General features: G+C 43.5%; 2 long non-coding RNA genes across 4 annotated transcripts; one reads left to right on the forward strand and one right to left on the reverse strand.

Annotated features, from left to right (window-relative positions):
* Positions 1-72,300: 72,300 nt before the first annotated feature.
* Positions 72,301-197,738, reverse strand: LOC120371426. Of its 3 annotated transcripts, XR_005584341.1 has the most exons (7): positions 197,544-197,738; positions 197,320-197,413; positions 164,595-164,721; positions 120,931-121,026; positions 76,442-76,478; positions 75,684-75,858; positions 72,301-72,555 (listed from the first exon to the last, which is right to left on the reverse strand). It is a non-coding gene; the product is annotated as an uncharacterized LOC120371426 (long non-coding RNA). The 3 variants fall into 3 exon arrangements; XR_005584342.1 differs by lacking the exon at positions 197,320-197,413 and having other exon boundaries at positions 197,544-197,732; XR_005584340.1 differs by lacking the exons at positions 164,595-164,721; positions 197,320-197,413 and having other exon boundaries at positions 197,544-197,732.
* Positions 106,885-113,243, forward strand: LOC120371427. The gene is made up of 3 exons (XR_005584343.1): positions 106,885-107,249; positions 107,473-107,630; positions 113,147-113,243. It is a non-coding gene; the product is annotated as an uncharacterized LOC120371427 (long non-coding RNA).
* Positions 197,739-246,134: the final 48,396 nt, after the last annotated feature.

The following is a 246,134-nucleotide window of genomic DNA, read 5'->3' on the forward strand; positions in this document are numbered from 1 at the left end:
TGTGTATTAAACGGTAGCTCTATGCGATCCTTGTATTATCCACAACTGGGTGCTGGAATAACTTTGCAATTATTTCATTTTATAATTTATGGTGCATCAGTTAATGGGCCAAATTATTATTTTTAGATTTTATTAATAATTAAATGTACATTTATTATTTGTTTATTAATATGGCCCTATCCTGCCTTCAGTTTTTATGGAGAACACATCAGTTCAAAATGGGGAATTTTGTGCCTGTATCAATGACACCATATGGCTCATACCACTTTGGGTTGAGTTGGCCTTAGTCCTTGTTACTGAAAAATTTACCAGAAATGGCTAAGCACTTAGACTCTGCTACTGACACCGCTGGGTTCTCCAAAGATATATATTAATACTGAGCAACGGTTCTCAAACTACTGGACACTCCACCCTGTCTTTTGGCCTGGGGTATAGTGCTGCTGCTGCAGACCAGAGGCCAGCCGAGCCCCTCTGCCCTCACATTGTGGGAGCACCACCTCACCCCAGAATAGTCTGTCACCAGGCAACAATAGCCCACAACATAGCTTCCTCCCTTGAAAAACCTTCCCCAATCCTGTGGGCTCCATTCAGAGTTCAGATTATTGTGGCTGGGGCCATCCAGGCCATGTGGTGCCGCTGCCGTCAGGGAAGCCCCACTCGCTGGCCGGCCATGGTGTGCGCAGGCAGCATGGCCGTGTGAGCAGCACCATGGAGGCCTCAGCATTAGTACAGCCTGTGGCTCCTCACCACTAAGTTCACGTCACTGCTGCAGGAGGCCAAGGATGACGTGCTGGACCTGATAGAGTGTGTATGCAGGAGTCAGACCGGAATCTGCCAAGAGTGGGTGGGGGTCAGATCTGCAGGAGATAATAAGGGATTCCAACTATTCTCATATTGACTGGGTACCTGTCACCTCAGGACAGGATGCAGAAATAAAGTTTCTTGACACCTTAAATGACTGCTTCTTGGAGCAGCTAGTCCTGGAACTCACAAGGGAAGAGGCAATTCTTGATTTAGTCCTAAGTGCATCACAGGATCTGATCCAAGAGATGAATATCGCTGGACCCCTTGGTAATAGTGACTATAATATAATTAAATTTAACATCCCTGTGGCAGGGAAAACATCACAGTGGCCCAACACTGTAACATTTAATTTCAGAAAAGGGGGACTACACAAAAATGAGGAAGTTAGTTAAATAGAAATTAAAAGGTACCGTGCCAAAAGTGAAATCCCTGCAAGCTGCATGGAAACTTCTTAAAGACACCATAATAGAGACTCAACTTAAACGTATCCCCCAAATTAAAAAACACAGTAACAGAACCAAGTAAAAGCAACAGTGAGAGGCAAGAAGGCATCTTTTAAAAAGTGGAAGTTAAATCCTAGTGAGGAAAACAGAAAGGAGCATAAACTCTGGCAAATGCAGTGTAAAAATATAATTAGGAAGGCCAAAAAAGAATTTGGAGAACAGTTAGCCAAAGACTCAAAAATTAATTGCAAAAAAATGTTTAAGTACAAAAGAAGCAGGATAGCTGCTAAACAGCAGGGGCGGCTCTAGGCATTTTGCTGCCCCAAGCACGGCGGCTTGCCTGAGGAGGGTCCGCTGGTCCCGCGGCTTTGGCGGACCTCCCACAAGCACCACCGAAGCCGTGGGACTTGCGGACCCTCTGCAGGGAGGCCTGCGGGAGGTCCGCCGAAACCGCGGAAGCAGCAGACCCTCCGCAGGCAAGCCGCTGAAGGCAGCCTGCCTGCCGCCCTCGCGGCGACCGGCAGAGCGCCCCCCATGCCTTGCTGCCCCAAGCACGCACTTGGCATGCTGGGACCTGGAGCTGCCCCTGCTAAACAGCCACTGGATGATCGAAATGCTAAAAGAGCACTCAAGGCCATTGCGGAGAAACTATTCAACATATTCATAAATTATCTGGAAAAGGGGATAAACAGTGAGGTGGCAAAATTTGCAAATGATACAAAACTACTCAGGATAGTTAAGTCCCAAGCAGACTGCAAAGAGCTACAAAAGGATCTCACAGAACTGGGTGACTGGGCAACAAAATGGCAGCTGAAATTAAATGTTGATAAATGCAAAATAATTCACATTGGAAAACATAATCCCAACTATATATATATAAAATGATGGGGTCTAATTTAGCTGTTATCACTCGAGAATGAGAGCTTGGAGTCATTGTGGATGGTTCTCTGAAAACATCCACTCAATGTGCAGCGGCAGTCAAAAAAGCGAACAGAATTTTGGGAATCATTAAGAAAGGGATAGATAATAAAACAGAAAGTATCATATTGCCTCTATATAAATCCATGATACGCCCACATCTTGAATACTGCATACAGATGTGGTCATCCCATCTCAAAAAAAGATATACTGGAATTGGAAAAGGTTCAGAAAAGGACAACAAAAATGATTAGGGGAGGAGAGATTAATAAGACTCTGGGCCACCCGGGGGGGGCAAGTGGGGCAATTTGCCCCAGTCCCCAGGCCCCGCAGGGGGCTCGCGAGTCCTGGCCCAGCGGTGGTCCGGGTCTTCAGCAGCATTTTGGTGGCGGGGGGCCCTTCAGTGCTGCTGAAGACACGGAGCGACTGAAGGGCCCCCCGCCACCGAAATGTTGCCGAAGACCCAGACCGCTGCTGGGTGAGTACAAGCGCTGCAGTTCCCCCGCTTTGCCCCAGGCCCCCTGAATCCTCTGGGCAGCCCTGATAAGACTGGGACTTTTCAGCTTGGAAAAGAGACGACTAAGGGGGGATATGATAGAGGCCTATGAAATCATGAGTGGTGTGGAGAAGGTAAATAAGGAAGTGTTATTTACTCCTTCTCATAACACAAGAACTAGGGGTCACCAAATGAAATGAATAGGCAGCAGGTTTAAAACAAACAAAAGGAAGTTCTTCCCACAACACACAGTCCACCTGTGGAACTCCTTGCCAGAGGATGTTGTGAAGCCCAGGACTATAACAGGGTTCAAGAAAGAGATAGATACGTTCATGGAGAATAGGTGCATCAATGGCTATTAGCCAGGATGGGCAGGGATGGTGTCCCTAGCCTCTGTTTGCCAGAAGCTGGGAATGAGTGGCAGGGCATGGATCACTTGATGATCACTTGGTGATTACCTGTTCTCTTCATTCTCTCTGTGACCTGCATTGTGCAGGAGGTCAGACTAGATGATCATGATGGTCCCTTCTGGCCTTAACCTCTATGAGACAGATTGCTGAGTGAGGGATAGCTAGGAAACATGTTCCCTCCTCCCATTGATAAGGGCTGGTGAATCCTGACACAAATTGTCATTGTTTGATGTTATGATTTCCTAAAATGCTTGTGCAGTTTTAACTCAGCTGCTGCGACTTGTACTCGTTTGGAACAGAACTGTGAGATAGCAAAGTATAGGGTTTCCAGTTCTCTGTGTTGTCTTAGTAAACTATGGGGAGGCACAGTTGGTTTTGTTTTTTCATTAGCTTGGGGAGGGTCACTGTGTCAAAGTTTGAGAACTCCTGAAATAAAATGATGCTGTGTCATCATATACTGCAAATACTGAATCAATAAAAGGTAAAGTGTTCTTCACAGAAGTAGACTATTCCTTAATTATCCATTACAAGGACTCCTGCATCTTCCTCTGAACCCTCTGGTACTAGCCAATGCCTAAGGCAAGATACTGCACAAGGGGGTGACTGGTTTGATCCCGGGTGACACTTCTTATGTTTGCATGATGATAAATACAATTTCTATAAACAGCACTTGACTTTCAATGGGGCATAGGCTCCTAAGTGCCTAAGTCACTTTTGAAAACAGGACTTAACACTTAGGGACTATTGAAAATCAGACCTATTGTCCTTAACCCCAGGAAAACATGGGCCCACGCAGCCACAGAAAAAACAAGCGTGCCTGGAAAAGCAGGGTAGACAACGTCAATATTCTGCCACATTCAAATTAGGCTTCAGCCCGGTAAAGCACCTTAAAGCCTTGGGCCCTTCCAGCTTTTACCTTAACAAGATGATTCCTATTCCCATGGCTCGTGGAGAAGGAATCCCATTTCACTACTAGGCTATCATTTTTGGAACTGTGTATTCCTTGAGTGGCATACACTGGAGAAGTTTCATCTTTTCACTATACCACTGTAGGGGATACAGAAGTCTGACCAAGAAGTCTAAATAAAGAAAACTCTTCAGCACAGAAGTAACACTATTAAACAACAGTACTGATCCTTTTTAATTCAATAGATTATTTAAAGGCACTTTTGCATCTTCTCTGCAGTTTACCAGGGGAAGGCAGAGCCCATAAAGGTATTTGGGTGCCTTCCTACTTTATTCCACCCTGTTTCTTTCTAAATGCTGTACTTCGATGATCAGACCCCACGAGAATGTCAGCAAAATCGCTAATATTTTTTGCTGTACCACATGAAGCCTTTTTTCTGTACATTATGAAACCTTTTAGAGAAATCTGTGCCCATAATCATAAAATTCTGGCAGTTGCCTCCATAACCCATTACAGTAAAAGACAGCAACAATGTTTTCATTAACCATAATCAATAGCATACACAACTGCAATTTGTTTCAGCAGCAAAAACATATTGCATTCCAATTGAAGTGTCTACGGAAGGTTGCAAGTTCTCTGAAGCCACACAGGTAACCAAAATCGCAGCGGTAAACCAGTCACTTTTATGGAATCAATATAAATATTGAACTTAAGATAGTATGTTGAAATCTTTACGGTAAAAATGTATGATTTATTAGCTGCATGAGTAACACAAATCAATATAAGAGCAAGACTTAAACAGACAATGTATTAGTTAAATTTACTGTGTGTACCCTTTGATATGGACAATTTTTGAAACATATGATTATTGCATTGTGGTTGTGACAGTAAAAAACAACAGTATAATCATTTTTATTTCCTCGGGCAATGGTGGCTGGCTTTGTGGAAGCAACATGTCTTATTTTTGAGTTTGTGGTCTGCCCATCTGGAGGTTCTTTTGCTTAAAAAAAAACCCTCGGGTTGGTTGTTGGTTAGTCTCAGCCAAATGTCAGGGGAGGAAGAGTCTCTCTCATAAAACCACTCCCATAATTCAGCACCATTTAGCAATTTCAGCTTAGCAGAGCAGAATTAATTCACAAGGTAGATGAATTACAGTGCTTCTTACTCTACCAGAAAATGCTCCCACATGATCACGGCTAAGGTTAGTGAGGAGGCACTAAAGAGGCCTGTAATTCATTAGTTTGTACATAAGAGTTTCCAGTTCAATTTCTCCCCCCCCCCCCGAGCATAAGTATCCAAAGTATTCAGTGACATCAAAGCTAAAACTTGACATAAAATAATCGGTAAATTATTCTTAACTTTCTGTGGTGCTCAGTTTCTTATGCTGCCTTTCACCGAGTATAGCATTTCATAGACTGGGTCGTATTCTTCATTAACGTATTGAGTACTCACACACGCGCATGACTATGCGGTGTATTGATCTTACACTTGGGAGTGCACAGTGGCCTATACTCTAAACCATTATCCACAACTGGGTGTTACAATTATTTTGTTTCATAATAAAATATGAACACCCGTGTCTGGGTGCATCAAGTAATGGGCCACATGTTCTGCAGATGGAAACTGGCAGAGCTGTTAGAATTTGGCCCTACCACTTGGACTACACTAGAATTTGGCTCTATTTGAACGCCATGAGCAACAATACTTTCCCTCTTCCTCCTTTATCCACCCACGCCAGGAAGGATACTAGAAAAATAAAAGCAAGCCTGATTCTAGTTACCCGCATGTGACTTCAGTAAGTTCAATGGAGTCACTCCTGAGTTACAGCTGTCAAAGTGAGAACAGATTCAAGCTCAATGCTTCCACTCCAAGTCCAGTCTGGCAAAGGCTTGGCCAAAAAGATGAGGTTAAGAGACTCAGGGTGAACCAGACAGATGCAGTTAGCAAATTCTAGTCAGGATCACACACTGAATCCAGCCTCAGGAGCACACAACTAAGACCATCCAGAGCAGCTCATCTGATCTCAGCTGTTGCAATGGCACATGAAAGGACAGGAGGTTTCTAATTTAACCAGCTCTCAGATCTACTTTATTACACGGAAAGCTCTCTTTGCTGATGTTTGTCTTCAGTTTCTCTCTTCCCATTAAAAATGTGTATGATTCTGAAATAACGATGTCCATGGGGACAGGTCATTTTCTTAATGAAAAATGTCATCTTAATTCATAACAATAGGCTCAGGTAGATAAGAATGAAATAATAAAAGAAGGTCTGCAATAATACTGCTTTAGTGAACATTAACAGGCATGATTGAATTGGATTTCCCCATATTTTTATAAGTCTTTAATTACTTCTTTTGAAAATTCAAGGTAATTGTTTAAAAAAAAAAAAAAACCTTGCACACGCTTCTTTTAAAGACTGCCAGGGGGTGCTACTAACCAAACATCTGGGACTAGACTTTCCTCCAGAAACTCTCTACGAAGCCTGAACTTCTTTATCAATTCATTCTTGCTGGATGCAGTTCAGCTAACAAATTGTTGTTTTAGTGAAAAATGCCACCGTGAGCTGAAGGGATTTGTTCAACCAGCTGTAAACTCTGTTTTGACCCATTTACAACATGAGAATCTGAACTCAAGAATGAAACTTTCACTCTGCAGCATGAGGGCATTATTCGCAGAATGGAGACCTCCTGGGTAGACTTTTCAAAAGCAGTCAGCTCTGGTCTACCTCTGCTCCCACTGAAGTCAATAATAAAACTTCCATCGAGTTCAACAGGAGCAGAGTTGGGCCGGTGCTGAGCCTTTTGAAAATCCTACCCTGTGTGTAACAGGATACTGTCTATAATTTAAAGTGATCCCAGTTTATCTAGAAGGTTTCACTGTCTCAAAGTCTACAAGCCCATTTCCCTAATGCATACGGACCTGCATTCCCATACATAGGATCTTGCCAACCAGTCATCCTGTACCTAGACACTGAGGTGAAGTGAGCGAATGGAATGATGTATGCAGTGCCCTACATTCTCTTCCTGCCGATGTACTACTTCAGTCTGTGGTCTTCTTGGATCTCATTAGCTACGCAGAATCAATACTTGGGTGCTGCAGGAAGTTGTTCTGCAGTAGGTAGCACTCTCTCCCCGAAATGGGTGCTGAGTCAGTGGCCCAGTATTGGTTTCAGGGGTAGCGCTTTGTTTGCAGTGCTGTCTTTCAGACAGACATAAGACCAAGGCTATGATCTTATTCACCATTTAAACACCGATTTCCCTCTTTTTTTAAACCAACAGAGTTAAGCCAGTGAACGGGACAGGAGAACCAGGCCCAAAGGCACTTTTCCCTAATGAAAAGATTATTAACCCCAGTGTCCTGGCCAAATTCTAAGTCAATCCTGCCTACAGCACGTAAAATTCCCATTGTTTCAATCCGTCATTGAAACAATTGCTGCATCTTGCCTCAGAGGAGACAGTAGTCAGTGGAAGATGAAATTATTCTTATGTACATCCTATCATTGGCAAAGCACTTGGGCATCCTTCTGCCTGAAAGGCACTTCAGGAATGTGAGCCATGATTATTCTAATTGCTGGGCCCATTTTTGATCCACACAAGAAACCTTTTCCTTTTAATCAGCGAACAGTTGGCTACTGCCATGCAGCACAGTCCTACAGACTTTTCTGTCTCTCTGAAAGAAATTGAAATGATATAATAGAGCACTGTGGCACTCTGGCTTTGTTGCTCATGAGTAAGCTATAAGACCAGTTCAATGATTGCAGATGCCACAGTCATTCGCTACACATTGGGAACTGTATTCCAGCAGCACTAGCTAGCCCTTGTATAATTCCATCAGCAATTGCACTGGAAATGGGGTTGTGGAGGTGGCGTGATAACTCTGCAGCAAACAACGCGCCCTGAGCTGATATTTGACAAAGAGGGTCATGAGCTCAGGAGCACAAAGGGTGTCCAGACATCCTGATATTATTGGGAGCATCCCAATATTAGGGGCTTTGCCTTTTTATAGGCAGCTATTTCTCCCCCGCCCCCTTGAAGAAAAAAAGGTCCTGATTTTTCATACTTGCTATCTGGTCACCCTAGGAGTACATTGAAAAACCCTCATCGGAAGCTGGAGAAATGTACAAAACATGTAAAACAGCAGTAAAACGCAGTAAAACAGCTGGGTCCATAATGGGTGGGAGTGGAGATTGTGGGAGACAGAAAGAGAGCTTTAAGTGTTCAAAGGGACCAAAACACTGGTGCAAGACCCGTCCACAAAAAACATGCGAAGTCCCTTAATTTTTGGACCAAGATTCGGGCTGGTATGATCAATGCTTCTCATTAAGTCCTACAGGAACCCAAGCCATTGGCAAACAATAATATGCAGTCATGAAAATTAACATTAAAATAATGTTAGTGATTTGATGTGAACTCACCAATACCAGAGTCTAACTCCACCATTACAGATGGAGCCGTCCCAAGGGTACGGCAAATCAGGGCAACCGCTCCAGGCCCCATGCTCTGGGGGGCCCCGTGGGCTGGCACGATTGGCCAGCACGATGGGTCCCGGAAGTGACGGATTCGTCACTTCCCCCCTGGGCCCTGAACCCTCCTAGAAATGGCCCTAATTACAGGTTCGGTTATTTCTAGGTGTAGCAGTATAATGCTTCCAACAACAATGAAGAAACCGCTAAGAGGCCAGGCACAATGGGACTAATGAGCTAGAGCATTAAGCTTTCATTTTCTTGCCCTAGTGGGGTTCATGTGTGCTGTACCCGTAATTTAGCACTCACTTCAGCACACTCATTTGTTTACTAAGGATCTCCACACCCAACAAGATCCTCCAATGCCTATACATTGCCCCCTTACATTTGCATGTTGATTCTTCCAGAGTCTGTAGGTGTTGTTCCTGTTCCTCCTCTATCTACTCTCTCCCTCCCCTCAGTGGTTTGAGCATTGGCCTGCTAAACCCAGGGTTGTGAGTTCAATCCTTGAGGGGGCCACTTAGGGATCTGGGGCAAAAAAATTGGGCCTGCTAGTGAAGGCAGGGGGCTGGACTCAATGACCTTTCAAGGTCCCTTCCAGTTCTAGGAGATTGGTATATCTCCAATTATTACCTTTAACGTGTCAAGCTCCCTTATTCTACTTGGAGTAGGTAAAAAATGTTTTCATTTTTACCAAAATTTTCTGCCGGGAAAAATTTTTCATTTAAATCAAAATTTGCAGTGGAAAATTTAAGCTTGTCAATTGAAAAGCAGCTGTCATTCATTCCCCCACTTTCTCAGCGCTGCTTAAGAGGCGATGACATTGTAAAAGCTGTGTGAGAACTGTCCTGCTTTACGGCAGTACTGGCACTAGCGAGCCGAACTACGGCTAAGACTTTGCTATTAGTCAAGCTGGGCAGGAAATGGTCTCGCTGTCCTGCAAGAATTTGAAATTTTTTCTCATCCCAATTGGGACAAAAAGTCAACATCTCAAAAACGTTCACAAATCGAAACGCTGACAAAAAAAATTCAGCTCGGGTCAATAAAACATGTTGTTTTAATCATTTCAAAATGTTTCTTCTCCATTTCCGAGAGACAAGATGGGTGAGGTAATGTCTGTTATTGGCCCAACTTCCCTTGGTGACAGAGACAAGCGGGGGATTCTAAAGCCAATGCACTGGATTGATATCCCAGAGTCTCCAGGGGGTTGACAAGGCCTCGTCTCTCCCGCAGAGGGGCAAACCCTCACATGCACCTAACAGAATGATCATGAGCAACTCCCTGAAGGGAATCTCCCCTCTGGCCCAACCCCCATTCTATGCAAGGGAGTGATCTGGCCCCATGATAGTCAGGTTTTAAGAGCAGTTGCTAGGCATATTAATGGGCTGGCACTTTACTACCAATTTAGTATTGCAACAAGTACTAGTAAAGAACACAAGGCCATTCATACCACAACACTACAGCTGAAATAATGCACAACATCCTACCTCAAGCTTCCTGGGCCCAAAGATGCCTGGGACACTACAGTTGATCCTATTGCCATGCCTACTATACCAAAAGCACTAGTCTGGGACAAAGGAAATTACACCATTTCAAAAACCTGCATTGATGCCTTGACTAAACCAGACAGACACAAGGAAATCTAGAGTTTACAGCTTCCCCCTCCGGCTCCAATTCATCCTTTTTTGTGATGTAGCAATGTGCTACTTCACATCACCCACTGATCTTGGCCTACTATAATATATGGGCATAATGGAGCGAGTCAAAAACAATCAAAGCCTTAACTCATTTCCACATGGCTTCACATAACATTTTCCACCTTCTTCATCTACTGTATCCCCATCCTGGGAGATTCTAATTTACACAGCCAAGTTTTGAAGCGTGCAGCTCATCTTGAACACTTAATAAGCATCGATAAAGACTAGGCTTGAAGTGTACTGCCAACAGATCTGTAGAGATTTTCAAGCCACATTTTCTGCATGTGTCTAAAGACAATTATCACATGTTAATGTATTACCCATGAAAGCCAAGTGCAATACAAGGTCATTCATAAAAACCACAGATAGGTTGTTTTTCAATGCGGCTGTTCACTGCAATATAATTATCAGCAGTGGATCCCAAACATCAACAGTCTGAATTTACATGCTACTGTACATGGGCAATCGAAGTCAAATTACAGAGATTTCACTTTGTTTCTACTCTGGTTAATACCCCACATCAGTTTAAGTAAGGAAGTACGATCTAGTGGTTGGAGAAAATCCTGGGATTAAAGACTCTAGTGTTCTAATCCTGGCTTTGCCCCTGATTTGCTGTTACGTTGGGCAAGTCACTTAATCTCTCTGCTCCCCTGTATCCCCATCTATTATAGTAACAGACTGTTGTGAGATGTAGGCCTATGTCTTAAAAAATGGCCTCCAGCACGGCAGGGAAATATCTGCACCAGCAAGATCAGATAATCAGGCATCTAAATGGGTGAAATAGTAGCGCACAAGGAATTGCTCCTGCAAGTTTGTGCTTACACTTAATTATTGTCACAGAACTGCACCTACACCACTGGGGCAGATAAAGACCATAGTTTTTAGCCAGGTCTCAACGATTGTACATGCTTTGAGATTCTCAGATAAGGGACTCTGTCAGTGCAGATATATTATGATTGCTGTGTAAAAAACACAGATGAGAACATCAGCAAGGTAAAGTCACAGGACCTGATTCTGCACTGCCCTACACATTGTGTCCTCATGTACACCAGGGAAAAGTGAGTGTTTAGTAACACTCACTTTACACTCACTTTTCACGGGAGAAAGTGATGACACAAGGCAGGGGAGAACCAGGCCCATACTATAGCTTAATGCAGTGGGTGGGTAATATGCTATAAATTGGGAGAGGGGTGTATTATCTTCTTGACATGAGCACAAGAGCCCAGATTCAAATCTCAGTTACGCCTGAAGTGATTTTGCTTAGTAAGTGAAGTGCCTCTCTCTTTGCACTGATAAACAAACAGATTCTGGCCAGAGATTCCATTCAAGATAATGGAGTTACATGAATTGTTGTAGGAGTCTCAATAATTCTAGTTTGCAAAACAGTAGCTGATCAACATTACCCTTACAACTTAGCAATATTCTCATTGCTCAAAAAGAATCATGTTTCTGCAAATCCATAAACATTGTGCAGGGTTGACTCAGATTTTGTACTGTGATAAAACTAAGTTGCCTTTTTTGAAACTTACCCATCAGCGCCAAAGATGACTCCAGGAAAGCTAACAAAAGAGAACTGCAAACAAAATAATATAATTTTCCACCCAATTTTACCTGGTTGAATATACATGAAATTTGTGCAGCGGGTCTAATTTCACCATTTTCACTACTACATTAAACTAACAAAACCCCAGAAGAACCACTTTACAGAAGCAAATGGATAATCACAAAGTGCATGAAACCCACTGTGGGACCAATTTATCCTCAGCGATCCAAATACTGTGAGGGTTTTTAAAGGATCCCTCATTTGGGCACCTAAATCCATATTTAGGCATGGAAGTGGCTGTTTTATAGGCTAAAGTCCCTATCTGAGCACCCAGACAATGTACCAAACCAGTCATATTCGAAAATTGCCCTTTCCCCTACCAAAATTATACAAACTCTAGATGATATAGATACAAACTTGCTGCAGTAAGCAAGATACCGTCTCTCCCATCTGAGGCTCTCCACCCATTTCTTTGGTTTGTATCTTATCCGTTTTTAATCCGAAATCCCCACTGAAATCAATGAGTTCTGCCTTAAAAAGAAATCTATTATTGGACCAGGGGCTGTTAGTGGAAGGGAAATGTTTTTGAGCTACACAAAGCTCTTCCTCAGGTCCAACATGAAGCAGAGCTCTGTGAAGCTCAAAAGCTCATCTCTCTCACCAACACAAGTTGGTCCAATAAAAGATGTTACCTCACCCGCTTTTTGTCTCATATCCTGGGACCAACACGGCTACAACACTACTGAAAAAAAAATCAATGGCGCATTATGGTACTTTAATAAAGCTCATCATTAGTAGGTGCAGTATTTTTGGACAGCAGGAGACTAATGTAAAGAGGAGGGATGTGTTAAGCAGACCTCTTTCAAACCAGGATGAGACTTCCTGAATGAGAGTGACAGGGGAACGTCATCGTCTTAGTTTAAATTCCGTGATAGCTCCTTATATTGTAAAATATAGGTTGTCTTGAATATTCTGCTAAATAACCATCGACTTTACCATTAACACCCCCCTTTTTTTGCCCCCCCCACCCAAAAACAATTCAGCATGTTGGCCTCAATTTCTGTGTTGAGTTTCCATAAATCATTAATCTAAAGTGACAATTTAACTAAATATGGTCGCTCTCATTTAAACAGCCAGCAGGAAAGGTGAAACGGTCAGTCTGTTGCTTCAGTGTTTGTAAAATGGATAATAGAGCTCAAAGAATAGACATATAATATTTCCTGTCCATCAGTCTAATGCTTTCATTTTACAGTGTTATCTGCCATCTAAAAACTACTTGTTTACCCAGGCACTCTTATCTTCTCTCTGTGTGACACTTCTCTGCAATAAATAAAATGCCTGGTGTTTTTTGTGCATCCAGATTGTTTTGATTTCAGATACACTCAAGATTGTATTTTGGTTGCTCTTCTGAAAGCTTATATTTCATACTATTCTACAGCATCAAACATGCTACTATTTCTGCATTTTTTCCTTTTGTTAAACTAAGCTAAATATAAATACACCTCTACCCTGATATAATGCAACCCAATATAAGGTGGGTTCACATACAAGGCGGTAAAGCTCTGACACGCTGCTCTGAGCAGCGTGTTACGGGTGCCGGGCCAGGCTGGGGCTGAGGGGTTCGATAAGGGGCAGAGGGTGTCAGGGGTGGTCAGGACCTCACCAGTGAATGCAGGGAGGTTGGGGAAAGGATGCTCCCCTGTACTCACCTGCGGCAGGAAGCAAAGCGCCGTGGCTGGGAGGTGGCAGAGTGGAGTGGGCTGGGGCCGTGTTGCTCTGCTTCCCGCCGCCAGTGAGTGCGGAGGGCGTCCTTTCCCCAACCTCCCTGCACTCACTGGCAGCGGGAAACGGAGCAGCCCGGCCCCAGCCAGCTCCACTCCACCAGCTCCCAGCCGCGGCGCACCGCTTCCCATCGCAGGTGAGTGCAGGACCTTTCCCCAGCCACCCCCCAGCAACACGGCTGGGGCCGGGGCAAGGAAAGTGGAGCAGGCTGGGGCCGCGTCGCTCCACTTCCTGCTGTAGGTGAGCGCATCTTTTCCCCAACCTCCCTGCACTCACCGGGGGCAGGAAGCGGAGCGCTGCGGCTAGGAACTGGCGGAGTGGAGCGGGTTGGGGCCGGGCTGCTCTGCTGCCCGCTACTGCCAGTGAGTGCCTGTCAGGGGGCGGGGGGGCAGGGGTGGTGGGGATGGATAGGGGTCGGAGCAGTCGGGGACAGGGGGGTTGGGTAGGGGGTGGGGTCCTGGGGGTGATTAGGAGCGGGGGTCTCTGGAGGGGGTGGTCAGGGAACAAGGAGCAGGGGGGCCAAAGCAAGTGTGATATAATGCGATCTCACCTATAACACCGTGAGATTTTTTCTCCCCTAAGGACCATGTTATATCGGGGTAGAAGTGTATCTTTCAAAAATATGAATTTCTGAGAATTTTTCAGGAGATCTTCACTGATGATCAGATGTAAGTGGAGATGCAACCTTCCAGTTCATTAAGGTTCCCATATGTCAAGTTCCCAAAGAGAGGACACTGCCGGGGGGGAGGGGGGAGACTAGAGAGAGGGTACAGTTTCTACTGTACAATTTCTTTCTACTTTGAATATCTAACATTTATAAATAACAAGTGTAATGGCCTCAAAAATAAATGTAAATCAAATTTCAATGTACCTTTTTACATGCAGTCAGTCCTCTCCTACTGCACTTCTTCCTGTTATGCCCATGCATATTTCTCTGTAGAGCAGTGGTTCTCAAACTAGGGCTGCCGCTTGTTCAGGGAAAGCCCCTGGCAGGCCGGGCCAGTTTGTTTACCTGCCGCATCTGCAGGTTCAGCCGATCGCGGCTCCCACTGGCCGCAGTTCGCCGCTCCAGGCCAATGGGGGCTGCAGGAAGTGGCACGGGCTGAGGAATGTGCTGGCCGCCCTTCCTGCAGCCCCCATTGGCCTGGAGCAGCGAACTGTGGCCAGTGGGAGCCGTGATCGGCCGAATCTGCGGATGCGGCAGGTAAACAAATTGGCCCGGCCTGCCAGGGGCTTTCCCTGAACAAGCGACAGCCGTAGTCTGAGAACCACTGCTGTAGAGCATATCTTGAAGTAGCCATGAAAGTCTTTACAACATATGTGGCTGAAGTACTGTACATGCAGGATCCATTTCAGCGACTCAACAGTCAATACCATGCCAACCTTACTTCTGTGCTGCTGCTAGCTGTGGCACTGCCTTCAGAGCTGGGCCCCTGGCCAGCAGCCACCGGTCTCCAGCCATCCAGCTCTGAGGGCAGCTGCGCTGCCGGCAGCAGCGCAGAAGTAAGGATGGCAAACCAGTAAACATGCACGCGGCTATTAGGGTATACCGGGAATTGCTGTTCTACCAGAACTGATGTAGGGAAAAGGACAAGCAAGGAAAAGCAGGACATTTGTTCATATTTCAAAAATCCACCCAGACGGAGATCAGAGGACCAAAAAAGAGGTCATGTCCAGGAAAACCCAAACATATGGTAACTCTAAAATGAACTGTATTGTTTGCAGGGAGATCTCCTCAAAAATATCCATGCTGCTATTCCCTGCATTTGTATGTGCAATAACACTGAATGGGAACCAGGGAGTGAGGCGAACAATAATCTTTAATAACTGCAGACAAACCTTTATTTAAAAAAAAGACAGTGGAAAGTTAAACATAAGCTAAGTTGGGTGCTGGAATACTCCCCAAAAGAAAAGAAAGAAAATAGGAAGCTAATTTTGTACTCTTATTCTACTGACGAGACAGGTTTTAGTAAGATTTTTTCTCCATTCACAGAACCTCATAAAATATTTAGATTAACTTAAAACTTCAGCTGACAAACACAGTTTTGGCAATAAGAGAGGATTCAGTTTGGTAAAGCAATGCTGGACCTAATGGAAAAAGTTCCTCAGCTGGTAAAACCTACCTTCTTTGCATGAACCTATGAATATAATTTCGCTTTTTTCATTCACATGCAAATGCATTATTTCAAGTGCCCAAAACATGTACAAAGGAAGAAATTAAAACATTATATTGTCTAATACTAGGGTTTTTACATGCCAAGCAAATTTCCGTGCTAAGCTTTTGTTTCAGGTTCTGTATAATATAACAGCTGTTTCTATTCAGATGGTATTTTAAAGGAAACGTTTTCTGTAATTTCAGCTAAATCATATTCAAACTAGCAATACTCCATTTTAAAGTGCCATTGAGAAAATGCAAACTGTTTCTACAATGAAGCCAACATTTACTATTCTAATCTAATGCAAATGCTCGTTAGAATCAACAAGAAAATACAAGTGCTATGTCAATATCTCTTGTGCTCCTTAAGATTATTTCACATCTAATGCAGCCACAGACAAAATTCACCCAAAGATGTATTAAATACTAGGTTAAAATGTGTTGCTCTTTATTATTTCTATGATGGTATCACCTAAGAACCCCAAATGGGGATTAGGATTCCATTGTTGAAAACAAACACACAACCAATCTCTGCCTGAGAGACCTTGCAATCTAGAATATAAATTAAGTAATTCCTAAATGGGCAAAACCTTAATTGAAATCGATGGGAGATTTTCCCTACGTAAGGGCTGCAAAATAAGGTTCAAATTTTCCAGCATCAGAATATTATAGAGCTTTTTATATCCCATCACAGAGCACAAATTTTGGCCTGAGTAAGAAAAAATGTTTCATTTCTGCTTCATTCCTAAATAAATTCAATTCCCTTTCACTGCACAACAGAAGAGAGCGATCCATGACAATAAGGTAAAAGGATTATTTATGTGCTGATGAAGGGTGCTCATTGGATGAGGGAAGGAGATAATGCGAAGATCATTTCAACTTGTCTGAATTTCCTCTAGCAATATCTCCAAATGGTGCCAATGTTATGTGCCAGTGGGACACAAAAAAAGGAAGAAGATGGTGACTAGACAATAGTGGGAGGTTATTTAAGTTGCTGAGGGATGAGCCATGTGGTAATAAGAAAAATTCAGCCATTTAGGTGGCCATGGGAGAATTGTTTGTTTTGCAGGCAGAGATCAAGACAAAAGTGGGAAAAAAATGGTCAAACTGAGAAAAGCACCTGGTGCTGCCGGCTGGGACAGCTGAGCAAATAAAACAGGTTAGTGATTATGCAGATGGAACCCTCCATAAATCTGGCCAGACATATGGAAAACAGGAGAATGAAGACGGCTACAAAACCAGATCATGCTTTCTCCTATCCTTGGGGGAGGCAGAGGCACCTGAGAGCTACTACAAGTATTATTGACATAAGACTCTTGGGCTATTATATCTCAGTTGCATCAAGGAGATGATGATGATGACAATGATGAGGACGACGGAAGCAGTAAAAATGATCATAGCAGATTTACAGTTTCTATAGATAAGAAAGTCAAAACTCAGGATTTATATCCAAGACTATTTAAAGAAAATAGAGGTTTCCATGCTGACAGTAATGCCTCCAGCTATTTTGCAATCACTGTGGTTGCTCTCAGTGCTCTCTGGGTTCTCACTTGACAAAGTTCTGGGAGCCACGGTTGTGTAGAGCAGGTGAATACTGACCTACTAGTGATGGAGAGACCTCCAAAAGCCTTGGAGAGTCAGTTCAGCTAAGCCTCCATATGGTGCTGACCTTGGCCCTCCCAAGGACTTATCTCAAACAGACAGCTCACTGTTGCCCTTTTCCCCCTCCTGCTTGAGTGGCAGCATGTGATAATGTAACCCCTGCTGGTACCCTTGGCCTCATATTGTGCGTTCCTGCAGTTTGTTCATCACTGAATAACACATAATTTATTCATCTCAAGATGCATCATTGGAGCTGCAGAAGACGAGTGTGAGCAGAGTTGGGTGCATGAATCACCAGCAAGTCCACAAAAACTATCTCATCACTTGATCTGACCTGTTTCATTTACTTTTCTGCAAACACCACCAGCATTATTTTGGTCTCACACATGTTTGGGGAGAATGTTCTGTTCCTGTGAATGCAAGGTCTTGCACTTCAGTGCACACATCCATCCGCATGCCAATGAGCACATCTGCACTCAGATACTTGGTAACCCTATATCTACTACTTGTGTGTGTTTGGGAGCCAGAGTGCTATTGGAAGGGTGAGACTAGTACAGTGCTTTAAAGTCCTTAGCTTTATCCAAAAGCAAACAAGAAATACAAACTCAGCATGAAAAGGGATGGAGAGACAGGGGGATTGGAGGATCCTTTTGCTGGAAACACTTTGCACATGTTTGATGTCCCCAAAGCGGAGGTGGATGGGTGCTAGAGAAGCAGGACTGCAGAGTCAGGTGCATGGCTGCCAAGTGAATAACCAAAATCTGATCTCTTCAGTTGTTGTATGCAATGTTGTCGTAGTCGCGTTTGTCACAGGACATTAGCGAGACAAGGTGGGTGAAGTAATATCTTTTATTGAACCAACTTCTGTTGGTGAGAGAGGCAAGCTTTCAAGCTTACATAGAGCTCTTCTTCAGAAAGATATTCCCTCACACACTTTGTCTCTTGAATAACCAAAGGCAGAACGCCCAGTGGAAAGAAATCCTACTGTTAACTTGATTTTTAAATCACCCCACATTCCGTATACATTAGAGCATCATTAATATGCACAGTGGACAATGCCCTACCGGTCTTAGTGAAACTTTCAGGGCTTAGTGGTAATTTTCAATTATCTTGCCACTCGTGAACTAATCCTTGACAAAGGATGACTGATGGGTTCAAGATTGTCCCCCAGCCTCAGTAGCAGACAATGTGAAGATGGATGAACCTTGATAAGACATCAGTAAGGGTTTTGTTGAAGACTCGTGACCCTCTGTTATTAGGAATGGCTGTGCCACATTAGAAGGGCATGACAATTATCTGTAGCCAATCACCCTTTCTGTGTGCTAAGTGGAGAAGCAGGGAGCGAGGAGAGACATTTACATATTGCCAATAATTTCAGATATTTCACCCAGCTCTAATTATAATCACCATTGAACGGATAGGAAACAGAGGCACAAAGCTTAAGTGACTTGCACAAGACCACACAATGGATTTGTGGCAGAGTCAGGAATGGAACCCAGGTCAGGAATTCAGACTCCCAGACTAACCATCCAAAATGAGCCCAGCAGTTCCAGGATACAGTAACTCCTCACTTAACATTGTAAGTATGTTCCTGAAAAATGCAACTTTAAGTGAAACGATGTTAAACGAATCCACTTTTCCCATAAGATGTAATGTAAATGTGGAGGGTTAGGTTCCAAGGAAATTTTTGGCGGCAGACAAAAGGCATTATATACTGTACTGTACTGTGGCTGGGAGGTGCCCCTGGCTTACCCCACACAGGCACAGCCAGCTGCAGGAAAGGACGCTAGGAAGCACCTTGCACAGCAGCAGCTTCCCCTCCGAAGAACAGGCGCCGACTTTGCCGGGAGATGCTCCAGGCCCGCCTCTTCCTGTCCCCACTCCACTCCAGGCCCACCTCTTCCCACCCCCACTGCACCTCCTTCCCAGAGCACGCTGCGTCCCTGCTCCTCCCCCTTCCTCCCAGCGCTTCCCGGCCTCCAAACAGTGGTTTGGTGGCACTTAGGACTTTCTGGGAGGGAGGGGGAGGAGCAGAGATGTGGCACTTCCTTGCTCCTCCCCCTCCCTCCCAGAAAGTCCTAAGCGCAGCCAAACAGTTGAAAGTCAAAGAGATTTAAAATAATATCTCTATTTAACCCAGTTTTGAAGTCCCTACTTCCTGGAACATGTGAGGTCAAACTCAACTGTGAGAGGCCCGCTTGAGCGTAGAAATGTGCACTACATGCCTGCAGAGACCTCCTCCTCTGAAAGTCTGTCCCATAATATTTTAGACACTTCCACAGTATCCTCAGCTACAATAGCCAAATCTGTAGCAATTTATTTCTCTCTTTTGCTGATTACATGGTTACTAAATGGCTTTGTAATCAAGCTAATCGTGAATGGCTCTTATAAAACAATGGAATATCTTCCTGCACAACTGTCACTAAGAAGCCCCAAAAACAATACCAGCCAAAATGAAAGAGTACAAAAACAAACAGATGTTCCTAACTACCTGATCAGCTCCTTTCGGGCTTCCTACCAAAGAAGCACGGCGCATCCACAACTCCGGCTGGTATTAATGAGGATTACAAGTGGTCGCTACCTTTACAAATGAGGCCATTAAGTGTCCCAAGGTTCTCTCTTCTTTGTCAGATGTAACAATGACCTAGCTTGGTGCAGTCCAGGCCCACTGGCAGCAATTCCGGGCCCCAGGGCAGAACAGTCAATGGGCCCGCACCCACACACAAGCTGTGGACACGGTCCGTCTGACATTTGGGCAGTGCTGCGCCTGCGCTTGCTGGCACCCAGCGAACTGCTGGCTGCGCTGCTGGCTGTGCTCCTCTGGCACAGCCGGGGCTTCCACATGCCTGCCCAGTAGGGTTGCCAATCGCACAACCACCAAGACCCTTGCACTGCCCCGCCCCTTCCCTGAGACCACACCCTGTCCTGCCCCTTCTCTGAGGTCCCACTCCCTGCTCACTCCATCCCCCCCTCCCTCCGTCGCTCGCTCTCACCCACCCTCACTCACTTTCACCAGGCTGGGGCAGGGGGTTGGGGTGCAGGCTCTGGGAGGGAGTTTGGGTGTGGGGTGTGGGCTCTGGGCTGGGGCAGGGGGTTGGGATGCGGGAGGCAGTGCGGGGTTTTGGCTCTGGGCTGGGGCAGGGGCTCGGGGTACAGGAAGGGGAGAGAGGGCAGCGCTTACCTCAGGCAGCTCCCGAAAGCGACCGGCACACCGCTGTAGCAAGCACTGGGAGGGAGGGGTAGGAGTGGGACCATGGCGTGCTCAGGGGAGGAGGTGGGGAAGAGGCGGGACTGGGGCGGGGACTTTGGGGAAGGGGTTGGAATGGGGGCAGGAGGGGGTGGGGCAGGGGTGGAGTCAGGGCAGGGCTGGGAGCAAAGGGGGGGGGTCGAGCACCCACCAATACCAGAAGAAGTTGGCGTCTATGCCCCTAAGCGATGTAAGTTATACCAACCTGAGTGGTGGTGAAGACTGCTTCTCCCACCGACACAGCTACTGCCTCTTGGAGGTGGAATAACGAAGCTGACCGGAGAGCTCTCTCCCGTCGGCTTAGAGCGTCTTCACCAGAAGCATTACAGCGGCTCTGCTGCATCAGTGCAGCTGCACCCAATAGCGCTTCTAGTGTAGATGAGATCTCATTGGAAACATTTTCAATGGGGACTGCTGCAAAGGTTACAACTATATTTCCTGGGTGAGTTATTTAAAATGTGGTCACAACAATGTTTTGAAAATGTTCTCCTTGCTTTCCAACCATTGCATGGTCTTTGGTGCAGTATTTTTCCTACTCTCTTTTACACAATAGAACAACCACCCTCTTGATAGATGATCCAATTTTTTTTTGTCACAGGCAGTTATGAAGCAAACCAATGCAGACTAAATATCAATGTTTAGAGGCTTACAGTTAATTGTTTCAGTATCTTAGACACAGTATACATCCTACAGCAGCAATGCTATGGTTCTTGTGGCTCCACAGACAAATTTATCCCCATGAGAAAAGGTTTTGACAGATTATCACGTTTGGCTTCCCTGGTTTTGCCCAGAGTTATACAGGTCGGTCCCCTAATTTTAATATTGGCCCTAATTCAGCAAGGTATTTTAGCATGTGTGCCAGTTCAGGCATGTCAACAGATCAACTGAAATCAATGCTTAAAGTCAAGCATGTGCTTAACAAATAGCTTGAGGAATCAGGGCCTTAGTCCTCTAACTAAATCATCTTTAAACAATTTCAGCAATTAAAAAAATGTGCTGTGTATAGATGTTGTCTGCAGAATATTGTTACCATCTTGTCTCGGAAGAGAAGTGTCACAAGACATGTATTATTTTCTTAGTTAGTGTGAGGTTGCCATGACTTGATATTTGTATGATTAAGTAATGAAGATGCTGCACAAAAGCCTTAATACTGTAATTCAGCTAACAGTGGCAACAGTAATCAGTGTCTAGCATTCAGACCCAGAACAATCTGACAGCTTTGTTGGAGTGTATCTCAATATTTTGCTAAAAGCAAACATTGGCATTAAAAAGGGAAAAGTGTGATTGAAAAGGTAAGTGGGCAGCTCATGGTCAGACTCAAGTATTCACATAATGCAGAAAACAAATGAGAGACAGGAGGAAAAACGGACTTCTTTGAGTTTTGCCCATATTAACTAACATCAGTTGTATCCACTTTAGGTGAATTATCTCTTATAAGTGATGCCATCTGAATACATTTATGTATGATTTGAGCACAGAGACCATAGTGAATAATATTCCATTTAATGAATATAGCTCAGAAATGAGCGATTAAAAAGAAATCCTATTTTAGGTGCAGTTAAGCACACATTTTTGGAAGATTAGAAACTCTTGTATGAGCTTTGGTCCTAAGAGATCTGACTGCTTTAAAGATTAATAGAACAAAACCAGAAATAATATTTTTCATTTGTATCTTTCAGTGCTAAGATACCTAAATACAGTGTTTAATTGTGTAACAATTTGTCATGCCTCCTCCATAGTTTAGAGGATGAAACCCTAAATGTTTTCACAAAGTATCTGTTGTGTTTTGTTAACTTAATGCTTCATCAGTTCTGTGACAATTCTTAAAAGTAATTAAACTGAATCTGGAATAGCACCGTACAGTACCTAGAAACTGAACTAGTCATGCTGCAAATTGAAATTCTTCAGTCTGAATCCCTATAAATAATGCACATTAACATAAAAAAATCCATCAACTTTGATGAGATCACTTCTGTTTCTCAAAAGGTGAATTTAATTTTTGTTATTTCAACAGTGCCAGGAAAACACATCAAAATAAACAAATGTTAAAGATGAGCCTAAGCGATCTGAAAACTAATCCTTCTGAACACCTGAATGTGGATGGCCTGTTGTGAAAGTCTAAAAGCCACATGGCCAAATTCATCACTCATGGCATTCCATTAAAGTTAACTGCATGACCACAGGGATTAATTTGGTCCATGAACTTCAGGTGCGGTGGCACTGAATACTTAAAACTCTCAGACATGTACGGCAACCTGCGAGGAGGTGAGGCAAGGAAAGCCATTGTCCTAAGCTTTGTTAACAAAGGCTAAAACTATTAATATACCTCACTGCTGCTCATTGTTATTCATGGGAAGAGTAGTGCCAATATATAATCCCATTACTTTTATGAGCGAACCCTAATTAGACACCTAAAATGGGCACCCATTGAAAAGCCAACGAACATCGACCAACAATTTCCATGATACTAAGAAACCCTACTTTGCAGGGAAAAGTAAACACAAGATTTCTGCAAATTACCAGCCTTGTTTTCCTTTATAAATAACGTAAGGACAATGCCAGTTCTCTTTCTGGTAAACAGGCCATGAATATCCTGTGGTAATTAATTACCATAAATAATTAGTTATTTCAAATCTAGTAGAACTTTATGTCCCTGAAAGGGACACTGTCAAGTTAGAATTCATTGACTACATTCCTGGTATACCTCAGCTAAAGAGAGTGGACTTGCAATTGAAATAACTTTACCTTAAATTAGGAAAACTGAATTTCAAAAGTCAAATATATTTTTGTGTGTTATGTTTTTACTTATTTATTTATACATACGGTTTGAATTCAATTTCCAGGACATTGCTGCACTTAGACCCTGGTCTTGCACTTCACTGCAGGTGGATGTGTCCCTATGCCCATGCACTGACTGCCAAAGTTAGTGGAGAGGTTGTGCCGGTATGTAATCAAGTCCAGGATTCAGGTCCCAGACTGACAACACTCTTTCATTGGGGGAAATGTCTTCTTTACTCTAGGTGGAGACATGGTGACCCCATTGTCCCTGGTGAATTTATCTTAGCTACCATAACCCCCCTGTTGATGTTAGATAATAAGATATTATTCGTGTACCAGTCATAAAACTAAACATACCCAGTACATACTAAAAACTAAACTCAGTTGCCTAGCTACCTCTAGTAGCTAAAAAAGACTTGCAAACTGCTACATCTTAATATTATTGTACCTAAACCAAAGACATGGAAGTGTGCTGTACTTGTGTAAGATACACAGACATTTCCCGACAGGATCTGTGTTCTTTAATTTAGTAAAGACAAAGTACAGGCACAAGAGACAGTAGATACATGTGCCTGTACAATTCAGTTTGCAGTGTTTCCCCACTGGTTGTGGAGCTGAATTTATCTTTAACCCTGCTATTCTATTTGCTCCAGTATCAGAACCATCCGCTTCAGGCATTTACAGGGTAAGTCTAGCATCTTCAAGAGTCCTTTGCATCCTGTTTTTTTCTAGAAGCAACAGCATCTGGGAATCTGATGGTTATATGATCTCCTGGCTGACTACAGAAGCTGTGAAACTGCTTATGCTAATAAAAGTAACAAAATATTTCTCCAAGGACTTGAGCGCCTAAATTCCATATGCCACATCCTGAAGTTGCCGCATAGCTTCATCATACCTGGTTTCCTTTGTGAGTCACTTCACAAAGAAATAAAGTAATGATAATAACAGGAGGTTATCAAAGCACCTTACTGCTGAAGCCTTCCAATGCCCCTGTGAGATGGAGATGGGGAAACAATTGCACAGAGACTAAGTGAATTGTTCAAGTCAGGCAGCAGAACTGATGTGTTACATCTTTCCCTTGGCTGAAGTTTTCAAATGTCCACAGTGGGTAGAGGTGGCAGGGTGTGTCATTTTCACCTAAAACCATGCTCCATAACTTATTGCTGAATGAAAGCAGAAAATGGAGTCAAAGAGATGACATCTAATGAATCTGAACTAAAAATAAAAACAAACACTTGATGGAAGGCTTCAAGGTAACAAATCATCATAGCAAGAGAACAGAAACTGCTGAAGATGAAAAGAAGTGGCCATAAAAAGGGCCACTGGTAGTAAGACACCTGTGAAAGGAACCAAGTTGTCACCAATTTCGGATGTGACTTTTCTGGGGGTGCCCTCAATGCAGCAGGCATCAGTAATGCCACCATATTGACCAGCATCATCACAGAGGTCAATCCCTGCCATCACCACATGCTGGGACCCAAGGTTTTCCCATCATATGCCCTCTGCTTCCTGATCCTGAAAGACATCCTTACCAAAACCAAAAAAAGAACAGGAATACAGGAATACAGACATCACCGTCATAGAGATCAGAACCAAAGATTTCTGCTGTCCCCATGTAGTGTGTATTTTTTTTTACCTATTCCGTCTCTCTCTCCCTGTTCTTTCTGTCTAATAAAAGCCCTGCCTACTCAGCTAGGGCAGATTTACCCAGCAACAGTTTGCTGTTGCCAACACCACAAGTCAATCAAGAGGCTGAGTCACCTGATCTCAGTAAAAAGATTTGGCTCCCACCGACCAACCAGAGAAAAATAAGAGCATCTGAGCCAAACATCTCCCAGAGCCAGGGGAATAACGCTGGGATCCAGGAGCAGATACTGGTTCATGTGCTTTGCTTGTGGTTGTTTAGCAACCAAACCACATCCCAAAAGAGAGCCTGATTCTGATTTACACTAAGACCTCTTTATACCACTCTGGTAGCAAGCATGAATTATATTTAAATTAAATTTACACTCAATTTAAGGCCTCTTGTCACCATCAGAGATGTGTAAAGGAGCCTCAGGGCTAGTCTACACTTACCAGCCGGGTCGATGCAGTGAGTTCGACTTCTCGGAGTTCGAACTATCGCGTCTAATCTGGACGCGATAGTTCGAACTCCGGAAGCGCCGCGGTCGACTCCGGTACTCCACCACTGCAAATGGCAGTGGCGGAGTCGACCTTGGAGCCGCGGACTTCGATTCTGCGGCGTCTGGACGGGTGAGTAGTTCGAACTAGGGTACTTCGAATTCAGCTACGCTATTCACGTAGCTGAATTTGCGTACCCTAGTTCGACCCCGCTTCTTAGTGTGGACCAGCCCTCAGAGTAAATGAGAAGCAGGCCCAGAAGCTGCATTTTCCTCTTTTTTCTCTCCTCTTTTGCATGTATTTTTCTCACTTTGTCTTAAGAAGAAACAACCCTGGATTTGAATGACAAAGCTGAGAACAGAGTGCAACTGCCAAAAATGACTCTCTCTTTTTCCCAACAGGACATTTAATATCATTTAAGAGACTGTCAGGCAAAGGGGTTTAACATGGAGGAACGGGGAAACAATTCAAAGAGGGATTGGGCATGTGTATTGATAACAAGGATATGCAGATTTAATGCTTTAAAAGAAAAAAATGGAAGGGATGTTAAATCTCATGCTAAGTCAATCCTCGCACTATTAGGGTTTAGGATAAAATCTTAATAGTGGGCAGATTATGCCATATTTGCCTACTAAGGAGTTTCTTGTATCTTCTTCTGAAGCTTCTGGTGGTGGATACTGTCAGCACATCGGACTAGACGGACCTCAGCTTTGATTAAATCAGGCAAATCTTATGTTCCCATGTTCCCAAGGGAATGAAGATTTGTTTAGTTTGGAATAAGGATTGAGACACCCAGTGTAAAATTGCATCGCTCCACCGCAGTTAATCGAGCTACACCAATTTACACCCGCTGAAGATCTGTCCCTAAATATCCTGAGTGGGTTTTTAAAAAAAAACAACTTTCTTTAATTTTTAATGCCGCTCTAATAAATGTTCAAAAGAATCCTGTTTGTGGCACACAAGTGAATCCAAGAGAACTCTGAAGAAACTACTGTCCATGTTGTTTCAGTAAGTAATGAATGAGGTAATTTACAAACTACAGCATACTAAACCCACTCCGATCGTCACAACAGAATCCGGGGTTCTGTTGAGTCACATTCCCCTACAGTAATTTAGTAACACTTATCTAACACTGCCTTCCTGTGCTTAATAGCACCAAAACCCTCGTGCAGGTTTGCTGGGAATAGAAATTATGTTATAGTTTGCATCTGGTACGTAATTAATGTCACCATGCCACCTGGCACTGTGCTCTTTATGGTAAATTATGGTTAAATATCAACACCTTCTGACATACAAGCCTATTACATGTTCCAACCTAAGCACGTCAGCCACTTTCTTGCGAATAAAACCATTATTATCATTGATTACAAAAAGGGTAATTTACAATTCAGCTACAACATTTATTAGCCTTTTTATAGCCTATTACAGATTCTCATTTTTCTATTTTATTAAAAGAAATAATTTCCATTACTTGTGGGTTTATAAAGCGATAAACAGCCCTTGGTTAGTCAGCACTTTCAGGGAAGCCATTCACAGATAATTTAATGCTTTTCAAAACTAAGCAACTAAAACTCACTTCTCGTAACTGTTGTTCTTTCAGATGTGTTGTTCATGTCCATTCCAATCATTCTCTCGATGTAGAAAGCTAGTGCTCTGCAGACATCCAATGAGTGAAGCCTTTGCTCCGTGCCGCTCGAGTGAGGCTTAGGATGGAATTCTGGGAGGAAAATGTCCTGGTTGATGGGACACAACCTTGTCCTTATGGAATACCGTGTAAGGGGGCTCTGATGTCAGGGCCTTGAGCTCAGATACCCTTCTGGCCGAGGTTATCGCTACCAGAAACGCTACTTTGTATGAGAGATAGAGCAGGGAGCACATTGCTAAGGGTTCAAAGGGTGGACCATGAGTCTGGAAAGGACCAGACTGAGGTTCCAAGCCGGAACTGGCTGTCAGACATGCGGGTATAGCCTGTCGAGACCTTTAAGGAAACAACTGACCATAGGGTTAGCAAAGACTGAGCAGCCCTCTGCTCCTGGGTGAAAGGCAGAGATGGCAGCCAAATGAACCCTTATTGAAAACATTGACAACCCCTGCTGCCTGAGATGGAGGAGATAGTCTAATGTAAGTGTTACAGAGGGGAGTGTCAGGGACAAACAGTGCTGCACTGACCAGACTGAAAATGTCTTCCACTTGGCAAGGTAGGTGGCTCTCAAGGAGCGTTTTCTACTGCCAAGGAGGACTTGTCTAACAAGAACCATCGGATTCTGCCACGGAGCTTCCACACTGTGAGGTGAAGCAACTCGAGGTTTGGGTGTTGAAGACAGCCATGATCCTGAGTTAGTAAGTCCGGGAAGAGTGTCAAGGTGACTGGCGCTTCCACGGACGTTTCCAGGAGTGATGAGTACCAGTGCTGGCAAGGCCAGACTGGAGCTATCTGTCGCAATCCGATATATAGTATGGCTCTGTATGGCCAATTGTCGGTCCACGGCCATCTTGTCCTGTTAAAAGGACAAGGCAGCCTCCATCTTGGACCAGGTTCTTGTTGCATAGGAGAGGGCAGAGATGCTATCCTGCCCAGCAACACTGGTTGTGTATGCTTTTCTGTTTTGTTTTCTGGGTCATCTAAGGGTCGGGCTAGTGCCATGTGCAAAGACCTGATCCTGCCCAGCAACTTGTGGTGTCGTGTGCAACATTTTGGTGCTGTGTGCATTTTCCCGCTCTTTTTGGGCCCGGTCATCTGGAGGTCTGGCTAGTTCTGCCTAGCAACTCCAGAGTACTGTATACAGAGACCTAATTCTGCCCAGATACCCCAGTGTGCCGTGTGCAAATCCTTCCGACGTGGGGTGGCAACAGCTCGAAACCTGGAGGGAGGGGGAACCAGGGAGCCAATCAGAGACCGACACAAGGGAGTGAGACCTTTCGATAAAACTAGGTTTCCCCCCAGAAAATCTTGTCTTGACCATCATCTTCTTTGGTGGAGTATCCGCGTGTTAGCTGAGGGTCTGATCAACCTTTCAGCCAGGGTCTCTTCCCGGTATAGAGCTCTCGTGTCGTGTCGTTTAACTTCATCTTGTGGATTTATCTTTTGGATCTATTTTTTGGTTTTTGGATTTCTCGCTTTGGACTTGGTCCCGGTCGCCTCATCATGCTCCTGGTGTCTGTTCTGCTGGTCAGCTGCTCCTGGAGTGCGGTATTTGTTTTTTAATTTCTGGCAGTTAGTATAGTTAGCCTCTCATTTTTCCCTTTCCCAAATTGGTACCAGCCCCAAACAATTGCACATTTGCACACTTGTACATTTGCACATTTGCCTAGCTAGCTTGTTTAATCGTTATAATTGTTATTGAATTGTTAATTGTAAACTGTTTATGTGAATGAATCACTGCTCTGTCTGTGTCTAGTGTGTGTGGTTAAACTTGGGAGCTGTCTCTACTTAGAGAATAGCTGACCAAGGGGGTCCAGTCCCCGCGGTCTGAGTGAGTGGAATCTGCCCAGCTGCAGCCGCACCACACTCTGGGTTTACCCTCTGTGTGAAAGCAAGGGTGGCTGAGGCAGTGGCCTGTGGGTCTCTTTTCTGTGTTTGCACCGGGCATCGCCCTGACGAACCTGATTCCTATCTGTGTGATTGGTGTGTCTGACTATCTAGTGTGGTGTGGCGAGCAGTTTACAGTGCATTGTTATTGGTTTAAATTTGTTTGCATTGTTTACCTGATCCCAGTTGGAAATTGCCTCCTTCCCCGGCCCAAGTTGTAACCTGTCCCTAAATAAACGCAGCCACTTGGCTTTTCAGTGTTACCCTGGTCCTGCCTGTCTTTTCCTCACTCAATACCAAGCTTGAACGAACCCCCAGCTAATTCAGACACTATCAATATCACCAAAGCTTGTTCCCTCCGTATCTTGAGGAGGGAACAAGATAGGAGGAGCACCTTGTGAACGAGAGGAATGGGCAGGAACACAAATAGGAGACGGCCTCCCCAAGGGAGGAAGAACGCGTCCATGATGGAGCCTGGGCTGTGGTTCAGGAAGGAGCAAAACTGCTGACACTTCTTGTTGTGTCGTGTGGCGAACCGGTCTATCTGGGGAAAAGCTCACTGATGGAAGATTGAGTTCACCATGTCCGGGTGAAGGGACCACTCGTGGATGTGGAACAACTGGCAGAGGTAGTCTACCAACTCACTCCATACTCCAGGAAGGTACAATGTTTGCAGATGTATCAAGTGCTCTACACAGAAGTCCCACAGCATGAGGGCTTCTTGGCACAGGGGAGAGGAGCATGCACCTCCCTGTTTGTTGATATAGAACATCACCGTGGTGTTGTCTGTCATAATTGATACATGTCTCCCTATCAAGTGGGCTCGGAAAAGTCTGGCACGCCAGGTATACCACTCTGACATGGATGTGGAGAGCAAGTTCCACCTGAGACCAGAGGCCTTGTGTTCTGAGTTCTCCCAAATGTGCTCCCCAGCTCAGAGCTGACGCATCTGTCACTAGAGAGTGGGACGGCTGAGGGCTGGTGAAGGGGATCCCTGCACATACTACTTGTGGGTCAAGCCGCCACACAAGGCAGTCTATTACAGGGTGAGGCAGGGTTACTATCCTGTCCAAACTGTCCCGGACTGGCCGATACACTAACGTCAGCCACGACTGAAGAGGTCGAAGTCCTAGTCCGGCATGCTTTACCATGTAGGTACAAGCCGACATGTATACTAGCAGTTTCAGGCAATTGCTTGCTGTGGTGGTGGGAAACTGCCTGAGACTTCGAATTATGTCATTCTGAGCCCGAAACCTCACTTTCAGGAGGTATGCCCTGGCCTGTGTCGAATCCGGTACCGCCCCTATGAACTCTATCTGCTGAACTAGGGACAGAGTTGATTTCTCCATATTGAGAAGAAGGCTCAGTTTGTCAAACATCGATCTTATAAAGTCGACTGTGCCTCTGCTTGAGCCCTGATATCCAGTCACCCTATTGCTAAGCAAGGGCTATGGGACGTTCCAGCTAACTGTCACTGGCAGTAAGAAGGAACTGAGGGGGTGGCGTGTTGTCCAGGCTCTATATTGACGCGACTCCAGGGGCAGGGGGCCAGGCCGACCCAATGGATGCTGCTAGCTACCCTGCACATGCGCGCAACACACCTGATTTTAATGGACATGAACAAGCACTCAAAGAAGTATCACTATTACACTCAATTTAACAAACTATTCTGCTTCCTCTTTTCTTTCTCCAACTTTCAGATGAGTGAAATTATGCAATTTTCAAAGTGCTGTATTCAAAAACTGTTCAGTGTGGAAGGGGATTTTATAGCCAATTTAATCTTTAAGAAAAGTTTTAAAAACACAAATCTAAATGAAATATTTTGTTTGACCTGAAGCACTTTGGAAGAAAATTAGATGGACACCAACAACCAGATTCTCCCATCTCCAGAATAATTTATTTTAACTTGTGCCACTGCTGGAGAAACTTAACATAAGAGGAAGCAGGAATCATTACAATAATTAGCAAATTAGTCTAGCCTTGATGATTCTCAGAACTAGTACTGAGCCAACAACTTATTTTTCAGGTTGTTGGCAATTCTGAAAAATTGGGGTTGGTGTGTGTGTGAATTCTTTTGTGTTGACCTGCAACAGAAATTTTTCAAAAATGTTCATGAATTAAGAAGTTTAAAAAATTGCTTCAGGTCAAACAAAGTATTTAATTTAGATTTGTGTTTTTTAAACTTTTCTTAAAGATTAAATTGAAGCAAATTTCTAAACAAAAAGTTTTGTTTCTAAGATGTCACAGAATGTACATTTCCCTTCCCCCCACAAAAAAGAGAGGGGAGGGAATTCACTCAGCCCTCCTCAGAACTACCTCTGTGATAACATGTGACAATGCAGAGAAGGAGGCCAGATGCCATGGTGAGTTCATTCATACCATTTCTCCTCCACAAACCTGAACTCAGATCTTGACTATGTCTTGGGTGAGAATAAATTTGTCACATGCCTTCCAGCCCCTAGAGATCTTTATCTACTTCACAACACAACCCACAGTCTATGACACACTCTGCTCAAAAGAAGCCCAGGATTGGAAAGGCAGATACATTGCAGGTCAGGATTGAGTTTCCCTGTTGTATTCTGCCACTGCAAGTTGCATAGCTCCCACCATACATTACCTAGAACATAATAAGAACATAAGAACGGCCATACTGGGTCAGAACCAAGCTCCATCTAGCCCAGTATCCTGTCTTCCGACAGTGGCCAATGCCAGGTGCCCTAGAGGGAATGAACAGAACATGTAATCATCAAGTGATCCATCCCCTGTTGCTCATTCCCAGCTTCTGGCAAACAGACTAGGAACACCATCCTTGCCCATCCTGGCTAATAGCCAATGATGGACCTATCCTCCATGAATTTATCTAGTTCTCTTTTGAACCCTGTTATAGTCTTGGCCTTCACAACATTCTCTGGCAAAGAGATCCACAGGTTGACTGTATGTTGTGTGAAGAAATACTTCCTTTTGTTTGTTTAAAACCTGCTGCCTATTAATTTCATTTGGTGGCCCCTAGTTCTTAAATTATGAGACAGAGTAAATAACACTTCCTTATTTACTTTCTCCACACCAGTCATGATTGAGCAGGTGTTACTAGTCTCTTATAGGCAACACATTTATAATACACACAAATGTAAAGGAAAGTGGTTTTAGACCATTTAATATTTTTATAATGAAAGTTTTATATTAAAGAACAAAGTTAATACATCTATACAATATCTTGAGACCCACATTCAAGAATTCCCTAGATCAAAATTTTGGCTCCCAAATCCATATTTAGACTCACACAAAAATTATGTGAGGAACCGAACACTGCAGCTGCCATCAGTTTTGTCTATGCATTTAGGAGACAAATTTTAGACACCGGGTTTGAAAATGTTAGCCAAAATATCTAATAATATATTACATCATGTACCATATGCTTCTCTCAAATTGTATGGCAGAGGTAATCCTAATGAATAATAAACTGTTTAGATAAATGTTTAAAACTACTTAAAGGCTGAGTGGAGCAAGAACATCAAAATGTTACTTACATGGGCACAAATCCATTATTAGGAGAGCCATCTGCTTGGCAGATTGCACACAATATTTGCCAAGCGTAAAATTCATCCCATCCCATATATGCACCACTCAAGATATGGACCAGATTTAGCAAGGAACCTGACCACATGCTTAACTTTAAACATGTGAGTAGACCCATTGACATCAATTCTTTGAGTTAGGCCCCAATTCAGCAAGTGCCTAAAGGCTTAACTTGTGCATGGGACCCTCAGAATTTGGGGTGAATTTTAAACCTAGAGATCCAGAAACATAAGGGCCTATACTGACATCAAGGTCAGAATTCTGCCAGGCACCCACTTGACAATTCACTTCAAATACAGGTAAAAGATTTTATGTTTATCTTATAAAATAAAAAGTACAGTAAGTATTAGTCAATTTTAAATACTGTCACACAGAATAAAGTGTTTGTAGGGAAATAATTAGGTATTAGTGTTTGTTTTCATGCTGTATCTGGGAACGACACCAAAATAACATCCTCTTTGAAATATTTAATGAAAGGAAATACCACAAAAACACACCAGTCCAATCACATTTTCTTTGGTTTATTAAAATGTACATCAAACACTTTTGTCAGTTTTTCAGCTAAAATTAACGTGTCAGAGAAAATTCCATAAGTCAGTTATTAAAAGCTTCTCTTGAAATAGATATATCTACATAAGACATTTGTTTTGGAAATCTGACAGATATACTATATTAAAGTAAAGATGCCTGGAGTAATGTTGGATTTTATAATACAGATTGGAAAGATGACTAAAAAATTCTCTTGGATGTCTGCATAATGTTTTAGTGGTGCAAGTAATCAACTGGGAAAAATGATGAACTCTTCTTTAAGCAGGGCATGAACTGACAGCGGATGAAAATGTGAGAATTAGGCTTGAGTAGGTTGTCAGAGTTTCAAGGGTAACTGCATCTATATTCCTGCTCCGGGGTGCAGTAAGTGCACCTACTTTAGATTTCTGGTTCCCAGCCATCACCCCTCTTGGGCAGAGACCCACATCTCACTCCCTCTTGACCAGGGATTTTAAGGCTGCACAGTTCTCTGCCTTACACCGTGATCTCCCTAGCAAGCCAGACTGCCTGAAAAAACCAGGGCTTGCACTTTGCTTTCTCTTCAAGGACTATGATCAACATATTGCCTGCAGTTCAAATTTACCACACAGCTCCTTCTGAGCAAGCACTTTTATTCTTCAGGTAAAAGCATTATAGAGATTACATTTAAAATAGTAAAAGAACCTACACACATGCTAAAAGCTTACCAAAGATCAATCCAACGCCATCCTAGGCCTCTGGCAGGTTTCAGTCCTTCAAAACCCATAACTGGGTTTTCCCCATGGTTACAAGTTCATCCATCTTAGATTCAGAACCAGACCCAAACTGGGCAGATCAGCAGAGGGTTTTATATAGCTCAGGCCTTTGACCAAGGCTTTCTGTAACAGGGAGTCAGCAGACAACACTCATCTCTCCTCAAGGCATGGCTACAAAAGGCTGGATTTTTGCATAATCAGAGTTGTGGAATTTGCATTCCTCTCCCCTAGGAAAATCACTTAACATCCCCAAAATTCATACTTGTCTGCCATGTTTTTAATATAGTCATTTGAACTCCCAGGTCTTACCTCTGTCACATCTCCTCCACCCCTCTCCCCCAAGTGGTTACATACAATCCCAGCCCCCAATTACACATATATTAAATACAATACGGTCTTTCAGGGATATTGCAGGAGATTGCCATATCTGTCACAAAGGTGTTAAACATTGCAGATAAAATATCAGCAAATATAAAGTATAAATACAAGATCACACCACCACTGTTAACCTTAAAAGGTGCTGGACCACCCTCATGTGCAAATGTTGCTTGTTCTTGACTGCTTGTGTTAATAAAATAGTTCATTGTCATGTCTGCAAAAGAGAATTCATCAGTGAGCTGGGAAGTCTATAGAGGAAAGGTGGAAGCAAAGTTAATGTAACATGGTACAAGTGGGAAACCATTTAAAAGAACAGCTGTGTTGATCAGCTATTTCACCTACAAAGTCCCTCTTGCCTACTTTTCCAAGGTATTATATAATAACATCTCTGTAAACCATTTTCTGAATCAATTCTTTCCCAGATGCTTCATGAGCATAAGGAAATGAGCTCAAGACAGCAGGTGGGAGTGAGGAGAATAGTTAGGAGCAACCTGACCCATAATGATTGTTATGGGACAGTAAGTGAAAGTGTTTCTCAGATCATGCAACAAATCTCTACAACCTAAGGCCAGATCCTGTGAGGCTCTGAGTACTCTCAATCCCCAGAAAACTCAATGGGCCTTGAGAACACTGGGCACCCTCCCATGGATGCTCAGCCTTCCCAGGGCTGCCAGCAAAGGGACCGCAAAGCCAGTTTTCCCAGACATGGGCCTGGGATCAGAACATGTCTATGCAACACAGCAAGACTCAACAACACTGCAACAGCTCATCTGTTCTGGTGTCTGCTGCTGTAAATGGGGGCTTGGAAAGGGTGAAATCCAGTGGATGTACAGCATAAGGAAGTGAAAAATACAGCACAGTGAGCTGCGAGCAAAGCTCTTAGCAGTCCTGGGCTATCCTGTGACCACGGACTTGGTATGGTAAGGGTGAGGGGATGATTGTGAAAGAAAAACAGAGCGAGAAGGGTCAAAAGAGAGAGGCTGTGAGGCAGCTTCTACATCTGATTCCAGAGCCAGTGAATTCTGGTTGCAGCCCCGGAAAACTTGCAAGAGCCACCATAACTCAACAGCCCTCGCATTTATCAAACATAATCAAGAGAGAGAACTGCAGTGGGGCAACAAATTGTCGCTGCTGCTGAGTCACTTGAAACAATCTTGAGACTCTTGAGAGGCTGGAAAATGCCATGAAGAAAAGTGAAAGGAGAACAAAACTTCTAGAGTCTGGTCTCCAATTGGAGGTGTCTGTTTCATGGTGAAACGGTTCCCCGCTCACTTTCCCTGGAGCTCGGAAAGGATCATTGAAAGAAAAGATTACACTGGCCTTTAGCGGTGCAACCAGCAGAAAATAGCTACATTTGGCCGAATGGAAAAGGCCTCTAGAAGGTTGCCAATCACCAGGGAAAAGTTCCCTCTAGAAGTTAGCACTGCATAAAGGGAGAATGCATTCAGGAAATTTGAGCCTCTGACATTCATGAGCAGAGACAACGCCGCAAAGTCTGTGCTGTCCTTGTTGCCCTTAAATTATTAGTTTTTTTTCCCCAGTCCCCCTGGGGGTCTCTATAAATAAAAGTGCATGATGATTATTTGATGTCTGATTCCACAAATCCACCCTCAGTATTTCTGGCATACATAATTTGGGAATGTCTTAATGATGTTACAGAGTGTGTTGCTTTCCTCTTGCGGAGTTATGGATCAACAGAAGTAAAAGGGGTCAGGATTTACTGAGCAAACAAGCTGCCTGCTGTTCCTCATTCTGTACTCTGCTGTTCCATGTCTAAAGGCCCGGCCCCAAATTACAGCTGAGCCAGCATATTTCTGTTGTGAGAGGGGCTAGGCAGACCTTTCTAGTCTCTGGCTTCTGGCCAGAAGCTCCGGCTTTCTGTCTCAGTATCCAGTTCACCAGCTCCCTGACATAGTGGCACGTGTCTCTTGCAATCTAGTGGCAGGTCTGAGGACTGGTGGTTGAGACACTTTTTCCACCAGCCTGTGGAAACTAGTCAGCACCCTCCCTAGTTTCAGCACCTCCCGCCCTCTTCCACTGAGAGACCCAAAGGGATTGGGAGAGGAGCTATGGGCGCTGAGTGGCTGAGGAAGGATGAAGAGGGAAGGAAAAGCAGCCACCTGCTGAGCAGCAGCTGTTGCTGAAAAAAGGAACCCAGTTCCAGCACTAGGAGTCAACCTTATATGTAAGGTAATGGAGGGGGAAAGAGAGGGGAGAATAAAGTAGGGATGGGGAATTGATGGAAGTAAGAAAAAATTGATGGGGAAGGGATGGACGTCGGTAAGGGAATTAATTTGGCAAGGGGGAAGCCAAAATAGATGTGGGCAAGACAGACGTGTTTTAGAGAGGTGAAGGAGAGGGCGAGAAAACTCAAGGGAAAAGGGAGGAACTGGTATACTTTTGGGTGGGGTTTTCTTCATATTTTTCCTCAGGCTTTGTGCTGAGCCCATGTAGCCAAGTCTGGGGAAGCACACAGGACTCCACCTCCCTTGCTGGCTGCAAAGCCCTTTCTAACCAGGGCTCTCTCCATGAGCCCAGAAGTAGAGATGGAGCAAGCTCATGGCACTGCCAGTGGCTCCATGAACTACAGTATGTGGATCCTCTAGCTAAAGTCCTATGCAGGAACCACCAACTCCACTACCCCTCCATGTCTGTAGTACAGCCAAGGAGCAGCAGTGCAGGCATCCTGTATGTTTTATAATTTACTGAATCCTCCCCATGTCTGGCTTACACCTGTTCCACATGTTTCTCTGGCTGAAGACTTTGAGACAGCAGAGAGAGAGTGTGTGCTCTTAGCGCTCCGCATTTTCTAGTGACACCTCACCAACTGGTAGACACATTCCTTAGTGTTGCAGAGAGACTTGTAAAATTGGAGGTGTGCAAAACATTCAGACTCTGCAATTGATTGAGACTTTCTGAAACTGTGGATACATTTCAACCTGAAATCTCAAAACAAAACTTAGAGTGTGCGTGTTGGGGTAAGGGGGGTGAAACCACCCAGCAAGAGATTTCAAAAAGTATTTGCATAGACTTCTGCAAAGTGAAACCACCAGCTTTTCTCCTGCTTCATTCAAAAACATTGTGATGGTCTCTGGCTCTGCTTTATACTCCAAATATTCTGAGGTGTTTTTTGCTTATGTCCACTCACTTTTCTGCTCTTCACTGGGATTGATGAGGAAAGCAGAATTTGTAACTCAGGATATGTAGAACTCCAAGAAAAAATGAGAGGACCAGATGTATTTCTCCTCTTTTGCCTCCCTAACAGATGGGCAGCTATTCTCCTGCTTATGAAACTCCTGCGTCAACAAGGAGATGTGAGCCAAACCCTGAGGGAGGAGGATTTTTAAAAAAACATAAAATTTATAGTGAGCTCTGGGGAAAGATAATAAACTTATGCAACATATACACTCCCTATGCATTCAATTTGAGCTCTGCAACAGCAATTAGTTGCAGTTACTTTGATATAAGTGTCCTGAAATCATTTCAAAAGGAGATTTTAATATCATTCTTATCCTGTAGTCCTCAGGCATAGATCTTTCACTCCATGGCACAGAAACCTGGATTTTCTCCATACTGATTACCCTTGTTGTGTGGAGGCCTGTCCCCAGTAGATATTTGGAGACAGCTACATCCCAATGGGCAGGATTACACTGGCTTATCTTCTCTTTATGCGTCATGTTATTTCACTGATATTTCTGCCAGCCTCTCCGGTCCTGATAGCTGGATTAGTAACACGGCCATGGCTGGGGCCCCTCTTCCAACCCCAGCAGAGCTCAGAGGGAGAGACAATTCAGCTCTTGGCTGAATGGTCTTATCCTGAGAAACTTCATGAGCCTCCAGAGGGGATGTGAGTCCTTCCTATAACGTACTCCTCCCCCAGGGCACCAGTGTCCACCTTATCCCCCTGTGTAAACACCTGGCCTAAGAAGGGACCTCTGTGGAGTCTGTGTGGCAGGGGGTGAAGGGAGAGATGATGTCACAGAAGAAGCACAAAGGTTGCCCTCCATGCACACAACTCTGAAGGTGGTCCTGGACATGAACTGGAATCTCCATCAGCCAATCAGATCACAGATCCAAAATATTTTATAAGGAAAAACTAACTTATTTACTAGAAAAAACTCTCAGAAACTTAGTATACATTTTATTGTGGAAACCATAGAGAACGATATTTTTAAAACAATCCTCCAACCAAAGCTACAACCTGCAGGAAATCAGAAACTGTTGTGTGTGCAAGTACAAAGATCTCAGCATCAGTATTACATATTGCACATTAGGCTGAAGGGAATAAATGTAGCTGTTCCTTCAAAAAGATACATACCAAGGTCAAAGCTTGTGTCATCACAAATGCAAAACATGAGAAGCCTACACATTGCTTTCAGCAAGAGTTCATTTCGCTGACATGCAGTTTTCTATTAATTTAGGACATTTCTGTCTAAGATTAAAAGCCAGAGGGTACACTCTGTGCTGACCTCCCTTCCGCAATTAAAAAGAAAACAAAATCTTCAGGCTTTAGGGGAAAATTTGATGCCATTTTTATTCTTAGATAATGCAGCATCAATGGGCCCAATCAATATCACACAAAAAGGCAGCCAGCAATTTAGGCATCTTATTACATTTTGGGGGCGGGGGGTATTCTTACTAGCAAAAGAACAAAACTTTTCAACAAGGATCAAAGCATAGTACAAAGAAGCTGGTAATTGACTAAAATTGCAGTTCAGCATTATATTTCTGAAAAGATACTGTTAGAGCAATTTGTAATGTTCTCAGAAACTAATTTTATTCACCAAGATCTCAACCCAGCCTTCTCTATGGTAGTTTTGATTTGATAGTAGTAGTATTGGAAACAAATTGATATTAGTTGTATTGGAAACCTTTATTTATCCTGCTGCATAGCAAAGTCACCGCAAAAGTAGTTTAATAAATATTTTCATCTAACTCAATAAAAAGTGTGTTTGTGTTTGGGAGCAGAGGTAGGACTCACTGGATTAAATTATTCAGAGAGCCAGGTGCAATTGATCAGTTTTTCAGGACTATAAAAGAAAAAGAGATAAAAAGGACAGGAACTGGAAATGTATTTAAAGACCCCATAAATCATGATGTATAGAGCAAATACACATAATTACTCTGTATGAAGGCATTTTGTTGCATTGCCGCTTCAATTTGGGCTGGTTTCGAATTTTTTTTTTTAAATATTTTCTTTTCTACTCAAGGATGAGAAGTTGTAATTTCATTCTGAAGGCTCTGAAGATTGTGGATATTCTTCCAGAAGCAAGTTCAACCATGGCTTGCCAGTTGCCAAGAAGGCCCTGTTTCCTATGCGTATAAATCTCACCCTGGAAGATGACAGTCCCATAGTTTCAATGGAATGTAGCTATTATGGGAGGTCCTGATCAGCTAGGGTGAAGCAGCTCCCAGGAAACTCCATCCTGTTCCATGGGAAGCTTTGAGGATAAGGACTGAAACCTAGAATTTGACCTGCTATTCAACAGAAAGGCAGTGAAGACATTAGAGCATTAGACTGATGAGCTCAGTTGCACTGTGCTGACCTACTTGGTCTTATAAGAATGGAAGTTGTATTCCTAATGCAGTACAAACTATTGTATTGAGCCAGGAGGTCATGAATGTATGATCTCCTGTGCAACTACTAACTCAATAAGCACTTAGATGCCACTGCAGTAGAAACATATAAGGACCTAGATGAATACAGGCGGCATAGTCTTCTGGATTTTTGCAGCCATTAAGAGTCCAAGTGAATACTGACATTATTCAGTCATTATTAATGATCTAAGGAGAAATCCTCATATTGGAGGATTCTTTTAAGTCCTTCCCTCACCAGCATCACTTCATTCTTAGACCAACTGATGCAGGCTGGAGCTGAATCCATCTCCCAGCTCTCCAAGAGCCTGGAAGAGATGCTGCTGCTTGGACTCATGTGAAGGTCATGCACAGCTGAGTGTCATCTACCTACTGCTGACGCTTAAGTCCATGCTGCTTCACAATCACCTATAGCAGCAAATTTTTGACTATCTGCTGAAAGTTTTAAGCTTCCTTCTCCTCCACCCCCAAATGTTCGACAAACAAGAGTTGATGAATGTGCTTTATGCCACTAGCTCTGCAAACTGAAGCAAAACTAAGAATACCAACTCCTAAAGCTTTCTATAAGGACTCGTCCTTGCAGAAATTCCTGATGTAGCAAGGCCATCCGAATTACACAGTTTCTGCATACAGTAGCAGAATAGACATGGAAGCTTTCTTTATATTCCCAAACAAAAGGAAGCAATTAAATAGGTCACTTCGTTATGAGATAAAGTTTGGTGAACAGAGGGAGAAGGACAATAACTTTGTAACTAGATAGTAGCAAGTCACTTATGGTGGTGTCATAGTTAGTGTACAGTTTTCCTAGCAATGGCACTTGACATTAAATAAGAATTCTATTTGCAGGATATACACAAGTGTGTTTCATTTGGTGCATGGCCAGCATCTATGAACTAAATGGAGAGGAAGCTTTTAATTACAGGCATTGATGATGTTATCCAGAAAAAATTCCCTGACATTTTACTTATCAATACAAATCACATTAACCCCTCCCCAAAAAAACTTTCACCAGCATTCAGACCCAAAATATAATTAGGTATCTTGAAAGCAATTAACACTGAGCAACACATATGTATGACCTCCCATAAAAGAAAGCACAAGACAAAAATATATGTAATTGCTTACTTGAGAAACAATTGAGAGCTGGATTGCTAACATCTGACTCCCTCTGTGAGTTTCAAATAAGCATTGATTGGAAATGTCAAAGAATCAAAACCTCATTAAGAGGAATTTTCCCTCTATTGATCTGACCCTCTGTCCAGTCAGCAGAACTGTTGTGTTATGTTATGTTTCTGCAATAGGGAAATTATGGTGCTCCTGCTTAAGCAAAAGAGAAAAGCCATACTAAGCACAGGGAGAGGCATGTTTTTAGCTCTAGGCAATTTAGCTGATCTGAGATTATTTCATTACAGGGAATTTTATAATCCAAACAGCTTTTTATATGTATAGAGAGAGAGCTAGGAACATGATGTATTAACCATGTTACACAGTTCCCAGGACACAGAGATGAAACCCAGGGCCTGATTCTGACCTCGTTCAGACAAGTCGCTAGAGTTGCCCTGTCGTAAGTGTGAGGAGAATCAGGTTGCCAATGTCCAGCCAGCCGCACGCGCTCTTCCTGAGAACCCAGGAACAGGGAGGCTGTTCAGGTGGCTTTAAAGCTCCAAATCACTCCGTGAACCCTTTACAGACCCTCAGCCAGTGTAAATCTGCTTCGCTCCAGTGATTTCAGTTTACACCAGATGAAGAATTTACCCCCAAAAGGAAAGTACATTGTAGACCCCTGTTAAACACATGGGGTTTGGTGGAGGCTATGCAGAATGTAATTAAGAAGCCTCCTCCCCACCATAAAATAGAGGCATTTCATAACTTTCTGATGCAAAAGAGAGAAATAAAATGTGAGTCCCTTAACACTTAGTCTAGACAGAGGCCCAGCACTAGATTGCGAAGTCTGGTATTTAGGCCTTGGCCATTTCTCTTTTTTGGGCCCATACTGCTGCTTAAAAGGAATGTAAACTCTCTCATATTCTCTCTCATTCCACTGCAAGCTCTCCACAGGACACTCTCAGGGCTGACATTCAGAGGTGGAACCTGCATCAAACTAGATCTGAGCCTCTCTTGACCTGTCAGTTTTCTGTACACTTTCAGATCCTACTTTCTTCCACAGATTAAAATCTTCCCCACCCCACTCTCTCCTTCACTAGGGCTCTGACTTTCCACTCTAGGCCCAGTCCCTTTTATATTCCTGAAGACCATTATGTTCCCTGCTAGCCCTCTCCTTTCCACCTCTTGGTTCCTTTGCACCCCAAATGCATGGGCTTTCTTCTAACCTTTTGACTTTGTCTTGTGAAGCCATTTGTCACATGCTTCTTTCAATACACAAAGCATTTCTGATGAGCCAAGACAACTCATCCTGATATGGAGATACACCTATCTCATAGAGCTGGAAAGGACTCTGAAAGGTCATTGCGTCCAGCCCTCTGCCTTCACTAGCAGGACCAAGTACTGATTTTTGCCCCAATCCCTAAGTGGCCCCCTTAAGGATTGAACTCACAACCCCTGGGTTTAGCAAGCCAATGCTCAAACCACTGAGCTATCCCTCCTCCCAAAGGCTATCACTGGTAAATCACTGCTGTGATTCATCTGGGAGCTCCAGCACCAAAGGATTACAGAAACTATTAGAGATGGAAAATTTACTAGGCCGCCTATTCCCCTCTCCCATCAATGTAGGATTATTCATTAAAGTACATTTAGTAGCACTCTGCTAGTCTAATTTTAGTGTATCAGGAAGTTTCCCATTCCCTAATTTCATCCATTGCTCCCAGTTTGCTCCAACCTAAACGATTCCCTTCCCTTGGTTTACATAGCCTTAGAATATCTGTATGCTGATGTTCTTCCACCCCCTTCATTGTTGCTGACCTAAGTTAAACATATCTGACTCTTCATCTTTTATAATAAGTCAATCCCTTTCCCCCTAGATATTTCCTTTGTTGACCGCTGTCCTCCTTTGGTTTCTCGGCAGCTTTCTGGTAACAAACTGCTCAAAACATGCAGGTGTTTGTACTGTCAATGTTGTATATTAATAAAGAAGAAAAATGTACAGCGTGTGTTGGGGTAAACTGAGCCCTCGGAATCCTGTAGGAAGTTTTATTGCAGCAAAAGAACCCACATACACAATGGTGCAGAAGATGCTACAGCTTATATGGCTAGTGAAGAATAGTTCAATGGTTAGGGCTCTAGCCTAGGACAGTGGAGACCTGGGTGAAGTCTCTGCTCCACCAGAGTTCCTGTATGTCTGTAGGCAAGTCACTTAGGGTTGAATGCTGAAAAAAGAGTTAGGCTCCTAACTAACCTGGAAATCAATGGGAGTTGGAGCCTAACTCCCTTTGAGCATTCTACCCCGTCTCCTTGTGCGTCAGTTCCCCATGCGCATAATACCTCTTTCCTACCTCCCAGCAGTGTTGTGAGGATAAATACATTAAAGATCATCAGGCCTTCAGAAACTACAGTAATGGGAGCCTTTTAAGTTCCTCAGATAGACAGATGATGTAATAAAAGAGGTAATTCAGAACATATTCATTTTGGACTTCCAGTCCTTCCTTAGTGAGGAAGGACAGATGTGGATTTTTCAATTTGCAGGTTTGAAAACAAAAAAAGCTACTTCTGCCCTCTATAGAGAGACAGCTAATGCATGAGTGACAGCCTGCAATGCCCTAAATATATCAGCTTTCATTTATTGTGAGAACATTTGCAAAAATTACTGCTCTCTGAATTTCTTCTTTTGAACATACACCACAATGAATCAGCATGTTGGTAAAAAGAAAGTTCTCTGTAGCGATAATAAGATGACGACTAGGGCTGTGTTTCCATCAAGAACACTCTTTGCATATTATATTTTTCAACAAAGGAATCATTTAATAAGGCAATTAGCCACAACAGAATAATTAACGTCAATGGTACAAGCTGAGCCCTTACTGGTAGATGGAAGCTAATTGTCATTAACACTTAGCACTGCACCTAATTATTCTGTTTTAAAACATCTCCTGTAAAGACACTAAATGGCCACATTGAATTATTTGCATTTTCTATATGGTAAAAAAAACAATTAGTGGCAAGACCTTTGTTACAAACTATTTGATTTGTCACAGAATTAATGCTGGGGAATTGATGTCCAGCTGCTCAGTCCAATATTGCCTGTTTGGTTTTAAAAATGTTAAGCATTTCAGGTCAGGATTGAATATGGCTGTGTGTAATGGGGCTCAAGTTTAGATATAGAGTGTCAAATACCAACCCTTCAAAGATGTTTAGTCGCTTAACAACTCTGATCCTGTAGAACCACCCTACAGTTGGGAAACTGTGGGTGAAATTCTTCTCACTCAGCATTATTATTGACTAAGCACCATAAATATACCCTGGTGGGGTACAGACGGGTAATCGACACGGTTCCTGCCCCAGTGAGTTTACAGTCTCAGTGCAGACATAAAGCCCAATTGGATGTTAATGTGAGAGTTATGTGGGCGACGTGCTCAGGGGGTCTGGGGATTCAACCCTCTCCACGCTGGTGTCATGGTGTAGGGCTGCAACAGAGCCTTTTCCTCACCACCTCACTCCATTGTCACTACTCCATCCTATGGGCTGGAACACACCCCCTTCTGGCCCAGTTTTGCAGCCTACATTTTACACACCTTAAGATTCCATAGCCCTGGGCCTGCCTCCGATAGCACCGCCCCACTGGCTTACATAGGGATGGTGTGGGGAACTCCCCTGTGAGGCAGAGAGGGTGAGGAAACTCGGTGTCTGTGCACACAAAGCCCCGTCGTAGTGCTTAGGTGGTGTAGAGAACCTTGTGCCAGCCCTTCATAATGTGGTGAATTTCACCCAGCAGGCATCATATTGCAACAAATCTGTGGCCACATATAGTAGGATTTCAGGGTTGACACTATGCTGCACATACAACCACTAGGAGGGTCATAGGAACAGCAGGATTAGAACTCTCCTTCAAAAGCACAGGCAACCCTGGAGAATCTCCTTTAGCTGTTAGCCGTATAAGGTGTATGATATGTCTTTGAACAGTTATGCCTTTATCAGGTAGAGAGCAATGTTTCAACTGCACACATGCTGAAGCATTGCAACACACTTCATAAACGTAAGGCGATATGTTGATACAGGCACATTTCAGAAGAAATAGCAGCAGTTCAGTTGCAGTTAAACCTGGTTCTTTTAACAAATGGAAGAAAGAGACATGTGGGTTTAACAAACCCCATCAGTCATCAGCAGAGATCAAGCATGGGACCTTCAGTGCCCAACCCAGAAGCCCCTACCACTTTGGGCTAAAAGAAAATAGATTTTAGTAAGCAGCTGGCCCTTATTCCTCACTGGAGCCAGCTGGTAGGAAGAGACAACATCAAGCCAAACACTCAGAGCCACTATACTTTACTGGAAAGTGCTGTGTACTCCAGAATAACACATGAAATAATGCCAGACTGATGCTCATATGAACTCGGGAGTACAACCTGAATGTAAACAAATGCCAGCCACTTTCACAGCTACTGACAATATAACAGATTATATGCGGATAAAAAGCTCTGTCTGAAAACAGATTTCAACATGAAGGACCAAATCCTCAGCTGCTGTAAACAGGCATAACTCTATTGATCTCAGCAGCACTACACTGTGATCTGGTCCCAAGTTTCTAAGGTACCATGACCTAAAACAATCCCTTCATCTCTCCCCAGTTAAGCAGGGTGAACCCAGATCTTTACTTGGTTAGATCCCTAAAGAACACAACTAGGTATACATGGTGCACTCAATTCCATAGATCCCTTATTTTAAAGAGTACTACAATATTGTATAGTGAGGGCTTGTTTACACATTGTGGCAGAGTGCACTGAAGGAGTATAAATTGTAGAGCACTCCAGTGTTGCACTCCAACTCCCTCATGTAGACTCTGCGAACGTGCTCTAAAAGGTTCTTAGTATGCACTTACGTAGTACTGTTTCAAGCAGGACTACAACAACACTCATTAGGTCCCTTTTAGAATGCATCAGCAGGGACTACTTGGGCAGTGAGTCAGGTGTACTTGGGATAGGGTCTACTCGGGGCACCTTAGCATGCTCCAGTTTACACATATCTGGGGCACACTGCCACACCATGTAGACAAGCCTAAGACTCCCAAACACCATCAGCCAGATCCTCAGCTGGACTTCAGTGGACCTATATTGACATACACCACCTGAGAACATGGTATTGTATCTTACAATAATGTTACTACAAGATTCTGGTCAATTACTGTAGCGTTCTTTTAAGGGTCTGCACGCTTCCCTCTGGGTCAGGGCTGCCCAGAGGATTCAGGGGGCCTGGGGCAAAGCAATTTGGGGGGCCCCTTCCATAAAAAAAAATGCAATACTATACAATACTATATTCTTGTGGGGGCCCCTGCAGGGCCCAGCGTAAATTGCCCCACTTGTTCCCCCCCCCCCCACAGGCGGCCCTGGGAAAAATAAACCTTCTGCATCTCGGCACAAAGCCAGTTTTGAGAAAACTTCTTTACAAGGTATCACTGGTTCTCAGCATCAGCTAGTGCTAAAAGGCACTAAAGCTCATTAAAAGGGTTGGACAAATATTTTCCGTCAAAACTTTTTCTGGATTGAAAACTAGGGGGTTTTAAAAAGCAGAAAAAAAATCATGGACAATGTCTGCTTTCCTTCAAAATGTGTTGTGGTTTTTTTAATTGAAAAGCTGAAATTAGTCTACCAAAACCTGAATATGGTTTGGGGTTTCAGAAGTGTGTGGCCAAATATTTGCTGCTTGCTGTGTTTGAATGTTTAAAGAAACAATACAAAAATTCTGCTTAAAAAAAATCCAAAACTTTTGAACCACCTCAGCTTGTGACCAAATGCCTGAGCTCATCCAGTCAGATTTTTCCAGGTTTCTGATACTCTGCTGGCTTCCTTGACTCATATCTGTCTCCATAACTTTGGGTTCATTTAGATTAGAACATAAGAACAGCCATACTGGGTCAAACCAAAGTCCATCCAGCCCAGTATCCTGTCTACCGACAATGGCCAATGCCAAGTGCCCCCGAGGGAGTGAACCTAACAGGTAATGATCAAGTGATCTCTCCCCTGCCATCCATCTCCACCCTCTGACAAACAGAGGCTAGGGACACCATTCCTTAGCCAGGATGGGTAATAACCATTAATGGACTTAACCTCCATGCATTTATCTGTTTCCTAGAGACTGGCTCCATGGGGTCCCTCACAAACTGGAGACAGTTACTGTGGGTTTGTCTTTAGTATAGCTTTTGTACATACTCCACGAACTGAGCATTTGAGCTTGTTCCAGAATCTGGGATGGGCCTATGTTGTGAAAACTGAAATGCTCAAAATAGCACATGCATGTGATTGGATACAGGGTGCTAAAATTAAATTAACCCAGGGGTTCTCAAACTGGGGGTCGGGACCCCTCAGGGGGTCACGAGGTTATTACTGGGGGTCACAAGCTGTCAGCCTCCACCTCAAACCCCACTTTGCCTCCAGCATTTATAACAGTGTTAAATATATTAAAAAGTGTTTTTAATTTATAACGGGGGGGGCGCACTCAGAGGTTTGCTATGTGAAAGGGATCACCAGTATAAAGTTTGAGAACCACTGAATTAACCCCTCTGGAGCCTCGGGGAATGCAGGGGAGGAGGGTCTCCCTTAGTAGGGTCGGGAAGGAGGTAGGTGGTGTAGGATATTGCTCTTCTCATGTGATCCCTCCCCCCGTGGCTAATTTTAAATGAAGCTACCCTCCCCTGACATGAATCTCCTTATGGCACTGAAATTAAATATAGATTATAATTTGGCATATGAGACGTGAAAGGGATGGTAGCCCTAATGGAAAAGCTAACAGCTTGACTCTTCTGCAAGCCTCAAACTGCTGAATGAGCTTTAGGGTAGAGGGTAGGGTAGCTCCCAAACAGCCTGGCCCTGCCCCCTATCCAACCCCCACCCACTTCCTGCCCCCCGACTGCCCACCCCCCTCAGAATCCCCGACCCATCCTGCTCCTTGCCCCCTGACCACCCCCAGAGACACCACCCCAGGACCCCACCCCTGCCCCCTGTCCTCTGACTGCCCCAACCCCTATCCACCACCACCCCAGCTGAGGCCTGACAGACCCCGGAATGCCCACAATCCAACCCCCATTCCCTGTCCCCTGACCAACCGCCCCAACCTCTGCCCCCTCCCTGTCCCCTGACTGTCCCCAGGACTTCCTGCCCCTTAGCCAACCCCCCTCCCGGGCCCTGGCTCCCCCCTCACCCGGAGCCTCAGTATATCCAGGAGCTTCCGTCGACAGCTGCAGCATGGCTCTGGCAGGGCCCCTGAGCTCCGCCCCACTCAGAGCCACGTGGTCAGGGGGCGGGGCTGCGAGCTCCAGGCCGAGCGGAGGGAGCTGAGCTCAGCCTGGAGCTCACAGCGCCGCCCCCTCATCACGCGGCTCTTAGCGGGGCAGAGCTCAGGGGCCCTGCCGGAGCCATGCTGCAGCGCTGTTCAGGGACGCTGCTGGATGCGCTGAGGCTCCGGGTGAGAGGCGGAGTCGGGCTGGGGCTGGGGAGGGAGCCTCAGCCATTCTCGTGGGGGCCCCTGCGGAGCCTGGGGCCTGGGGCAAATTGCCCCACTTGCCCCCCACCTCTGGGCGGCCCTGCTCTGGGTGCTAGTCTTCACTGCAAGCTTAATTCGACTTATAACTTGAGTTTTGCCCCTGCTCGAGTCCCATCAATGCACACAAAACTTTTAACTCGAGTGTGGTAGTGCTTTTAACTCACGCTGGTTTGCCCATCAGGAGGCATAGGCTACAGCTTGAGTTAGCACAACTCGTCAGCTGCTACCATGACCACTCGGTAGAGTGGACGCAGACTAGCCCCACTCAAATGCTATTAGTATGGCAGTGCTTTCCCACAATTTCCCCCTTGTGCCCAGAAAGGGCAGACAAGTTCTCCCATAATCCATTGAGAAAGAATTCATAGTTTGGTTCAACTTGCTGCAGTGCAAAGAACCATGGGATGTTTCCCCCAGAAGTCTTAGCACCACACACAAGTGAGTCCAGAGCCAGTGTGGACACAAAGGTACTGAAGTTATTTCCCAGCGTGGCTGCTCTCACTCAAGCTAGGCCAACTCAAGTGTAGATGATTTAACTCAGCGTATGTCTTCCCTGCAGTGATTCTGAACCAATGCCCAGCATGACTTCAGGGGGCACAGGACCACTAGGGATGACAAATTTCAGAATAAACATAAAACTGAAGACCTGGCCACAAGAGTTAGGGATCACATAACTCTTTCATAAGAGTAGAGGTGCTAATCCTGGTGTCCAGACAAATTCTAATTACTTTTCATTCCCACTGATGTCTTCATCAGATACAATACTCCTCCTCACTTCTCATCCTAAACGGTTGTGCCCACTGCTGTGTGCTGTCAAACAGCTGCTGCATTCTATGCCAGACATGGTTATATTTCAATACAGTATAAAAAGGATCCCCGGTACCACCTCTGCCTTCCTCACAGGATGCTTCAAGTCTTTAGTAATGTCTGTAAAGTGCTCTGTGATCTCCAATGGCAGGTACGGTCCTAAGGAAATATGAAGTGGTGCAGTAGCAACAAAAGATTTAAACCTTGAAAACCTCCCTTGTAGCCACCTCTAACTGTGCATTCAAATTCATCCCACCGCACCAATTCCTTTGCAGTACCCTCGTCTGCAAACATCTCCGCTCCTCCGTGATCTATGTACACCCAACACATTCTAATTTTAAATTCTTAATCTTCTCTAACAAACAGCCTCCTACATGTTCTGCTTGTATTCAACTCATTACTCTTTCTTCTTGTCAATGACACTCAGTATTCAGCGATAGCATCGAAAGCATCAATCCTTTTGTCGTCTGCTGTCCTCAGAGTTCAGCTTGTATGCGCATTCCTAGCAAGGGGTCAAATCAACGTTCACAGCAGCCAGGCTTCTGCACTACTGGCACACCCCTTTACTTCTAGTCTTTCCTCAGTCACACAGCCATCAGCCTGGCATTAGCAATCCCTTTTCACATGTGGGATAGTTTAGGAAAAACAGCACTTTTCCCCGGGTCTCACTGCTATTTTCTTTTCCCACTCTTGTATTGTACAGGTGCAGCTAACATTTCTACAGTGAGAACCATACCGGTGTCTTATTTTTATGCTATAGACCATTGTAGTATCTGTGCGGAAGTGCTGATGTGATATGACTCAGCCTGGAGATCTCCAAAAGCTCTCATTTAGGGAAGCTTTTAGACATTTTGGGAAGAAAATAGCTCCACAGACGTAAAAGGGAAGTAAACAAGATGGAGAAGTGAGGGGAAGATACTAAGTGTGCTATGAACTGTTTCCCTAACACAGTGTGGGAGGGCAGGAGAGAGGGACAGAAGGAGAAGGGATAAAGAATATGCAGAGAACATCAACATGTTTGTTAAGGATATCGAGCCTTCAGTAAGGCAGTGGAGCTAGTGGACAGAGAACTGGACTGGGGCTCAGATGAAGGGGTTCTCTATCCTGGTCTACCACTGACCTGCTGTGTAACCTTGGGTGAGTCATTTCACTTCTCTGTGCCTCTGCCTCTCCTCCAACCCTTCATCTGCCTTGACTTTTTGGATTTAAACCCTTTGGGGGCAGGGACTACCCTTCACCTTGTGTCCATGCTCTGTCTAGCACAACAGGGCCTCTGCTCAGTTGATGCATCTAGGTGGTATCACAATACAATTACTGTAAAAAAAAATCAGAAGAGGCATAATAATGAACAGATAATTCATCACCACAAACGTGTGTGTCAAACTACACGAACCAAATATTTTCACAACAAATGTGTCATTTCTGATCTACCGCTTGTTTCTACTGACAGCTAGAGAAAAGCCCCTCTGGCATGCAACCGCTTTTTCTTTGCTTGCCAAACACATGTATTTACCTCCACCATGGAGATTTTGTGTTCCCTCATTCGCATTTGGGAAGTGCTATGACATCTTGAATGAAAGGTGCTCTAGAGGGCAAAGGTGTTGTTAGAGAAAAACTAAATCTCCAAAAAGAGAGAAGAAAACACTTAAGTGTGACAGCTGTTCATACTAGATTCAGCCTCTCTAGTCTCCTCCCTTAGTTTTCCCACATAAAACTGAAGTTTCAAATGTGTTCATAGCCTCATGGGCTTTTTTCTCTCTTGTATGGTCTTAAAATAAAAAACAACTTTATTTCAAATAGGTCTTCAATCTTCTCCACGTTACAAACACAAAAGAGAAAAATAGACTCTCTGAATGTGGAGCCCCTGCCTACCTACTCAAGACTAAGCAAAGAGAGCTACTTAAAAGCATTTTTTAAGACTGGCTAAGTCTGACAAGAGGCTTCAAACAACAAAAAACACAACGATTTTGGAGATTGAAAAGCTTGTCTCAGTGCAATTTAAATTAATAATATTGTTCAGCCTACATTATGATCAGTCCAGCTCTCCCACAGCAAATGAAATCACATTTGGAAGAAGTATGGCCTGGCGATTTCATTACCCCGCTTTAGTGGTGTAAGCTGAACTTCCAAAGCAGTTTTCTTACATCCTCTCAAAATCTGGAGGACATTACATTGAAAAAAACGGTACCCTCTCATTTGCAGTCTGATCCAAAGTCAATGGGAGACTTTCCGTTGGCTACAGTATGCTATGGATCAGGGCCTAGCAGTAAAAATGTTTGATTTTGTCCATCATGCTTTATTAAAGCTCATACAGCCAAGATTGAAAGGGCTCAGAGTAAGGCCATGAAAACTAGAAATCTAGGAGGGTTTAAGAAAGAATGAGGGGTGTGAACACCCTCCTCGGCTTATTCGGTTTTGACAAGAAAATCTAGAAGAAGTTTCATTCAAGTATGTGAGAGTATGGAGAATATAGTCACAAAATTGATTAGTCCCTCCTTTGTGTGCTGTCCCCTAACATGAGAAACAACAACATAAATACTTCTTCACACAGCACGTAGTCAGCCTATAGACTTCACCACCACTGAAAGTAAAACAGTCACATATGTTACCTGGGCTTAAAAAGAGATTGAATATAGGAGATGATTTTCAAAGGCAGTGAAGTGTCCAGCTATCAAGGATAGTCAGTGAGAGACATCTGACTGCCTTCAAAAATTCCCCATCCCTATCTCCAATAACTTAATTACACTGGTAGATGTTCATTATAAGATGGGATAATCAAGTGTCATGCAGACTCATGCTTAAGGGCAGGATAGCTCATCACTAGAAGCCAGGATAGTGGCTTCTAATGGCTAGAGAGGCTCAAATGGCAGGGCTCTCCCTCAACATCTTCTCACTGCTGAAACTGGGCCAGATCCTCTGATCTACCCCAGCTGAGGATCTCCCCATTATGGTTACCATTATTTCTGATCATAAAATAAGCCATTTCAAATTGCAAACATAGCCTTGCATTATATACAGTAGACCCCAGGGCTTCCTCCTCAGACGGCATCTTCCAGTTTGATCAGGACGGTGGTGAAATAGGCATTGGTTCACTTTTGCCCAAATCCATCCCAACCTCGAACCGATAGATAGCAAACCATTCTGACCTTACTCACCTGAACAGTCCCCTTGACTTATACATGACTGTTTGCATGAGAAAGTCTGCTAAATTTGGCCCTTTAAGGGCAATTAAAACAGATTCAGAATGATATAAGATTTAACCTCAGACAAGTTATTGTTTCAGGGTTAACAACAAAAATGCTCATCTTATCTCACATCTATGATATCAGTGAAATCCTGGCCCCATTCACTTCAATAGCAAAACTCCCAATGATTTCATGGGGGCTAAGATTTCACCGAGGTGTTAGATGAAAGAAATAACTACAGTCAGACCTTTCCAGCTAAAGAGCCACCCAGGAATGCTGAACTTTCCATTTCTAATAAGATAAGAGAGACCTCTACCATGGGTCTATATATACTGTCCTTGGTCTTACGATCATACTTCTTGCAATCATCATCACAGACATCGCTGCATACTCAGATGCACCAGATAACTTCAGAGCGCTTTAGGCAGCATGTAAGAGGTAACCTCTAACCATATTACAGCATCACTAACAAAAACGTTGTTAAAGGGGAGTTAGGTTTGCTTAGCAGTGCCTCATACTTTTCCAGACCATGAAAGTTGGAAGCCAAAAACTTAAATCTCTGAAATCCAGGAAATATACATGCACACGAACCCAGAAACATTAAAAACCCAGGAAAAGGACAGTCAAGAGAATGCCTTCCACACCACACTCCTACACATCCTTAACTCCGCCCCAGCCGATACGGCAAAAAGGATTGGGAAGAACAGAACTTTTCCAATCCCTAATGAAACCTATGTGCGCCTGCAATGCGAAATCATGCTTTAAAAAAGCCGTTTGTTTGGATTGTTACCACCGCTCTGAAGGGGATACTCCTTAGGTGCTGACTTGTGTCTAACTTCTCCTGTAAGATTCAAGATGTCCTCTTTCTTATATCATTCCTTGTCTTTTCTAGTTAATATTTTTAAAATAGATTAATCTCCAGTTTTAAATCATTTAGCAGGAATTACATGTACTGGGAAAGAGTTGGCTGATTTTTATGAGTGCATCACTTCTCCCACATAACGGGTAAAAGTCAATTGTGTACGATGTGAGGCAGGGGAAGGAGTGAAATTTGCAAGGTTTCTGTCCCTTGCTGAGGTAGCAGGGAAAAGAAAATAATCCTCAAGTCTAAAATGACAGATGAAAATCCAGAGAAAAGAGATAGTAGGTGAGTTAATTTTTTTCACCTTTCATTTGACTGACTTGCTTCTTCTAGCCAGTTGTGATCAAACCTCATATCAGTTTTCAGGAAAGCCTGAATGTAAACTCAGACGAAGGCTAGGAAGAACCTGTCAGCAGAAATGTGCAAAAATGCCACAAAGGCATTTTCAGTTTCCAGCATCACAAATCAATGCTGGTAGGTATTAAAATTCAGCTCATTAGTAAAATATGATTAGGCAAAATATAAGCTTGTTCTAAAATGTTTTCAGCTTAATCCAATTTAAAATCAGGATCAATTCAGACATGCTCCCTGTGTGGTAATTCAGGTAAGGACACTGGTTCCATTTATATTTAAAGCTTTTCTGTAAGTTGTTTGTCTCTATTTGGTTCCACATGATACGATCCTGTTTTGACAAGAACTACTTTCTGTTACAGACAAGATGACTGCACTTTTTCTTTTTAATTGGTCGTTTGCTTCACCAGGTCATGACAGTGATAATGATTGTATTAAATATGATGCATGTTATTTAATAGGCAGTCCAGGAGTGTTCTCTCTCATAATAATGCTACTTCAAACTGTAGTATGAAAAAAATTCCTGTGGTAAGTGTCTGTAAGAGAACTAATGTATCTTATATGACAGTTATTGACAGTAAAAAGAACTCACAACTGACAGCACATCCTAGTTAATAGGTATCTTTTGGCTCAAAGGAGATCCAATGAATAAATGTTTTTGAATCATTTCTTTTTGTTTGAAATGTAATATGAAATTTGTAGTGACCAATCACCTTCAGTTTCAGATTTTATCACCACTTACTTGTCACCTTTCCTTAAAATCCACTTATAGGTGTCTTACACTGTACCTTTGGGAAAGATTTCATTACAGAATCCTATATTCAAGTCACAAGACAGTCAAGTAGTTCCAAAATGAAATTCCAAACTGAGAAGTGTGTATGCGGGGGGTGGGAGGGTGATATTTTAAGTGTACACACTGGAACATGAACCAAGCATAAAGAGGATAGTTGTTCACTCTGAGATACAAGGATGCAAGTCCCAGCAAGGGATCCTAGTGACATTAAAAAAACCTCATGAAAACAGAGCTCAAGTGGTTTGTGACCAAAAATCAATTTATAAAACTTTCTTCTGTTGAACTGTTCCAATTTTTTTATTATTAAACAATGTTAATAACCAGCTATTCCAATGGGACTGCTAAATGAATAGAGCCCCTCAACAGGCTTACGCCCAGGCTCAGCTTTACACCTGGTGCATAAACTTAAACACATGCAAAGGTCTTTGCAGGATCTGAGCCCAGGATTGCACTAAGTAACACTAACTTTCCAAGACACTTTACAGAATGATAAGAAAGGCAGCCCCTGCCCCAAACAGCCTACAGGTTAAACAAGGCAAATAGAGAACGTGACGGTAACAGACAAACCAAGGGGTAAGGGAAAAGACAAAGGTTTGAACAAGTACAAAGAAATTAGTCATTTTAGAATAAGAAAATCATCTACATTCTGATAGTTGAAAGCAGCGTAGAACACACGGGTATGGGAGTCAGGAAAAAGCTGGGGTTAGAGGAGAGATTGACAATGCTTGGTGGAGTAGATAAGAGCTATTATGCCAAGGGTAGGGAGCAGCAGGAAAACGACCCAACTGCAGGAGCAGGAGAAGACTATGAGCTTGAGCCTACAAGGTACTGAGCACTCCAGCCCCAACCCAACAAAGCACTTAAGAAGAAGCTTCCCTTTAAGAGTGTGAATACCTAAGTAGTGCCATTGAAGCTGTGATAAATGAAGGGGGGAGGGTAGCACCCACTGAGATCCTTCAAGCCCAGATGCCTCGCAAACACCCCCAGAGCGAAGGAAAACTGTGGGTATGGGTGGGAGAAAAATTACTGTATTAAAAAAACACTTAAACACAGGTGTCAGCTGTCCACCAATCCCTGGTGAGCCCCAAATTCATCAAATCAAAGGCCCAAGTGATGGTGTAACCCTTTAAGACCAACTTTTTTAACTTGCCTACAGCCAAGTTGCCTGTCCAGTAAACCAGCTCGTCAGGAATATGAACTTTTGCAGTCTATGACGATTATCCCATTCCCATACTGCTGGAAAAAGACTTAGCCAACCATGTAAGGCTAATAAAAAGGGTGGGGATGGTCACCCGCAGCCAGGCTAAACAGGCCTCCACACCTAACTCCATTCCTGAGCCTCCTACAGGGACCAAACCCCAAACCAAAGTCTATGGCAGCAGTTATAAATCCAGTCCTGGCACCCACCCAAAATCAGCCCAAAAATCGAAACTTGCAGCGCACTCAGTATCAAAACCTGTGCTTGCAATCCCACCAAAGTCAGGGGAACCAGCACCAAAGGACAGCAGCTAAACCGGTGCAAAAAGCTCAACCGGAGCCTAAAATACAACCTAGTGCACCAGCGAAGAGCAGTTCACAGTCAACGAAAACACCCCCATCACCTGCATCGCTTCCAGTGGGACACAACCCAGCAAGGAACTAATGTGTCCAGCATCAAGGAAGCAGTTCCAGGCAAAGCAGGAAGCGAATAAAAGCCTCAAGGGAGCTTGGACGGCGGCATGAAGCAACCCACCGCCTCTCAGCTTTTCCAATAGGTCCAGATTTGTTGTAAAAAGAGAACTCTTATACAAGAAAACCCTTTCTAGTGGGCACAATGAGGACAAGCATCCTCAGAAACAGTTGGTAGTTCCAACTAAGTATAGGGAAAAGCTCTTAAGCTTAGCCCATGATCACCTAGTGGCCATTCTGGGGTGAACAGAACCAAGGACCATTTGGGGAAGTCATTCCACTGGGAGGAAATGGGCAAGAATGTTTCTACCTATGTCCGGTCTTGTGCCAAAGGGTGAAAAAGCCCCAAGACCAGGTCAAGGCCCCTCTCCAGCCACTCCCCATAATTAAGGTTCCATTTCAGCGTGTAGCTGTGAATATTCTGGGTCCTTTCCCTAAAAAAACACCCAGAGGAAAGCGATATCTACTGACCTTCATGAATTTTGCCACCCGATGGCCGGAAGCAGTAGCTCTATGCAACACCAGGGCTAAAAGCGTAAGCCAGGCACTGGCAAACATTTTTGCTAGGGTAGGTTGGTCCTCAGACATCCTTACAGATTTGGAAACTAACTTCCTAGCAGGGACCATGAAATGGCTTTGAAAAGCTCATTGGGGAAACCACTTGGTTGCCACCCCTTACCACCAACAAACAAATGGTCTAGTGGAGAAGTTTAATGGAACTTTGGGGGCCATAATATGTAAATTCTTAAGTGAGCACTCCAATAATTGGAACCTAGTGTTGCAGCAGTTGCTCTTTGCCTACAGGGCTGTACCACATCCCAATTTGTGATTTTCACCCTTTAAACTTGTTTATAGCCACGAAGTTAAGGGGCCATTACAGTTGATGAAGCAGCAATGGGAGAGGGTTACATCTTCTCCAGGAACCAACATTTTGGACTTTGTAACCAACCTGCAAAACACCCTCAAAGACTCTCTAGTCCTTGCTCAAAAAAACCCTCAGGATGTTCAACAAGAGCAAAAGGCCAGGTATGATAAACGTGCCAGAGAGTGTTCCTTCGAAGTAGGTAACCAAGTCATGGTCCTAAAAGCACTCCAGGCCAATAAAATGAAAGTGTTGTGAGAGGGGCCATTTATGGTCGAAGAGCACCCGGGAGCTGTTAATTTCATAGCGTTCCCAAACCCTACCCTAAAACCTAAAGTACACCATGTTAATTTTCTAAAGCCCTTTTATTCCCAAAAAATCAAGGTTCTCCAATTTACAGCCCCCCCTAAAAAACAAACAAACGATGCTGAGTGGCCTGAAGAAGTCTACTATTGAAAAGAGAAAAAAAAAAGCAACGGTGGCGTAGAAAAGGTGAGCCTTTCCATAACCCTTGGGCGTAAGCAGCAACAGCAAATCCAGGAGCGTGCATCAGCTTCGCGCCAAAGTTTTCAACTATACCAGAATGGACAAAACGCGCGTACCACTCCATTAACACAGGTGATGCTCGCCCAAGTAGAGCCCAAGCTTACCGGATGGCTCCTCAAGTGAAAACCTCAATAAAAAGGAAGATCAAGGACACATTACAAGTGGGTGTAATCTGCCCCTCTGAAAGTGCATGGGCCTCTCCAGTGGTTCTGGTTCCCAAACCAGATGGGGAAATCCGCTTTTCTGTGAATCCGCTTTTTTTTTTTTTTTGGCCGATAACTCGCCCAAAAAACTATCCAATGCCACACACAGATAAGCTATTGGAAAAACTGGAACATGCCCAATTCATCTCCACCTTAGACTTAACTAAGAGGTACTGGCAAGTGCTGCTAGATAACCCAGCCAAAAAAAGGTCAGTCTTCATCACCCATGTATGGCTGTATAAATTGAACGTGCTCCCTTTCAAACTGCAAAATGCACCCGTCACCTTCCAGAAACTAGTATATAACCTTCTGGCTGAATTTGGAAAATTTGCCATCACCTACCTTGACAATGTGGCTATATTCTCAAATTCATGGGCTGAACACCTAAAACACCTCCAAGCTCTCTCCCAGCGCATAAGGAAGGCAGAATTAACCCATAAGCCCCCAAAATGTCAAATAGGCTTAAATAGGGTAACGTACCTTGAACATCAGGTGGGTCAAAAAACTATCAAACCCCTACAGACTAAAGTAAATGCTATCCAAAATTGGCCTGTCCCTAAGTCAAAAAAGTAGGTCCAATCCTTCATGGGCTTGGCTGGGTATTATTGACAATTTGTACCAAACTACAGCCAAATTGTCACCCCACTAACAAACCTAACCAGAAAAAAAAACAGCCAAATGCAGGTCAGTGATCTGAAAAGTGTCAGAAAGCCTTTAACCAGCTCAAGGTGGCCCTTTCGTTTGACCTGTACTAAGGGCCCCGGACTTCGCCCAACCTTTTGTCATAACCACAAATGCGTCCGAGCATGGGGTCGGAGCAGTTTTAATGCAGAAAGAACCAAATCAACAATTCCATCCTGTCATGTTCTTCTGCAAAAAACTTTCTGAGAGGAAAAGCCTCTGGTCCATCTCAGAAAAAGAATGTTACGTCATTGTGTATGCTCTAGAAAAGGAACGACGTTTCCACCTGCAAACTGACCATGCTGCACTGAAGTGGCTTCACGCAGTCAAAGAGACTAACAAAAAACTTCTGTGGTGAAGTTTAACTCTTCAAAACTTTGATTTTAAAATACAACACATTACAGGAGCCTCTAACAAAGGGGCTAATGCACTGTCCCAAAAAAGTTCCCCAAAATCAGCCAGCTAAAAATGTCCCTGTATTCTAAGTCATTGTAGTCCTTAAAATGTGAAAAATACTGTTTAGTTCTTCATGTAATTATTAGTAAAATTAAAGGTGCTTGTATATTATTAACTCTGTTTCCTAAACCTCCAAAAAGAACTCCAAGCTGGTGTGGACCCAAGCTGGCCAGCACCATCTGTGATTCGAGGGGCATGTGATAAATGAAGGTGGGGGGTAGCTCCCTTTTATGGACACCCAGCCAGCCCGTTAGCTATAAAATCCCTGTAAGTAGCTGTTCTCTATTTGCTTTGTCTGTAAAGGGTTAAAAAGTCCATAGGTAAAAGGAAGGGAGTGGGCACCTGACCAAAAGAGCCAATGGGAAGGCTAGAACTTTTTACAATTGGGAAAAATCTTTCCCTTTGTCTGTCTGTGTTGTTCTCCCGGAGAGGAGAGACAGAGCAGCGATGCTGTAAAAAGCTTTGGGTCAGGTTTGAAAATCATCAAATCATACCTAAAAGCAGCCAAGAGTCCTGTGGCACCTTATAGACTAACAGACGTATTGGAGCATGAGCTTTCGTGGGTGAATACCCACTTCGTCGGATACATGCATACAGAAGGGGGTCATGATGAAGTTTGAGAACCCCTGCTATAATACAGTGCAGCAGCATCATTCCCAGTCCTTTGTTAGTTCTTCAACTCAATCACTGATCTAGAATGCCAGCAGCTATATTTTAAATAATCCCACACTTTGGGCACCTGACCTGCACTGGAGATGCACAAAAAATAATGGGTCCGTTGTGAAACTATTATCATTAACTATGACCTGAACAACATTCCTCCCACTTACAGTTATTGAAAGTGTAGTTAATATTATTGTTTTTCCTTTAGTTGATGCCTAAGGAAATAAGGGTGCTGCTGTTTCATTTTAGTCTGGCTAATTTTTCCTGGATTGTGTTGGGTTTTTTTTAAACTTACTTACTGAGCCAAAGAGAAATTAAAAACAGGCTGCAGAATTTTCAGTTTCTGTGGCAGATTTCACTAGTGCCCAACATAGACTTGGACCTTAAGGTACAGAGGGATTCTGCAGGCTCAGAGCCTAAATACCTTTTTAGGCTTATAAGGTGCCACAGGACTCTGCTGCTTTTACAGATCCAGACTAACACGGCTACCCCTCTGATACTTGAAATCATACCTAGAAACTACTTATTTGAAACCCCAGATATATAAGTAGATCAGGAAATGTCTAGGAAGACGCGATTAGGTTTATCTCCTTTTATTTCTTTATGGCTTGTGGACTCCTCTGTGCTAACCCCAAATATTTTTGCTCATAACCATTAAGCTGGACCTCAAGAAAATCATTCTTGATGCCTAATTATTATATTTGCATTCTTTAAATCTAGCAATAGCCTAAGTTCCAGATGTATTTTCTTTTTGTTGTTGTTGTTAATAAAAATTTACCTTTTTAATAATAGGATTGGGTTTTTCCACATGTTGTTTAATTATCTGGTGGCATCAGCTGATTTCCTTTGTTTTCTTTCTCAGGTCTTCCCCGGAGCGGGGGAGAGTGAAGGGGCTTGAGGGCACCCCACAGGAAGGAATTCCCAAGTGTGCCTTCCTGGGTTCTGAAAGGGGTTTTTGCACTTGGGTGGTGGCAGCATCTACCCATCCAAGGTCAGAGAGAAGCTGTAACCTTGGGAGTTTAATACCAGCCTGGAGTGGCCAGTATTAATTTTTAGAATCCTTGTGGGACCCCACCTTCTGCACTCAAAATGCCAGAGTGGGGAATCAGCCTTGACAGAAGCCATCAATGTGCTTAAAGGGAAGTATGTGCTGAAGTGCTTTGCTGGATCAGGGCCAGAGCCCTCAGCCCCTTGCAGGATGGAACCCCAAAGGGAGCAACAACAGAGTGCAAAAGTGAGATGGGAAGCAAAGGGAGTTAACAGGAGCCTTAGAAGGGAGGAGGAGGACTTCTGAACTTTGTGGGGAAACAGGCATGGAATCAGCACCATGGTCAGTGTAGCAGAGTTGTCATCCCTTCAGGTTGTGGCTGGTCATTAAGGCTACAGAACTCATTTTGAAAACAACAGGGAAAAGAAAGAAGTCTGGGGAAAACCTTTTCCTCTTCATAAAACAGGTTTCTACATACATGGGAGCTATTATTGACCTGTTATTAATGATTGCCTGTGCAGACTCTGCCCTACTCATGTGTAATGCAAATGATTTGGGACACCTTGAATATGAAGTTACATTCTAAATGAAATTCCATCCTTTATTCTAAAAAGCCACACAGTATTACAAGGGTGAGATTACTCGCTTTTCACCAAAATTGTTCTTCTCTAGGACATTTCTAACAACCAAATCAGTAGCAGCGTGAGTGGTCTCTAGAAGCAGAAAGGTAGTATTTTAAGGTCATAAGCCTGCAAAGGTTAGACATAGCCACCTGCAGAAAAAATCCTAGACTGTCTTTGATCTGAGGAAGAGGCTCATAAAAGAAAAAAGCTTTTCCTGTCTCTCCCTCTCAGTAATTGAGAGTTATCTACATTTTCATTCAGTGGCAGCTAATGATTCCGTTTATCATTTCAGAGTATTTAAATGTAAATAATTCTTCAGTAAGCTGTATGAAGGAGACAAGGTTGATTAATCATTAACTCTTGTGTTAAATTATGATCAGGCGTCATTTTTTAAACATGACCTCCCATAACATTTACATTAATGAGAGGGTGGGAGAAAGGAAAGTAAATACTTTCTTGAGTAAACAACGTATGAGGTCAGAAAGAATCGAGGAAAAATTGACCAGAAGAATATACTGGTCAATACTATACTCTTTATGAAGAATAGTCTTCATAAAGAGAGAGAGGTGGGTTATTGCTCATGGAGGAAGTGTATTGTACATAGAATTCTGTAAGCTCCGCGAACAGTCAATAACGTTGTTTGAGCTGATCAAACTATTTGTTGAAATATCTCTCTCTCTCATGCTAGAATATATGCTATATAAAAAACGTAAGTGCTACAAATTGATGTATCCGTTATTTTTACAAATTAGTAATTATTCAAATAGCTTTATGAACAAATTTTGCCCTACGGCTTATTCACAAACTGTTTGCCACATGTACTCAACAACTGCTGCACTGACCGGTGACTTTAGTTACATGATTTATTTCTGTTCCCTCCTTATAGAATCATAGAATCATAGAATCTCAGGGTTGGAAGGGACCTCAGGAGGTCATCTAGTCCAACCCCCTGCTCAAAGCAGGACCAAACCCAATGACTTAAATGATTTACGTTTTGTAAACAGGATGTCATTTTTTCTGTTTGCTAATTGTCCAGAGACAGGTTGTGATTTTCATGACTTTGGTCACTGTTTGTAATTGTTTAACAATATTTTGTGTTGGAAAAAGGCCTTTTCAAAAGAGCTGGAAGCGCTCTCCTGATGTGAATACCCTCCCAAACATGTGAGAGTATTCCTGGCACTTTTGTCTTCCATATTTTTTTCTTGTGAATAAAAATTAGCTCAACTAGCTGTTCACAAATAAATGAGTAAAAGGGGATGTGATAACAGCAAATCAAATCATCAGGTTTCATTTGCAAGAACATTCTCAAATATGTTTTCACCATATTCACTCAGCGCCAATAATTGCCTTTTTGGCTTCGTGTATTTTTCTTGCAGCCTCTCTTCTTCTTTCAACAGGGTTGTCAATTTCCATCCACAATTATAAGTCTCTGTAGGGGTGCTGGCCGGGGCTCGACCCTCTCCGGGGTGGAGGGGAGCCACACCGGCTCACTGCACACTGCTGAGGTTTGGGGAATTAGTCCGGCCACAGAAGTCTTTCCTGGCAGCCCTTGCGGTAACTGGAATAAGCACCATAAGCCTAGGCCCTGGGTCAGGGCGGGCAACAAGGAGTCCAGTGCTCAGGCCCTCAGGCAGGGCTGAGCAATAACAGTAGGCCCAAGCCTCCAAAAGGCCTGGGAGAAGGGGAGATGCCACCCGCGAGTTGGGTGGCAGGGGGGACGCAGGTGGTCCCACTCCACTGCGTCCCAGCCCGGGGCCTAGCAGCAGCAGAAGACTCACTGCTTAGTCAGTGGGGATCTTGGCTGCTACACACTGACATGGGCTCTGGCAGTGCTGCAGCCAGACTAGGGTTGGCTGCCCCCGGGCTACTTCCATACTCCCCCTCGGGTAGGACCTGGGTCAGGGTGTTGTCCTCTGGGGGGTCCAGCACCATAGGTTCCTTGGGGTAGTGGGCGAGCGGCAGACCCGGCAACTCCTCCGGGTAGCAGGCGCAGGGCAGGTCCGGTGACTCCTCCAGGTAGCGGGAGCAGAGCAGGTCCGGTGACTCCTCCAGGTAGCGGGCGCAGGGCAGGTCCGGCGACTCCTCCAGGTAGCGGGCGCAGGGCAGGTCCGGCGACTCCTCCAGGTAGCGGGCGCAGGGCAGGTCCGGCGACTCCTCCAGGTAGCGGGCGCAGGGCAGGTCCGGCGACTCCTCCAGGTAGCGGGCGCAGGGCAGGTCCGGCGACTCCTCCAGGTAGCGGGCGCAGGGCAGGTCCGGCGACTCCTCCAGGTAGCGGGCGCAGGGCAGGTCCGGCGACTCCTCCAGGTAGCGGGCGCAGGGCAGGTCCGGCGACTCCTCCAGGTAGCGGGCGCAGGGCAGGTCCGGCGACTCCTCCAGGTAGCGGGCGCAGGGCAGGTCCGGCGACTCCTGGTGGCCGCCTTGGGCCACAGGGTTCTCATAGTCTCGGGCTAGACTGGAGACATCTGGCCTCTCCGGCAGCTGGGGCCTTACTGAGCTCTGAGGGCGAGCCTTTATACTTCCAGCCTGACCCTCTGAGGGGCGGGCTCAGAGCTCCCTAGCTCTGCCCACTCCGGCCTCCAGATGGGCTCTTCCCTCTCCGGGGCGGAGGGCAGCCACACCACCTCACTACAGTCTCCATTACTCTTAGAGTATTGGATCTGGTTTTGTGCTGGCATTTTAATTCCACAACTAACACACCAGCGTAGTGGTAGTTGTGAGTCTTCTGAATTGTTCAGAGATGTTAAAAAAAAGCAGGAAGTGGCACACTATTGAGGGAATTGGGGGTTCACATCAGAAGACAAGCACAGAACAAAATGTTGGACAAATATAAAACTGAAAAGGTATTTAGGCTCTGAGCCTGCAGAATCCCTCTGTACCTTAAGGTCCAAGTCTGTGTTGGGCACTAGTGAAATCTGCCACAGAAACTGAAAATTCTGCAGCCTGTTTTTAATTTCTCTTTGGCTCAGTAAGTAAGTTAAAAAAAAAAAACACAATCCAGGAAAAATTAGCCAGACTAAAATGAAACAGCAGCACCCTTATTTCCTTATGCATCAACTAAAGGAAAAACAATAATATTAACTACACTTTCAATATCTGTAAGTGGGAGGAATGTTGTTCAGGTCATAGTTAATAATAATAGTTATTTTTATTTTTTGTGCATCTCCAGTGCAGGTCAGGTGCTCAAGGTGTGGGATTATTTAAAATATAGCTGCTAGCATTCTAGATCAGTGATTGAGTTGAAGAACTAACAAAGGACTGGGAATGATGCTGCTGCACTGTATTGTAGCAGGGGTTCTCAAACTTCATTGCGGCCCCCTTCTGACAACCAAAATTACTACACAACCCCAGGATGGGGGACTGAAGCCTGAGCCCGCCCAAGCCCTGTGGCTTCAGCCCCAGGCCGGGGACCTGAGGCCTGAACCCCCCCACTAAGGGATGAAGTCCTCAGTCTTCAGACCCAGATGGTGGAACTCAGGCTTCAGCTTTGGCCCCGTGCAATGGGGCTCGTCTTTGGCCCCAGACGGTGGGGCTTGGGCTTGGGCTTTGGCCCCTGGCTCCAGCAAGTCTAACACCAGCCCTGGTGACCCCATTAAAATGGGGTCGTGACCCACTTTGGGCCCCCGACTCACAGTTTGAGAACTACTGTATTATAGGCAACCCACAAAGCCACTGTCTCTCATAGTGCCCTGTGTGTGACAAACGTCCCTGGGCTACAATAAAGAGAGAGTCGCTGTCCTTGTCCAGTTTCTACAAGGGAATGTGTGGCCCCTCCATTTTTTTTTCCACTTGGGCTCCAAGTCCCTGTCTATCCCGCGAGGGGTCCCATAGTGCATTCTAAGACAGCAGCAGGCTATTCCCTCAGGAACAGACGATAAAGCTGTTGCCCTTTCGCACCACCATTACAGTCTCCCACGCACCCATCCAGTGCTTCACTACACTGCAGCAGGAATGAAAGTGAAGGAGCAATAACCTCTCCACCTTTGCAGCATTAGCTGGAACTGCCGATGAGCTGAGTTGGATGGGACACTCAGTCATGCTGCCACAGTATCGGTGCTATGGCACCAGCCAGTGGATTCATGCACAATGTAGGTAACCTCAGAGTCGGGGGTTAGTATGCAGCTCGATTAGGGTTGCCAACTTTGTGATATTTAAAAACTGGACACTCCAGCAGGAGTGCCGGAGCTGCCCTTCCCCCGAGAACCCACCCCTACCCTGCTCCTCCCTCCCAGGCCTCACCCCTGCCTCATCTCTTCCCCCGAGGCCCCACTCCTGCCCTTCCCCTTCCCCCTGAGGCCCCAGCCTCCATTCACTCCTCTTTCCCTCTCCCTCTGTCACTCACTGTAGCCGCCCAATGCAGATAGGAGGTGGCCCTGGCTGAGTAGGGGCTGGCACAGGTGATGACTCGGTGCTTCCCTACCTTTCCTGCCCACAGTAACCAGACATTGGGTGTCCAGACATTAGATCTGACCAGATACCATCTGGTCCCCTTTTCAACTGGACTTTCCAGTCAAAAACCGGACACCTGGACACTTAAGCTCACTGGCTGTACCTCAATGTCTCTCTCTCAAACACTCACCTCCACTCCGCCCCCTCCTGGACAAACCTTGACCTACAGTGTCACATGAGTACTCAGAATAAAATCCTGACAGTCATGCAGCAAGGGGGAGTTGAACAGTAAGGAACTATGGGAGGGGCAGTGAGAGGATATTAAATTGTATCATTGACCCCCTCCAATCTGTCCCCCCAATCTGTCCTTTCACTCCAACTCCCTCCTTCTCCACAGCCTCCCTCCTCTACTATTCAAACTCTCTTTTCCTCCCTTCCCTTGGGAAAGGAAGTGCTAGAGGTTATAGCAAGTGTGTGTCTCTCCCCTGTGGGGACTGAGATCCCTCTCTCTGACCAGGGGCCAAACGGGCTTGTGGATTCAGTGCGTGGCCCAGGCCCCACAACGTGTTGGCCAGCAATGGAGGGGAAGTAGCAGAGCTTGCATGGGGAATGAAATACACACAGTTGGTGCTGCAGACAGGAATCTTGCTGCTGCCCTGTGCTATATGCATTGCAAGCAGCTTCAACAAGCAGCTGCTCACTTTGGTGGGAAGTCTCAGGTGCCCTTGTTAAGCCCCTACTTGGGACAGTATTCCCTGCTGTCTCCTGGTGGCTGCCCTGTGTCCCACTCACAGAGCACACTTTCTTCCTAACAATTACTAACTTTCAGAATTCTTCTCCTTTGATGAGGGCAGCACAAGATCCTGGCTCCTGCTTACAACCGATAAGCAAGCAAGACGGACACTGGGCAGCAGACCACACTCCAGTGAGGCATCATGTCAGCAAGGCACTCCTGTTGCCATTCTTCTGCCCCACTGCTCATTGTATGGCAGAAGTTGTTCCCAGTATGCTCCTCCTTTCCCCTCAGAGCACCCATGGAGCAAAAGGCAGTTTGAAGCCCTGAATGACATATTAGAAAGATGTACTTTGGAGCAGAATCCTGCATTCACCTTTTTCTGAGCAATGGTTCACAGCAGGACCACAGGAGCAGCTCTTTAAGGAATGAAGCCTTGCTGGAAACACATGCTATATATAAAACAGTAAAACTTAAAGAGGTTAACTGGTAAAGTTTATTCTTTAAAGCCAGTTTTATAGAGCTTTATTTGTAGTTAAAAGTTCACCGACACTGTAACTTAATGATTTGTAACCAAAATGAAGTCTATGTCTGGTATTGATTTTACTTTAGTTACTTGGAAACAATATTGATCCTTAAGAGATACATTTCAACACTTGGAGTTCAGGGCACAGAGCATTTCCATCCCATTGATTAATAGACGCTATATATCATTTTTGCTTTTAATGAGACATTTTCTCTTCCATGAGATTGTGTTCTCAAATGAAAGACCAAATCTGGATTCTGTATCAAACAAAGCTTTTAACAAAAAAAAAACAACCACAAAAACCAACCCAAACATTTTAACTCCATCTTAAATTAAACTATGGAAAATTATTTTCCTGCCTGCCCAGAATAAGAAGTTATTTCCTGAAGCTGTTTTTTCCTGTCTGTATCCACCTGATTTTTTATCTTAATAAAAAGACTGGAAGCTCTCTGTCATTTTGTTCTGGGTTTCTACAGCAGGATCCTGGTCCATGGCAGAGCTGCCTATGTGCCACTGCAACAGAAATAAAGATGGATATAACAATCATTTAAGATATCCTCACTGAAAGATGAAAGACACCCAATTGGGTAAAGCTCTAAATGCCAGGTATCATTATCAGTGTAATGCAACTAAAAGTGATTGGCAATATAAAGATATTCACCAATAGCCTGGCAAGGTTACATCACGGCAAATTCAATAATAAATGATACAGGTGTTTGCTTTTTCTATATAGAGCCTTGTAAGCTATGAGTGAAATTCTTCACATCTCTAATTAGAGGGCATGATTTATGTCAGTGGTTCTCACACTCTGGGTCGGGACCCCAAAGTGGGTCACAACCCCATTTTAATGGAGTCGCCAGGACTGGTGTTTGACTTGCTGGGTACTGGGGCCGAAGCCTGAGGCCCAGTGCCTAGGATCGAAGCCCCAACACCCGAGGCCGAAGCCCGAGGGCTTAAGCGCTGCATGGCGGGGCTCAGTTTACAGGCCCCACCCGGGGCTGAAGCTCTTGGGCTTTGTCTTTGCCCCTCTCACCCACATGGGGTGGTGGGGCTCAGGCTTTGCCCCCCCACCCAGGGCGGCGGGGCTCAGGCAGGCTCAAGCTTCAGTCCCCCCTCCTGGGGTCGTGAAGTAATTTTTGTTGTCAGAAGAGGGTTGCTGTGCAATGAAGTTTGAGAACCCCAGATGTATGTGATTCCTTACGGAGCAACATTTTGGGTTGTACATCGAAAGTTATGTATTAACATACATACAGAACGTACAAGCTACCGTAATGAAGAGTCTGAAACTACAGAACTCAAAGAAATAATGGAGAAATGCAGAGCACACTAAGAGTACCACAAAAAGATGCCTGGATGCAACTGGGCCTGATCCAATACACCTTTGACGTCAATGGGAGGCTTTTCACTTTGTCTTGCAGACTTGAGACCCAGGAGAGGAATCACTGGGATCTTCTGGGTGAATTGAAAAAAAACATGAGAAGCATAATGTGTGTGATGTCATGGTTGAAGTACAGTAGCTAAAATGGTTATTTGTATTACTGCAGAGCCTAGAAGCCCTAGTCATTGACCAAGTTCCCATTGGGCTCAGTACTATACAAACAGAACAAAAAGATGCTCCCTGCACCAAGAAGCTTCCAAGGTAAGTGGCCAGTGTTTGCTTTCCAAGAGCAGAAATAGAATGAATGAGAGGAGTGGAAAAGGGAAAAACAGGAAATGAACAATGGCAAATGTTAGAAGAGAGAGAGAGCACCCTCTGTCCAGATTTCTCTTTCCCGCATTAGTAGGAGAAGGAAAGATGAGAGAGGAATAACAAGAAGATGAAAAAAAAAAGTTTACTCTCAGCCTTCTGGAAAAATTTAATATCCCTTGTCACAGCTTCTCAGGAATAAATCGACAAATACCAAGCTTGATTTCACCTGCCTACATCAGAACTACTGCCATAAAGGAAGGTGATAAAAGAGCAATAAGAAAACATAACTAGAATAATGTGTTTAATTATACACTCAATAAGGATTTGCAAACATTCAGGTTCCTTTAATCATGGGTTTCTGATAATGACTCACAAGAGGAGCAGGTACTAAGAGTTTACTGGATCCATAGAAGGACCCTGCTATAGCCTTTGTTCTCGTGATGGGTATGCCTGGAGTGCCAACTCATTCTGACCGTACTTTCAGAAAAAAAGTTTCACCTAAAGAAATACCAGTTCCCGACACTGAGGTGCCAGCACAGCAAATTGCTAGAGTTCCTGCTTAATTTTAAGGACAAAAGCAACTCCATCAAAAAGAGTGGGATAGATGCATTGATAATAATGGCACAAGCCATATGCTTAAAGTTAGGCACATGCTTGTGCACGCTGATGAACTGGGGGTGGGGGAAATGCCAACAATTCATGTCTGAATTTGCTGCTTTAGGGCCTGAACCAGAGGCCATTGACCTCAGTGGAAAGACCCTCACTGATATCAGTGAGCTTTGGATCAGGCCTTAGTAGCTGGTGTTTACATAGGTAGAGTTTCAGCTGGTAATTTGATGACTGAAGAGTATTATCCATGGGAAGCAACTCAGCAACAGGGAGGGACGGACGGGGGGGTCCAGACACATTTCTATTCCAATCACTTTATCACCTTTAAGTGCATTTTCCAAAGGCAAAGAGCCTTCAAGAAAACAACACTAATGGCTTCCCCAAGATGTGCCCCTGTAAAAGCAGTCCTTCCACTGCTTTGTTAAAAGCATAGTGTGCCAAAAATATATTTGTGACTTCATGCTGATTTATGTGACATCCTCTAAAAAAGCCACGTGCCCAAGGTGTGTGAGGGTTCAGACTCAGAAGGTCACTAACATCACTTGCACTATTTTTATTGCTAAATGCTTGAACTTGAGGCTAATTTTATTTCCATCCTGTGCAGCATTTCAGTATTCTTAGATCTTACCACCTTCAAAGAACAGTTCAGTCTCCTCTTGGGGGCAAAAGTTTAAGTTACTTCACAAGAGATTCTACAGCAAGAATTCAGACAGCTATATCTGACGGAAATGTGCTTTACTCTGTATACATGCTATAACCAAACATATTGATTGGCAAGGGCAATTGCAATCAGTTTGCTAGAAGAAGCTTCTTTAGCCTTTTGTAGCAAGGGTTCTTATTGTACTTCACCTGCTTCAGAAGAGACAATATTTTATTAATAGGTTTGTTTCCCCCTGTATGTAATACAATGGTTCAACTGAGATCTTTAAACATTTGGGGGCATAGTCTCCCCTTAATACGTACATGAAACTCCTGATAGCTCTAATTAGAATTATAGGCACATAAAGTAGATTACGGGACCTGTGACCTCAGTCATCACAGCATCAAAAAACTAATAGTAATTTATATTAGCGGACAAATTACTATTAATGTATTAGAAGTCCTCAGTGCAGCTATGAGAGAGATGGCCCACTGTTGTAAAAGATGGAGACTGAAAGCCAATGCAAAAAAGACAATTTCCAGTTGTTTCCATCTAAACCAGACAAAGCTCAATGAACAGCTTGAGGGTATGTCTACACAAGATCCTCAGGTTTAATCTCAAGTCCCCCTTCCATCCACACAGGCCAGGAACCCCACTCAATTACTGCCAGAGTCCCTCTGCAATGCAACTCAAAGCTCAGACATTTTGGAGTGTGGACGTAGCTCAAGTCTGGGTAACAGACTTTGTCTGGAGAGTCCACCAATGCTATCCCACAGTCCCCTGGGGCTGCCTCTCTCAGTCCTTCTATGCCAAAACTTCCCACTGGCTTCCCAGAAACTGGAAGCCACCTCCTGGTACAAATTCACCTGCTCAGCATTTAACCCTTCATTTCCACGCAGACTGCTCAACTGGAAACACAGTTAATCCTCACTGGTATTAGCATGGCCAGCACTAGGAAGTCCTGCATCAAGTGCACTGGTAGCTGGCCAGAGGAACACAGCCAGATTCTAGTTAATATCTGCAGTGAGGCAAGCAAGAGGTTTGACTTCAGCAACAGCACCAGAAATGATCGTGTCTACAAAGCTATATCAGAGCAGCCGACAGAGTTGGGGATCAACCGGGCAACAGAATAGCGCAGAGCGCGAAGCAGGCAGCTGAAGACAGACTACTGCAAAGTCAAAAGATTCTAACAGCATGTCTGAGAACGCCCCATGTTTCTGTCACTTTTAGGAGGAATTCAACCAGCTACTGCAACCTTTAGTGAGCACTGAGCCCACAGTGGTGCTGAGTGGGGATGGCATCCCAATAATCCCTCAGTCGCAGGCACTGCTGGAGAAGAGCCAACCGCAGAGCGAAGGGCAAAAATGACCCTGGTTCTGAGGCCAGTAATCAGAGAGGCTACACCACCAGAGCAGCTACAGCACATCCTGGGTCTGTACTTGGAGGAGCTGTTGGGGGACAACCCTGGGGAGCCGCCCACTGCAGAACCAGCATCAGAACAAGCGCCAGAGTTGGACCCTGATACATTTCTGCTGTACTGTTAGTTATTAATATCTGGATTCCCAGCTTATAGCTCTATAAATACAAGCTGGGGCTTTGATGTGATTCCATTCATAGCAGAACCCACTCCATTCACCTAGCATTCCCCCTTCTCCCCAACAGCACATGGGATTCAAAACGGACATCACAAAATGAGGCAAAAAGTTAAACAAGCAGTTACAAAATTTTAATTAGTTAGTCACTGATTGTTATAAGTATGGGTTGGGGACCAACAATTAACATATTCATGTACTTCTTCCATCTAATACAATGCCCCTTAGAAATCAGCCACGCCTGCACTGTCCCAGACCACCTGTAAACTGAGTCCCAAAAATCCAGGCTGTTATGAGTCCAGAAAAAAACAGCGTACGTATTTGGGCCATAGCTAACTTAAACATGAGTCCAAATTACAACGGAGGGTGGCTGTCTGTTAGGAGACCCCATAGCCAGCAGTCAGAGGGGTCTGTGCATGGATATCAGATGCCTGCACAGCGTCTCCACGCTAAATCAGCATCTTGTTGATTTTACCATGAATTTTCATTCATTGCTGGCTGGTAATTAACGTGAACGTCTCACAGAGTAGGAACTCCAGAGAGTCTGCACAGCATGAGGAGAGATTGGCGGAGAGAGTCATGGAGCATGACCGCAGATTGGAGAAGGAAGACAGAAAGCAGCAGAAGGCGCTGTTCAAACGATTATTTGCACTTGTGGCTACCAGACTGCAGGCTCCACTGCCACCTTCAGCTCCTGCTCCAGCCCTATGCCCTGAGTCCCCTCCACACTACTGTGTTCTGCAGACTATGCAGCTTTTGGACAGCATAGAGGTTGGCTGGACCATGTTACAGACAATGAAAGTAGCACATCAAACAGACAAGTGTACTCTGTGCATTCATCCACTCCAGTCTTGTCGTGGCCCCCACATGCAAAACACACCAGAAAGGCCCAGGAGAACAGAGGGACTGGGAACACCCAAAAATAGTTGGCCATGTTATTTGGTAACATGCATCTTTCACTGTTTTTGCATGGAGTTTGGTTATTGTTTTTACATTTTTATGGAACTAGGTTCCCTTTATGTGGTATGTAAATACATGTGCAAAATAAAGTGTTCAGTTTAAACAGAAGGCTACACTTGCAAGTTTTATTATATGCAATGTTAAACGTGGCACAAACGTTAATACAGGTCATCTCATGCCCTCTCTCGATAATGGGTGTCATGGCACTGGAGGGTTGGGGCAAGCTCATCATAAACCTCCAGGAACATCTGCTTCTTCATGCAAAAGTTATGGAGTCACTGCTGGTCTTCAAGATGATGGGATCCAATTGGTCTATGCTTGTGGCTCTGCTCCAGAAGCACCAGTCTACACAGGAGGAATCTGTGGCTAAAGCAACAAACAGGAGCAGCATCAGCTAAGTCACAGATAGCATGTTGGTGTCCCCCCTCAAGTGCCTATGCCAGGTCAAAAACTGCTGCCAAAACATCCACCAGATGCTCTGCCTGATTCCCAAAATAGGACGGAGTGTCAAGTGGAGAAGTTCTTCCACTGGGTTGGAATCCTGTTGAAGGCTCCAGGTGCTGGAGTGTGGGAACACAAAATAGTTAAGATGGATGTGTTGTGGGCTAAAGCCACCCAAAACACTTCTAGTCAACTCCTGCAGCATGGACAGACATGTTCTCCCACAACCTACTATGGACCAAGCCCTAGAATAGCTACAGCTGACAAGGGCACTAGGAACCTTGAGATAGGCAGTATATGTCCACAGAAGCTATTCTGACTCAGGTCAGAATATGGACAAGCCAGGTATGGACAAGCCAACACGGTTGTGAGGCCGGGCTTTTCAATGCTGTGCAGATGCTAAAGTGCAGACTTGGAAATACCAAGTCTGCAGGCACAGGTCACAGAGACTGAGACTTACTACGCTGTGTAGACATATCTTGAAGCCTGTACAACCCAAAGTCTGTGTATTTAGGTGCTACACTGGACACACCTGGACATTCAAAGAACAAGGCCTTGCTGAATAAACAAGAAACAACCTGGTCAGCAAATGAGCTAGTTCCATGACCAGACATGAAGAAGCTTTGATCTTGCTTTGTGTTATTCTGTAGCAGAGTATTGCTCCCTGGTGCGTCTCAGCTCCTCTCACACAGGACTAGTGGACACTCAGCTGAATAAGACTATACATATAACAACTGGCACCATGAGACCAGCCAACCTGGCCTGGCTGCCAGTCATGTCCAACATTGCCCCTTCTGACATCGCACAACGAGTTATCTTGCAGAATCTATTCCTTCAATTGGAAGACGTGCCACGTCTACCCATTTAAAGAGGTGTCTAATCTACCATCTCAGCTCAAAGCACTCCGTTTGAAGTTCTTTAAAGGAGTTGTCCAATGTCACCTCCAGTTGATGTACTAGGTGGCAAGAACAAACTTCAAGCATAGCCAATGCACAGTTCATGATAGATCCAACCTTTGGATCTTTCCACACCACATTGCTTCAGATGTAGTGCACTCAGATGTGCTGCTAATGTCTGTGGGGATGTAAGTGGGAACTTCCTGGCTCTCCTGTTAACTGCTGTGGCTAGTTGGAAGATGTAGATCAGATACTTGCAGGCTGTATCCATTGGCAAGGGCTGTCTGGTTACCTCATGGACTTACAAAATGCCCTTCCCTCAGATATTGAATGGTTAAGACATTTAGTCTAACTAACTCATTTGACTTGAACATCTGTGTGAATGCAATCACAATAAAAAAGTGACAAAGATCAACATAGACATTGTTATCGCAAACTATGTTAATTAGCCATTCTCACACTTAGGGTTGACATAGGACATGGTAATGTTAAGTAGAACATTTATTATTTCTTCCTATCTCAAAACAGACAACACACCAGACGCGAATGGTACAAGAGTCAAATGTCTTTGGCAGTGGAGATGCGTGCACCAAGAGAATCATAATCATAGCAGGTAAAGACAGAAAAGGCCTACTAGGCACTGACTCCCTTCTTCTCTATAGGGCATTTGGTATCTGACCTTTATAAAATTCACCAGAATTCTGACCAACTTTTCTGCCTTACATCACTTAGACTGTGGTAAAAGAAAAGGAATCTCATACACCTGTATTAATGTCAATACTTGGCAGTAAATGGTAATTCACCTGGGTCATCCAACAGTATTTAGTGACCAAAGTTATGAAATACTGAGTACCATACTGCATGCCAGATACCACTTTAGTTGCTAATCAGTTTGGAACTAACTAACGTATTAGGAATTAGCACTGAAAGAATAAGTGCTTGCTCTTTCCAAATGGTGTATTAAAGCAAATGTCACCAAGAAAGTCAAACATATGATAGCAACATGAACAATTGTATTCTCCCGAGAAAACAGAGTAATAATTAAATACACATTTTATATTCTATTTTGGCAGTTCCATTTATGCTAATACAATCAAATCACATCAGCAATTCCATCATAACCCCACTTCAGATTTACAACTTTTCTATAAAAAGGTTTTCTAGGCCAAAAATTGGTCCTTATTACCGGCCTGATTGCTGGAACCCCTAACAGAAACATCCAGGACTTGAATGGTCAGACAGACTTCCCTCTCTACTACACAAAAGTACATTTTTCTGTGCAGTTCTTTACAGTTCTACAAACACAAAGAAATTGCAGGAAAGGGAAGATGATTAACTGGAACACAGCCCAAGTTAAGATGACTGAACCATTAGCAAGTCTCAACCCTCTCCACACAAACCCAGCAAAGGGAAATGGACACACACTCAGAACTAGCTGTCTCCCAATTAAATGCAACACTTCCCAAGTGTCCATAGGTGACCACTCTACAAACAACTGCCCAGACACATCCAATTAATCCCTAACTCTTCGGCTGTGAACAAACACAAACACACATACACATTTCTCAACCTTGTTTCTCTAAATAGTTATTATATTTTATAGATCTGGAAGTAGAGAAAGAACTGACAGGGATCTGAATGGGATTTTAATGCATGACAGTCTCTGTTAGGAAGAGTCAGGCTAGCTGTAACTCTAATAACGCGAGATTTGTAGAAGCGAGGATTGTGTGAAGCGAGTGGGAAAGAACTGTGTGAGAAGTTGTTGCAACCTTGTGAGGATAATGTGGAATGTAGACTTGAGTCTAAATAGAAGTTTGAAAAATAAGATATCAAGATGACCTATGTATAAACAAAATACAGCTGTTGCTTATTATTGTATGTAACAAAAAGTATAAATGCTGCTGTAATTGTTTACCTGTAGAGAGACCTGCCTAGGAGGGGGAAACCCTGTGTCCTAGGGCACTCCCTCCCTCTGTGCAATTGCTTGAGAAATAAAGCATCTGACTTTGCTGCACCCAACCAGAAAGTGAGAACTGAGTTTTTCTCCGACATGGGTAAGGATTATTAAACCATATAGCCACACAGATTGCATTAAACAGCTTTCCAGACAGTGCTGTAGAAAGGATTTTTTTTAAATTCCCATTGAAAATGCTTTACCTTTTAAAACTGGTCTGTATGGAAGTTCCTCAATCTATTCTGTCCATCCATCCTAGGGGTTTATACCAGTTCCCATCACTGAAACGCTTGAGCACCCTCCACATAAAATCAATAGCAAAGTCCCTAGTTGACTCCATGTAGCCTCTGTCACTTCTCCCTTTGTGGCGTCAAAACTCTGCTTGGCAAAGGGGGAGAAGGGGATGTCAGTATTGTGTCATTCTTACGGCAGAAAGGCTCTATTGACTTTTCAGATAGATTCTGGCCTCTTTTTTACGGCATCAACTATACTAAGAGTCAGCCCAAAACAGCAGCGCTCACATTTGCAGCCATGACCTGAGTAGGAAGTTACCTCAAAGGACATGAGCAGGCTCCATTCTTGCAAACAGGCCCAGGCCATAATTGGACATAGACAACACTTCCCTTGGATAATGCCAGTCCAGTGTCTCATGTGAACATCATATTAGCCAGACATAGGGCTGCCAACTTTCTAATTGCACAAAACCGAACACCCTTGCCCCACCCCCGGCCAGCCCCTTCTCTGAGGCCCCGCCCCTGCCCCACCACTGAAAGGAGAAGGGTTTAAAACAGAGGGGGAGGAAGATTGCATGGGGCATTCACACTACTGTCAGCCCCTATATACTGTCCTACCCACACAATGGCAGCAAAGCTCACCACTGGGAAACAGCTGCCAAGTGGGCCAATAGGTACTAACATGGCCTAGAATGGCAGTTATGGTAGTGCAATATCTATGTACCTACATCAGGCTTTTCTGTTCCATCATGGCTCTCGGAGTTCCTGTACAAAGGTAGGTAAATGTTATTATCCCCACTTTACAGATGAGGAAACTGAGGCATACAGACATTAAACAGCTTGCCCAAAATCACCCAGCAGGTCTATGGCAGAACTGGGACTGGAATTCAGAAGTTCTATACCTATTCCACTAGAATACAGCTACCCCCCAGGAGCTAACCACTTGTCCACAGGATTTGAATGGACAAGTGACAAAACAGTTGGTATTTTTCTTTTAAAGCCCCACCTACTGGAAGCTGGGAACACAGTGAGAATCTCAGCTTCCATTTTAAAATAAAGGTAAGCCTCTGGCTCTCCAGATTGCAGAGAAAAACTGGAAGATGTGACCCCTAATGGCTAGGAGACCAAAAAGCAAATAAACACACCCCATGCTGATCATTTTTCAAACTCTCATGACTTTAAGCCCAATCTCATGACTTTTGGGGGCCCTGCGCACAAATTTTTTTTTTAAACACTGGGATTGGCAGTACAGCAACACTAACAGGACTGCAGTGTTTTCACTAACACTACCAATACATTACAACAATGTACATGACACACCGTCCAGGTACTCACACTTCTTGAGTGTCTGACTTACTGTTGTTTAATCAGTTACATTATGAATTATTAAGGTCTTTTGTGTGCAAAATATCTGAGGTTACTGAAGTAGGCCAATGCACACATGGAAGCAAATTTTGCTCTCACAATCACTGGTGAAATTCCATGGCAGACAATGAGGGTATATGGGTGTAAATGAGAGCAGAGTTGGGCCCATAATGTGTGATAGAGGTTCGGAAGAGGGGGAAATCTGATTCCCCAAGTTTTGGGAAAAGCAAGTACAACACAAGTCTGCAATTCATATGTGAATGGTGCACGACACAGTTGAAGAGTCAGGAATATGAGGTGGAACAAAAAATATAATAAGGTTATTAAATAATGCAAACTCTGTGGCAACAACTAATCAATAGATCAGTGACCATCCTCTGGGAATGTACAGAACAACCGAACAAGTCATTCTGCAAAGGTTTTAGGAAGCAGAAAGGTAGGTGGCAGGGAAATGTTCAGAATAAACAAAAGCCAAAGTGAATGCGAGGAGAGACTGGATCCTGCAAGAAGAGCCAATGGGGCTCTGTGAAAATGCAAAGGGTCAGCTTGCAGGCACCTAATGCTAGGATCAGGGCCTGAGGGCTCTTCACAGGGTCAGGAGTCGGAGATGTTACATGCATAGTTTTCCCCAGCTACCAGTGAGGAATCCATTGAATAGTTAACTTCTGCAGCTCTATAAGTTTTAGCAAGGCCCTCCTCTGTGCTGTGGTTTCCCCTCTGCAAGGGCAGAGACAGACATTAAAATAAATCAACTTACTGCAACAGTGAGTGAGGAAGAATTAAACTCAGATGATGATGCAATAATCAAACACACAACTCAGGATATTGACAAAAGTCATTAGGAATAGATGACCAGACACCAGGAAACTCCCTTGGCTGCACACGATTACTGGAACATTCAAGATGAGTTATCTAAAAAGGACAGCATGCTAATGCACAAAGACAAAATGCTAATTCCAGGCTCGGTGAGAGATGACATGCTTGGAAGAGAACATTTGGGCGAGATAAATGCAAACACCAGGCAAGAGATGTGATGCACTAGCATAGAAAGGCAGCTAAAATTGAAGTGCTGGTGTCAAGATATTCTCTCTGTGTCTATACAATGGAAACCCACAACAAAGGAAACAATTTATGAATTGGGAAATAAACGAGCGACTGGGGCAAGTACTGAACACATTTATGTGAGAGGGAAAATAATGAATACTCAAGATAGCTTGAAGAAATAAACACAGTGGTTAGTAATAGCTGAAGATACAGTTATTCCAAAACTATCCTTACAAGGCACAAGTTTTAGGAGAAATGAAGTGTGAAAGCATGTGTGTCAGTTTTAGAGGAAGGAACTGTACAATATTAAAAGGAATGAAATTTCCGATGTGTTTGTCTGGATATCTACCCAGAAAGACAACACCATAGAGCCCCATCCTTCATTTCATACACACCTAAAAACTCCAAGGAAAAACCTGATCCTTGTATAGCTCAGTGGTGGCAGTAATTGATTATTGAGGGATATGTATTAACCCAGATCTGCCCAGGACTCGTGGTTATGCAGGATTAACTGCACCTTTGACCACCCCTCCCCTCTGGACTTCCTTGAGGGCATCCACTTAAAGATTTCAGGCTTCCAGCTATCCCTTCTCTTGGGTGAAGATCTGTGTCTCTCTCCCTCTTGACCAGGTGTTTAGACTCTGTGTAAGCTCAAAAGCTTGTCTGTCTCACCAACAGAAGCCGGTCCAATAAAAGCTATTACCTCACCCACCTTGTCTCTCTTGTTGTGGTTAGTAAAGCAAGCCTCACACTCAGTAAGTTATTTTAATATTCAAGCATCAACAGTTTTTAGTACATTTTTCTCCCCTACACACAAGAAAAAGGGAATCTAGTACTGGGAAGTCTTCAGATTCAAAACATAATGGCGAATTTGTGTTATTAGTGCTTTTATTGCTAGGCTGTATTCTTCAGTGGCCTTCTTAGAGCTCATCAAGATCCTGTGTTAACTGAGGACTCCATTGTATTTATGTCTATATAATATTAACCTGATTTCCAGAGGTGGTGAGCACCTACAACTCTTTAGCTATTCGGCACCTGTGCAAATCAGTCCTTCTGTGCCTAACTACAAACCGCTGGCTACCACAAAGCCTCACCAATCTACTAGAATAATTTGAGGGGGTCAACAAACAAGCATGTGGGCAAGGGGGATCCAGTGGATATAGCGTACTTAGATTTTCAGAAAGTCTTTGACAAGGTCCCTCACCAAAGGCTCTTAAGCAAAGTAAGCTGTCATGGGATAACAGGGAAGGTCCTCTCATGGAATGGTAATTAGTTAAAAGATAGAAAACAAAAGGTAGAAATAAATGGTCAGTTTTCAGAATGGAGAGAGGAAAATAGTGGTGTCCCCAGGGCCCAGTCCTATTCAACATATTCATAAATGATCCGGAAAAAGGGGTAAACAGTGAGGTGGCAAAATTTGAAGATGATACAAAACTACTCAGGATAGTTAAGTCCAAAGCAGACTGCAAAGAGCTAAAAGGGATCTCACAAAACTGGGTGACTGGGCAACAAAATGGCAGATATAATTCCATGTTGATAAATGCAAAGTAACGCACATTGGATAATATAATCCCAACTATACATATAAAATGATGGGGTCTAATTTAGGGAATTTAGGACACAGGACTATAACCCTGTCCCTTCTCACTCTCTCTCTCACATACACTCCCACGTGCCAGCCAGCAGGGCAGGGTTGGCACATCTAAGGATGAACAATCTGCGCCATTCTAATAGACAGAGCAAAGTGTGATCTCCCCGTGCACACCCAGCAGCCTCAGGAAAGTGTGCGCCAGCTGAGACTCCCACCCTTCCCCCTCGGCAGGGCTGAGGGCAACAGGCACAATCCAGTCCTTCCAAATGGGAATCTTCTCGCAGCCATAATTTGCCACAAATGCTTGGGAAAAAACACTGTTCAATACACTCTCAATTGCCCTGCCATGGAGAGGGAGCAAGTGACGACCCATTGACTATGACAAGATATACAAATAGTGAGCTGCATCACAAGGCAGCCTCGGATCAATCATCGATGAGCATTCGAGCCCGAGCAGCTGCATCTGGTGGCAGAGTTATTTGTAAATCTATATGATTCAAAAATAACTAAGTGTTGCTCACAAGGGAACCAATTTAAACATGCCGCATTATGCATGTCTGAGAAACACTTGAAAAAGGGTAACATAATTGAGGTTATTGATATAAAAACAGCAACATGCACTATACTTCATTTCATTTTCCTTAAACACCATATTAGGAACAGCAAACCAAAGTAACAGGTAGGATCTGAAGCGAAATAGAGTAGGCTCAGTGGTTATTTTTAAGGCTGTGTTATAGAGCTCTGTGAGCAGATGCCTTTCCCAAACTCTTCAGTGTAAAGCAAATCACAATTCACAGGCCCTGGGATTTGGCTTTAACAACAAAAATTAACAGCATGGCAACATTCAGACAAAGCCACCTCCTCATGCTTGTCTGCTCGTAGAGCTCCTTCCTCAGGACAGCTCAGATCGCCACCCCAGAAAGTCATTCCTGCCTCCTTTAGGGGGTGTGGAGCCACCTGCACCAGGCACTCAGAAGAAAGCACTTAACCCTTTCCCACCATCTGGCCTTAAACCATTCAGATCTGGTTAGTTATGAACACAAGACCACGAAGATTGTCTAATAGATATTGGCCCCAAATCCTTTGCCACCAAAATCTTTACACCGAGAACATAATGATCTCTTCCCCATGTGTTCCTGTGTCTGAGATTCTCCTGCTGGGAAGTGAGCTGTGTTATACAAATTAACAAGGACCAAACTTACGAATTCAACTTCCCCCTAAAGAAGCGAGCCCATATGAGGAATGTGCGAACGCCCATAGCGATCGGGTGTTAACTTACAATAGATCTAAGGAGTGCTTTGAAAAAGATGCTTCTATATTAATATATGTAGTCCCTCTCCTGAGGTGAGGCTCAAGCCTCTTCCCAGGTGCTTATTACTTGGAGTGGTTTCTCTCGTCTCACCGGCTGGGTCCAGGGTTTCTTTTGGTCATGCCTGGACTGTGCCTCCACCCAAGGTAACTTCTCACCATGCCTGAGACACAAGAGGTGCCAACCCTTGAGAAAGCAAATATTGGTACCGCTGCTGGCAAGGAGTATAAACCCAGTAAATAGGATATAAAGAACATTAATATAAACCCCAGCGAGAAATGACACACCCCAAAATCACCATATAACAAAGGGGAACTTTATTAGGAACAGGCAAAAATGTATCTGGGGAAGCAAATGTTTAGGTTCACGGTACAATGGAGAAATCCAATCCTAAGCCATGTTGCAGTGTGGGTGGAGGGAAAGATTTACAATTATGTATAACTGAATTTATTAATTAGATACAGCAGTGAAATGTGAAATCCTTGTCTATAATTTAAGTGAAAAGGTATTTGTGTGATTGGGAAAGGACTTTATGTTGTTTGAAGGGCCTTCAGTTGTCTCGCTCAACTACCTTCATGTTTTTCCACAGGCAAAAAAACAAAACAAAAAACAAAACCCACTACTCTTGTCAATGTAAAAATGCAATAATTTCCCATAGCAACAAGAGAATACTCTAGAGGTGCTTAAAACTAAGATGACAAATTGTACAGACAGCTTATTTTCATTTACAGAAAGTGTGTGTTCTGGACAGATACTTAATAACAGACTGTATTTCACAGAAATAAAGTATAAGAAAGGCACCTTTCAAACAGCACTAGCATAACATTTTAAACAGGATTGTGAAATGATGGATGTGTTGCTGACATTCAGTGTTATACTGGTTGCCACTTTTTAAGATCATGTTACAGCATAGGCACAAATAAATAAATAAAAAGATCTGACAACTACAGAAAGGGAAAAGTTAGAGACACACTGCCAGATTGAATTAGACCCTAAATTCAGGGCTTATAAGAAATTTGTACAAGACCTAAGATCAACAGAAAGCTTCAGGATTTTATTTCTTTTTTTCCCCAATAAAAAATAAATAGTGGTTTCCTTACCCTATCATCCTTGGATTCTCCGCTGAGACAGCCACCAAAGGCATCAATGGTGATGGTGTATTTTATGATGTGCACACTACACATTAGGAAGTATAAAGACCACCAACTTACTCTGGGTAAGAGTCAAACCAGGACTCTAAAGGTGGCACACGCCATATGCCATCACCACAACTCTTATTTACAGTATTTCTGTGTTACACTGATTCTCCTTCAATATTTTAGAGAAGAAAATTAGTGAAGTTTAAGTTTTTCTTCTCTTGCATACTCCAAGGTTGTATATCCATATCAGAAATTGGAAAATACCAGAAAGACTCTTTGTTCTATAAAATTGCAGTGATAGTTTACATATTTGACAAGAAGAACATTCAGATACTTATCAAGTAATAGTTGCAGTTTGTTTAGAGGGATGGAAAATAAAATGAGCCAAGTACATAAAGCTTCTAGTGTATAATAGGATGTCACGGTATTAATAAAAAGGTGATTCAGTGAGTATCCTAGAAGCTTTGGAGCAAATTTGACTTTACAACTAAATAAGAACAAAAAGGTTGTGAATGTCAATATACTCTGCCACAGAAAGTCAGATTACAAAACATCCATTCCAGTAAAATGATGAGATATTTGTAATAAACTCTGAATGGTTATTTCAGAGATGGATTGTGAATGTGTTTTCTAAATACCAGTATCTTTGCTCATTCTTCAAACAATGAAAACCCATTCCATTTTATTCCTTGGAAACAATTATCCTGTTGTTACCTATGAATAATTTTGAATGCCTGTTGTACACAGTACAAGCATAACGTCAGTCCAGTTCTTTGAATGGATGTCATAGAAGAATATAGGAATAAGCAAAAAATGGAAGCAAATATCTTTCTCTCAAGCAGAAGCCTTGTAAAGTTTTAGAACAGATGAACGTGATAGGCCATCCTAGTACATGTATTAAGCATTGTAACAACATGATTTCATGTGGTTACACCTAGTTATTAGAATCATAGACACATAGGAGTGGAAGGGACCTCAATAGGCCATCATTCTATCCAGTACCCTGCACTGAGGCAGGCCTAAGTATTATCTAGACCATCCCTGACAGGTGTTTGTCTAACCTGTTCTTAAAAACCTCCAATGATGGAGATTCCATAAGCTCCCCTTCTAAGGGACCCCATTGATATATCCTTCCAGATGGATTGTGAACCATTGATAACTACTCTCTGAGTACAGTTTTCCAACCAGTTGTGGGTTCATCTAGGCTACATTTTTCTAGTTTGTTTATGAGAAGGTCATGTGAGACAGTATCAAAAGCCTTTCTGAAGTGCACCGGGCTCCAGCTGCTAGTCCCGGCAGGGCTGAGGAGGGACGGGACTTCCTCTTCCCCTGCACAACCATTCTCGGAAGGGAGCTGAGACTAACCTCCAGGAACCTCCTCTGGCTGCAGGAAGTGAGGGTGGTAATCTCACGACCCCCCTACAATAGGTTTTCAACCCCTCCCCTCCCATTACTTCCTTTGGTCAGGACTCCCATGGTTACACCACCATGAAATTTCAGATGTAAATAGCTGAAACCATGAAAGTGACTAATTTTAAAATCCTATGACCATGAAATTGACCAAAATGGACCACGAATTTGGTAGAGCCCTACCCATGGATCTGGAAAGGTGTGTTGTGGTGGATGTTGATCATCATAGCAGTGCAGCTATGTCACCAAAGACACTGTATAGACAGTCCTCACAATAGGGTTTCCATGTGGCTCCATAGAAGAGATATACCATTACCCTTCTCTAGTATTGCCAATCAATGCCTCTGTAGTAATAACAATATCTAAGATTTAGCCAAACATATTGTGATGGATATGGAGTTGCCCGTATATTTATTAATACGGTATGTTGGTCTGATTGGTGGGATGATATTGAGGTAGTATGGCCTAGTGGACAGACCACTGGACTGAGACTGAAGACCTGGGTTCCATTCCCAGCTCTACCACTGGCCTTGCCAGTCACTTAGAGGAAATTTGGTGTCTGTCATAAAATTAGAGACCACTAAATCATAGCTGTTAAGCAGTAGATTACTTGCTTGTCTTGCCATAGAGCTTCTCAAGTACATTCTGTGCAATTTAGGATTTTTCAAAGATGCAAATGCTAACTAACCAAATCTTGTTTGGTTTCCAGAGCTTATCAAATGCCCTTACTTCAACCATACACAAGAGTACTTCTTGGTTATACTCTCCTGCTAGCCAATTAACACCTCATTAACTTGCACACCTATGATTTACCTGGCTCTATCCTCAGAACACCACACTGAAACATAGCTCTACGGGTTATACATGAAAGTGTCATGTCCTGAAGATGCTGGGTAGCAAGTCGGCCTGCCTGCCTGCTAAGGGCAGAAAGTGACTGACCTACCTACTGGTCTGTGGATGGTAAAATGGATTTTTTTTTCACCTCAGGGTCTCAGACACTGGCACACAATAGCTCAGGGATTATTCACAGCACAATATGGTTATTAACTTTTTTATTTTTTCCTTTCCCACTTAAAGGGTTCATCATGAGCAGGTTGTAGAACGTGACAGGCTAACAATCCATGTGCCAATATGGGTGAGGGTGACATCCAATCTCTCCAAGGTGTTCCAACTTTCAAATGTCTCCTACAGATTTGTGGAATTTTCTGCCACCATGTAAGGTTGGTAATTAAAGGAGCAGATTGATACTAGTGCTTTACCAAGAGCTATGACCCAAACTCAGCCATTGTCATGTATAGTGCTCACAAATGCATAACCAGCACACGGGCTCAGCTGTCTTTTTAATTTTACCCAGTTTGAGGGAAGGAAGAGATTACATAGGCTATCCCTGAAGTGTTCTTTCTTCCATCACACTGAGTCCCAAAAAAGAAATCCCTTTCAACTTTACGCAGCGTGGCCTGTTACACTGAAACATTCCAGACACCTGATTCAATGGCACAAGCCCTTCCTTGTTACATGCATGAACAGCTTTACACCTGTGTCCAATTTTATCACAAATCAACCGTTCACCAACCACATTAATACGGGGGGCAGCTGTAACTCTCAAAGTATCACTGGTGTGCATGCAACCCTCTGAATTCAGCCTTCTAGAACAGACTTCTTGCCGTTTTAGTCAACTGATTAACTAAGCAGTATGCCACTGAACTAGCAGTATACAAAGCCCGTGATAAAAGCTTTCAGTGTAGAATTAACCCAAAGAATGACAGTGTGCCCAGTCCTGCATTCCTTGTCCATCTGAGACAAAGTGACTCACCAGCTGGTGCACCCCCTTGTGGCTGGGTGTGGCATTGTAGAGTTTTCCTCTCTCTAGCCCTGCTGACTGGCCATTCAGGTCTGCTGGTGGGCCCCTCCGTCCAGGTCACATTTAGTTTGATCCATGTAAGGGTAGACCAGAGTTCAACTTGACAATAGTTCCACCACATCCCATCAGGTCAACAGCCCAGATCCAGCAAGTCCTTCTGGCCCTCGTGTCTGGAGTCTTCATGCTGGCCGACTCCGAGAGGCTGTTGGGGAACCCTAGGTCCCAGTGCAGGGACCATGTAGCAAGTGGTTTAAAGTCCGTCTCGTCAAGTCTCCTTTCTTCCTTGGATTTACCAGGGGGCTCACATTGTCAGTAAGGGTCTGCCCCAGGCCAGGCCCTGTGTCCCCAATATAGCAAAGGAAATAAAACTAACAGAAATAAGAAGCCTTCACTCTAATCTCAAACTGGACTTTTTCCTGGGATCCGGACAAGTGTGGTTAACTTTTGTTCCCTGCCTCCATTTTTGAGCAGTTCTGCACATTCAGACTCTAGACCTGAAGTCCAACATGAGCAACACCACACAAGGCAAATGGTTCTCATGGTATTTCTTCCCTCAGAGTGGCCAGGAATTCCTTAAGAAAGACTAGTCTGTTTTGCACACCAAAGCATTTTGCATAGTTTGGGGGACCAGCAGTATAGATACAACCACCCACCAGTTTATCGGCTCAGAGCCTGGCTCTGCCCATGACAGACGCACTGAGAGGGACTTTCCAAGCAAGGTTTTGACCTTGACTGCACAGAGCAGGAGGCAATAATCCTAGCAGCACTGTCCTCCTCTCCTGGAAATACAGAGGACTGTATATGTATCCAGAGATCTGTCTGTGGGCAGGGGAGTAGCCAAGGTGATCTGCATCTCCCCTTGACCCCCAAGCTCCATGGGAATCCAAAGGGAGTATTCACCTTCTCGGGACCCCCTCTTCACTTGAAGAACCTCCCACCCCCCCCAAAAAAGAAATGTGGCTCCTAGGAGCAACTACTATTTTACTTTCTACGACAGAAGCTCTGCCACGCGCTGCTATTGATCTGTCATTACAGCCTGCAAGTTCAGCCTCCCATACAATTATAGCATGGCTCCATGTAAATGGTTCTGTTAAGGAGGAGTGATCTGGCTTCGAAGATAGTACTTGCCTCTCCGTACTCTCTGTCAAATATCTGTAGTCTGGAATACTGGAGTTTTTGTGTGAAGCTGGTTTGTTTGTTTTTATGAAAGAGAAAATAATTTGCTGTTGAGAAGCCTCTGTATTGAAAACCCGCTCACTGCATATGAAATTAATTTGATGCTATAACCAACCATTTTGACAAATGGCAGGAAAAGACAAGTGTGAAAATTATAGTTATTTATATTCAGACAAATGGCAGACAAGTCCACACAACAGCCCAACGGCAAAATATCAGTGGCTCAGAGAATGAAACAAATTAGCCTGCGATTTTTAATTAAAAGTGTTCTGCTCCCTGGAATGCACTGATCTTCCCTCCCTTTCTTTCACTACCGACAGAACAAAAGTACATAAAATGTGCTCTGTTTATTTAATAAAATATTCATGTATTAAATGTACAACATTTAAGTGAGTTTGCTTATTTTTATTGGCTTTCCCTGCCATATATACTGTAATTTAAAATGTTTGTAAGTGATGTGTTCTACACTAACACAGAAAGGGCGGGGAAGAATAGTGTGCTGGAAGCAGCTTTCTGCCTCATGATCATTTCTTTTTTAAAGCTTGGATGTTGCAGCTCATTCAGACCGGAGGGTTCATTTCAAAGCATATTATAAATATGAAGCTTTCTGAATCAAACAAAGCTAGCAATTTGCAATAAGATTTTATTTTCGTTCTCCTTGGTGGGAGGTCTGGATGCCTTATACAATGTTGCTAACGCTTGAGCTATTTGCAGTTTTTCTTAACGCTCCAGCTCCTGCAATCCAATCACCTGAGAATCTCAATTTTCATAATAAAAAGTTTCTAGCCTTCATGGCTTCAGAGAAAAGCTTGATGGTGTGAACTTTAAACACTAACATGAGAAGACAAATAAAAAGAACCCAACATGGAATTATGTTGTTTTTTTAAATCTCAATCTCATGATTTTCCAGGGCTTGACCCAGGATTTTTGAACAGTTGGGGTTGAAAATGCTGCTTATAAATCTTGAGACATCTGTGATCTCAATAAGCCCTGTATTCTGCAAACACACTTGTGCTTAACTTTACTATCATGAGTAATCCTATTGATTTCTATCAGGGTCTAAGAGAAACCAAACGGTGTGGTCCCCTGCAGCCTCAACTGAAACAACAGTTTAGCCCTGGTTTAGGAAAGCATCTCTATTCAGGAAGGGCTCAAAACCAAATGCTTACATTTCACTGAAGACAAGGAGACAAGCATTATTTTAATACTTGTCTGCATCACAGCCTGGTCAAAGTAACGAGTCTTCCAGCTTTTTCTAAAGAAAGCTAAATTAGCTGTTATCACTCAAGATAGAGAAGTAGGAGTCATCGTGGATAGTTCTCTGAAAACATCTGCTCAATGTGAAGCGGCAGTCAAAAAGGCTAAGAGAATGTTAGGAACCATTAGGAAAGAGATTGATAATAACATAAGAACATATCATAATGCCTCTTGATAAATCCATGGTACACCCACATCTTGAAGACTGTTTGCAGATCAGATTACCCCATCTCCAAAAAGATACATTAAAATTGGAAAAGTTACAAAGAAGAGCAACAAAAGTGATTAGGGGCAGGGAACAGTTTCCATATGAGGAGAGATTGGAAAGACAGAGTTTTCATCTTGGAAGAGAGACAACTAAAGGAGGATATGATAGAGGTCTATAAAATTTTGACTGGTGTGGAGAAAAAGTGCTATTTACTCCTTCTCATAACACAAGAACTAGAGGTCACCCAACAAAATTAATAGGCAGCAGGTTTAAAACAAACAAAAGGAAGTACTTCTTCACACAATGTGCAGTCAATCTGCAGAACCCATTGCCGGGGATGTTATGAAGGCCAAAACTATAACAGGATTTAAAAAAGAACTGGGTAAATTAATGGAGGATAGGTCCGTCAATGGCTATTAGCCAGGATGGACAGGGATGGTGTCCCTAGCCTCTGTTTGCCAGAAGCTGGGAGTGGACAACAGGGGATGAATCACTCTTATTATTGCCTGTTCTGTTTATTTCCTCTGAAGCATCTAGCACTGGCCCCTGGCAGAACACAGCATACTGGGCTAGACAGACCATTGGTCTGACTCAGTATAGCCATTCTTATGTTAAGCTCCATTTGTGTTTACTTGTATTGCTGCAGGAAGTGAGAAAGCTCTCCTGCCCCTTGAGTGCAGGACACATAGTGTTGGTCAGAAATGATAAGGCCTATGGTAGTGGCTAGCCTATGCCTAGAACATTTAAAGTCTGTGTATGGTGACCAGTATATGAATCAGAGGTATGCTGCAGCCTGGACTCGCGTCAACAATTGTATTGGTAGATTATTTGGCCCAGTAGTCACTGCTTTTTAAAAGTTCCAAAAGTGCATGCAAGTTTGGGCATCGGCGCTTCAAATGCTTCTCTTGGCACTGTTACCTCAGCTCCACTGTGACAGTGACGTGGGCAGTCATAGCTATTGGTGAGCGCAGGCATTGACAGCCAAGCCTCAGAGCCAAGGGTCAGAACCAGGGTATCTGGAGTGAGGCAAGGGAGGATCAGGGCTGGAACAAGCCGGGAACAGGAGCTATCGCAGCCGTGGGCAAATGCTTTGAGCAGCCACTGAACTGCTGTTTGGTTTAAGGGCCCGTCTGATGACTTGTCCAATAAGGCAGTGTAGCCAGTTAGGCACCCTACTACAGGACAGCTGCATTCATTACGTTACCCAGGCCCTGCTTCCTGACAGTACCGCCACTCTGCACCTCAATGGCACCTCCTAGTACTGAGTACCAAGTACCAAAGAGCACCAATCTCTTTATTGTGAAAGCGCAATTTACAAAGGAGAATGTCGAATTTTTTGTTATATAACTGCATGCAAACAAAACAATGTAAAACTTCAGAGCCCAGAAGTTGAAGCATGAAGGGGCATATGAATGTTTAGCATTGCTCTTTGACTACGAGAAAGGGGCCAAGAGATTTTGTCCGTTTGACCATATGAACTGGAACCATAAACTCACTGAACATAAATCTCACCAAATGAGGGTCAACTCATCCTCATCATCATATCTACTCATTATACTCCGCACCCAAACACAGCCATTATATGAACTTCATATCTCAATGTCTGTACTTTGAACCGTCAACCTTTTACCCTCAATCGGGGATATTGCAGATTATGTATTCCTTATGCCACCCAATTTTAAACTGAACTTTGCACTCCTTGATAATCTGTACATTATTCCCTGATAACCAGAAACTTCAATGCTTAAACTCTGCACCGTTCACTTTTTTTTTTTTTAAATATCATCTTAATAAAATTTTTATATCTGGCAATGCCTGTTCTCACTTTCAAGTGACATTGTAAATAAGAAGTGGGCAGCATTATCTCCTGCAAATGTAAACAAACTTGTTTGTCTTAACGATTGGCTGAACAAGAAATAGGACTGAGTAGACTTGTATGAGGAGAATTGAAAAATACTATTTCTTTCATTTATCTTTTTTATGGTGCAAATATTTGTAATAAAAATAATATAAAGTGAGCACTGCACACTTTGTATTCTGTGTTGTAAATGAAATCAATATATTTAAAAATGTAGTAAACATCCAAAAATATGTATAATACATTTAAATTTGATATTCTATTATTGTTTAACAGTGTGATTAATAGCAACTATTCTTTAATCTGGTTAATTTGTTTTGCATTAATCACATGAATTAACTGCAATTAATTGACAGCCCTAATTGCAATACCACTTTGTTTGTATATATATTAAAAGAGTCCTGCTGCAGTACTCTGTATTATTGCTCCCAGCTGAAATAAGTATATGAAGAGCATGCTCATAGTTCATTCCTTATCATGCCTACAGAGAAAATGTGCTCCATTCAAACTAAAATTTATAGCATGCCATTTTTCTGGTCTGCTATTTCCCATTATCACATCTTTATGGGAAGCTTCAAACCTTCCTGGCTCTTTCTAACCCCTTTAAGTTTCTCTTCTCTTCCTAGGTATGTGTGTTGTGCCTGTCACTATCGTTTCGGGTACTGTTTTGTTCTCTATTTTCATGCAAGATCACAAATAAACATCCCAGCAACGTACATGGTTGCTGCGGATTTGTAAGAAAAATCTTGTCTCTGACAGAATGTTATCCCCTCTCTATGGATACAATGTTTAGTAGTAACTTTAAGCTATGCAGCTGACAAAGTCTCAGACCTTGTCTGCACTGCACTTTCGTCGTTAAAACTTTTGTCGCTCAGGGTGTGGAAAAAAAAACCCCGAATGACAAAAGCTTTAACGAAGAAAAGCGCCGGTGTGGACAGCGCTTCGTCGGCGGGCCATGTTCTCCCGTCGTCGAAGCTACCGGCCCTCATTGGGAGTGGTTTTATTTTTATCAACCGGAGAGCTCTCTCCTGGCAACAAAGAGTGGCTACACTACATGCCTTACACCAGCATGGCTGTAGTGGCACAGCTGCGCCATTGTAACGTGTGGACTGTAGACACACCCGCAGTCATGCAGGGATCCCATGAACTTATGCTTGACTCACCAATACCTAACTGGGATGTTGCATGGTCTTCCTTCACCCAGGACATTGAAAAATCTAGGTTTGGTCCTAACTGCATTATAGTCTCTTCCAGGAATTAAAGTTAGCAAATCAGTATTATTACGACTACTTTTTTGTATTACAGTCGTTCTTAGAGGCTCCAGCCATGATCAGGACCCTATTGTACAAGGTACTATAGATACATATAATAAGAGACAGTCACTGTCCCAAAACTTTAAAATCTAAGGGCTTGATGACACACAAAATTTGTACCACTAACTATCCTGGCACAGTTAAAGCGGGCTAGCCCTCTAGAGTGGATTCAGTTTTACTGTATAAATGGGCTTATATTGATATAGGTTATAGGGAAATAGTAAATAGTTAAGGATTACCAGAGTTCAACAACACTCCTATGAAGTTAGTGGCAAAGGAGAACTCTAGCCCTAATCTATGGGTTTCTTTCTCACCACCTGATAAAGTTGTGTCACCGGCATGTATTCTTCTGCTAACATTACTAAACTTTTGTGGCTTCCCACAACCCCAGCTAAGTGTAAATCTTTGCACTTAACTACTTTTTGTTTATCTAGAGTTTGCATATTCCAGAACTTTGATATTCACACAATGAATTCTTCACCCTGATTTGCATGCAAGACCCATAGGAACTGCGTAAGCCATCTCTCTATGTAACTTTATCTCATGAATCCAGCCTTCAACCTAACTTGTATTAGATGAAAACAAATCCTAAAATATTCCATCCAGCGCCAATGCAGCATCTTTACACTGCACCACCTTTCGATCACACTTTATTTCTCTTTGCATTTAAGTGGGTACTGCCAGTAGAGTAATCATTCAACATAGGGACACTTTTCCATTATTTCATCCTCTTGTGTAAAAAACACAAGCCTAGCAAATTAAATAGGAATGCAATTGCCAGCAGTGAAAGTAATCAAAATGTGTTTGCCAGATAAACCATTACGTACTTAATCAAATCAAAACCACTTAAACAACAAATTCTAATAGAATCTACACTTTTCCAGTCCTATATCATACCAGAGGAAACCTCTATATGACAGCAGTAATACAGTTGAATCTGCATTAGAGAACAAAAACATGAGAGCATATACAGACAGTAGATGAGTGAAGTTCAAAGGGTTATGAGGTTCATTTCAGAACTTATCCGTAACTCTTGGCTCTCCAAGTTGCATCAAAAGTCTCACAGGATTTCTTGAGATTGCCAGTGCTTCTTGGTTCCAGATGGGCTAAAAATAGTTCTATAGATGGTATTGTACAGGGATGGGACCACGTGGCAGGTTTCCAATCAGAATATGAACTATATCAGAGACTGTGGGTTTATTCATAGTCATGGCTTGGATTCAGGCTAGTTAACATTTCAACACTTCTGCTTCCAGCATGAGGTGAAAAGAAAAGGAAAATAGGAAGTGTTATCGCCTGAAAAAAGTAATCTAAAGGGAGGAAGGACAACAAAACTTCATGGTACTCTTTCAAACTACTAGGAAGTTTCAATTCAAGCTTTGAGCAAACTGGTTTCCCTATCCCTAATACAAATCTACACATTATAGAGCTTAACACTGCACTTTGCTAATTTCAGAAGTAGTTGGCAACAGAAAGAAGAGAGATTTCCTAGACTCCAGTATGTAAAATAAAGAGAATTGTATCTTTGTAAACAGACCAGAAATTAAGTGACCAAGACGTACAACCTGTAAAATATTTTACTAGGATTTGTGTTTTGTAACAGATAAATTTGAGCTTGAACTATTTGGGAATATTTTTCCGAAGTATACGTCATGGTAAAGCTGTTGGAGGGGAAGCATTAAGTTAACTTTTTCAATCAGATGGGTACTGATGGTGCTTTAGATTTTAACATGGATTAAGACGTGGTCATGTCCAGTTAAGAATGGCCTAAAGCAGACTCTCCACACAGATAAGTGACAGCTGCACAAATCTACAGGAGCAAAATGTCACACCTAGATTCATATGCAATCTTTTTGATCCTCCCATTCACCAACCAAACAAGTTTTCAGACAACTCTGGGGTGGTTATTTATTTATTTCTCTAATTTCTTAGTAAAACCAAATTATTTTTAGTCATTGAGACACTGTTGCCTTTGATGGAGATGATAGACAATTCAGCAAGAGTTATGCACATATCTAACTCTTGTCCATACTATCTGCATCTTCAAAAGTATGTCAGATCCCAACTCTTCAGTTCCTATTCAACAGTATCCCATTGTTTCACCTTGCAAGTTGTACATCGATCAGATTTGCTAGTACAGAACAGACTACAGAAACGGAGAGTTGGGTGAGACATGGAATGGGATTTTCAAAAGTGCCTAAGTGACTTAAGAGCACAAGTCCCATTGAAGTAACTGGAACTTGCACTCCTGCCCTAAGTCACATGGGCGCTTTTGACAACTCTGTCCATGGTTACTGACTGAATAGGGAAAACATACTGAAGATAACCTGCAATGCTTTTTAAAATGTGCCACGTGTGACACAAAGGCCCATTGCGACCAGCTGGCAAAAGGTTCATTGTTCTAAAACAGCAACTCCTATCTGGCCTGACAAACTCACTGCACCTAGCACACTGCGTTCATAGTATTTATCCAAAATGAACCATGTGAGGTGTCTTATAAAAGCTTATTAGACAGATAAGGTGGGTGAGGCTATATCTTTTATTGGACCAACTTCTGTTGGAAAGAAAGAGAGACAGACAGACAGACAAGCTTTGAGCTTACACAGACTCTTCTTCCGGTCTGGGAAACCTACAGAAAGTATCAAAACTAAATGCAAGGTGGAACAGATTGTTCAGCATAAGTAGATGGAGCAGATTGAAATGTGTGTTATCTACTTATGCTGAACAATCTGCTCCACTTTGCCTTTAGCTGTGACACTCTGTGTAGGTTTCCCAGACCTGAAGAAGAGCTCTGTGTAAGCTCAAAACTGGTCTCTCTCTCACCAACAGAAGTTGGTCCAATAAAAAAATATAGCCTCACCCACTTTGCCTCGCTAATATCCTGGGACTGACCTGGCTACAGCACCACTGCATATAAAAGCTTATGTCATACTCAAATACATAAACATTGTGAGGTGTGTGTGTAGATGATATTTAAGGCATTGTACATATGTATTAAAAATATATTTTAGAGTCTGTGTTCCAGCCAGGATTGTCAAACAGGTTTTGCCGGACAAAGTGGCGTAGACTTACCTATCTACCTAGATCAGGGGTCCCCGTGGGTGCCATGGCGCCCGCATGGGCATCTAAATGCGCCCGCGTCCTGGCCGGCAGTCGAGCACCCGCCGAAATGCTGCCGAAATTCAGTGGCTCAGCGGGACGCCTCTGGATGATGCCGCTGACAAGCGGCATCATCCAGAGGTGTTGCCACCAAAATGCCGCTGAATTTCGGCGGATGCTCGACCACTGCCACGGTCCTTCGTCTGGCGCCCGCCAGACAAAAAAGGTTGGGGACCACTGACCTAGATCCTTGGTAAATTAAGCATTGTAAGCCACACGATGGAAGCCTGTTTCACATATGGAGTCAGCAGGAGTATGTGAGGACAATTTGGAGCCAGCACCCCAGGAAAGGAACAATGGGGATCGTCCTGATTCTGGGGACAAAAACAATAGCATAAGAGGAAGGCAAAAGAACCTTATTTATCCTGCATTTGAGGAAGTAATCAGGAAGTGCAATTACATTCATGAAAATGGAATCAAAACCTGTCCTGGTTGGAAATGCTGCAAGGAACTTTGGCTGCTTTAGACAAATAGACTGTTAAAGTTAAGTTTAGACTCTAAGCAGTGTGTTATACCCGCATTTTATATGTAACCATTTCTGCTTCCACTTGTTATCCCTACTCACTATCTCTAAGGTCGCAATCTTTGATAATGAACATATGATAATAATGGAGATGTATTAACACTGAAACAAGGACCAGATCCTGAGTTGTACCCAGTCAAGCTGTGTGAGCACTGTTCCTTTGGGGACACCTTAACTTGTACCTGAAAGTGTCCACTGACAGGGAGGACACTTTAATCGAGGCTGCGGTATACCTGCTGTTGACCTGCAAGGCAAAGTGAGGGCTGGCAGAGCCATGAGGAGAACATCAGACTGGCGGTCAGTACTGGATTTACCATGACGCCGGGCCCGGCCCGCTCTTCTCCACCCCTCACCCCCCGTCCCCGCTCTCTCCTGTGGGGGCAGAAGCTTGATGCTGCCGGCTCCTGTTGCAGCAGGGCAAGCTCTGCCAGCAGCCAAGCTCCTCCCCCACCTCTTCCCCAAAGGGTGCTACGTTTCCTCCCCTCCCACACCCCCTGCTGCCAATCAGCTGTTTGCCGGCAGGAGGGAGCGGGAAGAGTGGAGCCTCAGGAGAAGAGGCAGGGCTAGGGCCTTGCGGAAGGGGCTGGAATCAGGGCATACCCCCTCCAGCCCCCTGCCGTGAGCACCCCCACGACCCCAGCCCACACCCCCAGCCCTCTGCCCTGACCCCTGCACCCCCCTCACACCTCCCCAGCCCCCTGCTCTGACTCCTGCACCCCACACACACCCTCAGCCCCTGCACACCCCTCACATGCCCCCAGCCCCTGCCCTGACTCTTGCACCCCGCACACACACCCTCAGCCCCCTGCATGCCCCGCACACGCCCCCAGCCCCCTGCCCTGACTTCTGCACCCACCTCACACATCCCCAAGCCCCCTGCCCTGACTCCTGCACCCCGCCCCCCACATCGCCTATCCCCACCCTGAGCACCAAACGGGAGCTCCTGAACCACTACCCCATTCCCACCTGCACCCCTCGCACCAAACAGGAGCTGCCCCAAGTAAGCGCTCCACACCCCAAACTCCTACCCTAACCCTGAGACCCCTCCCTCACCCTAGCTCCTGGCCAGACCCTGCACCCCAATGTTTTTTTACATTTTTTTAATAAAGCGCTCTTATCTAAAGCGCTTTACAATAGTTACCTAACAGTATGAACAACATTTGGAAAGATCATTAAGTGGTCCGTCGAGACCCTCCGCAGTTTTCAAGTGGTCTGTGGAAAAATAAGTTAGACTCAAGAACAATCAAGGTACCTCACTTTATTTTCATTCACTTGCTATTACTTATAGGAGGAGGATGAAGAAAAAAAGAATGAAAAATGGGGGTGGGAGGAGATAAGAGAGAATGTTCTTTTTCTTGACTGGGTCCCAAGGAGGGGCCCCAAAAATGAAGCTGAGCACAGGGCCAGGGGGCCCCATGAACTCTAAATCCACTGCTGGCTGTTACGTCACCTGGGCTGGGCTGGGGATACTGCAAATGTAAAGAAACTGTCTGGTGGCTCGCCAGTGGATTACCACGATGGGCTGCGTGCGGCCCGTGGACCGCAGGTTGCTCACCACTGCTTCATAGCAAATTGGTAGGTTCCTTTTTCTTCAGAACACATGGAAGTGGGCAAGGGTACATATCACGGACCAAAGCATGGAGTAGTCCACACAATGAGAAATTCCGTATCACCAGAAATCTTTGGTTTAATAGCACGGACACATTTTAATAAGCCCTCGCATATGTAACTCCAAAGGGCCAGACACATAGAAGACAGATAAGCAGTCAGACCTGGAGAGCCTCTTCGCTGTAGGTGCAGATACTGTCACTCACTCAGCACTTGGACTTCTATGGAGAATGTCTTTACGCTCTGGAGCTACCACATGGATCAATGCAACATTTTTAAACACAGCCAAACATTGCTTCAAGGGAAGCGCTGACAGACTCTTTAGCTACATCTCCAAAGGACTCCAAACAAATTACCTTGTTATCAGGAGGGGTCTGAGAGGAAAGAGTGAACTTTTAGAGGGACCATCACACACACCGCTATATTACCCATATGCGCTAGGTCTCTTTTTCCGTTCCTTCCTCTGCTATTACAATTAACTATTCTCAGAAGGTGAACAGCCCTTCAGAGGCTAGAGGAGTCAGTGATCAAGGGCCTCAAGATATTGCAGGCACTCACCACCCCCTTAGAGTTTGGCCCATTGAATTCAGTACTGGACTCAATATGAGTCAGTGAGGATAAAAGGGGAAAGCAGTAAGGACCCCTGGTTTAGGCTCACTGTTATCTTCAGAATAAGACAGAGTCAAGTTTCTCACCCTGAATCAGAGGGAGGACGACTCACCCACTGTGGGGGCTCCTACCAGAAAAGAAATGCCCCCCCCTTAAAATTTCTATTTCAATTTGTTTTTCATTGAATTCTTTTATGAGGGTCTTAGCAACAGCATATTAAACACAACTGGAGTTTCCCACAGATTTAATTTAGCTCTTGTGATCAGCTGTAATCAGACATTTTAACTTCCTAAAGTGGGACAGATAATTAAAGCTAAATCAATAAAAAAGGCTCATTTACTTCAAAGTAGCTTGCAGAAAACTTTCTCCCTCCGCCTCCCCTATAATCACAATTTGTGGTTTAATAAATGTGCCTAATTAAATGTAGGATGCAACTGATCTTAAAAGAATCAAAATTCAACTTGTCTTGGTATTCGTGTGAGATGTTCTAATTTTATAGATTAATTGACCTGAAGCATTCAGTAGAAGATACTAAATCTTCTGCTGGTTAGTGTAGCCTAATATAACTATTGCGGCATTAGCAGTTGCACAAGAACATTTTCATTTCAAAGCCTTATTTCCAGGGCTTTATTAATCTTTTATGATTGTGTAAAAACTACCAAGCTTACAAGCTTTAAATACATTCAAGGCAAGGTTGGGTAGAGAAAACCACCTAGAACCTCCCTTCCAACTCTTCTCTCTCTGTTTTATTATAATAATTAAATGGGAGCCAAAAGGAATAAAAATTCACAAAGTGTTGATTCAGCATTTTGCTCCTTTGACAGAGAGGTGGACTGAGCATGAAATATTAGGTCTGAAAAGCAGACCCATGCATAGGTAGCAAGGGCTGGCTGGGAAGAATTCCATTTTGTGAAAAGTTTCTCAGTTTGTTATGCATAACAGAAATGAAATGAAAGCATTGTGTGAAAACACAGGAGAGACACCCCATAATAGCTAATAGGCCAGTGGTTAGATTACTCACCCGGGATGTGGGTTCAGGTCTCTGGTCTGCTTGATTCAGTGCATGGACTTGAACTGGACCTCTTACATCCCAGATAAGTACCTTATCAGCCAGTCTAGAGTCCGACTCTCTCACTGGACCAATATTTAATTATTTGTACAAGGTAGAACAGCTTCAGCAGGAGAGATTGGAGAGGTGGACTCGATAGCCTGGTGGTTAGGGCACTTATCTGATTTCCAATATCCCAGCTTCAGGTCCCTGCTCTGAATCAGGCTATTGGCTCTTCTGGGATTTTTTTTCTTGTTCTCATACTGTTGAGAAGCCTTCCCAACAAATTCTTCAGTGAAATCAATATCTTTCTGCAAAACACTTTGGTTTAGATGAAACAGCATTTTCCAAAAGAAAAGAATTTCCACAAAAAATTTCAACCAGTGCTGGGCAACAACTGTCCACAAGGACTATGCTGTGCATTTGGCATTATGGTGGCATAACACACAATTCAGACATTCACAGCAGACACTTCAATAGCGTAAGTGATGTGAATTTCAACTTGGAATACTATACAAGATTTGGTTACTTTTCCATGAGTCCATTGACACGAGAGCTGGCCTGAAGGAGCCTTTAACCTCCACAGTACATCTCTGGAACGCTTTCCTTTTTAATATCAGTGTGCACACACACACACACACACACACACCCTATAACATACTGACTAAGAGTGAGTTGCATCTGTAACCCACACACCTTCTGGGTGTGGTGTTCTGCCCCATGTAGTGGCACCAAGACCACTTAGAGAGAGAGATTAATGAGTTTGCTCTACAACCTTAGCTAACAGCCAATTGGCTGCACTAAGCTCCAGAGGTCCCTGGTTTGATCCTGTCCACCGACAACCAGGGTTTGTCAGCATTACACATCCACCTCCTAATGGCTAGTGCAGACAGAAGACAAAAGCCTCCGGCTGCTGGAGTTACTACATTAACCGAAGTAGCTGAGGCTTGTACTTTTTCATACTAAGGGTCTCCCAATACAGACTGATCTTCCCTATTTGACATAGCACCTAGACACAAAATGGAGTGAGTGAGTTAATGATGGAGGTTAGCAGTTAACTCCACAATACCTGGCTATAGAAGAAAGTCTCTCTAGCTGGGTTTTAATTTTAAAGGTGACCTATTTATTTTTACTCAATTTGGCTTAATAAAACAGGAACTAAATAATAATTGATGCTAAATGAATCACCGATTTATTTATAAATATGACACACAGGGTAATAGTTAAAGCTAAAACACTGCAGAACAGTGGCTGGTAAATTCTGAAGGTGAAATTCATCCCTCTGCAGAAAACCTGTACAAAGTTTATGAACCACTTGGCCCCACTTAAATGGGACCCAAGTGATACATGGGCCTTGTGCAAACTCTCTTTACAGGAGCAAATTTCACCCTGATGGGACAAATGTTAACTTAGCCCCCAAACTTTGACTTTTGCCAGTACTTTTGCCATTTTACACTGGCTTTCTTGAATTCTGGGGTGCATTTGGGATTGCTGGAAACAAAGGATAATGGCCCACTGGTAAGAGCCAGTTATAACGGGCAGGTGAGCAAACACTGGAATATTCACACAGCTGCCAAAGAGCCGCTTTTAGCAACAAACCTGTTATACTTGTACCTTCACAGATCACCAGGCACTGCCAAAAGCCTTGATTTCTAAAATCAGCAGGGACAAGACCAGCCTTGCTCTAGCTGTAATTCCACCAACATTTAACATCTGTCCAAACTATGGAGTCAGCCCATTTGGGGGGAACAGACCTGCACCCCTAGAAATTAAAGTCACATCTGATGTTTTCTGCCCATCACACAGTACTTGAGAGGTGACTGTCAGCAGACTTATGGACCCAAACTTAGAGCCATGGTAGCTCCGCACAGAGGCCTCACTCCAATGAGCGTGGCAGTACAGAACACTGACGTAAGAGGTTCAGGCCTGAGAGGTTGTATGTCCAAAGCTGGATGCACAGCAGCCTTGGAAATGGGAAAAGTTCAAAAGTTGCCATTTGAGTGGCAATTTGCAGCAAGTAGAAGCATGCTCAGCATGAAATTGGTTCTGACTAACTCCGAAGATCGCTTGCTCCTGTCCCAAATCATTAGCTCCACAATATCGCACAAATGATTGCTTGTTCCTTTTCTTTGGGGAAACTTTACATTTAGTCTAACACGTAGCTTCCATTGCAATAGTGGAGAGATAGCCCAGAAAAGCCTGTGTGAGTCACATTACAGCTCTCACAGCCAGTGGCATTACAGAAATACATTCAGAACTAAAAAGCTGGGAATCTGGAAACTGCAGTAAAAGAGAAGCATTTATGAATTTTAAGGTTTCCAATGGACAACCTGATCCAAAGCCCAATTAAGTCTTCTATTGATTTCCATGGGCGTTGGCCAGGGGCGGCTCTAGCGTTTTGGCCGCCCCAAGCAGTCATGCGCGGGAGGCGCCCTGGAGCTGCGGGAGCAGCGGACCTCCCGCGGGCATGACTGCGGAGGGTCCGCTGGTCCCGCATGGCTCGGCTGGACCCCCCGCGGCTGCGGACGGTTCGCGGACGCGGCGGCTACACTTGAGCTGCCGCAGTCATGCCTGCGGGAGGTCCAGCCGAGCTGCGGGACGAGCGCCCCCTCCGCAGTCATGCCTGCGGCAGGTCCGGTCGTCCCGGGGCTCCGGGGACCTCCCGCAGGCATGACTGCGGCAGGTCCGCCGGCCCAGCCTGCCGCCCACCCCCGGCCGCAGGGGACGCCCCCTACATTTGGCCGCCCTAGGCACCAGCTTGTTTTGCTGGTGCCTAGAGCCGCCCCTGGCGTTGGCTCAGGCTCAGAAAAAAATGAGATAACAAGAGAGGTCCCACTCTCTACCCTCCCACTGAAGGACACACCTAACTTCCATTGAACTCAATGGGTATTAAACACAATGAAAGTCACCGAGACCCTGTGGCAGAAAAACTGATTGTAGACAGTATGCTGTGTCTGACACTGGTCTGGAATTGAATCTCTTGGTGAGCATAGAGAAAGCATTCGTAATCCCAATGATATACCCAGTCTATAGAATACTGTGACAGACCCTTGTGGATAAGGGTGAGGGGAACCAAACCAGACAAGGAAGAAAAATTATATATTTTTTTATAACACACACAAAAATGAGGAGCTGGCTGCTTTAGAAAGGAGGGTGATTGTTCCTGAACCTATCTTCAGAGTGTGTCAGTCTGTTGTGGAGGCTAGCTAGAAAGAAAATTTTTTAAATCCTCCTTCAGGGTATGTGTCAGATCCACATGCTCCCTGGCATCATCCATATACTATTGTTTTATAAGAAGGTGAAAGTTTATCATAGCAAGGCCAAAGTCAACTCTTGATGCACTAGCACAGACCTCCCACTGCACCCACTGAGAAAACAATGGGAATCCCTAAAGCAGAATTAGGTGCCTGACTAGTTCCAGTGACTATTATGTATCCAGCTAACCATTCTGTGCTAGATGAGGGCTTTAAATATTAATTCTACTAAAGCAAAAAACAAAATTCAAGGAAATTAGTCAAATGAAGGCACATTACAGGAGGAAGAAAGGGCTGGAGGAAATGGAAACTCAAACTCTTCTCTGTTTTGATAAAAATAGCAGAAATTGGCCTGAGACAGATTCATTTTGATTTCTCATTCTGTATTCTTTAATATCTGGAGTTCAGTTTTTAAATGCTGGAATTAAAGTGCTCAGATTCCATGGTGATGGGTGCTAAATATAAAACCATTAGTGAGATAGAGATAATTTGGGAATTGCCAATACACCTACTTATTAGCGGTATGTTAATATTTTTATATTAATTTGATTTTTACTTGATGTCAGGATATTCACAGGCTCAGACAATGGGTAAAAGTCTTTGTAAGTGCAAATGAGTATAAAGGTATAATTATTGTATACATGAATCATGTTATTACACCACCAAAAACTACTCAAAAGCTGTAGTTAATGCACAAGGTGGCTGTTCATTTGTTTAGTAGATCATGAGAACAAGTCCTAGAGCAGGTCAAAACCTGGAATTTCCAGTCTGCATAAACCAGGGTTCTCAGGGATTCCAGACTCCTTGCTATGGAGGGGGAAGCCTTATAGCCTTGAGACCTTGGACGTCAATAGGTTCTGGAAGTTCAGGCTCCCCAGATGCCCACCATGTGAACTGGCAGTAACCTAGGCAGGTTTCCCACAAATTTGCCTGTGGTTCATCCAAAGTTTGCCAAACCCAACATATTTTTGTGAACCCTTTTATGGTTGCCAAATAGGCATATTTCAATTAAACCCTGTTTCATCAGAAAATTTGTAACCAGTTCTAATTATTACACCAATTCTGCAAAGTCTCCTCTGCTTAACCATTTTTTCTGGGTGCTACACCACAGAATGTTTTTGCTCTTTTATGCTTTGGGTCTGTATGTGGGGGGTAGGAATTAATCTCTTTTATCCTGGGATAAGGGAAGAGAATCTCTTTAGGACTGGTATTAGTCCAGCATATTGAATATTTTTTGTATTTAAATGTGCTTATTCATAAATTTTTAAGGCTGGAAGGGACCATTCGATCACCTAATCTGTCGTTCTGTGTAACATAGGCTATAGAATTTCACCAAGTTACTCCTTCATTGAGCCCAGTAATTCAAGGTGGATTAAAAAATATCTTCCTAAAAGACATACAGGTTTGAAGACATTAAGAAATGGAGACTCCACCACTTCCCTTGGTAGTTTGATCCAATGGTTAACACTGTTCACTGCTAAAAAATTGTGCTTATTTCTAATTTGAATTTGTCTGGCTTTAACTTGGTGCCACTGGTTCTTATCAAATTTGGGACAAATTTGCAGAGCCAGGAATCGTTTGAGATGTGGTCAAATTGTGTCTGACTCAATGGAAATGGAAGAGATGGTGTTCAGTGTTGTATTGATATCTTTCAGTATCACCTTTCCCTGTGTGTTCAGCTATTAAAGATCACTGCAGTTTAGTAGACAGATTTATTTCTTTTGAACTCTATTGAGCTGTGCAGCTGATCAATTTTCCTGTTATGGAAAATTAGATGCCCAATGGTCTCATTTCTCAGGGAGTCTGGTGAGTTCGCTATGTGGTTATCTGTTAGATATAATGCATCTGAATAACCTTTACATAAAGGCAACATGTGCGTTCTAGAGGGCATGATGTGACGTCTGGATGGGTTTGTTTATTCATTGTTAGTTTTGAAATTTGTGCCTTGCTACGCTAGAGTGAGCTGGATCAAACAGGTTTTAAATAGAACTCTGTACTCTGCACCCTACACTTTTCACCAGTCCCTCTCTGGACGCATGCTTTTGGGACATTTTGCCAAAATCCAGATATTATGAAAAAATTTCGATTGAAAAAAAAATCATTTTTTCCCCTGAAAACAACCACTCCATTTCCTCCCAGCAAGAAAAATTGAGTGCCAGTTATAGAGTTTGCAAGACCTGTTCAAAGTTCATCGGGATGCCTCTATAACTCTGCCTCATCTAGCCCATCCACTGGAAAGGCTCTGATGATCAACCTGATAGCAACTTCCTTAATAATGCTCCCCTGTTTCTTTTTCTTCTGCCGACACTGCTTTTCCAGCACTTCTTCCACCCACTAACTCGTTCACTGCAACTCAGTGTTCATTCTAACAGGGAGATACAGCTAGTACAACAAGTGAAATTACAACTGGAATCAGAACACCCAATGATCACAACCCTTTGTGTCCACCTGCTGAATTCAATTGCTGTGAAGAAATATATCCAAGGTATTGATTCAGAAACACAAGAAGTCAGCCCATCACCATCACTGGCAGCAACAGATGTTAGGAATAAATAAGATAATGGTTCAATACACATAGCAGAGCAGGACCACAACGTTCCCCTACACTCCAAATAACAAGAATCTGGGCATCCTTAAGGGTCTCTTTGACAGTGGAGTTTTTTATGGGCCTTTGGTATGAGTCTCTATGGCCGCTCATAAAATGTAACTTTATTAGCTGGCAGCAGTAGTAGACTCTTTTCCTCCAGTGGTTAGTTCCTATATGAGGATAACAAAGATGCATGCTAGTGCAGATTACATATGCACTGTGTCCATTACTCCATCAGTTTTCAAGAGCACTGAATTCATTTATCTTTACACTTACTGATATGGGGAAGATACTTCAGATTCTTAATTTTAAAAAAAAATTTACTACTCCACTAAAGTATTAACTATTGCATTTTTAAAAAGCCACCCCTTTTGTGGGCTCTACCTTCTTGAATCTACAGCAACAGCTAGAAAAGAAACACTATTCCCAAAACTGTGCTAACACTACTGATGATGCTAGTGCACAAACAGGAACATAAACCAAAGAACTATGTTAGTACCTGATCCATTTGAGACAGACAGAAAGGGAAAGTGAAAGAGTAACATTTGCCAAAGGTAACCAGACAAAAAATGATCAAGGAAAGATGGATTCTGGGTTCTCATTCGGAAAACACATTTCCTCAAAATGGAATTAACAGGTACCGACAGCATGAGAGAGAGGAGAATACAGGCCAATCACATGTCCAGTCACAAACATATACCTTAATGGTGCTAAGCAGTCACTTCCACAGCACCTGAGGTCAGGCCTTTCTGTAGCCAAGGAAGAGGAGGTTGGGCAGAACTGGGGTGCAGTGCCGGTTAGGTACTTCGCTATTTGCTCAACCACCTTTATTACTGTAAAAAGCGACTAAGAGTCCTGTGGCACCTTATAGACTAACAGACATATTGGAGCATAAGCTTTCATGGGTGAATACCCATTTCGTCACATGCATCTAATGAAATGAGTATTCACCCATGAAAACTTATGCTCCAATACGTCTGTTAGTCTATAAGGTGCCACAGGACTCTTTGTCGCTTTTTACAGCTCCAGACTAACACGGCTACCCCTCTGCTACTTTATTACCGTGTGTGTTTGTGGCCTTCAGCAAGATTTTAGCCCCTAATTTTCAGCCTTCAAAGAAATATTACGATCAGTGGGGATCAAAAAAATAAAGCCTACAAATTATTTAAAATTAAGAATTACCAGTGTCCTTTTCCTCCTTCCCTAACCCTTAGCATGGGGGTTAATTTAAAGCAGTAAATTAAATTTCACAGATTTTGACGTGCGTCTGTCTTTCTAGTCAGTCCTTAGATATAGCCTTCCTTCCTTCCTATTACACTGGGAAAAGGGCCATGAGTACTTCTCCAACAAATGAAAAACATTTCTTTAAAACATTAGCTAGCCTTTAAGTCATTTTAGTGATAGATTTGGCTTTTAAAATAAATTATAGCACCCAGGAGAAAATTTGAACTAAAAAAGTTGGTTTTTGGTGGGAAGGGAGGCTGTTTATACAAAAAGATTCACTTAGGTTAAGAAGAGTTTCCTACTTAGACTGAATGAAGAGGAAAATTTCATTTTTTTTTATTTTAATTGAAGAATTTCCTACCAATATAATTTTTCCCAGAGACACTTTACAGTCCCTCTATTGAAAAGCCAATTTCAACAGATGTACCAGCATTCCTACATCTTACAGTACAGCCTGAATCTAAGATGACTTCATTAATTAAACATTGTTCTAAAATGCATAATTATGTAAAATAACACATTTGGTCGATAGAGTTGTTTTGCCTTATGTGGCAACATTATATTTATATTTAATAAGGCCACAGTAACAAAAATGGGAGGCTAAAATCCCTATACTTTCCTTGGTTATGAAGGCAGTAAATTAAAGATTCTCCTTTGGGTCCGTTGAAGGAAATACAACCATTAAAGAGTGTATGTAAAAAATGACTTTTTGTAGCAGCAAAAAAACCCACAAAATTTCTGACAATGTCATAACAAAAATGGTTCTCGCTCCTCTCCCACCCCGCTCACTCAGGAAATTGCATCAAAGCCATTTATTAAATATAAGCTTTTGGCTGAAACACTCAATATTGTTTTACTTTGCCAACAATGTATTTTTAAAAGCATTCTGCAGAACATCTTCTAGCAATCTTCCTAACAGCCTTACAACTGACTTCCCTACGATGTTTCAACATCCAGAGCTCACCTGAATATCTTCACCAAAATTCTCAATATATATGTAAAATACTTTAATTGCTGTTTTGGATTAAAAAAGGAGACTTTGGGCAGTTGCATGCCAAACACCTTGTGTACACAAAGAGTAGCAGAGAAATCCAGAATTATTTTTTATTTATTTGTAGTAGCACCCACTACATGATAGATAATTTTCAAACACTGAAGAGTGATGGTCCCTGTTCCGAGGAGTTCACCACTTAAGGACAGGCAAGTACAAAGAGGCAAAGGGAAAGATACAGGGAACTTACATACAAGTCAACTCAATTCAGTTCAGAAAAACTGAAATGAGGACGGGATAGAGACCTTGCAGATGAGCTCAAAGACCTTGTACCAGGCATAGGGGGCAGCATGGAAGGAAGCCTGGAGGTGACTGTGAGAATCTGGCAAAGAGGCAGAGGAGGCTGGTGTTGTGTATTTGATTGTCGTGGTAATAGAATCTTGTGTTGCTATGACAACTGAGTTAGATTATTAGGGGATAGCCCAGCCAGTTTGGGCTGGCTGTTGGTTAGTTTTGCGTGTGGCAATAAATGGCTGTTTCAAGGTTTACAGCTCCAGTGATTTCTTCCTAAAACTGTTGCCCCCAAGAATATAACAGCTGGGAACATTAGTGGAGGGCAGGAGGATGAGGGGGGACAATGGAAAGCTTGCCAGGGGAATAGGGAGGGGCAGCATTATATAGAGCCTTGAAGGCAAAGATGAGAAGCAGCAGTATGCAATTGTGATGATTTGGAGGTTACCCCGTCCCAAATAGTAATGCTAACCATGAGCACACGGAGAAGCTCACTCAGATATACCCAGAGATATTCGTTGCCTCAGGCTTAGTCCAACCATCAGTCTCTGGCCCCTTCCTTCAGGAAACTTTTTCTGCACCTGAAAACAGTGACCTTTGTTGACAGCGGGAAGAAGTAACTTCTTGTGAACATGGGTGTGAGAGGAGGATAGTGTAAGGGCAGCTGCTTTCTCCTCAACCATTACTGCAAGGATGGGACTTTACAAACAGGTAGTTTGTGTCCTGATTTTCACACTGCATGCTATGGAAACCTATCAAAAATGTATTTAGTACAATGGAGAACAGTAATTAAACTATCATCTATCCTATTTACACTTCCTTTGATGGTTGAATCTCTCTCATTTCAGCCAACGTTGGGGCACTCTGTGTTCCCAAGTCTGTTAGCTCACTACAAGAACTCTTCTCCTGAATCATTTCCCATTTTTCTATACAGGCAGCCCTTGGACTTAAGACACAATTGGTTCCTGAAAATTGCATCATAAGTCGAAACGTTGCAACCTGGAACCACAATCCACTCCATTGCAGGACCGAGCATCATAAAGTCAAAACCAATTGTCATCAGTCGAATCAGGGTGTCAATTCAGAAATGTCGTAAGTGCCGTTCATCATAAGTCGAACGTCATGAAGTCAAGGACTGTATAGGATATTTTTCCTACAGGTGTAGGGTTGAAGATTTCAGTACAGTATACATCTGAGTATCTCCATCTAAGTCAGCTTAGGATCTGGCATTTTCTCTCTTCCCTCAATTTAAGAAAACAAAAATAACTTCAAATCACTCCTGGTGCATATAATTCGGCATCACCACTTCATTTTTTCCTTCTAAAATTCACCGTTAGGTTTACCTATGTGTAAAGATGGTGACAACTATTTTGTTCTAAGAGTTGCTTCAGCCTGTTGCAAAGTAGACACATACACTGTGCTCTCTCATGGAGACTGTACTTCTATACTTTGTTATTGTTCTTTAATATTCATGTTAGACTGAAAGTTTAGATTTTGCTCTTTGTGTGTGGAAATAGAACATACTTCATCCCTGCTTCCTCTGCCTTTTTCCAGTGAAAGATCTTTTTCTGCTACTCTAAACAACCAAGAGGCAAATTTTGCCAGGTAGTCTATTTTTCTTAGAATTGGTAAAATATTTTTTCTCCCAACAACCGTTTGACCTCTCCCCTCACTAAGCTCTCTTCACTTTGAGTGCAAATATTCTACTCAGCTCTAGAGAGAAAAAAGTCTACTTCTTTTTTGTTAAACTTCTAAAAGTTTAACAAAAACTAAGATCATCAATATTTATATCTTTGTATTCATAAAAGAGGCTAAAGGAGATGGATAACAAAAATGTCTGAGAAGAAACCAAAAACGAAGAAAACATTTAAAATATTAAATTAAAACCATTTATCTGAAGCAACAGATAAGTTAAAGGATTTTACAACAGAAGGAGAAGGTGACATTGATGAATGGAACAATTTGGTAACTGAAAGTTAGTGGTCATGAGGAGGAGAAGTTGTGGAGGAGGAGAGCAAGGGAGGATCAATAAAAGCAGAGATATTGGAGGGTGGAAGGAAAATGAGGATGGCTCCGTGTGGGCAGAAATAATGGCAGAAAAACATAAGGGGCAAATTCATCTCTGGTGTGAGTAAAGAGACCTCAGTGGATTTAAAACAGGTAAGTTTCAATTCAGTACTTTGGGACCTAATTTAAGTACAGCTTAGCTCCCACCAGCTGCAGACTTTCTGCTTTTCTCTCTCATGGAACTGTTGGTTCTAAGAAGCAAAGAGAACCAGTACCATTAGAATGGTCATTTTAATAAAGACAACACCCCTTACCAAAATTAGGCATCTTTCCATCGACTCCAGTGAGTTCTGGATCACACCCTTTGTGGTGCAAGATAAGGAGGCATGCAAAGTGCTATCCATAGAAGGGGAAAAAATCAGACGTGTAAGAGAGAAGACTGCCCAACAAGATGAAATTTAACGCATGCAACATGCTGGAAGGATTTTCCCCTCCCCTAGGTTCATACCATAGAAAACTGCACTGTGCAGCAGATTCATTACTTGACATTAGCCTATTGTTCACATAAGTTGTCATATCTAAAAGACAGACTTTTGAATAGTTGAACACCTCCAAACTATTTGAGCAGCTAGCAGAAAAAGTTTACTTTGATTATTCCTTTTCTGGGAAGTGGATCCTAAAGTCGCATAGTCACTTCCTCCCTCATTACACCTTTAGCTCAGGAACAAAACAAAAATATTCAAGACTACCGGTATCTACACTTATTTAGCAGCCATCCACCTGATCAGCTGTATATTTCCCTGCACTACATATGGGAAGACTGACTGATTTGGCCATGTGTCTTAAGTATCATCTTATTAGTATACAGTGAAAGAAAATATGGCCAAAAGTATCTGCATTGCAAGAACACCTGTCACCCCAAAGGACCTCAAGGTGCTTTACAAACTCTTATGTTCTATTCAGTTTTTCTGTTGTGTCTGTTGCCATGGTATCAATGTCTTTCAGTGGCACATTAAGCAACGTGAGCAGCATCTGTCATGTGCTTGGCCTAATCCAACCACCCTCACTCAACTCACAGGAATAGTCACTGCCATCCCTCTTTACTCCACCAATGATGCCAGTCTTGACTATCCATTTGTGTACATACCTCACAAACATCCCATTTTCTTCTATGCTGCCCTATGTACACAGAACACCCTTACTGAACTAATATGGAAGGCTACGGTCTTCGCCTCAACACCAACTTATGCTAGGATGCCTACAAGAAATCAGCCAGCTAGCTTGTGGGAGAACTTGTGATGACACTTCACCATCAGGAGCTGTGGACCCCCAGCCACTCTGAAAGTCGGGCATAGATATTGTCTGTAATTGAGCACCCAAAAACTGCGGCCCACTAGATCAGTGAATACTTCTGAAAAGGCTGGTCTTTCATTTCTCCCATTATTCACACATGGAGTTAACATTTTTTAAACACTTTGTACTTTCTTATTGTCTACATTTGTGCTGTACTGCATTGAAGTTTAGCTTCCAGCCCTCTCCCATAACTGATTTTTTATGTAAGATTCAATGCAATCCTTAACAGCAAATTACCTGAAAAGATGACTGGCCGAAGGTGAACATCTTTAGTCTACATATTACTTCAGTAAAAATGTAATCAAAGTAAGATCATGAAATGGAACTGGTGCTTGTCCAGATAGACTGCAAAGCTGTAGGAAGTGAAACCCAAACAAGCATTCTGAGCTAAATGGGGATTATTCACTGCTGGGCACTTTCTTGTAGTCACATCTGGCTAGTTCCATTCAGGTCTGATGCCCTTTTCCTCGTACTGAGCTCCTCCCCCTCTTTGGGATGCTTCCTCTTCCGGCCAGGAGGCTGAGCTACGATCATTATATTCCTCCCCTTCTGGGATATCAAATGGCACTGGACAAGGTGCCCGCATACCATTCCAGACAGTTTTCCAATCCAAGGCAAGTTCCTGGGCCTCTTTCCCAGTGGCTGGTAGGAGAACCTGGGGACACCCGCTACTCTGGGGTCCAGCCTAGGGACTCTATGTTCACTAATTATGGTTTGCTTGTTCCCAGACCCTGTAGCTATTTCCCTGGACTCCTTCCTACTGCCCCCTCCCCCAGTTTCACCAGCTCAAATTCCCTCCTCCCAGGGAGTAACTGTAAACTACTTATCCTCTTTGATTTCTTCCCAGACTCTCTAGCCCCAGACAAACTTCTCTTCTCCCAGGGAGCCACTGCAGACTGCTCCCCCTACAGCCCCTTTCTGGTCTCAGCTAAGTAACTGAGGAAGAAGCCCAAGGATACTACTGAAGATACTACATATGAAATTCTTCTAAAGGAACTTCCAATAGCAGTCTTCCAATTTGGCTAACCAATTAAGAACTTTCACAGGTAGTGGATAGCTCAGATAAGTGAGTGGTTAGAGGAGGCTTTTTACCTTCAGACTGTTTATTTTAATACTGTAGCCCTTAGGGCCAGCTTAGCCTTATTTTACTTAGCAGTAATGCAAGGAACCTACAAGCCTACATCCTATAAAACATTGGATTAAGCAAATTAGCATAAGTGAAGCATAGGACTATGACCTTTAGCATGGATAAAGTGGCCCAATGGTCACCCTAGATTTGGGGGACTGGGAATAGCTTGTTTAAGAGAAAAGTTGGCATAAAATGAGACAAAGCAATCATAGGAATACCGAACTGATACTAAGCTTGGATATTTTAAGATAGGATCATTGGTAGATGTCTAACCACAAACTTGCTTTAGAAATATGGTAATGAGTCAATAGGAATGAATATGCTAGCCTATCAGAGAAAGGCACCCCAATATTATGAGGGTGAAGCAGCTGGATATGGACAGAGGAAGTTGGGTGTTTTTATGAATATTCATGGTGATTCCCAGGCCCTATATAAGCAAGAACCCACATGAAGAAAGTAGTTAACCCTCCACCCTTCAATATTTTAGTGCTATAATTTATCATCTATCTTCAAGCACTGGGGATCTGGACCATCACACCCATTTGGCATGTGAGACAGGGCTGGTCTTTTGTCTCTTTGTCTCTTACCACCAGGTCTTCAAGAAAGGGGTGTGAGTATATAAGTCTGTAAGCATATGCTATACAAGGAATAACTGTTAAGATTTCGCTAATATGCTATTATTGCAATTCGTTTATGTAGTTTGGAGCTTTTCTATCTCTATTAATTGTATTAATAAAGGTGGTTAAGGTTCTGTTTTACTCTCCATGTAAGTGCCCTTGCCATACACCCTGGGGTTCCCTATAAGATATTGAACTTGTCAGTTTTGACTCTGTTGTGTCTGATTCTGGGACTAGAACCTTCGTACACTCCTCATTAGTTGAGTACCAACTGGTATTCCTTAAAGGATCAGGCTACAATAGGGCCCAAAGTCAATATTGACCAAAAGTTGTTACCATCTGAGGAGTGTAAACTATGAAATGAGGTTGTTGCTCTCAATCCAATTCCCAACAGAAAGTGTCCACATCTCAGAAAAACCACCAATTCAATTGCCAATAATAAGCACCCCTGCTGAAAGCTCCAGAAGAACTTGAAAAGTAAAAATTCATTTCAGCCTACAATTAAATTCCCATGAAAAGTATAGTTTTAATTGTAACCTAGACAGATTTCTTCCTCTACCTTTAATATAAATGGATAAAGAAACATTTTCTTTGATACCATTGGAATTGGTATCAAATTCTAGACGAGCTTGGACTCCAAACATTTTGATAACACATTCAACACGTAGACTACACATAGCTTTCTGCAAAGGCAGCTGAGACGGGGATGGGTGAGGGGGGAAAAAGGACATGCTCTTTCTGTAACAGAAAAATTAATGCTGCATTTTGAATCCTTGGTGAAACTGTGAGCTGGCAAAATGTCAACACGAAGATGCCTGTTAGCACACTTTACTGACAGCCATTGCATCTTTCAAAGAAACCAGTGGTGTTTTCACATCTTTTTTAGAAATCAAGAAGTTAGTAAATTCAATAGGCTAGGATTCCTTTTCAAGGTAGCTAGTTATCCCCCCCATACTACAGAAGATAAGGTGAAGAAGCTACCTTAGAATTTAGGCAAGAGTTGAAATTATGAGTGATAAGAGGATGAACTAATTCACATTGTCTCTGTATATATCGGCTACAACACACTCATTAATATAGGACTCTGCATATTCCCGTTGCCGCCAAAGAAATTTAAGATGGACAACTTTGTGCTAATTGCTCAGAACAGGGCAATAATCTGTTTACCTGTGATTTGCATAACTGATTTGACATGGAGTTGCAACAACCTAGTAAATAATAAGAAGAGCCTGGAGATTATGCTTCTCAATATGAGATAGTCTTCCAGGAATCCAGGGAAAAGGGGTCCTAAGGAATATTGATCACTAACTCATTTAGGGAACTTCTTGACACATTGGTAAACCGGGCAAGACATGGAGTTTTATTCCCTATAGATGCAAAGGTTTAAGATGGGACAGATATCAATGAAAACATATGGTTCTATTTGTATCCACGTGACAAAACTACCATGGAAAACTGAATGGTTTCGGGGATACTAATGGAGCCCTTTGCCTTTATACTAGGACCCAATTTTTCAGACTTGAACTTGAGAACCAGGAAAATAATAGTTCTAATATTCATCCATGTGGAACCATATCAAATGCCTTACTGAAATCCAGCTGGATCAGATCTACTGCATTTCCTTTGTCTAAAAAATCTGTTATCTTTTCAAAGAAGGCGATCAGGTTGGTCTGGCACGATCTACCCTTTGTAAAATCATGTTGTATTTTATACCAATTACTGTTCACCTCTATGTCCTTAAAAACTTTCTCTTTCAAAATTTGTTCCAAGACATTGTATACAATTGAGATCAAACTAACAGGGCTGTAGTTTCCTGGATCACTTTGTTTCTCTTTCTTAAAAATAGGAATTATATTAGCAATTCTCCAGCCACCTGGGTATGACCCCAAAGTTTACAGATTCATTAAAAATTCTTGCTATTGGGCTTGCAATTTCATGTGCCAGTTCCTTTAATATTCTTGGATGGAGAGTATCCGAGGGCCTTGATTTAGTCCCATTAAACTATTTGAGTTTGACTTCCACCTTGGATGTGATCATTTCTATTTCTGTATCCTCTTGCCATTAGCCACCCTGCCACTACCCCTAAGATCTTCATTAGCCTCATTAAAAACTGAGGCAAAGTATTTGTTTAGGTGTTGGGCCATGCCTAGATAATCTTTAATCTCCATCCCATCGTCAGTGCTCAGCAGTCCCACTTCTCCTTTCCTTGTTTTCTTTTTCTTTATATGGCTATAGAACCTTTTACTATGGGGTTTAATTCCCTTTGCAAGGTGCAATTCTGCTTGGCTCTTGGCACCTTATCCCTACATTTTCTGACCTCTGAGAGAGCTTTCCTTGCTGATCCCTCCCATTTTCCATTCCTTGTAGCTTTCTGCTTTCTCATCCATCTTGATCTGCAACCGTTCCCTACAAATTTTTTCCCCTTGCTTGGGATACAGCATTCAGATAGCTTCTGCAATTTTGACTTAAAGTAATTCCCAGGCTCCTCTACATTCAGACCCTTGAGTTCTTCAGTCCAGTCCACTTCCCTAACTAATTCTCTTATTTTTTTAAAGTTAGCTCTTTTGAAATCCAGCGCCCTTATTGCAGATCTATTTATGTTTATCACTCCATTTAATTTAAACTCGTGATCACTTGAACCAAGGTTGTCCCCTACAGCCAGTTCTTCTATGAAGTCCTCACTACTCACCAATACCAAATCTAAAATGACAGGAAAATCTGGGCCCTGAAATTATTAGTAGCACTTGTCCTCCAATCTATATCTGGGAAGTTAAAGTCTCCCATAATCACACAATTCCCAGTAGTATTTATTTCATTAAAAACATTAAAGAGATCTCTATCCATACCCAAATCGGATCCTAGTGGTCTGTAACACACCCCAAGCACTAGATCAGGGGAACCTCTAATAGCTTTCTTCCCCAAAGTGATTTTGGCCCAGACAGACTCTGTCTTATCCGTTCCATCACTTCTAATTTCTTTAGAGTCTATCTCATCAATATACAATGGTACTCCACCCCCTTCGCCTTTATTTCGGTCTTTCCTGAACAGCACGTACCCTTCAATACCTTTATTCCAGTCATGACTACCATTCTACCATGTTTTTGTTATCCCTATAATATGTGGTTTCACTTCCTGCACCAGTAGTTCTAGTTCCTCCATTTGTTACCCAGGCTCCTTGCATTGGTGTACAAATATCTTAACTGTTGCTGCTTCGCTTCACCCATATTCCTTGCCCGATTGGGTATAGTCATTCTACTGCCAGTATCACTTGACTGGTATCCGCACTATCCTTTCTCTTAATGTCCATTCTCCTACTCACTGCTATTCCTTTCTTCATTGCTGTATCCTTTTTTACTTGACTTTCTCCCTCTCAATGTTAAAATTAGGCGTGGAGATTACATGAACATCTCCCAATGCTCTCCCCTGAGTTCCGAGTTTAAAGTTCTTTTAATGAGTTGTGCCAACCTCCATCCCAGAAGTCTATTTTCCTCGCTACTCAGGTGGAGTCCATCCCATGAGAACTGTCCTCTGTCCATGAATGTCTCTCAGTGATCAAACATTTAGCCCATCCCTATAGAATTAAAAAAGAAGGGAATTATTAGGAAACTAAAGAAATTATTTTGAGATCCTTTAGCCATTCGTAGAATTTCAATGATAATTCTATCCCTGTTCTAGATTTCTATAGGTTGGTTTAATTAAAAAAAAAAAACTACAGAAACGCCATCCTTCTCTATTAAATTCTATAGGATTTTTCCATAAGGGATGGGCTAACTGTTTGAGTTGATTAGCCTGAATTTAATTTTCATTATTTAGCCTGGAGATGAGGGGAGTACATAATTGATCTATCCATTATGAGGCTTGCAGACATTATAATAATCATTACCAATTGTGTGGCAGTTTTATTTAACAATGTCCATCACAATTATTTGTTATTTTACAGATACCACCTAACTGCAGATCTTACACATGCAGAATAATTTACAGATCAGGCTCCAAGAAGGCAATGGTAACTCCCCTGCCCTGCAGAAATGATGAGCTCTGCGAAGGTCAATGCTTAAAATGAGCATTTGTTGTTTCACATTTTACTGAGCCATTTTGCACTAATAGCTGTCCCACCTCCTATTAATGCTGAGGAATAAGTCATATTGTCATGGCCTTGTAAGGCATACTTAACAATGATTTTATTTTTACAACATATATCTTCAGGCAATCTCCTTCAACTCATCCAGGAGTGTAATTACATTATGGTTGGAAAGCAGACGAATACTGCACTTTGATTGGCTTTGTTTACTGTAATTCATATTTCCATTGCTTCACAATTTGCCCTCAGCCAAGTAGTAGAATACCCACAAGAACTGTGCTACTAAATATAGATAAATATTAGTGCTTTAATCATCTGTACTTCTCAGCAGCAGCAGATTAGCAATTTCAAGGTATATATAAAAAGAATGTTTTCATGTTTATCAATTTGCATATTTAAACAGTAATGTTTTTCCACACAGTTACAAATGAGATGCTTAATTTACCTCTGATGTTTTTGGAAGTCAACGTTTACGATTCACTGCATTCAAATAAAAATGTAAGGAATGGATTTACGGATTTTAACAGAGGCATTTTATAAGCGCTGAAGTGCAAAGGATTACTACTGGAAGTGAAGGAGCAGGAGAGCATCTTTCCACCCTAACCAATCACCACCACTTCCAACAACAGGTTATATTCTATATATGTAACTCCCATGTCCATATGTAACTGATGTCCTACCCTCTGGATATCAGGGGGAGATTGTGTGCACCTTGCTAGCTATATCTCGATAATGGTAATTCTTGTAATTATATTGTCTCCTTCAGCTTCTTGGTCTTTTTGCAGATTACTCTCTCTCTCTCTCTCTGTTATGGAAACTATTACAACCAGGAAGACAACATTCATTAAATGTAATGAGGAGATGCTAATCTCAAGGACAGGGGAAAGGAAAGGGGTTGTTTCTTTATCCTTTTCATTCAGAAAGTAGAAGAGCAATGATGTTTTATGTAATCTTGGCATGACATGAGATCATACTGAAGTTTTAAATCCCGTAATTCCCTATTATATCTCTTAGGCCTGGTCTACACTAGGTGGGGGGGTCGAACTAAGGTACGCAAGTAACTGAACTCGAACTACCTTAGTTCGAACTACTCACCCGTCCAGACGCCGCGGGATCGAAGTCCGCGGCTCCCCCGTCAACTCCACCACCGCCGTTCGCGGTGGTGGAGTTCTGGAGTCGCCGGGAGCGCGTTCGGAGTTCGATATATCGCGTCTAGATGAGACACGATATATCGAACTCCGAGAAGTCGAACAGTATAGACGTAGCCTTAGAGACTTTTCAAACTTATCTTTCAACGCAGGCAATCTCTTTACTGAAAAAAAAAAAAGTATTTGCCTCCCAGCAGAAGAAATGCTATTCCTTTCTTAAACAGTTACCTACCTACACAATACGTGGCTAGTGCAAATGCTTAACACACCCAATGAGATGTTTCTTATTTCTTCGCTTTGGCATTTGCATTTAGAATACTTTGGTATTTCACTGGAGAGAAAATTGTATTTAAAAAAGTATTACTTGTATTAGTTATACTTTTGTGTACAGAAGATTGGAGTTAGTAAAATAATTATACAGAAGTGCTTGCAAAGCCATGAGATAAAAATACAAAGCCCAAGTTGAATGCTTAAGCATTAAAGTTGTGTAATTCTCGGTCTTCTGAGAAGGTCTGCTAAATACTTTCTGAAACTCTGGAAGTGATGTTATTGCTCTATGAGCACGATAGCTGCGTTAAACTGATAACATGCATCTATATATCTTAGGGAAAAAGTAATAAACCCTGCTGTGAAACACTATTTCCGTAGTCTCTTCTAGGGAAGATAACTTTTTACACAAACTCATTTTTCATTTCCACAGCATTGTCTTCCCTGCTCCAAACAGGATACAAGATGATTTCACAGGCAATTTTAGAAGTAAGCACCTACCAAAGTTCACTCTTTACACAAAGACAGTCCATCGCCAGAGATAACTAAAAATAGGAAAGCATATTTCTCAAACGCGCACACACACACACACGCACGCAAACACACAAAAAAGAGACACACAACAATCAAGATCAGCACAGCTAACCTACTTCAGGTTCTTTTAGAGGCGGAGACATAGCTAACTTCCATCAGCTAACAGGGCAATTTAGTTGAGAAACAGCATTCCATACAATAAAATTTACTTTGTCGGTTCTCCTGGAACTAACTAGCCAATTAGAAACACACACTTTCTGCCATTTATTTACCTGTAAAATCCAAAGGATTCAGTAATGGTATTTTTCTATCTTATCCTAAAATGTTTGTTTTGGGAATACATTTCTAATGTACTCCCCAAGCAGAGATTTCCTTTTGGTTTTCCACCTAACTAGAATGACAGAGTTCTATCTTTAGTAGCCAGTTCAGCACTCTGGAGTCTATAAAGGAAAAGTACAGGCTTCAACTTCGCTGGTGGCAGAGAAAATTGGGCTGAATGTTTCAATTTACTCAATTTCACAACCACCACCATTAATCATAATTCCATTGCTTCCTTCTAATTTACTTTCCCTTTAGTCTTGGGTTATGGCTGCCCTGCTGCACCCCCTGGTGGCCAAGCCTGACACTGGCTGTACTCCCTGCCTCAGTTTCCCTTCACAAGTTGGGTCTCCTCATTTCTCCACACATTGGTCTGTGCTGAAGATGTTGCTTAGCCCTCTGCAGCTAAGTGATTTAAAAAAAAAATCTTACTCCCTTCCAGATTACGAAAAGTGTGACTAAAGAGTCCCAAACACCTACCAATGAAGTGGGCTGTAGCCCTCGAAAGTTTATGCTCAAATAAATTCATTAGTTTCTAAGGTGCCACAAGTGCTCCTGTTCTTTAAACAAACAAAAGATTCCTTTGCTCTTCAGGGCCTTTTTTTAGCCCGTCTTCTGGGTCCTGTTCCCAACCCCCGCTGGGCTGCCTGTTTGAGTCTTTCTGACTCTGGTATAAAGCACTCAACCCCCAGGCTGATTCCCATGTGGGGCTTTGTGTTCACATGGGATTTATAAAACGACTGAGGGAGATAGTCTGGACGTGGAACAACAAGGAGTCCGTAGGCTTCTGTGGGAGGCCCAGAGCCAACGTCTGTAGGAGGCTGAGTCCAGCCCCTCAGGCTAGAAGCAGCTAATTAATTGTGTTGTGGCACAAGTCTGACTGGCACCATCATCCCTTAAAGGGTGACACTTTTGAGCATGTCTCTGACAGGTTAGAATGGCTGTAATCCACATAAAGTGTTCTTATGGTCCTACTGAGTCAGACTAGATCAGAATTTATAACCATTAGCAGCATAATGGCAGCATTACCAACGTCCAGATCCTCCAAAATATTTAGGTGCTTAATTCCCATTGAAATCAATAAGACTTAGGCACCTAAATATCTTTGAGGATATGGGCCTGACTTATCACGGGTGGAATGGGAGAGGAGGGGGATCCTCCTCAGCCAGTGATCCATAGGAATGTCAGGCCTCAGCCCTGCCAGTCCACAGAGCCCTGTGAGCTTTCCAGTACCCTCCCCGTTGTACGTCTGAGTCACCTGCCTTGTGATCTCCAACCACAGCTTCTCCTCCTCCTCAATGCCACAGTGAGGGTGTTAATGCTGGTCACCAGCAGGTATTTTGCATGGGAATTTTAGGATTCAGTCCTGAAAGGTGCTTGGCACTCAGGCTCTGATCCAGCAGAGCACTTATGCATGCGCTTAACTTTAAGCAGGCAAGTAGTCCCATGGGAGAAGTCAATGGAACTATCCACATGTTTAAATTGGCCATTTCTGGCCAGGACACATTTCAGCCCACTGGCAGCCAGTCAGGAAGTTGGGGAAGATGCAACTGGTAGCCTAGAAGTGACTGAGAGGAGAACCAATCTCCCACAGTGCCCCAATCACACAAGGTTCACACAGAGCGGCTTCTCTGAGTTCATACTACTCCCCTTCCCCACTCCCTTCCTAATGCAAGTTCCTCTCCTTTGATCCCTGTGGCACAATGCAGCAGAGGAGAGCACCTGTCCCTTGATGGCTGGGTTCCAAGGTGCTGGAATGTGTCCTGGCCAAAATCAGTCATTTTCTCGTTCTGAGTTTAGTTTTTACAACAAAAATAAGAACAGTAAAGCAACCCTGGGGCAGATCAATGGCCCATTTAGTCTGAAATCCCATCTTAAACTAATATCAGTGGTTCAGCTCCCACCAGCCAGTTAATTGTACAATGCTTTGCCATAAGGAATTTCTGATTGACCCCAGCTGGGGATCAGGTTTTGTCCTGAAGCATGATTCAGGGTCTGGCATCCATTGCTTCTCTATTTCCTAGTGTCAATGTAGCCCTACTATAATATTGGGGGGGGGCATGACTTACCATCCTGTAGCAGTGAGTTCCAGAGCTAGATAGTAAATTGAATTAAAAACCTTATTTGCCTTTATCCATTTTAATCTTTTCTAGCCTCTCGATTTCATGTACTGCTTCCTTATTCTTGTGTTTGGGATAAACTAATTATCAAAAATCCACCACTTCAGAGGGAGGTTTAGGAGGCCCAGAGATTGATTTCCAGACATTACAACACTCAGAATGTCAAGCTTGAAAACTGTTCAACTTTTAACACACCTTTGGAAAGTCCTCTATACGTGGCATTTAATATTTCAAATGGTATCTTATTTACCAGTTAACTGTCAAGTAAAATAAAGCTAGTGTATAGAAACAAACGTGAATTCCAGGGCTCTAACAGCAGAAAGCAATGGGGTTTTTTTCCTCCAGAGGAGAGAAAGCACCTTTTATCAACAAGTCCATTAATTAAGAGAGGATGTTGTACTGGCAACTACTGGTGGGGGGAGAAAATCCTTAAAGATACAGAATCCCATTCACATTTGGCGAAGTTGTTATCCATTCACTTGGATGTGGTCTTTTTACTCAGCGTAGCAGAAGTGACGGCTTTGAGTTCAAGCCCATTTACTTCCTATTGAGGATATAACCGCAATTGCAAGCTGAGCAAAATGACAGAGAAAATGCTCAGAGCTGAGTAAAGCGCTTTCTATTCTGCATGAGAATGAAGAGAAGCATAAATAGCACTAAATACCCATTTTTTCGGATACATAAGGCAATTCCTTTGCTTCTTGTTTAAATCTGAAACCCAAAGGTTGATCCACAGCCTGTCAAGAAGTGTGTGAGTTACAAGATATATTGTGTCTGGACGTGAGCCAGTCATGATAAGTTCAAAAAATGTTCTTTACCTGAAGATCTGCCTTGAGCCTCACAATCTCCAAGATCAATGGAGACAAGGTGCTTCCCACTAGTTAGCAGGTAAGAGAGACTCTCCTCTTTCATTTCTGAAAAACCAAGAAAGAGAAGTGATGGATAATTTCTAGTCATTACAATGCCTAGTGAGTCGATCCCAGTTTGGTGTTTCTCAAACTGTAGCCCATGTAGCCCTTGTGGTCCACAAAATTAAATATTTTGAGAACCAAGCAGTGAGGTATGGAGGGTTGGAAGGACAGATAGTTCATGAGAAGAGAGTGGATCACAAAATTAAAAACACCTGGAAACCACTGGTGTAGTAACTGGAGCCAGAGAATGGAAGCAAGGTCTCCTCTGTTCTATTGCCACCTAGGTCACTGACTTACTACGAGACCCTGGACTCATCAACTAACTGCTATGTGCCATATTTTATTTCTCTCTAAAGTACTATTATTAATAGTTATTAATACCTCTTGGGGGGCTTACGGTGTCTGCAAGGCACTTTAAGATCTACAGGTGGAAGGTGCTATTTAAGGCAAAGTATTACTATTATCATTCACCCACCTGGAGCAACTCTCCACCAAGTGGCATTTCTACAAATATCAAATTACACTTTCAGAAGCATTAGAGCAAGCGAGAGTGAGAGAAGGCAGTTGGGACGCAGAGCAAGACCAAAAATAATACTCAAGTGTTTTCCAAAGAACAACAAAAGAAGTGAGACTAGCTTGGTGGGCACCTCTTTCTAAATTCCGCATTGACCATTTTAGCCCCTTGTTGGGATTCCAATTTAGAGCAACTAGTATGAGAGCAAAATAATGTCCACATCATTTCCATTGTTAGCGCATTCAAGTTCAAGTTTCTGCCGAGGCATGGTGCCTCCAGCTCTTGTACTGTGCCAGTATAAGTGGGTTATCCTCTTCTCAATCCCCACCCCCAAAATGTGCTCATCCAAAGGAATATAGGTATCTAATCAGACTACCAGGTACAAGAAAGTCCTGGTGTATTCTGCAACTGGCAATGGCCAGTCACTGAGGCTTCAGAGGCAAGCAAAAATCCCCAGCATGCACCTAGGCAACAGTGCAATGGTGTAGCTGGTTGTAAGTGGGGATTCCTTCCTGATCCCTACAGAGACCATTTTATAAATTAGTGGATGAGATCTAACTATCCTTATCTTAGATTGGATAATTACTAATTGTATTGCTTGCTACTACTCATTATTTATGAAGTTATCCAGTCCCTTTATTAAATCCAGCCACATTGCTCCATTCAGTTTCTCCACCTGCCTTAAACATCTCATCCAAGAAAGGGGTAGTGGAGATTGTGCTGGCACATCATAGAGCTGAACTGTCATTTCTCCAGCCAAACGGGTTTCAAGCCAAATGGTTTTGTTCATTTGTTACACACCAATTCCACTGAGGCCCAGCTTGACTGAATGCATTTCTTCTTCTGAAAAGTACTGTGCCAACCTCCCTAAAACATCTATTAAATCATCAGAGGTACGTAATTCTGATGGGCTGCATGTGGAAGCAAAACTATAAATAATCCAGCCAGAGTGGTTGTTACAGATTTAAGGCTGGAAAAAAAGGAATTACATGAGCAGCACTGTTCTGTTCAGTGGGCTGAGTCTGCTGCTGCTTTCCTTACTAGGCAAATCTAGCTTTCTCCCAACTGCTCCATAAAAATACAGCATGGTAGTGCATTCTACTTACCAACGCTCTTACCTGGCATGAACCACAACTTGGGCTGCTGCCAATTTGAGGACAGGTGAGAGCTTAGAAATACTTAGATATGAAGAAGATAGGCACCTGATAAATATAACTGATGAACAGACAGACAGATGGCAAAAAGAACAGGAGTACTTGTGGCACCTTAGAGACTAACAAATTTATTTGAGCATAAGCTTTCGTGGGCTACAGCCCACTTCATCGGATGCACAGACTGGAACATACAGCAAGAAGATATTTATACATACAGAGAACATGAAAAGGTGGAAGTAGCCATACCAACTGTAAGAGGCCAATCAATTGGGATGAGCTATCATCAGCAGGAGAAAAAAAAGACAGACAGATCCTATCCTAGGCCTGCAGATAGAAGTAGTTGTAAAAGAATAAAAATAAAAAGGGGACATTCAGGCTGATTTTAAAACAAAAACTTCTCAACTGTGAGACCTCTCAGGCTGTGGAATAATCACTTTATGGAAGTGATGAAAATTCTGTTCATTGGGGCACCTACAAACAGGGCCGGCTCTACAGTTTTCGCCGCCCCAAGCAGCGCGTCGAATTGCCGCCGCAGACGGCGGGGGCAGTCCATGTGCCCTTAGGGCGGCAGGCGCATTTCCGCGGCGGCGGCAATTCAGCGGCAGCTTCTATGTTTAGCTGAAGCAGCCCCGGCCAGCTAAACATAGAAGCTGCTGCTGAATTGCCACCACCGCGGAAACGCGCAAGCCGCCCTAAGGGCACACGGACTGCCCCCGCTGCGGCAATTCGGCACGCTACTTGGGGGCAAAACAACAGGGACAGCCGCCCCTTGCAGAATGCTGGTGCCTGGAGCCAGCCCTGCCTATAAACTAGACAAAATCATATGCTGGATTCTCCATCACTTGCCGTTTTTAAAGTCAGGGCTAGGTGTCATCAGAAAGATAAACCAATGCTCAAACAGAAGTCAGGGTGTGATGCAAAGACTGGGTGAAGCTGTTTGATCTGCATTATGCAGGAGGTCAGACTAAATGATCATAATGGTCCCTTCTGGCATTAAAATCTATGAAAACACACTGCAGTGAACAATTTCTTATTGGCAGGGAGACTAATTAAATGCCCTACGAGGTCTTTACCTTCTCTAACTTCTAAGATAGCATGTGTGTCACTGGGCAAGACTAGATATTTTGAACAATCTAAACAACTTCTTTTTAAGAAATGTATAAGATTGATAGAAACTACCGTGACAGATTAAAATAAAACTTTTTTCATTTTACAGCAATTTCTTTCCGAAGTAATAAGTTGTTCCAAATATATTGAAAATGATTTTTCCAGTGACACTCACTAATACAAAATTGTATTTACTCTGCACTTATTTTGCTATTACCAATCATAGAAGAAGCAGGCTTCAAAAACTGCTTCTTTGGATCACTGAATACAATTTAGAGGAGAAAACGTCTGGTTTGGAATACAATATATTGGCACAGGCACGAGGCTTCAGCTGCAACTAAAACATAAAGGAAACCCTACAGGATCAACATTCTAATTGTTCCACAATTAGCTGGATGAGATGCTCCGAGGTACCAACAGTGCTTTTTATCATTCTATAAATAAATAAATGTATAAATAAATAAATGCTATAAATAAAATTTGATGTGAGTATTATCATCAAAGTCTACGTATGTGGACACCTCCAAGTGTTCTACCTAAATAAACCAAGGAAAGAAGGAAAGGATGGTTATAAGAAATAAGCACACTGTTATATCTTCATTGGTTTTTATGATTAGATAATCATGCTCACACCAATATCTAATTTCATACTAACACATGTTCTAGTCAATCTCTTCCAATACTAAAAGTAGCATTGGCAGCTGAGAAAGAGTTGTGAGGGGCTGAATGAGCCACAGAGACAGAATTGCCAGTCTCAGCACTAATGATGATCTCTCCAAGTAAGGATGAAGACACAGTACAGGGAAGACATAGCGGGAGAAGGGAAACCTACCCTTCTTCTCCTCATGCCGTACTTGCTGTGAGGATAAACTGGACTTCAAACTGCAAGACTATCAAACGGGCACTTTGCACGAGCTTCAATTCACTTAAAGATTCCTGCCATGAACACCCAACACCCATTCTATCTGCTGCTCTAATATCTGTTTGCCAAAACTTACTGAACCCACCCATTGCCCCTGCAGAGTCGGGTTTAGTCCTTTGTTTAAGTCAATTGCCATTTTCACCACTGCAAAGAAATGCAAGACAGGTCCCCAGATTAAATAAAGACCCTTCCCATATCTCTTCAGGAGCATTGGGACAGGTTTAAAAAGTCCAAAGCCACCTTTTATATGAGGCAAGTTCTGATCAGCAGCTCCAACACTAACTTTAGAAAGGGGTGCACCCACTCCATCTGTTGAATTCTCACTGTAGTATCAGACACCCCCCTTTAACCTCAAAATTCATTAAATAATTTGTAATTTCACAAAATGTAATATATATCTTTACAAATTACCAGAGAGAAAGGAAACATACGGCATGAAATGGACGGACAATTGCTGTTCCAGTATAAATCATACAAAGAGAAATTTCTGATCAGGCTATATCTGTGCATGAAATAAAGAGAATCTCCTTGATTATACAGGATATGTATAAGATTGTCAAACCCCTCCCACCATTCATGGCATCGATATATTTCAGATTCTATGAGAGAGAATACCATTGAGTACATGCTTCTTGGGTAACAGAGACAGTCCATAAACCATATGAGATTATGTATGCATATCAAAACATTCAGAATAGGGTTCTCAATATCAATTGCCTTATTGTCATTAACGAGATAATATGCTACACCTTAACAGCATAAAACACAGACTAAACAGACGGCAATTTGTTTTTCCAAAGATAGCGGGCAGGAAGAACAAAAGACCCCTCTGTAATCACAAAGAAGCTGAATAAACTACAGGAATATTATATCTGTCAGCACTAGTAACAAGAAATAATTTACTGCTGAAATGTCATCAGCATTTTCCTCAAGAGTCATCACAAGATTATGCATTATTAATCCTGAAACAAACACCAATAAAAATAAATCAATCAGAATGACACCAGTAGCCAGTATTATAACGTATGTTGATACCAGTCCTTCTCCCAACCATGCAAGTGCCAACACTAGGTGGAAATGGGGGGTAAAGGGTTGGTTAAATTAATACATCCAGCTCTAATTTGTTTCTTCTTGTCATTAAGGCTAAATTAATGTGTCTTAGATACATTCCCTAATAAATCAAAACCTAACATGGAATCACCTCTCTGATAAGCATAAGCACAAGATGAAAAACAAGCTGGCAAGACACGTAAACTCTTATGTAGTCACCTCATTGCCACATCTGAACCAAATGAACAAAAAAGTGGAAAGCTCATTCCCTGAGTTTACCTTCATAGCTGTAATGATACAGAGAGAACATCTATAGGCTAAAAATGCCTTTATTTGTTTACGAGTGCTGATACTGAAACCATGGTATTGCTTTGGCTGAAAACAAGTGAGCAGAAATGTAATATATACCAGCCAAGTACAATGACACAAGAGCAACTCTTGAAGATATAGCAACAACTTAGTCAAATAGCAACCATGTATCACAAAAAGATAGGAAATCCCATACAAAGTCCTTAAAAAGAAAAAAGAAAAAGGTTAAGCACTCACATCTTTCATCCAATGCTAGGAGACAGTTAGTCTATAAAGGACAATCCAGAGAGGAGGAAAAATTCAAAGATCTTTCAAGTTTTATAGAAAGTCTGATATACTGCATTGATTATAACTCTGAAATTATTGTAAAAGAAGAAAGTGAAGTGTTCTGTGAATTAATAGAAGTAACTAAGATATTGCTGGAATGTCAAATTCTTGTATACAAAAGATGATATATTGTGGAAATACTTGCACTCATATGCTGTGCTGTACTTAAAACTCAAACTCTCAATCATACACATACTGTATCTTCTCTTTTATTTTATATGAAATATTTCTGTTAGCGTGCCAACTTTTTTTTCTTCATTAACAAGCAATACTGGGAACAATGAAATGAGATTTGAATGCTGGCAAAGAACATGAGTACAGATGAAATTAAGTTTTCTGAGCTTTTTCCAGATCCATTCATGTACAGCTTTGTTCACCTTCCATCAAACAGCCTGAAAAATCGCAGCTGGATATTGTCATTAACCATGGCTTTAGTTACTCTCAGTACATATCATAGATAAGCCATGACTGAAATTCTTGATTACCCAGAGAACAGACAGGTAACATCAAAATACTCCCATGTTATAGGCCATTCCACCCACACGTTATCTGAAAAAGTCTGGGAAGGATTGTAACACATTTGACTAGGACAGTCTTGGTGGGCCAGGACATTCTACACCCATCAACATCTTATCCTGGGGTGCAAAATGTCCTATCTGGTCCTGAGGAGGCTTGTTCTAGCTTTCTCTCCTGAGCTTGTGACTATCTGGGTTTTTTGTTTTGTTTTACCCCCTCCACTGTGGTGGTTTTATGCTTTTATTGTATTGAGGTTTTTTCCCATTTATTTGTCTTACCATTGGTTCCATTTTATGTTTCCCCTATATTTGTTCTAGATCATTTGTCTTCCTTGGGGGTAAAATCTTCCTCTCAGAACTCCTATCCATATCATGGATCTCTACTGTCTGCTCTGTATAAACTCCATAGAGCACAGAGGAACACAGGAATTGCCATACCAGGTTAGACTATGGTCCATCTAGTCTACTGTCCGGTCTCTAACAGCAGCCACTGGCAAAAGCTTCAGGAAAAAAAACATATTGACAATTATGACCTAGCCAGCTCACAGGGGAATTTTCTTCCTAAGCTCAAGCAATTACTGCCTGGCCATGTTCTGAACCTGGGATGGACTTTCTACAACACTTTTTAATTCTATCTGACATAAATAGGCATGTTCTCATCATTGATATAAACAGTCTAACATATTACTGAGCTCTTCGTTCTATGTTTGGATTTGCCTGTCCTTTCATTTCCTTATCCATTTTTATACACATACATATTTGCATACAACTTCTTCTTGTCCGCCATACAGTCTTGTGGGAGGAAACACATGAACTGGTGATTGGAGGGTGGGGCTAGGATGAATGACTCCTGGGTTCTATCCCCAGCTCTGCTATGAACTCAGTGTGTTGTAACAAAGTCCCTTCTCCTCTTTGTTCTTCATTTTATCTGTCCATAAAATGGGCATAGTGAAAACAACCTCAAAGGTGTTTTGAAGTAGTTAAATAATGTTTGCTTCATTGCATAAAGTTTGTAAAATGTGATGTACACTTTGGACAAATAGCATTATATGAAAGCAGACTTATTGTTGGCCAAGTCCTAGAGAGTGCACGTAGGTTAATTTCAGAGTGTCAGAAGTACCACTTAAAACCATTTTGAGGGCTTCAGTGTGACTTACGTTGCGCATAAAGCTTGTGCTGCACCCATACACTCCACTTTGGCAAACACCCAGCTTGGAGCAATGGCTGAATAAGGGCTGCAGATGTTAGTTCATTCTTACTGGGTGAAATTCTGTCTTCATTAAAGTCAATAGCAAAACTCTCATTAACTTTAATGGGGTCAGGATTTCACCCATAATAATTAACAATCCTAAAATATAACAGCCCTTGGAACTCAGGAAACTACCATTATATTTTACTTCTGGTGGCCTCACTACCTACGTTATATTAGGCCTAGTCTATGATAGAAAATTAGGTCGGCATATCTACATCACTCAGGGGTGTGGAAAATCCACAGCCCTAAGTGGCATAGTTAAGCCGACCCAAGTCCCCATGCAAACAGTACTAGGTCACCAGAAGAATTATTCCACTGACCACGCTACCACCTCCTGGGGAGGTGGATTACCTGTGCCGATGAGACAACCTCTCCTGTTGGCATAGGGAGTGTCTACACTGAAGGGCTACATACCCTCACGTTCTCCTTGTCACATGTGCTATTGGCCCTCCACCACGTTTTCTGTCATAGTCGACCATGGTCATTGCCAGATTGTAAACTGGACAAACTACATACAATAAGGTGGCATATTTACTTTTAAAAGGTGAAAGGGAGAAGCAGAAAATGTTAAATCCACTTCCTCCTTGAACATCTTCTTGCTTAGGTTGATATTTGTGCTTTAAGCCTGTGGCTGGCAGAGAAATTGCAGTCTCTGCTGCCAGAGCCTTTATTTTCCTGCACAGAGCAAAAAAGCAGAAGTGCAGCACCAAGACAGAAAATGAGGTACACATATGTGACCTGATGCAGATCAGTCGTTTGGGTCAATTAATTTTCAGTGTGATATGGCTGTAGGATGACCAGATGTCCCAATTTTAGACAGACAGTTCCAGTATTTGGGGCTTTGTGATATCTAGCCACCTATTACCCCACACTCCCATCCCGATTTTTCAGACTTGCTATCTGGTCACCCGATGGGTGATCCTTTTGTGGGACTTTAGGGGTAAACCCCTGAGAACCCATCAATTACAGGAAAAGATTGTCCACGGTCAAGGATAATGTCCACATGCACGTGGGACAGTAATTCACAAGGATTCCAATACAAACACCAGCAGCCACTTGCAAAATTCAGCCGCAAAAATCCTATCTACCAGCACAACAAATGGTAACCATTGCTCTTCTCACAGGAGTACAGGTAACAGACTCCCCACAGTTGGCTAAACTCATGTACTGCATGGAAGATGAATACATCACAGCTCCAGCCCCACCTCTTTGTTCTGCGTGAAGCTTTGTCATACACCAAATATCCGACCACATCCAGAACCCACCAGGACAAGACTGGGCTGGCAACGTCATCCAAACGCGGCTCACTATAATGTGCAAGATCAGTGCAACAACGCCACAATAAAATCCATAGCAGATACATTAAATACCTGACTACAGACCCTCAGCAAAGCCTCCACGAACCCATTATAATGACTGTCCACTTTGTATAGACTGGACTGGATTTGCAAAGAAGAAACCAATGTTCAACTACAGCTGCACTTTCCTTTCAAAATAAAAAGCACAAAAGCACGTAGCAGTTAAAATTCAGCCCCATGTCCTGCATGCTACCTGATGCAATCAATACCTTATACAAAGTTAGCATCACTGAGATGCAAGCAACAGCCCCCCAGGCAGAATCAGACAAGAGGGATAAACCACTGCTTCAAAACAGCCAGACCCTCCCCCCGATTCCTCACAGCTAAAGCTGCTGGGATTGCTAGGAATACAGCCTGCAATGACAACCTTGCTGCCCGCAATATACTAACAAGGGTTAGGAGCTCAGCAGGATATCTGTGGAAGAATTTGAACAAGCTCCTCGCTCCCCAAGAGAACATAAACCAAAGCACTGCAGGATTTGAGAGACAGCGAGAAAGAGTAATCCCATGGGAAGAACAAACAGATGTTCCTGCCTGCTCTTTCAGAGAAAGGGACTTTTTCCCTCGGATTCAGCAGTACTGATGTAGAAAGGTACAAATTACATCTCTCCACATCAGCGAGGCATCTTGTAGTAGGGTGACCAGACGTCCCGTTTTTAAAGGGACAGTCCCGTATTTAAGCCCTCCTACAGGTGTCCCAATTTTTTCTTAAAAATGGGCAAATTGTCCCGTATTTTCCCCAAAATTGTCCCCCCCCCCATCAGTACTGGCGGGTTCTGCTGCTGGCTAGATCCCTGCTCACCAGCTACTCGCCCACCAGTGGTGACTAGGAGGGTCCAGTGGCTGACGATGGGGGTAGGTCTGCATGGCCTCACCCCCCTGCCCTGCTTCCAGTTAGCGCTGGCTGCAAGCTGTGGTAGCAGGTGAGTGTGGCAGGCGCTAGGCAGCAACCGGTTATGTGGCGCCTCTACTGCCCACCCACTGGCCCTTTATGTGCTCCCCCTCTCACTGTCCTCTCCCTGCTTTGCCCCTTCAGACACACCCCAGCCTGCTGCTTCTCCATATCCCCCCCGGCGGGGCACATCCCGCTCCCAGCACTGTGTGGAGAACCAGCCCCTGCTCCGAGTGCGCAGCTCACCAAGCAGCCTGGCTGGCAGGCTCCTTCCTTCCCCGACTGCCTCTGGCTGGGCCAGCATCCCGGGAAAGTCCAAGACCCTCTGGCCCGGGGCGCAGGCCAGAAGAAGCCGAGCCCTGCATGTGCCAAAGCCCCGCACAGCTCTGCCACGGGGAAGCCTCTCTGCCCCGGGGAAGCCTCTCTGCCCCTCAGCTCAGCTCTGGAGTGGTGGGGTGGGGGAAGCAATTTCCAGCCTATTCACACCCCGATCCTGCAGGCTCCACAGCAGCCTCTCCAGGCCAATGGGGGCTGCTGGAAGCGGCGCGGGCCGAGGGGTGTGCTGGCCGCCCTTCCTGCAGCCCACATTGGCCTGGAGCGGCAAACCGCGGCCAGTGGGAGCCGCGATCGGCCAAACCTGTGGATGCGGCAGGTAAACAAACTGGCCCAGCCTGCCAGGGGCTTTCCCGGAACAAGGGGCGGACTGGCTTTGAGGACCACTGCTGTAACCAAGTGTGTTCTCTGATTAGAGACCATGCGGCTGGCTCTGGTTTTATATCCAAAGAAAGGAGCTCCATGAGCAGGGTGGGCTGGAATCCCTTTTCCATTCATGAGCAAGGGACAAGGATGGCTCCTAGCTGTTTACCGTTGGCCTCTTGCAGATATCTAGGAGAGCTGGGTTGCTGGGACATATACTGTAGTCCCTCCAAGCAGCCCCACTTATAGACCTGAAGGCTGGAGAACTGCTGAGAAATAAGGGTGGGAGATATAAACAGATTCCTTGCAATACACCAGGGAGAGTCAGAGAAGTTAGCAGATTATGCTGAAAAAACCTCCAATGTTTTTCTTTGATTGGTGTAATATTTTCTGTTATTCAAGTTTTGAGGCAGGCGCTGGGTGCTTGGTAAAGCTCAAAAGTCAGGAAAAGCCATGGCTTCAATGACACACACAACTTTTAACTTGGCCCCCTTGTAAGTCTGCCTTATGACACAATCTTTAACTAAATGACTACACGCTATTACTCAGACAATACAATATACAGGGTGCTTTTTCCCTACAACCTAAGATACATGTATAGCGCCTTGTAACATTTATTCGATCTTACATACTTACATTAGTGTATCTTCCAAGAAGCCTGTACAGTGCCTAGCACATTTGGGGTGTTACTGTCATATAAATCACCATCACCGTGGTATATTTTTATAGAAGTTATTTCTGTCTAAGATTTTATTTTTAATAATTCAGTCTGCAACCACATCCTATACTATTTCTTTTCAACCAGCAGACCGCCTCTCTTAGACATGTGTCCAGGTTCAAGGGCATTACCTGGCCCCCAGTAAAAAGGAGGTTCATCTCAGCTCAGTTTCCCTCCATCCTTGGTCAGGTACTCAGAAACAGGATTATAAAGAAACAGGATCCTTATGAAGGTCAGGCTGGTCGCCCAGGGATACAGAACTAGTTGAAATCCAAGCTGTGGAGATTTTTACCTCCTTTTCTGCTTATTTATTTTGCTTTTTCGTTATGAACATTTACCTCGCGGAAGAGACCTTTCTTTCTGCTGAGTCACTCAAGCAGTTTACAAAGCACAATACAGAAGATGAGGCAGCTAAACTACAAAGCTAATTTAGCTGAGAACACAAGATAGCTACTTTACCCACATAGATGTCAGCACATTTTTGCTAATAATCTTTGTTGGTTTATTTAATCTATAGTATCTCACACAAACTGTTGATATAAATGACTTAAATGGGCTCTGCATAGAAGATAGAGCAGAACACTGTACTAAGAGGTACATTTTATTATATTATTTGATAAACAGTATTGGATCCTGTAATTAACATCTGTATCATTCTGCTATGCACCAATGGGCAGTTACAGCTCAGTGTGTAACCTTAGTTCTGGGATTTCCCAGCATGTTGGGAGGGTTGTTGGATGCTTAACCATACAGCCTTAATGTTCTCTTAATGTAAGCAGGGGCGGCTCTAGGCATTTTGCCGCCCCAAGCAGGGCAGGCAGGCTGCCTTCGGCGGCTTGCCTGCGGAGGGTCCGCTGGTCCCACGGCTTCGGCGGACCTCCCGCAGGCACACCTGTGGGAGGTCCGCCGAAGCCGCGGGACCAACGGACCCTCCGCAGGCACAACTGTGGGAGGTCAGCCGAAGCCGCGGGACCAACGGACCCTCCGCAGGCAAGCCACTGAAGGCACCCTGCCTGCCGCCCTCGCGGCGCCGGCAGAGCGCCCCCCACGGCTTGCTGCCCCAAGCACGCACTTGGCATGCTGGGACCTGGAGCCGCCCCTGAATGTAAGTCTTCGATGGAATTCTCAAGGGGGGCAGGGGAGTGAGGGAGGCTGGGAGAGTGTTAAGAAAACATTTTGAAATCATTTTCATACTGTAGAATTATTTGGTTCAACATTCTATTCCATTGAAGGTTTATGCATCTTGCCTTTCACTGTGGTATCTTACATCAGACTCTTCAATCTCATGTACCTTTCACAAGTTCAGCAGGAGTAAGCTCTTCTCCCTCTAACCGGAGGAGCTGTACTGCTTTTACTTTCGAGATAGGTAGAGTTAAGCAGGAAAGACTTTACAGGCCCTTTGCATAGCATTTTGATTCCACCAGGCTTCCACCTCTTCATCTGGAAATTTTCACATGCTCAACAAAAGCTTTCCACATTCTTTTGAGAAAGAAATTCACACCTGGGCAGAGACCAACCCTAAAAAATTGTAGCCCAGTAGGTGGAAATTTCACAACATTCTGACTGACTGAAAACAGGGAATTGGAATAGAAACTAATATGCAACCTTAATTGTAGTTGTAGCCTCCATGACCTTTGTAACAATATGTAACTCTGAAACCTTATCAACCATATGAAGAACCTGTCAACTACAGGAACTATAAGCCATATGTAATAGATACAGCACTATCAAATTAATAAAAAGGAAAAACAAGGTGATGAGTAACTGATCAACAGAGAAGAAATAATAGGCATCAGCTTCAGTCCAGAGAACGTAGGTTAAATATTTGGATGAAAAAAAAAAAAACCTAAGAAATATTGAGCAATGAAAGACACTATCAAGAGAGTGTCATCATCAATAAAGATGTTCAAGTCTATCCCTATCAGGGTTGTTGTAGGTGTGATGGTGTTGTTGGTGGCAGCCTCATTAATGGGTCCTTTATTGTGCTGTTTTGAGTGAATCTTACAATTGTCTTTTTTTGGATAGGTTGCATTCATCACCCCTCTATCTAGTAAAATGCATATAAAGGCCTTCCCAGGATTTCCAGTTGCTTAGGTGTCTAGCATGCTATTATTCATCTCTTGCTATTCCAAGTTTTCTTCTTCATTGCAGTTGACAACCACCGGGCTTTTGTTATACCAGCCAGCTGCATGGCATATTCCTCTAAATTCTTTGTCCTATATCCTCCAGACTGAGCTATCTGACCTGTCAGTTAAGTCTTCTGTTATGATCAGCCTCATCAGTATTCCCTCACCTTGCTGTTTAATGAGGTTAGACAAAGTTCATACATCTTGTTGCGCTTTCAATTTAAAAACAGGCTCTTTTTCCTTAGCCAAGGCAGGCAGGAAGTAGCAATCCAGAATTTAGCTTCAAGATGCCCATGTCGATGCTAAGCTGTAGGGTTCAAAAAGCTGCAGGTCACACTGAGCTGCAAGGCTGAGAAGAAAAAGTCTTTTTTGTTGTTGTTGTTGCCTTCCATTTTTATTATCCCCTTTGATATTTCCGAGTTCACAAGGCAATATACAGTCAAAAAGAATAATTCCTCTCTCTCACTCAGCTGAAAGCTCCAAAAGACACCAACAAATTAGCAGGAATGAATTGCAAAGGAGAAATTGAGTTTTGCTCATCTGCAGCCAAGCTCTGCCCCCGAGGGGCAACTTTTATAAATACAATTCTATTGTTATCACGGTTCAAACCACATTCTTAAATATCTAGACTGCAGCACATTACTCTGTGTAAGAATGGTAGGCAAGAATCTCAAAAGGAAGCTAAGCAAACCATCACAATAGTTCAAGAAGAGAAGAGCAAAATAAAAGGCTAGAGATTTTCTCAATATATTTGCATTTCTAAGACTGTTTCTGTAGCCTGCCTTGCTGCAGCCCAAAAGCAGTAGCTAGAAAAGCAGGGGCCTTGAAAGGCCTTATGTAATCTATGTGTTTCCTATTCATCTTCAGAAAATGCTAATTTGACACAGCACAGAGTATAAAGTCAGTTATACAAAAGAGGAATTTTATAGAGTTCTGGAGAGCTGATGTCATCTGGGAACAGCATACTCCATCTAGGCATTATGTTTGAAAAAAACAGGGTCAGGCACAAATCACAAGGAAATGCACTTTATATTTTATGAGTTCATAAATCTACCATTGTGGATATGCTGGAATCAAAGTATGAATCTTTAAGCACCATAATTCATGGGCACTAAGGATTAATTTTAACCACAAAATGTTTAGAATATGAACAAAACACACAGCAGCACAGGCAAATATATGGCATGCATAAAAAGAGCACTAACTAAAAATATTTCATTAGTGTTGCTCTATTGAACATGTTCAAAGACATCGTTATAAACACAAACAGTGCATATCACTGATATATGCATATAAGTGAAAAGAGACATGCATTGTATGAGCAGTGTGTAACATGAAATCTATTTAATGACCCGTCAAACTAGAGGGCATTTCTTTCAGTCTGAGTGATTTATTTTTTGAAAAAACACCTATAACATTATTAATGTACAAGAATCAGGAACTTATTCTGACTCTTTTCATTGGTGAAATATTACTTGTATATGGCATGTATGAACTTCCTCACTGGAAGGCTGTGCATTTTGCCACTGATTTTATCAACATGGAAGATGTTCAAATGCATAAGAGCAGAGGGTTTAATCAATGCAGCATTTCTGCAGGCCAGTAGTTGAAGGCTATGTCAGCCATGCTTCAATGGGGCAGGAAAATAACCTTCTCTTTAAGGAAACAGGACAGAATTATATTAATAGGCAAAATGTAAGATGCCCACCTGATTTCTGGGACAAAATATATATGTAGGATGAAAAATTGCATTTCCATAATTCCTTCTGGGATCTATAAACACTTTGAAAATGTCACTGAATTAGTCCCAATGCAGTAAGCTCCTTAAGCAGATGCCAAGTATCAGATGGGTAGCTGTGTTAGTCTGTATCCACAAAAACAATGAGGAGTCCGGTGGCACCTTAAAGCAGGGCTTTGCAGCAAAGCCCAGAGCTGGAGCGCAGAGCAGCTCCGGAGCTGCAGGTTTTTGCCTGGAGCTGGAGCAGAGCCGGAGCACAGTTCCAAAGCCCTGCCTTAAAGACTAACAGAAAAACTCACTTCTTCATTTAAAATGGTTATACCATCTGAAGAAGTGGGTTTTTTACCCATGAAAACTTATACCCAAATAAATCTGTTACTATTTAAGGTTCCACCGGACTACTCGTTGTTTAAGCAGATGCCTAGCTTTAAACAGGTGGAGTCAGTGGGACTACTCAAGTGCTTAAAGTTAAGCACATGCTTAAAAATCTCGCTGCTCTGGGGCCTAAATGCTAACTGAGGTCATTATCCCTATTTTACAGATGGGAAATTGAGAGGCAATGTGACTTGCCAGAGCCAGGAAGAGATTCCAAGCCATCCATACCTGTGCCCACTCTTACTCTCCAAAACTGCAGCCACCATGGCCACAGCGCAGTGATATTGCCTTATCACTTTACAATGGGGGAAAGGTGCTATACTATTTACGGTATGGGCACAGAACCCTTCAGTTCAACCATCTTCATTCAACTGTCTCTCAAAGCACTTCACTGTTTGGTGGCAGTAGAGCAATAGCATGTAGCACTGCATGTCTATAGCATGCTATGTACTAGTTCTTTAATCTTTTGGGAATCTGATCCAAAGTCTACTGAAATCAATGAAAAGACTCTTAATTTAGATCAGGCCCATATTGCATCTTCCATTCAAGGATTTCAAAGAACTTCACAAATATTCATTAAACCACATAACACCCTTGCAAACAGGTGTCATACCCATTTTGTAAATGAGTAAAGTGGGGCACAAAGATAATGTGACTTTCCCAAGGCCATAGATCTCAGTGGAGTTCAGAAGTCCTGACTCCCAGCCCCCAGCTCTAACTTCAGTCACCACAACCATCATAAAACAAAAGGTCAGAGTCAATTAAAATACGGCAGAATTGTTTCACTTTGCTGATTTACAGGGGAGACAAATGGACCAGATCCACAGCTGATGGAAACGATTCTACTAACCCCATGGACTTCAATATAGTTATGCCAATTTACACCAGCTGAGGATCTGTGAATAGAGGAAAATATAATTAAGAGGAGTTCTGGATATTTCCAACTCTGTTTTTTCCCCCCATTTCCTTGAACAATTTTTAGGATATAAATCATATCTTCCTAGAATAATTCACATCTTCTCCACAGTTATCAACATTTCTTGGACAGTAGTAAAACAAATAATAATAATACCTATCTGTTACACAGCACTTTTTATCTGTAGATCTCAAAGCACTTTTCAAAGGAAGTCAGTATCATCAACCTCATTTTACAGCTGGGGCAGTTGAGGCAGAGGGTGGTGAACTACTTATCTATGGTCACAGAACTCGGAACTGTACTCAAGTCTCCTGAGTTCCAACCCAGTACCCTATCCACTAGATCACACTGTACAATGCCAGTTTGTGTTCCAGTTATATAAATTACATGCACATCTGAGATATGACAGAGCAATAGAAAGACTTTATCCTGCGATTATTTAAAATATGTTTCAGTAGCCACTTTTGTGTGTTCCAGCCTAGGCTTCCATTAATTTAAAACAAAAAAATGGACACACAAAGTTAAAATCTTGTTTGGGACTGAGAACTAAACAGATGATGTAAGCCAGGGGTGGCCAACCTGTGGCTCTGGAGACACATGCGGCTCTTCAGAAGTTAATATGCGGCTCCTTGTATAGGCACCGACTCCGGGGCTGGAGCTACAGGTGCCAACTTTCCAGTGTGCCAGGGGGGTGCTCACTGCTCAACCCCTGGCTTTGCCACAGGCCCTGCCCCCACTCCACCCCTTCCCTGAGCCTGCAGTGCCCTCGCTCTCTCCCCTCCCACCCAGATCCTCCTGCACACCACAAAACAGCTGATCAGGAAGTGTGGGGAGGGAGAGGGAGGTGCTGATCAGCGGAGTTGACAGTGGGTGGGAGATACTGGGAGTGGGGGAGCTAATAGGGGGCTGTTGAGGTATTACTGTGGCTCTTTGGCAATGTACATTGGTAAATTATGGCTCGTTCTCAGGCTCAGGTTGACCACCCCTGATGTAAGCTATTGAGCAAATGTTGAAATAAACCTTAGATCTCTGCTGTACCTTTAAGGGTAAAAAAAGCACAAAATTCATTGAGTGACTCAAGATGTAAGGAAAAGTGTATCAATGTGAAACTATACCCCAATATGTGCATCTCTCAATGAAGTTAAAAATCAGATTTTTTTTTTAAAGACTCATACCATTTAAAAGGAAATCTAGCTTGCAGCAGCAATGGGTTACAGCAATTTTGTGCAGTGGCATTAATACTACTCGTAGTTCAAATAAATTACATGTTGGGATTTAATTATCAAATCCTGATGAGTCATAGTGATATGTCTGCATTTATCTAAACAAAAAAATGTAGGAAGCATCTAGCTCCACAAAGAAAATTCAAAGGAAGGATGCAGTCAAGCATTGGGGGGGGGGGGGCAGGGAAGAGAGAGAGAGGTGCATTAATCAGCAGGTTCAACCTCCCAATAGCAGGAAAAAATTTATTGCTCATCTCAGGCATCCTTCAATCTGACCTGCAAAGCAAGCAAATTTAAAGTAGCATTCAGTTCCTTATTGAGGCTTGCTGGCTGCAGGCCAAAACTGTCTCCATTATTTGCATTTCCCACATACATATAGACAAATGTCTTAACCACATCAAGGTCATTCAATATCAAGGCCATTAAATTAAGTTTTCCTCTAAAATGAGGTCTCATTATCGAGACTAATTAAAGGATGACAAAACTGACTGAGCCGTTCCCTTCCTCTGCACAGGCTTATTCATGACTAGGCCATTCTTTAGGAATGAAGTTGATTAAAATTATTAAAAGCTATTTTAATCCCTGTGGCTGTGTTAATGGTCTCTTGACTATCAGCAATAGAACAGCATAAAATGGCAAAGATGTGTGTTTTTTCTACTTGCACTTTAGGCCCATGCTTCTCACTGATCCTCTCGATTTACCTAGTTCCCTAATTTCACTGACTATCCCCCACAGTTCGTGAATCACAGTATGTGGAATAAGGGTGGGATGCAATGTTTCATTTCAGCTAGTATTTCACAGGAGACACAATAGGCTTGATCCCCAGCTGGTAGAAACTGACCAAGTTCCACTGTAGCCAATTTACACCATCTGAGGATCTTATTTCTGACATCCACATTTGAGGCATGAATTCCTGCCATCAAATGCGACGTCAAAAACCCTGTTGATCTGCACCAGGTGCTCTGAGAAGGGGGATAAGCTCATTCCTTCATACTTTATACAACTATTACCGGTAGTATCTATGCAGCACTGTGCACATGCATAATGCTCTGCAAACTCACCCGAGGCCTGTCTCTCCATTCCAATACACCAGCTTGTTCCAGCTGAGTTCAGTGGACATACACTGATGCAAACCCAGTATAAAAGAGTGCAGAATCAGGCCTGTAAGTTGCAGGGAGTTTTGTGGTACTTGAGCTGGAGGAGGGAATTTATATCTCCAATCTGCAGACAAGTAAACAGCATCTCTACAGCCCCTAGGGCACTGCCCTTCCCCCCACCCCTCACACTTTCATTAATGGTCCTTTTGGCCTTAAACTTAGGCCATCTAGTCTAACCCCCAGTGTATCACAGGCCCTTAAATTTCACCCCCTTGCCCACGTTGTGCCCAATGGTTTACATTTGGCTAAAGTACAACTTGTGTTTGGCTCAAGCAAATCTTCTGGAAAGGCATCCAGTCTTGATTTGAAGATGGAAAATCCACCATTTCCGTTGGTAGTTTGTTCCAGTGGGAATCACCCTCACTGATAAAAATGTGTACCCTATTTCCAGTATGAATTTGTCAGGCTTCAGCTTCCAGCCATTGGTTCTTGTTCTGCCTTTCCTCACTATATGAAAGAGCCCTTTAGTAGGTTGTAGTCTGTCCCCATGAAGGTATTTATACACCATGATCAAGTCACCTCTATAGCTTCTTTTTGTTCAGCTAAATAGATACAGCTCTGTCCTCTCACTGTATGGCATTTTCCCTATTTGAATAATTTGGGTGGCTATTTTCTGCACCCTTTCTGATTTTCAATGTTTCTTTAAAATGTGAGCGCTGGATCTGTACACAGTATTCATCTGACAATATCATATACGGAGTACGAGTCACCTCCCTACTCTTACTCACTACTCCCCTGTTTCTACATGCAAGGGTTGCATCAGCCACGGCATCATGCTCGGGAGCTCATGTGCAGTTGCTTTCCACAATAGAGTCCCTATGCTGTAGGTATGCCTGCATTCCTTTTCCTAGATGCATAACTTTTGCAGAGGGCTGTATTAAACACATACTTTGTTTGAATGGGCCCAGGTTACCAAGCAATGCAAATCGCTCTATAGCACTGCTCTGCCCTTATCATTATTTACCTCTCTGCCAATTGCTTGGTCATCTGCAAATTTAATCAGCACTGATTTTATAATTACTTCTAAATCACTGATGAAAATACTGAATAGCATCGGGCCTAGTGCCGACCATGGTGGAATCCCACTAGAAACAAGCCATTCAACCGTGATTCCCCTTGGACAACTACTTTTTGAGATCTGTCAGTTAGCCAGTTCTTAATCCATTTAATGGGTACTTTATTGATTTTGGATAGTGCACAACGTCATGCAGTACTACGACTTGGTCCACCCTGAAATGTTCTCGACATAGTACGTCACTCAAGGGAGTGAAAAAGCCACACCTCTGGCCGACGTAGCTTTGACAACTTAACCCACAGTGTAGACACAGTTATGTCAAAGGAAGAGGGCTAGCATCAACATATCTAACCTCATTTGGAGAGGCAGTGTTCCTACACCAACAAAAAAACGCCTTATGTCAGTGTAGGCTACACTTAGGGGCTATGCCAGCAGGGACATGCCAGCACTGCTACGCTCCTATAGGGTATAGCCACGCTACAGAGACTAAGTCAAACACCTCACAAAAGCCATAACCACATTGGTCAGGGGTGTGGTTTTTTCACACTCCTTACCAATGTTCCTATCAGAATATCACTTTCAAGTGTAGACCAAGCCTAAGTATATTGAATCTTGGCAGTTACCTTACAGGGAACTGAGTCACAGAGAGGCTAAGTGACTTGCTCAAACCAGAGCAGGGAATTAAACCTGGGTTAGGCACTTCATGCCTCGGCCAGGAGCCGCCAGTACTATTGAAGCAGCAGCATGTTCAGACCCTTCAGAAGGAAGGATGCCTCACTCTGTAGCAGCTCCCTGTGGCTAGTTTGAGAACGATCTGAAAAGTCTCTAAAGGGAGGCAGGAGCCTTCGACCTTTTCTCCTCATCTGCATGAAAGTGAGGTTTTGAGAATGGGGAGGATAAGGACTTGTCTTCACAAACAATTAGACCACGGCAATCTGGAGTGTGAATCTGCCCCACCGTAGCTTGCCACAGTCTAACTGTCCATGTGCAACCTGCTGATGCGTGAAAGTGTTAGAGTGATTTGAGCTAGTCCTCTTTGAAACAGGGCTAACTCAAAGCACCTTAATGAACTGCTAACACACATTGGCAGGGATGCACAGACCGACAGACTCTGGCACTTAGATCACTGGGTAGATTCACATCCCACTTTGCCTTTGCCCCACCTGGTGCTGCCCCCCCAGGCGATTTAAAATGGCCCTGGGCCCCACCCACCACTGGCAGTGCAGCAGAGCCCCTTGGCCCACTGGCAGTGCAGCAGAGCCCCTGCAGCGTCCCGCTGCATGCCTCCGCATGCTGCCCCCGCCCCTAGCGCCTCTGCGGCCAATGGGAAGCTGCATGGGCAGTGCCTGGGGGCAGCAGCATGGAGAGGCTGCCGGCCATGCCTTGGAGCCTCAGGTAAGTGCTGCACCCCTCCACCCCCTCCCAGGGCCTCCACCCCCTCCCCTTCCTCCTGCACCCACACCCCCTGCCTCAGCCCAGAGCCTGCACCCAGCACCCAAACTCGATCGCAGAGCCTGAACTCCAGCCCCTCTCCCGAATCCAAACACCCTCCCAGAGCCCAGCCTCTCATCCCTTCTGCACCCAAATCCCCTCCCAGATAGGGGCGGCTCTAGGATTTGGGGCACTTTAAGCACAGCGGCTCGCCGCGGGGGGGCGCTCTGGCGGTCGCGGGTCCCGCGGCTCCGGTGGACCTCCCGCAGACATGCCTGCAGAGGGTCCGCTGGCCCCGCGGCTCCGGTGGAGCATCCGCAGGCATGCCTGCCGGAGGTCCACCGGAGCCGCCTGCCACCCTCCCGCGAGACGCCGCCCCAAGCGCGTGCTTGGCACGCTGGGGTCTGGAGCAGGCCCTGCTCCCAGAGACTGCATCCTGCACCCCAATCTCCTGCCCCAGACCTTCTTCCCACCCAAATTCCCTCCCAGAGCCTTAGGCAGGTGAGGGGTGGAGTTTGTGGGGGCAGGCTCTGGGCAGCATGAGTGACATTATTGGCCCACTGGGAGGATCTGAGGACTGACACTGGCCCATTGGTAAATTGAGTTTGAGACCCCTGGCCTAATTGTTTGTGCAGAAAAGCCCAATGTGAGAAAAGTGAAGGTGGACTCCTTAAAGTGCAGAGTGAGGAGAAAACCTCTCCAACCTCCAACCCACCTCCCAGGCCACACACTTTATTTTTTTATTTTTTTTGGTAAAATTAGTCACCCACAGCAACTTGACCAGAAAATATGTCCCATCATGGGCTCTTTTGACCTCGGCATGCTCTTATATTCTTCTTTCATACCATTTTCATAGGCCTCTTTCTCTGCTTGCCTCTAGCATTTCTTCCCTTGATGGGCCTCTCTCTCACTCTGATAAAATATCCCACACAGCTACTTTTTTTTCCTCTTTATCCTTTTTCACAATACATGTTGTCAGCAAGCATGACAGTGTATTTACTAGTTCTAGATGCTGTATATCAAAAGTCACTGCAAATCCATGTCATCAATCATTTCTCCATTATTGCAAAAACATTATAATCCAGTTGTGTGGTTCAGCAATTTCAAGATTTAGGAGGACACCATCAAGACATTTTTTATTGCTTTTAATTTTATTTTAGTTTGTTTTATACTACTCATGTTTTAATACCCTCGCGGTAGCTTGAAAAGAAAATGCCTTTCCCTCTTGACTTTATTCTTTCCCTTCGGCCAACATTGATTTTTCCCTGAGTTTTGAATGATTCTGAAATTAACGTGACTGCTTTGTTCAACATCAACAATTTCTAGCTGTTTGCGTTAGCCCCCTCCTTGTGCCAAACAATCTCAATTTGTGATTCAGCATCATAAGCAATAACTAAACACTCTGCACAGAGCTACTAACTGAGTCAGGCCGGGAGCCCAAAAGGACATTTTATTGAGCCCCATACAAAAGGCTAGCTAGCGTTGGCTTTTGTTTAAAAAATTGTTATTTCAGCTATGTTGATATTTGGAATCAGGAGGATTTCCTCTCATTAAACCATTAATAATGGAGAGTTCAAATAAGCTAATATTTTTTCTAAGGACTGGTCTTCAAGGGGACACTCAGAAAAGTTAAGGCAAATCAGCTAAAGGTGTGAAGTCAATATTCACAAGTTAAAGCACATTAAACCCCTATGTGGGTGCTCTTGTTTAGGAGTAAAGTGGCTTTAGTTCACCATAACAAGAAGTATTAGGAGCTAGTCTACACTATAAAAGCTTTGTCGATACAGCTGTAAGCAGCTTAGCTATGCGCCCGGAGCCCCCTAGTGGAGATACAGCTTATATTAAAAGGAGTTCTTTTGACAATATATTTAACCCACCTCCCCAAATGACAGACTCTTTTCCTGGTATAGCTATGTCAGTCAGGGATGTGGGTCTTTCACACTCTAGCCAACACAGCTATGCCAATAAAACTTTTCAGCATAGACCTGGCCTAAATTAGGGCATGTCTAAACTACAGCCACTACATATGACGCTGCAGCTGTGCCACCATAGCACCATGGTGTAGACGCCTCCTGCATCAATGGAAAGATGTAGCTAATCCAGCTTCCTGAGGCAGCAGCTAGGCTGACAGAAGAATTCTTCCCTTGACCTAGCCCTGCCTACACCAGGGTTTAGGTTGGCAAAATTTTTCACAGTCCCGAGCGATGTAGCTAGGTAGAGCTAATTTTTAAGTATAGACCAGACCTTATCTGTCTACACTGCAATATAAGCCCAGGGTTAGTAGAACTTGAGTTAGCAGCCCTTGGGTTTGTTAGCCTAGGGCTTACATGTCTACACTCATTTGTAATGCAGGTTAAGAATTGTTGAGCCCTGAGTCCCATCCTGGAGTTCCAGCATCTACACTGCATTATGCAGGCCCGAGTCCAACCTCCCATATCCCAGACTGCCTAGTGCCCTCCCAAAATGTAGCTGCTCTATCCCTTTGCTCATGGTGCAGTGGGGGAAAACTTGATTGTCCAGAGGACAAAGAAAGTCAATCCATGGGATTGTGAGATACTTTTGGTGGACTCCTAGAGCAAGAGTCCAGTGGGGCTGCATCTACTCTACAAAGCAATAGGGCATGAACCCTGGGTCCCAGCTTGACTCAGATTTGGACCCTCCATCCCTATGAGGTCCTGGGACCCTTGGTCTGAGCCTTAGGTTAGCATGATTTGTGCGTAGATGGAAGACGACTCAGGCTTGAGCCTGAGTTCAAACCCTGGACTTACACTGAAGTGTAGACATACTCACAGGGAATTTAGGCCATTTTACTCCTCAGTGAGAGCATCCACACAGGGTTTAACAAGCTTTAACTTATGTGCGTGGAAATTGCACCTTAACTGATTCACATTATCTTTCCTGAATGTCCACAAAGGGTTCCTATTATAGGATTTAAGGTTCTTCCTTTGGTCCCCCCTGCTCTGAGAGGTGCTGATTCATGTTGACTCGTTGTGCCAAGTGCAATTCCTTAACTTCCGCTTGGATATGATGGGTAGAGAAGTCCCACAGAAGGAACAGCCAAGTCTGGGGAGAAGACTTAGGAAAGAATTCACATTTGTTAGCATCTTTGTTAAAAAGCTGAAGCTTAGAAACAAGGAGAGTTTTATCTTTTCCAGTGTGTGCAGACTATGGCCCAGATCTTGCAATGAGCTCTATGCAGACCGACTCCTGCCTCCATCTACAGCCCCACTGATTGGGCCTTTATTTGGAGTAGGGTAGGAGCAGTTCACAGCCTGATTCTCCACTGCCTCAGCCCCGGTGTAGTCATTTACATTTACACCTGATCTGGCAAGGTGCAAGGAAATGGAGAATAAGGCCAACAATATTTATTTGTCCATTTCATGGGACAAAAATACTTCTCCTGGTAGAAGTAAAATATTTCTAGACTGCAAGTGAGTTCATCAGACAGCTCAAAATCCTTTCAAGAGATATTAGACAGCGCAGTCTGAGATGTTTATGTAGCACTTAAGAAGTCTTGAGGAGGGAGATTCAGTCTAATGCTTTTTATAAGACAAATAGGGAAAAAGCTTACGGCTGCTGGAGGGAATAAAAATAATATCAGCATTACTGGTCTTTTCTGCTGCTAACAAACATTCCTTGCATACACTGCCCTTTACATCTCAGCGGGATCTTATAATTTCCCACCCCCTGGGACAGGTGGGATTTTGGATCCTTTTGACATTTGTATTTGTGATTTTTATTTTTATTTCTCAGCTGATCTTTGACCTATACTGATGTAATTTCCCTGAACACATCAGCGAGGCTAATGAGCGCTTCATGTGAACTGAAGCTGACCATTGTCTCACTGACATTTATCTTTATAGAACCATGGAAGGCAGCAGAGGTGCTAGGAAAATGGGGGAGGTGGGAGGGACAAAACAAATATATTACAGAAAAAGAAGGAAATTAAACCAATCCTCGACTCCATGCCTGCAAACACTCACATGTGTACTTCACTTTATACGTGCAAGTAGTTCCAGTGACTTGAGTGGTTCTAAGGCAGTGGTTTAGAACCTGTGGTCCAAGAAATCACCACCCTACAGTTACACAACTATAGAATGCACCACAGGCTACAGCTAGGAGTTCTAAGACAAAGACTTGGTGCATCGGACGAAGTGGGTATTCACCCACGAAAGCTCATGCTCCAAAACGTCTGTTAGTCTATAAGGTCCCACAAGACTCTTTGCTGCTTTTAAAAAGAAAAATGTAAGCTAAATACCAGGAAACACTTCTTGACATGGAGATGTGCAGAAGAGCCTCTCATGGGAAGTGGTGGGAACTCCATTGCCCTGCAGGTGAAGCATTAGACTTTGCAATCAGCAGTAAATGTAGGATAGGAAATAACCCTGAATCTGCTGGAGATGGACTGGATGACCTAATGGTCTTTTCTTTCTCTATGGAAAAAGGCTGCTCCAGGGGTTAAGGCACTAGCCAGGGACTTGGGAGACTTGGTTCAATTCCTTACTCCCCCACAAAATTCCTATATGATCTTGGGCAAGTTACTTAGTTTCTCTATGTAGACAATAACACTCCCCTACCTCATAGGGGTGTTGAGAGAAGAAAAACCTGCTGAGTACTCAGATACTACAGTAATAGACACCATAAAAGTACAGAGGCTAGAGGCTCACTCAGAAGTCAAAGGTTCTGTTAAAGCCACCACAGCCAAACAAGTCAAAGTACATGCATGAAGGCTAAAGAGGAACAATGGAAGACCCCCTTTGGACTAGACAAATATTGATGTCACTGGGAAAGTGAGTTATGGGAGAGGCATTTTATTAAATGTCAACATGCATGAGATGCCAGGAAGGAGGATTGTGTTGTTCAGACCAGTTTAAAACATGTCTTGGTTAAGAAATCATCATCTGCTTTGTAACACTTCTAGTAATGGAGACACTGCTGCCAAAAAGGCAGGAGGGATTACATCTGAACTTGATTTTCAGGGACCGAAAGGCATCTCACAACATGAGGTGGCTACAACAGACTCTGGGTATGTTTATGCTATAAGTGAATGTGTGATTGTTGTGCAGGTAGGACTAGATTTAATCTAGCTAGGACAGGTAACAGCAGCGTAGGTGTGGCAGCACAGGTTTCAGCTGCCTGAGTACAAGCTGGCCGCAGACTCTGGGTATTTACTTGGACACCTAGCCTGCACTGTAGCCCATGCTGCCACATCAACAGTAACTCCTCAATTAAAGTCATCCCGGTTAATGTTTTTCCATTGTTATGTTGCTGATCAATTAGGGAAAATGCTCCTTTAAAGTTGTGCAATGCTCCCTTCTAACCTCATTTAGCAGCCACCTGCTTTGTCCACTGCTTGCAGGAGCAGCAGCCCATTGCAGCCAGCTGGTGGGGGCTTGGAACCAGGGTGGACTGGCAGCCTCCCTATCAACTCCCCACTCCTCCAAGTTCCCTGTGCAGCAGCTGCCCAGCAGGCTATCAACTGCCTGTGTTTCAGCTGTCCCTCCCCCCACTGCCATGTGCTGCTCCTGCCCTCTGCCTTGGGGCTGATCCCTGAGACTCCTGCTTGCTGTGCGGGAGAGGGGGAAAGGGAGGAAGAGGGGGGCTAATGTCAGCATGTTCCCCTCCCCCCTGCTCCTGAACCCCACTTACCCCATCTTCCATAGAGTGGGGGGGGGGACACAATAGGGCTCAGGACAGAGGGAGCTTGCTGGCAGCAGCTGTGGTCTCAGCAAACTGATCTAATTAACAAGGAGTGTACTTGAGAGTAGGGTCAATGTACTTAAAGGGGCAGTGTGCATCTCACACACACACACAGTCTCTGTCTGTGCTGCTGTCTCCCCTCCCTCCATTCCTGCTGCCTTGTAGAGTGTGAGAGTTAACCCTTGAGGGCTCAGCCAATTGCTAGTTCATCATTTAGCAGTAAGGCATTCCCTGGGAAATATCCCACCCTCTGACTCTTCCACCTCAACCAAGCTTCACAATCCTCATCACTATGTACCAGTATTAAATTGTTTGTTTAAAACTTACACACACACACACAGTAAGTAAAAAAGTTTCCCTGGAACCTAACCCCCTCACTTACATTAATTCTTATGGGGAAATTGGATTCGCTTAACATCGTTTCGCTTAAAGTCGCATTTTTCAGGAACGTAACTATGTTAGTGAGGAGTTCCTGTACATTGCTACTGGTACCTGTGCAAGATAAACTAAAGCTACTGAGGATATGCCTATGCAGGCTACAATCACACTTCAGTGTAGACAGACCCTGTGTGAGAGCCCAGTCTAAAGAGAACAGATTACCAGTGACAAAGCCTGTCAGGTAATATTATTGCTGTAATTTACAGGACAAGATCAAAATCACTTGAGGAACAGACTAGCTGACTCTCGAAGCAAGCCTTAAATGTTGGCAAAAACAAAGCAAATGAGCAGATATAGGTTTCACCACAACCTAGAAGTCTTCCTGACCCATAGGCTTTCCTGTACCCACACTGAACACAGCCAGGTGCTTTAGAAAGAAAAGGCCACCATGGTGCCCATACTTCTGATAGAGTGTTACCTCTGTCTGTGCTCTTCCTGATCCAAGGCTAGATGTGAACTTCCAGCAGCACCAGCCCTCCCCACTAACAGTTTGCCTTATTAGACAATCATTCGCACACAGCTCACTCTCCAAGACTGTGGGTAAGAAGACATGTTCCCACTGCATCACTACACACAAGGGCTGATTTTAGAACATACTGTCCTACTATTACTAGTGTCCTATATTTATTCAGCACCTTTCCTCCAAAACAGACCCCAAACACTTCTAAAATGTTGAAAGTTATAGATACACAGGCATCAGTGAACCCATCACTGAGAGGCAGCCATCTCTGGGAGAGAGAAAGGCAGCTATCTAACAATGCAAGCAACACTACACCACAGGAAATAAAGAATGTGGTGACAATGAGCACCACAATGCCTGGATGATAGCCATGTGATGGGGTGGTGGGAGGGTGAGAGGTAGAAGAGATTCCCGTAGATTGACACTTTTCTGTGTTCAATGACAGGAAGTAGGCAGAAGTAGTGATTCCTTTTCAGCTTTATCTTTCAAAGCGTTGAGGCCAATTAGCATTGTTTAGCATTACTAAAATTTCCTGCATTAAAACCCATGTAGGAGAAAGGTTTATTCTTAGTATAACTGAAAGCTACAAGTTAATATCAATCTTCATTTAACAGAAGCTAGTGTCATGATACTTAATGTGAGCATATATCTTTTCGCACGTTGCTTTTTTTCCTCCGAATAATGAACTATTTTTCTACGCCAAAATAATGAGGCATTGGAGGCTCTCCATAGACAGCATTGTGGGGTTTATATCATCATATTTAAAAGGTGACCCTACATTTAAAAGCAGAGAAGTGACAATGAAGTTTAGGAAGTGCCTGGAAAGAAAATAAGTACATAATGTGGTTTATACAACCCCCATCACCACAGTACACCTAGGCACTGCACAGACATGAATTCATTTATCCTTCCCCCCCTTTCCTCCCACCCACTGCAGTGAGATGAGAGAGTAGAATTACACCCCTTTTACAGATGAGAACTGAAGCAGAGAGAGGGAGAGATTAGGTGACTTGCTCCTAGAGTGGCTGGACAGAGTTCACAGCTGAACTGTGATTTGCTGGAGGGTGGCCTGGCTGGGCTATGGAGAGGGGAGAGAACAAAGACCCCATCACCACAAGCCAGGGAGCAAATGGGCTGGAGAAGAGAGATGGAGACAGAACACAGCAAGAAAAAGGACAAGCAGAGGCAGCCGATTGAGGGTGGGAGCAGTTGGGAGTCTTACAGGCCCAGCTTTTGGGCACCTACACTTTGCATAAGGACAGCATTGGATGTGTACGAGGGCGTGGCTAACCGCAGCCACTACAGGATGGAGGGATGTTCATTCCCTGGAGCATACACACATTACGTTAAGTAAGTTGTCCAGAAATTCTTACTACAGTGTGACTTTTCCCATGACTAGACACAACCCTTGGGATTGGACATGAGAAATTAACGCAGAGAGAGCCTTGCCAGGCATTCAGCTCATCTTCAGACACGAAAACAAGATTTCTGGACAGTAAAACAGTGATTGCTTTTTCATGAAAGTAAGCCGGAGTTTAGAATTAGGCAATAATCATCTCCTTCAGCAACTTTTGTAACCTGTGACTAGAGTTTATCCCAACTGAGCTGAAAAGCAATCCCTGTCACTATAGCCACGCTAACAAAGTAACATTCTAATAGAAACAAGAGAGAACTCTCAAGTTGCTGCAAGGATATTAGGCAGTAGGGGCAACGGGATTCCAATGCCCATTTATTTCGCTGAAGATCAACAGTGGGGAGAAGAAGGGGAAGAAGTTATTTCATCAGGAGCTGGAATGACTTCCTTCTAGAGTGAAAGATCTCTGGACTGAGATGATTTGAACTTCCCTCCCCTGGCTCATTTTGAAAAGCTTGCCAACTCCTCCCATTTTGTATTTAACCTGGGACAAGATGCTACTTGGAAAGCTGCCGATATTGACGCTTGGAGAGTCAGTTGTTTCTCTTGAAGTGTTAGTTGATGTGGCAAAGATGACATTTGTTTTCACGACTGGGGCTGAATTTTGAACACTCAAATTTTGGCACTGGCTGGGATGAGGGAAGTGTTTGACTGAAATGGTCTAACTTCAGAAGGGACTGGTTTCTTCTGAAGCGTGGATCCAGTTCAAAAGCTCTACCCAATGATGCTACCTCTCAAACTACCAGAAAGCCCAATTTTCAGGCTCCCGCAGCTTTGCATGGTGGTAAAGCACGCAGTATATTAACATATATTTTAAAGTTAACTTATTGCTTGTGAAAGGTGTCAGGCTAATAACCAGTTCGCACCCTCACCCCCACCCGGGTAAGTTAAAAACAGTATACTCAGAGGCCAACACCCCAAGGGACCATTCCAGCCATAAGGAACAGTCTGAGCACACCCAATAACTGCAGATTGTGAAGTTAGTGTGGCACCACCTCTGTGCCACTCAGAAATTTCCCTGGCCCATGCAGGAGGAAGTCCCAGCTCTCCAGGTCCACCAGGTTATGGCAATGTAAAGGGGCCATAAAGGAATGCAGAAACCAGCTGAACAGGACTACAGGTCACTTTTGAACTATGGCCTTTGATTTCAAGCTAGATATTTATATCAGGCTCTTCATCCCAGCATCTGATTTGTGTTATGCAGAACACTATCAAGTCTATAAGTCTATTAATTACAAATTAGATAAAAATAGTGCCAAAGACTTAGCTGCTATTTTATGTGAAGCTATTCAAGGGATAAAAAAGATCCTAGCACATAGTCCTAGCTCAGAGAGACATCACAAATAACCTATCATTATACACAGAGTAACAGAAAGGACATCCTCCTCCCCTGTGAATTTCAGCTGTTATTGTATTACTTTTTATCACTGCAGATTTCCAAGGCAGAATTTAAGATGCAATATATTAAGACACACACATACCACTTAACTGACTCTCAAAATAGAACAGAAGCCTTAAGAAACTCATGACCCCTTCTTATGAAAATGCAGTCAATTTAAAATAAGTAGTTTTTACTGTCTGCAACAGGCCTGGACACTGGAATCAGAATCACAAGAGAACAGCTTTCATGGGCTCGTTGGAAAGTGCATAGCATAGCATTACAACACCCAAACATGTTGATGGAGAATTCATCCTTCACCTTGGAACTCCCAGGTGAGACACAGGACTGCCAGTTAGACAAAGCAAGGGGTAGCCAAGCGTGCTGAAGTATGAAACATGCAAAGACTCTCTCCAAGCCCCACATGCCCGAACCACCAAGAACTTCTGTTCAGTGTTCTAGAAGTCTATTCCCAGGTCATGTCTTCTCTCCCCGCATTTCTGCCTTTATGGATGTGTATAAGGTATGGGGGTGGGGAATGTATTTGGTATACATCAAGTACTTGTACAGACCTTGTTACCACATTAAAGAGTGCGAGGCCCTCAGATAATGCATTTGTCCTCACAACAGCCCTGTGAGATGAGGTAGTGCTATTATTCCCATTTTACAGATGGGGAACTGAGGCACCAACTAAATGACTTGCTTAAGATCACACAGTAAATCTGTGGCAAAGCAAAGACTTGACCCAAGGAATCCCAAGTCCCAGATTAATGCCCTCACCTCTAGACCATCCTTCCTCTCTCAGGTTAGGCAGCCTCTTTCATGTGAAGAATCCTATGTTCACAGGCATTTAAACACATTAAACCCAGGGGAGGGAAGTGATGTTATAAACAAAACTAGCCTATCAAAATGTCTTCTGCTGTCACTGCTTTGGCCCAGGATCTTTCTTCCCCTCCCAGCTTCAGGAAAGGCCAAGGAGGTTGCAGTTAAGTTCTGTGCCTTTCAGACAATGAGGAAGCCTAATTGTAGCCTTCTGGAGGCTGAATTTCTACTGAATGACATAATGAAGCATAACCAATTGCTTTTGGGTGCCAGGACATGGAGGACAATTTGCTAAGAAGCAGAGGGTATGGAGCAATCTCTCTGGCATTTTGATTTCACTGAATACAGCAACCAGGACATGAAAACAAACCATGGGCAGAAGGGTCTCAAAGAAGACAGTAAAATGAATTTGTAAAAGCACTCCAAGCTCAGATAACTAGGGATACAGGTCTAACATTACCCAATGAATTAATCTATAACAAGATCATTGCTAGAGCTTTGATTGTTGTAGGTCCTTAATTATGAAAAAAATATCAAACCCTTTTCAAAGTTAATGTACAACCAGTAAATCAATGATCCAGCCATAAAAGAAAAGTCTGTCAGCAATATCTGGGATTCAGCAAAATAAAATACTGCTCAGGAGAAAGAGGTACAACTCTTCGCTTTGAATAAATGGATTCTTAAAACACTTACTAAATCATTGCACAATAACCAGTTCTATAGCACAGTAAACCTCATTCTCTTTTATTAGGAAACACTAGAAAAATAGCTTTATTTTGCAATGTATTTTTGGAATCTTATGAGCTGAAATTATGGAGCTCAGTCAGAAGCAGTTGCTTTGGGATTCATAAGCTCTGCCCATGCTCAGCTAATTGGAATATGAAAGGCTAGAAAACAAGAAATACAACCCTTCAGTTCTTTATTGAACTAGCTTCTTCCATATCTCCTGAAGTACAGCTCTACTCGATATAATGCAACCCGATACAACAAGAATTTGGATATAACGCAGTAAAGCAGTGCTCCAGGGGGCCAGGGCTGCACACTCCGGCAGATCAAAGCAAGTTCGATATAAATATGGTTTCACCTATAACGCGGTAAGATTTTTTTGGCTCCCAAGGACAGCGTTATATCGGGGTAGAGGTGTATTTCTTTCTTCTAAAGCCACACTTATAATGTAAAATACCCACGCTCTAAGCACCAAGCTTCAAGTTACACACATCATTGCTCTTTGTACAGTAAACTGGTTCTCCATCAGATGTCAGAAGTTTGGGTAGCAAACTAAACATTTTGTACAGACACCTGACCTCCCACAAAACCAGCTGTTTTCTCATCGGTGAAGGGAACTACAACTCCTTCCTCCCATGTTGTACACTCTGAGATGTCAGTATTCAGTGGCTCTGTCACTCAGGATCACCTGCCCGGTCAACTGCAGGATGAGCCAAAGTCTCGGGAGCAAAAGGGAGAACAGCGTCACGTTTTTTGCCTCCAGGAGCTTGTAATGAAACAGTCCCACTGAGCCACTTGTAATTTCAAGAATACTTTTTACCCATAGCACTTGTGCCAACCGCCTGAGACCACACACCTTAGCAGAAAGCAGTTTTGATACCAGTAAAGAGAGAATTCATATGCTTCTGGACTGGATGCTATGCAACATCTTGTTCAACATCGTGCAGAAAGGAGAGGTGCTGATGGTTCTTCCTCAGTGTTCATCAGCCTTCATTTTCAGTCCTGCTCCGCTCTAATCACAAAGGACTATTTGATGGGGCATGATCTCAGCCAGAAGGCACACACAGACTGGCGTAGTCTGGAGCAGACTTGATTCAACAAAGCAAACAGGGAGCTTTAGTCTCAGCTGTGAGGGGCCATCATCCTTACAAACAGACTCATAAAATGGAATCCCACTTACAGAATGTCAGAAGGAAATACGGACAGGTTCTCACTGCAAATCCCAAATTAGCTCCTTATTTGGTCTTTGAGTGCCTGAGATACCAATCATAGGAATGTGTGTGACCACACACTGCAGTAGGTGAAGCACAAAAGATAACTACATTCATTTTCCCCTAAATGAATGTTTCTTACTACAGGGGGGTCCCAAATCTAAAACCCCAAATCACGACAACCCTGGACGTGGGAGTGTGTTCAGATTTTAAATCCACAGCCAGTCCCTGATTTCACAACTGAGGCCCAACTGTATAACGGCCTGAACTAAACCTCCCAAATTAGAACCCCATAGCTGAACACCTGACTCTGGGGAGTTTCTGATACGGATCCTGAACTTTGAGGTGCTTGGCCATCTCTTGCTATGATGTAGATGTCCACAGACTCAAAAGTGGACTAAGACCACAGAGCACTTTATACTATCAACTCCCCAAACCGCTCAAGGTCAGAGGTGAGACTGCAGTATGTCTAGACATACCTGAGCTAGCTTTGATCTAGCAAGCTCAAACAATAGCAGCACCATGGGGGACAGTTCAAGTACATACCCAGGCTCCCAACTGGGGCTATACTGCCTGTTCTGCTGCTCATGCTACCCCAGCTTCACTGCTATGCTTCTCATACAGCGTCCTTTTCAAAAGAGAGGGGATGGCTTCTGAATACACAGCCTCAACTTATACTTCAAGAAAAGAACTTTAAATGCATCAGACAGACAACACTGAACAAACCACCACCAATACCTTACACGCTTTGAGGTGTAACCAAGCATTACCACCTCTGCAATATGTTATGTGCATTCTGTAGCAAATCTGAGGAAAGGTGAGCTGCATAACGCCAGTCTCTCATAGGGTGAAAGTCACTGGCAACAAGCGACCACAAAAGGTTTAAGGTTTGTTACCTTGCATTTATGCCCCATGCAAAAGTCCCTTGCTAGTAGCCTTGGCAAAAATAAGACTCTTGTAACATGCTGACCTGACACAAGGGATGACAGAGCTGGGATTTTGCATGGTGGAAGCTAAGACCATACCTATGTGCTGCAAGTATAAGTGTGCTAGGAGGGAGAGATTTTCAAAAATACGTCGGTGCTGGCCTAACACTGTTCTCGTGGAGACCAGGGGACTTTTAGGGCATTTCTACACTACAATTAAACACCTGTAGCTGGCCCATGTCAGCTGACTTGGACTTACAGGGCTTGGGCTGTGGGGATGTGAAATTGCTGTACAGACAGTGGGACTTGGAGGCTGGAGCCCAAGCTCTGGGACCTCATGTGCAGGGTGGGTCCCAGAGCCCAGACTCCAGACCAAGCTCTACACCACGGTTTTACAGCCTTGCAGCCCAAGCCCCACAAGCCCAAGTTGGCTGACATGGGTGTTTAATTGCAGCGTAGACGTACTCTTACACTGATGAATGGAGGCAGAGCTAGGGCCAGCTTCGGCAAGTCTCACCTATAATGTAGAATATCGGTTATCCTAATAAATTGTGTCTGAGGAAAATGCATAGCAGTTGGAACTAGGGGTGCTGCCGCTGGCTTGAATTGGTTATCATATACAGGGTTTACATTTTGGTTCAATGGCTCTCAGCACCCCCACTACACAAATTGTTCCAGCACCTCTGGGAGAATGCTCATAAAAATCAGTCATTCATATAAAAGGGGGTTCAGCACTTGACTTTCCATAGCTCATGCAGCCCAGCACCATTATCGACAGCCATCAGATGGTAATACTCTCTTACCATTAATCTGTGCTGGATTTGAACTGGCAGTTTAGAGGCTAAACACTCATAGCCCATTACCAATGCCCTGAGCCACCCAGCTCCTTGAAACTTGCTTTTAAATCTTTGTTGCTTCGTTCCCATCATGTTTCTGAGGTACGTTTACCTATTATCCCACTTTCCAAAACACACGTTTGCTCCCCGCAAGTTGTCAAATTATCCTCTAAATCCTAATATCTCCTAATGCTGATCCTCAGACACCAGCTTCCTAATTAAAGTGTGCCTGGATAGCCCGTTTTCCCCCTCTAAGAACACACGGGTTAACCAAAGCAAAATTCAATATGTCGGATTTCTGAAAATATCTGAAAGGATTTGATGCTGCCCAGGATGGGGAGATCTGCTTTGCCAATGGGTCAAAATATGTTCAATGAAAGGAAACTCTCACCCTATGCAAATATTTTGTTAGTTTCCATTAAGATCCAGTACATCCTGATTTATTTCACCTTTCAGAGCCTGTTTGGGTTCTAGACTTTCAAAGCTTCAGTCATAGTAATTAAGGAAGATCTGCCATGTATCAGTATAATTCTAAATTAAACGATGTCAACATAATTAGGCAAGTATCAGAAATGGCATTAAAGCTACAAATGTACCCAAACTGTGACTGTCTCTTGTTTTCCCCCTTCCAGTGAAACTAGTACTGTAGTTGTTCTATCTTATTCAAGGGGGAGGGGAAATTCCCTTTTCTATTCTCAAATTTCCCTAGACTGAATACAGTGAAAAGCAAAGGACTGCAGAGTGTCAAACCTGTGCAGAGATCTCTAGGAAATCTCTTCTAAAGGAGACTCCACACAGTGCCCGTCAAGTCACACACTTTCCCAGCCCATAACCGCTTCCACAAGAAATTCTCAGTCACACAACATCATCATCATTTCACCCTGGCTGAGCTCCCTCCTTGTCCTTATCTATGACTGCTGAACCAGCCTCACCTTTTCCGCATCTGTCTAGATCAAATGCCAGCAAGCCAGCAGGGACTGTCAGCTCCTACACGAAAGGGACACGACTCTCTAGAGACAGCAAAGAGGCGCTTTTAGCAATATAAAAAAAACCTACTTTCCAGTGCAAAAAATATAGCACTACGAGGAAACCAATAACATTAATTAACAAGCAGAACACAAGGAGTAACTGACTGTACAGAAAAACAAAACATCTATTAATTATTTTTTCCTCCACAGTTCAGGACTGCAAAGTAACTTTAAGCTGCTGGCAGTGCTGCACTGACATAGCACAGGCCTCAAAACCTTCTGTTTTGATATATTTCTCCTTATTAAAGAAAAGCAAGTGATGCAGGCTCCCTGTAGGCTCAAAAAATCAAGCACCAAATTTGTAGGAGAGCTGAGAGAGCCAGGTGATGGGCTTGTTTCCCCATACATGGGCAGGGAGCAGCTGTGCCAGCACTGGCACTCAGCCCTGAGCCAAAGTAGGGCTGAGGCAAAGGGTTCTGCCAGGGAGCAACAGCTTTAAACTCCACCCAGGGTTCCTAGGAGCTGTAATAGTGCGGCCCTTCTTCAGTTTCCCTCCCCCTGGATGGGTTTAGCTCCTCAGCTAAACCATAGCTCCATACTTCATAGGGCAACGAAGGTCCCAAATGAATGGAAACCCCTATTGAGCAGTCATCTTCCCAGTCTTTCACTCTAAGAATTTCCCTCTCCTTCGAGGAGCAGCGCCTCCTCAGGCAGTATCACGCCCTGGGGTCACAGCCATCCCTTGAGGACTTGTCAGTCTTCTCCCCTCTCCAGGGGATGAAAGCAACCCTGTCTGCCCCTTTTTGGAGTACCCCAAGAACCAACTTCCCCCAGCCCCCCCAACCCCTACAACCGGTCTCCTCCTCAGCTAGCTGCCTGCATGCTCTGCAACCTGGGGTTCCTCACCCCCCTCTTACGCCTCTTCTCAGCCTCTTCCCCCAAGCTTCTCTCAAGGCAGCAGGGAGCTGGGGAGCCAGAGTCCAGTTTACAGGCAGGGAATGGAGAGAAACAAAGTTGTACGCTGGGCCACAGAGAAAAACACAGCAGACGGGAAGCCTGGGAGGTGACCCACTGAAGCAGGCCACACCCCACCCCTCCCTTTCCTTCAGAAGGAGGCTCTGTGCTAGGCCATTTGCACAACACCCCAGAAGCCCAACCACTTGGACAGCACGGTCAAAAAGTCCATCTTCAAAAATCCTCACTTTCAAATATAATCATTGATGGATTTTACATCAATGGCTATTTTCAACTACAAGCCAGGTCTATGGGGGGGAAGACATATGGGAATGAGAAGTGTTTCATGAGGACAGACTCAATTAACATTGTAGCGGAGCATAAGGGATGCTTGCTCTGGGATTTGGTCTGACCGTGCTGCAGAGTTCACAGGGCTTTGGGTACAAAGTGACTAGTGCCACAGGATTCTTGCTGCAGACCGACCTGCTGCTACAGGGTGTCTTCAACAGCTTGGGCCACTTGCAGGCCTCCAGTGATTGTAATCCAAATTGCAAATCTGCCCCCCCCAGTATCTTTTAAAGTGACCTTTCCATCCTTGATTTTTTTTGCACCGATCCCAGTAGTGATCGTACTGGGATCCCCTGCAAAAGTCTTTTCCTTTCACAAAGCTGCCCAGCCTTGTGAGTGTTGTCCAAATACATAAACCAAGGAAAGACTCTTTGTGTTTACACATTCCATGTATTAATGGACAGTTAAGAGCATGCTAGTAAATCAGTAAAGTACCAAAAAAAATTATGTTTGACTAACATATCAGTAGTAACAGTCAGAAAGCAACAGTGAAAATTAGCTTTGTGATCCAACGATTATGGCCTTATTACTTCTGCATGACCTACATATATTCTTCCGCTTCACCTGCTTTGTCCTCCGCATATTAAAACAGTGTTTTATGCAGCCTATTATGCTGCGTAACTTTCCACAAGAGCCATTATGACAGCAATGTTCTTTTCTTACCTGTGTTATTCTTTTACAAAGCTGTCATTCGATAGAGAGGTCAGACAACAAGAAGGGTTTAATACGATAACAACACACGTTTGGGGCTATTGTATGCAATGATTTGAGATACGATCACTTGTTATGCTTAACAATCATGTCCATCGTTTCATTCTTTAAAAAAAGACAACCCAAGTCAAGTGCAAGAATGTAAATATCAAGATCTAGTTTTACTGTACAACAGCTTCTCCTGGATAAAACCAAATTTCACGATTAAGAAACTGACACTTGAGCAGTGGAGACTCTATTCCAGTGTTTCAGAGTAGCAGCCGTGTTAGTCTGTATCCGCAAAAAAAAAGGACTTGTGTGGCACCCAGAGAGACACAATTTTTTTTTTCAGCATGAGCTTTGAGCTAAGCTTCTTTTTTTTTTTGATGTGACTATTCCAGTGGTTTTCAAACTTTTTAGACTGCATACCCCTTTCCAAAAACTGTCTGCTGCCTACCTCCATCTGACATACCCCCTGACAAGAGCTTGCGTACCCCAGTCTGAAAACCACTGCTCTATGCGATTCTGTGGAAACTTATTATACAAGGAGTCTCCTTAAAGGATTCTTCTTTTACGGTACATGGATCCATAACTAGCTGTGAGATGATCTCAAGAAAGGGAAAATTTAGGCTGAATATCAGGAAAAGTTTCTTCACAGTGACAGATATTAGACCCTGGAACAGGTTCTGGAAGGAAGTAATAGAATAACCTTAGCTTGGGAGTTTTAAATGTAGATTGGACCAAAAAAAAAAAAAAAGGGCCCTAGAAGTGTCAAAAGAACAATGCTGCATTGGCAGGTGGATGGCCCGCATGATCCAGTAAATCTTTGCGATCGCTAAGGCTGGATTCTCTGATCTGCTAAATTCACTTTCTGGCACTCACTCAAGTAGTGCAAAGTGGATTTAAAGCGGCCAGAAATGGCCAGGGGAGCACTACCTTTGTGCAGGGCATCTTTCTGTTGACAACAAAGCTTTGGAGGGGGAAAGCCAGTCCAGGCCCTGGCATGGTGGTGGGGGAAGGAAGAGACATGTCAAGGGCTTGCTGGGGAGAGCCGTGTCAGAGCAGAGCTATACTATGCCCAGTACACCACTACTATGACCCTGAGTGATTTTACATCAGAGGAGGGAGTTAGAGCTGCTCTTGGATCTAGCCCTGTGATTCTACAGCTCCACTGGGTTAGCTTTTAGAACTGTAATCTTAGTGAAATACTTGACATTGGGAGATACTTAGGCATTAGTGATTACTGCTGTTTAAATTACAGATAATGGCAGCTTGATCTTGGTCTTACTATATAGGCTGCATTAGTTCCTTAGAGTAGGGGAGGGAGAGATTTCTTTCTGGGGAAATTGCATGCAATCCCTTAAGGGGAAATTTTAACCCATATGCTAATATTTTTCTTTTTCTCCTCTTTTCTTTTCCCTCCCCTACCCATTACGCTGTTTTGCTGGCTATTTTTAGTTCCCAATTTGCAGTTTGATTCATTGTTACATTAATTTTCCATTCCTTTGTGTTCATCTTCATCAGCTGCAGTGTTAATAATTGTACCAAAAATAAGCAGATGTTTTGTATGGTACACCTGTGTCCAATTAAAATCTGTCAGAAGTTGTGCATCTGCAAGTGGTAATATGGGGAGAAAAATATGGGGTGAAAACAGAGTGGCATGCAGTGTTAATTTTTCTTTTCCTGAAATACAGCATTGCCTGAAAGCAAATAGTCCTAGGAAAAATCTGTCATGTACATTGAGAGGAAAGATTTGCTGTCCCAAAGAATAATTTGTGTTCAAGTACACATTTCTGCCAGGAATATTCAACCATTCTTTAATAATTTTTTTTTAAAGTTATGCAGCTACTCCAGCTTTTATCCCCAATTATGAAAAATATGTTAGCTCTAATTTTGGATTGTAATAAAAGTGCTGCCTGGGGCCGCTCAAGTTTTTCTATTTCTGTGAGGGACATGTCCTTGAACCAATTCAAGGTAGCCAATACATCTGCTTGTGAAAGTCTGCACAGGTAAATACCTAGAGAACACGCCTGCCAATGTCCTTGCTGTGTACTGCAAAGTAATATTCTAATGAGAAATCTATTTTTGCAACCTTTCATGGACAAGTAGCATAATGCATTTTTATTGCATATTCTGCCTTAGACAAAGAATTCAACAAATATTTAAGTAAGGTTTTACATATTCAAGTGTTTCTTTCATGCAGCTTATTACATGTTATTGATACATCAGAAGTTCACTGCCAGCATTATTACAGTCCATTCCTGGGGAAGCTGTTTTAATATCTATTTGCACTAGATGATTTCTAAAGCAGAGATACATCCAAGACAAGACTGCAACTCAGAACAGGGCTGAGTTTTGGAGGTTACCTCTGGGCTGAGCTTCCCAGCTGGCAGTTATCTACAGGGGCGGCAGGTTTGTATAATTTTTAATGGTGCCCAGAACGGGTCCAATGTCCCCCCCACACACACACCCCGCCTTTTAAGCCGATACATATTTTTAAAAATAATGTAAAGATGGACAACAAACAGTAAGTGTTTAACAGTTTCCCTATATTGCATAATGGGAGAGTGTGGGGGGGGGGGGATGAGGGCTCTGGCTGGGGATGAGGGGCTTGGGCTCTTCTCAATTCCATCCAAGCTCTATAACAGGTAGAAAGCAAGGAAAAGCCTTTGGTTTAAATCTCTCTTATTTTAATCTCCCAAATCATGCATCTTATCTTGGGCTTGGGAGATACTGTAAATAAAACGCACCTGGTCACATTGCAATATACTTCTGCAATTTGACACAGTTACTATTTTAACCATCAATCTGATATCCTCAGTGAACATTATCTTACATACAAATAAGGAGAACTTCTTATGAAAGGCTAAAAAGACAGGAAAGAAGGTTCCAGATGAACCAGTCTGGTTATAGGTTACCCTCAGAACAAGTCACTGTTCAGATATATGGAGACAGGCTCCTGTCTCTACAAGAAAAGGCTGTAGCTACTTTCCCCCAGAAAGCCCAATTCTGGCACCCATACTGAAACAACTTCTTCAAAAATTAAGAAAATCCACAAGCAGGGTCCTGTCAGGGTAGATTTTTTTTTCTTAAGTATGAGGCAAACTGGACAAGGCATTCATAAAATAGGAGCATTCCAAAAAAAGAAAAAAGAACTAATTCCCTTCTTGGGAAGTTTTCTACTGTTTTCTGTTCCGTCATATCTGAAAAGGGTTGGGCCTGAAAACTCCAAACTGCTTTTATTCTGACAGGTTTAACAGACAGATGTGGGATAGTTTGGTGGCAAAGTAGTACACAAACTGCAGTGATTATGTGAAAATTAAAATCACCAATGCTGCCTGGTTAAGGACTTCAGTGAGAGTGTGTTGCATGAGAGCATGAAATGTCTAGAAACTGCAGCACCTCACCCAAGTGAAGACTCTCAAGAGCTGGTCAGAAAGTTGGTTCATTCTTTTCTTGCAAAAGATTGGCTTTTCATAAAAACAAAAAAACAAAACAAAAAAAATTGATTTTTTCCCCCAAAATCAGTTTATGAAAAGTCAAAATTTTCTGTGGAAAGCAGAGACTTCTCTCTCTCTTACACACAACCATTTTGTCAGAAATACAGTTTCAACAGAAATCTCTTGACTAGCCCTAACATTCTTCTCTCTTTTTGACAGAAACTGGCTACAGTCTCCTCATCCTGTGTATTCGTAAGGCTTTGTAAACTCTCTCACTATCTGACAGCCTCCAAATATGGGGTGATTTTAAATTCCTTATCAGATACAAAATACAGGTACAGAACAGGGCTGACTGAGAACAGAGATTGCGCCATAACTTTGAATTTTGTTTCTCCTGTGAAAGAGACAGAAGAACAAATTGCAGTACAGTTCACATGAATGAAACTTCATCATTGCAAAATGAAATCTCTCTCTGTGCAGGAGAGAAAAAGAGCTTTGCCTATTAATATTTATAAGCGTGGTGTTTAGGAATCTCATTAGAACATGTCTGATACCTCACAAGTTGTGTAGAAAATAAAAATAATGGCATTTGTCAAAAGCAATGGAAAATATGCCAACTTCCTCTTAAACACAAATACCACTCCACATCCGTTACCCTGCGCACACCAAATGCTCCGTTCTGCTGTAAGGATTATCTGTCACCATGTGTAGCAGCGCATGACATAGTAAAGTTTATGCTTGGAAAAAAATCAAAAGTCTGCCTAACATCTGGCTGTTTTCCAAGCTAGTAGAAATAAATATTTTAGTTATTTTTACTCTTCTTTACTCAGGCAGATGTTTTTCCCCCTCTACCTCTAGCCACATTTTTTTCCCCGTTCAACTCTTTCTCATTTACTGTACTTCACAAAAGAAAAGGATCCTTCCAAACAACTTCCTTTTCAGCATGGAACTTTCCAGTCTGCACATTGGAATAAACCTCTACTAACGGCATGAACTTCCTTGCATTTGCGATCGGCTTCTATCTTTTAAAAATGTTCCTTATATGGCACTTTAAAATCCAATTTCCAGGATGTAGAGTAGCTAGCAAAGGAGCTGCTACAAAGGCAAGATCAAAGCCACTAACATTCTAAGAACACCTTACAGCAGGATGTATCAACAGAAACAATGTTCAGTTGGACTTAGCATTGTCTTATATCATATCCTACTGCAACGTCGACAGGCCCTGGTCGTTGGCAGGCGGGATCGAACCTGGGACCTCTGCAGCTTAGTGCATGAGCCAAAAGCCAACGGGCCCTTAGCTAAGGCTATCGAACAGACTCATTAATTTCTAAGTGGTCTTGGTGCCACTAGAAGGGACAGAACATCACACTCAGGAGATGTGTGGGTTACACTACCACATGCAAATGGGAATGAGGGGCATTTTGCACATTCCTCAGTGAGATAATATGGCCCAATGTGTCAAATATGTAAATCAACATACAACTGATAATGGAGGTGCTCACATCAGATTAAAGTGACCATATCGGGAGATCTTTCCTATTGTCTGACTGACAGTTCCAAGTATAAACTCAGAGACAACCTTACATATCCAAGTACACACCAAGAATCTGATCCTGTGCTGAAGCCTTTGGGAGTTCTGGGTGTACAAGGAATGTGGGGATAGAGTCTTCTCCCAGCTCCAAATGTGCCCCTAAAACAAACTGTCTTGTGACTTACACCTGAATGCTGTGTCTGTAAATATGTTACAAGCATCCTGGTGTCCCTGTCAAAAGCAAATGAGAAACAATGGCCCACACTCCTAGATGCAGGGCTGGCTCCAGGCACCAGCGAAGGAAGCAGGTGCCTGGGGTGACCAATAGAAAGGGGCGGTGGCAGTCCATCCCTTGTTGGGGAGGTACGTCCGGGTCTGCAGCAGGTCCTTCAGTGCCTCGCTTCCTCTTCGGTGGCAGCTCAATCACTCAATTGGGCTTTTTCCTCTTTTTTTCCCCCTCCCCTTCGCCGCTTGGGGCAGCAAAAAAGCTGGAGCCGGCCCTGCCTAGATGAGAGCCAGGTATTATTGAATCAAGTTCCCTCATAACAAGATGCTCTTCGTAATGGAAACCAGCCACATTCTCACATGTAGACTATAGTAATGTTATGCTTCCCTAGGTTAGGAGCACTATAGGTATTCAGAACTACAAACCCCAAGCAGTCAAAATCACAAGTCAGCCTCCCAAAAAGTCATGAAACTAGCTTAAAAATGATGAAGTTTCTGGTTTGAGATTTTAGGCTGCACTCAAGTCAAATTTTCAAGATTTTCTGCAACCACAAGTGCTAGAATGTCCTTTTGTTTAATGGAAACAGATTCTCACCTAATCCAATGCCCCAGGAACAGAGGATTCAAATAAAATACTAAGTAGCACGAGACTCAGGATAAAGTTGCAGAAGTTGGCAACCCTGGATACTCCCAGTATAAGAGGACTTACTTTAGAGCAAACAGTTCTCAAGCTGTATTGGTTCATGTATCATCATCTTAAAAAACTGTGTGAAGTGAATTGATGGATCATCAAGCTTGCATACCGCCAGTTGTACATGCTGCACAGATGGGAATCCCTGCATTAGAGTAAGGAAAACAACAATAAGAAAGAACAAAATTAAAGTATACATGAGACAGCACAGTGTGGGCATCTAGTACAAACAGACCAGTAACACATTGGCTGTTGAATTCTGCACACGGGGAAGAGTTCCCAGAAATATAAAAAGTCTGGTACATAGAAAACACCCGATCATCACCACATCGTATTTTCATAACCACATATGCCACAGGAAGGACACGATAGGGCTCTCGAAAAATAAAGACTGAGTTAGTTGAAGATTGATGAAATATGGTGGGGTATAAGGGACCATGGCATTGCTGATTCATTCACACATCGGTCAGAGAAAATGTTCAGAAAAATCCATAGGCGCACATATGTTAATTTTAAATAGAGATGGGCCCAAAGCAGAACCTCAAATATGAACTTCACTGCTGAGGACCCAGCTGTAGCTTTATAGCAGAATTATTTTTATTTTCTCTTTAGATTTTTTTTTGTGGGAGGGAGGGGAATAGGGTTATATTTGGCTGCACCTGTCAAGACAGCACTAGCAGAAAAGGGATATTATCTAGTTTACAGTCCTGAAGTCATCCACATACAAATCCCCCTGTGATAAAACACATGTGAGACTGGGGGATTTAACAGAAGATATTAAATACAGTCCCATTCTGGTGAGAATAAAATGGCAGTTTGGTTCTACATAGATGGGTCTGTGCTTAAAAATTGTAAATACCCAGGCAATGTTAGTCAGCTTGCATTATTTGCCAGGGCTATAACTATAATAGGTAATAATACTTATCTACCTTGCTGGGCTGTTGTGAGGATTAATTATTTAATGTTTGTATAGCACTTCGAACATGAAAAGCGCAATGCAAGTACTAAGTATAATCATGGCTGTGCCAAATTTAGTGATTTGGAATCTCTACGGAGGGGTTTATTTCATTGAGTGTAGAGTAACTGTCCCACCAGTAGTCCTCAGAGTATGTTTTATGTCTTAATTGTTAGTGCTTTACACATTGTCATTTTAGTTGCATATGCGGATTGACTGTGGTTAATAAAAGATATTTATATGTTTAGTGTTTCACCTATTGCTAGTTTTATAACAGAATCCATCTCCTTAGACATGTCACCCCACACTTCCACATTTACGCTGCTGGATGTACTGAAAACATATACAGGAATTCATCAAATCACTATTTCACTGCTAGGTTTGGATTGCAGCAGGGGAACCAGGGTCTGTAATTCACTGCTAGTGCAGCTCCACGAAGGAAGCAACAGCATAAGCTACAGTGTAGCTGAAGTTCAGACAAAAAACAACACACACACACACACCACGTTACAAAGGGTATGTCTACACTGCAATTAGACACCTGTGGCTGGACAATGCCAGCTGACCTGGGCTCATGGGGCTGGGCTGTTTATGTGCAGTGTAGATGTTCAGGTTGGGGCTGCAGCCCCTGTTCTGGGACCGCTCCCACCTCACAGGGTCCTAGAGCCCAGCTCCAGCCCAAACCCAAATGTTTTGTAACACTGACAGACCCTGGTCGTCAGCAGGCGGGATCGAACCTGGGACCTCTGGAGCTAAATGCATGAGACTCTGCTGCATGAGCTAAAAACCACATGGCTATTAGCCAAGGCTGTAGAGCAGACTCAATCTCTTTTTAAGTGGTCTTGGTGCCACTGGATGAGACAGAACACCACACCCAGGAGGTGTGTGGGTTACATCCACACCACAATTAAACAGCCCCGCAGCATGAGTTGAAGTCAGCTGGCATGGGCCAGCCCCAGGTGCCTAACTGCAGTGTAGACATAAAACTTTGGGTAACCCTGCAAACTTCCTCAAGTCCTCATCCAAACCTCCTTAATCAAGAGTCCTCCACATCAAGTGTCTTCATCTTGTACACCAAAAATGTTTTTGCAGAATCAGGGCCATAATTTGTGCAGAGATGTAGTTGTAGTTACTTATTACACACTTATGAATGCAAATTAGACATGAACAGCATAGGCACTTTTGCCAGCAGGCTTGAGTTTACAAGGTTTTGAAAAATCAGGCCATCAATATTGCTGCCTCAGCACAGATTAACTATCACAATAATTGCTGAAGAGGAGTTTAGGACTTCATTCAATCAGGAATAATGTTGAAACAGGGGGCGAAGAAGAAATTAAACAAGTTCTTCCTCTCCTATGGGCTCTGTGTGAAGCCACCAGGGAAGTGTGTAAGCACATAGGTCCTAGATCTATGGTGTACAGTAAAGGGCAAGAGATTCCATTCTGCATACCTCTTCATGCACAGGGGCCTGGCTAATATTTCTGCCAAACAGATCCTTTGATAATCAACCAAACAGGTCAAAAGTTACCAGAACACATTATAAAACACACAAAAGGGCCTAGGAATAATACTGTATTTTCTGGAGCTTAGCATCTGGGTTCCTGAATTGCCAACTGGGGATCTTGGAACATAGCTGTGGATTTGCTTCATGCAGTGAGGAGCTGCCGAAGGACTTTACCAGAGTGCTGGAAACCAGCAGAAAGCTTTCAACCCTCCATTACCCTGAAATGTTAACCTGATTAGATTTAACTGGATACTAGCACATTTTTGCCCACAATATGCTACATTATATTGATTAAAAATAAAGGAAAAAAGTATATTGAAGAGCTACATATGTTGGAGATGATCCTTCCAAGTGTAATTGATGGCAAATCAGGACCCTGAGACTGACAGTCCCCAGGAACAATGGCAAGAGGCCAATGCTCCAGGTCAGCCTGATTGACAGGGCAGGAGACAGAAGGCCAGTGTGGGTCCCGTCCTCCGTGTGTGAGCAGGAATGTGCCGGAGTCAGACAGAGTGGGCCGAGCTAAGAGGGAAGCAGGGCCCAAGCTGCGCTTGAGAGCAGAGCCAGGCCAGATCCAGAGGGGCCAGAGCTGCAGCCAGAGAGCCAGAGGCACAGCACAGAGAGAGCAGACCCTGTGCTGGGAGCAGAGCTGCAGCCAGAGAGCCAGAGGCACAGCCCAGAGAGAGCAGACCCTGTGCTGGGAGCAGAGCTGCAGCCAGAGAGCCAGAGGCACAGCCCAGAGAGAGCAGACCCTGTGCTGGGAGCAGAGCTGCAGCCAGAGAGCCAGAGGCACAGCCCAGAGAGAGAGCAGACCCTGTGCTGGGGCTGCAGCCAGAGAGCCAGAGGCACATCCCAGGAGAGCAGATCCTGTGCTGGGAGCAGAGCTGCAGCCGTGGTGAGCAACTAAGACACTCCAGCCAAGGGTCCATGCAGGCCAGGCTGGGAGGATCTTAACCTGCCGGGGCTGGCACTGGAAAGAAGGATCCCACCACCCAAAGCCCGAGTGTGTGGTCACCACCATTTCAAGTGTCCCACCCACAGTATCCCTGCAGCACAGCCAGGGCCTGAGAAGGAGGCCTGGGGGGCAAGGAACAGACTGCAAAGTGCTTTGATGTCCAGAGACATTGTTTGTAATGTTCCCTGCCACAGAGCAGGGTGATGTGTTTCCATTTATTCTTATTCTTTTCTTTAAATTGATTGTTAAGTAAACAACTTGTATTTGCTTTAAATTGTATGGAATAATCAGTGGGTCAGGAGGTGCCCAGTGCGAATCCTGGGCCCAGTCTTGTTGGGGCTACGAGAACTCTGCCAAAACAGGAGAGTCCTCAACAGGATCCTATCCACAGGGTCCACCCCATTGGTTTACTGGTTGAGTTCTAGTAGCACTGTCCAGGCCTGGTTGAGCACTCTACCATGGCTGGAATTGAAGAACTCAGTTTGCTGAACTTCAGCGCAGATTATCAGACCAAGCGGAGGCATTACAACAAGCTAGAACTGAACAGAGAGAAGCCTTATCGCTGGCCAAGGCAGTAATAGACCAACAGGCAGCAGAAGCTAAGAAACCCGCTACTATTTATGTCCCACGGGAGCGGAAGGTCACAGAGTTTGGTGGCTTCCCGACAAGACCAGGAGACATTACGGTAGAAGAGTGGGTCAAGTCTGTGAAGGCAGCTCTGCGTGTGCTAAGAGTACCTGTAGAAGACCATGTAGACTTCATAGAGGAACATCTCAAGGGCCAGGCCAAGGCCACAGTAAAGTTCATGGCAGTGGCAGACAAGAAAGATGTGGAAAAGGTATTTGAACTCCTCCTAGAAGTGTATGGAGACAAGGTGCCTATTGGAACCCGACTAAAGGAGTTCTTTGAGAGAAAGCAGGAGCCTGGTGAAACTATCCGGGCATATGCATATGACCTCCAGGAGAGAATGAGCAAAGTGGCAGATACAGTTCTGAAAGAGCAGCTGGTGTTGGGGCTGAAATGAAAAGGAGGTTTAAGGAAGAGCCCAGTAGAAGTTCTATGAACTCATGCAGGCTGCCATTATGTGGTCAGAAGAAGAGGAAGTTCCTGTGGCAGAGACAGCCAAGAGTAAGAATGCAGCTGCTGGGAAAAGCCCTGCCCCAAACACAGCTAACATTGGAAAGCTTAAGTGAAGCTGTCCAAAACTGGCGGTCCAACAGGGGAGATGCTGAAAGTGATGACTGAGGTGATGAAAGGGAAAACCCACCAATATGCCAAGACATCCAAGGGCCCCAGGACCCCGAAGAAGAGCCCCACTGAAGGATGAGCTGGGCAGATACATTTGTTACACTTGTGACAGGCCAGGACATACTAGCCGAGAATGTTCACTGAGAAGAAGAACAGAGTCCCAGGCACTCAAAACCAATGGGGCACCAGGAGCGAGTGGTCCATCTAGAGTAGAAGGCCAAGCAGTGGCAGAAGGATTCCTAGGCCTGTCCTTGGTGGAAAATCCCTCTGCATACAGTGAGAGGAACGTGGTCAGTGCCAGCATATCTCATTTGGAGACTGTCTAACTGCTGAAGTATATATAGCAGGGGTGAAGACCAGATGTTTGGTAGATACTGGCAGTCACCACCATTACAGAGTCGCATTTTAAAAATATTTGAAGGACAAGGACCTGACCATGCACAGCACACAGTTTGTAACAGCTGTTAATGGACTGGCAATCCCAGTGGCGGGTGCCTTGAAGCAGACATAGAGTATATGGGCCAAACGCTGCCAGGAAAATGCATCTTCATCCTGAAAGACAAAGCGTCAAGGGAGCCATATGGGAGAAGAAGTTCCAGGGATTCTAGGAATGAACATCATCAGTGAGCTGAAGGAGCTACTCTTACCAGGAGAAGGAACCAGGAGGATGAACTGTCAGGCAGAGTCATTCCCTGGGCCCAGGAGGCATATTGGAAATGTTAAAGTGGGCAGAAAACAGAAGACCATTATTCCTCCGTGGAAAGGGAAGATCCTTGATGAACACCGCTGTGTACCAGAAAATGAGCTGCAGATGATGAGGAGAAGGGAGGACGAGTTACCTTTCTTCCAGAAAGATGTGATGGGAGACTGCCAGTTCCTGTTCGCTGATTCCTGCACATGTAGAGAAACATCAAGAAATCTTTTCTAAGGATGAGGTGACCAATTATGATGACCAAGTCAAAGGTCACCATGACAGGTTGAAGATAGCCTGTGAAGTTGCTCTCAATACAACTAAAGACACTGCCCAAAGTAGGAAAAGGACTTATGATAAATACAGGACAAGTGGGAGTCAAAGCCCATTGTGGTTGCTCACACACATCCCGAGCTACCAGTTTACACCATTTCGCCTGAGCTGGGAGGTCCTGAGAGAGTAGTACACAGGGACCAGTTGAAACATTGCACTCTTAGTCCAGACAGGGACCATAGGAGGCGTAGATCAGTACACTCTGAGGAGGCTGAAACCAGTTGGGAAATGGTTCTAGTCCCACAAACCGAATACAGAGGGGGACAGAGTGGCAAACCCAAACCCTACGAGAATGGCCAGATCCCTCAAACTGACCCAGTATTACCCGAGGATAGGGAAACAGAAAATATGGGTAACGAACCACCAGTTTTAAGGAGGTCCCAGAGGGCTAATAAAGGTGTACTTCCTGTTAGACTTAAAGATACTTATTTTATTGGTTCTATGTAGTGTGTTAATGAATATTGTTATGTATAGTATTAAGAAGTAGATGTGGAGTGTTAACTATGTTAAATGTTCTTTTAAGAATTGTTAATGGGTTTTTATATAATATGATGTGGATATATGTTGTTTTTATGGGGCCTGGATGTGTAACTATTGTGGCTGTGGCAGAATTTTACTAACATTCAGTGGGGTGTTTTGGCTGCTAGCTCCCAGCACTGATTGATGGCAAATCAGGACCCTGAGACTGACAGTCCCCAGGAACAATGGCAAGAGGCCAATGCTCCAGGTCAGCCTGATTGACAGGGCAGGCCGGCTAATCAGGAGACAGAAGGCCAGTGTGGGTCCCGTCCTCCGTGTGTGAGCAGGAATGTGCAGCTGAGCTTGAGAGCAGAGCCAGGCCAGATCCAGAGGGGCCAGAGCTGCAGCCAGAGAGCCAGAGGCACAGCACAGAGAGAGCAGACCCTGTGCTGGGAGCAGAGCTGCAGCCAGAGAGCCAGAGGCACAGCCCAGAGAGAGCAGACCCTGTGCTGGGAGCAGAGCTGCAGCCAGAGAGCCAGAGGCACAGCCCAGAGAGAGCAGACCCTGTGCTGGGAGCGGAGCTGCAGCCAGAGAGCCAGAGGCACAGCCCAGAGAGAGCAGACCCTGTGCTGGGAGCAGAGCTGCAGCCAGAGAGCCAGAGGCACAGCCCAGAGAGAGCAGACCCTGTGCTGGGAGCGGAGCTGCAGCCAGAGAGCCAGAGGCACATCCCAGGGAGAGCAGATCCTGTGCTGGGAGCAGAGCTGCAGCCAGAAAGCCGGAGTGTGGTGAGCAACTGGGGCCAGCCAAAGACACTCCAGCCAAGGGTCCATGCAGGCCAGGCTGGGAGGGGGATCTTAACCTGCCGGGGGGCTGGCACTGGAAAGAAGGATCCCACCACCCAAAGCCCGGAGGTGTGTGGTCACCACCATTTCAAGTGTCCCACCCACAGTATCCCTGCAGCACAGCCAGGGCCTGAGAAGGAGGCCTGGGGCCTACAAGGAACAGACTGCAAAGTGCTTTGATGTCCAGAGACATTGTTTGTAATGTTCCCTGCCACAGAGCAGGGTGATGTGTTTCCCATTTATTCTTATTCTTTTCTTTAAATTGATTGTTAAGTAAACAACTTGTATTTGCTTTAAATTGTATGGAATAATCAGTGGGTCAGGAGGTGCCCAGTGCAGAGGGACACCTTAGCCCCTGTCCTAGGTGGCCACAGCAGGGTTGGGGTTGAGGAATCCTGGGCCCAGTCTTGTTGGGGCTACGAGAACTCTGCCAAAACAGGAGAGTCCTCAAGGGCAGGAGGCCTCTGGGTAAAGGAAGTGGGGCGAGGACTCAGATCCACACAAGGTAAGTGTTAGGCCCTGATCCTTCAGACACTTAAATATGTACTTTCTTTAAACATGTGAGTAATGCTGTTGAGTTCAATGCTGGCATCAGATTGGTGGGGCATAATGCAGCTACTTTTAGGATGGCTGGTGGCAATCAGCACACTGTGGCAGGGGAGAAGATGGTGTAGCCAAAGACCCCCTGGCTAAAAACCCTCTTACTACAAAATGTAGAGGGGCCTGGAAGACCATGGGATTCTAAAAGACTCATCCAAAAGACCACCTTGGCTTGCAGAGTATTGCCACAAGTTTCGCTGCACCAACATAAAAAACACTAGCATGTACGAGTGCTGCATTATTTCCATTTGGAATGAGCATATCAAATTTAAAACTGACATGGAGAAAAGTCATAGGAAAGTTAAAACAATTTAAGAATTAAACAAATTAAAATGGATAATTTAATTGAAAAGAAAAAAAACTTCAGCAGGAACCTTCCAAACTGGGTTTAATTAACATTGCTCAAGTCAATCCTACATTAAAATGGAGAAATATTTCCCCTTTTGTTCATTTCACATAAATTGAACTGCAACAATGATGTTTCAGTGACATGCCAGCTCCTCTCTGCCCTTTTCAAGCTGCTGCAAGCAGTGATTAATGTCACTGGAAGAGTTTGGTCAGTTTCCTTAACAAGTGAAGTTCCAGGAATCTTAGCTAAGGTGAGAGCAGCCATTTCAGACAATACAGCAGACACATGATATCTAAACTTAACAAACCAAAGGTCAAAATATTCAGGGGTCAAGACATGCAGCTGGAAATATTCCAAGGACCATATTATATTTCTATTATTTACTTTCATTAAAGAGTAAATTGTTATTAATACTGTGTCACAAAACTGTCCTTGGTAGAATGCTCTCTTTAGGCTACAGGAGGAGTGCATGCATGCGAGTCCATCACTCCACGCCCACACCAGTGGGTGCTGTGGGGCCTCTTACTAGCAGGCCAGCATTTGCACTCCAGCCAGGACCTCTTGGCTTTTCATCCCCTCTCCATGTTCCCGGTTATGCCACCAAACAGCCCATAGTCGCAAAAAGAGTTGAACAAAAGCAAGGTAAAGAAAAGGCTGTAAGCAGCTCCTCCCAGGATGTGGGCCTATTTTACTTCAGAGGGGCTCTGGGAGGATCTCTGCCCACTTCAGAGTCCACTGGGGGGTCAAGTACAAGTCTCAGTTCTTTTCCCCTTTTGACTCAGGGGTTCTGCACCCTCCTTCTGCGAGGGCAGGGGCTCTGTCGGCTGTTAGTGCTCTCAGCATGCCTGGAGAAGCTCAGTGGCCTGTTCCCTTACCAGGGTTGCCCCATCTGAGTGGCATTCCCTCTTTTGAACTCCTCCTTCAGTCCTGGCATGATTTCCAAATGTGGCAGGTTGGGGTCACTACAGTCCAGAGCAACTCAGTTAAATCCAGAGTTCAATCCTTGAGGGGGCCATTTAGGGATTGGGGCAAAAATTCATCTGGGGATTGGTCCTGCTTTGAGCAGGGGGTTGGACTAGATGACCTCCTGGGGTCCCTTCCAACTGATATTCTATGATTCTAACTTCTTAACCACTTCCATGCTAGTGCAGGGTTTCTATACCCTATCCAGGGGTGGCTCCAGGCACCAGCACGCCAAGCGCGTGCTTGGGGCAGCAAGCCACTGGGGGCGCTCTGTCAGTCACCGCGAGGGCGGCAGGCAGGCTGCCTCTGTGCAAGGGGCGGCAAAATGCCTAGAGCTGCCCCCGACCCCATCACATACTTTAATAACTAGTAACCACAAACATCTAGTTAAATTATTTTAATGCACTTCAAATATTAACTCACAAACAACCCCATTCAGTAAAAATATTTTAATCCCAGTGTTACACAGAGGAAAACTGAGACACAAAGAGCTAAAAGTAGGAAAATGGGCAGCATTTTAAAAATGTTAGCTAAGACACGAGCACATTTTTAAGGAGCACTCAGCACCTAGTGTAGAGAAAGATGTTGTTCAAAAATGTGTTAGCTAGAGCTGTACAAATAATTGATTTTTCGGTTCACTGGCAGTTCCAAAAAAGAAAAAATCATTTCAAGTCGACCCAAAAGCAATTTTTCAAAGTTTTCAGCAAACCAGTAAGCTCAAAATATAGAAATGGGGTCAAACATTTCATTTCATTTTGATTTTGAGCTTTAAAAAAAAAAAAAAAAGCATAGGAAGGTTGTAATGTATGCCACCAAGACACCTGGCTTCCCCCAGAGCTAGCAGCCTCCTACGCTGACCAGCAAACCCCCCACCCCAAGAATCATTGATATTTCCAAGCCAAAGACTTAATGGGCACCAGCATCTTGTTCTTCTTGAAAATTGCCTGAAGAGAAATCCCAGCTGAGGGTTTGCTTCAATAGCCCACGCCAGTCTGTCTCTTTGGAACGATTGTATGCAAGACGACGCAGGTGCTCTCACCCAGTTCAAGAGCCTCACCTCCTCAGGCGCTCTCTGTTCATGGCACATCTTCTAGTGAGTCAATGCTGCTCCCCACAGAAATGCTGCAAAGCCTGGGCATGAGTGCAAATCCCACTTTGCACCATTCCATAACTAGCTAATTACAGTCTCTTGCAAAAGGGTCCTTTGTGTAAGCTGTAACTCTGCTCAACATCTTTTCCCCTCCTGTGGCAAAATGGTCTGCCTTCATGAGGGCTCTAACTGCAGATAAATATAAAGTGAATCGCATATAGATCTCACAGCATAGTAGTCTTTATGGCATATGAACTGTAACAAGAAAGGAAGGGTTGGATGAACTGTCTGCTCCAGTTAGTCACTTGGAATAGCTAGCACATTACAAAATCTATCCTTATCTCCATGGAGACAGTCAGGCCTAGTATCTTACTAAGCACTTAAGCAGCAAGATGGCACAGAAGGAAAAAGTGGCTGGAAACAAAGGAAATAACTATAAAAAAAAGTGAAAGTTACTAGAGAGGTTTTAGGTGGGTTACTTCATTTGACATTTAAGGGCCCCAATCTCTAGTTTGCCACTAGTAGGGCCTGTTTGCACTTGCAATGATTTTTGGGTACATTTGGTGTCACTTATGTACCTACATAGCCGCATCCTGGATATAAAGAGAAACAGAGCCATCTGGGAGTTCTCCAGGAGCATGGTACTAGTCTGTGGGAGTGAGAATGGCATGTATGTATCCTTTTGTTTATTTGGGAATCACAATTATTTGGCTGATTCTTATGCCACTGCATGGAGAAAAGAAAATATAAGGAACCTCCCTGTCCATATATAGAGGACGTAAGGGCCAGCCACAACTGGAGTCCTTCTGTGCCCCAAAGGAAGTTGGAGAAAGGTGAGCAGGAAACCCCAGAAGAACAGATCAGGTACATCATAGGCAGGAGGCTGCAGCATCCTTTTTGGGGGTCATTCCCACCCAATCAGTTCCACACTACTCCCCACTCAGGAAAGTGCTAAGTGCCATCATCTGGCTCTTCAGTGCTAAGCTCATGAGGGCAGGACTTTCTCTCCTGTGCTCTGGCCAACGCTCACAGTGTACCTGAAACCTGCCCTGTCACCAGCTGAAGGAGAAATATGGCAAATGAAATATCACTGATGCCTTTTCACAGCCAAGTCCATTATGGGCCTAGCTTCTTAAAAATGTTCATCTTTATTACAGCTAAAATTATTAGGTCTAACTTGTAACAGAATCTGGATTCTATGGCTGGGGATAAATATAATCAAACCCATTTCTCATAGAGGGGAAAAAAAGCCAAGTTCAGCTATATAAAAGGTGTAACAGAGAAAAACCATCATGTTAGAGAAAGGGTAGCAAGCTAGAACAGCCTTGAGGGTGCTCTAAGTGGCAGCTGGCTGCAAAGACCACCAATGGACCATTCCAGCAGCTGGACATCACCAGGGCACAGCAGCGCTCCTGTCAAGCCCACTTTCCCTGATCATGCCCCTGACCTGGCTGCAGTGGGAAGGTAAACCTCGGCAGAGGTGGTATATATTCAGCTATGCTGCCCTTATAGCACTCACAGATACTTATGCTTATGGAACCCCCAGGCAGACAGCTCAACCAGCTTTGCAGCTGCTTTGCTCCATCAAGCCAACGTAAAGCATCTGCAGGAGGGGCCAGGCTCTGACCCAGTGGTGCAGCCCAAAAATCAGAATCTGGCCCCTGAGCACACACAAAAAATGTAAGCAGCTCTTTGGTTAAGGACAAATATTAACACAAGCTGTGCAGAAAATCAAAGCACCAAAAGCTTTTGTCTTCTAAAAATGTATGAAAATGTATGCAAATGCCTTTAAATGAGAAGATGTATTCAAAGCAGAACTAACATTTGCTAATCCCTCTGAAGGCTAGCTGAAGTTATTTAGTGTGAAAGAATAACCCGTCAGTTTTCTCACTGCATCATTTTTATCATTGGGGGGGAGGGAAGAACGGGGGAATGTCAGAATTATGTAATGACAATAGATGTTGCGATTCAAAAAGTTAAAGCTTTATAAACCATTAAAGCACAAATTGTCAACATGACAAAAATACACGAAGTAAATATCCTTAAAACCAACATATTAATCTTTTTTACTATTCATTTACAACAAGCCTAATTCAAAAGTCTGAATCACTGGATTCTGACTCTACTACATTCTCGAGCAGCACTTTTCTTACTTTGCCTACCTGTAAATTTTAATGATTATCGATGGAAATATACTGTGATGGTTTGTGCATGTATAGTGATGGTTTGTGCATGTATAGTGAAATCAAGGTTTACCTACATTTACTGATAAAAAATATAATCCTTCCAAGTTTACTTTTACTCACTACATCTCTTAGGCAAGAATAGGCACATTTGTGCTCCTTCAATAATACATTTTATTGTTATCTTATGGGAACCAGCATGTTAACCCTCAAGTTCTCACTTAGTCCTAATTCTTTTGAAGTATTCCCAAGGAATCTCCCCATCATTCTAAAGCTCCATATGAGTTTTTCCAGGATCTTCATATAATCCTTCATTAATACAGTGTGATTAACAAAAACACCTTTGACTTTGCATATGTTTGAAATGGAGGATTGTCAGGTATCTTTAAATACATTGAACTCCAGGTAATCCTTTTGCACAAGGTGAAAAATCTACTACCTAAGCTTAGCTCAGACAAAAAGTTATGCACTACTCTGCATCAAACGGCTATGTAGTCTGAAAGTTGACCTAGCAACAGAAGTTAGCTTGGGGCTATTTGAGACCTGTCCCCACCAAATGGCAAGTCAAAGGAGGATGGCAAGTCTTACACACTTCCCTTGTTTCATCAACTTTATTTGCAATAACCCCAATCCTATCCACAGAGCACAAACACCATAAATGCCAAGTTCTTATTGTTAGACATGTTAATGCTACTTAACAGTGGCTGCATTCAGATCTGTATTTGAGTGACAGAGCTCTTTGTTATCCCACCCTGTTAGCAGGTATTCAGAACCTTTTAAAGAGAGCTGTGGAAGTTATACTTTCTCATTGCAGCCGATGTGGCTCATTATAGCAGTGGTGGATACCAGAGGTGCCCGTTCCTCGTAGGAAGAACTAGGGAAAAGGAAGACCTGAAGGGAAACCTTAGAGAAAGTCAAGTTTAGGGAGGAAACTTAGGGTTTAGTCATGCTCTAGCCTATGGAATCACTATCAGTCATTAATAGGAGGCATTTAATAAGCAAAGAGCTACCACTATAAACAAACTGGCTTCCTCCATACAGCTTGAATTCCAGCTATGCCTCCACTGTTGATCAGAAACTACACCCTGTCTGGAACTCTACACAGCACAGAGACACATCAAATGGCTAAATAATGCAACTGCAAGAACACAGACTTGTGCATGAGATGTTGTGTTATTATTTTTGAGCTACCAGTAATGCTAAACACCAAGAGAGGAGTGAGTTTTAACATTAACTCAGAATCTGTGCAGTCTTTTGCAGTCAGGGGAGGGAGGGATTCATGCATTAACAGAGGCCAATCCTGCAACATTTACTCATGTAAGCAGCCCTGTGGGTTTCAGAGAGACTACTTGTATGACCAAGGTCTCCTTACATCAACAAGAGTTGCAGAATTGGGCCCTTAGCTACTTCACTGTAGGTGAGTAAATTCATGATATAATCCATTTAGACACCTGCAGGGCAGAGTTAACTGGAAAGGACTGGTTTAAATGGGCAGCTGTCAGACACCCTCAGTGTGAAATCCTTCTCAGTGTCAGCACTTAAGTACTGGCACCATTGTCTTGGGACATTTCAATGCATCAGTTACCCCATAAAGTACCTGGATAGTGAAATAAACTGGAGTTCACAGGTGCTTCTGGCTGCCAATGGAACAGGTTAGAAACAAGGTGGGTGAGGAAATATATCTTTTATTGGACCAACTTCTGCTGCTGAGACACACATGCTTTTGAGCTTACACAGAGCTCTCCTTCAGTCTGGGGAGCGTAGAGACAGGTTGAATTTCAATAACTGACTGGAAAAAAATCAAGATGTATATAACAGGAAAGAGTTGCCTGAAGGCTCTCTGCTATTGTCACTCCTGGACTTTTTTATACAGTTTGGTACAATCTGACTGTATATTGCACTCATACCACATCAGATGCCCTTCAGCCAAGGATCTCACAGCACTTGGCAAACACTTCTCCTCTCAACCCCTGGGAGGTATGCAAGGATATCTTCCCTCATCACTGCTATGGAACGCAGCCATGTTCAACATACAAAGCTGGTGCTGAGAAGCAGACAGTGCCCCGCCCTCCAACTCCAAAAAAAAAATGTCTTACAAGCTAACATTGCCCAGTATCTACAGGTCTCCATACACAATGGGCCACATTTAGACTGGGTGTAAATGGATGCATTTTCACAGGTGTTTATGGAGTTGTACCTCTTGCACCAGCTCTGTGCTTCAGTTAAACCAGTAGCTCTCGAACTTTTGTACTGGTGACCCCTTTCACATAGCAAGCCTGTGAGTGTGATCCCCCCTTATAAATTAAAGCCACTTTTTAATATATTTAATTCCATTAGAAATGCTGGCTGCAAAGTAGGGTTTGGAGTGGAGGCTGACAGCTTGCGACCCCCCCATATTATAACCTCATGACCTCCTGAGGGGTCCCAACCCCCAGTTTGAGAACCCCTGAGTTAAACTGAGAAGGCCAATAGAGATTTCCTTTACTTGGTCCTTACAAAGTTTGCTTATCACCCCCAATGGACTGTACATTGGTTAGCTCCCGACACCAATTCATTGGGGTAGGAATTTACTGCCTTTAGCAAGTTTAGGAGATCACAACAGATGTTAATCGCCTATCTCTGCCCTGCTGGAGGCTCTTGGGGGTGTGGTTTGAATGCACCATAAGAAGCACTAGTTAGATATTGAGAAAGATCATTATTATGCTACTCTACAAGAGCCATTACAGTAAAAGCTGTGTTATCTGGCACTGTACCAACCAGAAAGCTCTATAAACTGGCATTTCGAGGTGCCAGATTTGGGCAGTGCTCACCTCGGGTGGCTCCCTGCAAGCAGTGACATGTCCCTGCTGCTCCTAGGCGGAGGAACAGCCACAGGGGATCCGTGCGCTGCCCCACCCTGAGCACTGGCTTCACAGCTCCCATTGGCCAGGGATTGCAGCCAATGGGAGCTGTGGGGGCTGTGCCTCTGAGCGGAGGCAGCACGCAGAGCCATCTAGCCGCGCCCCCACCTAGGAGCAGCAGGGACAAGTCGCCGCTTGTGAAAGTCATCTGAGGTGAGCACCACCCAGATCCAGCACCCTGAAACCCCACCTGTGCCCCAATCCCCTACTCTGAGCCCCCTCCCACATCCAAACTCCCTCCCTCCACTGGTAGGTACAACTTTCAGTTAACAGGAATTTTTGACTAACTGGCACTCCCCATTTCCCCAACATGCCAGATAAAGCTTTTACTGGATTTTACAGTAGCACCTAGAGGTCCAAACCTAGATGCCCCCCCCTAAATTGTGCTAGACACTGTACAGACAGACAGTCCTTGTCGAAGCGATTACAATCTTAAGATAGACAAAGGAGGAGAACCAGAGGCACAGAGAGGGGAAGCAAGTTGGCCAAGGTCACACAGCAGGTCAGTGGCAGCGACAGGACTGTAACCAGGCCTCCTAACCCCCAGTCCAGTGCACCATCTGGTAAACCAGGCTTCCTCCATCCCTTTCCAGTGGAAGATCACTGAATCTACTACTCCCTCCCTTTAAAACCCCCCAGTGCCTAGTCGTGTTTGAATTAAAGATTTACAAATCTAGAGCAAACACTGGAAAACCTGCCTCGAACATATTTGAAAGGCTTTGAACAGCAAACACATCAGTGCCACAAAGAGGTTTCAAAATCAGAATGTGTTCCAACTGAGAGTAGCTAAAGAGCACGCCCAGCATCCAGCGCAGCCCATAGTTCTACAATGGAACACATGGCCATGCTCATTTCCAACACAGAGGTGCAGCTCAGAGAACGAAGTCCCAGCAAGGATCTTGATCTGAGCGGCCAGCAGCTGAACAGACCAGCTCTGATCAAGAGGACGGTTTGCACACTAGGACCTGTATGGGCTGCATGGGCTGCACTGCTGTGTTAAAAGTGCAGGCAAACGCCAGCTGCCTGGCTCCATGGGGCAAGTCTGAGCACCCCCTAGTTTAGGCTGACTAAGACAAGGCAAGCTGTGAACAAAAAGAGGTGACTCTTGAACTGCACAGTATTAATATGAAAAACTGCCACATTTCAGCAGCATTCCAAAGTCATTTCGTTCTCATGCTGAGCTAACTTTATTTTAGGATTCTAAATGCTGGGGAATATCCATCCTCCATCCCTCCAAAGTCTAGGGTTTTAACATCCTTTTATCAAGACAAAAGAGATGCTCTGCCCAATGCAACCCCAAATCATTTATAAAAACTGTTAAGATACCCATAAATCTGCACCTGCCACTTAGACACTCAATGATGAGTCAAGAATTCTGCTCTACACCCACTGCCAGAGTGAGAGTGTATTATTTAGTCTAAGAGTATAGTGTGAAGTCTGGCACAAGTATTATATAATCAGTTTCTGGGAACCGTAGTTAAGGAGGGGGAGCATTCTGTCATGCTAGGAAAGTGGTATGAACAAAATATCTGACTAAGCCTGGGTGGGCGGGCGCCTTGGAAAAAAGAATTAAGCAAATCTGCATCAGTATTAACAATGTATAAATAATATAAAGCATTACATATGTCCTACTTGTTCATCAAGGACATTTTCAAATTTAAAGCTATATTAAGCCTCTAACTGGGTGAATTTAGGAACCCAACTCTCATTATGATGGGGACAAGCTCTAGTAGCCATATGGTTACTGAACCTGAAATTTTCCTCAGAGGCACTGAAGGTGACTGCCGCTCACCTGAGCACAAGATCAGGTGGTCAGAGATATCCTAGGTAATGGAGGAAACTGTCTCCCTGCAACCCCAGCAGGGTGAGATTCCTCCTTGGGTGGGTGACAACCAGAAAGACTTGCTTGAGCAGAGGCCTAACCAGGCCAAGAGGCGCTGAGCCAGTGGTTTGAGCATTGGCCTGCTAAACCCAGGGTTCTGAGCTCAATCCTCGAGGGGGCCACTTAGGGATCTGAGGCAAAACCAGTACTTGGTCCTGCTAGTGAAGGCAGGGGGTGGACTTGATGACCTTTCAAGGTCCCTTCCAGTCCTAGGAGATAAATAATAATTGGAGATACCTATTTATAAACAGTAGTTCTCAAACTTTTGTATCAGTGACCCCTTTCACACAGCAAGCCTTTGAGTGCAACCCCCCTTATACATTAAAAACCACTTTTTTTTTTTTAATATTTATCACAAATACTGGAGGCAAAATGGAGTTTGGGGGTGGATGCTGACAGCTTGTGACCCCCTGATTTGTCACAATGCCCAGTTTGAGAACCCCTTAATAGCTCTAGGATTTTTAATATTTTGGCACCATATATTTTAACAATATAGTTACTTCAACAATGATTTTGAAAAGCAAAAAAAGCTTCCAAAGCTTACAACACAACCAGATTAAGGCTAAAACAGCAATCCAGCACAGGAACTGGATATGTACTTCCCTGAAGTGAAAACAATATAGAGTGGTCCTAGGCTTGGAGCATCTCATATCCAGTCACAGCGCTCAGTCAACATTAAATTTAAAATGAATCTTCCTGTGAAGGAACCATGGTATAGTCAAAGCTCACCTTGCATACAAACAGCAGCCTCCTAGGGCAAACCTGCTGTAGTTAAATCATTGATTATTAGTGACATGAAGAAACCATTCCCTGTGTAGTATTACTGAAGGTTCTATATTGTCCTGTAGGAACATGTATCTTACCTTCAGGGCCTAATCCTGCTACTCACCAAGGACAGCTGCCTGCGTTTACATTGCAGGATCAGGCCCTGCAGATTTTAACCATCACGTAACAATTTCAATGACAGTAACCAACTGATGACCAGTCTAATTTAATTATCACATTTAATTACAAAATTTAAGTTGATCAGGACTGAGGCTGTTACAGAAGATAATTCACGTTTTCCTAATACAGTCATTTGGCTGAGAAAGTGGGGAAGAGAATGATAGCAAGCTAATAATATTCAGTGAATGATAAATAAAAGGTGAATGTTCCCCGCAACAGGTTGTCATATTTTGGATCAGTTCAGAATATTGATTGTGTCTGGCTAAGGTAACGTCAATTAAACTGTTGTTGCAGAATAAAGACAATTGTCTGATTTTAGCTTTCCATCTAGTGATGGCACCATCAGCACTACTAGTAGATTGCTGCAGCTTTGAATTATGTGGAAGCACTTTGCAGATCATGGTAATAAAGACAGACTTGGTGATATAGCAAAGTAGTGGGCCTTTTTAATCCCCTTGAAGCTATCTAGACCCTAAATACAATCATGTCAGATAGTCATGTCATAACTAGGTTGTCCCCAATCCAGTTACAATCACAAGCCCTGATCCTGCATTCATGCAGCCTGAGCTGCAAGGGTCTATCATGCAAAGTTCTGTTGGCTTCAATAAGACCATGATCAGCTATAAAGGTATAGCGCTGAATATTAATACAAAACTCAGGTTGATCGGTGCCCATCTGTAGTAGACTAGAGCTCAACTGTGTTTCATAACCAGTCTGACCAAGGATCTAATGGTTTTCTGCAAAGAGATCTGTCTAAACATGGGGGGGAAGAGGAGTGTGTGATGATGTAATTCAAGACCGTATCAATGCATATGCACAAGGAAGCTGAATTCAGGTTGCACAGACAACCTGAACTCTGGAACTTCCAACTTTGAGTGCTTGACTTTGCAACATCAATCATATTTAAGTTTCTAGGTGTAATTTCCTACATTTAAAAAAAGATTCCCTTATGGGGCATCATATTGACTCCCACATGGGTGATCAGCAGGGTTTGAACCTTTAGATCTTCCAGAGTCATTGCTACTACTTGAGCTAATGAATTAACTAGGACTGTTGCATGAGGTTGTCTCCTCCATATGGCCCAGCACTAGAGGGGGGAAATCAGAGATTTTTCCCAGTGGTTTCACAGATATTTGCTGACAGAGGAGAGGTGAGATTCAGGAATCTTGGGTTCCATTCCAGGCTCTGGAGGTCAATGTTCTCTAGTGAGCACAGATTCTTCTGCCTATTTCCACCAAGTGTTACCCCTTCTGTCTTGTCTCCTCCAATCTGTCACACTCTTGTCTCTTCCCCACATCTGATTCTTCATCCCCATCCCATTCTCCTCACCTTGCTAGGCCAGTCTCTACATCTCAGGCTTCTCTTCCCAGTCTCTTTGCCCAGCCAGTCAGCCCCCTCCCCCAACAGTTCCTTCCAGCTCCCAGCCTCCTTACTCAGGTAGCCCCAGTCTCCCTCTCACCTACAACTCCCAGTCCCCTTTCTTCCCCTCCCACCCCGTTCCAGCCTTCCCACCAGGTTCCTTATCCCAGTCTACCACCCCCACCCAGCCCCAGCCCAGCTTTTGCCCCCCTGCATTTAAAAATCAACCCTCCAGACTGCCTGTCCCCAGGATGGGGATCCACTTCAGGCTTCCTGGTCTCCATTCAAGTGCCTGGACCTAGCCTGGCATGGCTTAGAGCAGCCCATAGCAGCAATTGCAAGGAAAAAAGCCCTGCTCAGCCCAAGAGGAATTTAGCTGCTAAAATCTAAGTCTCTATGCAGCACATGCAAACTGCAGTCTTTCCAAGGCTCATAACTTGGCCAAACTTGGGTGGAATTTGATAAAGATAATAAAAGGCAGGTCCCTACCCCCTCCCCTTCCACATTTCAAGTGTTTGGTCCAAAGCATGGGGGGCAGTAGAGCGTTTCAGATAAAAGATGGCCAGACTAATATGGGCAAAACAATGTATTTTTCCCCTAACCTTATTTTCAGCAATGGCTGAACCATTTTGGCAGAAATTTTCCAAAACAGTTCATCCTGAGACAGAAACCTGGCCTGAAAATTTTCAGCCTGAACAGTTAGAGGGTGGCAAAATCATAAGCAACTGATAGAGTCTAATAGGGGGAAATATTGAGCAGCCTTAGTAGGCGGCACTACCAGCCCTGACTATAATGATTCAGGGAATTAGCACACAAAGAAAATATTCCATTTATCTCTTCCTTGCATCATATTTTTTCAACTAGCATTCATCTTTTGCCACTGCAACTGGAAGAGATTTTATTCACTTACTTACAAAAACAGAATAATCCTCTAAAAATGAATACCGTACAAACATTTTGTGAACTTCACTTTTAGCAATATATACTGTCAGCATGCTGACGGCTATTAATACTTCAATTACTACAGTATAATTCAAAAAAGCATTTAAAGGGTTCAACTAGACAGATCCAATTGTCTACGTCAGAGCCTGTTATAATAGAAGACACCTATGTAAAAATCCATAAACATGAGATTGTTAATGCATGCAGCATGTCTAATGAAAAATATACTTTTTAAAATCACTTTTCTGCAAGACCTTCACATTACAGGAATGTCAACTGTACATATAGGTAGTTGATCCCAAATTTGATAAGAGCAGCCTGTTTAACCAAAATTCATCTTCAAAAAAAAAAAAAAAGATATTTAGGGTTATCAAAGAGAAAACTGGAGCCTAATTAAATTGCTTATTTCCCCCAAATCAGAGGTTATTTAAAAAGACATTATATAACTAAAATGCTACAGAACTATACATGTTGTGCAAAAATTACTATGCTTGATAGTTATATGTTCTTAATGGGCTTCAAGGGGTTTTGAGTCAGACCCCCAAAATATATTAGTTATGCTTTAAACTGAACAAATATTGGATAAAAAAAGCAAATAATCTCTGGCATGAATTCCAAAATAATAAGACATAAACGTAGGGCTACTTTACACTGCACAGAATAGAAGCTGTTTTGAAAAAGCTATCCTTTTCAGATGAAAAGAACAATTGGTAGAGCAGTGGTCCCCAACCTTTTTCATCTGGCGGGTGCCAGATGAAGGACCGTGGCAACGGTCGAGCATCCAGAGGCATCGCCGCCGAATTTCAGCAGCATTCAGCAGATGACATCGCTTGTCAGAGGCAAGCGGCATCATCCAGAGGCGTTGCCGCCGAAATGCCACCAAATTTCAGCAGCATTTCGGCGGATGCTCGACTGCCAACCAGGATGCAGGTGCATTTAAATGCCATGGCGCCCTCAGAAACCACATTGGGGACCCCTGAGTTAGAGCTTCAAATCCAATGTGTATATTTACAAGAGTATACAACCAATCTATTGTGGCAGGATGAAAACTCAGAGAAAAGGACTTCTTTAATAAAAACAAGGAGGATTTTAAAAATCAAACAAACATTCTGTTTTTCTGAAGGGGAGTGTTCTTGTCAGGATGCTGAATCCTTGTTTCAGAAACATCTCCCATTGCTGTGGAAAGCAAGAATCAAATGGTGACTTAAATTAATACAGGAGCCCAGTCAGTAAAACTGTGCTAGTTAAACACTGACATCTACAGTCACGTCTTGGGAAAAAGAATCTCTTTGGAATGCAGACCAATGCACCCAGCTCTTTGGAATGGCTAGAACGTTACTTGCACTCAGAAGTAGATGTACCCAATTCAAATTTTTTAAACATCGTGGAAGTTTCGGTGTGACATTTGGATTATGCAGTTATATTTGCTAGAACTATTATTCAGTATTAACTGCAGAAGGAGATCCATAATTCAAGATAATAGTACTGCTACCTCAGTTACATTTTGATTTATGTGAAGTACATTTGTTTCATTAGGAAATAAGTCACAAACACACAGAACGCCAACTGAGATAAGTGCATGGACTGATCTTTAAACACCAATGGAACTTCTATTCCTACAGCTGAAATTTGCTCCCTGATAGAGCTATTCAAAGAAGATACCTTGCAGATCATGTTGCTCCCCATGGATAGCAGGGCTTTTTATTATACTGTTAATGGACACCAGTAATTGCATTGAGGAAAAGAGTTCAAACTTAATAACTCAGATGGTAATACAGCCACATCTTGCTAACAAAGTATGTTGAATGACAGCTACAATTTCATGCAATTGTACTGTAGCATTTAAAAAAAAAGTTAGATTTACAGTCTCAAAGTTAGATAGGTGATCAATGCTGTGTGGTTTGGGGTTTTGCTCAGATTCTTTTTACAGCCAAAACCTCTCTCTTGGCTTCCAAAGAGCCATCTCATTCTACTGCCCTGAGTCAACTCATTCTCCATCTCATTATATAGTGCTTCCTAATAGTTGAGTTACCCCTAGGTAGGCAGCACATATGCTGTTTTGAATCAGATCTATTGTGTTCTTTACCAACAGCTCCAAAATTGACTGAGTTCCCCCATGGGTCAATTTTGCCTGACCTTTCAGATGCCACCAATCTCTACTGGCTTCCAGGCCTACACCCACACCCAAGTCTACCCATGGAGACCCAGAGAGGGACAGAAGAGGTTTATCATTTTTTTTTTCTCTACAGCTATGTCTCCTCATCACTACCGGGTCCTCTGCCATTTCAACACACTACTTAAGATGATCCATGCACCATAGACATTCACCCTTGTTAACTTACAATTCTTGAAAGGGCACCAGAGCTCAACCATGTCTTACATATCAGCAATTGCCTACTCACTTTTGGGGCGTGGTGTGTGTGTGTGTGTGTATATATATACACGTACACACTTCATCCACCCACTATAAGTTTGATTTATTTGGGGGATTCTCTGTCACTTCTTCCCACAGCCAGCCTTAAAGGGACAGCATGATCAAGACAATTTAAAATCTCAAGAGATTTGCTTCCCTAAACAGATCTGGAATTCACATTGCTACAGTCTCTTCAATGTTCCCCAGAGGGGATTCCTAGCATGGATAGCAGGAAAAAATCCAGTGAAGTTCTGGTCATGGTAGAGAGAGACTGTCAGTGACGGTTATAGACTTGGAAGGGAATTAAAATGGCCACAGGTGTAAGTGGATTCATTTCATATCAGACAGCAAAACCATCATTCTGCTCTGCAGAACCTTGAAGCAATGTCAAAACTTCAAAGACACAAGCATAAAGGCCACCTAAAGGAGAAAAATGGAGAAACAGGATGAAGACAGCTAGTGAGAGGCCCGATGCTATGATGTGCTTAGAGCTTTCAATTTCCATTGAAGTCAAGGGGCTCAGAAACTTCGTGAATGCTCACTTCATTAGAGGAAGCTCACAGTACTAGAAATGCAGTTCTCAAGCCCTAGTTTTAGTACTTTTTCTTGCTTGCTAGTAGTTTGGGGGACGAATTACCTTAACTCTCTCAATTGGTAGATTGGATTTGCTGGCTAATGCTGGCAAGAGTATTTTCTGACTGCTTCTCTTCTCATATACAATGCTAGCTGCTCTGTAATGGTGCTTGATTGCAGTTGTGTGATCACTGATTAGATATAGAACTAGAAATCTTCCATCAATTTGTACTTCTCTTACTAGATAAAGTAACCTCAGCCAGCCACAATTAGGTTAGCTAGCATCAAAACTTTTATTTCAGACTTCTCCTAGCTGCCTTAATCTTTCAACCTGTGGCAGTACTACAGGTTGTCTAGACACTCCTATTTTTATTAACTTGGTTCTGTAAAGCATACTGGCTATAAAGCTTGATTTGCAAGCAAATGTAAGTGACTGGGATGCACTTTTGATGCTGTTAACTGCTATGGCCTTACCAGATTCCATCTGAGATACTGTATCCTGTCTTCCTATATTTCCTTTACAGTTTCAGTCAGATTCTGTTCCACTGTAGTCTGCTTAGGTTCTTATACTATAGTGATGGGCACAGTATCTGAACTGGAAAGCCAAGCACATCAGCCCTATCCCGGAGGGAATTGAAGTAAGACCTAAATAACCCTGTCTGTAAAATCCTAGTCATTGGTGAAATCCTGGAGCACAGGAGGAGGTTAAATTTAACATTTAAGATTATAATCTAGTTTCAGGCACATCGGCTGGCTGACTTCACTAGTAGTTAAGCAGTGCTTTTTTACAAAAAGTAACCAAACATTTCATGTTGTGCATTCAGTCAAATATTTAAAAATACTATTGTTCTTCAGAATATTATGCTAGGTTCAGGTCTCTTTTTACAATATAAACGTTAAGCCAAAGCAGATCTTAGAGAAAAGTCACAATGAGGGTTTTGGCAGGGGCGGAGTTGGTCAGATGCCTTGTATCTGGTCACAATGAAAGCTGTTTTTCAGAGCTTCTCTCTTACATAGTCCAGTGGGAAATGAATGAAAGTGACATGTACACAGAAGAGGGGAGAGGAAGACAGTGTTGATGGCAAGTCCCTGGATTTTTTTTTACATAAATATTTACTAACAAGAGAACGGAGACATTAAGTGCTAGTGGTTGGATACATGCACCATTTGTTCAAAGATTGTATCCTTACTGAATCCATTCCAATAGACTTGCAGACTTTATGGTTTTGTAGCTTCATAATGCTGCATGACTGGACTGCAGGGAAACAAATGAAATTAAAGATTTGTAATTGCATCCCTTAAAATTAATCAAAATACTCTTTCACTTGTAGGAAACCAAGACCTTTTAATACATCCCTTCCTGGTTCATTGCATGACTTCAGGTGTTGCTTTGAATAGTTATCCCCATTAAAAGGAGTACAAACTAAAGGAGAGGGGGTCAAACTATTTGTCAAAGTAACTGATGGAAATTCTTTTGTTGAAAAATAAACATTTTTGCAGGAAGTTTTCATTTTCAAAACAAAAAAAACACACACTGCTGTTATGCCAAGAAACTAGAATTAAAGTTTCTTGGTAACCAGATTTCTGGTTTTGATTTTCAAAACCAAAACAAAAAGGTGTATCCAAAACTTTAAAAAAAAAATTTAAAAATCCGCATCACGCACCCCTCCCACCCACCACACACACACACAGTTTGAGGAAACACCAAAACTGGAAAAAAAGTGAAAATCTTTTCCAGGATTGCAACAAAAATTAAAGTTTTTCAAAGTTTCCCCACAAACAATTGATTTTTTTTTTTTTTTTTTTAAATCGAGCATGTCCTCCTCGACTAAAACTAGGAATGGGTTTTATGTTACACTGGTAGCCAAAGGAGCTAGAGTTAGGAAAGAGAATTCTCTGATCTGCTAGTCATCTCCCTTCAAAACAGCATGGTTACCCATTGGGCATTTACTAGGTTATCATCCCATTTGGTTGCAAATGTTCCAAGAAATGGAGTTTCCACCACTTCCTGTTGAGGGGGTCCCTCCTGTGGCTGATGGAATTCTTAGCTCTATTCAGGCAAAGTTTTCCCTCAATGTCACGGCTTTCCTGCTTGTTAGCCTCCTTTCACTACTAATCTTCCTTCCTTGGCTTCAAAAAACCCTTCGGTCACTAGTATCATAAATATACAGCTACAGGTAGCATAAAACCCCTCTTTACCCTGTAAAGGGTTAACTCCTCTTTTACCTATAAAGGGTTAAGAAGCTCAGATAATCCGTGTGGCACCTGACCAAAAGGTCCAATAAGGGAAGAAGATACTTTCAAATCTGTGGGGGAAGGTTTTGGTCTGTGTCTCTCGGAGCCAGCCAAGAAACCAGGACAGGAAAATTATATCTCCTTAAGCATATCTAAACTAAGCATCCAGTCTGGCAGAAATAGTAAGTAATAGCAGACAAGAAATGTGTTAGATTACCTTTTGTTTTAGCTTGTGAATTTTCCCTGTGCTAAGAGGGAGGTTTATCCCTGTAACTGTAAGGTTTTGCCTAGAGGGGAAATCCTCTGTGTTCTGAGTCTTTTGTTATTCTGTAAAGTACTTACCATCCTGATTTTACAGAGGTGATTCTTTTACCTTTTCTTTAATTCAAATTCTTCTTTTAAAGAACCTGATGGATCTTAAGAACAAAGAAAAATCAAAGGATTTGGGTCTGTGTTCACCTGTACCAATTGGCGAGGCTATTATTCTCAAGCCTCCCCAGGAAAGGCAGTGTAGGGGCTTGGGGGGATATTTGGGGAAGGTGGGGCTCCAAGTGGCCCTTCCTGAATGTCTGTTTAAATCACTTGGTGGTGGCAGCGATACTAGGCTAGAAAGGAATTTGCGCCTTGGGGAAGTTTTTAACCTAAGCTGGTAAAAATAAGCTTGGGGGGGTCTTTCATGCAGGTCCCTATATCTGTACCCCAGAGTTCAGAGTGGGGAAGGAACCCTGACAACTAGTGTCTACACTACAGCAGCATAATTGCAGCTGTGCCACCGTAGCACCAACATACCTGTAGATGCAGCTTTCACTGACAGGAGTATTTCCTGTCAGTATAGTAACACAATGTTCGCCAACATCATTAGCTATGCTGACAGAAGCACTCTGTCCACATAGCTGCGTCTATACCGGCCAGTACATGGGTTTGCATAGCTGCCCCGGTGGGTGCCATGGCACCCGTGGGCACCGCATTGGGGATCATTGTTATAAGCACATTGGTCCCAACATAGCTGCCTGGCAAACATCCAGGAGGGGGAGCTCAGCCAGGCCAGTGACAGAAGTAGTAAAAACTAAAACAGCAGCAATGTAAACCACTGGCAAACTATTGCCATGTGAGAGATAATCCATTTATTAAAACTTGATCGGATATTTCAGCTCCCACCATTATCCTAATAGCATTTATTCAGTATGGAGTGCTACGGACATGAGAGAAAAATCCAATTTGGCCTGCACACTGTAGGTTACCTTCTTTCATTTGTAAACAGAATTTATATTTTCTCTGTTCTACTGAAACTCCAGCAGAAAAGACCAGACAAATGAGGATATTAGTGGAATTCTACAAAGGAATGTTTCTTTTAAATCCAGTAAAGAGAGCTGGTAAATGGACCAGCCCAATAAAATGTCAAAGTGCTAATTAAGCACGCTTAACAGGCAAAACTGTGATAATTTAATCAAATAAGTTGGCTGAATACACGATCTCCATCTTCAGCATTGTGATCTATGAAGATTACCTAGTGCTACACACATTGTGGAGGCAAATTTAATCTCTAAAATCTTGCTTCCATATGTTCACATCGAGAGCCTACAAAATAATTGGTCTTTCTATAATAACAGCACCACCGAGAAAGCCTATTAAAGCCATTCTTTTAATGTATTCACGTTGCTCATTAATAACTTCTCAATATCAATTGTTTAGCCTAAATGCAGGCCATTTAAGTAAATGGATACCATGATAACCACATACTCCATCTGGTACCTTTACACGTATTTAAGAGACTATAGCATGCCAATTTCTCAACAGTCCTCATCTGTTTTATTCTATGTAGTTAAAAGGCAGATTGAGGCCCTATTCTACATTCCTTGAATTACCATTGATATCAGTGACAATTTGATCATGGAATACAGGATCCGGCCACCAATACCCGCTTCCTTCAAGAAAGAAACTGTTCTTCCCAGCTCCCTACCTAGGGTGACCAGGTGTCCTGATTTTATAGGGACACTCCTGATATTTGAGGCTTTTTTTAAATATAGAAGCCTATTACCCCCACCCCCATCCCAATTTTTCATACTTGCTGTCCAACCTCACCAGATTCTCTGCTGCATTTGATGTTTTCTGGGCTTGCCTCATTTCCTGATCAGCTGGATCAGAATTCACCAATATCTTTACCACTGTTTTCTTTACACTGGCAGGCACTTTATGGAAATCCTGTATTCAGCATACAACTCATGTATCCCCCATGCTCAATCATAAAAGTGTTGCATAACACCATATTTTAGGTGATTAACAGCATACAGCAACACAACAGTTCCAAGCGATTGCATTCTTGACTTTGCCTGCTCTAGAATTTGTTCACGGCTTCACAGCCCTATTACAAAACATCTCAGTCACTAAATATTTTAAGTCCCATCTGAAGGATGCCACCTCCATCAGCACAGTGCTGCGTAACACCATGCTAGGACATTGGTTCACGAATGACTGAGGAAACATACCTACAGAATTCTTGATACCTCCTGCTACACCACCACCAGGCTTCTTTGAGGCCTCCCATCCATGTACTGACCCATTCCAACTTGTTGGCTTTCCAGATGTAATCAGATCACAACACAGGGGGATTAGAGTTGCCAACTTCCTAACTGCACAAAACCAAACACCCTTGCCCCGCCCCCCAGGCTCCCTCCCCCATCCTCCCTCCATCGCTCAGTACCCCACTGTCACTCACTTTCACCAGGCTGGGGTAGGGGATCCAGGAGGGGGTGAAGGCTGGGGATGGGGATGAAGTGTTTGGGTACAGGGGGGCTCTGGGCTGGGGCCAAGGGGTCCTGCGTGCAGGAGAGTGTTCCAAGCTGAGGCAAGGGCACAGGTTCCAGGCAGCGCTTACTTCAGGCAGCTACCAGGAAGCAGCAACATGTCCCTCTGGCTCCTAGGTGGAAGCATAGCCACATGGCTCCGTGCACTACCCTGCCTGCAGGCACCACCCCTGCAGCTCCCATTGGCCACAGTTCCTGGCCAATGGGAGCTGGCGCTTGGGGCAGTGGCAGTGCACAGAGCTCCCCATGGCCACCCCTATGCTTAATAGCTGGAGGTGTGTGTCACTGCACAGAGCCAGGTAGGGAGCCTGCCAGCCTTGCACCAATCAGACTTTTAAAGGCCCAATCAGTGGTGCTGACCAGAGCTGCCCGGATCCCTGTTAGACAAGGTGTTCCAGTCGAAAACCAGACACCTGGCAACCCTAAAGATGATGTGGCTACAGTCCTTAATAAAGAGTATCTAATATTCTCTGCCAACCTAGCAATCATGCCTTGGCAGTAAAAATCTACTAAAAACATGCACCCTTCAGATGCTGAATCATAATGACTATATTCCCTAGTTCATATATCAATTCATTTTATGATAGGTCTGTTGTCCACACTTTCCCATCTAACCACCTTCACTTCAACATTAAAATGCATGCCTCATAATACATTAAGTAAATTACCATGCTCTGGGGGGGGTGAAAAAAAAAATCATGAGATAAAAAGCCACTTATGAATAAGAAATCCAGCTTCAGAGCGCATGAAACATTTATCTCACAGATGACACATTCATTCCAACTGTCACTCCTGTCAAGCGAGTGACCTGTCAAATTCCATACGCTATCAAAATCCCAGAGGTTCCACCCCTCAGCACGGTAAAGCAATACCTTAATAAACCACAAGTGTCAAGGTTCCCTCACTACCACATTGCAAAGTTCAAACCTCACTTCTGCACCCAAACCAAGGCCTTTTATTCCTTTGTGTTTTTCATTAAACAGGTTACAACACAAGCAAATATTTTATATGCAAAGCAGTCCCCATTCCCTTTATTGCTTCCACAACACGTCCATTATCTTAACATCACAGGACAAACCGATGATGGCTCTCCATGACTTATTTTTCAAAAAGTGCAGGCCTCAAAGAATTCGGGTTACTTCACCTGAAGGGAAATAATGCATTTATTATGAATTACCCTCCATAACATCACCTTCCATAACATACCCTCCATAACAATAACAATTACCCTCCATAACATAACATTGCCTCCTAAAATAGATCCAGAAGGGTTTGGAGTTTAGGCCTCAAGCAATTCTCTGCAAACTAAATTTACAGACACAATGTTAGGCAAGCTGTCCATCTAACCCCTAGCACCTATTCCCTGCTGAAGCTGGTATGCTATAATGCATGTCAACACAGTTTACAAGGGCATTGAGCAGCTGATATACAAGCAGTCTTGCAGGAGAGCAGGAACTGAGGGCAAGATCTCAAGGGGCCACATTTCCCTGCATACCCAATGCTTACTGACCACTCCCAGCATCAAAACTGGGATAACTGAGAATAAAATATAGCTTCAAAAGGACACTTATGGTGAAATTGTATTCATGGATCAGGGTTAGTGTTCTGTGGAAGGTGAAGATATTAAAGTGTTCACATAAAACATGTAATAAAATCTCCACCCTCTTTTTGCAAAATGGGCAAAGGAATTAATCTTGAAGGACAGCCAGATTTCTGCTAAAGAGATACAGCAAGCAAGGTGAGGATGCCTTTCCTCTGGAGTGCGGCATGATGTGCAAAGTAATCTTGCACCTGGTTTGAGTCCAAGCTCACATATTGTATATGGACCTAGAGGAAAAGAACAGAGGGTACAGAACACAGGCAGTTAGGAGGAGACAGAGTAAAGAGAGTAGGGTATCATGAGAGATTGAAATGGGATGAAGACTTGGGATACTGGAGGAGAAACAGAAGGGTAAGATACTACCTGAAGACAGCAGAGTAGAGGCCAGCTCTGACATCCAAAGCAAAAAGAAGAGACACCTGAGGGAAACCTCTTGCTACCCCCAGCAGACTGAAGAGGACAAGCTTCCCCTCCCCCACCCCCCAGAAAGGGCAATAGGCCAAAGACTACACGTGCATAGCATGGCCTATTGGGAGGTGATAGGGATTGGCACAGGATCACAGGACCTAGTATGGGGTCTTGCACACAACTGGTTGGTTCAGCCATAAATCAAATGCTGAGCTTCACCCAGCACTGGCCATTCCATGCATTTTTGCAGCCCCAGGGCTAGTTTTCTATAAAAGTTTTCAAAAGACCTAAGGAATTCATGGTTTTAAAAATATGGTGAAATATACCAAAATGCAAATAAATCCCATGGTATCTGAGGCCATGAGTCTTTCCCCCTCACCACATTCCCCTCAACCCCAAGCTCCTGCTATACCTGGACAAGAGTCCCTTTCAAAATGCCAGCAGTTACGGAGACCCTTCAACCCAGCTACCAGTGGCCTCCTTATCTCTACTTGACCAGACGCTACACCCCCTTCTCTGACTTATTTACACTGTCTTGCAAGCAGAGCCTACAGCCACTGCACCTCCACACATATCACTATGCCACTGGCTAGGACACTAGCAGATGAGCAGCTGATACAAAGAGGAATTTTTAAAAAAGAAAAAAAATAAGAGATAGGAGAAGACTTTCATATAAATGTAGAATCCAGGGGATTTAGCTTCAGGAGCTACCACACTGTACATCTGTAATCTTGATCAAGCACGCAAGGCAGCTTCATCAAATTCTCAAAAGGATTTAATTGGTCTGCACAGCAAACTCACAAGACGAGCTATAGGCAAAAGTTATAATTGCCCTGATTACATAGCTATACAAGAGGCTTTCAATGAAATAGCATGCAGCACTTTTCCTTTATAACAGACACTGAAGAACACTGTACGCAATCCATTTTTAAAGCTCACTTTGAAAACTGTATCATCAGAAGTAAAGAATAATAAAGACAGGAGAGAGGGAAAAGTGATCTAATCAGTATCTTCAAATAAAAAAGGCTGTTTAGTCACGAGAAAAGACGACTGAAGGTGGACCTGATAACAGTCTTCAAATATGTAAGGGGCTGTTATAAAGAGGATGGTCAATTGTTCCCCATGTCCACCAAAGCTAGGACAAGAAGTAATGAGCGTCATCTGTAACCAGTGAGATTTAGGTTAGATATTAGGAAAAACTTTCTAACTAGAAGGGTAGTGAAGCTCTAGAATAGGCTTCCAAGAGAGGCTGTGGCATCCCCACCATTGCAGTTTTTAAGAACCAATTAGATAAAAACCTGTCAGGGATGGTCTAGGTTTACTTGGTTGTACCTCAGCATAGTGGGCTGGATTTGGTGATCTCTCAAGGTCCCTTCCAACCCTACATTTCTAGGATATATGTGGTCTGCTTTAATGTCTGTTACGGGTTGTTTATGAAGCTTAGGTTTAAAAATAGTTTGTCATTAAAATTCTAAGACTAGCAATCAATGGTGTTAATTCTTGATGCCAAAATTTAGCAGCAATGAATGTTTATGTTTGAGAATAAGGGAGAGACACAGTCTAGGCACTTTACCAAGCAAGGTCTGCAGTGACCACACTGCCTTCTGCCAGAGTTGAATTTCCTTCAGTAGCAGCAGTTTAAATGCCAGCTTAATGCAGGGGTATTAGTCTTGGCTTCACTTGCCTTTTATCCTGTCCCTCAATACTTAAAGAGCAACCAACCCAACAACCAACGTGAAGCTGGATATTACATAAGGGGGCTTTCCACTAACTTGTCACACCACCTCTCTTGCACAGTTGTGCCTACTTCTCACCAGGGAGTGCTGAGGGGCACAAGCACCAGTGACGCTCCCTCCACATGCCCCCAGAGGATGTAGGGCATACGCCTGCCTTGTTGATCCCCTGCTCCATGGGGAAACTTGGGAGCAGCTGTACCTTCCACTTCAAGCTCTTTACTGCCCCCTAGTGTAGGACTGTGGCTAAACAGCACAATGTACCATTTTTACACTCACCCACACAGCACTATTAAGCAAAATCTTAAAACTTCCCAAGCTGCAATATTTGCCTTTACCAAAACATTCGGCTATTTACTGGATTTTCTACACTTGAAGAAGTGGGGGAGACTCAAATATTCTTTTCATACTACTTATTGAATCTATACCCCTCTACATTTATCATTTATCTTGCTTTCAGCATTGTGCAAGTTCTTATTTCTTTTGGACATTTAGGGGTTGTTTTTTTTTTAAGTCCTCTTTAGGTTTTTTTCTGAATGTTCCATCTGCTCTACTTATCACTCTTCCTGGAGTCATAAACGTACAAGTCTTTCACCTAAGTGAGCCGACTGAAAAAAGTTCAGTACACCACACACACAAATGCAACTTGAGATCCATTGAAAGATTTAAAATACATAGATAAAAGCCAGCTACACCAGGCTGGAGGACAGAAAAACATTCCACAAGATAGAAATCATTACAGGCCCAGTTCAGCAGCCCACTTGGGCACATACTCACATCCCATCACAGCCAGGATCTAGGCAAGTCCCTGCTGTGTCAGACTCAGTTGACATCCTTGGACAATCGCAATCTTTCTTCACTTCCCCCCCATCTTTAAACACAAGGATAATAGCACTTACTACCCTTCTCACAGGGGTGGTGTGAGATGTTACCTTAAAAAATTGTGAGGTACTCACACACCATAGCAACAGGAGCCATATAAGTACTTAAGATAGACACACCCAAATCAATAGTGTCAAACTGGAATGCAGGCAATCATGCCTAGTAGTCCAAGCAGGAGCCACTGTCAGGAAGCCAGTAATCAGATCGAAGAAGCCAGCAAGAAGGTAAGGACAGGGCTAGAGGCACAGCAGATCCAGGCGCAATCATAGCTACAGCTAGCAGAAGCATTAAACAGCCAGAGCTCAGTTGTTGCTGTTGGGCATAAGAGCAGACTCTGACTTCCTCAGCCAATCAGGTGGAATGGGCAATCAGGCCATCCTGCTGTGGCTCAGCTATGGTCATAAGCTGCCTGGAGCCTGGGCAGGCACAGCTGCAAGTTCTTATTCCTAACAAATGGGACTTAATGTCCTTTGCTGAAGCTGGGCCTGGCAGGGCACAGTCAAATTTTCCTTAAATGCTGATGTGTCCTTACAACTCACAATTTTGTTGTATTATTTATTCAGTGCCAGTAGTATGCTTGGTGCTGGAAGAAGGAAGATCAAGTCCCTGTCCCAAGGATTCTAAGTTATTGGTTTAAAAAAACCTGAAGACTACTACAAATATTGGCTAGAGTCTCAGACGCTGCAAATCAGTTTATACCTGGGCCAGCAGGTTTGTAGCCTCCAGAGGGGGAGGAGGAAGAGAAAAGCAAGAGAATGCAATGTCTAAGTCCAACTCTTCAACACGAAGTTCAGACTAGCTTCAGGGGGAGGGGGAACAGCAGGACCGCCCAGAGGGGGGGGACAAGTGGGGCAATTTGCCCTGGGCCCCACAGGGGCCCCCATGAGAGTTTTTCAGGGCCCCTGGAGCAGGGTCCTTCACTCACTCCAGGGGCCCCGGAAAACTCTTGCGGGGTCCAGGCCCCCGGAGCTTCTTCCGCTCCAGGTCTTCAGCGGCTGGGGGTCCTTCAGCTCCGGGGCCCGCCGCCGAAGACCCCAGGCCCCCTGAATCCTCTGAGCGGCCCTGGGGAACAGATGTGAAAGCTACAAAGAGCAATAATATGTTTTTAATAAAATTGTTGTTTTAAACCTTTGGCTTTTAACACCTACTTTGCAAGCCTCAGAAGTAACCCAAAGCCATTTTTGTGGCAGTTTCCTCATTTTTATATATTACAGAGAATCTCAGAAAGAGTGCTTCCACTATAAATACATGTAGGGAATGGAGTCTGGCTTGGAGGTCAATACCGTAGCTGTAAAATAATGCCTGAGGGAATGAAAAATGTCCTGAGGTTGTGATATAACACTGCCAGCCAAAGGCTGAGTGCATTATTTCATCATCAGAGTAACTTTTTTGTCCCAAGGACAATATTTTACCCAGCTATTCCTTTTGGGGGTAAAAACAGGCACACACAACAATTGGTATAAATTCTACTTGTTGAGGGGAATGCTACTCATTTCATTATTTGAAAGTATCATGCTTCTGAGCACATGCAATTTGGCAAATGACTGCCCAATTTTCCAGGAAACAACAGGAAGCTATTTCAGTTCACGTCAGGATGTTTTTTGCCAATCCAGTGGCCAGAGCAACAAACCAAATGCAAAAGTGAATTCTCTGTTAATTCTGGTATGTGCAGATGTAACACTGACCCTCAGAGCTCCTGCTGAGTGTGTGTTTAATCAATGCACTCTACTGGTGGGACTCACAACTGATTACACGTGTGATGCACGTAGTCCCTGCTGTAATAAATCTGTGTGCTGCAAACAGACAAAATTATTATGCAACACACACAGGATGCCGGGACTAGAATCCTGGTCTTTCAGCTCTAAAAACACAGCTCTGTACCCCCTAAGCTGAGAGAGAACTCTGTCAGCTAGCAACAGCAGTAGGTTGCATATCCTATCTGTGGGCTGGCCACTAGCAGGCAATATCCCTCAGAGACCCAAAGCTGGCGTGCTATGGGGCTAACAGAAATTCTCCCTGAGCACCAGCAGCAGGAGCCTGTGATTTTGGAGGACAGTGATATGAGTTCCAGCCCTACTGTCACCATAAAGTGGCATGTTATACAGCTGTGACACCACATGTTCAAGGTGGCCCCCAGCTGGATCAGCATAGTCATGCTGACTGGAAGCTAAAGGAGACCAGCATGGGACCTCAAGGCAATGCACCAGTGGTGCTATGACTCCAGTTGGTCCCAGAAAACCATGAAGACCTTGGGGGATCCATAGAAGTTGGGGGCTGAATCCACTGGTCCTTCCACAGGAGGGGTAAATCCTCCCTCCTTACCTCTATAATAAGCTGTGAGACTCTCACAGAGTTTTCCTCTCTTAGGCTTCCTCACTTGGAGGAGGTTCCCTGGACTTAAGAATTTATCTGCTACATTTACAAACATCATTTCTTACAGTGATAATAGTTTCCTGTGTTTCATTTCCCTTTGCCATTAGGGAAGCCTGTATTTGAAGCAAGAGGCATGCACTGGCTTTGGAGTAGCATTCAAGCAATGGGTTTCTATGAACAAATGGCTTACATACTGGTTGACACTGTCACAAGAACAGCATGGCAGCAACACAGTGGATTCCTGCAGCGTGTAATTTTGCTGGCAGTGAGTGGGAACACTCAAGAATTTATATTCATGGGGATTGGTTGTAAGATAATTCAGGACATGTTCAGCCCTGGCACAAGCTAGTGAACTCCCCTTGGCTTGGTCCCTCAAGTCTGCAGTGACTTGAATTTCAGTCAACGCAGCTTGTCGTGCAATTAGTCTCTGGAGCGATTTCCAATGGGAGCTAGTTATCAGCTCTGTGTAATACAGTATACTATTGTAATATCAGCTGGCTCCTCTATTAGTGCTAGCAAAGTGAAACCTCTCCACAGGCTTCAGAATGTGCTTTGTAGTCACCTTTATCTAAATAAGACTATTTTTGAGCCATCTTTACAACATAGTAACAGAGGCCTTGGAACAGAACCTCTGAGAGCAGAAACTTGCAAGTATATAACCTCATGTAGAGTCTGATCCAGCTCCCATCGGGCCCAGTTGTGTGACCTTTATTCCCCTTGGTGAGTACTTATGCTTACTTGACATCAGTGGGACTCTTTAAATAAGGAAGTGCTCACCTATGAGTAAGAGTTGTACAATCAGGCCCACTGAAGTCAAGAGTCTTTCCATTGACTTCAATGGGTGTTGGATAAAATCATTAGTCTGGAGTGACAACTCACAAGGGTATTGTATAGAGGCGACTGTATTGATTCCAGCTCCTGCCTCCATGAGAATTTCAGCTTTTCTTCTTAATGGAGATTTCTAGTCCACATGATTGTGGAAGAACAGTTGGAAAAACTGGCCCAATGTAACCTAAAGGCCCAGACAACAAGTGGCAAAGAAAAAAAGAACCCAAAATTTATTTTGTAAAATATCAAGCTTTTAAATCAAAATTCATGATTTTGCAGGCATGTCATGATTTTTGAATGCTATGGGGTGTTCAGTACTGATGCTGGAGGAGCCTCAACACCCCATAGATGAAGTTGCTGAAAGAAACTAAGGAAGTCAGCTGTATTAAAAACAGGGAAATATGATTAGTGCAAAAACTTCAGGGTTAGTATCTTCTATGCAATGAGTGCGATCAATAACATTTGTAACTGTGTGCTAAGATACAGGTAACTGGATCTTTGAGCTGGATATAGGCCAACTACTGCGAGGGTCAGGAAACAATTCTCTGTAACAAATGATACTGTATGAGTGCATGACTGGCTAGTTGCCATCTAGAGCTAAGTGTAGGATGGACAAAGTCATCTCTTTCTAATTAATCAGTGATCGGTCATTTCCAAAAGCAATATACTAGGCTATGGATGGTCTAATATGGTACGGTAAAGCCTGCATTTCTCTATATGCTATACATGATTTTTCTATTTTCATTCAGTGTGTATACATGGGGATGAGGAAACAAATGTGGTTCTAAATCTTTCCAAAAGGAAAGCAGAGTAATCCTGACAACTGCTATCAAGTGAATACAACTTCAATCCTTGGTCAAACAGAAAAAATTCCATAAGCAACAAACATGGAGTATAATAGAATACTATTGTGACCAATAAACAACAAATTATGCAAGGCAAAACTGATTGCTTTGTTAGATCAAATTAGAAAAGTCATTGCGGAAGAAAATGCAGGAGGAGATGTAATATATTTAGAATTTAGTAAAACATTTAATACAGTGCCTCACAAAAATCACTGAAATGTTTGATTCAAATTGGTTTGGACAGGAACATTGTCACATGGCTTGAAAATTAATTGAAGGTCCCAAATAAAGGGTAATGGTGGACTGCAGTATTGTGAATGAGGGAGGAAGTTATAAGTGAGGCTACAGAGATCAGCATTAGGCCCAGTTTTATGTTACATTTTCATCTGGCAGCTGGAAGAGGAAACAAGTAGCAGGTTACTTAAATTTGCACATAGTAAATTGGGAACTATAAACAGACATAACTACATAGAACTAAGAGGGATCCAATGGGTGGAAATATGGGCAGGAAATAAAGGGACTTTCACTTGCAAGGCCATACATCTGGGAAAAATAATCTGAGCCTCACACATTCGGGGCAGGGGAAGCAATACCTGGGGAAGAGTAACCCCAAATGATACCCAGGGTAACAGTGGTCAAAATAATAGCAGAGCCACCATTAAAGGTTGTCTGTTTTTCAAGAAGTGCCATTTTTCTTGGAGCAAAGATCATAGGAATATTACATTTCATAAACACCTTTATAAAACCTCATTTGGTAGATGCAGGCATTAAGGTACTAGAAATGTCTCAGTAAAGAAGTGAAAGAAGGAAGAATGTTCATGCATTTGTTGAAGCTTTACTTAGTTAATTAGCAGAATGATTTTCTGTAGGTGGCTGGGGGCAATGTAGTGCAGTAAGATTCTGATGAACAAGAGAGCTGGCAAGAAACTGAGATGGTGTAATTCACAGGATCGAGGTCTGGGTTCCAAGGCCTGGGACTTGAGTTTTATGCTCTTTGAATGCTCTCCAGCCTGAGTACTCAACGCCTCCCTTCCCACTTGTACACAAGTTCTCTAGTATACTTTCCATAGTCTAGGTGCTGTGCCTGTCACATAGCCTGTAACATCCCTAGGGCTAGTTTGCCCTGCTCCATCTCCAGCAGAAATATGCAAGTGGTTTTTTTTCCAATATCAGTGTCTTCCTGTTTTCTATATCTAGCAACTTTTTACAAAATAGGGAATGAATCTCCATTTCCAACCTCGTACCAGTATTTTCTTACTCTTCACAAACATATTCCATTTTGTATTGTTAATCCCCCACCTCTGTTGTGTTAAACCAAATTACAAGTCACAGGCCTGGTCTATGCTGAAAAGTTATATCAGCCTAGCTATCTTGGACAGAGGTGTGAAAAAGCCACACCTCTGACCCATTTAGCTATGCAAAAAAATAAAAAATAAAAAACCAGCACAGATGCAGCTATGTCAACGGAAGAGGGCTTCTATTGACATAGCTAACTTCGTTTGGGGATCCTGTGTTCCTACACCAACAGAAAAACTCCTTTTCTCAGTGTAGCTACGTCTCCAGTAAACCCATGCCCACATAGCTATGTCAGTAACAGTCTCTGTTGTGTAGACATACCACTAGAAATTAAAGGCCTGGTTTCCAGTTCCCTTCTCTAACCATAAGAAAACATTCCCTCATCACTACATAAAGTTACAAGCTTTATTTGTGTCCAATAGCTCTGACAATGTCCAAGGTGCTTACAAATACAAAAGAAAGCACAGACCCCGCCCCACCCCAAATTGTTTACACATTAGAAAGACTAAAATAGACAAAATAGGGAGGAAAAGAATGCAACATTCTAGCAGAGTGGCCAAATGGCCACATCATGAGAATACAATTTTTATTACTACATTACAAATACATAAATCCCTAAATACCTGAAAACTTCACCATGGTCAGTCCAGTAGTTTCTTGTCAGGCTTATGGTAGTAAGAAGAAGGGATCTGCATGTGGCAAGGGTAGCAGTAGGGCTGGTTGAATGTTTTCTGACTGAACAGTTATCAGAAAACACAGATTCGACTAAGTCAAAATGTTTCATGGGAACATACTGATTTCATTTACATTTTTGCAGGAAGTGATCTAAACTTTTCATTTTGACTTTTGTTCCAATATAATATAAAGTCTAAATGTTTCTATGCGGTATTCTATAGTTTTGAATATTTTGCATCACAAAAAATTTCCTAGATTTCAACTTTTCATCCCACTTCAGGGCAAAATCAAATTTTGAAATCTCGGCATGGATGGAGATTTTATTTTTCAAACAGCTCTAGGTAGCCGTCTTGGAGATTAGCTCAATATATCGGATGTGCCAATATAAGCAATGGTGAGGAGATGCTTGTGCAAGAAGACAATGAAGATGATGGGGCAGAATGGAGGGATGATCAGGGCAATGTGAAGAGATGAGGGCAGATAATGTTGATGTTCATGCTAATTTACTGTCTGTCTCATGCCTCTCCATTACCCCAGCTCTCTGGTACCATAGACACAAGAGTCACTGCAATAAAGCATAGCCTCAAGCATAATGAAAGAGGGAGACTCTTACCCTCAGAAGCCCCACTCAGAGTGGATCTGCAGCATTTTCTGTTCTCCTTGGAGTTCCAGCCATCCACTGACCAGCATAATCTGAGTGCTGGTTGACAGCCTGAGAAAAAGCAGGCCTTCTACGCAATAATATGTAAAACCATAACCAGCTCTTGGTGTGCACTGGAACATCCTGGAGGGTCTTGTATGGCACTATGTGGCCTTTACATTTCACTCCCTATTCCCATTCTGCATTTAAAAAAAAAAAACTTTGGGGGAAATTAGGGGTAGAGCTGGAAAGAAAAACAAAATCCAGCTGTTCTACAGGAAACATGGCAATATTTATTAGTGACCAACTACAGCCCCCGTCTGCAGCCCTGCATGTACTTTAAGTATGTGAGGAGTGCCACTGAAGCCAATAGGATTAGTCAGGTACACAAAATTAAACGCATGCTTAATTGTTTGCAGGACTGGGGCCTGTGTTATTGTAAACTCCTACATACAGTATTACCAGCATAAGGAATAAAAATCTGAATATGGGATAAACAACTTCCCCCCAGAATCACATCCTATATTCAGACATCTTTGCTGAAATGTCTATCTCCTGACAGAAACTAAATTAAATTTCTCTTCTGCTGAGCGCCTGCTGCGAACATGTAAATTTCAATGAAAGCACTTTCATAAAGAGCACAAAAACATTCCTGAGCAACATCAGTTCTATTTCATTGTTATGCCAAGCTTCTGATCTTAGCAGCCTCTTCCAAAGCATCATGCAAACTGTACTGGTTTTTCAAAGGATTAGGTACAAGCCTTAAATCAGATTTTTTTTATTTATTTGTTTATTAAAGTATAATAAAACTTGCAAGAAACGTTTTGAAGGTCAGTGTGATTAATTCTCTCTCCAAGCAAACACACATTTTCCCCGCTTTTGTGTCCTGAATCTCCTACAGATTGCCTATAAAAAGCCTGGACAGACAGACTAATTCTCAACCTGTCATTCTTTGAATACACTAGTTTTCTCAGCTGTGATAAATAGCTGCTTGTTGATGCACTGAATCTGCAGGAGTACAAAAACAAAAAAAATCACACAAACTTCTTCCTATGTTATCAGAAAAGAGAAAATGTAAAAGCCTTCATTTTAGCCACAATGCAATGACTGTCAAATCTGCATAAATAAATCATAAATGATTAAATTATTGATGTGTATCATTTAGGAATCTTTTTGTTTAACCATAGATGTCTTCCTCTTTTAATTATTTTATGATTTGGGGGAAGAAATATATATCTTTATTTGTCTAGCACAGTTTTGCAGCCATTCAGTTATCTACAGAGATCTAAAAGTTGTTGACCCTGCCAGCAAATAGCAATTAAGGGGTCACTGATAACCTGCTGTCTTGAAGCTTTGCTATAAAGAAGCCTTCAGCTTATGAACATGATACCTGCTTTTGAAATACACAAATCTCTGTGCATCTAAAATAGACAGAAGTATTAAATATAGAAAACAGCTTGAGAAGTTCCATTATAAAGGCCAGTTAACATTCATTTACACCTCTACCTCGATATAACACTGTCCTTGGGAGCCAAAAAAAATCTTACCACATTATAGGTGAAACCGTGTTATACTGAACTTGCTTTGATCCACCGGAGTGCGCAGACCCACCCCCCCAGAGCGCTGCTTTACCGCGTTATATCCAAATTTCTGTTATATCGGGTGGCATTATATCAAGGTAGCGGTGTATTTAGCTGATGTTTATTTTGTTCATTACTTTCTCTTATTAAATAACTGTGGTAATGATAGTTCTTCTAAAGCAATATGCACTCAAAATATTCAGAAAGAATGGTTTTGTTGTAGGTAATAGCTTGCTTCTCCTTAAAGATCACTTTATGAGACGTGTGTACAATAAATCTCCGTCTCACAGGATATTCACACTTTTGTGACTATCTCAAAATATTATGGCCTAAGATCTTATCAGAGGACTGTGGCTCTATTAATTGTAGCCCTTCACCCTGTTAAATGTAATTTAAAACAAAACTGCCACACTACAATTTGTAGGAGATGAGGGAACAAATTCTAAATGGAGGGAAATAAACTTGTTATATACTACTGGCCCCAGTTTGCTTCTTAATGACTGTCCATTTATGGCTTAGCACAAATCAGGGAGAAAGTCCAGCCCCCACACCCCAGGGAGGTAGCAACGGCTCTGTCCCATCTCCAATGACCTTGACAATTGTACACCACTAATTTTAAATCAAAGCTGATGGATTAATCAAGGCTGATTTGAACCTGGTGCACTCTGTCAGGGTCTTTGATCTTCACACTGCAGTAATTTTAACTGATTCTGTCAGGGGTAAGGCTGTTAAGACAGCAAAGTGCTCTCTGCCTCCTTTCTGCTAGAGAAAAGCAATTTTCACTAACACTAGCAAGGAATTACATTACAATGGTGAAAAGAAAGACATGACCTAATTTTTGTGAGATACTGTTGGTCAGCGCTGAGGTTTCAGAGGCTGTCCTCAAATGTGAAAGGTCAACAAAACAGGGAGGCATGAGCAGGCAGGACACAGGCATTCCCAAAGCTCCCTGACTCCCTCTTCCTAACCCCATTTTAGTTTTAGGGTTCCCTGACTTTCAATGGAAAATGAACCACCACTCTCCCCCCCATCTCTAATGGAGCAGCTGTTGTGAGCTTCTGCAGCACAACAGTCACTGTACATGTCACAGAAGGTAAATGTCCTAGAGGGTTATAAACCCCACGGGCTATATAAACCCAAAGATACAGTGTTAGGCAGCTTCCCCCTTCCCCCAATTCATGAACATTTGCCATATAAGATCATTCACATTAATCTTAATTACAAGACTGTCCTGGGCATGTTTTCATGCAAAACCTACTGGATTACCAGTGAAGTGGAACAACAGTACAGTTTGTGCTGCCAGCTGGCAAGCCTGAGTTCCAGGAAGGACGGAGCTGGCAGGCTGGCTCATGGTCCTAGGGAGGCTCTGTTCATTATGCACGTTATCTGCTCTAGAGGAGAGAGAGACAGCGGACAGCACCATTTGTACACTCAACTCTGCCTGAGTGATGCAGAGAGCCTAGTGCCATTAACTCTGGCAAGAGCTGCTCAGTTTCCCCTCCAGTTTGGGCAACAAGGAAGGAAGAGAGATTCTTCCAAATTCCAAGAGAAATCAGGAAGGATGTGATTTTTAACATAGGAAGATGAGCCTATAAATCATTGGCATCATGCTCAGCTCTGAGGACAATAGCATCATATGCAGGTTTGCCAGCCTGTCCTGCCTCTGCTTCCCTGTTCATGTGGCAAACTGCCCAGTTGCTCCACAGTGGGTTGCCGGTAGTTTTAACCACATGTTAATTTCTCCCTTTGGGATTAGCTCTGGGGAAAGTCTTTCTCCTGATTACAACCCATCTACCCTTTAACAGATCACTATCAGTTCTCTCCGAAAAGCTCTCTGAAGGGAGATCATGACATCCCTGCTGTTAACACCACATATGAATTGGTGCAATGACACTGTCTGGGCCCCAGCAAACATGCGGTTAACACCCATTCATCTTTCCCTTCCACTTACACAGTCAGTGAATTAGAGCCAGGGAGGGTCATGTGATTCAGCTGCTAAATTAGACAGCCTATTGACCTGCCTGTACAAGCCATCTAATTTAAGCCACTATCTGCATGGCTGCATACTCAGTGCTATCATCCCTGATGCTGGCTGAAATACACCACTGGCATAGGCAGATGCAAATCCATTGACTTCAGCAGAGTAGCCTCATTTATATCAGTGGTGGATTTAGTCAGTTTCTCTACCCTGAGTGCTCAAAAGTTCTACAGAACTATGCACAGATGCCTGTTACCATGCATCTACTCTGCACTAAGGGATCTGCAGGATTTGTTAGCAAGATTTCAAGAACATGTTTGCACATAGGAGTCCATGAAGAAGTGGATAATGATCTCTTATGTCCAGGTTACTAAAACCTTTGCTAAATGTAGGGTGACCAGACAGCAAATGTGAAAAATCGGGACGGGGGTGGAGGGTAATAGGAGTCTATATAAGAAAAAGACCTATAAAATCGGGACATCTGGTCACCCTTGCTAAATGGAATGATAAAGGCTCCTCCTGCAAAGTTTGAAGACATCTACAGAGGACTGACAAAACTCAAGAACTTCTTTGAAGTCATTATGGCCTATTAACTGTTTCTAGAATGCAGAACTTAGGAAATATAACTGTTTGAACTTGTGGTGGGGTGCCCACCTCCCGGGTTTCCAATAAGACCCCCTGAGAAAAGGGCTGAAACAGGCCTTTGAGGCTGCGCAGACTGGCAGCCCATCATTTGGCTACTGTCGGTAGACAGATACTGGGCTAGATGGACCTCTGGTCTGACCCGGTACGGCCGTTCTTATGTTCTTATCAACGAAGGCCTGTGGAGGGCCAATCAGGGGAAGGAAGAGGCAGCCAATCAGGGCCGAGCTAAGTCCTATATAAAGGCTGCCTGGATGAGGAGGAGAGGGCAGTCTCTCCCTGGTTAGCAAGGGAGAAGGACTGGCTCCTGAGGTAAGGAGCCAGCACCTTGGACAGAGCAGTGCTGGGCTGGCTTGGGGGAGCAGGAGAGAGCTCTAGCCCCGTTTGGTGCCAGGCTGTGACCCCGTTACAAAGGGCTGAGGAGGTGCATAGGGCCAAAGGGGAAGTGGCCCAGGGAAGTAAAGTGGACAAGAGGGGAACGAAGGAGGGCAGAAAGAGACTGCCACTAGAGGGTCCCTGGGTCAGGACCCAGAGTAGCGGGTGGGCCTGGGTTTCCCCCCCCCCTTATACTACACCTGGCCACAGAAGACTGTGGCCAATACAGACTGCAACTTGCCCCTGAGCTTTGGGGCTGTGGTTGGCCACTGCGGCAGGTGCAAGAGGAAAGACTGCTGTTAACCCTCCCCTGGAAGGGGGTGAGTCTGGAGTAGTGGGCACTGCTGGAGGGCAGTGTCCTGAAGAGAACGCTGCCAAGTGGAGAGCAATACACGTCCCAGGGCAACAGCACAGACAATGGGCGAGACGCTGAGGGCGCTGCACAGCAGACAGAGCTAATTTCCGGAGCAACCAGCCGGAGGTGCCCGCGGTGGTAAGTCTTGACCCTGTCACAGAACTCCATTAGCTTTAGAAGTTACACAGCCCAAGTCCCATGTGTCAAAGTGAGACTACCAGTTACTAGAGAACATTAGTAAATGCTAATTTAGGAACTGCAATATTCATATCAATAACAGAATGCATTGTGATACCCCTTTCCAAGCTGTTACTGAGGGTCAGTATGAAGCCTCTGTTATATTGAATGCAATAAGTCCATGATGCAGAGTCAGAAGTGCCTATCAGAGGACCTCTCAGAAGAAAAAAGGTCTACCACTATCTGAATTTGAGCAATGGAATTACAGTGCCCAACTACAGATGGCCCCTCCCTTAGAAAGGAAGTCAGGGTCAGATCAGAAAAAAGACTAATGGTGTTATCCAATGCTTCACCCACACATGATGTAGAAATGATATTCCATTCATAGAAGATTATGTTGATTGTTCTTAATATGACCATTCTTCTCCTTTCCTTTGTTCTTTTATCAGAAACGAACTCGTTAATTGTTGGATGTAACTTCTCAATGTTGACATCTGAGTTATCATAATTAGACTTCAGAGTTAACTCCCCCACCATGAGATGAATGGGAGCAGTTTGCACCCTTCTCAGATTTATTATTTTGGTTGGCTGTAGAATGAGGAATTGGTTACATTCGGTTCACGTTTTTTAATGTTATCTTCACAACCACAAGAGCTACAGATATTTTATTTTAAGTCAGAGCTTGGAGCACAGGATAATGGGCCCCCAGAAGAGATACCAGCTCACCAAGCTATTGCTGCCTGGCCCAGTTTGACCCCGGGTGTTGAAAGCACGCAACTGAGCTAAGGCTGCTGGGTCCCAGCTCTCTAAATCTGGACAAATTACTTAGCCATGATGTGCCTCCATCTCCCCCTAGAGATAATATACAGTTACCCTCACAGGGGTGCTTTGAAGCCAATTTCACTAGCATTTACGAAGCACTTCCGGTCCAGCAGGGAGAAGTGGTATGGAAATGCAAAATGTCACTATTGCAGGGCCTTTCTTCTGAAAGAGCTTTTCCTAAGCTTCTTCCAGCCAAGCACGCTCCCACCTCCAAGCTGCAAAATCTTCTTAAAACATTCTTAATTATGAGGCAAACATGTTCTTGTTGTTTGTCAAATACAGGCTTTTAATTACCATGGAATGAGGCAGATAGAGTGGTGACATGCATTAAGGTTGTCATTATCAGGAGATAACCGCACCATTAATACATCCCAATGGAAACAACAGCCTGTGCTCCTATGAATAGATCATGAATTAGATGGGCTCATCTTACGTTTTATTTGAGCAAGAGGGATAAAATCACGATGGAGTGTGAAGTACAGGGCAGTTACTCAGGAAAAAGGACAGTTTGTACTTTAACTTTACCGTTTGGAGCTGTATTGTCCTGGTCTAGTCTGTACTGTGGATCTCCAGAACAGACACTCTCTAACTGTAGCCCCTGGACCACTGGCAGTCTGCGTTCTGGCCATTCACATTGAACTGGCTCCTCCTCCTTGCTCCTTCACACAGCGCACAATCAACCTGTGGAACTCCTTGCTTGAGGAAGTTGTAAGGGCTAGGACTATAACCGTGTTTAAAAGAGAACTAGATAAATTAATGGAAGTTAAGTCCATTAATGGCTATTAGCCAGGATGGGTAAGGAATGGTGTCCCTAGCCTCTGTTTGTCAGAGGGTGGAGATGGATGGCAGGAGAGAGATCATTTGATCATTACCTGTTAGGTTCACTCCCTCTGGGGCACCTGGCATTGGCCACTGTCGGTAGACAGGATAGTGGGCTGGATGGACATTTGGTCTGACCCAGTATGGCCATTCTTATGTTATGTTCCACTGCTAAATCTCAATACATGAAGATAAAAATACACGTTCCCAAAATCACTTTTTGGTTAAGCAGTTGGTGTTGGTGCCGAGGGATGTTATGGGGGTTGTGAAAGAGGAGAAGAAAGGTGATCTGCAGCATTAGAAACCCGGGTATCCACAAAGCACTTTCTATTAAGATGTGGGTCCCCAGTGTAAAAACATTTGAGAACTCCTGGCTCCAGTGTGAAATTAATCCAGAATATGAACTCTACAGTGCAGACTGGCAAACAGGTAGCTGCTTATCGCTTTACTATAAGCTTAGGCACATGAAAGACTTGATTTTTATGCTATGTGCAGTGTCGTAGCCATGTTGGTATGAAGACATTAGAGAGAGTGGGTGAGATAATATCTTTTATTGGACCAACTTCTGTTGATGAGAGACGTGCTTTTAAGCTTACACAGAGCTCTTCTTCAGGTCCATACATTTCCCAGACCTGAAGAAGAGCTCTCTGTGTAAGCCCAAAAGCGTGTGTCTCTCACCAGTAGCAGCTGTCCTATAAAAGATATTACCTCACCTACGTTGTCTCTTTGTTTTAACTTTCTCAGAGCCTGCATTGGCTTCCCTTGTTTTCGTACGGCAGGTTTCTCTTTTCCCTAAGGGGGGATATATGATAGAGGTCAATAAAATCATGACTGGTGTGGAGAAAGTAAATAAGTGTTATTTACTCCTTCTCATAATACAAGAACTAGGGGTCACCAAATGAAATTAATAGGCAGCAGGTTTAAAACAAACAGAAGGAAGTATTTCTTCACACAACTCCTTGCCAGAGGATATGTTGAAAGCCAAGACTATAATAGGGTTCAAAAAAGAACTAGATAAATTAGATGGCTATTAGCCAAGATGGGCAAGGATGGTGTCACTGGCCACTGTTTGCCAGAAGCTGGGAATGGGCAACAGGATGGATCACTTGATGATTACCTGTTCTGCTCATTTCCCCCTGCGGCACGTAGCATTGGCCACTGTGAGAAGACAGGATAATGGGCTAGATGGACCTTTGGTATGACCCAGTATGGTCGTTCTTATGTTCCCATCACCACAAGACAACATATAACCCACCTCCCCCTTGGAAGGAATCCCATCATCTCCCCTTTATTTCTATACTTCACTGTCATGCTAAACAGCCTGAATCGTGCTGCGTTGGGTGTAAACCATTTCCTTCTATTGTATGGAGTGTCAAAGTTGCTCAAGTGTGTGCCTTCAGGACAGCTTCCGTAGTTGAAGTGTAGAGTAAACCTACACCACAGACACAGGGTCTGATGGCTGCACACGTAGACATACCTGAGTTAGTTTTAATCAGGCTAGCTCAAACAACAGCAGTAAAGCCACAGAAGTTCTGGCCGTGCAAGCCTTACTTACTCAGGTGGCTAGCCAATGCTGCCGCAGCTTCACTACTATTGGTACCTGAGCTAGCTAGATTAATGCTAGCTGGGATACAGCTACATGTGCTGCAATCACACCTCTAGTTCCAGTGTAGGTACATCCCAGGAGAGGCTATTCTAGAAGTACTACAGCTAATGAGCACTAGTTTAGCTTTAACGTTAGCAGCCTGTTGGGGGGAGCCTTTGGCCTGAGTTCTAGTCCAAAGTCACATGAAGAGTTCTGATGGCCAGTAGGCGCTTTCTAAACAGGTAAAAATAGTTGGCACTTGTAGTGCTCTCCTCACGAGAGCCCAGTAAGGAAGGAGTTTTATCATTGTTTTATCAGTGGTGAAACCCAGGCTCAGGGAGGTGAAGTGATTTGCCCAGCCAGTCAGTAACCTAACCAGGACTAGAGGACCCAGGTTCCCAACTCTCACAGTCCACTCACTCTCAAAGTAGCTACAGGTTTGCTAAATCCTTGTTTTTACGTGGCAGGTGTACTCAGACCCTCTCACTTTGGATACTGAAAGGTTAAGATTTGGACTGGATTAAATGAATGCAAAGTGCTCAGGGGACTCTCAAGTTATGGATCCAATATGCCGTATTGCCCAGATCTAATAAAGGATATTTCTCCAGACTAGAAATTATATTGCCTCAGTTCTATCATAAACTGCTCAGGCACAGCTATCACCACCTTTCAATATCATCTTTTAGAGTTCCAGCATGCTGTAAGGCTCTAATTAGTCTATTTGGTCTTTTATCATTTGTTGATCTGCTACCCTCACCATTGTTTAGCTAAATCACAAGAGAAATAGAAACGTGGCTTGGGCCACATTACTGATGTAGAGTACTGGCAAAATTGCCTTCGTTCATTAATAAGCTTTCCCCATAGGGCAAATGCAGCTCATGCTGCTGCGCAGCCTTAATTTCTCATTTATTTGGATTCTGTTTTGATTTTCTGTCTCTTGTTAAATATCTTGTTCTTTTTTCACATTGATCTTTGGAATTTCCCCCATATTAGCTACACTGGAGACCAACTCCACACTACTCTAATTTGGATTACAAATAAAAGTTTTGACAAATCCATCTCAGGTTCTTTCTTTGGGGAAATATCTTGTCACTTTTCGCTGGGCTAGGACTCTTATGAGGGTACGTCTACACTACGGGACTATTCCGAATTTGCATAAACCAGTTTTGTGAAACAGATTGTATAAAATTGAGTGCGCGCGGCCACACTAAACACATTAAATCGGTGGTGTGCGTCCACGGTCCGAGGCTAGCATTGACTTCTGGAGCGTTGCACTGTGGGTAGCTATTCCGTAGCTATCCCATAGTTCCCGCAGCCTCCCCCGCCCCTTGGAATTTCCGGGTTGAGATCCCAGTGCCTGATGGGGCAAAAATCATTGTCGCGGGTGGTTCTGGGTAAATGTCGTCAGTCACTCCTTCCTCTGGGAAAGCAACGGCAGACAAGCATTTCGCGCCTTTTTTCCCTGGATTGCCCTGGCAGATGCCATAGCATGGCAATCATGGAGCCTGTTTTGCCTTTTGTGACTGTCACCGTATGTGTACTAGATGCCGCTGACAGAGGCGATTCAGCAGCGCTACACAGCAGCATGCTTTTGCTTTTGCATGACAGCAGAGATGGTTACCAGCCATACTGCACCATCTACCAATCCATAAATTGGTAAAAAGATGAGCATGGCTACCAGTCGTTTTGCACCATTTGCTGCTGTCATAAGTGCCCCTGGCTGCTCTTAGCCAGGGGCGCAAAAGCCAAAATTGGGAATGACTCCCAGAGTCAATCCCTCCTTTTTGGTATCTAAAAATAGAATCAGTCCTGCCTAGAATATGGGCAAGTGTACTAGAGAACCACTGTATCAGAGAGCACAGCTGCTCTGTGTCAGATCCTGCAGAAATTATGAGCTGTATGCTATTCACAGGGGGTGTTCCTGCAACAACCCCACCTGTTGATTCCATTCTTCCCCCAGCCTTCTTGGGCTACTGTAGCATTCTCCCCCCACTTGTGTGATGAAGTAATAAAGAATGCAGGAATAAGACACACTGACTTGTTAGTGAGAAATGAGTGGAAGGCAGCCTCCAGCTGCTATGATAGTCCAGACAGGACAGTAAGGAGTGTGGAGCAGAGGAGCCCAGCATCCCTCTGCTAGTCCAGGGGCAATTGAATCTTTTTTTTACACATGAAGGGTGGGGGCTGACAGAGCTCAGCCCCCTGTTGCTATGATGATGATGGTTATCAGCCATACTGCACCATCTACCAGGAAAAATTAGGGCCAGGCACCCTTGATAGACCTCACCGATGCTAGTCTGCATGGTTACCAGTCCTTTTGCACTGCCCCATGTGCCAATAGGCTGATGATGAGGACAGGTACCAGTCGTATTGCACCATCAGCCACCCATGGCGGGGGGGAGCAAGGATGTTGGTGTTGAGTGCTGCAGCATCGGGTCTATCTGCAGCATTCAGTAAAGATAGGGTGACATGTTAAAGAGTCAAGAGAGGATTGTTTTCCCTTTCACTTCTGGGGGTGGGTGGGGGGGTGCGTAAATTGCCGAGCTATGCCCTGACCCACCGCGGACACTGTGTTTGACCCTAGAAGCATTTGGAGCTCAGCCAAGAATGCAAATACTTTTCGGAGACTGCAGGAACTGTGGGATAGCTTGAGTCCTCCAGTCCATGAGCGTCCATTTGATTCTTTGGCTTTCCGTTACGTTTGTCACGCAGCAGTGCACTGAGCTATGGCGTCTGTCTGGAGATTTTTTAAAAATGATTTTGAATTTCGTCTTCTGTAACGGAGCGCTGATAGAACAGATTTGCCTGCCCTTACAGCGATCACATCCGCATGGTCCATGCGGGAGCTCTTTCTTTATTTTGATTTTTAACTGCATCGCCACCCGTGCTGATCGGAGCTCCACGCTGGGCAAACAGGAAGTGATATTCAAAAGTTCGTGGGGCTTTTCCTGTCTACCTGGCCACTGCATCCGAGTTCAGATTGCTGTCCAGAGCGGTCAGTGGTGCACTGTGGGATACCGCCCGGAGGCCAATACCGTCGATCTGCGGCCACACTAACCCTAATCCGATATGGTAATTCCGATACTAGCGCTACTCCTCTCGTTAGGGAGGAGTACAGAAACCGGTTTAAAGAGCCCTTTATACCGATATAAAGGGCCTCTCAGTGTGGACGGGTGTGGCGTTAAATCGGTTTTACGCTCCTAAAACCGGTTTAAACGCCTAGTGTAGACCAGGCCTTAGACTGGTTACTGCAACCATTTGTTCTCACAATCAAGGGCATATGCCAGGAATGGCTGGATATTCTACTTTCCAAGGGCCTCTTGAAGATGATTCTTTGGACTTATACTTCATATTGGTGAAACCTCCATCTTAATAAAGTGATCAACCCAGTTTTTTGTTTTTAAATACCGGTAGTTGTAATCCAGGATAGCTAGTGAGGATGCACAGCGAATGCATGGAGAATCTACTGAAAATTCCATCAGCCTCACATCTGATACAGCAAATGGTTATTTAGCTCTTGCATGCCGCAGCTGATGTTCCTTAGTTGAGTAAGGCAATTTTTTACTGATGTGTGGTTTCTATTTTCAGCATGTGCTTGACTTGTGAATATAGCTTAAAGAAAAAGGACCATGTGGGTATGGCTCAAATTGAGGGGTCAGGACACTAGAGTTCTGGTTTTGGTAAGTCATTTAGGGCCCCATTTTTAGAAGTAAAGAGCCATCTACAGCTCCCACTGACTTCAACTGGAATTGTAGGAAGACAACTCCTGACAATCAGCATCTTATCTTCACTGGGCCTCAATTTCACTCATCTGTAAATGGGTGTTAGTAACAGCTACTCAAGGCACTGCTGCAAGTTTAAATTGCTATGTACTCGTGAAGTACTTTGAAAAACTCAAATGGAAAGTGGTATGTAAGGACTACGGGTGGGATCCATGACAGGACTTAGATATTGTGACACTGAGCATCATGGCACCTAGAAAATCACATCACTGATCTACAAAGCTGAGTTAAGTACCTTGGCTCCCTATACAATGAATAGGGAGAGGTAGGGACCTAAGAATGTGATCCACATAGGCAGCTCTCCACCTAGCATGCTGGCTTAAGAAAGCCAGATGGAGATGCTAAGGAGAGGGGTGTGTACTAAGCTCTGCCCCTCTCTCAGAGATAGGCACCGAAGTCGAGGCAGCAGGGAGATTCCAATCTCTGCTTAGACTGGAATCCACCACCTGGAGTCAGGCAGCTTAGGAGCCCGAGATGTTTCTTGAAGCTCTAAGTTAGAAAATGGAGGAGAAGGAATGAGGGGGAGCCACCTTATAACTTTGGGCACAGGGGTAAGTGTATTGCTGGGATGTGGGAGACCCAGGTTCAATTCCATCCACTCTGCCAAGGTGGGGTGGATAAAGGCAGGGCCGGCTCCAGACCCCAGCATGCGAAGCGCGTGCTTGGGGCAGCGTGCCGCGGGAGGGCAGCAGGCGGCTCCAGTGAACCTCCCGCAGACATGCCTGCGGAGGGGTCGCTGGTCCCGCAGCTTCAGTGGAGCATCCGCAGGCGTGCCTGCGGGAGGTCCACCGGAGCCGCAGGACCAGCGGACCCTCTGCAGGCACGTCTGCAGGAGGTCCACTGGAGCCGCGGGACCGGCGACTGCCAGAGCGCCCCCTGCGGCGTGCCGCCCTGCTTGGGGCGGCGCAATTCCTAGAGCCGCCCCTGGATAAAGGAATTGAATGGGGGTCTCCACCTCTCAGGAAAGTGCCCTACCCACTAGCCTTTGGGATATTCTGATAGGGGTATGTGACTGGGGTTCCAGGAGAGCCAACTGAGGTCATTCAATTAGGGTGAACTGCAAAGAATGGGGTAGACAATCCCCAAAGCTGGTGGATATTCCAATACTTAGATTTACCAAAACAGCTTCTTTAATACCTTACTGGTTACCCGGAAACCAACAACTCAGTTCCCTTAAAGCAACCCAGCGTTAGGCCTCCACCCAGACACCCACGTCAAATATGAGGATTACTGAAAAATCTTATTCATTTATAAAAAGTTTTTTACAAATCCCAAAGGATTGGACACATTACCTCCCAGGTTAATGAATATTCTAGATCTTACCCAAATACATGCTTACAGCCAATTCTTATCAACTAAACTAAAATGTATTAAAAAATTGAGTATTGGTTAAAAGATCAGTGTATATATACAGACATGAGTACAGTTCTTGAGACTGAAATCATATTAGAGATGGTGAGCATTGTAGTTGCAAAGAGTTTTTCAGAATTAGTTCATAGATTATATTCCAATATTTATGTTCAGGATGTTCCAGCTTAGAACTGGGATCTCAGCCTTACAACTTTAGCTTCCCCTGCATGAAACATCAAGCAGGTCTGAGATGACAGGATCAGGACCCAAGGGTCTTTTATAGTTTTTAACAGTCAATTGATCATACAGTCCTGGGAGAATAATAGGCCTTTGATGTAACCTTCTGTTTCCCAAACCTCACCAGTAATTAACTATATTAATTAACATAAGACAATTTATCCATTAGGCAGTCTATCACAAACTTTAAAGAGACATATAGATGACAACATTATTCAGATGAATCTTGGGTGAAATATTAATATTCCCTTTTGATCTCTGAATCAACAGCTATAGTGACAGACAGGAACTGTGTGTTTACATGGCTAACATTTAACAAGATTAATAAGTAAACATATACAATTAGTATCACGTCTAATTTCTAACAATATAGGTTTGCACTTGAAAGTTCTAGCCTATCTAGCAGGAATTACCTGAATTACCATTTACATACAATTCTAACATCTCTCTAATGGTTGACTTTGGGTTGTTTAGCCTGCAAGCTGCTTAACCCTTTCTGGCCATACATCACATTTTGTATAAGATTTGTTGCAATAATATAACAGTGGTAGCAACCATGATTTTTCATGTTCATATTTTAATTAGAAAACGTCACAGGAGACTTACTCAGTCTCTCTGTTTGAAGTTGTTCCACTATGGATCAATAATAAAAGCACTCAGGAAATGGGTCCTGAGTCTTCCACTTCCTAGGTGAGTGCCCTAACCACCTGTCTTTCGCTGCTCGGTGCCTCGTTCCGGGGGCTAAGAGGGAAATAGGCAGCAGCAATGTGCATGCTCAGAGGCAGAAACACAGGCATCTAGGGCTCTTTTACCCTGAACACTTAGGCACTCAGTGAGTTCAGGGGGTGAGTTCAACAGACTTTTCTATTACATCACGGTGGCAATTATTTTTGTATATGCTTATTTCAAGCCCTTTCCATTTCATTGTCAATGTAAAATACAGGTGTCTCTCCTCTCCCTTCACTCTAAGATTAACACTGGTGTTAGCCCGGTGGCTGAAGAGAGACAGCAGTCTAACAGCGTATAGAATCTTGCATCAGGATACAGCCACAGCCTGACTTTCCCTTGCAAAGACAAACTTCCTCACATTGGTTTGGCAAGTCCTCCTTTTCCAGGCCAAACACAAGAGTCCAAATAAACCAAAGCATCCTTGGCGCTGCACAGGCCCCAGCCTTCACCCCTCAGTGCAGTGGTGAGCATCAATTTAAGGTTCTCCCTGGACAAAGGCCTTCTGCTTGGTTGCAGGGAAGTGGGAAGCGGGCTTCCTCCCACACTCTCTGCAAGTCCCAACCAGAGACCCCCAAACAAAGAGTAGCTGCACAGACCAGGCCTCAGGCCCCAACCAGTCCCAGGCTAAACTGTGTATCCTCTGCTTTCCCTGGGCTCAAATTTTCAGCACTTAATGAAGGGTTCACTCGCCTGTGGTCCAGAGGCTCACAAATAGTCCTCCCCAAGCTTTTCTGACAGCCCTCTGCTGGAGATCCATGGTTAGTTTCAGATGTCCCTACCTACTCTCTGGCTTCCCCCCCAAGAGAAGCTCTGCTGTCCCCAGGCTGGTCCTCTGGGTTCTAGTCCCAATACTGCCACTAACTTTTTGTGGCTCTGTCTACACTTCCAGCTCCAGGAGACATACCTGTGCTAGCGCTGAGCTAATGCGCTAAAAATAGACTGTAGCCATGCCAACAGAAGCAGTGGGTGGGACTAGCTACCTCATATACATACTTAGCATCTTTGACAGGTATCTATGTATGAACGCAGGGTGGCTAGACACTCCCCCACAGCTACACTCTATTTTTAATGTGCTAACTCAATCAGAGCAAGGGTGGGTAAGTCTACTCAAGCTGAAACGTACACCTCCGGTTCGAAGTGAAGACATACCCCGTGTGATATTGGGCAAGTAGGGGAGGGATAGCTCAGTGGTTTGAGCATTGGTCTGCTAAACCCAGGGTTGTGAGTTCAATCGTTGAAGGGGCCACTTAAGGATCTGGGGCAAAAATTAGTACTTGGTCCTGCTTGTGAAGGCAGGGGGCTGGACTCAATGACCTTTCAAGGTCCCTTCCAGTTATTATAAGTCACCTCACTTGCCCCATCAGCAAAATGAGGATAGTGATTCTTATCTGCATTCATAAAGCACATTGAGATCTATAGGGTAGCAAGCATTATATTAGTAAAGCATCTCAGTCTGAGAGCAATGTATTTTATCTAATGTGAAGTCTTGAATGACTGCAGCCAATGCAGTTTTTGAGACCTTTGACTTTTTTAAAAAAAAATAAAAAAATCCTACCACCATGTAAACAGTTAAAACACCATAAGGAACAGTTTGAGTAGTTCTGGGTGCACTTAGTTCAGATACATGAGTTGAATCCATATGGTGTATTAATGATTCACCAGCAAGAAAACAATTTCAGGAGTTATTCATTTAAGCAATAGTTTCTACTCCATCTAAATATCAGAAGCAATAAAGGCTCCTCCGCTTCTAGTAAAATAGACGAGGAAATAGTACGGTATTAAATCAGAGAATGGGAGCCAGATGTTGGGGCTTCAAGGAATACAAGATATTTTTTATGATTATTTTTCTATTTGGGTTATGTGCAAATAAAGCCTCCAAGATAGTGGATTGCTGGCTCAGTGCCACCCTCTCGTCAGTTACGCACAAAGGCAGGAGGGCTTTGCAGGAGAAAGAGATGGTGTAGAGGGGTATCCACCTGCTCTGTCACTCCAGAGCAGTGCATCTCACTAGGTACACCCCGCTGTCCTTTCTCCACCATGCCATTGTACCTGCAACTGCCAGAGTGAGGGGTTCACATAACAAAGCTACTAGCCAACAAGGGGCTGAGTATCTCCTAAAAGGAAGTAAGCATCCTCAAGCCCCACTTGAGTCAGGAAGGTTGAGGGAAATCAGCATCTTCAAGGAACAGGCCCGAAGGACCTGATCCTGAATCACTGACATAAATGGGAATTTTGCCATTATCTTCAACGAGCACAGGGTCAGACCTAAAGTGGATGCTGCTGTTCCTCTTGGAGACAAAGGGCAGCAACTCTACAGCACTTCCAGCCTGTCCCGCAGGGGTCTCAAAGTGCCTGGAGCAGTGCCTCACTGCTATGTCATCTAGAGTGCTCATCTGGCTATATTAGCGTTCCATATAGATGAGATTTTTGTCCCAGTTCCCATAATCCAACATTTAAATACTGCAGCTGGATGTCAAAAAGGACTAGGCTATTGTGACTGAATGTAGTTATGTAACTACTATAAGACAGGGATAATCAAATCTTTCACTCCAGGAGGATGTAAGCGGATTGCTGAGGAGTCATGAAGGAATTATTTCCCACTACTCTAGCAAAATCAGCTGCGTGCACATTTTTCCTCCACTTTCTGCTGAAACATCAGCTTTGACCACTGTTGGATACAAGACTGAATGGATCCAGGGGTCCACTTATGTCTTGTAAATCCTATGACAATGCTGCCTTTGCTTGGGAGATTTATATACAGCGGTTTCATTCAAATGTAGTAGTAGTAAGATGCAGAACATTTAAAAAGAATCGAACAGTTTCTAAAGAAATATTGTCCACCTGTCAGTGCCTTTTGAAAGCACCATTGCTAGTGCTTTCGTGTACGTGCGCCTCCACAATAAAGGAACATGGAGGTTACAGGGAGCGGGAGGTGCAATTTCCAATTCGGGTAGACATACCCACACTAGCTTTGAGTGAGCTCACATGCTGAAAATAGAAGAGCACCTGCAGCAGCATATGCAGCAGGATGGGCCAGCCATCCAAATATGTACCTGTGGTTTCAGATGGGCTCAGGCAGCTAGCCCGTCCTGCCACTCCTAGCTAAAAATAGTAGCGTAGAGCTGTGGCATTCTCAGAGGTGCTAAGGAGCTCCTGACAGAAGCCAGCTCCCACTGACTTCAGTTGGAACTGAGGGCATTCAGCGTGTTGCAGAAATGGGCCTACAGGGCGCCATGTTCCTCCCTGTGATTAAAGATGTTGCACTGCAGGTTCCAGAGGAAAAGCTTTCATTCTCATTGCCGTTGCATTTTTAATCCCCTGGAGCAATGAGCGGGGACCATCCATTAGTCCCATTGAGCATGTTATACTCACAAAACAATAAAATAAGAGAGAACAGAAGTAAAGTCTGCCGGAGAGAGCTCAGCATACGTCTGTCCTGTAGCACACAGCATCCAACTGATTGCCATATTTGGGGTCAGGAAGGAATTTTCCCCCAGGTCAGATTGGCAGAGACCCTGAGGGCTATATACCTTCCTCTGCAGCATGGGACACGGATCACTTGCAGGTTTAAACTAGAGTAAATGGTGGATTCCCTGTAACTTCAAGTCTTTAAATCATGATTTGAGGACTTTAGTAACTGAGCCAGAGGTTACGGGTCTATTATAGGAGGGGGTGGGTGAGGTACTGTAGCCTGCAATGTGAAGGAGGTCAAACTAGATTATCATGATGGTCCCTTCTGACCTTAGAGTCTATGAGCTCGAAATGAAATTTATCTTGCAGCAAACAGGCAAACAAACAACTTAGAAATTTAAAGGTACAGTGAACAGAAAACAGGGTTGCCATAGGTACATAGCTATATACCCCAATACCAACCTGTCTAGGTTTATCAATCTAACTATGTGATGTGCTGTGTACAGGATTATACATGGCGGCATAACTGAGTCAGTCACAAGCTGTTTATTTGGATTGAATGCTATCACTTTTTTAAAAGAGTTTAGTGGAACATATTAAGAAATATATTTTACTGATAAACTATCATCCCTTGTCTCCCACCCGACACACACACACACTCTTCAAACTATCAGAATAGTGTCATCGTAGCACCCCCTTTGGGCTTCAAAAGGAGCTTTCCTTCACATGGTATATTTAGTCATGGGTATGCATGTCTAACAAAGGGTTAATAACCAGGCCTTGGCCTCCCCAGCATTGTATGGTTACGAATTTGATGAATGAGTGGTAATACTTTCCAGTTAACTAAGTCTCCCCTCAACACCCATTTGAGGCAGAAAAGTATTATTTACCCTCCATTTTACAGACGGGAAAGCAGAGGAACAGAGAGGTTAAGTCAGTCGACCAAGCTCCTGCAGTGGGTCAGTGACAGGGCTGAGAACAGAACCTAGGAATCCTGGCACAGAGACCTATGCTCCAATATGCAGACAACACAGACTCCAAGTGCCAGACAAACCTCAGGAATGTCATTCTGTCGTCAGCGTCATGTGTGTTTTTGAACAATCGCACACAGCAGCCCTAGTTTCACAATTGCCTTAATGGCTCCTAATTGGAAAATCATAACAGACACCAAATTCTTTACAATCCAAATGTCCTGAGAGCCTCTCTTAAGTCAAGGTAGATTATTCAGCACTGGATGACCCACAGCTGTCAACAAGAGAGCCAGCCTGTGAGGCACACTTCCAGGAGGCCAAGTCGCCCAGCCTGTGAGTAACCTGCCTGACACTGGCCTGGAGGCAGCTCCAAAGCTGCCAATGGGGGAGTTAGCCAACAGCAGAGCCAGATGCTGCTGCTGAATAGCCACATTCCAGAGAGAAGATAGATTTAATGCTTACACCAAGCACATGCCATCTGCTCAACAGCTGCCAGTATTAAAACCGGGAGAAAGGAAGATGAGGAATTGGTGAAAATTAAGATTGATCTGCTCTGTTTGTTTTGTAATGGTATTGCCAAAGTTCTAGCCATGCCTTCAGGTCTAGCCTCATACGGCATTACCCCTCACACAGACTCCTGGTAGTGGCAAGACTAAGACCTTCCTAAGTGAAGATCATTGACATTACAATCTTCATTTCCAGAGCTGCCTCAATAAGATAAGCTTTCCACAAAGACTGTGCCCTCTCTGGAACTGTTCAGCAGTATGTGAAAAGGATGCCAAATGCAGGTGCTAGTTACAAGCAGGCTCCTGTTCAAGGACAATGGAATATTTCCCGATCAATCCAAGAAATCAGTGACATATTGTGCTAGAGTTAATCATGTATATTTACAACATTTTGTTGGGGGGGGCTGGTTCTGAGTGAGTGGCAAATAGATGAGGGTGACTTCAGAAATGTTTGGATTCTGCAGACCATGGGATCGAGCAGAAAGATGAACTCACAGAATGCAGATATTGTCTGTCTTTTGTAACACACACTGCAGGGTGTTTCAAAAGTCTCCTGTCTACTACATCCAGGTGGTACAGGTTTATGAATGCTGATCTCTCATCCTGGCCCTCATCTCATGTCTCAACTATTGTAACATCCTCCTCTCTGGCCTGGCAAATCCCATCTTGCCGTACTTCTTGCCTTCAAAATTGTTCTGTGAAGACCTTTTTCCTGGTTTGTCACTTCAACCATATCAGTCACCCTCTTTGTGTCCCTCCACTGGCTCCTCCTTCTTCACCACATCACTATCCTGGCCCTATCATCATGTATGTGGTATCAAGACCTTGACCCTTTGCCTTGGTCACCTAAATGACATCAATCTCAATCACCCATTTCTTAAATTTTCCAAAAACCATCTCTGTGCTTTCTCCCAGTTCAGAAGCTAGACCTAATTGGTGGACAAAAATAATGAGGCAGCACTTTAATAATGAGGACCTTTTGGGGTCCTTAAAAGAAAAGACTGACTAGGAAGCACATGTGTAACAACTGCTGACTGAAAGAAAGGGAAGAAGCAAGTTTCACCAGCAGGCCCACCATCTCCTGAGATCCCAGGATCTACTGTGACACCACTGGGATTTTGTCCCCTGATCCTGAGCAATATCCTGACCAGATCAGACTAAGGGCTAGTCTACACTTACGAGCCGGGTCGACGCGGTGAGTTTGACTTCTCGGAGTTCGAACTATCGCGTCTAATCTGGACGCGCTAGTTCGAACTCCGGAAGCGATAGTTCGAACTCCGGTACTCCACCACTGCAAAAGGCGGTGGCGGAGTCGACCTTGGAGCCACGGACTTCGATTCCGCGGCGTCTGGACGGGTGAGTAGTTCGAACTAGGGTACTTCGAATTCAGCTACGCTATTCACGTAGCTGAATTTGCGTACCCTAGTTCGACCCCGCTTCTTAGTGTGGACCAGCCCTAAGGGAGGGACCCAGATGACCTCACCACCTCCACTGGCTCTGGCTTAATCCTAAACACCATCTGGGATGTGAGACTTTCTTTCCCCTCATTGTTTAATTTTCCTTCCCCATCTTTGTGTTCTCTCTCTCTCTCTCTCTCTCTCCCTTCTTTTTAATAAGAGCCTGGCTTAGCCGCCAAGACTGTATATTCTGCAACACTGCTGTGAGCCTGTGACCAGAAAAGCAGCTAAAAGCAATGTCCTGAACAGCCCAATGCTGGTACAAGTTTGCCAGGTCTCAGAGTGGCTGATCAGAATGTATGCTGGGCCTGTGTTTCTCCAGCAGGCAGGCTACAAGTGAGAGTCAACACCAGAGACAGAAGCTGCATTTTCTATCTTTGAGGTTCTGTTTTTTCACCTCTTGTGTTTGTCCTGTTTTGTCTTTTTAGGAATTGGGATCAGACTTTAAACAACAGCTCCAGCCCATCTCACCTAGTTTTATCTCTTTTCCCCAAAGAGGGCAGATATTACTAAGAAACTGTCAAATAAGGGGTCTTCTCTTCTTCTAAAAACTACCTCCAGCTAAAGGAAAAGGGAATGTGGAACATGGCTAAAATAAAAGCCTTAATACTTCACTTCAAATACTTTGTTTTCTTCTTTTCTGTATTTTAATAAAAGATTAAAAAGATGTTTAACAGTGTGTTTGCCATGGTACTAAGTAGGCTAGTCTCTGTATTCCAAACCTTGTTTAAAACTGTTTAATGTTGGACAGTGACAGGGTAATGTTCGCACCTTTGACTCGTTGAGCCTATTTATTCCACTTAAATGAATACAACACTCCTGCAAAGGGTCCATTCCCCCACTAACAAACTAGAAATTCATATGGCTACTCCTGTTACCATTAACACATACAGCAGACCAGCTCATGAACTGATGGGGGAATAGCCTGCTGGTAAGTCTTTTAACCTAAAAAACTATGGTAACCTACGAAACACTGAAATGTATGGGAGTTGAGAGTGAGCAGGGCTTCTCGTGATTGAGCTTTTTCTTCCTTTTGTTTGAGCCCAAGCCGGCATGATGCTGCACACTTTCTGTAAGTAACTAAGCATGCTCAATCCTCAAGGAGTTCATTTGTTGCTGATGGTCTCATTGCACTTTCCAGGAGGGGTTAAGCATGTTGCAGGATGGCGTTCTTTTTTTAGCATGAGCTGTAGAATTACTGATGTCAATCTCTTCACTGGTCCTATTTTGTTAAATCAAAAAGGTCTCCCTTTACAACACTACCTGTTACAGTGAGTTAGAAGATTCCTCTATTAAGGCTACTGTGGTATATATGCCAGCTTCATCATATGAATTCAAAGTAATTCCAGGTCAAACCTTCAATCAAAGACACCTCTTCAAACTTCTTTTCCACCTCATTAAAGAGATATAGAAAACCGTGGAGGTAGTTGGGGAGTTAACAACATGCCATTTAAAAGAGCTCTATTAAAGTTTGGGTATTTTTATCGTTAAAAAAATACATTTGCAAATTATAAATCTAAAGAGACAATTACAAAAGCATTGAGAGCCTTTTCACTTCATCTGTAAGGGGGGGAAATGGTACAGGTGGCTTAGAGGAAAGAAAATACACTGCCTAAGCCTTTTTCTTGAATAGGATCCTAACTAGCCGTGTTGCAGCTGCAATGAAGTGTCTTACATTCCTGTGATTTATTACAGTAAGGACCACGTCATCTGCCAAAGCGTGCTTGTAAGTTACAAAATGGTTTCCTAAGGAAACATTAGAAAAGGCAGATTTCAGAGGCTGTTTGCATTTTTACCCTGATTAGTGTCTGTGAAGATCTTTTGAAAACTTTTGTATCAAGCACAAATACAAAATCATTGCCAAAGAGTTTTCATCAGGAAGGAAGCTCAGTTGACTCAGAGAATAGGGATGAGTCCTGAAAGAGAATGCTTACAGAAGTGAGAATACAGGATGGTATTGAAAGAAACAGAAACTCAAGCAGTTCTTGGCAGTCTTCAAGCACACTGTACTATGGACCAACTTGTTTTGTGTTTAACATGAAGAGCTGTTCACAGAGGGATAGGTTATTTTAATAGCTTTTTAACTTGACCATGGACACCAAGGTTCACGTCAAATCTAAGTAACAAATTAAGGGCTTGTTATGGTGGGCACTCACCGCAGGAACTCCTCCTGGGAGCCCAGTGCAGAACCACAGTTCCATCCCTGCCTCAGTTTCCCCTAATAGACATTCAGTGACTTCAAATGAGGCTCTGATGTAGTAAACAGTGCCCCTTCAGGAGTCTATTTATTTAACCAAAGGCCAAAACGTGGTACAAAAGCAAACCTTCAGCTGTGCATCTTAGCTGGGGGACTGAGTTGATCTTAGTCTTTCTGCCCACCCGCTGCCCCCTCCCCATCCTCCACCCATCTGTGTCCTCCATCCAGGCTCCTTACCAGTAAGGCCCTCTTGACCTGAGGCCCCTACTGTAGTCAAGCCTCCTGCCATCATCTAGGACAGTGCTTCTCAAAGTCGGGCCGCCGCTTGTGCAGGGAAAGCCCCTGGCGGTCCAGGCCGGTTTGTTTACCTGCCGCATCTGCAGGTTCGGCCAATCGCGGCTCCCACTGGACGCGGTTCGTCGTCCCAGGCCAATGGGGGTTGCAGGAAGGGCGACCAGCACATCCCTCAGCCCACACCGCTTCCCGCAGCTCCCATTGGCCTAGAGTGGCGAACCGCAGCCAGTGGGAGCCGCGATCGGCCGAACCTGCGGATGCGGCAGGTAAACAAACCAGCCTGGACCACCAGGGGCTTTCCCTGCCCAAGCGGCGAACCGGCTTTGAGAAGCACTGATCTAGGAAGTGCTCCCTCTGAGGATTCAGGGTCCCCAAAGAGATCAAACCACTGCAGCTCTTCTCCTAGGTGACATTGTGACGGTGCCCCAGATAAGGCTTTATGGAAATATGCTTATGAATGTATATATATGACATAACTGGAATATGTTTTAGGCTACATATGCCATGTAACATGTCTATCTAAAGGTCATGACCTACTGAATGTATTCATCCTATTTGTATGCATGTATCATTTTTGTATTCGAAGTTATGAATATTGGCTGGGTACTGGCTTGATTTTAACTAGCCTAGTAGAGCATTTAGTCAGCTTCTTGAGAAGAGTGCAAATTAAGTGCCCAGTCAAAAACCACTTACGCTAACAATGAACTTGAAGATGCCAATCCACATCTGAGCCTTCCCAGGAATGTGGCTTGGCTGGTAAAAACTGAGTCATGCATGGACATGTGGCTTGCCCATGTGACTCCAAAACTCCATCTTGGAGCTGGACTTTGCATAGGAGTGAGGAGGGGCTCTCCAGCCACAAGAAAAAGTCTATTTAAACCCCTGGGAGACCCCTCCATTTTGTCTTCAGCTGGCTAAAGAGAGAACCTCTCCACCACCAAGGATACCTGAAAGGAACTAGAACAAAGGACAGTAACAACAGGGGGTGTGAGTGATTGCTGGACACAGGCTAGAAGGAGACTAGTCTGTAAGAGGAAGCTTACTGGGTGAGGTTTTTATCTGTATTCAGTTTCTTAGACATAGACTTGCGTGTTCTGTTTTATTTTACTTGGTAATTCACTTTGTTCTGTCTGTCACTACTTGGAACCACTTAAATCTTACTTTCTGTATTCAATAAAATCACTTTTTACTTAATTAACCCAAAGTATGCCTTAATACGGGGGGGGGAGGAAACAGCTGTGCATATCTCTCTATCGGTGTCATAGAGGGTGAACAATTTATGAGTTATACAGGGTAAAACAGATTTATTTGGGGTCTGGACCCCATTGGGAGTTGGATACCTGAGTGTTAAAGACAGGAAACTTCTGTAAGTTGCTCTCAGTTAAGCCTACAGCAGGTAGGGGACGTGGTTCAGACCCTGGGTCTGGGTTTGCAGCAGGCTAGTGGGTCTGGCTCAAACCAGGCAGGGCACTGAAGTCCTAAGCTGCCAGTGCAGGAAAGCAGGGGCAGAAGTAGTCTTGGCACACCAGTTGGCAGCCCCAAGGGGGTTTCTGTGATCCAATCCGTCACAGACATGTATTCTTCTGCAATCTGGACTGCCTGACACTGTCTGGTAAGGGCCTTTCACTGGGGACCAGGTCTCCCTAAGGGCTTGGCACTCACAGCTTTCTCCTATTGGAATCTCTTCCTCCAGGAGCACCTTTCCTGGAGAGCTCCCTAATCAGCTTGCCCCAAGGAGCCCTCCTCTATGTTCTGGGGCCTCCTGCCTGAGCCTTCATAACACCTATATTAGGCCCAGGTGTTCCTTAGCAAATTAACAGCTGCCCTGCCACCTAAAAAATTAACTACTCACAAGCAGATCTGAGCTGGCGCATTCTCCTTGAAGAGACTGTCACAATTAGGCTGGGTGTCTGACCTCCTTAGGGGTCAGCTACCCTGTGACGGGGCTTGATCCTGCTCCCCTTAAATTCTATTTGCAAAATTGACTTTAATGGGCACAGGGCTGGGACCAGAATTTGTCTGGTGATCACAGTGGAGTTCCTGGTGAACTTTAGATCAGAAAAGCCACCGGACAATAAAACACAAGCAGTTCTGCATAACCAGACCTACAAGCAGTCTTGGGTCAGGAGAGACTCTACACCAGAGTCATGAATATGCATGGAAGGTGGAATCCTGGCTTTACTAAAATCAATGGCAAAATTCCCATTTACTTCAATGGGGCCAGAAAGCTGCAGGTGCAATTGCCTACACTATGAGCAGCTCTGTCAACAGCTATCAGTTCCTCAGTGCTGAAAGGACAAGAACTCAATCCCACACCATGTTTTTAAATTATAAGAAGTTGCCTTAATAGGCGTAAGTCATTCTGCTTCCCAAGACACTCAACCACCATTTTAAAAAGTTCCATTGCTACAAACAGACCTAAAGGACCAAGCATGGACAAGAGACCAGGTCAAAACCAACATGCAAATACCAAGGAAAGGTAAAACACAAGAAGTATCTAAACATAACTAGACAGAACTAGTTTTGAAGGTGGGTGTTCTGAAGTGGGTGTTCTGTTGGGGACACCAGGCCACCAGGAAATAGACTCAGACCACCAATTTGTTTCCCATTGGCTACCAAATAGCCAGCCAAGCCTTTTAGTCAAAACCAACTTGAAGTTATGTCTCAGGAAGTAAGGACTATACTATTAGCAAAATTAGGGCTGAAATCTTCTAGTGTAAATAGGTGGCCTGATTTTCAGAGGTGCTGAGAACTCACATTGCCCACTGGAATGGATTTGCCAATAGCAAATTACCACCGCTCCAAGTAACTAGCCATCAGTTTTCTTTAGTCATTTTCTTTAATTTTCCAGGGTAGCACAGTGTTTTGTCCTTGCCCTGGCTCCTCCCACATTTTTCTAGATTCTTTTCTGAGCTATTTTGAGGAGCTTCTGTGGGGTTCTAAGTTGCAATGGCAGCATCACCAACTAACAGACTTTCGCTTGAGTGTAGAGGTTGGAGGCGGGTTTTGTAATAAGCTGCCACATCTTTCAGCACACAAGCCTCAAAAGCAAGTGGCCCTTGATATCTTGGCCCTTTTATTTCAATATCAGCCTACAGTTCCCCAGCTGTTTTCTTCCTGCTGTTTCATTATCACAGCTGAATATCTCATCTAAATCACTGGACAACTCTTTGGCGGAGATCCCACTGTGATGAGGTCCACTGGACTTGTTTCACTGTTTCAATTAACTGAACTATGACCATCAGAATGCTTCTGAGTATTGTAGTGCACCATCCACCCTCCATGCATTTCTACACTCATATTCCAGTTACCATTTTCCAAAGTCGTTAGCTCAGACAATGAACAAGAAGCTGATGAAAATGCTTCTGGCAATTCATTTGATAAAAGCTCTTTACACAAACTCCAGGTGTATTATCCATAGTTTATTTTAAAACTACTTAGAGGTGCAAACTAAAGCCAATTCCAAACTAAGCATCTTCTGACTTTGTTCTCATTGGGAGTCACCATGTCCAACCATAAGATGACAGAAGCTCTATTTCTGAGAACCACTGTTAAATGCTAATTTTGCTCTAAAACTGGTGGAGAGGAGGGGATTTATTATTGAGTCCAAAGACTGTGGTGTATTTTGTTGGGTTTGGATTTGTTGCCTAGCAGAAAGTATGTCTTAAACAGAAACTCATTTATGTTTTTGGTACTCCCAGGCTACTCTGATTCCAAGCTTTTTCATTAAGTAGCACATGCATAATGGCATTACACCTCCTGAGCAGCAAAAACAGCACATAATTTTATCACTTAAAATTCAGTCTTTTAGGCTGTGACTAGATACTGTACATCGCTGACAATTCACATTGCAAAACAGATTTATCTAGCCAGTATGTACTACTGTGCTCTCCCTGTGCTCACAAGAACTTTCACTTAAAACTGCTCACCTACTTTTCTGAAATAACTGATTGTAACATGCCTAATTTTAATATGTTCCATTAAGATTTCCTCAAGTTAATTAAATAATAAAACTGACACCAAAGCTAAAAGTGAGCTTGGACAAACAGCTATTGCATTTCTCTTATCTGAATTGAAATGTATAGGTCTGACTTGGAAAAAGGACACATCGTCCGTTTGAAACGGTAGATTTATTCTGCAGATGCAGATCATGCAGAGGATCAACCCATGGAAGTTCTACAGAAAAAAGCGCAAGGAGGGGAAGTGACTACACAATACATACCTCCCCACCATCATTCCTCCTGCATCCACATCATGGAACCTCCTTCCCATGTAAATGGGGCAGCATGACCTGGCAGGAGGGAGGAGTTAGGAAACAGCCCTGGCCCATGGCATGTTGTCATCAGAAAACAGCATAACTGACAGTAAAAACAAAACCCACAGCTCATCTGTGCTGCTGACCTGAGCTGCAGTAACCATCACGTTGTACTCTCCAGCACAGGAGTGCTCCTGGACTAATGACAGCTTGACACCTCTGCCAGCCATTCTGGGGGGTGACCTGGAGCAGTATAGAAAAAAGGGAAGAACTTTGTAGGGCCCAAGATCCATGGGGACCTTTTTCATGGCTCTCTAGCCTGTGCATGAAATTTGGCCATGCCCCTGTGGCTTGCCCAGCAGTTCCAAGGGGTTTCAAGGGATAACAGAGTGGCATCTCCTGAAATGCCACACAGCTTTGCAGGTAAGCATTCCACTTCCATACGTTTTTACATAGGAAAGGGGTCCATAAGGCCTAGTGGAAGAGAGGACTCAGGAGCATTTTGGTTCAATAGTTGACAAAAATGTTCTTGTTAGAGCAAAGACTGCAGCACTAGATGAGTGGCTTAAATGACAGGGGTCTGCATGCAAGCCAAGAGCACCCAGTACAGCCCACTGTGTTCATTAAATGAGCTAACAGAAACAGGGCAGTACAAAGAGACTGGCCAAATTCTGCCTTCAGTTGCCCCTATAGAGCTGCATTAGCCAGCATCTGTTTAGAAGAGGGAGTGTTCTAAAATTTGACACATAGCCCTGATCTCCACAAGAAGTGACAGAGAACCCCACGGATCTCAGGCCTTGCACAGTTTCCTTCTTTGCCCGCATGTTGCTTCTAGCATTGGCAGCACAGCTGCCATTATTCCACCCACTATCAGCATTGCTCAGGTGTCTGTTCCAATGAGGATCAGAGAGTGCAAAGCTGCTATTGTTCATTCTCTTCCTGATCACAGTCACACGGTCAGCATGTCCCTTCCCAGGGACAGACAGGACAATCCACCTGGTCCATGAGCCCTTGACTAGTAGGGGATGCTGAAGAGTGATGCTGTTCTCTTCCTTCCTACCCACACAGTAAGTATGTCATGTTCATGATGCATGTGGTCTCTGCTAGCTCAAAGAGTAGGAGTCCCAAGGTAGGTCCCACATTTGGGCTGCCTGTGTAACGCCAACAGACCCCAGTCATCGGCGGGTGGGATCAAACCTGGGACTTCTGGAGCTTAGTGCATGAGCCTCTACCGCCTGAGCTAAAAGCCAACGGGCTGTTAGCTAAGGTAGTACAGCAAACTCATTAATCTCTCTCTCTAAGTGGTCTCGGTGCCACTAGATGGGACAGAACACCACACCTAGGAGGTGTGTGTTACACCTGTACAGCAATGCATTTGCTACTGATAGTCTAAACACTCTTAACAATCCAGTTTTGCACCAAAAACACAGCTAACAGACATTTTTGTTTCGTCTCAGGGCAAACAGCCTTGGATGTCTCTGTGCTGACACTCCTATTCCAGTCTCAGTCTAGAAAAATAAACATCTTTGAGAATCTGACATTTACAATTCTGACATTCTTAGCCTTCTTCTAAAAAAACAGATATGGTCAGTAGGGGGACGATGTCCATCTGCCCTAACCACTGGGTACTCAGAATGCATCTTATAGAAGCTATTGAAATTCAGGCTTGCCAAGCTTTCATTCATCCCTTTCACTATTTACCCAGTCCCTCTCCTTTCAGAATAGTTTGCCCTGCCATAAACCTTTTGTCCCAGGTAAACCCCATAACAATATAACAACAAGAGCACTTAGAGCTTTCCATCTTCAAACATTAACTAACTCATCTCCACAACCCCAGGGGAGGAAGGTCCAGGCCCAGAAATATCATCATCCTCATTTTACAAATAAGGAAACAGAAAAGTTTAAGGAACTGGCTCAAGACTACAGAAGCACACGCTGTCAGACCCAGGATTAGAATTCAGGAGTTTCTGGCCCCAATCCTGGGCACAGACCTCTGGGCAACACCTCTCTGTAAAAGCGTTTTTCAAATACTGGGCCCTACAAGTTATGTAGCTCTGAGACCAGATTGCCAAATACAAAGTCCTTGAGAACATGCCAAAAATAACATCCTGATCTTTGTTTCATATTTTTATTTAAAAAGACAATTAAGAGTCTTTTTTTTAGAGAGAGAATTCTATTTCCATCTCTATTATATGCAAGGTCTCGCCAAAGCTTGAAAATAAGATTTTTTTACCTAAGGCTTTTTCCTGTCCTTTTCTATTTGATCAACAGTGACTCTTTGCCTTGTGTTTCTGAGAAAGAGAAAATTAACATGGCTATTTTCCCTTTTTTCCAGTCGTATTCGTGCACAACAGCCATCAGCTATGATGTCAGCCCAACTCTGGGTAGTGTGTTTGTTAGCTCAATACTAGCAGCACTGCTGGATGTAGCAGGACTTTAGTATTCAATTGATCGAGCTAGCGTAGCATAGACAAAGATGATGATGATTTTCTCATTCCGCTACACACATGTTAAAAATAGAAAGAATTATAAAGCCATCCCGTGGGCTCCTTTAGAGTCACACAATATCGTCTTCTTCTTTACATATCTTCCTGTGCGCCAGAGGTCATCATTTAAATAATGGTTATGTTCAATGCCAAGCTCCTTTCTTTATTTTTCTCATCGTAGAAAGAGGAGAAAAAGTGCTATGAAACTACTCTTACAATCTTTAATCAATTTTGTAGATTATAAGGCCAGAAGAGAGCATTATGATCATCTAGTCTGTATAACACATGCCATAAAATTTAATCCAGCAATTTCTGCACCTGGGGGATGAACTAGATGAAATGTTACCACCTGACCGGGGATTTGAACCCTATATCCTCTGATTAAAAAGATCCTTTACTAACTGAGCTGTACAGGACTATATATTGCTTTAAAAGACCTGTTGTTATCCCTGATTAAACTGCAGCTGTATCACTTGCAGCTACTATATGTTTTTGCTCTGAATGGTCCTGATCCCACAAGATGCTGAATGCCCTCTACTCCCCAGTGGATATCAAGAGTGCTCAGCTTCTTGCAGAATTAGGCCCAATATGTCTTTCAGTTTCTGTTCTATTTGCCAGCCAAGGATTTGCTTAAAGTTAATGCACAAATTCAAATTTTGATTACACCCCTCTTTAGTTCAAGTGACAGAACAGCTTTGTCTTTGATAGAGATTAAATACACTGACCGTTAAAAATTCACATTTGGACATTGTTAGGATATAGATATTCAGGCCTGTCTGCAAAGGCCTATACTTTAAGAATTTAGGTGTATTCTTATCACTTAGCTAGTTATAGAGGTATAAAAGAGAGAATCAAAATCACTGTCTGTGGAACGGCCTTCTCTTACTGTGACAGGCTAAGGCCGTCAGCTAAGATGTAGTTAGGCAGCCATAAGCTGGGAAGTGTGTGGTCACATCCTCACATTCCAAACTAGTCACATTGAAATAAGGAGCTATTGGGCTGTTAGGAATATCAGGGCAGGATTGTATTCCTATCACTTCCAGAGAAAGGGAAGAGCCTAGAAGATGTAAAAGGAAACTTAGTTTAATAGCATCCTGTCTGGCAAGAACTCACTTATCAATAGACACAGCTGGAAAACCCGTATGTCTGTATAGATGTAGTTGTGAAATCCTCACTTCTGTATTGTTTTGTATGTTTATTTGCATGGTTTCTGTCTGCTGTATAATTAATTTTGTTGGGTGTAAACCAATGAAGGTGGTGAAATATAATTGGTTAAATAACCATGTTACAATATATTAGGATTGGTTAGTTAAATTTCAGTAAAATGATTGGTTACAGTATAGCTAAGCAAAACTCAGGTTTTACTATATAGTCTGCAGTCAATCAGGAAGTAAAGTGGGGGGGAAATGGGAACAGGGACTGGAGAATTAAAATCATGTCTTGCTAAAGGGGAAAATGGGAACGGGGGGACACAGGCAAGGCTCTGTGGTGTTAGAGCTGGGAAGGGGGACACTAAGGAAGAAAACTGAAATCATGCTTGCTGGAAGTTCACCCCAATAAACATTGAATTGTTTGCGCCTTTGGACTTCGGGTATTGTTGCTCTCTGTTCAGGCAAGAAGGACCAGGAAAGTGAAAGGGTAAAGAAATAAGCCCCCTAACAGACATCAGAGCCAAAATTTGAAGAACAGGAGGCTGAAGTTAGGCTCTAGCCCAGTGGTCTCCAAACTGTGGGGTCTGGAGGAACGTTTGAGGGGGAATGGCGGGGCACAGGCCAGCCCCCATGGAGGGGCGGGGAGGGAGTGCCACCCAGCCCCCAGCTCTACTCCTAGCCCTAGCCCCAACTCCTGGCCATGGCTCCATTCCCAGCTAGGACCCCAGGATCCTGGCCCCAACCATATGCCTGCTCCTGGCCACAGCCCCCACCTTCTGGCTGCCACCCTAGCTGCAGCACTGACTGTGGCCCCACTCCCAGTTCCTGGCCCACTCCCAGCCCAGGCTCCTGACCGCAGCTCTGGTCCCGCTCTTGACACCCAACCACGGCTCCTGGGGGAGTGTGGGCCAGGTGGGCGAAAGAGTTTGGGGACCACTGCTCTAGCCACAGAAGCAAAGGAACTTCTAGGTATACCCTAGCTGGGTTAGACCCACGTTATGGAACTGTGCTCTAGTCCTAGTAAAAGTCAGGGCCAGAACACAATTCTTTAACATGATCTGGCTTTATCCATATAGGCTGTACCAGTGGAGTCCAATGCCTTGCCAGTAGGCTGGAGCCCATGGGGCTCAACATAACAATAAAGGCATTAAATAAATAAGTGATGGGGATTTAGCTACTACATAGTGGTCATATTCTACCCTTGCACTCAAATCTATTGTTGTCAGTGGGAGTCCCTCTGTTGCCGGCACAAGGCCTGAGGCTACCGCAACAGTGATTCGTTGCCCGGAGTGCCTCGCTCCAATTAGACACACCAGGGTGGAGAAGCAAAAAAAAAGGTTTATTTGAGATCTCAAAGCGCAGGATGCTTGGAGGTACACACCTCAGATCAAGCACCCCTCATACAAGCAGCTCTCTGTCTTTATACATAATCTTAGCTAAGCATGTCTATTACCCCCAATGCCCAGCTCTCCCCTCCCCCCCTCTTCTCCCTCCTTTTCAGTTCCCATACAGCAAATACATTATAACGTAGCAATTACTCTAAACAGGTTAGATCATACTTGGCAAAAAACATATTATCTCGTTAGTAACTTTTCTTGACCGGTCATTCTGTTTCACTCCCTTTAGCCAGGTGCAAGCAGGCTGTATAATTGCCTCCTGGTACTGATAACTAGTTGCCACACATTCCATTCTTTCCATCTAGCCTGTGGAGTTAATTAAAGTCTAAACATGGACGCGGTTCGGACAAGCAGAGGCCTAATACAGGGAGCCTTCATTGGCACTGTCATTTTCCACCCCTCTGTCAACACTGGGTCATGCCTGGTGCCACCAACACCTCTGTGGAACAACGAAAGTTTGTGACCCTAAATGTATATCTCGATCCATGGACCATAGTTCAAAGAGGAATCGACCCTCTCTCCACTGAATGAGTTTGATGCCCCTGGCTTTGCACAAACTGTGCTATAATAATTGGAACACTATACAAAAAATGGCCAGTCTAGCTATGGCCTAACTCATGGTTTGGAAAGCAAAGTCCTTTGGGAAAAAAATCCCTATTCACCCTAGACAGGAAGATTGTGCTAGAACTCTCCTGCTGACAACTGTATTTGAATACAGTTATTACTAGCATAATTCCTACAATAATGTAAATGTTCTCTAGAATTTTTTTAAAAATCCAGGGAAGAAAAGCAGGAGGTAAGTGTGGTATCAGCAAAACATTTGTAAATAGGAGGCTTTAGAGAAAGTCTCAGTTCTTCTATAAAGAGTTAATTTATAAGAACTCCTCTAATCTGCCAGAATTTAAATAGCTATTTTATTGCTAATGAAACAGATTTCTTTGTGCCCATCCAACTATTGCTTGGTGTGTGCTTTATGGGGTTTGTGTGCTTTACCTCGTGCTCTGCTTGAGCGGGGGTTAATTCACTTGATCAAGATGAATGACCTAAATGACTAAACCTACATCTGCATCAATTGATCTTGTTCAAAACACCCAGGTATCTCATCCAGAAAGGAAGCAGTCTGGTAAAGGAGTCCATGGGGACAGTGCAAGGAAGAGAAGGAGCAATAGGAGACCAAATAAAGTGCACACGAAAGCTTATCTAGACACACAGCTAGTGTGCAGCAAGCTGGGATGTAAATATACAGCTCATTAGCCTGTCGCATACTGACTGTCTGCGTAGCCCCTGCTACCATGCACTAAAATTGCACTATGTGTAACACACTAGTATGCTGTAGATTTACACCCAGCTTGCTGGTCACTACGTGCTCATCTAGACAAGCCTTAACTGTTTGAGTCAATGGCGTTACTCTGGATTTACACCAATGTAAAATCAGGATCTGGCCCATAAAGCACAACTGAAAGGTGAGGGTTGGAATGTAATGAAAAATACCAGGGTTGAGCAGTGAAGTTCAGGAGTTGTGTTTAGTTCTACAATTTTTGTTCCGATAATGTGTGTGTGATATTAGCTGTCAATAGTGTGATAATTGTTTTCTCTCTTCTGAAGAAAGCTAGTCACACTCTCTGCCTTTGCTCTTGGTTTCACTACCTCCTCCCACCTGTTCAGGTTTTTTCAGCTGGAAACACAGAGAAGGAGCCAGCACCATGTGACTCCACACCCTACCAGCAAGTGCAGTTTTGGGAAATCTAATGACTGTTTTGCCCACTGACTTCAGTGGGTGCAGGATCAAACTCAACAGGATTTTGTTTGCAAAGAAAATGCAACTACAGCCTTAAGTAGTGAGACAGATGTGACATTGCTACAATCAGCTGAATCAGTTCCAAACTATTAGCAGCATTGTCGAGGTTGCAGGAGGGAGATGTGTGACGTAAAGCCACATTCAGCGAGATGTGTGTTCTTCCATTAATTACTAGCTACAACTTGTCATCCCAGCTCTCTTCTGACCACATATTACTTCTGAGCAGCTTTTACACATGCTATCTACCTTAACAGCTGAAGCTGTGCCCTTCCCATAATGCATCTATAAAGGCATCTGAAAAACCTGCTATACTGAAGGGTACTGTATGGGCAAAAAAATAGCCACTAAATCAGATGGACTGATGAGATATTTTCAGACTCTGATTTATGCACACATATTCATTTGTGGGGAAAGTTACCAGAGTTTGTCCCAATTCCTCTGTTCATCTGGTTTTCTAATAACTTCATCAATATCTTCTTATGAACAGTTCTTCTTGGCCAACAGCTCAGACAAGGAGTGTTTGCTGCCTGACACTAATATATTAAATATCACCTCTAATGTTCACCATCTGAATTAGATGGGATAATTGTAGACTGAATGTTGAATTATGCAATCTCAGTCAACATAAAAACCATAAATATAACCTATCTGGGAGACCAAATGTCTCAGGGGCTTGCTAATGGCCCTTTCAGCTCCAGGTTCTTGGTTTTAATCCAGCCAAAAGACGGTAGTGATCGGGAACTAGTATTGCTACGATTAATAGCAAGAAGGGGTTTACATTGCTGTTTAAGGACAGTAGGCACAACATAGTCCCTCACTATTGGAATTTGATCTTGACACTAAGGTTGATATCCCATACATGCATGGAAAGAGGGATCTTTAAACCAAGGCTCTGACCATCTGTGGACATCTCAGCTGAAAGTAACACAGAGCTCCCTAGCACCATGCTGGGACACCAGTTCAGTACTGATGAAGAATTCCACCTATTGACTCAATAATCCCACATGCTGCTATCTCTTGGTTTTCCTTGCTGTTCCTAAGCCTGACCCTGCCTGGTTCATGAGATTTGACAGGATTCCAGCCCAAGGCGGCCTGGTTTAAGTAATCTACCTGAAACACTAATTTACTGGAGTCTTAAGAATGATGGTGATGTGACATAGTGTAATAATCTTCTCAACTTAATTTTTCATTAGTGATTTGAGATGGAGTATGGCAGGAACTGGTAGGCAGAAAACTGTTGTGTTTTATTTTGAGGTGTTTTTTTTTAAAATATGCTATAATAGCACTAAGATACCTAACTGTTGCTGAACTGGCCTATCCTGTAACTCCTGACACTTTGTGGTGAGATAGGACCTCATCCATTACCATGTCACCTTACTCTATAATTATTTTACTATCAAGCAAAAGCATCAGTACTGTGAAGCTCAAAAAGTCATTTCATGCTTATATTATGTTTTACATGCTGCTTAACTTCGTCCTCCCTGATCTGCTGCCTGATAAAAGCAACAATGAAAATATATTAGAGTGACATTTGAAATCTGTAGTTACATTAGTCATTCTGTCAGGGCCATAGAGAATCTCACCAAACTCCAGCAGGAAAATAATTTGCTGAAGCAGTGAGTTGCAGCTCATTGAAACCCTTTCTAGTATATATTTAAGCAACTGCTGAAGCAGTTGAAACCTGGGCTTGATTCTGCAAACAGAAGATACATAACACAAACTTTGTACTGACCTCTAGTCACTGGAATGTGATAACCATCCTGAGGGACAGAGCTAGGAACAGGCCAAAGGCAACTGCATGAGAAAAGATAGGATCAGTGATCTATCTTTAATTTAGGAACTGCCAGAATACAGATACTGGACCATATTTTCCTCTCAGTCACACCTATGTAAACTGGATTTACTGTACTAATGTCAGTGGAGGTATTCTGGATTTGCACCAATCTGACTGAAGGCCACTCTGTCTTTATTTTTCAATGAACCACAGACAGTGGTGCTCCAGGACCTTGGGCTGACAGCAGAATGTTGCGGTAACCAACATGCTTACTGTTCTTCTTTTTGTCATAGCTGATATTATTGCAATGTTTGTTACCTAAGATACAGATAGTCAATAAAAGTAAAAAGAAACATGGAAATGCCATTACAGAGCACACTGCTCACTTAGCATTATGGCTAAATTCAGCCTTTTTGAGTTAGAGGGGATATGGAGGAGTTGTGCTGTAGCCCGGAACCTCAGGAGGAATTGAGCCTGACTCAGCCAGAATTCCTCCCAGGATTCCTTGGGAATGGATACTGCAGTGGTGAGCTGAGCTATCCTTTCTCCCCTTTGTGGACCCATATAGGGCAAGGCCCTAAAGGTACATGGCCCCCTTGCGCCTAAGGTCACCAAAATTAAAGTGAGCATGAAGAACGACCCGTAGAACCAAGAGTCTGAGCTCAGCTCACCTGAGTTGCCCACTTACTTCATGTAAACTCACTGGGTCAGATCCTCAGCCAGGGGTAAATCAGGACAGGTCCTTCAAAAACAACAGAGCTACCTCCATATACCCCAGCTGAAGATCTGGCCCATTTGCTGTAATCATGAATCATTACAAACTGATCAAGAGATCATAACCACATGGTGAAGCCAACCTTTCCCTCTTTCTCTGCTTGAGCAGGCTAAACAGCTTCACCACTGAGCAAATAACTGATAAGCTGGAGGAGGAAGACTTGGAGCCAAGGAAAAAGCCAAATCAGGAAAAAACATCAGCCCTCTAATATAAATGGAAGCAAGAAGGCCTTATCTGAAGTGTGAAAGGTCTGTTATATCATGGTAGAGTCAGAGCCTCCCTTTGTAATGGGCTAACAATATGTTTTCATGATAGGAGACAGGGGAGGAGATGTTCTCCATTCTCAAAGGAGAAAGTGAACAGGGCTTTTCTAGCAAAGTCTGTCCCTTCAGTGACTGAAAGTTTGCCCCAGCAACTAGACCACAGTGTAAGAAACTCACTCATCTCTTTGTAACAATCCCCAGAGGTGAAGCATCCCAGGAAAGCAAACGATGAGAGGGGATGGGCCTCACCTAATGATGCAAAGCTTACTCCTGGGGGAATTCTGCACCACTGCACAATGCAGAATTTTTCAGAAATTAACATTGTGTGTGCAGAATTTCTTTCCCCTCACAGAAATGTGCTGCGGTGCTGCTAGCCATCACTAGGGGCTGCTGGACGCAGCAGAGCCCAGCTCACACACAAGACACTGTTTGGGGGGTGAGGGAGCTAGAGGGTTCCTGGCAGCTGCAATTCCCAGCATGCCCTGGAGGAAGGAGAGGATGGCACACAGGAAACTCTGTGCAAGCCTGAGACCGAACATTAGGCTGTTTCTCCCTCTGGATCCCTGGGCTCTGCAGGGGGAGAGGGCAGGTGTCTGCGCAGGGCTGGGTTGTGGGGGAAGGCATCTGGGCCGGGGGCTACATCTAGGCTCTGGGGGGGAGGAGTTGTGAGTGTCTTGCCCCCCTGGCTGGGCTTTAGGGAGTGGGGTAAGGGAACAGAGAAACAGGAACTGGGTTGTCATAGAGGTTTCTTTAAATCTCTACTCCTATGGGAATTTTTGTGCATGTTTGTATTTTTGCAGACATACTTGCTGACAGGCATTTTGGAATAAATTACCAAAATAACTGAAACTGGCATGATTATGTAGTATTCTTCTGACAAATAAAATTTGCAGAATTTTAAAATATTGTGCGCAGAATTTTTAATTTTTTTGGTGCAGAATTTTTTGGCACAGAATGCTTCCAGGAGTAAAAGCTCCACACAAATCTGAAAATCATCAAGGCTGGACCTCAACCAAAGTGAAAATCATCAATAGATGAGGGACCAAGTTCTCTGCAAGAGTGTCCCAAAAGATGTGAAATAATAATGCCTGACATTGACAGCACTTCACATTGACATAGCACCTTTCTTCTCGGAAAAATCTCAAAGTGCTTTAAAAAGGCTACCAGACAGATCCTGGGTTGGTATAAATTAACATACCTGCAGTGAAGTCAATGGAGCGACACTGATTTATACCAACAGAGGATCTGGCCCTTTATATTACAGAAGGACCACATCCCTTAAAACTACAGTGCAGGCCATGAGGTAGGACATAACAGCTGTTTAACACAAGTACACTGCTACCAAATTATATCAGTGATATGCTAAAGATACAGGGTCAGATTCCCTTTCATTTATATCCAGACTAACTCGATTCACTTCAGTGAAATTACTGTGGATTTACACCAGTGAAACTGAGAACAGAGATTGGCCTAACTTGTCTGTTAGTGTTGAAAACTATTGAATATTTCTGGAATTATATCTCAAATTAGATTCTACATGGCAGTAGAGTTGCCATATATTTAATGCTAAAATCACTGATGCATGGTTAGCAGCAACATTTCTGTTCTTATTGTTTTCTTCAGTTACTCATCAAAGCTTATTGAAGTCCAATAAAATGTTCCTTTGGGGGAAGAAGGGGTACAAATATTAGAAAGAAATTCTAGGTGGCGAATGATACTGCTTTTGGGAATACTATTCTTTGTTTTGCTAAAGCTTCCAATTCCCACTCGCAGGAGGAACGTAGGAGAAAAGAAATGACTGAAAGGCTAAAAACAATTAATCGGACTGCACAGCATCAACTTTTCCATCTTGGTTATGTGGTATATTAGAAATAAAAATTTAGGGACACAAATCTTTAGGTGCACCAGAGATCTGCATAATGTAGCTGGGGAGGGAAGGGTAAGGAGACTTTATCCCATCTTTGTGCTCCCCTGAGGCTGCTAGGGGCTAGTTTGGGCCACAGCTTAACTCAGAGTAGCATCAAGGCTGCTCTAAATTCTGTCTGCTGGTATCTGGTTATACGAATACTTTACCTGGCAGTGAGTATCTAGTCTGGCTGGAGATGTAATCTGGCTGACAAGCAGCCTGCCTCAACTGAAGCAATGACCGCTGCAGCTCTCTAGAAACCAAATGAAAAGGTTTCTGTTGAATTGGGCTGACCTCCTTGATCACTTGAGATAGGCTCCAATAATCAGGGATGTGGGAGAAAAAGTATGGGTCTTGCAACAAGTTATTTATTGTGTGAAGTGTATCCCAACAAACTAGGCTTCACCTCAAAGCGCACCTCAAGCAGACAATACAGTAAAAAGTTTGCAAAATGCTTCTACAGGCAGTTGGTGGACACCAGCAAAATGGGAGTGAATCAGTGCTGCTCACTGACATACATTCAATTCAAACCAAGGCCAATTCTGAATACTTAAGAGTGGTTCAGGAAAATCTATTTATAATCCATTTACCAATCTGCTGAGGGTTCTTCTTTCATAGAACAAGAAATAATAATAAGCATCACTAAAGGAAAGTTCCTCTGTATGCAAAGTATTTTAATTAATAATGAGGTTTTATTTGCTGTTTAAAGATAGACTTGGGTTTTTTTCCTGTTGCATCACGTTGTGATGCAGAAAGCCAGCCGATGAATTATACTACGCAGATCAAATCGCCTCCTAACACAGTACATGGTGCTGATTCAACTAAATGATATGATATTACTCATTGAGCACAAGTTTGATGGTGTTTATTTGTATGGGACTTTATCCTGGACATGGTCTAAAGTTGGTTCTGTCTCCTTTACCTTTCATTTGCTATCCTGTATTCCTTTCATTAACTAGCTTGTTTTAAAGCAAGGGAGCAATGCTGGGAAATTAAACTAGTCACATAAATACACTCAAAAAGAAAGATGAAGAAGAGGAATAACAAACAAAATGGACAGTAAGCATCCTGCACTACATATTACAATTCTTTCACAGCAGTTGCATAGCCATTCCTACCACCACAGGCCCCGACTCCTCTCTCATAAAATATAATGCCTGGACCAATCTACATTTACTTCACCACCGATCTATAAATTCAGCAGAGAAAAAAATAAACGACACTACTCCACAAGATGGCAGACTTTCTCTTCTTATTTTTTCTATTCATTTCCCCATCATTTATCATAACTCCCTCAGGACCAAGTAAGTTCCTTTGTGGCTACAAACTTCAGAGAAAAGAAGAGGTAATTTTTGCTACAAGTGAAATAAGCAATGCTTGGCCACATTTTACGAACAAGGTGTACATTTTCCCTCTGCAAATATACAGACACTGAGGCAATCTGATCCTTTCTATAATCATGTTTACTTGCCCCAGGGGTGTGGAAAACTACTTCCATGAATCTCATGGTGGCAGTACACTTGCCTATTCCTAGGAACAATTGTGGTGAGGTTTAGTCTAGCCATATTACCTCATGTTACTATTCCCAAAATAAACATAAGATGGATCTTGTTCTCTTATCTGTCCATTATCAGTTAACTGTTGAATAGATGGATTTTTTCCTTTATAAAGTATTATCATTGCTCTCTGTAGGCACAGGTCCTGCATCTCATTTCTATTACCCTGGGGGAGAGGGGGGGCAGGGTGAGATACCCAAGGCACTGACCTCTGTCATTGATACTATACAATAACCATGGAGAGACAGATTCTAATATTTATATGTCCAAAAAGAGGAGGGAGGGGACAGAAAAATGTAAATCCTTTTCTCATCCTTCAATCCCTTCTCTATTTTACATTCTCTTGCATGTTACATGGAGCTGCAAAAAGACCCCTACTCTAATGACCTCATTTTACAAAAAGGCCATTGACTTCCCCCAACCTCTGCCTTCTGGAACAAGAGAAACTCAGTAGCACCTCATCAAGCTAACCTAATGATGGCATGTTTTGTCTAGTGTGTATGTTTACAGCTGCTCACTAGTGAACACCACCAGAATTACTCAAATGGGGTATAATTTGCCCTATTGTGTTACCAGCAGGATGAGAGTCTCTCTTACCTTAGGCTTGTGCTCTGAGGCCCCCATGTCAGCAAGGCACTTAAGCACATGCTTAACTTTAACATGAAACATCTTTGTGTGTGTATGTGTTATGTGTGTGCTGGTTTTGTGTGTTATGGGGGCAGTTCTCATATATATGGGGCAAATGATATATGTGGGTGGTATATAACTGATGTTGCATTGCATTGTACTGTGTATGCTGTAGTGGGAGTGCTGTGTGACAGACAGTAGGTACACGTGGATTGGTGGTGCTGTGTTTGTGAAAAGAAATATAGGGAGCAAGCATATGGGGAGAGGGATTGTACTTTGTGTGTGAGAGAGAGAGATGATGAGACGGCAAGTGGGGGTGCGGGGATGAAGGTAGTGCTTGGTGGGATGGATGGCAAGAAGGTATGAAACCCGGTGGTGACATGTCTGTGATGGTATGTAGGGGGCAGTGCTGTGTGCAATACTGGATGGGCACTGTGATTGAGTGAGAGTGGATGAGGTAGTGAGATACCTGAGGGTCAGTGGATTCACAGATATTGAATAGGGATGGTGGGTGGATGTACAGGGAGAGATTGTGCTGTGTGTGGGCTGGATAGATGGAGGGCAAGTGGGTGTATATGCCAGGAGGGGGTTGGTCTGTGGGTGTGGAGGGGGGCTGTGCTGTTGGGGGGGATGGATGACTGGTGGAGGGAGGGGGGCTGTGCTGCAGGGAGGATAGATGGTGGTTGGGTATGTGGGGAGAGGGTGGTGCTGGGAGGCAGGGAGAAGGCTGAGCTGGGGAGATGGATGGATGGATGGATGGATGGATGATGGGCAGCAGGGCCGGCTCCAGAACCCAGC

Source organism: Mauremys reevesii, linkage group 9 (genome assembly GCF_016161935.1).
Source record: "Mauremys reevesii isolate NIE-2019 linkage group 9, ASM1616193v1, whole genome shotgun sequence".
Classification (NCBI taxonomy): domain Eukaryota; kingdom Metazoa; phylum Chordata; order Testudines; family Geoemydidae; genus Mauremys; species Mauremys reevesii.